This window comes from Canis aureus, chromosome 6 (genome assembly GCF_053574225.1).
Source record: "Canis aureus isolate CA01 chromosome 6, VMU_Caureus_v.1.0, whole genome shotgun sequence".
Taxonomy (NCBI): Eukaryota; Metazoa; Chordata; class Mammalia; order Carnivora; family Canidae; genus Canis; species Canis aureus.
The window spans coordinates 50,946,429-51,216,795 of record NC_135616.1 but is presented as its reverse complement, the minus strand read 5'-3'; the positions used below and the strand labels follow the sequence as shown (position 1 = coordinate 51,216,795).

The 270,367-nt window shown below is 40.7% G+C and overlaps 1 protein-coding gene and 3 long non-coding RNA genes across 6 annotated transcripts; 2 read left to right on the top strand and 2 right to left on the bottom strand.

Moving 5' to 3' along the window:
* Nucleotides 1–4,183: 4,183 nt before the first annotated feature.
* LOC144315198 (uncharacterized) lies at nt 4,184–64,606 on the bottom strand. 2 transcript variants are annotated; one of them, XR_013380959.1, is made up of 3 exons: nt 64,471–64,606; nt 20,206–20,259; nt 4,184–4,437 (listed from the first exon to the last, which is right to left on the bottom strand). It is a non-coding gene; the product is annotated as an uncharacterized LOC144315198 (long non-coding RNA). The 2 variants fall into 2 exon arrangements; XR_013380958.1 differs by lacking the exons at nt 4,184–4,437; nt 20,206–20,259 and adding exons at nt 50,115–50,221; nt 50,307–50,423 and having other exon boundaries at nt 64,471–64,582.
* An 11,281-nt stretch (nt 64,607–75,887) lies between these two features.
* XCL2 (X-C motif chemokine ligand 2) lies at nt 75,888–255,437 on the bottom strand. Its single transcript, XM_077901569.1, has 7 exons — nt 255,388–255,437; nt 253,984–254,051; nt 253,427–253,547; nt 240,269–240,413; nt 79,531–79,609; nt 77,180–77,294; nt 75,888–76,225 (listed from the first exon to the last, which is right to left on the bottom strand). Exons 3-7 carry the CDS (start codon nt 253,510–253,512, stop codon nt 76,063–76,065), a joined length of 588 nt encoding a protein of 195 aa, XP_077757695.1. The 5' UTR covers nt 253,513–253,547; nt 253,984–254,051; nt 255,388–255,437; the 3' UTR covers nt 75,888–76,062.
* Nucleotides 158,079–177,343, top strand: LOC144316088 (uncharacterized). Of its 2 annotated transcripts, none has more exons than XR_013381882.1 (4): nt 158,079–158,367; nt 161,923–161,981; nt 175,897–176,029; nt 177,050–177,343. It is a non-coding gene; the product is annotated as an uncharacterized LOC144316088 (long non-coding RNA). The 2 variants fall into 2 exon arrangements; XR_013381883.1 differs by having other exon boundaries at nt 175,897–176,036.
* Nucleotides 252,003–267,192, top strand: LOC144316091 (uncharacterized). Its single transcript, XR_013381884.1, has 3 exons — nt 252,003–252,371; nt 252,490–252,571; nt 265,118–267,192. It is a non-coding gene; the product is annotated as an uncharacterized LOC144316091 (long non-coding RNA).
* The last annotated feature ends 3,175 nt before the right edge of the window (nt 267,193–270,367 follow it).

Below are 270,367 nucleotides of genomic sequence, written 5' to 3'. Positions count from 1 at the left end.
ACTTTATTAAGCATACATGTATGTGCTAGTTTCAGTTTGAAATGTTTTACATACTGTATCCTATTTAACCTTTAAGAAAAACCCTATGAGATCAGTTGTATTATCCCTATTTTACATAAGTAAACATAGGACTCTATACAGGTAAGTATCTTGGCCAAAATCACAGGAGAAGCAGATAGTGAAGGTAGAATCAGAACCCAGATGTGCCTGAGTCCAAAGCCTTTGCTCTTTATATGTTCTTCACTTGATATTTATTTGTACATATCTCTGTGAGCACCTACTGAGTGTCACACATTAGGACAGGCTACAGAGATACTATACTGAACAATACCAATTAGATGTCAGCCTTCATCATTTCTTCAATCAGGTACAAAACCAATATGACAAATATTAATGTATGCGAAATGATGCAAAAGAGGCATATGGAAAGAAATACCTAAACTACTTTAGAGAGTCTATGAAAAATGTACTGTGGGGCAGCCCAAGTGGCTCAGCGGTTTAGCACCACCTTCACCCCAGGGCATGATCCTGGAGACCCGGGATTGAGTCCCACATGGGGCTTCCTGCATGGAGCCTGCTTCTCCCTCTGCCTGTGTCTGTGCCTCTCTCTCTCTCGCTCTCTCTCTCTCTAATAAATAAATAAATAAATAAATAAATAAATAAATAAATAAATAAATAAAATATTTAGAAAGAAAAAATAAAACTGTGAAAGAAACATTTAGTTTGAAGCTTGAAAAATGAGTATGAGACAGCCAGAGAAAGGAGAAGGAAAGAATATTGGGGCAAAAGTAATAAGCATGTTTGAAGGCCTGGAAGCAAAATGATAGCTCATTGGAGGAACCATGAGGTCCAGTAAAACTGGAGCACAGAACTGCTCTATTACAGACACTGGCTGGGGACAAATTGCTATCAGGGAGCCAAGGATGAAGAGTAAGTAGACAAGGGCCAAATCATGATGTACATGTCAACCACCATAAGGATACAGGACTTTGGGATGCCTGAGTGACTTAGCAGTTGAGCGTCTGCCTTCAGCTCAGGGCATGATCCCTGGATCCCGGATCGAGTCCCACATCAGGCTCCTTGCAGTGAGCCTGTTTCTCCCTCTGCCTGTGTCTCTGCCTCTCTCTCTCTGTATCTCTCATGAATAAATAAAATCTTTAAAAAAATAAAAAAGGATACCGGACTTTATGCTACAGACATAAGGAAGTATATAAAGGGTTTAGGGAAAGAGCAAATATATGCTTGGAGGAAGGGCAAGAGTGGACTCAGGGAGCTATGGTCTGCCTTAGATATTGTACAAAGTTATAGAAAAGAGGCTTTTTTCTCAGGAACTTGAACTCTAAAGAAGGATATAACAATAAGTAGTACTTAATGTGAACCTCATGCCATACATTCATTGGCAGATATTTACTGATTACCTACTTTGGTGTCTGGCACTATTCTAGGCACTGAGTAGGCAGCAGTGAACAAAAATGCACACGCAAAAAAAAAAAAAAAAAATGCCCGTAGCCATGGAACTTACACTTGAAATTTGAATGCCAGATACTAAGTACTTTACAGGTATTAACTAGTTGAGCCTCACCCCAGCCCTATGATATGTACTATCAGATTATCTAATTTCACAAAGACACAGGTGCAGGGTGATCAAAGACTGCCCAAGATTTGTCTGCAGGTCTACCTGCTTCCAGAGCTATGGGATAAATGCAAGTGAAAGACAAGAACACAGGGAGGAAAGCATAAAGGGAGGAAAGCATGGCACCTAAAGGGATCATGGCAGTGGGAGCAACTCAGAGTCCCATAAACACTGAATCTACACGTTTTAATTTCAGTCTTGCAAAAGGTGATTTTAAAGTTTCCCATGATTGGGATGCCTGGGTGGTTCAGTAGGTTAAGCCTTAAACTCTTGGTTTTGGATCAGGTTGCAACCTCAGGATTCTGATCCCAAGGTTGTATGATCAAGCCCTGCATCTGGCTCTGTGCTCAGTTCAGAGTTTGCTCATCCCTCTCCCTCAGCTCCTCCCCCGACTTGTTCTCTCTCTAAAATAAATAAATAAATAAATAAAATCCTTCTAAAAAAAAGTTTTGGGGGCACCCGAGTGGCTCAGTTAATTAAGCAGCTGCCTTCAGCTCAGGTCATGATTCTGGGGTCCTGAGATTAAGCCCCAAATCAGGCTCCTTGCTCAGCGGGGAGTCTTCTTCTCCCTCTCCCTATGCCCGTCCCCCCTCATGTTCTCTCTTTCTCTCTCTCTCCCTCTCTCTCAAATAAATAAATAAATAATCTTTCAAATAAAAAGCTTCCCATGATCTTTTGATTTGCTTTGCAACAAAACCATCATTGCCCTTAAAGTATTTCTTTCCATCAGTAAAATCCGTCCTCTGCTAGACACAGAAATTACCTGTGTCCTCAGGAGAGTCAGCATACTCACTGGGCTGGTTCCACAGGGCATGGCATTGTGATGGATCAGTTGGGTGGCCAATAGGGAGTTAGCGTCCACATCTGCCCATCAATTTCCCTTTCCTCCTGTTCTCCTTCTCTTCACTAAGTCTTTATTGAAGGAAACTTTGTTTTGCTTTAAAATCAGAACTAGTCTCACATTTACATGTTTCATCCATTTTGAGTTTATTTTTGTGTATGGTGCAAAATAATGGTCTAGTTTCATTCTTCTGCACATGGCTGTCCAATTTTCACAACACCATTTGTTGAAGAGACTGTCTTTTTTCCATTGGATGTTACTAGGCATTTACCCCAAAGATACAAATGTAGTAATTCTAAGGGGCATCTGCACCCCAATGTTTATACCAGCAAAATCCACAATAGCCAAACTATGAAAACAGCCCAAATATCCATCGACACATGAATGGATAAATATATGGTATATATATATACAATGGAATACTACTCAGCCATCAAAAAAATGGAATCTTACCATTTGCAACGACATGGATGGAACTAGAGGATATTATGCTAAGTGAAATAAGTCAATCAGAGAAAGAATTATCATATGATCTCACTCATATGTGGAATTTTAGAAACAAAACAGAGGATTATAGGGAAAGAGAGGAAAAAATAAAACAAGATGAAATCAGAGAGGGAGACAAACCATTAGAGACTCTTAATCATAGGGAACAAACTGAGGGTCACTGGAGGAGAAGGGGGTAGGGCAATGGGGTAACTGGGTGATGGACATTAAGGAATGCATGTAATGTAATGAGCATTGGGTGTTATATAAAACTGATGAATCACTGACCTCTACCTCTGAAACCGGTAATACATTATATGTTAATTAATTGAATTTAAATAAAAATTTTTTTAAAAACTCAGGAACCAGATCCTCTGTTTGCTCTCCCTACATCATACTCCTGAGCTTCTTAGTAATCAGTACCTCTAAGGAACTAGGATCAAAAAGACATCTTAACTTTGGTTTCTGGAAGAATGTGTTTTGGGACACTTCCCTCAAATTCCTAGTGAAGACAGTGGCAATGAATGTTGGAATCAGATGACTGTTTAGTCCATTAACAGGCACAATCTGGCCTGGAAGATATTTCCCCTCCATTCTTCTGGTCCCTTCTTCCCCTCCTCTTCTGGCCAACTGAATTGGTGTGGATTCCCTGACTTTGTTCAGGCCCTTTAACTATGTCATGGGGTACCTGTGAGAGGTTTTCAAAATCAGGTGAGTAAAAAATATTTCCTGGTTTGTATTTGAGGAAATGGAGAGGAGGGATAAAAGAACAGGCATTTTTCCCATTATAGTCAAATCAGGAAAGAGTTCATTCTAATTTATACCTAAACTGCCTTATAAACTTCCCCAAAGATGCCGCTCCTACCACAGGATGGTTGAACACACCTTAGGAACACAACTGTCCCCAAATCTCATTCAAGTTCCCATCCCCTTACCAGTTCTCTCCCATTCATCCATCAGCTCTCAGCCCCAGACTTTCTGGAGCCCATGTGTGGAGTGCTTTTCTGATCTTCACTCTCATGGTATCAGATTCCTTTCTTCCATAGCACATGACCCTCCTTGTGTTTATGCACCTATATGAGATCCTGTCATTAATTCAGTGTCCTCCCTTTACCAGACCATGAAAGCAGTAGGGTTTTGCCCTTAGCACAGTGCTTGATGATAGGAGAAGTTCAAAAATATTTGTTGAATAAATGAATGAAACCAGATTGCCAAATGAGAGTTTATTTTCCAAAGAAAGAGGTTTTAATTGGTCATAGGAAATGGACAGAACTCTGTAGGTCAGGGACAAATGGAGGTCTGTCTGAGAGTCTGAGGACAAAGAGTAAGGGTTGGCCTTGAACCTGGTCAAACTTTCATTCCCATGGTGACACATTCCCATGGTGTCCCTTGTGGTATCCACTCAGTTAATGGGGATCAAGCTCTCCACTGTTCCACTTCTATAAGCCAGCAGAGGTAAAACTTATTCTGCAAACCTCTAGGAAGAAAATGATTTGAACAATTAATTCATGCATCAATAGGTGTTTAGCACTGATTAGGTATTCAATAGCAATCTAAGTCCTGTAAGGGATTATAGAGAAAGTGTTAATATAAACATGGCCCTGTTCTCAAGGAGCTCAGGTTACAGTGTATGAGCTTTAAGCCCAAGTTTGTCTTGATGAAATCCCAATAGTTCATTTTTTTTTTTTTTTGCTTTTGTTTCTTTTGCCTTCGTGGATGTATCTTGCAAGAAGTTACCGTGGCCAAGTTCAAAAAGGGTGTTGCCTGTGTTCTTCTCTAGGATTTTGATGGAATCTTGTCTCACATTTAGATCTTTCATCCATTTTGAGTTTATCTTTGTGTATTGTGAAAGAGAGTGGTCTAGTTTCATTCTTCTGCATGTGGATGTCCAATTTTCCCAGCACCATTTATTGAAGAGACAGTCTTTCTTCCAATGGATAGTCTTTCCTCCTTTATCGAATATTAGTTGACCATAAAGTTTTGCACAGCAAAGGATACAGTCAACAAAACTAAAAGACTACCTACAGAATGGGAGAAGATATTTGCAAATGACCTATCAGATAAAGGGCTAGTATCCAAGATCTATAAAGAACTTATTAAACTCAACACCAAAGAAACAAACAATCCAATCATGAAATGGGCAAAAGACATGAACAGAAATCTCACAGAGGAAGACATAGACATGGCCAACATGCACATGAGAAAATGCTCTGCATCACTTGCCATCAGGGAAATACAAATCAAAACCACAATGAGATACCACCTCACCCCAGTGAGAATGGGGAAAATTAACAAGGCAGGAAACCACAAATGTTGGAGAGGATGCGGAGAAAAGGGAACCCTCTCACACTGTTGGTGGGAATGTGAACTGGTGCAGCCACTCTGGAAAACTGTGTGGAGGTTCCTCAAAGAGTTAAAAATAGACCTGCCCTATGACCCAGCAATTGCACTGTTGGGGATTTACCCCAAAGATACAGATGCAATGAAACGCCGGGACACCTGCCCGATGTTTATAGCAGCAATGGCCACAATAGCCAAACTGTGGAAGGAGCCTCGGTGTCCATCGAAAGATGAATGGATAAAGAAGATGTGGTTTATGTATACAATGGAATATTACTCAGCCATTAGAAATGACAAATACCCACTATTTGCTTCAATGTGGATGGAACTGGAGGGTATTATGCTGAGTGAAGTAAGTCAATCGGAGAAGGACAAACAGTGTATGTTCTCATTCATTTGGGGAATATAAATAATAGTGAAAGGGAATATAAAGGAAGGGAGAAGAAATGTGTGGGAAATATCACAAAGGGAGACAGAACATAAAGACTCCTAGCTCTGGGAAACGAACTAGGGGTGGTGGAAGGGGAGGAGGGCGGGGGGTGGGGGTGAATGGGTGACAGGCACTGAGGGGGACACTTGATGGGATGAGCACTGGGTGTTATTCTGTATGTTGGTAAATTGAACACCAATAGAAAATTAATTTATTAAAAAAAAAGCCCAAGTTTGGTTAATTTGTAACTGATTGTTTGCAGAGTATCAATCCATTGGGAATACAAACCTGAAACTTCTATTAAGTCTTCCTATCTGATTGAATAGTGGATCCCTGGACAGCATCATGGCTTAATCCCCTAACTTCTTGAATTCTGTGATTATTAGGACAGCTTCAGTTTAGCATTTAAGGTTTAAGTCATTTTATTTATGAATCTTTTATGTCAAATTAAAAACTCATCTCCTCCTCCCATAAACTTCAGTGCTTTCTAGAACTGTCTTTGTTTCACCAAACACTGCCTTAAGAAGTTGAAGCTGCTCCCCACTCATGGGTTAGTTGCTCTAGCTCGTTATGGACAGGACACATTACGGTTTGTGAGAGCTACAGTGGGCCCCACTGGCAAGGCTTGCTCCTGTATAGACCTTCTACATGCAGTAGTGATCCCCTACTAAACCTGGCTTCTTTATCAGTTCGATCCCCAGCTTTATACCACTGCCCACTAATGTATGTACTCCTTTGCCTAACTCTAGCACCTAAAACCTATTGGCAGGTTTAGATACCCCAATATAATCTTTCTGTCAGAGTCAATTCTAGGGCTTGAGGGCATGTACAGGATGTGTCTCCATATTTTCTGGAAACTGGGCACTTGAAGGGAGCATGTTGGCTCCTTGGGAAAACCATCCCACATACCATTTCTTTTGCAATTCTGTCTTTGCTATTCAGGTGCTACAGGGCATGTTAAGAGTCAGCTGGATATGCAGAAACCAGCTGAAGAATGAAATATCAATAACTTCCTTTCATTGCAGAAACTACCAATCTTTACAATTCTTGTATAGTCTTCATTTACCTTCACTTCGGGGGGGATGCACCTCCCATGGGTGGGAAGGGCAAAGTCTCTCTCCATGAATTGTGCACCCTAAGGCGACTCTTCTTCACTTTCTCTGACCCTATTATACTGGCAAAGGAGGGAAAAGAGTTTGGTAGGAGAGCTGGGATCTGAACTGGTCCCTAGAAAATGATCTGAGAGATCCTTAAATTTAGAGTATCGGGCACTTAGAATCTTTTTCTTCACTTTTGGGCTTTAGTACCAATTCACACTACAGAAAAGCTCACTCAGTGTCTGCTCACATATAAAGCATGTGGACTTGAGTGAATCAGGTAGTCAGTGCATTTGTCCATTTTCATGTTTCTGTGTCCCTATGTCCATCCTTTCTGCATTCCCACTTAAGCTAAAGATAGATTTCCTCTTTCCATGGCTAATCTCTCTTGCCAATCTGACTCCTCCTTCAGTTAGAAAATAAATCTCTTTTCTCAGGATCCTTGACTTCATCCTACAGCTACACCTATATATTCCCTACATCAGTAAACTTTCATGAAAATCTTCCTGCTAAAGTAATTAGTGACCTTCCTATATCTCTCTTCATTTCACCCCCAAATTCTCACATTTATCACTAACTTCCTTCTTTTCTGATTCCACTCAACACTCAATCCTTTTCAGTTTCACTTCAGATTCTGCTACTATTCAAAAACCCACCTTGAAGGTCCAGTGACCTAACTATGAAATTCCTTTTTTCCCCCTTCAGTCTGTAGAAAAAAAGCGAGAAAAATGGATATAAATATAAAGGCTAAATGGGTCAAGGATGAGGCTGAAGTTTAGGATATTTTTTAAAAAACTCCTAGCTAAGTGGAAATGAGAATTATAACAAAAGCAGGTCAGGAAGAAACAAGGACAGGTCTAGGGAGGTGGCTGCATGACCAGCTGGTGACAGACCCATACTTAGGCCAACAAATATGAGTGTGCAGGTGGGTCAGATTGGATTGCAGAATGAGAAGAAAAGCATCCTTCCAAGCCCTCAAATTCTATGGTTCTCATAACTCCTCTATTTCTGGAGAATATTCTAGAAGTCAAAACATGATGGGATCCCATTACTCTTGTGACTAGTCATCATTCTGCATACTTACAAATCTAAGAACTATTTATCTGTGAATTTTCCCTCCTTAAGAAAAGTAGACACTAGAACTCTTTAGCCAGTGTTTCCCGAAATGTTCCATGAAATACCCATATTTAGCAATTTCATAAGGACTGCTGTAATGCCCAGTGCCTAGAACAATGCCTGGCTCAAGTACTCAATCAAAACTGTCACATAAATAAAAGAATGAATGTTACATGCACACACATATACCTACCAGTATTTTTTGGTAAAAAGTTTGAAAAAAAATTGATTAAATAAAATTTTTGTTGCAGGACAGCTTAGAGCCTTTACTTATATAATTATGATACAATAAAAGACACCTCCCAAATGTTTTCAAACATAAGACTATTTCTATCCACAAAGCTTCCTAATGTATACACTTTGAGAAATCATCCCCTAGATATTGCTGGTAGCACAGCGCCAGGGCCAATACCCTTTCAATTTCACTTCACCTCCTCTTCTCCCTTTGTAAGTGTATATAAGAGGTCTTCCAGCCTCTGGAGATGCCCCATTCTTCAGAAGTACATGAAACATAACTATACAAAAGCTAAAGCAGATGAATTCAAACAGATGATTAAGCACTATAAGAACAAGAGGATTTAAATTAACACCCAAATTGAATGAACCAGATCCCCTTGTTTCACTCCAAATGTCTATGTAAAAATGCAGCCTTGGACAAGAGTACACCTACCATTTAGAAAGAAGTACTTACATTATTAGCATTTAAAGTCAGTGTTTTGGAGATATTAAACATTTCACAAGGTTGTTGTGAGAACTAAATTAGATTATATATGTTCTAGCATGTACTAGTCCTCAAAAACCAGATGTTAAAACCAGGTAGATCTAAAGAAGGGAAGATGGTGGTAGAGTTGGAGGACCATAGGCTCACCACCTCCCATGAAAACTATCAAATCATCCTATATACCCCAGAGATTAGGCTGAAGATTGGCAGAACAAACTTCACAACTAAAGGTAAAAAAAGAGGCCACATAAAAAAAAAAAAGGAACTCAGTGACTCTATCAAATGTAATAACATTTGCATTATAGGAATCCAGAAGAAGAAGAGAGGGTAAAGGGGACATAAAATTTATTTGAAGAGATAATAACTGAAAACTTCCCTAATCTGGGGAAGGAAACAGATATCCAGATCCAGGAGACAAAGAGAACCATCAACAAAATCAACAAAAGCAGATCCACACCAAGACAATTTGTAAGTAAAATGGCAGAAAGGGTGATAGAGAAAAAATTTTAAAAGCAGCAATATAAAAGAAGACAGTTACATACAAGAGGAAACCCATAAGGACAACAGGGGATTTCTCAGCAGAAACTTTTAAACCAGAAGAATGTGGCATGATATATTCAAAATGCTGAAGGAGAAAAATCTGCAGTCAAGAATATTCTATCCAGCAAGACTATCATTCAGAATATAAGGAGAGATAGTTTCCCAGACAAACAAAAACTAAAGGAGTTCATGAACACTAAACCAGCCCTGCATGAAATATGGAGGTGGAAAGAAAGGAACTCACAACATAAAAGGATGCAAAATATGACACTATATGCCAAAATGTTGGGAGGAGCAGGGAAAGGAGTAAAGAATGGGTTCAAACATAAATGATCATCAACTTAATATAGACTACTATATGCAGAAGAGGTTATATGAAACCTAATGGTAACCACAAATCAAAAACCACTAATATGTAAAGACAAGAGTGAAATAAACCCAAGTAAAGGAAACCAGCAAACCATGAAAAAGAGAAAGACAAAAAAGGATCAGAAAAATTTTCAGAAACAACCACAAAACAGGTAATAAAATGGTAATAAATATATATCTATCAATAATTACTTTAAAATAATGGGCTAAATGTTCCAATCAAAAAACATATGGTGAAATAATGGATTAAAAAGCAAGACCCAACTGCCTACAAGAGATCATTTAAACCTGAAGCCACCTGCAGATTAAAAGTGAGGAGATAGAGAAACATCTGTCATGCAAATGGACGTCAAAATAAAGCTGGACTAGTAATACTTATGTCAGACAAGCTAGACTTTAAAACAAAGACTGTAACACATAACATTATTATATAGTTATAATAATAAAAGGGACAATCCAACAAGAAGATATAACAATTGTAAATATGTATGTACTCAATATGGGAGTGCCTAAATACATAAAACCATTAATGACAAATATAAAGGAAGTAATTGATAATAACAAAATAACAGTAGGAGACTTTAACACCCCACGTACATGAAAGGACAGATCATCTAATAGAAAATCAATAAGTAAACAATGGCTTTGGGTGACATGCTGGACCAGATGGACTTAACATATATAATCAGAACATGCCTTCCAAATAAAAAAAAAAAAAAGAACATGCCTTCCTAAAACAGCAGAACACACATTCTTTTTAAGTGCACATGAAACATTCTCCAGAAAAGATCACATATTACCTCACAAAACAAGCCTCAAGAGATTCAAGAAGATTGAAATCACACTGTGCATCTTCTCTCACCACAAAACTATGAAATTAGAAGTCAACCAAAAGAAAAAAAAATATGGACAGACAATAAATACATGAAGGTTAAATAACATGCTACTAAATAATGAATAGGTCGACCAGGAAATAAAAGAAGAAATAAAAAGTACATGGAAACAAATGAAAATGAAAACACTATGGTCCAAAGCTTTTGGGTTGCAACAAAAGCAATTCTAAGAGGGAAATCTATAACAATACAGGCCTACCTCAGGATGCAAGAAAAATCTCAAAGAAATAACTTAACTTTATACCTTAAGGAGCTAGAAAAAGAACAAATAACAAAACCTAAAACCAGCAGAAGAAAGGAAATAATAAAGATTAGAGCAAAAATAAATGATACAGAAACTAAAACAAAGAAACAACAGCAAAACAAAAAACACCGAAACCCAATAAAAGAGATGAAACCAGGAGCTAGTTCTTTGAAAAAAAAAAAATCAATAAAATTGATAAACCTCTAGCCAGACTTACCAAGAAAAAAGGAGAAGGGACACAAATAAAATCACTAATGAAAGAGAAATAACAACCAACACCACAAAAATACAAAAAGAAATTATAAGAAAATACTGTGAAACCTATATGCCAACAAATTAGACAATCTAGAAGAAATAAATTCCAGAAACATATATATTTATATACACTACCAAAAATGAAAGAGGAATAAATAGAAGATTTGAGCAGACCAATAAACAGAGAGAGATGGAGATAATATGAAAGAGATCTGAGAGGGGAGGTGATAGGGTGATGGGTGAAATAGATGATGGGGATTCGGGAGGGCACTTGTGATGAGCACTGGGTGATGTATGGAAGTGCTGAATCACTATATCCTACACCTGAAACTAATATAATACTGTATGTTACCTAACTGGAATTAAAATAAAAACTTAAAAAAAAAAACCAGATAGATCCAAAGGGCATATTTGGAGATCATAAAGAATGTAAAAGAAAGGAGTTCTAAAAATATGGTGAATTAAGAAAAATTATATATCACTCTTTGTCAAGACTCAATTCCATTGATATGAGAAATCATGCTTTGATGGAAGTCAAAGGAATTTCACTAAACTATTATTTAGCCAACTGTCAATGTGATAGAACACTTAATTTGTCTTTATCAAAAGTTAGAGATGGAACACTTAATTTATTTAAAGTGTTGGTTAGAAAGGTCAATATAAAGATAGTTATTAATTATAACTTTTATTTTAAAAGGCTTTTTATCATAAATATTTTTGCCTTTGATTCTTTTCTCAGTTACATTACTTTAGTCAGAAGATCTAGGCTTTTTTTTTTAAGATTTTATTTATTTATTCATGAGAGACACAGAGAGAGAGAGAAAGGCAGAGACACAGGCAGAGGGAGAAGCAGGCTCCATGCAGGGAGCTCTATGCGAGACTCGATCCCGGGACTCCAAGATCACGCCCTGGGCTGAAGGCAGGTGCTAAACCGCTGGACCACCCAGGGATCCTGGATCTAGGCATTTGAAGCAAATGTGGTATGGTTTTCAAAGGTTATTTGGCTCATTTACCCAAAAACATTTAATTCATTAAGCAAATACTTATTTTGAGCCCTTACGATAGATTAGACAATGTGTTAGTTATTCTGAGGATGGGTCTGATATGGGATTATTAACTCCTTCAGAGTCTCATAAACTAGAAGAACAGAAAAAGTCTGTGCAAGTAGACTATTTCAAAGTAGAAATTTATATATGTCATAACTAATGTGCCAATAAAAAGTTATTAGAACTCTGAGTAGGAAACATTTCATTGTATTTTAGGTTCTCATTTATATTTTGGATTTCCCTTGAGGGAATGGTGGGTTTTATCCATTTACAGATCTACAAGATCAGGCATGTAATAAGTGTTCAACAAATATTTACTGAAGGGATGAAATGAAGGAATGAGCGAAACCAAGGATTCTGGCACGTTTCCTCTTCAAGTAATGCTATTCTAGAATCATCCTTTATTTGTATATTTCATATGAAATAAATGAATACTTCCTTGAGGCAAAAGGCCATACATACCATGGTTCATTTTATACTCTTCACAGAATCTGGGTGGTACAGTTAATGCATAATAGAATTTTCTGAATAAAATGAGTTAATCAGAAAGCATACTTTAACAATGCACAGTAGATAAATAACTCTAATACATTTATCAAAACTCATAGAATTCTCCCCCACCATTATCCATATTCCATTGTATACATAAGCCACATCTTCTTTATCCATTCATCTTTCAATGGACACTGAGGCTCCTTCCACAGTTTGGCTATTGTGGACATTGCTGCTAGAAACATCGGAGTGCAGGTGTCCCAGCGTTTCACTGCATCTGTATCTTTGGGGTAAATCCCCAACAGTGCAATTGCTGGGTCATAGGGCAGGTCTATTTTTAACTCTTTGAGGAACCTCCACACAGTTTTCCAGAGTGGCTGCACCAGTTCACATTCCCACCAACAGTGTAAGAGGGTTCCCTTTTCTCTGCATCCTCTCCAACATTTGTTGTTTCCTGCCTTGTTAATTTTCCCCATTCTCACTGGTGTGAGGTGGTATCTCATTGTGGTTTTGATTTGTATTTCCCTGATGGCAAGTGATGCGGAGCATTTTCTCATGTGCTTGTTGGCCATGTCTGTGTCTTCTTTGGTGAAATTTCTGTTCATGTCTTTTGCCCATTTCATGATTGGATTGTTTGTTTCTTTGGTGTTGAGTTTAATAAGTTCTTTATAGATCTTGGAAACTAGCCCTTTATCTGATATGTCATTTGCAAATATCTTCTCCCATTCTGTAGGTTGTCTTTGAGTTTTGTTGACTATTTTTTTGGCTGTGCAGAAGCTTCTTATCTTGATGAAGTCCCAATAGTTCATTTTTGCTATTGTTTCTTTTGCCTTCGGTGGGGGGGAATATAGGTGAAGGGAGAGGAAGTGTGTGTGGGGTGTCAGAAAGGGAGACAGAACATAAAGACTCCTAACTCCGGGAAATGAACTGGGGGTGGTGGAAGGGGAGGAGGGTGTGGGGTGGGGGTGAATGGGTGACGGGCACTGAGAGGGGCACTTGACGGGATGAGCACTGGGTGTTGTTCTGTATGTTGGCGAATTGAACACCTATAAAAAATAAATTTATTATAAAAAAACTCAGAATTCTATGCAAAAAAGGATATTTTTTAATGTATGTAAATTTACTTCAATAAACATTAAGAACAAAATCTTGAAGAGGTTTAAAAAATAAGATAGTTTGTTATGCCACAAAGCAAGAGCTCTAGAGGTGAGAGATTGCAAGTTCAATTGATTTAATTACTCAGCATTAAGGATCCAAGTTCTTTCTCTCTCTGTTCTGCCATTTTGAGTTTTGCATTTTGTCCTCAAAGTGATTCCTCTCGTGGTTAGAAAATTCTACAGTAGTTGCTCATGTGACATCATCCAAACATTAAAACATTCAGAGGAAGAGAAAACCGTCTCCTGTGTAACTTTTAAAAAATAAGTTAACTCCTCTTAGTGGCCCCCCACAGATGTTTCCTCATGTTTCAGTGGCCAGGTTTGTCTTTTGTCTGTGTCCAAACCAAAGACTCCTAGAGGAGGGAACTGCTTTGATTGGCTTTTTTTTTATGAACCCCCTCATCCTTCACCCTGGAAAAGCCCTGGGACCAGACTTCCCTAGACACATGACTCTCCCAAGAAGCTTGCATATAACAAAATCAAGTCTGCTGGGAAGTAAGGGTGGGAAGAAAAAAAGGATGCTAAATCCAGTAGTGTGGTACATGGAATGCTTCCTAAGTACTGAAAAGTTAAATTTCCATTTAGAGAATCTCAGGTATCAAGACAAAATCTCAGGAGAATGTGAATCCAAGTAAATTGAGTTTTTTATTTGCTCCCCCTTCACTGCTGTAGCAGATGACCCTCATTCCAGCTCCAGATGTTCTGCCCTGAGCTAATTGCCAGTTGCGGGGATCCCCCAAGATACCTCCTTCAGACTTCTATGCCTAGAGCCAGGCCTCATCTACATCTTAAAGCCACTATTTCTCCTTCTATCAAAAGTAACCTAGACACCCACCTATTTTTTAGGGGTTTATTCTAAGCAATCTTATCACTTGTTTTGTTTTGTTTTGTTTTGTTTTGTTATTCCCACCTCCTTTTAAGCTATTTTCAGGAATCCAGGACACACTACCTCCCCAAAGAAGTACAGTTTTGCAAGTTCCTGTGGAGTAAAAGTGGCCTCAATTCAGAAATAAATCTCATCTCTGAGATGAGTGTGTGACTCTGAGGCAGGCTGAAAGGAAAAATCAGGGAAGGAAAAGATTTCCTTCCTAGGTATCATCCAGAGGCCAGCAAGCATGTACACATCATGTTCTCCATCACTGTCTTTCTCCTTCTCGTGCTCTGTGTAGTGTGTTCTTCTTGTATCAAGAGAGGGTGATATATCATATCAGATGTATGACATTTATGACAATTGGAAAGCTGTAGGGAGAGGGGTAAAGAAAAATGATTTATGGGAAACAAAGTCTAAGGACCTTAAATGTAGCTGCTGAAGCTGTTGAAAGACTAAGCTACCCCTACAGGATGCCATGTGGCATGTCAGCACACACTTGGGGAGTACCATTTTGTTCATCTGTCCCTCCTGCAATATCATGTAAGAGCACCCAGTCACGGACACCATCTCCAGCCTCCCTACACCAGAAACTTTCTCCTGGTGCTCCTTAGCCTTTGCTAATAGTCTCTGTCAGTAAAATAGCTTTCAAAAATAAAAAATGAATTCAAAACATTCCCAAATGAGAAGTTGAACTGAAAAACATCCAGTGTCTCCTTCAACTCTAGGATACCATTGTCCTTCCTGCCAGATTACAAGCTGTTCATGCAGCAGACTCTGACCTTAGCTCACGTATGACCTGTAAAAACTTTAGCACCTCTGTCCACAGAAAAGCAACTGCGGAATCTAGAACATAGGAAAGCCCAAGACTAGTGATTCCCAAATGTTTATCCTAAGGAAAATTTCAACAAGGTTGTGTACATGTGTGCACAGCCTCCTACGTATGGGTGTATAAGAAAGAAAGCAAGGACAAACATTAGAGAGGAAGAGAGAAGAGAATGTTCTCTGTTTTGTCTCGCATTATGTTGCACTTAGAGAAAATACAAGCAGCCAGCACTGACTTTCTTATTCTAGAAACCTCTTTCCTCACAGTCAGATGACTGTTAATAATTGGGTAGCTGGCAGAGTTACACTAGTGCCATCTAGCTCTCACTACCACAGCCTGGCATCCTATTCCCAGCATGCTGAGAAGTTTAGAATTTGTTACAGCCCATGAAACTCAGCTGATTGCCCTTACATGATGATGAAAGCAAGCAAAACCCCCAAAGAGATTTATGTTTAATAATAACATATCTAAATTATTTGTCTGCATTTCATATCAAGTTTGCACTAAAGATATCAAGACAGATCCTTATTGAACATAAGTTAAATGTTGCTCTCAGTTTTATTAACCAAACTTCCACCAACTTTATATTGATCACCTATCTACCTTGGAAAGCTGTCAGCAAACGGTGTTACAGATTATAGATCTAAAATCAACAGATCACTGGTTTTGCAAATTCTCAGTGCATTTATGAAAATCCCTAAAGGACAATGGTAAGTTTCATTTTAATTCACCCACATTAAATAATAGAGTTTTTCCACACAGTATTTGTGAGAAAGAAATATGGGGGCATCACATATAATAGCAAAATAATAAATGAGTGTCATTCTTGAGATCAAAAATCCTTGCTATAGGTATCATCTAGAAAATGCCTAAGAACCAAGTTTTATGATGCTTCCAGATAATGCTTTTTAAAAAAATATTTATTTAGGGGATCCCTGGGTGGCTCAGCAGTTGAGTGCCTGCCTTCGGCCCAGGGTGTGATTCTGGAGTCCCGGGATCAAGTCCCACGTCGGGCTCCCTGCATGGAGCCTGCTTCTCCCTCTGCCTGTGTCTCTACCTCTCTCTCTCTCTCTCTCTCTCTCTGTGTGTGTGTGTGTGTGTGTGTGTCTCATGAATAAATAAAATCTTTAAAAAAAAAAGACAACTTTAAAATTAAAAATATATATATTTATTTATTTTAGAGTGACAGAGCTCAAGCATTGAGGGTGGAGTGCACAGAGGGAGAGAGAAGAGAAGCAGACTCCCTGCTGAGCTCAGCCTGATGTGGGGCTCAATCCCAGGACCCTGATACCATGATCTGAGCTAAAACCAAGAGTCAGACACTTAACCAATTAAGCCACCCAGCACCCATGGAAAATAAATTCTTTACTAAAGTAACCAATTGTGGGGAATTGTGCCTGCTTCCCATCACCAGTACTGACTAGTTGGAAGGGGGGAAGCAGGAAGGTGACACTAAAGGGGGCAAGACCAAGCAGCATTGGATTTCTTCCCTCTAATATGTAGTATCATGGTGAAAGGAATATGACCTTTACTTGGCTTTACAGACTTGGAATCAAATATTCAAAAAGGCACTTTCTAGATGTTTGAGATTAAACTCCCTGAGCCTTCCAGGGTTATTGTAAAAGGTAGTGGAGATAATGTCTGTAAAATATCTAAAACTGTGTTTCAGATAGTCTTTATTATTCTATGTAAATACTATTAAAACATCAAAGGGAACACAACTATGTACTGGCATGTCTATGGCTGTCATCAAACAGTCATTAGGATATTTGTATCCCTCATAATCTGGTTATGATTTGAGTCAGTGACTTATAAGGGGCAAAACGTTCCCTATCACATTACCTTTCTTGTGCGTCATCTGACTTCCAAAAATAGAGACAGTGCATCTTTTAGCAGAAATGGATGCCTGAAATAGCTGTTCAACTGTCTGAGTGTCAGAGTTGTAAGTACAAGGTAAATTAACCTGAAATAGAGTTGTCGCAGAAAAGAGTCAAGTGATGGTGCCGAGGAGCAAGATTCCTTCTGGCTCCAAGGGAGTCAATTCCGTAGGGAAACAGGCCACAGATCTCCTGCCCCAAGATACCCAAGCTTGCCACACAGCCTTTCCATTTATCAACTGTGTGGATAGAGACAAATCTATTCTCTCAGAAGCTTAACTACCTTATTTGTAAAATAGGAATTATATTTTACTATCTCACAAGGATTGTTATAAAAAGGAAAGAAATAACATATCTAAAAGTCTTTTGCCGATCTTGTTTTCCATCTCAGTGATCAAGCCACCCCGCATAGCATGGCTGTAGCCAGAATCCAGCAACTTCTCTGACTCGTCTTTCTTTCCTATCACCCACTACCTCCAACTCACTCACAAGGTTCATTCACCTCTACTCCCTAAATATAATCTGCATCTGTCCACTCCTTTCCATCTCTACTGGTATCACCCCCCAGGAAGGCACCAATATGTCTCATCCCAACTACCACCACAACCTCCTAACTGAACTGTCCCTTTGCACTTTGACCTCACTGAAAAGTACTCTCCAAAAGCATTCAGAATGACCTTTTTAAAATGTAAATCCAGGGACAACCAAATGTTTCATGCCTTCTTCTGGAAATAGTCAACAACTTTATAAAATATTCCTGACAAGTAAGTTAGACTTCAACACCCCTGCCCACTTCAATAGTATCCATTTCCTCACCACCCTCCCCTACTCAGTTCCAGCCTCCTCAGCCAGATCTAAGGGCACTAAGATTTTCTTCTTTTTTTTCTTCTAACAGTTTTACAGTTTTAGCTCTTACATTTAGCCTATGATGATCCATATCAAGTATATTTTTATATTTAGTATGAGGTAAGATTTCAATCTTTTTTTGCATATGGATACTGTTTTCATACCACTTATTATAAGAGTATCCTGTTCCCATTGAATTCCTTTGCCACCTTTATCAAAAAATAAATTGACCATACATATGTGGGTCTGTTCCTGAACTCTGTTGTGTTCTCATTGTGCTTTTTTTTTTTTTTAAATATATATACTGACACCAACTGTCTTGATTATTGCACCTTTATAAGTAAATCTTGAAATCTGGTAATGTTAAGTCTTTAAACATTATTCTTTTTCAAAAATGGTTTTGGCTTTTATAGGTCCTTTGTATTTCCATTTAAATCAACTTGTCAATTTCTACCAAAAAAAATCTGTCACCTAAGTCACTTTCTATCTCATTGACTGATTTTAATTATCTGTATAACACTTAACTTTTTTGTTTATCATCTATCTCTTCCCACTAGAATATAAGCTTTATGAGAGGAGGAAAATATGTATCATTTTCTTTTTTCTCCACTGTATCTCCAGCTCCTTAAATGAGACCTTATACAGAATAGGTTTGCAGTAAGTACTTGCTGAATAAATGAACTCATTAGTCTAAGGACTTATTTTTCTCATGACAAACCATATTGTTTATGAATATGTCCCTTGCCATTGAAGGACTTGGGGGCTGATCCTCCTTCCATGGTGTCTCCTTGAATGAGAGGAGTTTTCAAGACTATCACTATTCCCTCTGTACCTAAAAAGATTGAGAACAGCCAAAATGTAATGGAAGGAGCTTTGGTCTAAAATTTAGAAGATTAAAATGACTAATTCTGCTCTACCACTAAGAGTGTGACCTTGGGAAAGTCACTTAACCTTTCCAGACCTCTTTCTTTTTTTTTTAATTTGTAATATGGGGATAACAATTGCCTATACTCTATATGTACATTTTGAAAATTCAATGTGGTAATTACATAAATCATTTGATATATTTCCTGTCATATAACAAATGACTACTAAGTATTATTGCATTAGTATTTAGATGATTACAACTTTTAGAAGATTCTTTGGTGTTGTTTCAGGACACAGAAACAAAGAAAAAATAACAGAAGCTCTTCTGGAGGTAGGAATTGGGGAATTAGTAGTAACTCCAGGCCTGGCTGCCTTGGGTGCAACTTTGTACCATTTTCTGGCCTGAAATGAACCTGGTTAGCTGACCCAGGCCTTGTTACAACCAGCATTCCTCCAAACAAGCCTCCTTTCCAGAAAGTAGGATTTAGATCTTCACCAAAACATTTTCTTTTTTATTCTCGAAGTCTTCATTTTACCCAAATTGCTCTTCATAGGGCACAAAACCCTATGAAGAAACTTTCAGAACTGTTCCCATGAACCAGGACTCTCAGTGTAAGCACTGATAAACTGTGCAGGGCAAGAGAGTCGTCAAACCCAAACCACAGAGGAGAGCAGGCAGTATGTGAGAAGAGATGGGTTCTGGTCCATGGCACACACCAGCCCCACCAACGCCTATGCTCAGCCTCCCAGGAAGACCACTGAGCAGAGCAAGGGCACATGTCACTCCCCACCCAGCACACAGAGGACTCAGGAAATCACTGAGAATAGCCTCAGTTTCCTCCACAATGGATCACACATTAAAATAAACAGAGACCAGAAAAATGTTTCTTTCTGACAGGGAGGCAGAGTTTATCTCTAATCTGCCCTGTTTCCTTGACTCCCACTTGCCAAGCACCTGTCCAGCCTATTCTAAGCTTGCTTTCTCTTACAAAGCGATGTGCTGGGCAAACCAGAAAGTGGCACCCAAGAGGAGGAGGCATGAGAAACTGACAAAACTTGTCACCATAGGCCACTTTCAGGATGGCTGGAAAGTACATTGCCCTTGGAGGAAGGATGCTAAATAAGAGGACATGATGCTGCAGAGACAATACTTTTCAAAATTGAAGACAGTGAGGCCTGGAGGAGCACCACTCAGTTGGAGTGCTCTGAATTTGCAACACAGTGTAAACCATCAGAGCTCAAGAAAGGTAGAAAGCCTTACCTGGTTCCTCCCTTGTTCCAACAAAGTAGAAGAGAGCAATTATCCCCAAGACACCTGAGAGAAAACAAGGACAAAAAGAAGGAAACTTAGAATCCTGGAGGCCTCCAACAAAAAAGGCCCAGGACCACAGGCTTCACAGGTGAATTCTGTAAAACATCTAAAGAAGAATTAATACCTTTTCTTCTCAAACTATTCCAAAAAATAAAAAAGGAAGGAAAACTTCCAAATTCATTCTAAGAGGCCAACATTATCCTGATACCAAAAACCATATAAAAACACCACTAAAAAAAGAGAATGACAGGCCAATATTCCTGATGGACATAGACACAAAAATCCTGACAGAATACTTGCAAACTGAATCTGACAAAACATTTAAAAAATCATTTACCACACTTCAGTGGGATTTATTAGTTGAATATTTGCAAATCAATCAATATGATACATCACATCAATAAGAGAATAGATAAGGACCGCATGATCATTTCAACAGACACAGAAAAAGCATTTCACAAAGTACAACATCCATTCATGAAAACAAAGTAGGTTTACAGGGAACATATCTCAATATAATAAAGGCCATTTATGAAAAACCCACTGCTAACATCATCCCTCATGGGGAAAAACCAAGATCCTTTCTCCTAAGACTGAGAAACTGAGAATAAGACAAGGATGTCTGCTTTCACCACTTTTATTCAACATAGTACTGGAAGTCCTAGTCACAGCAATCAGACAACAACAACAACAACAACAACAACAAAAAGACATCCAAATCAGTAAAGAAGAAGAAAAACTTTCACTTTTTGCAGATGACCTAATATTATATATAGAAAACCCAAAGAGGCTCCACCAAAAAACGGCCAAAACCAATACACTGATTCAGTAAAGTCACAGGATACAAAATCAACCTATAGAAATCTGTTGCATATCTATGAAGCAATAATGAAGCAGCAAAAAGAGAAATTAAGAAAACAATCCATTTATAATTACACCAAAAATATTAAGATACCTAGGAGTAAACCTAACCAAAGGGGTAAGAGAACTTTACTCTGAAAACTATAAAACACTAATGAAAGAAATTGAAGAAGTCACTGTTGTGCCCAAGATTATATATACGGGAAACCACCAAGGAGCCGACACCAATGCAAACAAATGAGGGTTTATTTACAAGCTCAAACTTGGGTCCAAGTATACCCGATACAGCAGAGCAGAGACTTGGACCCTGAGGTGGCTTCCAGCTTAATTTTATGGGTGGGTCTAGGGTACCTCCAGAAGGGGTGGAGGAATTTCTCAAGTTCTGTTTACATTCTGATATGGGGCTTTCAAGGGCATTAAGTTCTGTTCTCATTCTGATATGGGACTTTCTGCCACTGGCTTGAGCTTTGTTCTCGTTCTATTATGGGGCTTTCTAGGGCATTAAGGTGTAAGCTGTTTTTTCCTGTAACTGAAGCAAGGTAAATTTCAGCTCTTATTCACAGGGGCCTGAGAATAAGGCCCCTTATTACTTGTGCTGTACTTGTGCTAACGCTGAACTTAAGGTGGAATGCCCTTAATTTTCTCAGCCTCCACAGTCACAAAGAAATGGAAAGATATACCATGCTCATGGATTGGAAGAACAAATATTGTTAAAATGTCCATTCTATTCAAAGCAATCTACAAATTTAATGCAATCCCTATCAAATACCAACAGCATTTTTCACAGAGCTGGAACAAATAATCCTAAAATCTGTATGGAACCACAAAAGACCTTGCATAGCCAAAGCAATCTTGAAAAAGAAAAGCAAAGCTGGAGGTATCACAATTCTGGACTTCAAGTTATATTGCAAAACTGTAGTCATCAAAAAAGTATGGTACTGTAATAAAAATAGATACATAGATCAATGGACTAGAATAGAAAATCCAGAAATAAACCCATAACTATATGGTCAATTTGTTTTCCTGGACAAAGCAGAAAATACAATGGGAAAGACAGTCTCTCCAACATGGTGTTGGGAAGACACCAACATGCAAAAGAATGAAACTGGACCACTTTCTTACACCTTACATAAAAGCAAATTCAAAATGGATTAAAGATCTAGATGTGAAACCTGAAACCATAAAAATCCTAGAAGAGAACATAGGCAGTAACTTCTTTGCATGAGCCATAGTAACTTTTTTTCTAGTTATGTCTCCTGAGGTAAAGGAAACAAAGGCAAATATAAACTATTGGGACTACTATCAAAATAAAAAGTTTCTGCACAGAGAAGAAAACAATCAACAAAACTAAAAGGTACGCTTTGGAATAGGAGAAGATATTTGCAAATGACAGATATCTGATAAAGGGTTAGTATACAATATATAAAGAACTTATACAACTCAACAACAAGAAAGCAAATAATAAAAAATGCCAGAAAATATGAATAGATACTTTTACAAAGAAAACATATAGATAGCTAACAGACAAATGAAAAGATGTTTATCATCACTTACCATCAGGGAAATGCAAATCAAAACTACGATGAGATATCACTTCATACCTGTCAGAATGACTAAAATCAACTATAGAAGAAACAACAGGTGTTGGTGAGGGTGTAGAGAAAAAGGAACCCTCTTGCACTGTTGATGAGAATGCAAACCTGTGCAGCCACTGTGGAAAACAGTATGGATGTTCTTCAAAATATTAGAAATAGAACTACTTTATGCTCCAGCAATCCTACTACTGGATATTTACCGAAAGAATACAAAAACACTAATTCAAAGGGATACATGCCCCTCTATGCTTATAGCACCATTATTTACAATCAACAAGATATGAAAACAGCCCAAGTGTCAACAAATACACATATATTTGTGTGTGTGTGTGTGTGTGTCGGAGAAAGACAAATACTGTAAGATTTCACTGATATGTGTAATTTAAAAAACAAAACAAATGACCAAAAGGAAAAAGAGAGAGAGATCAAGAAACAGACTCTTACTTGTAGAGAAAAAAACTGATGCTTACCAGAGGGGAGGTTGAGGGGTGGGGGGAATGGGTGAAATAGATTATGGAGATTAAAGAATGCACTTGTTGTTATGAGCACTGGGTGGTATATGGAACTGTTAAATCACTATATTGTACACTGAAACCAATATAACCCTGTATATTAACTAACTAGAATTAAAATAAAAAATTTTTAATTAAAAAAACAAAGACTTAAGAATTCTCCACCTCTTTATCATAGGATAAGCTAGAGACCAACAAAAACATCACTGAAACAGATGGTTCCTCCTACGGTGGGTTGGAGTCTAAATTTTTTAATTGAGAAAATTGAGGTACAGCAGGTGGTGCTGACATTTCCAGCAGTAAGTATCCTGATTCTTTGTAAATGCACTTAATAGGTAGGAAATTAAAAGAGAAGTGGATCTAAAAGAACTTCCTTCAGCAGATGTTCAGCAAAACCTTTCCATTATGAGGGACTCTAATGTTAACTTTTTAATTTGGTTTAATTGCTTCTCAGGGATTTATATTAATAACATTTATGTGATGCCAAATGATGGAATACTGTCAGGGTAAAATTATATTTTTGACCAGTGGTTTCCTGGTTTGATGTGCTTTCTTCTGCAGAGAAAAGGTCTATAGAGTCTACCCACCTGTATCCCTATTCCGGGTTCTTTGATGTCATACACCTCTAAGATTGCATTAGAAACTTGGCTAAAATTGCTTAATTTTTTTCTCTGGAATATCTAGGAAGATGCTGTCTGAAGTATGTATGTAATTTCTCTTTCCTGGGTATAATTCAAGAATCAGTGACTTCTGGTCTGTGTCTCAAAGGGTTAGGTCTTCAAGGTGCTTAGATAAGTCTTATCATTGACACGATTGGCATTACTACCAAAGATTGGATTCTCTACCTGCCATCATCTATCATTGTCTCCATGGGGGTCAAATGCATACAAGTATATTCTTCTACCATTGCCTCAGCTAAGGGCACCTTGAGAACTTAGCTAATGCTCTTACTGGGATGTGAGTATGTACAACCTTTCACCCCACATCTGATCCATAAGACGATGAGACTTGGTATAAACCAGAATGAGAATTCATTAGATAGAATGCTGGCTAAGGACATTGACAAATAAGGTTGGGATGAATGGAAATCATTTATAATTATTAGGTCATACTCAAAGTAAGGTGTAGTTGGAGACACACAAAAAAATAAGACTTAAAAAAAATAAGACTTAAGTTGCTTCTGAAAAAAAAAAAAAAGCATCACAGTTCACATAAAAATATAAGAACACAAGGTAGGATTTGATGTTCTGAAAACTAACATCATTTTCTTACTATATGCCAAGGCTCACATGTCAAAAGCTCTCCATGCTGTTCACTCCAATCTCTTCTTTAGCCCAGAGACTTATGGCCAAACTTGGTTCTTCAGTCCTGTGTGGCTCGTACTAACAACTAGGAACTGAGGATTGTGGATGACTAAATTTAACTTACTCCATACCAGATACTATGCTAAGAATTATGGCAGGAATATGGACATATGGTCTCTGCACTCAAGAAATTTACAGTCTAATGAAGTAAATCCCATTATTCTACTTAGTAAAAAGCAAACTGAGACCCAGTTAAACTGCAGTGTTTCTCTTGAATAACCCAAACATCATTTGCATCAATGTATCCTGAAATGCTTAATTAAAATGCATCTCTTGGGCAGCCTGGGTGGCTCAGCAGTTTAGTGCCACCTTCAGCCCAGGGCATGATCCTGGGGTCCCGGGATCGAGTCCCATGTCAGGCTTCCTGCATGGAGCCTGCTTCTCTCTCTCTCTCTCTCTCTCTCTGTCTCTCATGAATAAATAAATAAAATCTTTTAAATAAACAAATAAAATGCATCTCTTCCTGAGCCTCATCTGAAACTTCTGATTAAGAATCTGACCAATGAGACCCAGGAGATCCATCATTTAATAAGTTCCCTGAGTGCCTCTTACACCTATTAAACTTGGCAAACCACTAAGAAATGAGCTCATGAGAATAAGCACTATAAAAGTCCCACACTGTCCCTCCTTTGATGAGAAGAGTGGAGGTTAATGTAGAATGTTCCACTCTCAGTATGTGAGTCAGTGTTTCATAAATATACAGAAGAAAGGAAGGACTTAGGGAAGGACACATAGAGCATTCTAAGCCCTCCAAATGGCCTTGAAGAATTCAGGATATCTAATGCATTTCTGGAGCAACAGTGACTGTTAGCTTGCACAGCCACATTCCCGGGGGTCACTGGAGAGAAGGCAGGCTTGGAAGCACAGGGGATCCCATACATGTTGTTGCTGAGGCCTTTACTCTCTTCCTCTGCTGTCACTGATCCGTCTCTAGGACTAACCATGTGCTGGTGAAAGAGCACATGCCCTGGCACCTATCGCCTGTATCTGGAGGACTTGATGCACCTGCTTCCTCTTTTACCCTTCCCCAGAGGCAGCCCCCAGGACTGGCCCCAAGCAGCATTATGAGGCCTACAGCAAATGTTATTTTTATCTGTTTATGATAAGTGCAGCGTCCTTTACTCCTCCTTATGGCTGTTATAGTTTCTCTAATTGAGAAGTAATTTGGTACATGATTTGATGTAAGATATTAGGAATTTGATGTTCTGCCCTTTCTCAAGAATATTAAATTTCAAGGAGATTGATTTAAATAGCTATCAAGGCATTTGACCCCTGAAATGTCAGGCTGAAAGGGAAATTTGGGAAATTTGCCCACTCTGCTCTTCAAGGGATGGCCACACAGGGTGGTTTAGGGAAGGAGTGGGAAAAGACAGAAACCCATCTCTGGCCACCTTTTGGCCCTTTGAGGAAATATTTGAGATCTGATGTGGGTGTTTAAGCTTGACATCGAGCAAAGGCATTCATTTTCAGGTTTTGCCAGTGTCTCCCCCATTGCTGTTTTCATCCCCTTAAACAGTGATTTCCTTTCCTCATCAGCTCTTCTCATAGTGCCCCTGCCCCGTCTCCAGCTTCTCATCCCCAGAACGGTATCTGGGGTCAGAAGAGCTAGACTTAAATGTGCTCCACCATTTGCTAGGTGAGAGACCTGGGGTTTTTCCCTCCACTGGGAAAGGTCCAGTTAGTCTCTTTTAGATCAGGGAGGGTTGGACGATGTGGTGGATGGGAGGGCAATACCTTTTTAGACCTATAAAGCCTAATAGATACAGTGCTGGACAAGAAACCATTCTGCTTTAAGTTGCTGACTACATGATAGCGACATCTGGGCACAGACACTGGACCTGGGTGGACACATGCCTCCCAGCAGCCAATGTAGAATGACCACAAAGGGGTCTGTCAGAGATGACAGTGACTGCAGACGCACTAGTGATTCTCTGGGGCAGTCTGGCGCATAAAGAGATCAGCACTTAAAAATGGGAAGAAGAAAACAAAAGGCATGGCGAGAGGAAACAGCAAGCAAGGCAAGCAGAATCTACTGAAGAACAAGAGGGTGGAAACAGGGAGAACAGCAAAGACAAGCAGAGCGGCCACCACAGGAAGACACTAGAGTAGAGTCAGCCTATGAGGAGCAGAGAGGAGACCACCGGAGAGATCAAGCACACCACACCCTACACGGCCCAGTTTCTGAGCAACAGTCTGTGTGGTCTGGCATTCTGATGCTTCCTTTCCCTCATGAGGCTCCACCACCTTCTGTTTTCCTTAACTCCCTGTGTATGCTTAAACCCAACCACCCAAAGAAACCCTCAAAAGACCACTTTCTTCCAGCCTAGGAGAGACTAGCACCCTGTTTTGTGTGGGTCTCAGTCTATCAAGAACCAGTATTGTAGTTGGACTCGCCCTTGTGCTTCTTACTATGATTGCAAGTCAGCCTTCAGCAACAGCCATCAGGAAACTTTGAAAAAAATAAACGTTTATTACTTACAAGACCTGGAAATGACATCGCACACCTGGGGCCACACAGCAAGGTTGCCCGTAGAGAGAGAGAACATGAAAAAGAGCACACGGAGGCCAGGATTTCTGCTTTTATAGGTGTCGAGGGTTTTGCAGGTTTACTTTTTAAATTTTTTTAAAGATGTTTGTTTGTTTGTTTGTTTGTTTGTTTGTTTGTGACACAGTGAGAGAGGCAGAGACATAGGCAGAGGGAGAAGCAGGTTCCTTGCAGGGAGCCCAATGCGGGACTCGATCCCAGGATCCCAAGACCATGCCCTGAGCCAAAGGCAGACAGACGCTCAACCGCTGAGTCACCCAGGTGTCCCCAAGATAGGGTCTTTGAAGTAGACAATTCTTTGAAATGGATGTCTCAGAAATCAAAGCTTAATTCAAACATTTGCATTACAGAAAAGAAATAAAACTTTCAGGGCTTACACTACACTCCCAAATGATAAATTTCATTTGAGGTCTGGATCCTCTTTTGTTTAACCCAAAACTTTTGGACCATTTACTAATAGTCATTTAAAAAAATCTAGCAATACAAAAAAAAAATCTAGCAATACTTCCTGAAATAAGAGAAAAACAATGTACTAGCTAAATAAATAAATATATCAGCTAGATTTGAAACAGTGACATTCTTGAAATTGAAAAGACACCAAAAAAGATAATATTAATGAACTCTTTGACTTTCAGATCTTCCTGAGAAAGCTCCAGACCTGTCACTGTCTCAATATAATGTACGTGAATATAGAAAGCAGAATATCCTAAGTGGGGAGTCCCTGGATGGGCTTTAGGGAATCTACGAACTCCTGAGACTGTGCACAATTGAAATACACATGCTCTGTTTTCATACATTTATTTCATCTAATTCTCAAAAACCTCTGACCTAGATGCTCCTAAACATGTTCCTTCTGGGACCTCTTTGACTCGTGGGTATGTTTTACTAATTTAATCTTTATTGGTCACAATGCAGCTTGAGTTTCAGTCCTAAACAATGATGCTCCTTTCCAATCCTCTCCTAAGCCCCTTTTTTCCTTTCTCTTTTCTGCTCCTCTCCTTCTCCATTCATCGCTTCCCTTGTCCTTTCCTGGCTCCCTTCCCAGTTTCCCTGTTTCTCCTACCTTTAGTTTTGCCCCACCAGTGATTTCCATATTCCTCATCTTTCAGAGCCAAAGGGGGTGCCATTTCCCCATTTAAAATATCCCACCTAAATCTCGTCCTTCTCCTCCTCCCTCTGTATCCTTATCGATCTATTCCCACTCCTCCCCTCCAGCAAGTGCCTGTTTCTGTATCTTTTTGCAGACCATGAAGAAAATATTATTTAAACAAACAACAAAAATTAAGAGATTGATTAATCTGGCCATATACAAAGATGACATCCATATCTATAAAACACAATACAAATGTGATGTGAAGGTAATGTTGGGCAGTGAGAAAACATGGGATTGCCAGCCAGAGACTCCTTAGCCACTTAGGCACTTTGCCAAACCACTTAACTTTAAGAATCTCACTTTTCTGATATGTGAACTCACTGTGATAGTGATATTAATAATGTCCTTCATGTAAGAAGATGACGTCACTAATCATCCATCAGTGGGCCCTGTGCCCCTGAGTAATTTTCTCTGTGGTAGGAACAAGTGGGCATTGATATCTTCCCACATCCCAGCTCAATGATCCTACGAACAATTTCAAGAATTTTCTAAGCTAAGATTTGGGGTACAAGAACAGGACCCAGAACAGAAAGAAGACAATTTACTATCTCTTGAGGTTTTGATCCAGGGCAAGAAGAGTCTTTAGAGACTCACGGCCAAAACCAGAAGCAGTCAGAACAACTGAAACTAATGTTGTTCATGGTTAGCTAGTCTTGATTTTCTTCTCAAATTGGAAAAAGATCAGGTTGTGGCTATTAGAGTCCTCAGTGATGAAGTTGCCATTTAGTGAGCATGGGAAAGTTACATCATCTGTAACCCCAGCCATCCTTGGGAAACAAAAATTCCTTGAGATTAAGTAACTTGCAAAAGTTATAGAGCTAGTGATAAATTTAGGACTGAATCTCCTTGTCTTTCCATTACACCATACTACTGTGTGTGTTAGAGCTGCAGTTCCCCTCCTCTTAGAAGTTTGATAACTTGAGCCCAGTTGTGGCAAAGAGGAGCCCAGTGGCAGCTTAGTGACCATAAGGTCCTCCCCTGACCTTGCCTTTAAAGTCACTTGTCCACATCAAATCTGAGACTCTCTCAGTCCCTGGAGATCTGGTGACTAACGCCTGTCTGTAGAGCTTTAGGTGTACATCTTCATAACATGTTACCTTATCCCTGGCACGGAAGAGGGATCCATATTTTGCCTGCCTTTAGCTGCTCTAATTACTTTGATCAGCTGGTGCAGGAAGCAACTGGAGCTACCTACAAACAGTTTGCTTCCTTTCTGTCGTGCTTGGAGAGTGATCTTTTCTTGGCTGGAGCCAGCTGTTCCAAGATCGAATGAGGGCTAGTAAATAGCATTCTTGCACTATGCTCCAGTTGCATTATGCATGTGTCCTCTTTCCCTACCAAGATTACAAATGGGAAATATATAATCGTGTGTCAGTGATGATGATGGTAGCTAGAACGACAATAACCATAATAAGTAGAAAGCATAGGGGATCTCTGGGTGGCTCAGCAGTTTAGCGCCTGCCTTTGGCCCAGGGCGTGATCCTGGAGTCTCGGGATCGAGTCCCACGTCAAGCTCCCTGCATGGAGCCTGCTTCTCCCTCTGCCTGTGTCTCTGCCTCTCTGTATCTCTCATGAATAAATAAATAAAATCTATAAATAAATAAATAAATAAATAAATAAATAAATAAATAGCATAATATTAGCTCCTTATGACATGCTAGGCAATATGCTATGTAATTGCTGAAATAGGATTCCAGAAGAGACTACGGACTTCAGAGATCATACAATTAATCACTACTCTATATTGTTCTTAAAATTCTACTGGGGGGAATTTTGGAAAAGAGAGAATGTAGATCAGTTTCCTGGCTTTGAAGATTAATGTGAACGCTCAATTAATTCTATAAACATCTGTTAGATGTCTACTGCATCCTGGCCTTTCAGCTAAATGGTAAGAAAATTCAGAGATGGAGTAAAAAAAAATTCTTAAATCTATCTCAAGAGATAGAAATGTGAGAAAAAAAAGACTTCCAAGATGATTTGAGGGGAGGGGAAATGATGCAAAGTGTAACAGGAGCCCAGAAAAAAAAAGATTGTCTAACCTGGAGAATCTGAAAAGGATTCTTTTTTTTTTTTTTTAAGATTTTGTTTATTTATTCATGAGAGACACACAGAGAGAGGCAGAGACACAGGCAGAGGGAGAAGCAGGCTCCATGCAGAGAGCCCGACGTGGGGCTCGATCCCAGGACTCCAGGATCATGCCGTGGGCCGAAGGCAGGCGCTAAACCACTGAGCCACTCAGGGATCCCCCTGAAAAGGATTCTTATAGAGGCTGGTATCAAGTTGGTTCTTAAAGGTAATGATTTCTGCACATGGAGAAGAAGAGGAAGATTTTCTCACTTAGGGAATCCACCAAAATTACTAGTAATCACAGCTACCATTGTTGGATATGTAGTATGTACCCAACACTATTCACATTACATTATATATCTTGATTTATTGAGCATTGATAACAATCTCAAGGATGATGGGTATTCTTTTCTCTAGTTCACACATCAGACAAATGAGATTCTTAAAGTTAAGTGGTTTGGCTAAGTACTTAGGTGGCTAAGGAGTCTCTGGCTGGCAAACCCATGTCAGAATTCTCACTGCCCAACATTACCTTGACATCACATTTGTGTTGTGTTTTATAGATATAGATGTTATCTTTGTATATGGCCAGATTAATCAATCTCTTAATTTTTGTTGTTTGTTTAAGTAATATTTTCTTCATGGTCTGCAAAAAGACACAGAAACAAGAAGCAGCTCAGCCTTAGACAAGGCATAATAATAAAATAATAATTTATCAGCATTATTATTACATTTTCTAACCTGTATTGAGCTTTACTAACTGCCAGATATTGTTTTGAGTACTTTATGGATATGATTGCCGAACTTCTTTAGGAAACAATTATTCCCAGCCTACAGAGATGAGAACACCAATACATATCTACATACCTAGGTTATAGGCTAACCTCGTATCTCATTTACTTTGTGCAGTTCTTTGGGGGGAAGGGACGTTTTCTCTGAACCCTATTTTATTTAAATCATATTCAAACTCTACTCCTTTCTCAGCTGCCTCCTTCCCTGACATTTTTCTTCTCTTTGACAAAGCTCCAAATTTATCTACCTCTGAATTCAGTCTATTAGAGTCCCTGGGCAAAAGGATTCCATAATGATACAGACCAAGCTGTGCTGACCGAGGGTTCCAAAGGTCCCTTAGTCCCCTCTAGTGTAAAAGGAAGTCTCATGGATTGCATAGAAAGGCTGCCAGTCTGACTTAGAACACATTTGGATGCTTAAAATACCAGTGCAGCAGAAGGCTGGCCTACCAGATGAATGCTGACTGGCAGGAAGAACAGACATTCCAAAGAAAGGGCTGTTTCTCTTTAACCCCCAATGCTCATCTGGGATTCACCTGGGTGTTTGAAATAAATTGCCAAGAGCTTCAAGAGTTTTGTTTGCTGCAAGAAAAAAATGGGAAAAGAAAGAGAGCTGGTAGTCCATCCTTTCCTCCCTGAACCTGAACCCAGCTGGAGAAAACACAATTCCACTAACTAGTGTCACTTTCAATGGATAGCCACTCACATCCCTGAAGTCCTCGTGGACTAATAGGAATAGGTGCCCTCCCATCCTATTACATACCTCTAGTTAATTCAGTCTCCCTCTCTCCTGGACCAGAAATTTATACCACCTCTTCCCACCTTAAATCTCTAACTACTTCTCATTCTTGCCTGATGCCATTGCTTCTTATTTCCTATAGAAATTAGAAACAATCAAAAAAGAACTTCCATATGCTCCCACCTACCAATCTACCAGCAGCTCTACCTATATGAGCTATCATCTGTCACAATGTATGAACTAACCACTATACTGTGTTCTAGGATCCATCCCCTTGTGGTCTCTCAAAGATTTTACTCCCTCCAATGTTTCATCTCTTTCCTACATAATAAGTTCTCCTATCTGTATACAAACATACTGTTGTTTATCTCATTTTAAATCTCTCAACCCCATTTCTGCATTCAGCTACTATCCTATTTCTCTGTTCCCCTTTATAGCAACAGTCATCATGAGCTGTTGGCACACCACATCTTCCCTTCCATTCTTGGACTCACTCCAATCAGACTTTCCTTCACCACATGCTCTTGTGAAAACCCCACCCACAACACACACGTGGCCCAAATCCAGGGCTTGATTTTCACACTTCATCTTGCCTGACCTACAACAGCACTTGACTATGAGGATCAAGATTTCCTTCTTGAAATATTTATTTTCTGGAATATCATTCTTGGTTCCATATCTACTTAATTGGCTGCTCCTTCTAAATACTCTTTGTTGGTTCCTACTTGTATCTCTGCCATCCAAGTGTACACAGGTCCAGGGCTTACCCTTCAGGTATCTTCACCTTCGATGCCCACTCCCTTAGAGATCTCATCCAGTTTCAGACTTAAATACTACATCTATGCTGATGATCCCCTGGTATATACCTCAAATTTAATCTGTTCTCTAAACACCAGCCTAATAAGTACAATTTCCAGGTAATATTCCTCTGATTTTTAATAAGCCTTGCACATTTATCATGCCCCAAAATTAAACTCTTAATTTCTCATTCTATCCCCAAATGTGCTCATCTTGTAGTCTTCCTCATTTCAATAAATGGTAACTACATTTTTCTATTTTCTTGGTCCAAAAACCTTACAGTAATCCTTGACTCTTCTTCACTTATCCCTCATATCAATAAATCATGACAATTCCTCTCTCAGTTTATATTCAGAATCTGACCACATCCTACCACTTCCACTGTTCCCACCTTAGTTCCATCTACCATCACCTCCCTCTTACCTGCATTACTATAAAACTATCTCACTAATTCCCTTTCTTCAATCTTTGTTCACATATAGTCTCTTCTCTATCAGCAGAGTGATCTTCTAAAATGTAAATCATATTGTGTCACTTCCCTGCTCTAAAATCTTCTCATGGGATCCCTGGGTGGCGCAGTGGTTTGGCGCCCGCCTTTGGCCCAGGGCGCGATCCTGGAGACCCAGGATCGAATCCCACCTCGGGCTCCCGGTGCATGGAGCCTGCTTCTCCCTCTGCCTGTGTCTCTGCGCCTCTCTCTCTCTCTCTGTGACTATCATAAATAAATAAACATTTAAAAAATAATAATAAAATAAAATCTTCTCATAACATTCAGAGTAAAATAAAAGTTCTTACCACCAGCATTGGAAAGACAGGATGGTCTGAGTGGCCCAACTTGAAAGAATAGCATTCACCAGTATTCTCTCATTTGTTCAGGTTAAAGCCTAGGGATCATCCTTGACTCCAATCCTTCTCTCACATTCAATCTCCATTCCATCAGCAAATCCTGTCAATTCTGCCTTTAAAACATCACAGAATTTAATCATTTTTTATCATCTACATTGCTACCATAGTACTTCAAGCCACCATTATATCTCATAAATAATATTTTCATAGCATTCTAATTGGTCTTCCTGCATTAACATTTGCACCTTTCAGAGTGATCCTGATAAAGCACAAGTTGCATTATGTCACTCTGTCCACTGCCAACCTCAGAGAAAAATCCCGGTTCTTTACTATAGATTAAGTGACCTATAAATTTGATGAGAGAGCGATAACCATCAAAGAGTAGTTTCAAGGAACAAGAATCTTAGGAGTTAAAAGTTAATTAAAGATGATAAAATGGTAACAGCCAGTTTAAATAACTACTTCAAGAAATGTGGCTGTGAACAGAAGGGAAAAAACAGGATAATAGGTACAGGTGGCTTAGGATTGAGTGGGAATTCTTCCATAAAATAGCATAAATGTTAGCATATTTTCACATTTAGAATAGTTACTGGAAAGGGTAAGGATGAAGATACAGTAGAGAGAGATCGTGTGTGGCCCCAGAGGAAGCAGAAGGGAACGAGAACTTGGAGGCTTAGTTGACAACGACAGCTTCAGACAGGAAATAAGACACACATTCTAATGAGGCAGAAAAGGAAGAGAGGATTGGAGTGATGCAGACACGCTTGTAGGTGGTAGGAGTAAAAGTCAAAAATAATAAAGAGATCCATGTGATTGGAAAGTTTCACCAATATTGATCATGCTCATTGAGTAAGTTAATATATTTTAAAATCAATATCAAATTCATAGCAAATAGATAATATGTACATTAAAACTGAATCTTATTCTGAGTGGATTTCTTTTTAAAAATAATGGTTATCAATATTACATTTCTGGAACACATATGCTAATTTGATGCCAAGCTTCTATTACAATGAGGAATATCAATGTTTTTATAATGGTGGTTTATAGAAGCGCAAGGGTTCAAAAATGGGTTCCAGTGAGTTAATTTTATTAAAAACAATAGTTTTGTTTCCATTGCTATTTTAAAAGACCAACCAATAAATAATTATTTAAAGTTTTTTCATCACAAAATGGAAGCTTAAGTGACTTTAAAAGAGATTATAAGACAGTCAGTAGAATTCATATGACCACACTGATGACTCAGTCAGATAGTTCATCACTCAGCTGAGCAAGATTAGCTATTGTAGAGGTTTTTGCTAGTATATAGATTCACATTTGTCTATTCTCAGTCACATATTATTTGATTTATACACATGATTATACCCATAGTTAACCATCATGACGACAGGCCACTTAAGTCATGTTACAGCTGAAATATATAGCAAGTTACTAGGAGCATAAGGAATTATAAAAAGTTTGTGAGTTTCCCCAAGATGCTTTTCACCAGATACATGTTGAATGAAATTGTTCAAAATCCTCTTGTATTCCCTATCTTAGCAAATGGTACACAATCTATTCAGTCTTTAGATGCAGAAACCTTTGAATCTTTTCACTCTTTCATCTCTATCAATCCCCATACCCAACCAATCAATCAATCACATCACCAAGACAGCAGACATTCCTCCCTTAACACCTTTAGAATGGAATCCTCAACCTTCCTGCCAATGCAGAGCTTCCTCACTTGGATCACTACCATCCCACCCCAACGCCTAGCCCTCTGTGTAATCCTCTTCCAACCTTGAACCACGCTTCTTCTCCTGCTTTGATTCCCATACTTGGAGAGTTCCCTAGAGCTTTTAGGGCAAAGCTCAAACTCCCAAGTAAGATAAACCATAAGGCTCCAAACAGTACAACTATTTACTTGTCTGAATCTGACCTTATTCCTCCTTATTGTTTCCCACTTCTCATTTTATTTCAAGCCTATTTATGTTTCAGTTACAATAATAATGAATGTCTTAAAATGCAATGGGATGACCAAATGTAATTCCCTTCACTGGAATTCCTTCCACCTCCTATGTTTTTAGCTACCTCCTATTTATCCTTCTAAGTTGAGTACTGAATGAGTGGGAAATATCAGAAAGGGAGACAGACATGAGAGACTCCTAACTCTGGGAAACGAACAAGGGGTGGTGGAAAGGGAGGTGGGTGGAGGGTGGGGGTGACTGGGTGACAGGCACTGAGGGGGGCACTTGATGGGATGAGCACTGGGTGTTATGCTATATGTTGGCAAATTGAACTCCAATAAAAAATAATAAAAAATAAAAATAATAAAATAAAATAAAATTAAACAAAGTTGAGTACTGAACTTGATACATACTTTGAGGGGTCTGTTTCAATTTTTGTTTCCATAGCAGAAATACGTTTATCCTGATATAATCCTATTCTTCTCTATGATCACTCTTGAGTTAGCATTTTATGCATTTAAGAAAATTAGGAACAATTACATGCTTCTTATAAGAGAGAACTATGATTCATACACTTGAAACTAACGTAACACTGTATGTTAACCATACAGGAATTAAAAAATTTTTAAATAATAATTAAAAAAAGAACTGTGAAATAAGGTAAAGATGTGATAAGGCTAATGGTTGGACCATATAGCCATCTTGAAAAGGGAAATGCATCAGAAGCATGGAATATCCTATTCTGATATGATATAACATGGGTTTTTCTTCAAACCTCTACTAAACTATGCTGTTGGCTATATCTGAAAAATGCAGGATACCAACTTTCTCATTAGAAAGGAGGTAGATATAATTGTACACACTTTTAAAAAGTAATAACACCACAAAATATACAAGTTAAACAATAAAGAACATAAAGTAATCTTGCTTTGACAATTCAAAAGGCACTACAGATCTCATAATATAATCACCAAATTGTAGACGCTCAGAAAATGTCTATTGAACTGAATTCTCTGGGTGCTGGAATGGCACACAAGTACTGTATCTACATGTCACAAATTTCCACAAGACAACTCCTGCAACCCATTTCAAAATAAAGACTAAAATTCTTGTCCAGACCATATGGCACTTAAAACAATGCTTAATTTATTTCTATGTCAACTCTGGGCCCTTCATTTTGGAATTTAAGGATTGTGCCCTCTCTTTTCTTGCACTAACTTGGGAAGGAGAGATACGACTGCTTCTTTTCCCAACTCTTAAGGTCCATTTCAAATTTTGCCTCCTCCACAGGGCCTTCTGGGCAGTGGGCTGCTGATAAATGTGTAAGCTCTGTAGATGAGTGGGCAGAAGAGGAACACTGATTTACAGTGTTTGCCAATTTTCATGGTATAAATACTCCCACCATGGCCAATTTCAACCTACCGATGGTTGAGCAACCAGCTGTATGTTGAACGATGAGCTCTCCACTGCAGGTTCCAGCCAGCTCCACAATACCACTGCTTCCAGGTAATGCTGGTCCATAGACATCTCTTGCTTATCTGAGTTTTGAGGCATGCATGGGTTGCTCTTGCCCCCACAGCAACCCCCACTCCACACTTCACTGTCACCACCTTATACTCTGACCGATTATAACTCACCTGTGTCCTATGTTCCTGGAAAAGAACAAAGGTCCAGAAATTCTCCCATTCATTTGTTCTCAGAAATCCCCAACCCCATTTTAGCTAACTGTGAAGACCACCATGTTCTGATACTCTAAATATTCTTAGATAAGACCATTCTCATGATTCTCATTTATTTGTCTCCATGATGTCAGATCACTTTCCTTTTCTTTGAAACATTGCTCATGAACAAACTCTCTCTTTATTGCAATAGCCTGAATGAAATTTTCTCAATTGTCTGGTGTACTTTATCTTTCATCATTCTTTGTTGTCAATTTACTTGTGTACTGAAACCTCTTCCTACCTCCCCATTGGGCTATACCATTAGGGATGCCCCTCTGCAGTGGAAAAACTCTCAGGCCCCTCCACACCAGCCCCGGCTGTGGTTGCAACTCCTATTTAGGGACCTCTGCAGTATTGCTTGCTCTGATAAAAGAAAGGTCTCCAGGTGGGACAGTGGAAGAGTTCAGAGCCTGAATTGAAATTCATGAACATAAACCTTTCCCATGTACTGAGATCTCTCCTTCACTTGGGTACAGTCCTACTTGTCTGCAGTCATGGTGGTGGTAGTAGGTTGAGGGAGAGGGGGTAGGAATGGTAAATGAAAACCAGTCACTTTCCTCTTTTCCCAACACCCCTCTTGTAATACCTTCACCCTTGAACTTACAAGCTCAGACCTTGAGGCAATGTCTGAATTTGCAACCAGCTGGTGAAGCTGGTATAACCTCTGCCCTACCAATCTTACCCCCAAAGATCATTAGAAATGCAAGATCTGAGGCCCAGATACACAGAATGAGAACTTTCATTTTAATAACGTCCCAAGTGATTTATTTGCACATTACAATGTGAGGGGATAGTTTCCATACAGTGTGCCAGAGGAAATACTGTGTACAGGCAGGGTCCAAAGGGGGGGGGTGGGGGGCTCCTAATCCACTTTGAGTGGTCTTAAGGCAATTTCCATGAAGAAGTGACATCTAAGCTAGAGACTTAAGATCCACACCCAGTTGCCTGCAATTTCAACGGGGACAGAATAAATGCAGCAGGGCCTGCAGGCTTTCTCTGAGTCCTACTTCCTTCATTCATCTTCCCTCTGCCCTCTGGCTCTCTGGAGACATGCTCTGCTTGTTGGCTGTGTGCCTGGCAATCTCAGGCACTCCTGACACCACCGGGTACAGAGAAAACCCCTTTGGCCCTGTGAATTCCCTGTTCTTAGAATGGCTTCCACCCTAGTGGAGAGCAAGCTAGTCTTTGGAAGGATTTTTCTCTACATGTCGCTTGGATAGAGAGATGACTGATGGCTTGATGAATTGTACACTGAGCTCTGACTCTTAGGCACTAAATATAGACTGTGCACATGTTGGAAGAGCTAAATTTAGCAGCACTGGCCAGGAGGGAGGGGAGGGGCTCTGGGGCTCTCCCAGGACTGGATGGAAGGAAACAGCCCTAAGTGATGCCCAGCAGCTGCTCAGCCTAGGACTATTTATTATTCCTGGCAGGGAAGGAGGGGCACTGGAAATTTCATCCTAGGTTGATCTGTCTGTTGGAAGGGTTTGTTGAAAGTCATTTTTCTGTTTAAAAAAAAAATGCAGATCGGGAGGCATCTCGGCCTCCATTTGATTAGTTTCTCCCATTTGGGTTATAGCACGGTGCTGTCCTCCTCAGGCTGAGTTCTGATCTCCTGGTGGGTTATTTCTAATTCTGTCCCATGCTGCCCCAGATCTTCTTTGTTTAGTTAGATGAGAAGGCTCTAATTATTTAGATTGAAGGTCAAAATGAGAGTGGATCTCTAGTGCTGCCAAATTGCAAAGCACCGAATTGCCCCTTCTGGTTAGAAAAATCCCAATGGCCTGGTGTACTTTGGGGAAAGCCGCTTAGCTGGCAAAGGGAGGAAAAAACAGGATCTTTGTTCAGGTTGAGGCAAATAAAGGAAGAAACAAGATCCCTTGGCCTCCTGCCCCTCTTCCACAGTGTGAAAAGACGGCATTAGTGCAGCACTTAGCCTCTCCGAGCAGACAGCAGGCAGTCAATACAGGGTGGCATCAGTTCAGGACACGGAGCGTGTCTGCTGGCCCTCCATCCCCCATGACCACACCAGTGACCATCTGCGGACAGAGAAGCCACAGTAAACATCCATTTGCCATTTTCCCCTTCATTATCAAGAGTCTGTGTCCCTTTCCTATGGTAAGATAGAGAAAGCTCATCTGCCTCATCTGCATTTTGATTGCTGTCTTTGGGCAAGGACACCTGAAAACAGCCTCTGAACTCCCCCTACAATCACTTCCCATTAGACTCAATTACATGGTCCTGGTAAGGAAGAGAGGAAAGGAAACTGTCTCCTTGCCTGCCTGTGAATAAATCATATTTGATTGATTCCACCATGTTTTCCTCCACTTCTCCTCATTCCCCCAAATCAGAAGGAATTAGAGAACCCTGTAGTAGATATGCCATATCACTCAGCATCACAGAGGACCATACCATCTGCCATTTCTCTCTCACTTGCTTCCTCCCAAGGATGCCTCTGAGAAACTGTCTGTTCTCACCCCCAAATAAAGGAGGCAAGAAAGAGTTTGACTTACTGATTATTTAAATGTTCTCACGTTCAGCAGTTTGAGGGCAGATGTGATTGTTATTTAGGGGCTCCCAAACCATGCTTTGGACAATACAGCTAGCTCCCCTTTAAGAACTAAGGGAAAACTCAGCCTGTGTTCTTAGGAGACCTTTCCAAGAAATCCTAATCATGCTAATTCTCAGTGTTTCTACTAGCCCATGCTTATATCCCAAGGAGTTGGAAAAAAGAGTCTCTTGCTTCATCATGGAGGCTGAATATGGTGCCTAATATGGTTCATGGACTTATGATAGATGGTGCTAGGGAAGCCAAGAAGCCATGGGGAGCTTGTGGCCCAGTGGCTTTTTGTGGATCAGTTCACAGGAGTCTAGGTCCTCCATACCCTACCTGCCTCCCCACCAACGTCAGGTTTCTATCTCACTGCCTTGAAGACTTGTGGCATGACTCCTCTCTCAAGGCTTTGGTGCCTCTAGAAGAAGAGTCAGCAGGCCATAAAACCTCTCTGACAAGTGTATCAGCAACATGTAGCTAGCGGCTGGTATCAGCTATCCTGGTGTCACCTGCCACCTCAAAACAGTTTCTCATCTTAAGGAAGGTAGTCTTGATGCTGGGGACCCAAAGTGGTAGGTAAAGTAACTTCACAAATGTACGTTCACCTCATTTGACACAATCAACTGACAAATGTCCCCTCTTTCCAATGTAGAATGTACTTTATTATTTGGTTCATCTTTAATTATTAAGGACCTTACTGGGTGCTCTTTCAGTGATGACCTGCCATAGGCGCATAGACTCTCTGAGGATTATTGGATTCCACAGAATGGTGCATCTTCAACTGTTTCCACTCACTAGACAACTTTACAGCTCTGTAGGAAAACAAGTTAAGCCTTGGAAAACTGATAGTAAAGCAACTGATCCTTATCTACAGAAATGCAAATGAATTTTGTGGGTAGAGATTTGATTTACTTCCATCCTGTAAAAAAGTTAACTCCAAACATCATATTTGACTGCCACTCTAGACCGAACCAGTGCTATATCTATTAACAAATTCCATTCTGCGATCCTGACTGCACGTGTCTTTGTGTTCTTCAGATTATCCTTGGAACAGAGGTTACCATCTTACTCATTCCCTAACCAATGGGTTAAATAAAATGTTTGAAATTTTTCATTTTTGTATTTGTATGTGAGTCATAATTATTACATTTTTGAAAATTGTACTTTAGCATAACTTTAAATCATAATGCTAAGAGCTATTATATCATATTAATAATCATTCCCTATATCAATTCTACTTTCCATTTTCTTAAAGGAAAAGTGGCAGAAGAAGGAAATATTATCAGTTCATGCTACATTTAATTCTGTGGTACAGAATACTAGCACAGAAGGGCTCTTTTGTTGTTTCCTTACTCATTATAAGTAATAGGAGGAGATAGTCACACATATTCATATTTATTTTCCTGGTACTTTTATGTGCTGTCTAATTTTATACATCATAGCAATCTTGTGATGAAATTATTGTTATTATTGTAATTATAATATTGTAATTACAATATATTGTAATTATTATCATTATTAGAAAACACTTGTTCTCAACTAGCCACTATTTTAAGTTCTAAGCATATGTTAACATATTTAGGGACACCTGGGTGGCTCAGAGGTTGAGCATCTGTCTTTGGCTCAGGGCGTGATCCAGGAGTCCTGGGATCAAGTCCCACAATCAGGCTCCCTGCATGGAGCCTGCTTCTCCCTCTGCTCGTGTCTCAGCCTCTCTCTCTCTCTCTCTCTCTCTCTGTCTCTCACGAATAAATAAATGAAATCTTTAAAAAAAACAGACAAAACCTATTTAATCATTAAAGCAACACTAGGAGGTAGGAGGAATTAATATGTCCACTTTCTAAACTAAGATACCAAGAGGTTCAGCAACTTACCCAAGGTCATGCAGCTAATGAGTGGTAGATTCCCATTTAAACCCAGACATTCTAACTTCAGAGCTCTTAACCTCTTTTTACTTGAGCCCAATTTAGAAGTTGAGAAAACTGATAGTGAGGTTACTTGCCCAGTAACATAAAGCAAGTAAACGGTAGGCTAAGATTTATATCCAGGTCCATCTGATTTTAAAGTCCAGCTTTCTCAATCATAACAAAAAGAGTGAATTTATTGAAGTTGGATAGAAGCTGAAATCAACTTATAACTTCTGTCCTATTGACAACCCAATCAGATTTGCAGAAATCAGAGAAAATAGCTCACATTTTGTTCCTCCATATCAGCTGGAAGAAAAGGCGTTGCATCTGGATGGCTCAGTTGGTTAAGCTGGTAAGCGTCTGACTCCTGGTTTCAGCTCAGGTAATGATCTCAGGATCTTGGGAGGGAGCTCCCTGTGAGTCTCGGGGCTCAGTAGGTAGTCTGCTTGAGGATTCTCACCCTCTAACCCTCCCCCACTTGCTGGCTCTCTCACACTTTCTTGCTCTCTCTCAAATAAATAAATCATTTTTAAATTTTTTTTAAAGATTGTATTTGTTTATTTGACAGAGAGAGCACAAATAGGGGGAGCAGCAGAGTGAGAGGGAGAAGCAGGTTCCTTGCTCAGCAGTGAGCCCAAAGCAGGATCCATCGCAGGACCCCAGTATAATGACCTAAGCTGAAGGCAGATGCTTAACTGAGTCACCCAGGCACCCCTAAATAAAGTTTTTTTTTTTTTTTTAAAGATGTTAAGTATTTGAACCTACAGAAAAAAGGTGCAGCACTTTGTATCTCCCTTAAGGTTTGCAGGGTCAATGTTTGGCTATGTGCTTTATTGATCTGGGACCTTGTCCTATTTCTTACCATTATCCCACAATACCGAGAGGGCAGTAGTATGCCCTGATGGACCTAACCTCATTCCTTGGGCAGAATAAAGTCAAATAAATATTGTGGAATTGCAACCACCTGATTGTCGCAACATGGAGGTGCCTACTCAGCTGAGATGCTGACTGTCCCCAAACATGATGACTCCAGCAGAGCTTCTGGTAATTACTGGGTGCTGGGATGGGGAGCTGTGGGCTGTGGCTTAGGAGAGTCAAAGATGGGGAGGAGTGTGGCTGCGGTTGTAAGGAAGAAAGAATTTGGGGAAGAGGCCCCTGGAGAGCAATCGCGCTGCTAATCAGTTAAGAAGGCTTGCTGCCTTAATCCCTTACTCTCCAACAAAACAGCTCCAAGGCCTCTGACTTGTTCCTCTCCTTTGTCTCCTGAGCTCCCTCCCACACAGCTTGCCCCCACCTATTGTCAAAAATGGACCAGAAGGCAGGCTTCCCCACTCCCCCAGCCCCACCCCCTGGCCTTGCCAAATTAGAGCTTGGAGCCCCAGCACCAACGCCAGGGGCTCCTGGACTCCCTCCTCCATCACTGCTGCTGGCTCTGCATTGCGGTAATACAGTCACTGAACCTCCAAGCATGCTCTCCCAGCTGGGATCTGCAGTGCGGTGCCTGTCGGCAGGTTCCCTACCCCCTCGTGGCGGCCCCTGCGCTGCACTGAGCTGCTGCCTGCAGGTTACATAAGCCCCATACAGGCATGCAGTGAATTCATCTTCTCTGATATCCAAACTTCTGGCCAGACAGTGAAATCTGAAATGCTGCTTGCTAGGTTGTCTTCCCCTCTGGAGCTGTCAAATAGCCATGCTCCAAAACAACAAATCTAGCAGCAGCAAGTACTCTGTGACAGGTCAGAAAGGCAGCCTTACCTAATCAGGAACAGGGAACTTTTCTTCCCAAGAAAACAGGAACACTTGGGAAGGGGATCCCCTGCATGCACTTTAACCTCTCTTCCAGCACAGAGCCTCACCTGACCTGCAGGTACAGGCTGCCTGTGACCCTACTGTGGGCCCAGGAAAGCCAACCAAGAGAAATGAAGAACAAACTGGTTTGTAGTAAGTCTTCTCAATTGCCCCTTGGCTAACTGATATTGTAGGTAATTGCTCCCTTTCAGACTTTTCTAGAATGTTCTACCCTGGAAACAAGAATTTTCCTTGGGGTAATGGAATAGTTCTACTTTCCTGCAGGCAAGGGTGAATGGCACCTACTTTCTTCCCTCACCTCTGACCCGCTACAGCCACTCTCTTCCACCCAAAGGAGCTTCTCAAATCATACCAGGAAGCCCAGGCCTGGGAAAATCTACCCTTCATCTTCATGGGGACTCTCTTTATCCCGTAGAGCACAGGCTATCCAGCCCAGTCCACCAACCCTTCTGCCTTTGTTAGATGTAGGTAAATGTCTTTCTAGTGAGGACAAAGCATTTTGCAGGGTCTGCTTCATTACCTCCTGAGGCAGCAAGAGGAGCCAATGCAGAAAATTGTGTCATAGAAGGATGATCAACAACCTCAGTTTGTCCTGGCTTAAAGGGACAACATGGGGTTTTCAGCTGAGAAAGTCCCAGGCAGACAAAGATAAGTTGGTCGCCCAAGGCAGGGGAAGGGGATGGCAACACAATTTTTTCTTGACTTGACTTCTGGACAGAAAGTTTTTTTTTCCTTTCCAAAGTATATGAGAGAATATTTGCTCCTTGAAAAAAGGCAGTGAAGGGGACATCACTTCACGAGCATGCAAGAAATTTAATAAACAAAACTTGATTCAGAATGTAAAATACCAGAGAATTCTGGGAGAAAGTATCGAGAGACCTAATGGACTAATAATGTTCAGGACATTTAATCTTCAGCTATGCCTTGTTTATGCCAATTGGAGTGGCATAAGCCATAAAAAAAAAAAAAAGACTCCATATCCAGGATGTCAGGATGGCATCCCCACAGTCCTCTCCTGGCTCAACTCATCATACACCACCCCCCTCCTCTGACTTAAACTTAGAATAGTCACAGTAGTCTTCTGCATGGCATTTTCTGGGCATCAGATGTGGGTCTCTTGGAAGCAGACAACTGCAGCATAATGGAAAGAGTGCTGGCCTAGAAGTCGGGACACCTGAGTTCTATTTTCATCCCAGTCCCCCCTCACTGTATGACCTTGGGCAGGCTCTCAACTGTAAAATAAAGAAAACAGTCCCTACCCCATCCTCCTCCCTGCCTGCATCTCCTCAGGCAAAAGTGGAGGGAGCCTCTCCGGACCCTTCTCATAGGTTGTTTCTTCATCCACGAACCAAACCCAAATTTGCTTCGGTGCCAGAAAAACAGAGCTCTATTTGAACAAAGGGTATCAACGCAAACTACTGTAAACCAGTTTTTTAAAAATGTCAAAAATTTCAAAAGCCTGATGACTCCTGTTGTGAGGAGTCACTGTTGTGAATGAGCATCTAATGACTCCAAAGACTTACACCCTCACCAGCAATTCCCAGACTGTCTTAAGTCCTCAGATCCCATGCTAACCCCCTTCTGCCCAAACTTCAGGACTCATCAGATCCACCTCATTGGATTTTTCTGTGCATCCTCTTCTTATTTACTTGTATATTCTTAAAAAGACCTCCTCAAATGCTGAGGGTATAAATTAAATCTCTTTCCAGACAACTTTTGACTGAATCTGTACACCTTTAATAATAATTCACCCAAAGCTAGGGGTGGGGTGGAAGCCAGTCTTAACCAGTGGCTAAAAGCCTACAAGCACAACTCAGATTGGGCTGACCTGAATCCCCTGACCTTGGAAGAATTTTCAGGGTTTGAATCCCTAAAAGATCAGCACTTGAACCTTGAGCAGGAAGTCTGAGGGCTTGGGTTCAAGTGCTCTCTCTGCAACTTACTACAATGGATACTCTAAACTTCAATTTCATCATCACTGTATCAACTATACACAAACTGCTTCATTTCGAGAGTATTCTTGAACAAAGCACACTGCATGAATATATGGTTTTGGAGAGGGATGAGAACACTGAAAATAAAGATGGGCAAATAATTAAATAGAGAACTCTGGCCCCACCAATTGGGCAACAGAAAGACTATTCACCAAGTGGTCTGAGATGATAAGCAGACTCAAGACTTCCGGGATCCATCGCTCAAGCTAATGACTATTCTTTGCTTAAGCTCACTAATCCATAAAACTTATAGCACAGTCTTATTTGGCCAGTACTTTATGAAACTATACTGTCTTAATTTTGAGCTGCTGTTTATTTAAGGAGATGTACAAGATAGATATAATACCATGATGGGATCCTGTCTGTAAATTGCCAAGTCTACTGATGTATCTTTCCATCAAAGCTCCTTGACCTGTCCAAATTGGGCTTTTTAATTTGAATGATGGAGGTTATATTCATTGCTCATCACAGAGACCTGCTGTCTCTTTCTTCTCAGTTTCTTTCTCTGCTTCCTGATATTTTATAGTACATTTTCATCTTTCTTTTGTCAAGGAAAAATATGAAGCAAACTTCCAGGCTCACACCTCACCTGCTCCATCTGAGTGTTTATTCTCAGACCAGTTAATGGTGAGACAGGAAAGCCAGTCTAGGAAAGGGAGCAAAGCATGAGAAATTACAGCCATTTGAAGTCCAAAATAAATTTGAAATACCTCTGAAACTATAATCTATGTCAAAGGAAAAGCAGACTGTAATTAAAAGAAAGAAAAACAATGGGCTCTAACCCACAGGACTGTATTTTCTATGTTAAAAGAGGAGTACAGGCTTTCCAGGAAATAAGCAAATTGTCTCATTTAAGTGCAAAAATTATATATTGTACTTTTGTGCTTTTGGGACAGGGACGACTATGTGTTCCTTGGTGCCTGTTCTCTATAGAACTCATCTGATGTTTAGCTGGAAAATGATCACTTGGACAGAAGATTGTACTTCCCACCCTCTTTGCAGCTGAGCTTGCCTCTATGACTACTTCTGGGCACCGAGCTCTACGAGGAAGGGTTCTTGTACAACTTCTGTCAAATATCTTCTAGAAAACAGAAGCATGCCTCCCCTTTCTCCTTCCTGCTGGATGGAATGTGGATGCAAACTTGGGAACGAAAGGTGGAATAAACCTGTTCAGTGGATCTCGTAGCACGTAAGACCCTGCTTAACTGCTGGCTGTTGCTATGACAAAGAGAAAAAAAAAATGTATATGGTTTAAACCACTGGGATTTTGGTCACTCACAGCTCAACCTACTCCTTAGTGACACACCCCTACAACTTGTGGAAGAACACTTTGCATTCAGTCAACAATTACAATTGCCACAATTATGGTAATTGACTAAACGAATATGCTGGGGATGTTACTTTCCTCACATTTTTAGAAAACGTTTGGTCTTTGGAGCTGCAAGGATATATGCGAGAGACAGGATTGGGGCATGATTCACTTTAGCATGGAGAATGAAGCAGCTTGTGGGAAACATATATTCTGATATATGTTATATAATAAGATATTTATATTATATAATTTTATATATATCATATATATGTATATATATGGGCAATACTACATAGATGGTAAGTAGATAAATAGATGCAGATCAAATGCCATCCAGCAGAAGTTGCAGTGAGCCAGGACTCAAGGAGAAGCACTGTTACTAGCTGCTGGGTGTATCAATTGGTAAAAGTTTTTGAAACCAAATTGCCAATAAGTATCACAACCTTAATAATGTTTCCTCTCCTTTATACAGTAATTCCATTATTTAGGAATCTCTGGGAAGAACGTGGACAAAGAGCGATGCCCAAAATTTCCCTTGTGGCCCTGGGTATGGAGAACCTGAGGGCTCAGACCATAAATCCACGTGCCATGAAAGGTCAGTTGGCAGTTAATCGTGTCCCTTTGCATGAGCCGATTTTCACGGAAGGAGCTTCCCGTGTTTGGGGCGCGGGGGCGGGGGCGGGGGTGCCTGGCCTGGACTCGAGAGCCGGAGGTGGGGCATCAGGGCGGCAGAGAAGCGTCTGCCTCCCACCCGCGCCCACCGGTCAGTCCACCCTCAAGGCGGAGCCACCCACACAGGCTGCAGAAGCTCTTCCAGAAAGGAGCCCCGCCTGCAGGGAAGCTCCGTCGGGTGCTCAGCACGGACGCGGGGGAAGGCGCGGGCACCCTTCCGGGCCTGGGGAGGGGCCTGGGGGCGCGCCTGGGCGGCCGAAGGGTCCGCAGACGTGGGCCCGGGCCCGGGCCCTACCCCGGGGCGCCCGCTGCAGGTCGGCGGGCAGGTGCTGCCCTCCAGCGGCGGTGCGGCTCGTCACAAGGCAGGAGCCGGAGTGAAGGCGGGGAGGCCCCGAGCGCGGCCCCGACTCCAGGCACAGCTGAGATGCGTGTGTGGGAGGCACGCAGGTGCGGACGTGAGCCGTGCGGCCTGAGCTGCCGCTGTCTCCTTTGTCGCCCAAGGTCGGAGAAATAACTGAAATGTACAACTATCGAGAAAATTAAGTGGAGTATGATTTGTCTCGTAACGGGGGGCCCTGATCTTACCTCTGCCTCTCCTTAGCTGCCCTGTCTGGCTACGCATTGCCTGGCACCCCAGGCGCTGAGAGCCTAGAAACTGTATTTCTCAGATTTCCTTGGCAGCAGGTGTCGGATATCATCAGTGGGTGGCACTTTTTGAGGTTTGCAAGTCAGAAGCAAAGGATAGGCCACCGGTTGTGGCGGAGGCTCTAGGTGTGAGTGTGAGCATCAGCAAATGGCTGGTATGGGGGGGTGCCAGCAGCTCTCGGGGGCCACAGGGAGCTGAGCTCAGCAGTAGTGGCATCGCTGAAATACTTGTGTTTCTAGATCTGGGGCTTTCCTGATTGATTATTGCTCTCTTCCAATGGGAGGTGTATACAGGTCGTAGAAACCTTACATTTCCTGTATTTGAAGTCCTTCATATTGAAAATACCTAAGTGCTTCTGTTTGCAAAACCAAGACCTGATACGGCACAGCCTGTTGTTTAGCACCTGGGCTCTAGGATTGCTCAGACTTGATTCAACCCCGATTCTGCACTTAATTCTAGTGAAACCTTGAGCAAGTTTCCTAACCCATATCTGCCCAATTTCTTCATCTGCAAATTGCGTTAATAAAATCACCTACCTCGTAGGACTGTCACATGGATAAATTATATGATATATATTAGCATCTACAAACATTAGATGTCATCACTATTGAATATTGAATGACTATTAAAGTTGTATAATAATAGGTATCAATAGTGGTATAATAGTAAGTAGAAAAAGAAGAAAGTACATATGCGGTAGAATCTCAACTATCTGAAATACACAAATAGAAATATACCAACATGTTTTCTCTCTAGGTGATGGGTTTACAGGTGATTCCATTTTTTTCTGTACATCTTTATTGTTTTTAAAATTGTCTACAATAAGTATGTGTGTCCTGCTTTACCAAAGGAATTGATGTATAGTGTTACTAAAATAGCCTATAGGGATGTTACTTATGTATATATTCAGTACTCAGCAGTGCTCACAAATTCAACGTCCCATGCAAACATACGGAAATAATACTGTCTTCTTGGCATCTAATATTCACCATTTTTTAAAGTTATTTTCTCACCAGCCCAAAGACAAGTAAACATCGTGATGAGTCCAGATCTGGGAACAGTAAAGCCCCATTTCAGAAAATTTGCAAAAGATAAACCATGCAAGTGGCAGAAAAGTTTGTGAAATTATTCTGAGGAAACTGTTTGCCACTGACTACAAAGGGGCTGAAATCTGTTTCTGGGTCTACTGTGGTTTGCTATTTCGTTGCAAAGAGATTTCAGGGGTCTGAGGTGGCTTTATGCTTTGGTTTGCCCTAATTCTTTTCCTTCACTTTGACTGCATTGCAGGAATAGGGTGGCCATACTCCAGCTTTAGGTCTGTTGTTGTCACGGAGTAATTAGTAATAATAATGCTTCCTTTTACTGCCAAAAGTGTCTCGGTTAACACAAGAGTGTATATGTGTACTCTGTGCAAGACCTATCCAAATAGCAGTGACTCAGGTTTTAATAAAGGTCTGCATACAACAACAAGCATAGAATTCTTCTTACTTAACTATCCAAAAGTGGCATCTGTTTTGTTTTTGGTTTTCCTCTTTGAAAATTTTGCCTCTCTCTTTTTTTTAATTTTTATTTATTTATTTTTTTTTTTATTGAGGTAAAATTGAGTTTGAGTGTTTGATGAGCTTCCTGGCTTCAGAGATTTAGCTCACTTCGGGCCTACCTGAAAGCACCATACCTAATACGTTTCCCTTCTCTAGCTAGGGGTAAGTTGGGGCCTTAGGGTACCTCTTGAAATGAGTATTTCATTTTAAGAAAATAGTAGTTTGTTGTGTATCTGTGTTCCAGTTTATAACTATGTAACAGCGCTACCCACTAGGAATTTCCAAGCAGTCATACCAAATGTAACTTTATGACCAGGCCTAGTGCAGGAGCATTTTGCAGAAATGAAACAACCCCAACTGAACTAAATTGAACTTGCTGTGTTACTGATAGAAATGATAGAGGAGCCCATTATTCAAGCTTATCTATTCATCATTTCTGTCTATGTGGTTTTCCAATTAGCTTCTTGAAAAGAAATATTGTTTTGGTCAGAATTTTTATTTACTTTTTAATTTCCTTTTTATTTCTTCATGGTACTTGGAATAGATCGGCATAGAGCAGACGCATCAATCAACTGAGTCACCAGGCTGGATGCTGGTAAAGATAAAAAAAAAATCATTAAAACAGAGAACTGCCTTTGAGTTTATAGTGTAGTGTGGAAGACAAAATATATACACACCATGTTTTTGGTTTGTTGGTGCATAATCTTGATAACCTGGAACATGTGTCTGCATTTTCTCTCTGTTACCGGAATCTCCTGTCTTTGATCCTCTATGCGAGCTTGTGGACATCTTAGCTGGAAGACGGAGTACTAATTTAATTGAGGAAAGCATATTAATGAGGAACTGAAGGTAAAGGTGATGGAGCCCTGTCCTAGAAAGACCTACAGATACTCATGGAAAGCTTAAGGACAAGACAATCCTTGCATGACAAATGCCAGATGAATGCTGTAGAATCTGAGAGGGAAAAGAGATGAGATGGGCTTTGGAGGGACAAGGAGAAGTCTCCTGCAGGAAGTGAGTGAGCTAGGTTTTGAGATGAGCAAGAAGACCACACTATGCAGACAGAGCTTGGACCCTAGCAGAAGTTCTAGGACCCCCAAGTGGGGCACAAAATCAGCAGTATAATTGTTGGGGAGTTGAGGGAACAGTCACATGGACACAGTGAGGGAGGTCCCAATGGTGGCTGCATAGAACAGTGGATGCCGATGTGAACCAAGGACTAGATGGACCCTTGCTCCAGTGTGATGGCTTTATTCATATCTCTTCAAACCAGCCTAAACCCCAGTTTGATGATGGCAGTGAGGAGAGGAGACTCCAGGTTAACTGAAAAGACACTGTCCTATTCTAGTGAAGTGGGGCTCGAAATTAACATTGAATAGAGGTTTGGAAAGCAAAGAAAGCCAGTTTTCTTGTACACTTATATTTGCAGACTGAGATGTACTATTTGTGTCTCTATGACAATCTTACTAAATGTTCATGCTGCTGGCTTGGGAAGGGAGCCCAGGGAGGCCCTTGTCTCCAGGGCCCATCATCAGTCCTATGGCACCTATGACTTAACAGAGATTGACTTACTTGCAAGGTGGTTGTGCAACCGAGCAACAGGGGTCTGGATGCTTTCCTACTGCTAAAGTGACTCAGTACAAAGTGACTGAGTCCATCCAGCTGAAGCTACAAAATTAGACTATAAATCTCAGAAGAACACAGAGCATTACCTGTCAACTGGTTAACTTACCATTTGCCTCAGTTCCTCCTGAAGCGAATGGACAGTTTTCCCTGTAGTACTTCATTTGACATTTCTGTTCCCCTCATAAGCATAAAAGGGGAGATGTTAGAGCAAACAAAACATTTCCTTTAATAGTGGGACAATGTATATTCCAGAAATCAGCACACATGTTGCTTAATCATACATTTTCAAAAATATATAGTCTTTATTTTTTTTTAAGATTTTATTTAATTATTCATGAGAGACACAGAGAGAGAGAGGCAGAAACACAGGCAGAGGGAGAAGCAGGCTCCATGCAGGGAACCCAATGTGGGACTCCATCCCTCGTCACCAAGATCACACCCTGGGCTGAAGGCAGCACTAAACCGTGGAGCCACCCAGGCTACCCTATAGCCTTTATTTTTAAGAAAAGTTTGCATTAGATTCTTTGCTACATCAGATTTAATATGCCTGTCTTTCTTGCCAACATCAAGCTGGTTAGCTAATTTCCTACACGAAGTGGTCCTGCCTCATGAAAGGCAAGCTTGTTAGTGGAATGAAATAGAGCAGGATCAACGTGTTTTCACACAGCATATTGTGAACATCAGCATGGAAAAATAGGCAATGTCATCATAAATCCCCATTTCTCAAGTCTCTTGAAATAAGAGTTGGCCAACCTAGTTCAAATTATCCACGGGTTATTTTGCAGAAATCTCTTGGGTAGAGACGAAAATTGAGCCAAAATCAGAATTACTGAGTGGCATTTATGATTTGTCCTTCTTCCCAACATCTTGAGGTCCTAATGAAACCTACCAATCATAGCGCCTGGCCGTGCACTCCCTAGAAGTGAAGGCAACGTGTTTCCATTACACTGGGGCAGGACACAAATTGAAAATGTCAGCTTGCATTTTTTTTTTGTCTTATTGTTTTCTTTTTCTTGTAGCTATAGATGAGACTATAGAGTAGGAAGGGTTTAGTCTCTGAAAGAGGCTTCCTGGGTTGGTTGGCTCAAAGAAAGAAACAGCAGTAGTGGATGCTTTGTATTACCTGTACTAAAATTTCACTTTATCTTATTCATTTCTTTAATCAAAGTAATCAATAGTAAAACCTTAAATCTTGGTTTATAACATTTACCTTTTTAGAATAAGGCAAAAAATTAAATAGAATCACAATTCAATTTTTAAAAACTCACAGGGGAAGAGGGAAAGCAAAATAGATATAGTAGCAAGATGCCTGGGTGATTCAGTCTATTAAGCGTCTGCCTTCGGCTCAGGTCACGGTCCCAGGGCCCTGGGAACAAGTCCCATGTCCATCTCCCTGCTCAGAAGAGAGCCTACTTCTCATTCACCCCCTGTTGCTTGTGCTCTCTCTCTCAGTCTCTGTCAAATTAAATAAAATCTTAAAAAAAAAAAAAAAAAAAAAGATGGGACGCCTGGGTGGCTCAGTGGTTAAGCATCTGCCTTTGGCTCGGGTCATGATCTTGGAGTCCTGGGATTGAGCCCCACATCAGGCTCACCACAGGGAGCCTGCATCTCCCTCTGCCTATGTCTCTGCCTCTCTCAGTGTCTCTCATGAATAAATAAATAAAATCTTTTAAAAAATAGGAACAGCAATGCCATGATATCTATGGATGGTAAGATTATAGATTATTTTTATTTTCTCCTTTTTACTTTTGTGCATTCTCTAGGTTTACTATTTTAATCATAAACTTTTCATGTTTTTTTTTTTTGAGGGGAAGAGAATAAGTGCCCATGAGAAAAAAACTCCACATATTCTAATAATTGTGACATATTGGGATACAACTGACAGGGAGTATGGTAAATGAGACCTAATATTGAAAAGGTTTTGTGGTCTATAACAGAATGAATAAATTGAGTTTAGTCATGTAGAATCAACAGTGGTGGAAAATGGAATGTTCCTAGATTCTATGCATTCATTGCAGAAGTCCTTATTCCCAGTATTTTTTAAAAGATTTTATTTGTTTATTCATTAGAGACACAGAAAGAGAGAGGCAGAGACATAAGCAGAGGGAGAAGCAGGCTCCATGCAGGGAGCCCAATAGGGGCCTGGATCCTGGGACTCCAGGATCACGCCCTGAGCCAAAGGCAGATGCTCAACTGCTGAGCCACTGAGGCGTCCCCCTTATCCTAGTATTATAAATTTTTCCCTCAGTTGGTGGGTCTGTGCTTAGATCAAAATCTGTTATCCTATCTGATAGAACAGAGGCACAGTGGGATGTCTGGCAAGTGTATCTCCTTTGTGGAGCTGATAGCACCCCCTCACCTCACCACAAGCGTTTATTTGCCTCCAATGATTCATGACAATGTCAGTGAGTCTAGGAGAGGGGTGAAAAATTGAGAGAAATAAGGGAAAACACATAGCAAATCCATCATCCGTGGCTCCGAGTTACATGCATAAATTGCTAATGGACCCCTTTGTTTTGACGTTTGTGGGGAGAAGCTATTACTGAAGTTACATTGCAGTGTGATTGCAGGAACATGGGACAGAGTCTGAAATGGAAAAAGGAACTTTGCTCTGATGACCAGACTCTCTGAATGGGAGGGAGTCATGGAGTCTTTATGGGAACTGGTCCTTGGAACTTGTGTGAACTCAGCCACCTGGATAGACATGTGCAGGGCCGAGGGAAAAAGGGGCTGTGTAAACCCACTGCATGACCCCCACTTTAACATCTCAGGGCCAAACAGTCCTCTTGTAGGGTCCTCCCCACCCCCAGCTACATGCACTTGGAGTGCACATTCTCATTCCTACAGCCAAAGAGCATCATGGGCCAGGTAAGCCACCCATGTCACGACGTGATAGGAACAAGCTAGAGAAACAGAACTCAGCTCAAAGCACACCTATCAGCTCCCTAGACCAGCAGCTCTGCTGGCCACCAGGACCACTGAGCTACAGCAACAGAAGCCACAGCAGAGAGGAGCAGGGCTTCTATCATTGTTTTAGGAGCTCTCTTGGGGATCCCCAGGAATGCTGGGAGGAAAGGGGCTTTGGAAGGGTCCTGGGTGATGCATTCACAGGTGTGGGTCTAGAGCCAGCATGCCTGCTCCCGAGACCACATCAGAACCAAAAAGCTCATACTGCCTGGATGCAAATACAATAGCAGAAGAGCCTCACTCGTGGGTTTGTGTCACTTGAACAGTTATGTAACTTCACATAGAGAAAAAGCAAGTTCATAGCCACAGAAAGAAAACTAACTTTATCCAACCATCCCACCTTCAGAGTGTGTAACTTGGAGGGAAATGACATGTTTTTGGCTGCTTTGTGAGTGTTCTTGAGGATCTGTGTGTGTGTGAGTGTGTGAGTATGTGCATCTGTGTTCACCTTGTCCCAGGAAATATTTAGGTCCATTTAAAACAGAACCAAACATGAATATGTTTTAAAAGAGGAATCTAAGTAGCGCAAATGCCAAGCCACCACAGACGTAAGCTAAGCCAAATGACAATTTAAAAAGTAAGACATGCAAGTTTGGGGAGCCCCTGCTGCTAACTCTGCAGAGGGAATAAACATTCTTGGAGTACCTGCCCTGGGCCAGGCACGTGATGGCCATTTTGTCTCCTGCCCTTCAAATAGGGTTGGTCTAGAGATAGATTAAGCATCCTTGTGTTTCACTGTTGCCTACAAAGTGCTGTTTCTCCCTCTTCTCTGCCTCTCCTATAGAGACTCTGGAGATAAGATTATGAGATAATACTACCAAATACCCCTCTCTGTGGCATGCTTCTTCAGAATTAAAGGATCCTAACCTTCATTATTTGAAAATGTTCATGCCCAGTGCTTGCCTCCCTGTCATTACTCCTGCTCTAATTCTTGCTAATTTCAATATCCACATGGACTATGTTTTCAAATACTGGCCTGCTGTCCCACACCATATTTTCCACTACACCTGAGATCCTCAGTCCTGTGAGCATAATCTAGACACTGTCATCAGCAAAGTATGGCATCTTATCCATCATGTTGGTTTCTAACCCGCATACCCGATCTTTGTATCTCATTCATTCTAGTACCCTGATTCCAACGATTCTTTGACCTCACTCCACTAGGACCCCAAACCCACTTTTCCACTGGCTATCAGCTCCTAAGGTCCTCATTATCTTCCTTTCGATTCCAGGATCCATTACTATCTCTCCTTTACACACCTGCCCCTTTTCCCTCCTTCAATCTCACATTTCTCTAGTCCAATAACTCCCACTTTTCTAGATGTCATCTTTCTGCTTTCCTCTGTCTCTCCAAACTAAAGATATCTTTCTCTCCTCCTTTCCCCTCTCAGTTGATAACCTTGAAAAAATAAGATCATTCAGAAGCAAGCTTCCCCATACTCCTGCCATGATATTTCACCATATACAGCTCTCTTTATGAACTACCTGTTTTGCATTTATAGTGATCAACCATACACGTTCCTTTCTATAGGCACGTATCATCTCTCACACTCTCAGGGATCTCATTCTACAATTCTCTCTCTCCTGGCATCAATCTCCCCTCTTTGTTGTAGTATCACCTGTATTTTTAAAAAAGGAAGGAAGAGAGAGAGGGCAAAGGGCAGAGGGAAAGGAAGGAAAAGAATCCTCCCTCCATCCCACATTTCTGGCCAGCTATTATCCCAGGTTTCTGCTATTCACTGTTTAACTTCATCATTATGGCTAAGAGTCATCCTGAACAACACTGCACCTTTTCTCTTTCCGTTCTCTCTTTCCCTCATTCCAATCAGACTAAGTCTACTAATATTGTTCTTGCCAAGAACACCAGTGACCTTCATGTTGCCAAATCCAATAACCAAGTCTCGGTCTTACTGTCCTTATGTATCTGTATCCTGAAACAGTTCCTTCACTTAACCCCCAATACTACTCTGTGGGTCACCTGACACACCTGACACCTGTTGTCAATCTCCAATCTGATTTCTCTCCTTCTCCCTAACTTCTATTAATTTAAGTGCTCCAGGAGTCAGTCGTTCTGAGCACATTCATCCCCTAAGTAATATCCTATAGGCCATGGCTTTAAATGCCCTTTTTCTGCAATGACTCTTGCATTTCAATCTCAAACAGCTGAACTTTAGGTATCTAAATCTAACTCCCTGCTTTACACCCTCACTTGACATCTAATAAGAATCTTAAATCTAACTTGGTTAAAATAACTTGGGAATCCCACTTTCTTTTTCTTTCTCTGTCTCTGTTCAATGGATAAATGAAAACTCCATTTTTATTGATTGCCCAAAACAAAAACTTCAGTCATCTTTGACTCTTCTTTTCTTCCATACCCAACATTAAACCCATCATCAAATTCTGCTAGGTTTACCTTTGAGAAGAAACAAAAGTTCTTAGATATGACACCAAAAGCAAATAATTTGGACCTCACCAAATTTTAAACTTTTATGCTTCAAAAGATAGGTCAATAAAATTAAAAGGTAACCACAGATTGGGAGAAAATATTTGCAAAGCATACATATAACAAAGGTCTTGTGTCCCAAATATATGAAGCATCCCTGTAATTCAATGATGAAGAAACAAACATGCCAATTAAAAAGTAAGAATATTTGAATACTTCATCAGAGAAGACAAACAGATGGTTAATAAATGCATGGAAATGTATTCGACATCATTAGTCATTAGGGACATGCAAATTAAAATCACAAAGCACTATGTCATGTCTACTAGAATGACCATAATAGAAAAGGTGAAAAGAAGTTTTGGTGAAGATATGGAGAAACTGAATCCTCACACATTGTTGAGTGTTAATATATAATGATACAGTCACTTTGGAAAACAATTTTTCACTCTCTTAATATGCTGAGTGTACACTTACAAGAACATACAGAAATTCCATTGCTTGGTATCTACCCAACAGAAATGAAAACCTATGTCTACACAAAGGCTTGTACATGAATATTCACATAAACATCATTCATATTCACCATTAAGTAAGACCATCCAAATGCCCATCAATTGATGAATAGATAAAATGTGGTGTATTTACACAATGGAATACTATTTAACAACAAAAAGGAATGGACTACGGCTCCACTCAACAACCTAGATTTTCAAAAACAGAATGCTAAGTGAGAGAATCAAGACTCAAATCAAGAATGTAATAAAGATTACATGTTGTATGATATAATTTATATGAAATGCCCAGGAAAGGTAAATCCATAGCAGCAGAAAGCATATTAGTGGTTGCCTGCAACCAGAAATGAGAACAGGAATTAAATGTAAATAGGAATAGGGGATCTTTTGGGGGTGATGGAAATGTTCTAAAACTGGACTGGGGTGATGGCTGCATAAATCTATAAATTTTCTAAACTTTCAAATTGAATGAAATGTGTGATGTGTAAATTAGACCTCCAAAAAGTTGTTTTTAAAATGGGAAAAAAATATCCAGATATGACCAGTATTTTTATTGCCTCTCCTACTAATCATCTCAGCTACTATATTTTATTTCAATTATTTTAATAACTTAACTGAAGTTTCTGTTTCCATCCTTGACCCTTTAGAATCTGTTCTTCATACAACTTACAGAAGGATCTTTCAAAATATGAAACAAATACCATGACTTTGCTCAAAAGTCTCTAATGGCTCCTCATTCTGCTCCAAATAAAATCCTGAGTTTAATGGCCAACAAGGTGCTGCATGCTCTGTTCTGTGAGCTCCCTGACCCCCCTCTATTACTCTTCTCTCACTCTTCAGTCCCAGCCACACAGGTCTTCCTGTGCTCTTCAACACACCAATCCTACTCCTGCCTCAGGGCCTTTGCAATTACTCCTCTCCCTGTTTGGAATATTCTTCTTTGAGATATCTTCATGGGCAGTCTCATTTCATTCAGGTCTCCCAGATGATATCAAAGAAGACATACCTGACCACACCCTATTTAAAGAAGAGCACTAGTCCTTACTCCCATCCCCCACCATATCATCCCTATCCTTTTAGCCTGCTTATTTTTCTTTATAGAACTCATTACTTTACTTTCTGACACATTCTGGTTGAGGTGTGTATGTCTGTGTGTGTGCGTGTGTGTGTGTGTGTGTGTGTGTGTGTAGTCCTACCCTACCTAGAAAGGAAATTCCATAAGGACAGGGATTTTGTCTCTTTCTATTTTGTTTATCACTTTTATTTGATTCCCACAATCACCATGCAAGTTAGTTCATCTTACTTATAGAGGAAAACAATGAAGCTCACAGAGGTGTAGCAGTTTATTAAAAATCACACAGCCAATGTTTATGCAAGCTAGAATTTGAGGCCAAGGCTGTCTGACTCCAATGTCATGGAGTCATCATCTCTACATCAAGACAGACTCCCAAAAAACGCAGTTAAACCAAATCCCACTGAACAAAATTTTATTTATTCTGTTCCTCTTAAATCAGAGTTAATGGTCTTAATGATTTTTAATTCTTTGAGTCTGGATACATCAGCAAGATCTATGCAACAGTAAGAAATGTAGCTGTGATATCTTGGCTTTCTCACATTTGCTCTAGCCTGTAAAGAAGTCAACCTTCTTATCCTAAAAGTTGAAATAAACACATTTCAGAAAAATTAAAAATTCCAAGCACTTACATAAATCGAAACTAACATCAAGATTAGAAGGGTAGGAATACATAAGATAGATGACACCAATTCATCACAGTAACTTTCTTCCTCCAGCGTGTAATATATTACACATCTTCATAGCATCCCGTGTGATTTATTAGTGTAATCAGAGGATAGCCATACCTTTTTAAATATTTTTTTTTACTCAAAAGTTGTACACACAAAATGTAATCAAGGAAAGAATAAAATACTTATTTATGTCTAAGCTCATCTCAATGTCAAGAGACTCTGTTTTGCCATTTTCTTCCTTCTATCTCTTCTTTCATGTCTTAGAAATATTTTAAATATACAGATGTATTTGTGGACACGGTGGTGAAACCAGAATGCTCTGAGCATATTAATTAGAACCAGAGAGAAAAGAAAGGAAAAGAAAGGAAAGATGGCACCTTGAGTAATGAGAGCATGGTTCATTACAGAAAACAAAAACATAGGAACTCTCCTCCAAAAACATAGGAAACCCCCATGGTGTATCCCTCCCTTTGTAAGTTCTGAATGTGGGGATGTCGCTAAATAGAAGACAGCACTTCCTCCAAAGAGTACACCCATTACTCAGAAAGACAAGCAAGAATTTGCTCCCCAGTCTTCTCTCTGGAGTTCCAGAAGATGAAGAGGAATTAGCCATGCTGCCTAGGCTGAGAGTCATCACCATGGTTACCACGGGAAATGAAAGTAAGTACCCCACAGCCAACCACTCCAACTCCGGTTTGAGGCTCAGCACAAACTTAACATGATGCTTGGAAAGAATGCATTTTGACACCATCATAGCCCAAAAGGAAAAAAGCTGATTAGAATTTCAGGCTTGCTGTTGTACATCAACACAGGGTAACCACAAAAAGGAAATGAGCTTTTTCATTTGAAATCTGCAGCTACCTTTACAAAACAGTTTTAAGTTCCTTGCAGTAAATTCCTATGCAATCTCTAAGGTTCCTCCCCCAAGATCTGCTGTGAAGTCTGTTGACAACAATAATCAGGGGGATGGAGTCAAACTCTAAAATCACTCATGCATCCTTCTCCAATATAGAATAATAAAAACACGATATATTTGTGCTTGAAGCAATACATCATGTTTATTTGGAATTTAGTAACTGGAATTAGAAATCATCATACAATCCTTGTAGCTTGACCCATCTATTTAGAGACCCTAGGATGATTTGCCTCCCATCATTATATTTGGACTTCTGTGCCACGTTCAGGTTATCAGAGTTTTGAACACAGAGCATTTATCAGTGTCTTAAGAAAGAATATTGATGCAAGAGATACTATAGTTTTGTTTGTAGTTATTAAAATGCACTCCAGCAAACTTGAGAAAGCAAAGGACCTGCCTGGAGGAAGAGATGCAATTAATTAGAAAGGGTTGATGAATTCTCTCCACTGCCCAATGCACCCAGCTGCCCACTTCATAGGGAATGGACACTTAATAAAGGGTTGTGGGTGCTTTTTGTTGGACAACTTTTATTAACATCCATTCTAATTATAAAAATAGTAAATATTCAATGCAGAATACTTGAAGAACACAGAAGACAGAACTGGACCAGAGTTAGAAGCCTTGGTTGAGTTCTTACTTTGATTGGGCAGCCTACAGTAAGATCTTACCTCTCTTTGTCCTCATTTGTAAACATGACAATCGCCATCTTCCTATCCTACCTCACCTGCCTTCTGCTCTGAAGGTTCAATGAATTAATGCAAGTAAAAGTGTTCTAAAACGGATATTTGTAAACAGAGGCACTTGCCATCGTTTCTTACTTTCAAGGCTTGGAGATAATATGCCAGGGGTATATACATTAAGGGTGTCCTGGGATCTTCTCACTTTTATGCAATTTTTCCCTGTTTGTTGATCTTGCTCTTAACAAGATAGATGGAGAAACACTCCATTGGGTAGGAGAAAAAGATTTCCAAATCCTTAATCTTTCATCTTTAGCTATAATGCTCTTCATTATTAGAATCACACTGTTGATTATGATTAATATTATATCAACTCCATGAAATTAGTTATTCAAGGTGAATGTGATGAGAAATAGCTATCTTCTTCCACTTCTAGTGTCCTTAAATCTTCCATTGTTAAAACAATTTGCTACCTCTACATTTTGTCAAATTTAACTCTTGTGGATTCTTAAGGAATTCCAGTCTCAAATATGATGAAAAAGAATGAACTAAGCAATGACTTCTTCCAATTTTTTATTGAACTATAATGCGCATGTCAAAAAATAAGCCTAAACTGACAGATAATTTTCATAATCTAAACACACCAGTATAACTACTATCAGATCAAGGAACAACCCCAACCGCATTAAGCAACACACTGTAGCATCAAATGTTCATCCCCAATGTATTCTTTACTATTACAAATCTATTACACAGAATATAAAATTTTAGTATATTTACATTCAATCATGTAAATATAAATGTTAATCCAAACATATACAGAGTGGTTTCTTTGACAAATATGAAAGGATTGTTGGTCTCAATGAGGTATAGTCCGCCTAACCATTAGATTCCTCTGCTGTTGTCAATCAAAACATTTAAGTAATTGTGATTCCTTGAGACAATTTCTAAACATGCCACACAATTTTAATACTGTGATGAGGTAGTAAGTTAGAGAATTCCAATCAAGGTAGAAAAATAATCACGAAAGTGATTAAAACAATCATGACACTATACTAATAATATCTGCCTATTTTGTTTACAATGAAAACCAAACATGAAGGCTTATATTTTGCCCAGGTGGAAAGTTAATGGCTTGGATATATAAATATCCACTTTCTCTCTCAACCCACTTGGCTGTTGTCATGCATGGAGGCCTAATAGTACACCTGTTTCATGGAATTGTCAGGAGGAATGAAATGAATCTTCTTCCCAAACTAAGCTGCCACTCATGGTGCCATGAAAGCAGAGGAGAGGATTCATGTTGCAGGTTTCTCTGTTCATGATGTGTCCTAACTCTGTAGCCCAACTCACAAATGGTCTGTTTTTCTGTGACAGGAGAGAGTAGTCTATCCTTGCAAACCTGAGGCACCCAGGATATTCCACTTCAGCTGTACAGCCCCAGAAATGTGTCTGGACATCCACACTTTGTTGAGACTTAGATTTCCTGCTGGTATAGGTACAGCTGTGATGAGGTCAATCGTAGGAAATGGATCTAAATTACTTACCTTAATTCAGCGTGATATAGTACTCAAATACCACTAATATCTCCATGAAACCCAAGCTGCCGTCTAAATAATATCAACTCTTCAAAATGACTGCAAGATAAAGTTAATTCTTCAATCTCAAGAAACCTTCCTAAGCCACATTTGCATTCATCCAACTTGTCATCTTAACTGTCCTGACCATACTCTCTGCTCATTTAGCATATATCTGCTGAGTATTTGCATTGTGCCAGGCACTCTGCCAGACACTGGTATACAGTCACGAGTAGAGCAAAAATGGGCCGTAACTTCAGAATGTTTATAGTCTACTAAAAGAGGCAAATTAATGAAATAATCCACAAAAATATATTGGTCTTTTATGCCACCACACCTTTTTTCTTACATCACTTGTCCCCATTGGTTTTTAAATCCAACTCCTCTTCCACGATCCAGTTGAAATATCTTTATCCATGGCACAAGCTTCCTGTAACCAACTCCAAGTAGCCCATAGTAACCTGCTTCTTTTCAACCCCATGCACTGTTGACCATACCAGTATCACCACATTTTCTAAATGCATGCCACCAGTGAGCACATAATACAAGGAAGACACCAATAACTGGCCATAGTACTCTTCCCAGTGGCCAAGAAGTAGCCTCAAGATCTCCTCAAATACAAAAAGTCAGATGGCCACTACCAATCAACTGGAGTTAAGTCTTGAACACTAATAAAAAATAAATTTATTATTAAAAAAAAGAAAGAAACATAACATCATTCTTAGTCCATTCCATTAACTAGGCAATGACCAGTAACCTCTACTCTCTGCTGTCATTATATCCTCCCACGTGGGTATTATCTCCACAAATATAATCTAAACAATTTAAGTGACAGACCGTACCTTATGTTCCTTTTAACAGTTCTAATTCAGCAACTATATGTTGAGCACAGACTGCGAAAGATCCCTGTTGTTGATACTGCAAGATATACAGAGATGAATGAGATAGAGTCCCTACTGCCATCAACTACTAATTTTTTTGAGGGATAAAAAGTTCACATATATCTACAATTTGAGGCAAAGTAAAAGGAATGTGTAAGAAAAGCCTGGAGGTTTAGAGAAGCCATAGATGAGATCCAGCTGGAAGAACAGGAGAGGTTTCTTAGAGGAGGTGGCATCTGAGATGGACACTGTTGATTGGAGAAGGAGGAAAGCCAAGGCAGAGTGTCACTCTCCAGGCATAAAGAAGGACACACACAAAGCCAATAAAAAAGGAAAGTTTAGAATCCTTCAAGTATTCTCCTTTGGCTCCAAAGTACTTGGTATGACATCTCATTCATTGTAGATATTCAATGAGAGCTGGCAATTAGAGACTTTAGGCAATACTTGATAATTACAACATAAAGGAACCAAAGATTCTGTGAGCGCCTCACATGTGTGCGTGCACACACACACACACACACACACACTCCAGAATAGCAGACATTTCCTAAGTGGCACTCTAGGCTTCACTAGGTTACAGAGTAAAAATGAGCTGACTTGGAGTAGATGCATCTTTCTAGTCATGGTAATGCTGCTAATGGATTGTAGCTTTGTTCTTTTAAGATTATGGATCTGAGTAGATTTTTGGTCTCCAATGTTTTGAAGAATTCATGTTCAGTAGGTATTCCTGGGCTAATAATAAATGGTATATGGAAAGGAGTTCTGTATTCAGGTTAACTTAAAGGGACAGCAAGATAAGTGAGGTTTACCAGTTGTCCCTTTCACAGTACTTCTCCAAGACAGGTAATGGCTATGATTCTCCAAGAGGAAGGGGGATTATATGATCATTCCCTAAATGCATTTGACCATAGTCTATTTTTTTAAAGAATGGAGACAAGTATTCCTTAGAACACCTTGTGATTTCATAAGTTAGATGCAATTATTAAGAAAATATAGAAAATTAAATCCAGTTTTGCTTAAATGGTGGAGACAGAGGTCTCAACCAGTAAATGCCAGCTTCCAGGAAATCTTGTAGATGCTTGATGTGTCTATTCCTTTTCCATCCACCCTCCATTTTTACCACATCATTTCCTACCCTACCCACGAAGGATAATAAAAGCTAACATTTGTTGAACCTTCACTTTGTGCCAAGCCTTGTTGTAAATGCTTTAACCCTCATCATCATCTTCAGCACTCTTATGATTCCAATTTTATAAAGGAGACAACCTAAGGCAAAGAGAAATGGAGAAATTTTCCCTTGCTTACCTATACAGTAAGTAGTAAAGCCAGTATATAAATGCAGGCAGAGCTAAGGCTAAGGCTTCTAACCACCACTCTGGTATCTACCCCCAGAGAGTGAGGAAAGGGGGGAGAGATCACATGAAGGCCCTTGCTCCTCTCTTTCCCCCACTGCTTATGACCGTTGGTCTGCCAATGCTCCCCTCCCCACCTACCCCGACACTGCCACTCCCCATCCAGTCTTCAGGGAAATGGAGTCCAGTTGTCCCTCACATGGTGCCTGGTGGTTCTGATAAGACCATCTCAGTCTGGCCATGTTGTCTTTCATTTCCTTACTCCAGAATGTGAAACGTCCTCCTAAATATCTCACTCAGCATTCCACCTTGATGAGACAAATCACAAGTTTGGGGAGGAAGCAGATCATACAGCCTTAGCAATTACTCTAGGCAAATGGTGTCACAGAAATTAACACACATCACTTGGATTTGATTCAAATTTCTTGCAGAAGGCTGGGGGAGGGCAGCTCACTCCTCTGGCCCTCAGCAGTCTGCCCCAATTTTTTACTAGTTCTTCTTAAAGAAAAAAAAGAAACATTCCTTCAGCTTCCTCCCTCACCCTCTGTCCTCAAACACCACTTCACAGTCACTCCCAATTCCCACTCAGAACCTTTTCTTGTACCTCCTTTCTCTCCTCTCATTATGTATTCATCTCTCTGCTCCTCTTTGCCTCCCACTGCCGTGTGACAAATCCCTCTTAAAATAACACTGGTGACTCACCCAGCGGATACTGTATTCCATTTATGTATAACTTCATTTCTCCAAGGGGCACAGAGAATTTCACAGATATTCAGTGTTATTTTTATCTCGTCCTTTTAAAAAGATTGTCAAAAGGGAATAAAAATGCAGTTTAGGCTTTTGTCTGAATGACTTGAGCATTAAGGCTGATACAGTCTTTTTACGCTTCCAGGTCTCATCCTTCTCCACATCCCCTTCTCCTTGGTGCTGTTTTTTTTTTTTTTTTTTTTTAATTCCAGGATCTATTAGTGACCACACCAGGAATTTGACTAAAATCTTACCATCAGTTGTGCTCTTTCTTAACCAGTCATCCAAGCTGGAAGCCTCAGAGCAACATCACTTCCTCCAACCGCTTCATCCTGCACACCCGTTACTAACCAAACCATTAGGTCCCACCTCAGACTCCTCACTCCTATTCCCACTTCTGCAACCTCATCCAAGCCACCACCTCCTCTAGCCTGGCCTGATGCAGTGGTTGCCTTACTATCCCCTCCACCTCCAGCCATTTTAGGCAGGGGTCCTCCATTTACATTCTTACCCTTTTCCAGAGCACTTGTGGCTTCTCAGTCTAGTCTTAGCTACCTGGCCTCTGTGACTCCTGAGTCTACACCCCAGACATCCCAAGAATGAGCCGTGTCCCTCGACATGCCTGGTTTTGCGCGTACTCCCCACCCCCGGGCACAGGAGGAGCACCCATCTCTAGCTTCTCCTCCTGGAAAGTCCCTTTCCGGGTTTAAAAGCACTATTTAAAAAAATAAAAATAAAAGCACAATTTTTATATCACCTCTTCTGCAGAGCTTTTCCTACCTTCCCCAGGGCACTTTTAACTATTGTCTCTTCTGCATCTCCACCTATAGCTTTTTATGGTAACTGTTAGAGTAGATACATATAATATAATATAATATATTCCACAAAAACTTATTGGAAGGCTGTGATGTCCCAAACACTATGCCAGGCGCTACATACAGAGAGATCAAATTCACAGTCTCTACCCCAACTATGACGCAAGACAAGAAACAAAGAAAAGTCATTGGGGGATCCCTGGGTGGCGCAGCGGTTTGGCGCCTGCCTTTGGCCCAGGGCGTGATCCTGGAGACCCGGGATCGAATCGGTGCTCCCGGTGCACGGAGCCTGCTTCTCCCTCTGCCTGTGTCTCTGCCTCTCTCTCTCTCTCTCTCTCTCTCTCTGTGACTATCATAAATAAATAAAAAAATTTTTAAAAAGTCATTGATATTTCAGGGTGATATGAGCAATAATAGAGCTAAGCTCAGGGACTGAGTGGGCACATGAGAGGGCCGTCACCCAAGCAGGGGACATCACCAAGCTCTCTGAGAGAACAGGAACCCTGCGCTGTGGGAATATTCAAGTGGGAATGGCTTTGGGTACTGTACTTTCTCCCCACCAGATCATGGTCTCCACAATAGTGAAATAGATCCTGTCTCCCATGTACACTGCAAGTGCTTAACAAATACGCAGGAAACTGAATAAATCAGAAAAGGCTTGCTTGGTCTGTGGATCTGTAAAACCCCAGGGATATCAAAGTTATAGCTTCTCAACCCTGCCTCCTCCTTCCTCTTGGTGGATGACCAATCTTGGTCCCACAGATTCAATCTTAGCCAAGAAATAATGCAAGTAATAAGGTGATTCTGCAAATGCTGCTTTTACCCATCCCAGCCCTGGTTCCTTGCAGGGATCTGGAAGGAAGTGGCTCACCTGAGGCATTTGGCATGACACTGAGCCACCTGCCAGTGTTGGGCGGTCACGCATCACTGATGAGCACACTGGCTAGGTAAAAAAAAAAAAGGCCCGAGAGGAAAAGAGAAAATGTGTCACACCCTGCAGGGCCAAGTTCAAAAGTCACTAGGTCCAGAGCCCCCTTTAAGTTGGCTTCCTAACACCCATTTCACTCTGTACTTCACTTTCCACCTGGCAACCAGTGTCATTTCTCACAGTCTGAAACACGAAGTGCACACTCCTGCTCTAGCTGACAAATCCCTGGGGGAAGTCTTCATCTCTCTACCTCACTTTTGTCCTCACCTTCATTATTCTCTAACCTTTGCTTTGTTCCTCGGTTGGTTGGTGGGTTGTATGAAACCACTTGCATTTCCTTAACCCATCTATCTCTCTGGTCTGCAGGCATTTTCATGGCTGCTTGTTTTGTTTTGTTTTGCTGGAATGCACTGAAACCCTCTGGATAACTGACTTATCCTTCCATTTCGGGTTGAAGACTACTTTTAAAGAGAAGGAGGTCCCGCCCCCTTCCACAGGCTGATACCTGGGCAGGTTTGCACCTGCACACCTGAGGGACACATTCTCCACTCTCCCTCCTATCACCCTTCAGCCCTTGTAACATTCTGGTGAACTTGTCTGTGTAGCTGGGTAAGCTCCCCATAGGTAAGGACTGTGTCTGGTTTCCCCATTGCATGCCAGCACCCAGCATAGTGTCCAGACTGCACACATTTGGCACACAGAAGCATGTGTTGATTGAGTTGATGAAAGAATCCTGGAGAAAGGGGAGTAAGACACATTTTACCACAAGATAAGCTAGGTGAGAGCATAGACTTTGTTCTATTCACTGCTACATCTCAGTTTCTGGCACAGAGTAGACCCTCAAGAAGTATTTACTGAATGAACTAACTAATTAATTGGTTAGATAAAAATATTATGTAGGCTTGCTAGTCATTTAACTGGTTCTTTATATGTGGTTTGGTCTTCAGGAACTGGCTTCTGAAGAGAAGGTAGCATGATGTAGCCATCAACAGCATGAACTTGGACCACTCCTCTAAGGGTTCATATCTGAACTGTATCCCTCACAATTTTCATGTGTTAGTTGTTTCATCTTTAACTAAGGTTGGTTAGGTAACTAAATGTCTCAGCATCTGTAAAGCAATAAACTAGTGCTGGTGACAGAGTAAAAACTATTTAAGTATTTCTAGAAGACAGAACAGTATTACAAATGCAAAGTCAAGAAATGCTGCCCACAGTTAACAGGACAAGAAATAAAGGATAACTATATTACTTAAAGCTATAAACATAACTAACTGAAAATATCAACATAATCATATGTAGATGATGGCAGAAGATTGGAGCCAGGTGAGCTAAATCTTTGTGTTTTATAGAGGCAGCCACAGATAATCTCCAAAATTGACAACCCAGGAAATAGTGGTGTGTAACTCTTGGTGATTTGGAGGTGACTATCAGAAGGAATGTCAGCTGAAGAGTGAAAAGCAGTTCTCTGTGAGGAGGAAGATTAGAAAAGAGAAATAATAGGGTTTCCTCAGTAGCCCTTTTGTTCTATTTAAACTTTTGACCATGTTCGTGTGTCACTTTGATAAACTAAAAACATTTTAAAATAATTGCATAGAAAAAAATCAAATGGTAAGTACTTGTTAGGGTCTTCAAATACTTCCAATTTACCTTAAACATTCTGAAACTTATGAGGTGATGTGGTCAGGCTCTGAGAACTCCTATGTTACCTCCACTCTAGGAAGAGCCCTGCACCCCCACTCTCCTTCATGAGGCTGGGAGACTATGGAAAGTCAATGTCTTGAGATCAGGCTCAGTTTTTCAGTAACAATGTGCTCTTAGCCAAGACAATCAATCTCTCTGTGGCTCAGTTTTCTCACCAATTAAATTATAGTCACAGTTTTAGACTCACAGTATCATTACATCAGATACCTAGGAAAGCATAAAATACTGTACATATACTATAATCAAAGTGAGGAAATCCCTAGTGCAGGGAAAAATATGGAGCAACATCTTTCTCCAGACCAAATAAAGGTGCATCTTCTGGGCATTTTTTATGAATAATAATCATTCATAATTACATACAAAATCAAAAGTCCTTTGAGAGTACATTCCCAGGATAATAATTCCCTTCTCCATGTTATCTCTGTTTCTTGAAAATGCTTATACTTTTTCCTATTTTAAGCCCTGTACTACAGTTGTTTTGCTTACATCATAGTTTCATCCACTAGACTGGGAGTTCTTGAGGGCAGAAATGGTGTTTTATTTATCTTAATATATCCTGAGCTTAATACAGTGCCTGCCCTATATAAAATACCCCAAAATGTTTGCCAAACTGAACTTCCATTTTAAAAAGTTTATTTAGAGTAAGAGATGAAGAAGGACACTATATCATACTTAAAGGGTCTATCTAACAAGAAGACCTAATAATCATGAAAATTTATGCCCTTAATGTGAGAGCTGCCAACTACATCAATCAATTAATAACCAAAGTAAAGACATACTTAGATAATAATACGCCAATAGTAGGAGACTTCAACATGGCACTTTCTGCAAATGACAGATTTTCTAAGCACAACATCAGCAAAGAAACAAGAACTGTAGAAGATAGACTGGATTAGATGGATTTCACCGACATATACAGAACTTTGCATCCGAACGCAACTGAATACACATTCTTTTCAAGTGCACATGGAACTTTCTCCAGAATACACCACATGCTGGGTCACAAATCATGTCTCAACCGATACCAAAAGATTGGGATTGTCCCCTGCATATTTTTCAGAACATAATGTTTTGAAACTAGAACTCAATCACAAGAAGAAATTTGGAAGAAACTCAAACACATGGAGGTTAAAGAGCATCCTGCTAAAAGATGAATGGGTCAACCGGGAAATTAGAGAAGAGTTAAAAAGATTCATGGAAACTAATGAAAATGAAGATACAACTGTTCAAAATCTTTGGGATACAGCAAAAGCAGTCCTAAGAGGGAAATACCTCACAATACAAGCATCCCTCAAAAAATTGGAAAAAATTCAAATACAGAAGTGAACCTCGCACCTAAAGTAAGTGGAGAAAGAACAGCAAATAAAACCTACACCAAGCAGAAGAAGAGAGTTAGTAAAGATTCGAACAGAACTCAACGAAATAGAAACCAGAAGAACTGTAGAATAGATCAATAAAAAACCAGGAGTTGGTTCTTTGAAAGAATTAATAAGATATGGGCAGCCCGGGTGGCTCAATGGTTTAGTGCCACCTTCAGCCCAGGGCATGATCTTAGAGCCCCAGGATCGAGTCCCACGTCAGGCTCCCTGCATGGAGCCTGCTTCTCCCCTGCCTCTCTCTCTCTCTCTCTCTCTCTCTTTCTCTCTCTCTCCTCTCTGTGTGTCTCATGAATAAATAAATAAAATCTTTTAAAAAAAGAATTAATAACATAGATAAACCATTAGCCAGCCTTAAAAAGAAAAGAGGAAGACTCAAGTTAATAAAATCACAAATGAAAAAGGAGAGATCACAACCAATACCAGGAATACAAATGATTTTAAAAACGTATTAAGAGCTGCTATATGCCAATAAATTAGGCAATCTAGAAGGAATGGATGCATTACTGGAAAACCAAAAACTACCAAAACTGGAACAGGAAGAAATAGAAAACCTGAACAGGCCAAATACCAGGAGGAAATTGAAGCAGTCATCAAAAACTTCCCAAGACACAAAAGTCCAGGGCCAGATGGCCTCCCAGGGGAATTCTATCAAATGTTTAAAGAAGAAACAATACCTATTGTGCTAAAGCTGTTCCAAAAGATAAAAAGGAACAGAATACTTCCAAACTCGTTTTATGAGGCCAGAGTCACCTTAATTCCAAAACCAGACAAAGACCCCACCAAAAAGGAGAATTATAAACCAATATCCCTGATGAACACAGATGCAAAATTCTCAACAAGATACTAGCCGATAGGATTCAACAGTATATTAAGAAGATTATTCACCATGACTAAGTGGGATTTATCCCCTGGATGCAAGGCTGGTTCTACACAGTGGCATTTCTATACACTACAGCAGTCAATGTGATAGATCATATCAACAAAGGAAAAAACAAGAACCATATGATCCTCTCAATAGATGTGGAGAAAGCATTTGACAAAATACAGCATCCATTCCTGATCAAAACTCTTCAGAGTGTAGAAATAGAGGGAACATTCCACAGCATCTTAAAAGCCATCTACAAAAAGCCCACAGCAAATGTCATTCTCAATGGGGAAACCCTGAGAGTCTTTCCCCTAAGATCAGGAACACGACAGGGATGTCCACTCTCACCACTGCTATTCAACATAGTACTGGAAGTCCTATCCTCAGCAATCAGACAACTAAAAGAAATAAAATGTTTTCAAATTGGCAGAGAAGAAGCCAAACTCTCCCTCTTCACAGATGACATGATACTGTACATAGAAAACTGAAAAGACTCCACCCCAAGATTGCTAGAACTCATACAGGAATTCAGCAGTCTGGCAGGATATAAAATCAATATCCAGAAATCAGTGACATTTCTATACACTAACAATAAGACTGAAGAAAGAGAAATTAAGGAGTCAATCCCATTTACAACTGCACCCAAAAAACTAAGATACCTAGGAATAAACCTAACCAAAGATGTAAAGGACCTATACCCTAAAAACTATAGAAAGCTTTGGAAAGAAATTGAGAAACACACAAAGAGATGGAAAAATATTCCATGCTCATCGATTGGAAGAATTAATATTGTGAAAATATCAATGCTACTTAGGGCAATTTCCATATTCAATGCAATCCCTATCAAAATACCATGGGCTTTCTTCAGAGTTGGAACAAATAATCTTAAGATTTGGGTGGAATCAGAAAAGACCCTGAGTAGCCAGGGGAATATTGAAAAAGAAAGCCAGAGCCAGGGGCATCACAATGTCGGATTTCAGGTTGTACTACAAAGCTGTCATCATCAAAACAGTGTGATACTAGCACAAAAACAGACACATACATCAATAAGAATGAATAGAGAATCCAGAGATGGGCCCTCAACTCTATGGTCAACTAATATTCAACAAAGCAAGAAAGACTATCCACTGGAAAAAGGACAGTCTCTTCAATAAATGGTGCTGGGAAAATTGGGCAGCCACATGCAGAAGAATGAAACTAGACCATTGTCTTACACAATACACAAAGATAAACTCAAAATGGATGAAAGATTTAAATGTGAGACAAGAATCCATCAAAATCCTAGAGGAGAACACAGGTAACACCCTTTTTGAATTTGGCCACAGCAACTTCTTTGCAAGATCCATCTATGAAGGCAAGGAAAACAAAAGCAAAAATGAACTATTGGGACTTCATCAAGACGAAAAGCTTCTGCACAGCAAAAGAAACAGTCAACAAAACTAAAAGACAACCTGCAGAATGGGAGAAGATATTTGCAAATGACATATCAGATAAAGGGCTAGTATCCAAGATCTATAAAGAGCTTATTAAACTCAGCAAAGAAACAATCCAATCATGAAATGGGCAAAAGACATGAACAGAAATCTCACCAAAGAAGACATACACATGGCCAACAAGCACATGAGAAAATGCTCCACATCACTGGCCATCAGGGAAATACAAATCAAAACCACAATGAGATACTACCTCACCCCAGTAAGAATGGTGAAAGTTAACAAGACAGGAAATAACAAATGTTGGAGAGGATGTGCAGGAAGGTGAACCCTCTTGCACTGTTGGTGGAATGTGAACTGGTGCAGCCACTCTGGAAAACTGTGGGCAGGTTCCTCAAAGAGGTAAAAAATAGAACAGCCCTAAGACCCAGCAATTTCACTGCTTGGGATTTACCCCAACGATACAGATACAGTGAAAGACCGAGACACCTGCACCCCAATGTTTATAGCAGCAATGTCCACAATAGCCAAACTGTGGAAGGAGCCTCGGTGTCCATCAAAAGATGAATGGATAAAGAAGATGTGGTCTATATATACAATGGAATATTACTCAGCCATTAGAAACGACAAACGCCCACCATTTGCTTCGATGTGGATGGAACTGGAGGGTATTATGCTGAGTCAAGTAAGTCATCAGAGAAGGACAAACATTATATGGTTTCACTCATACGGGGAATATAAAAAATAGTGAAAGGGAATAAAGGATAAAGGAGAAAAAATGAGTGGGAAATATCAGAAAGGGAGACAGAACATGAGAGACTCCTAACTCTGGGAAATGAACTAGGGGTGGTGGAAGGGGAGGTGGGTGGGGGGTGGGGGTGACTGGGTGATGGGCACTGACGGGGGCAGTTGATGGGATGAGCACTGGGTGTTATTCTATATGTTGGCAAATTGAACACCAATAAAAAATAAATATAAAAAAAAGAACCTAAAGTTTTAGTAGTATTTTGGGTTATCTTAACTAATATGGATGCCATCTGGCTCATATAGTAAAGAAAGCCATTTCCAAACTCATTGGAATGCTGTTGGAAATATTTTCTTTGGACTTCAGTTTATACACTTCCATCAAAATCCAGAGAGAACCAGGCTGCAAGGATGCTCCTTCAGTACCATTAAAAGCATAATTAAAAAAAAAAAAAGAAAAAAAAAGTATAATTAAAAGAGTAGTCAAGTGAGTAAAATGAATTCTTACATTTTAGATTACTACTTGTAAAGACCAAAAGCAAACTATGTAAAATTAAAACAAATCATAGAAGATAAAAGAATCTTGTAGAACAGTGAGAATAAATATACTTCTCTATACTTTTTCTAGAAATCCCGGCAGCCCTGGTGGCGCAGCGGTTTGGTGCCGCCTGCAGCCCGGGGTGTGATCCTGGAGACCTGGGGTCGAGTCCCACGTCGGGCTCCCTGCGTGGAGCCTGCTTCTCCCTCTGCCTGTGTCTCTGCCTCTCTCTCTCTCTCTCTGAATAAATAAATAAAATCTTAAAAAAAAAAAAAAAAAACTAGTGAAAGGGATTATAGGGGAAAGGAGAGAAAATGAGTGGAAAATATCAGAGAGGGTGACAGAACATGAGAGACTCCTAACTCTGGGAAACGAACAAGGGGTAGTGGAAGGAGAGGTGGGCAGGAGGTTGGGGTGACTGGGTGATGGGCACTGAGGGCGGCACTTGATGGGATGAGCACTGGGTGTTATACTATATGTTGGCAAATTGAAGTCCAATAAAAAATATACAAAAAAAGTTATTTTGAGTTAAATATAATTTTAGAACTACAAAAGAGTAGACATAGAATGAAAGAAATAAGGTAACATGTGTTCTTCCTCCCATTCATCAAATACTGACACCCTACAGTTCTATGCTAGGCTCTGAATAATACATACAAGCAGCTTCTAGTCTAATTGTGGGTATGGGGAGGGGAGGACACAAAGAGGCAAATGAGCAATTTCAACACAAACTGATAAATTTTAAGTTAAATGTAAGTACAAGATGTCATAGGAACACAAATAGAGGTCACAGCCCCTAAAAAAGAAAAATAATATTTTGAGATCACTTCTTCTTCTCTTTATTTATTCATGAGAGACACACAGAGAGAGGCAGAGACATAGGCAGAGGGAGAAGCAGGCTCCCTGCAGGGAGCCCAGTGTGGGACTTGATCCCAGGACCCCGGGATCATGACCTGAGCCGGAGACAGAGACTCAACCACTGAGCTACCCAGGTGTCCTGATATCTCTTCTTCTTAATTTATTTCTTTGAATTGAATTAGAATCCAATAAATCACCAGAGTATAGTTAACAAACTCAGGTCATACACAAATAAATTCAAAACATCCAGTCAATTTGTTAAAAGTTAGTACACTACTTGGCTGAAGCCCCTTGACATCATACAGCCCACCTTAGGTAATGTGATAAGTTAACAAGATGTGCATACCCATATTCTTCCATATATTGTATTATTGTCTCATGGAAACATCTATGGTCTGGGAGAAATTTGGGAAATGCAAATACAAAGCTCAGTCAAGAATCTGTTCCTTTCCTCTTCTGTGCCTTTGCCATGTGTCACCCCTTATAAAGCAAGTATTTTCTTCTTAGTGTTTATTTCTTTAAGACCATCTTTGAAAATTGTCTTAGGCAAATAGAAGCTGGAAAGGATAAATGGGCCCACCTTTTGCTAGGAAGCAGCTTTCTAATGGTTTCCAGTCTGGTTCACTAGCTGGATAAATAGAAGTGAACAGATTCAAAACAGCTGCCCTCAGTTACTCTCTGAAAGCATTTGATAGTGCTGAGTGCCCCCTGGGAACTAGATATTAGTAAGTACTCTCTCTTCTCTTGAAATGATCAAGACACAGTTAGTTCTTGCTATTTAGACTCAGGTAAAACTGGATGTATGCATCATCAGCTATTTGGATAGTATAGGCATAAGCATGAATCTAATTGGCAATTTAGTGAAAATATAACAGAGCATGAGTCTGGGATATTGAATGCTTAGATGAATGTTTAATTAAAACTTTACTGCAAGTTGTGATCACATTCAAGAAATATTCCAGGCTGACAGTGTTTGAGATGTTTACAAGCTTCTTGCAGACAATCATGCCTTGTGTGATAAAATATTAACAATTACAGACATCACAGAAAGGCAGCAAGGTCATTGCCCATTTCAAAGAGCATTGACTGTTATTTGAATAAAGTATCTTTTCACCAAAACTCTAATCCTTGCTGTTTTGACAAATTAGAGAACTGAAAAGCCCTATGTTTGTGTCCTTTCGTGGGAAACCAAAAGAAACACAGAGAGGTAAGAGAATTTGCTGCACATCAAACATGAGTGAAGCCACTTTTTGAGTTAGTGGACCCTCAAAATGGAAATGCAATGACAGCTGGCTTATTATCTCCCCTATTTCATAAATAGAACTTTATTATGAAGATAGTGGAAATAGATCTTAAATTGCCATTGTCACAATTGTCACTTGTCACATTGTCACAATTGTCACTTGCAAGCTGGAACCTAAGACTGATGAATATAGCTTTTATCTGACAAACACTGACCAAAATCATGAATATCATCAAAAGGAGGTACAGTTAGAACAGAGACAGAACATAAATTATATATTATCTTTCCCAATACATAATGAATAGACTATTCTTGATAATAAATATTTATTAATTAAAGCATCTAAATGACTATGAAAAATAAAAATACAAGAAAATAAGTTGACTCATGCAACACTTTTATAAAAAGTGAATATAATCTAATTAGTCCAGGAGTTTATAAAGGGAAATAAGCTGGTTGGCTAATGAGGTGCCAGAAGGCCTCTATGTAGTCAGGGTTACAGCTGTATTGGTGGACAGTTGGGCTCCTGTAGGCTTGGTCTGTTTCATGTTTCTTCTGGTAGACTTGTCCACACTCTCTACTGCTTTTTTCACCCAGTCAGCTTGTGGATCAGCACAGAATTTAAAGCCACGTCTGGTAATAAATCTGCAATGCAAGGAAAAGATAGAGTTAGTCATATCCTCACAGCCTTGGAATCAGGAGTTAAGATTAAACCAGATTTAAGAGATTTTGTGCAGAAATTATTCTCAAAACCTTGACACTCAAAACCTTGACCTTTTCCTGCAATCTGTTTTAACACAAAACAGAAATATTTCCAGGTCATATCCAGCTCTTTTGTTCATCATAATTTTCAAATTCCTTTTTCCACCCAAGCTACCAAATGTTGTTACTACGCTGGACATTTGAGGTCACCTCATTCAATTATTACATGTATCTTCCTTTTCACAACTAAACACACTTATCTTGTTTTCTGGACAAAGGTGATTTCTTTAATTTCTTTGGGTAAAATTGCAATTATGTGTTGGGAAGAGCTGCTATTCTGAAAATGAGATCCTGGAAAGAGAATGGTATTATATTGGCTAGTTTTTGCACATTTCCTTGAGATATGGTAACTGATAAAACATGGCACTCTACTTTAGCACACCATCAAGAAAGGGAAGGGAAGGGAAGGGAAGGGAAGGGAAGGGAAGGGAAGGGAAGGGAAGGGAAGGAAAGGGAAGGGAAGGGAAAAGGCATTTGATATTGCTGAGTGGAAGGGAAGCAGGGAAGCATCCCACACAAGTGTGGTTATATGATCAAATCCTAAGCCAAACCAGCCACCTCTACACCTAACCCTCAGAACTGAGCACAATATTCATCTGGTTCCCAGTCAAATTCTGCTTCTAAACTAAATCAGAAAGAAGAATGATATTCTTTATTTGACTGTCAGATTTTTTTTCAATAATTGGTATTTAGTGCTACATAAACACCTGGTTAATATGAAAAAACAAAGGGGCTATTGGTTCTCTTGAGGTCTTTCTCCATGCCAGTTTCCTGAGGAGGGCAGTATTTCTATATAGAATGTCCCATCAAGCCCAGCTTTGGGGGAGACAAACTCACATTACTGCTCTCATGGAGCCCTCCTTGATGGTGTAGGTCTTGATGCTTTTAACTGGCAGTCTCTTGGTCGTCAGACTCATACAGATGCTCCTTTCTAGGACTTCACTCCCCACACCTGGAGGGGAAGATCAAGCAGACAAAGATAAATTATCATTTCAAATAGTATGAATGCTACAGTGCTATAAATAAAATAACAAAGAGTGATGTAATAAAGAGTAACTTGAGAAAGGCAACATTAAATGTGGGAAGAGGCCCATGTGTTATTTTAAATGTTAAAGTGTGAGATACATAAAGGATGTAGTTCATAAACTCTTCATCCGCAATAGAAATCCTCCTTAAGGGGGATTTCTAAACTTCAGTTCAGAGAGCAATCTTGCATTGGAGAAGGGGAAATAACTTGGGAGAGTTAATAATATTAAGGTTTGGTAGAATTTAATCAAGGTTTCTAAGTGCTGATTTTTTCCTAAGGTAAAATGACTGTTATTTGCTTCCCAAGGAAATATTCAGCTAAAAAAGCATCTAAAGTAACAGGTGACGATGATCAAGTTTGATCTTCGGTGTTGCTGATATCAGAAGGCTTTTTTTTTTTTTTAACATGAAACTAAATATAAGGTGCTTGTCAGCTAGCTATGCTCCTCTTCATCCCTCCTTCTTTCCAGCACTCCCAGTATCCGGTCCACACATTCTTTATCCCCATCTTTGCCAATTTTTGTTTAATGCTCAACTGTCTTGAGCCCAGTAAAAAAGATTGTTTCTTGTATTTCTCTCACTACTTAGGAAACAATATTTTTCTCTGAGAAATACCTAACATGGATTCCCAAGACCCAAAGAATCCTACTAGACTCTAAATTCCCAAACCTTCTTATTCTCAGCAGTGTGATCAGTGAAGAAACTTTTGCCTTTGTGGCAGAGCTGAGTCAGAGCAGAGATTGCTTTGCCTGCAGTTGTACATGGAGGCTAAGCCCCAGTGGGGCTCACAGAGGTCATTCAAGGAGGAAGCTTGAGAAGTGACCCAAGTGTCTTCAGTTTTCCTCTGTCTCCAAAAGAGGGTCACTGCCCCCACCCATACCTGGGTCTCCACCAAGCAACGGACCTATTGTCTCAGCAAAATGCCAGACACATGGCAATATTTACCCTAATTTATTAGCCTTAAAGTTGTTGGTTTCATCAATATTTATTTTGCCCACAATTTCAGGGAATTCCAGACCTTGCCACCTCTATTCATGGACACCCTTAGAGATTCCATGGTCAGATTCAGATATCCTATTCTACATAGTAAGGCTACAAATTAGGAGGCTGAAAGGAGAGTTAACTGAAACATTAATTATACTTGAAAGATATTCTCTCTTATTGCCAGAGCCACAAGGAGAAGTAAATTTCAATCGGGGGGGGAAATGATTTTTTAAGAAAATATGTATAGAACAGTCAGCTGAGGCTCAGTATAGCCAAGTCTCATCTGGGTATATCTTGCAGGTTTATCTGAATGTGTATAAGGCATTGATCTATTAGTTAGCACTTAACATATGGTCTCTTATAAATTAAAGAAATGTATCATTAATGGAAACAATATTCAAAGCAGTAATAATAGACTCTCCCATATAGCTGAAGGCAATATTGATTTCCCAGGTAGGAAGGTATGAGCTCCCAATCATTTTTTTTAAATACAAATTATTGGGACGCCTGGGTGGCTCAGCGGTTGGGCATCTGCCTTCAGCCCAGGGCATGATCCTGGAGACCTGGGATCGAGTTCCGCATTGGGCTCCCTGCGTGGAGCCTGCTTCTCTCTGTCTCTCATGAATAAATAAATAAAATCTTTTTTAAAAGAAATTATTGGTTTGCTTCAGAACATATAGCCTCCAACTCATTCTCACATTGTGTCTAAACTTTCAAAAATTTTGAGAATTTATCAAGATCAATATTAAATAGGCAAAAGCTACAAAGGCACATATAATCATCACCACCATTTCACAGGTAACATTAATCAAGAAATTACTACTAGTGAGCAAATCTGATAAGTATTCCTAAATTGTTGAGATTTTTTTCATTTTAACCCCAAGTAAGAGTATATTATATTCAACTTATAAATAACTGTTGGTGCAGAGAGGTTAAGAAATTTACTCCAAATCACACAATTATGAAAAGTAGGAGCCCAGATTTTAGGCAAGTTCTGTCTTCAAAATCCATTAAGTCCTCTAAAATCAAAATTATCATTCCCATTTTGCACATGGGAAATCTGAGGCTTATCCTGGGGAAGGAAAGCAGTTCACTCCAGTCAAAACCTGAGTCAAACACCAAATGGGCCCACCTGCCTGCATCTCTGTTCTTCTCTCATAAAGAACCTTTCAACTTACCTTCCACGATGAATTCAGTGAGAAAGCAGATCCCAAACAGGGCCAGGAGGAGAGATCTCATGGTTGAGGTCCGGCTTAGCTGTTCAGGGAGAGTGAGGAACAGCTGCTCTTAGAAGCCTCTTTATTACTCCAGTGGTCAGCGCACTTCCTGTGGTAAGAGGGGGCTTTCAGGGTGGGTGTGGAATAGTGGAAAGACTGTGTAGTACAGATGCTTTTTTCTTTAAGAAAAAGTTCCTTTGCCCCCGCTCATACTAACCCCACATCTTGTGGCCTTTACCCCTGCTCCTGTGGTTAATGTGTTAATGAAACCAAATGTGTGCATTAAAGGAACAAGGTTGTCTCATCTCCTGCTACCAGACTAAATTCAAATCTTCCACTGAAGACTCGAAGTCAAAGGCCACAATACCACGGCCCAGCATAGGAGCAGTGTAAGAAAATGAGGTGCAATGGTCACTGTGGTTCTGTTCCCCTACCTATCTCATGTCACATCCACTGTGACGTGAGGCTTCCACCACCATGGCTCATGAGCCCCTGATGCCATCCAGAGCAACTGCTTAGGTGGGCAAAGGGATGCTACTACCACTCTGAGCTTCTCAGCTTTCTTTTTCTTCTCATTTCTCTCCTCTACCCTCATTCAAATCACTCCCATTTCTTTATACACACACACACACACACACACACACACACACACACACACACACACAACCATACCCAAGAAACAGTTAAATAAGAGTGTTTGGATCATGTCTATATGCATATGTTTGCTTTATTGAAACTTAGTATATACCTTTTAAAAACCTTTGGAAGGGTACCTGGGCAGCTCAGGTCATGATCCTGGGGTTCTGGAATCAAGCCCTGCATTAAGCCCTGCATCAGGCATCCTTCTCCCTCTGACCCTTGCCCCCCATTTGTGCTCCTATTCTCTCTTTCTTTTGCTCTCTTTCTCTCTCAAATGAATGAATAAAAAAATATTTTAAAAAGTAAAATAAAATAAAAAGCTTTTGAAGATTTCCTGACATGAAGTTTATTTTTTTAAATGAGAGAAAGAGAAAATTATCTATAATCATATCATTCTGACAGTTTTCATTCTTAAATGTTTTCTTCCAGTAGATCTCTATTGGTAGACATATGTTTGCACACTCGTGACAATCATAAATACTGTTTTAGCATCGGTGTAAATATCTTCCCAGGGTTCTTCATAGGCTTTGTGTTTCTCATCTGAGTAAACAAATGCACACACACCTTAACCATTCCCTCATAACATTGTTATATAGATCATATATGTAAGGTAAGTTTTCATTAACATATACTGAATCATTTCCCCTCGATAGCCAGAAGTGGATCACTTGGCAAAATCATTTGACCATCTTTTAGTTCTTGCTACATGTTACTGAGAGGAAGAATGTAGCTTCTACTTGCAATCTTCTAGCAGGATTTGATTGTATCAGTTGTACCTCCTGGCATTCAATTTGTTATTGTTTTGTCTGGTTTTGTTTTACATAAGTATCTATAAAATGTATTTATTCATTATGTGTTTGCACAAGCAACTAAAAAGTTTGCCACTGCTCTTAGGTATATGAGAATAATATTCTTATTTAACATATAAATAGCTAAAAGATTTTGCCACTGCTATAGAGGACACAGAAATAAACTCCTATATTTCCATGAAAATTAAGGCTAACCTCTAAGAGATTTTTTTATTAATGGCGTTTAATATTCCAGCCAGATGTCACTCTAGACCTCAGAGTGGCTTTTTAGTTATCTCTAACTGGCTATACCATCCATCAGTCCTTAACATCTGAACACAACTTGCCACTCAAAATGCTTTTCCTTCTATTACTCTCTGACATGGAGAATATGCAGTTTTCTAACCAATTTCCAAATACAGAACCTGGGGTCATCTTAGACTCATTGCTATCTGCTCGTATGTCATCTTCAACCAAACTACATTAAGTATACCTTCCAAGTAGCTCTTTAATAGGCCTGCTCCTCTCTTTCCACACTGTTCTAGGCAGGCCCTCATCATCCCTTGCTAGACAACTGCAGTAGACCAAGTGGTTTACCAGTGTTGGCTCTCCTCCCTTTCCAATCCATTCTCCACAATATTGCTAGAGTAATTATTCTACTGCATTATTCTAATCATGTCATTTCCCTACTGAGAAACTCTTTGCTAATTTCCATTGTCCACAGATTTTATTTCAAATTTCTTATTGTCCTATACAAGGTTGTTCAAGATCTAACACTTCTTTTCCTTTTAGACTCTCTTTCTATCCCTGACACATGCTCCCAACCCCTCTGCCTCAACAAACATGTGCCCAACCAAATATATCATCTTCCCTTATATACCCCACATATGGCTTCCTTTAGCTAGAATGTCTGTCTCAGCTTTCTACTTATCAACTGCTCCCCTTCCTATAAGTTTTCCTGAATTCTCTAGATAAAATTAAGTTGTGCCATCCTCTGTGCTCCCTTGAAGTTCTGTGTCCATGACTGTTCTATCACTAATCTTATTTTATTGCCCTACTCAATTATATTTCTGCATTTCCCACTAGATGTCAGTCTCCTTGAGAGTAGGGAACTTGATTTAGTCTTCACTGGGTCCCTGGCATTAGCAGAATAAAATAGTTTTCGAATAAATGAATTCGTTTTAAAAGACCAAAATTAGGGTGATATACATTAAGTGAAGGATGACTACCTAAGAACACAAAGCCAGGAATTGTGATGTGTGGTTTTCTCTATGTTTTTAGTCAAATGACAATTTGACCAATGGTTGAATATTTATTTAGCACATCGAAATGGAATTTCCTAAAATCTAGAATGAATTATTCACTTCCAGTTTTTCAAGACATAACTAGAGTCTCTGATGGAGAAGAATTAAGTAACAAGAAAGTAGAAACCTAGCACAAAATAGTCTTAATCAGCTAATATGTGGACATTGAGTAACAACAACCAGTATTGCAAAAGGCAGGGTTTCTTTATTTTTTATAACTGAAAAATAGACCTTTCTATACATACAGCACATTTTCTCTATCCATTCATCCATCAAAAGACACTTAGGTTGTTTTCATGTCTTAGCTATTGAGAATAATACTTCAATGAACATGAGGTACAGATATCTCTTCAAAATAGTGACTTCATTTCCTTTGGAAAATGAAATACTGTCTTTTTGTTAATAGCCTTTCTAACAAGTGTAAGAGGATACTTCATTGTGATTTTGATTTTCATTTCCCATCATTATTAGTGCATGAGCTATTTGTATGTCTTTGGAAAAGTGTCTAGTCAGCTTACTTTTAATTAGATTATTATTATTATTATTATTATTATTATTATTGCTAATGAGTGGGTTGTATGAGTTCCTTATTTTTTATATTAACTCCTTATCAGATAGATAGCTTACAAATATTTTCTCCCATTCTGTAGGCTGCCTTTTCATTTTGTTGATTGTTTCTTTTATTATGCAGAAGTTTTTAGTTTGACATAGTCCCACTTATTTACTTTTTATTTTGTTGCTTATGCTTTTGGTGTCGTATCCAAAAAAATCATTGTCAAACCAGTGTCAAGAAACTTTTTTCCAATGTTTTATTCTAGGAGTTTTATGATTCTAGGAATTACATTTAAATGTTAAATCCATTCAGAGTGAAATTTTGTAAGTGGTTTAAGATAGAGGTCCAATTCCATTCTTTTACATGTGAATATCCAACAAATAAATATCCAATTTATTGAAGAGACTATCCTTTCCACAATGAGTAATCTAGGATCACTTGTCAAATACTAATTGACTGCATAAGTATGGGTTTGTTTCTGCGCTCTTGATTCTGTTCCATTGGACTATATGTCTAGTTTTATGCCAATACCATACAGTTTTGATTACTTTAGCATTGTACTATAGGTTGAAGTTGGGAAAGGTGATTCCTCCAATTTTGTTCTTCTTTCTCAGGATTGCTTTGGTTATTAAGAATCTTTACTTATCCCACATGAATTTTAGGATTGTTTTTTCTATTTCTGTGAAAAATGCCATTGGAATTTTGATAGAGATTGTACTGAATCTATCAATGGCTTTGGATAGTATGGGCATTTTAACAACAATAATTCTTCCAATCCATGAGCACAGAATATCTTTCCATTTATCTTTGTATTTCTCAATTTCTTTCATCAATATCTTATAATTTTCAGTGAACAGACCTTTCACCTCTTTGGTCAAATTTATTCCTAAGTATTTATCAGTTTTGATGCTATTTGAGTGATATTGTTCTCTTAACTTCTTTTTTCAGATATTTCATTGTTAGTGTTTAGAAACACAACTAATTTCTGTATGTTGATTTTTTACCCTGCAAGTTTACTAAATTTGTTAGTTGTCACAGTTTTTTGACAGAGTCCTTTGCTTTTCCTGTATATAAAATCAAATAATCTGAAAACAGACAATTTTACTCTTCGTTTCCAATTTAGATGTCTTTTATATCTTTTTCTTGCTTAATTGTTCTGGCTAGTATGTCTAACACTACGTTGGATAAAAGTAGCAAGAATAGACACCCTAGTCTTATACCTTATCTTAGAAGAAAAGCTTGTCACTTTTCACTATATGGTATGATGTTGGCTGTGGGCTCATCATTAATGACCTTGTTATGTTGAGGTATATTCCTTCTACACCCAGTATGTTGAATTTTTAATCATGAAATGATGTTGAATTTTGTCAAATGCTTTTTCTGTATCTTTTGAGATAATCATATGAATTTTATCTTTCACTCTATTAATGTGATTTACAACATCTATTGACTTGCATATGCTGAACTACTCTTGCATCCCAGGGATAATTCTTACTTGATCATGATATATGATCCTTTGATGCACTGTTGAATTCAGTTTGCCAATATTTTGTTGATAATTTTTTGTGTCTATATTCATCAGGGATATTAGCCTATAGTCTTCTTGTACTGTCCTTATCTGGCATTGGTATTAGGATACTGCTGGCCTTATAAAGTGAATTTGGAGTATTCCCACCTTCTCAACTTTTGGAAGAGTTTGAGGACTGGTGTTAATTTTTTTTTTTTTAATGTTTAGTAGAATTCACCAGTGAAACCTTCTGATCTTAGGCTTTTCTTTGTTGGAAGGTTTTAATTACCAATTAAATCTCCTTACTCATTATTAGTCTGTTCACACTTTCTGTTTCTTTGAGGTTCAGTCTTGGTAGGCTACATGTTTCTAGGAATTTATCCATTTCTTCTGGATCAGCCCATTTTTCGGCATATAATTTCACATTAGTCTCTTATGATCTTTGTATTTCTGTAATAGCAGTTGTTATGTCCCCCTTTTATTTCTGATTCTATTTGAGTCTTCTTTCTTTTTTTTCCTAGTTATTCTAGCTATAGGTTTGTCAGTTTTTGTTTACCTTTACAAAAAACATCTCAAGTTCACTGATATTTTCTGATGTTTTTCTGGTCTCTATTTCATTTATTCCTACTCTGATCTTTATTATTCCCTTCATTTTGCTAACTTTGAACTTAGTTTGTTCTTTTTTTTTTTTCCACATTCCCTGAGGTGTGTAAAGTTAGGTCGCTTGACATCTTTTTCCCCCCTAATGTGTTTACCATTATAAGCTTCCCTCTTAGAACTGCTTATGTTGCATCTCTTAAGTTTTGTGATTCCATCTTCAAACTGTTTGAAGATATTTTTAATTTGCCTTTTGATTTCTTTTTTGACCCATTGTTTGTTCAGAACTTTGTTACTCAATTTCCATATATTTGTAAATATTCCAGTTTTCCTCCTGTTACTAATTTCTAGTCTCATACTATTGTGGTCAGAAGAGATACTTGGTATGATTTCAGTCTTCCTTAATGTGCAAAGACTTGTTTTGTCTCCTATCATATGATCTAGCCTAAAGAATGGTCTGCATGTGCTTGAGAGGAACATGTATTCTGCTTTTGTTGGATAAAATGATCTGTATATATCTCTTAGTTCCATTTGGACCAAAAGGTAGTTCAAGTCCGATGTTTCCTTATTGATTTTCTGTCTCAATAATCTATCCATTGTTTGAAGTCGAGTACTGAAGTTCTCTGCTATTACTGCTCTTTCTCCCTGCAGATCTCTTAGTATTATTTAACATACTTGGTGCTCCAATGTATATTAATCACTTAATTCTATTGTAAAGGTTAAAGGACAAAAGCATTAAAAATAAATATATTATCATAATTTATTAATAGACACACAATATAAAAAAGAGGCAAATTGTGATATAGAAACATAAAATATGGGTTGGGTATTAAAAGAGTTTTAACATCCAATTGAAGTTAACTTGTTATCAATTTACAATACATTGTTACATCTGTAAGATGTTTTATGCAAGTCTCATGGTAACCACAAAGCTAAAATCTACATTAGACACACAAAAGATAAAGAGATAAGAATTAAAAAAAAAAAAAAAAAAAAAAAAAAAAGAGATAAGAATTAAGGCAGCCTGGGTGGCTCAGTGGTTTAGCGCTGTCTTCAGCCCAGGGTGTGATCCTGGAGACCCAGGATAAAGTCCCATATCAGGCTCCTTGCAGGGAGCCTGCTTCTCCCTCTGTCTGTGTCTCTGTGTGTGTGTGTGTGTGTGTCTTCCATGAATAAATAAATAAAATCTTAAAAAAAAAAGGGAGAGATGAGAATTAAAGAATACCATTACAGAAAATAATTAAGTCACAAAGAAATACAGAAAGAGGGGTGCCTGAGTAGTTCAATAAGTTAAGTGTCTGACTCTTGATCTTAGCTCAGGTCTTGATCTCAAGGTCATGAGTTCAAGCCCCACATGGGTTCCATGCTGGATATGGAGCCTACTTTTAAAAAAGAGAAAGAAATGAAAAGAAAAAGAATTACAGAAAGATAAGAAGAAAGAAACAAGAGAACCACAAAACAACCAGGAAAAGAAAGTTGGCATTAGTAAGTCCTTACTCATCAATAATTTCTTTAAATGTAAATGGATTAAATTCTCAAATCAAAATGTGTAGGATGATTGAATGGATTAAAAAAAAAAACCAACTATGTGGTGCTTCACCTCAGCTTTAAGAATACATATCAGCTCAGAGTAAAGGAATGAAAGAAGATATTCCATGCAACTGGAAACCAAAAGAGGGCAGAGGTAACTTTATGTGGATAAAATAGACTCTAACTGTAAGAAGAGGCAAAGAATGTCATTATATAATGACAAAGGGGTCAATTCATCAAAAAGATATAAAATTATAAATATATATGTACCCAGGGGTGCCTGGGTGGCTCAGTCATTAAGGATCTGCCTTCAGCTCAGATCATGATCTCAGGGTCCTGGGATTGAGCCCCATGTCACCTCCTTGCTCAATGAGGAGTCTGCTTCTCCCTCTACCTCTCCCTGCTCATGCTATCTCTCTCTCAAATAAATAAAATCATAAATATATATTTTTTATGATTTTATATATATTTATTATATATGTATTGATATACATCCAAAGTCTTTACAAGGGTTAACAAATGCTTCCATGACCTTTGCCTTCATCCCTCACTCATTGTCTGACATCATTTTCTGCTGCTTTTTCTCCCTTATCCCTCCACTGTAGTCACAATGACCTTTTTTGCTATATCTTAGACATGTCAGCCATGCTCCTGCCTCTTCACTTGCTATTTACTCTGCCTGATATACTCTTTCCACAGACATAAACATGGTTCATTCCCATTGCTTTCTCATTATGGCTTTTCCTAAATCCCCCAATTGAAAACTGCCCCACATAACCAATTTTGGTATCATTTGATTTCTCCTTGCTGCTCTATTTCCATGCATAGTACTTAGCATCATGTGATATAACCATATAATTTATTTGCTGATTTTTTAATTTCCCATATCCTTCCAGATTTTTTTTCTTTTGTCTTTCCTCAGAGTCTAAGGCAATGCCTGCACAGAGAAGGTGCTGGATTAATATATTCGGAATAAATGTAAATGCATGAAAGTACATAAGCACAAGCAAACATAAACATTTATACCTGCAAAGTCTGGTACTCTGGAACATCAGTACCACTTATATGTACATGACCACACAATGGGATTATAGAATCCATTTTTGAAAGAAAGCATTAATTTTTGAGGGAAGAAGATAGAAGTATGAAGGGTGCAAATAAGGAAACACATTTTATCTTTTCTTTTTACTTTTTACTCTAAATATTTTGATTCATCTGAACAAAATAATTTGTATTTTATCATACATAACATATAATCCACATAAAACTATCTTTTGTAGAATGCATGTTTGTGTAATATTCCATTTTTCTACTGGATAACTTTAATATTAGTATGTAAAAATTCTTTATGATTCATCATAGTAAGTCTTTGCCAATTGCAGGTGTTACAAATATTTTCTCTCAGTTTGTAGCTTGTCTTTTCACTATCTATATCATGTCTTTGAAAACAAAAAAATTGCTAATTTTAACATAATCAAATTTATCAATGTTTATTCTATGATTATTGCTTTTCTGCCTTAATTAATTTTTTCTTTCCCTAAAGAAAAACTGACCCCTACAAAAAGTTTTAAAGTCTTGCATTTGATATTTAAATTTTTAACTTTTCTGGTGATTATTTCTGTATGTGATGTGAAGTAGGGATCCAAATGCAATTTTTTTCTCTTTGGATAACTGAATTTTATATCCTGGCTATTGAATAGTTTCTCCTTTTCCCACACTACTATCATATATCAAAGGTCCACATATATGTGCATCTGCTCTAAATTCTTTAATCTGTTCCATTGGTAGTTTGTCTATTCCTGACTCACACCATTCTATGTTAATTACTGTAGTCTTATAATTTAACCTGAATGTCTTGTAGGGCAAGCCCTCTTATCTTTTCCTTCAGAAGCATCGTGGGTTATGTTCATTTGTGATCATGAAAATGTAAATAAAGACCATGACATGACCCCATTTTATTCCCATTCAAATGGCCAGAATTAAGAAGTTTGATAATACTTCTGTGATGGCAAAGATGGAGCAATATCTATTACTCATGGTATTAGAAACTAGTATAACACTTAGGAAAAGCAATTTGGCATGATCGTGTAAAGCTAAACATGTGCATACTATGAAGCTCCAGAAACTCTACTCCTGGTATGTAGATAGATATAGGTCTAGGTATATACTTAGATAATACCAAAAGCAAGGAGCACAAAGATACAAGTTATTTGAAATGTTCAAGTATTTATGTTGGGCGTAGGTTAGCGGTACATTACACAGTTTAATTAATTGAAAAGAGGGTCACTTATAGACCAAAGAGGATGATGTATAATGATATAACTCAGATTAGATCAACAGCTGTAGCAAAGGAGCTCAAACTCTGTTTCACAACAAAAAGTTTATTATTCACTTCCACAAAGTAAGTTCCTGATCAGTTATCTCTCTAGGAGGTCCTCCTCCAACAGGTGATTCAAGATCTAAGATGTTCCATCTTTGATCAAGAATGTTGATTTTCATATTGGTTGTGCAAAACCAGCCCTTAGGGTCTGGGAGTCATTTTTATCCAGTTGCTAAACAGGGAACAAAAGACCATGGAAAAGGCATACATACTCTTACCTACTTTGACTCAGAAGTGATATTTCTTCTTTAGTCCCATTTCGTGGGTAAGAACTAGTTATCTGGTTCCATTTAGGCACAAGGACAAATGAGAGAAGGGAGTTGCATCTGGGAAATGTAATAAAGATCTGTGTCTGGAAAGAAGAGCAATTAAGGCCTAGCATGCTCTGCCACAGCCATACAGCTATGATTAAACCAGTTGTGCCCATGAGGTTCCACTTTTTTAAAGGACAAAAATAAAAAGATTATGATAAATGGTTTTCTTTAAAACATTCTCCCAGCACATCTTTTAAATTGTACTTAGGTTTTTTCCTTAAATTAAAATAACTTTGTTATATTTTTTTCTGATAAAAACAATGTAATTGTTATAAAAAAGACACCATAGAAAAGCGAAAGAAAGAAAGAAGAAGAAAGAAAGAAAGAAAGAAAGAAAGAAAGAAGAAAGAAAGAAAGAAAGAAGAAAGAAAGAAAGAAAGAAAGAAAGAAAGAAAGAAAGAAAGAAAGAAAGAAAGAAAGAAAGAAAGGAAGAAAGAAAGAAAGTGGGATTCACCCAAATCCCACTGCCCAGAGATAACAATTTAGCCACTGTCGATGGATCTTCCTCCACACATCTCTCTAGGTAAAATATTCCTGTGTATATTATATCACTTTACCATCTTACTATAGCATTTGATAGCCAAGGATTCATTGTACATTTGCAATGTGTGAGATTTGGAGCTAAGTAGTTAAGGGCATTAGCTCATTTAACCCTTACAGCAATATAATAAATTGAGTAGAATTATTATTTACATATTATAGATGAGAGAACTGAGGGCTGGAGGGGTTAAGTAATTCACTCACAATTACAAAGCTGAGTGATGATAGAAGGAAGATTCAAATTGCAGTTAGCCAGATTCCCAAGCCAGTTCTTAACCAGTACCTGTCAGATATTCTCTGATGCACAACTCCCCTGCTGCTAATCCCTGGGTTATTTCCTTTTTTTAAACCCTAGACCATGGGCAGCTCTGGTGGCTCAGCGGTTTAGCGCCGCCTTCAGCCCAGGGCCTGATCCTGGAGATCCAGGATCGAGTCCTACATCAGGCTCCACACAGGGAGCCTTCTCCCTCTGCCTGTGTCTCTGCCTCTCTCTCTGTGTCTCTCATGAATGAATAAATAAAATCTTAAAAATAAATAAATAAATAAACCCTAGACCACACAGCAAGGAGAATATACATGTCTTCAAACTTTGCATACTTTTCTGTGTATCTGTTTGTCATAAGTTCCCTCTAGGAAATTTGCACAAAATAGCCTTACGCTTTCATACATTCTACTTTCTTAAGAAGTGCAAAGGTTGAATATGTAAAAATGAAACTGGCTGGCAAATTTGAGCCACATAAGATAACTCTCAATGGTCACTGCTTGTCCCCTGGTCTGCAAAGCCAAATTTGTTACATGCAAGTGAAATTCATGGGTATTTATGTATGATGTATGAAACTGCAACTTAGAGTAAGGTCAGAGTAGGAGTTGATATACACTCCTACCAGTAAGGCGTGAAAGTACCTGTTTTCCCAAATCTACCAACATTGTATTTTATCAATCATTTTAGCCATTGCTAAATGATTTTATCTTATTGCTGTTCAGTTTTTTTTGTTTCTGTTCAGTTTTAACTGCTTGAACTACTAGTGAGGTTGATAATCTTTTATTAATTACCTTTTCTAGTTCTTGTCCATTTCCATTGAAATGTTTTACTTTTTTTTTTGGTGAGAGTGCTTTGTCATATTTATTACAACTATTTTTCTACTAAATGTCCTGACTATTGCAGTGCTATATATAAAAAGTGAGGATCCTAGCTATATTCATATCATGCAATTCTACTTTCTGACAGGAACTACAAATACTTCCTGCAAACCTCAAGAATATCTTTGTTAACTGAAAACTTCAACTTAAAAATACAGATAAAACATTTTAGTTTTTGTGTCTTGTCTAAGATGTAGACCAGATGTTTCTATGATGGGAAAGTATCTTGCCGTTCGACATTTTTGCAGGGGAGGGGGGACTCTCACCAAATCCATAATGAACAAAGCACTACTTCTCTTATGTTTTCTTTACTTATGAAGTAGGTGACTTACCACAAAGAAATACCACTGAAAAGGGAGTGATAGAAACTCTATGCCATGAATATCAGGAGAGGTTCTACCACAAACTAGTTTTGAGGAATCAGCCAGTCATTCAGGCCTTTCAGTGACTTGGGGCTTCTATGTATACATCAACCTCATGGAAATATGGTGGAAACTGGCAATATTATGTCAACAAAATATTCAGATAACATACAACTTACAAGTCTAATTTGTAACAGTGTTCTTTCTCTTTTGCCATGGACGTTAGGCCACAGTCTATAAGACAATAATACAATTAGGACAATGACATTAAGAAAATTACATAATTTGTGGATACATTTAAGTTCAAGGTAATTAAAGAGAAGAAAGAGAGAGAGAGAGAAATCTAGTATGAATTGAGGGAGTAGCTGTGCATGTCCCTAGGAGCTTCTAAGCAGTTTGGAAGGCAGGTATTGTGAAAATAAGTAAATAAACATACTTTGATTTTTGAGTTGTCATCAAAAGCAATTCTCCCATCATTCTGAGAGAATACCTACAATCCCTCCATTAAAATCATTCACTCATGAAGTTATTTATTCATTCAATATAGTTCTTACTGGATATAAGATACAGTCTTAGAAAGAGGAGAAAAGAACAAAGCATGACTCATATCCTGGTGAGTGATCTGTATCTATATACATGTAGATATATATCATAATCCATTGCAACATGACAAGGGCTAGAGTAGCTTGATCAATTACTTGAAATGGAACACTGAATGTTCAGGAGACACAAATAATCCTGAGATAAATAAGGCATATAGCCTCACTCTCAGGCATTAACGTTGAACTATGGTTAATACATTACATCATAGACTGTCACCTTGTGCATCCCTAAAGGCATGCACAGAGAAGCTAAATTCTGAAGAACAAGAAAAAGTGTAGATCTACAAGGATTTCTCAAACTACTGCATTCCAAACGTTAGTTCTGTAAGTTACTCTGTGAAAAAACAAGTGGGAGTTCCATTTCTAAAAAGCTTGGAAATTTTTGTGCAATATGAAATCACAGTATGTATCACCATATTAAAAGCTTTGAAAAGTCCAGTAAAAATTAGCTAACCCAGAATTTCCTAAGCACTTTTAAGTTACAGAACCCTTTCTCATAGAAGACTTAAACCATCTGGAGATGCATTCCAGAAACACCAATCTTAAACATGGATTCTGTCTAGGGAAGGTGGTACTAAAAGTGTAGGCATGATAGGGGTAGTTACTGCATATAGCAGCGTCCAAGCTAAAGACTGCCCAGCAGGAGGAGGGGTTGGAGGTAATTTGATGGTGAATTCAACACAGGTGGAGACAGAGAACTTGATGCTAGGTGGAAATTCAATTGAATTATACATTTTTCAGTTGAATTCTCCAGCCTGCGGGTAAATCTTGGCTCTGTGGTACTTTTTTCCCTAATTACTACTCTTTCGGTTTATTTTCCAATCAAATTGTACATCTTCTTTTTCTAACAGTTTACCAAAAAAAAGTCTTATTCAGTAACTAATTAATACAATAACTGATGCTGCTTACTTTCAGAAATCACTAATAAGGAAACGCTTAAGTTTTACATGATGGGTTATTTTTAATTTTACATGAGATATTGTGCAAAGATAATTTTTTCCTTCAAAACACAAAGATTACATAGAAAAAATAGCTATATCCCTACCTTGGACTTTGTGTAAATAGTTAAACCAATAAAATTAATAATTTGAGTTACTGAGATTTTTTTTAGTGACATTTAATGAACTTTGCTAGATAAATGTTACCTATAACTATAGATATTAATAGTAAGTTTGCTTCAATAGTATAACCCAGAGATCATACAACATACCCATCTCATGTTTTGTAAATAAAGTTTTATTGGAACGCATCAGTGCCTATTTACTTGTGTATCATTGATGGCTGTTAGCACACTACAGCAGCAGAGTCGATGAGTTGCATGGTCTTCAAAGCCTCAGATATTTGCTGCCTTTCCATTTATAGAAAAAAAGTGGGCACCCCTGACTTTTATGCATTATTAAAACCAGTTATGTTCAATAGAATATCAACTTTATATGCAGAGAAGGAGGAAAAGCCTAAGGAAGTACAACAAAACATTTATGAGAATTCAGCCAGGAAGTTACCAAGTTCATGGTCAGGCTAATAGGGTGAGGACAAAATCTAGTAAGAGCCAGCTCCTGACATTTCAAGCTTCTGTATCATTTATACCTATTTTACTTATTCTTGGCTAGTGAAAGTATGTGATATTAATAGGAAGCACTTTCTCATTAGGTGGGTTCATATTTACCTTTGTTTCTTGATAAAAGAACCACCAAAAAAGAACTCAAAGAAATTTCTAAAAGGGTTGTGGTAATCAACAAGTTAAAAACCACTGCTCTACACTACTTAGGCATGTACTACTCAGGGCCAGAAGTCCACAGGCTCAAGGTGACACAGGAAATGTTACACACTGACCACCATATACAAGTGGCTTAAAAATAGTCTCTGCTACATTTCTCATTGTTCACACGTTGTTGGGGAATTGCACCAGAACAAGCCATTGAGTCAAAGTAATCAACTATCCAGGGAAGGTTAGGCTGGGAAGAAGAAAGGTGCCTAGTCTCTGTGGTATCAAGTCAACCACTTTGCCAGGAAATTAAAATCAATAAGCAAAGTAGTAGTTGTTTTGGTTTTGGTTTTTCAGAAGGCTGCCATTTTGGCCACAAAATCTGCCATAAACTTAAAATCCTTTGTGGTGGTGCAGAATTCAAAGCATTTATGGATTTCCTAAACTGGATTTTAATAAAACTCACTCTGCCTGGAAAGAAACAGGCACTGTCCAGGCCCTGAGGCCTAACCTCAGTGGCAGCAGCCATTGGAAGGAGCCTCTCCTTGAGTAACCACATACTGCACTGGGAACCATGAGCTGTTAAACCAGGTCAGGGGACTTTATCCTTATCCCAGATCAGCCACTACAAGAGGTGTTACATAAAGGAGAATCAAAATCCTTCCCACTTCACAGACATCAGAATTAGAAACAAAACATGCAACATGTCTGGATCATAAAAGGGACTCCATAAATGGAAGCAATTATAATCCAAAGGCAGACACTGAAACCATCACAAAGACTCTGAAACTGGAGCCATGTCTTACAGAGAAGCTATGACAAAGAAGCAATGTGTGGTTTTCGTCAGAGGTTATGATTTTACTTTTATGAATAATAAATGACTGATTTTTTAGAGTCAGCCAAATCTATGATTCTCTGCTTCACCATACCTGGTCTCCTCATCATATCTGGAATATCAAAAGGAAGATGGGTACATGTCATTAGACACCTTTAACCTCAAGCTAGAAGATATTTTCATCTGATCTCAAAGGATCAGTCACAAATACAAGATCTCTTTATGGTGGGATAATGGGTGTTACAGATTATCTAATTATCTAATTAACCAAAATGATTTTTTATTTTAATGTTTATTGACCACTTTTCTAATTTTTTTTGACAGAGCAGAGTGAAAAAAATTGAATCCTTGATGACAGAGGCTCAAACAACTTATGTAGTGTTAGTGGCAGGTCCAATAGCCTATCATGCAGAACCTAGCAGGCTTCTGAGATTGCATACATTACCTGAAGAGATACGATACCGGATTGAATCTAAATGGGTCCCCAAAGTTGACTGGAAAATTAAATTAATCAAACATCTTATCAGAGGCCTACCATGAGCACTCTATATAGAGTAGCAGCCCTTACCCCATTCCCAAAATCTCTTGTCACCTGCTTGAGTTTAACTCATACCTCTTATCATCACCACTTGACATATTTTTATATATTCTGGACATTGTTCTTCTCTCTCTACTAGAATATAGTTCCCATAAGAACTGAGATTCTGTCTCACTATTGAATCTTCAGCACCTATAATGTAGGAATTCCATAAATATTTATTAAATGAATAAGTAAATACAAACTAACTTTCCTGTCATTCTATTCTTTCTTCTAAGAACTAAAAATAGGGATGCCTGGGTGGCTCAGTGGTTGAGCCTCTGCCTTTGGCTCAGGGTATGATCCCTGGGCCCTGGGATTGAGTCCTACATCAGACTCCCCACAGGCAGGCTGCTTCTCCTTCTGTCTATGTCTCTGCCTTTCTCTTTGTGTGTCTCTCATGAATAAATAAATAAAATCTTAAAAAAAAAAGAACTAAAAGCAGAAGCCCTGTTCAATTTAACTCAGGTCTAGGTCCTTGATACTGATATTGTCCTAGTATGACAAAGAATATAAGGGGGAAAAGGCCAAAGGGGATGAGGACTAGAACAGGCATTCCACCATATTTTTACAAACAGTAAAACAAATTTATAGTAACAGGCCTTCTCCCTCCATATTGATCTCTTCCAATCTGAACTTATAGAGGTGGTTTGATTGGTTCAGTTAATGCCAATGATGGGTTGCAAATGGAAATCTGGATTCTACCTTGGGGAAGATGATTGTAATATGGGAACTTCCATAGACCAAGGAAGCCATACTGCCACTATTGTGACAAATATCCACAACATACATCAATGTGGAAAGGGAAAAAATCCACATCAATATTTTTAACAGCTCCATTACAGGCATAACCCAAATAACTAATTCACTCTCTTCTCCTCACTGAAAGGGGGAAACAATTCTCCATTTTGATATTTGCTTCTTTGAATTTCTTTCTTTCTTTCTTTTTAAGTAGGCTCCACACCCAATATGGAACCTAACATGGGGCTTGAACTCACAACCCTGAGATCAAGCCCTGAACTGAGATTGAGTCAGATGCTCAATTAACTGAGTCATGCAGGCACCCCTGCTTCCTTGAATTCCTGTATGTGCCCTTTTTGGGATGAGGTGGTTCCTGCCAGAAATGCCTAAAGTGCACCTGTAATTTCAAACTCGTCTCAACACATTCTCTTCTAGGAACTGTTTATTAATCGGATTAACATTTCCTCACACTAACATTTTAAGCATAAAATAAGCAAAGTTTACATATTCATGCAATTCCTTTCATGCCAGTTATGCAAATGTAATTACTCTTAGCAAATTTGTTTTGGCTGAGGAAAATCCAGATGCTGGAGAAAAATCTAAAGGTGTTTTTTTTTTTTTTTAATGTTAGGATTCTATCAGTGGGAGGATGATTCCATCTTTGGTTTTGACAATAAACCCAGAAATTAATGAGCTTGGCAGTTCCAATAGGAAATAAAAATACTAGGATTAAAAAAATTCTCATAGCAAAAAGAATATAAAAGACATGAAAAAAGAACAAAGAAAGATAGGCTCTGGGAGAATGGAGTCTGGCACAGGTGTAGTGACTCTCATTACTGTAGACTATTGGTAGAGACCCAAAGGGTCATATAAAGAAGGGAAAGGTAAGTTGTAAACTCAGCCTAAGTACCAAAAAAGAATATAAAACGTTTATAGGTATTATAGGGAAGTTGGCATTAATTCAGGTTTACATTTAAAACTCATAATCAAAGATAGTAAAATACTGCAAATAACGATATGAAAATGAAGATAACTCTTAGGAGGAAGATGATGGCGTTTGAACAACACTTTGAATTTGTCAAAAGCCACTCGAGTCATGTCATTTACAGAGTGGCAGAAGTAGATGTGCTGGAATTGTGTGGATTTACCATGTTGCATTGTAGTTTTTGTTGATCTTTGCTCTGACTTCCACTGAGCCCTGCTAAGAATGTGACAGAGTAGACATTGGTTTCATGGTGTTGCCCATCACTGTAATTTGTTCTTCCATTTGTAAAAAGATGGTGGATTGACTAGGTTATTTTTAAGGTCTGTTCTAGTTCCCATCCCCTTTGGCCTTTCCCCCTCATATTCTTTGTCATACTAGGACAACATCAGAGTCAAGTAGCTAGATCCGAATTAAATTGAACAGGTCTTCTGTTTTTAGTTCTTGAGAGGATGAATAAAATGACAGGAAAGTTAGTTTAGATTTACTTATCCATTTAATAAATATTTATCGAATTCCTACATTATAGGTACTAAAGATTCAATAGTGAAACAGTCTCAGCTCTTATGGGCGTTATGTTTTAGTAGAGAGAGAAAAACAATGTGCAGAATATATAAAAATATGCCAAGTGGTGATGATAAGAGCTATGAGTTAAACTAAAGCAGGTGACAAGAGATTTTGGGAACAGGGTAGGGGCTGCTACTTTATATGGAACAAGTGTTTGTAGAAATACCACTTCCACTGTGAAGCCATGCCTTACTAGAACAGATATAAAGACTCTTCTAACAATATTTAGTGTAAACATACAACTTATGTGGGTCCACCTTGGTTATAAGATATATTCATCCTTTCTTTTATTTGAATGTTATACTAATATTTAATTATTATTTTTAAATCATACCGCTTGTACTGCTAAAACAAATCAGCTTACTCATACTGAAAGTCTTTGTGTTTCCTTAAAATGTTTAATTATTGTGTTTGTTATTATCATTCTTCCTAAGCTGGCACATACAATCAAATAATAAGCCTTAGAGTATCTTCTGGGTGCTTTTGGAGTAAGAAGATCATCCCATGTTTGACAGATTGTAGATATAAATAGTATTAATGAAGTGCTTGTTATCTGCTAAATACTTTTGGTTACTCTCTCTTCTCCAAAATAACCTTATGAGACAGAAATTACTCCCATTTTCAAAAGAATAAACAGAAATTCAGCAAAGTTAGATGATTCCTAGCACCATGTAGTTAGCCAAGACTTAGACATAGATCTGTTCATTTCTTTCCTCCATTACATGGTACCTTAAAAGAAGACTAACATAAATTAATTCCATTTGACAACTTCCCATCAAAAGTATACATGGCTACCTATGGAGGTCATTCTTTCAATTGCAAACAACAGAATATGTGTTAGTCAGAAATAATTTCCAAATTACACTGTGGGACTTGTGCCCATAGCACTTGTCAGAGGCAGAAGTTTGAGTCTTGGATAGTGCATGGGTCACACTCTATAGGACATCTGCCATAGCAACTTCTGAAAATTCCATGACTACACTTATCAAGGCAATGTGGTATTAGCAAAAGAATAGATCATTCTGTCAGTGGAGCAAAGTAGAGAGCCTAGAAACAGATCCACACAAATACAGTTAATTGTGTTTTTGCTAAGGAGCATAAAATTCATCAGAGCAAGTATAATCTTTCTCATTAAGGAGGATCCACCTAAGTTCCATGTTTAGACTAGATATTGTTGGAAAAATTCTCTGTATCTGTTCCAGTTGGTTAGGGAGGGCTGCACTGTAGAAATAGTATTTCTGGAAACAAAGTTAGATGAACTATTTATTTGTTTATTATATAAGCAGTTTAATGAATATTAATTCTAGAAAATTGGGAAACAGAAATAAGTTAAAATGTTAAAATCTAAAATTCTACTATCCAGAGATAACCATTCTTAGTACTTCAGTGTCAATCTTTCCAGATTATTTCCAATGCATTTAGGAAAAAGAGAGAGAAAGAGATGACTGAGAATATACTGTCTATACTGGTCCTTAGCCTCTTTTCTTTTCACCTGAAATATTCATGAACATATTCCATGCCCACAAATATCTCTATCATTTTTAACCACCATGGAGATTCTCTTAAATGCATGTAACAAAATGTATTTAACTTATCTCCTACTGACGGACATTTAGATCATTTTAATGGGGGAGGGGATAATTATTACCAAGACTGCAGGAAAACATCCTTTCCCATGTATCCCCATACAGTTTTCCAGTCATTTCTTTAGGCAGATTCCCTGTAGAACAGCTACTAGGTTACGTAAGTGATATCCACTCGTTTCTCAGTATCACCTACATCTGTGAAGGAGAATCATTACACTCCCAGAATCCACTTCAGTGAAAAGGAGTAAAAATCTGGGATTGTTTTTTTCATGAAGTAGCAGAAAGCCACGGGAAGAGTACTGGCAGCAGGAGCACCACTGCTGAAGCCAGCTTCTTCAGCTGAGAATGCAATGGCAAGGAGGCAAATCACACCACAACTATGTTCTTAGGTTTCCTCTCTCTCACTCCCCTTCCTCTACGTATGCACGCGAGCACACGCCACCCCCAGTCTAATCCACAGTGAGTCTGTGTGGTTTATTGAAAGTAACCAAAACTGCAGTGAAATTTCGTCACTAGTGGTGATGAATACTTTCAAAACCATTCGTCCTTAGACTCAGACCACCATGAGATGTTCCTCAGTGGCTAAACTTAGTCACATGAAGCAAACTTTCTCTAGTCACTGCTTGCTGTCTCTAATGTCAGACAACCCAGACTACTTTTCTCAATTTATCTTCTTCTTCCGAGTTTCTATAAATGGTGATGTGAGGCTACCTACATAGAAGTTAAAACAATTTGTTCAGTAAAAAATTTTGCTTCTTTGTTTTAAAGATTGTATTTATTTATTTGACAGAGAGAGAGAGAGAACACAAGTTGGGGGCAGAAGGAGAGGGAGAAGCGGGCTTCCCGTGGAGCAGGGACCCCAACATAGGGCTCGATGTGGGGCTTGACCCCAGGATCATGACCTGAGCCAACGGTAGACACTTAACCAACTGAGCCACCCAGGCGTCCCTGAAAAGTTTTGCTTTCTAGAAGGACAAGGGGGGGGGGGGAATTGGAGGATGCACCCTCATTTGGCTTTCACTATAAAGTTCTTACACTTAAATCCTCAAAAAAAAAAAATGTAGCAGGCCTAAAACAAAATATTGCCCTAATTTGTACTCCTCATTGCCAAAAATTGGTACAGCAAGGGCAGTGCACATAGAATCACCTTGGGAAGTTACGAGGACAGAATTTCCATTCCAAAGTTCCATGAGAGCTAATATTCTTGTAGGATCTTGTAAAAGACCAAAATTTTTCATTTGAACATATACTGGAGTTTTATGATAAGAAAATTTCTACAGACGGGCTTATGCCCAAGGAGATACTTAGTTCTGTGATTGTGCATGGTTATATATGCAGAATCACAGAGCTCAAGCATGAACTAATTATTCTTTATAGCTCAATAGGAATGATTGAAAAAGCTGAGAGTGTTTGAAAAAAGCCCGGTGAACCTCAGGAAGGCAGACTCATCCTTTACCTAAGTGGGGAGGGATTCCTTATAACTTATATGCTCCACTGGATCCATCCAGGGTGAATGGGAGGAAACTACCAGAGAAGAATCAACCAGCAAACCCACTTATCTTCTTCAGAAGTTTCTCACTTCCTCAGTAGAGGCCGACTAGGGGTCCCATGACATGGCCATTTCATCAGGCAGTCAAGATCATGAAGTCTATTAAAGTTGCAGAACCAAATGTATAGTTTTGAACCTCAGAATACCCAGCTTACACTACTTTTAATGAAATATGATTTTGTTTATTTGTCTCTTTCCAAGCAGTAATATATTGTAGTGGTTAAGAACCAACCGGACTGTAGTATTCGTAGCCAGCTTGATCACTTAGGAACTGTATGAATTTCAGCAAGTTACATAATACACTTACCCTCTCTGTGCTTCAGAAGTTTTCCTATATATAAAAAATAGAAGTGATAATCCTAATTACCATAGGGAGCGGCACAAGAATTAAATGTGTTAGCACATGCAAAGTACTTAGAATTGTTCCTGGCATGTATTAAGCACTCACTATATATTAGTGGGTGTTATTAATACAGTGTTAATGATATGCAAAATCTTACACACTTGAGAGTGAAAGTTCCTAAAAGAATATTTTAGTCCTGTTATGTGAAGATAATCATCTACTTAATTCAGTAATAGGAGAAGAAAATACTTGCTTTTGCTTAAATGACTTATAAAACAACTGAGAGTTTTTCCTGATTTACCTAGATACTCAGCCTTCCTTTTCACTTTTTTTTTCTCAGATTTTCCATTTGAACACAAAACACTGACTAGACATATTCTGTTCCTACATGATCTGTTGCTTTTTGAATAGAGAAGTTAAGTGAAGTGTGGGACAGGAACGAGAACTGCTGCCACTCTGAAGAGCATGTTTCTGTACCAAGATTGGATTGATCGTTTTTGAGGTCTCCTGAAACCAGGGCTGCCAGACAAAAGTCAGGATTCCAAGCTACATTTGAATTTTAAATAAACAACAAATATTTCTTAGTATAAGTATATACTAAATATTGCACAGAACTTCCTTATACTAAAAATTATTTGTTATTTATCTGAAATTCAAATTTAACTGGGCAGCCTGTATTTTTATTCGCAACATCTGGCAGCCCTACTTCCAACTCTGAGACCATGAGGCTGTGATTCCTTTGACCATAGTTCTTAGCTGCTAGTGACAAAGAAGATGTCATTTTCCTGTTAGATTCTGTCCCCATCCAAAATCTACTCTGGTCACCTTTCTGTAACTTCCTGTAATATAAGTAATTGTAATCTTATTTTGTGTATCACTTTTTTAGAGTCCACTAATAAGCGTGGCAGCACTTTCCAGGGGTTTTTTTTTTAAAGATATTTATTTATTTCGGGGGCGGGGGTAGGTGCAGAGGGAGAGGGACAAGCAGCCCAAGCCAAGCATGGAGCCTGTCACAGGGCTTAGTCTCACAGCACTGAGAATATGACCTGAGCCAAAATCCAGAGTCAGATGCCTGACAGACTAAAGCCACCCAGGCATCGCTAATTTTTAAAATACAATACAGTTGACAGAAGAAGAATAGATCAACTTCAATTATCTTCCCTTTCCTCCAGTAAGGGAAATAATTTTCAAACTGACAAGGACAGAGCAAGCAGTTAAAAGAGTTAGTTGATGACAGGTGGTAAATAACCAGAGAAAAGCTGAGCATTTTAAAAAGTTCAAGTCTCTGGACCAAGATGACTTATGTCAGCCTACTTTTTTTTAATGGCTTATTCTCTGCCCTTCCCATGTCACCACAGCTGGGACCACTACTTTTCCCCTTTGTAGGCACAGTCTCACATTTGATCACTAATAAATCTGATCATAGGGTTTGGTTACCCAGCATCCACACAACTGTTCTGCTGGGCCAAAATCCAAGATAAAAGGGAAGAAAGTCCCCTACTACCCACTATGGAAAATGGAGGAAGACACATTTCTCTCACAATCACCTGAAAACAATGCAAATTTAAATCAAATGAATTCTTCTCCCCAGATTTTTGCAAAGGAAAGAATAATGAATTGGTTCAGGGACAGAAATTGTTCATGCTGGTTGTGACAGGATCAAGAGTGGAGCAGTAAGGTCACCCCAGTTGAGGACTGGTGGCATTCAGCATGGAGCTGGTGAGTGCTCAATGAGAAAACAAGAAACTCTCCCTGTGGCACCATCTTGATTATCCCTTGCTTGCCCACTCTCTGATCTAGATTGTCCAGAATTCCTGACAATCAGTGATCTGCCCAATAGTCTTTTTTTTTCTTATGTTTTCTAGGGTTGGTTTCTATTTTTGCATCCTAGATGGCTGACTGGAACAGCTCTAAGCCATTGCCTTCCTGTACCAGACATGCCCTAGTTTCCAGCACAGATCTGTTTTCCTGCTCTCTCACTCTCCGTAGCTCTTGCAACACCTTATCCGATAAGCAGGCGATTTGATATCTCCCCTATATTCAGACCACAGAGATGAGAAATGATTCTCTTATTTCCAAAGGTGCATCTACTCAGATTCTGTGACACTCTGTGTTGCCAGCTTGTTTGGGTCTTAACTGTGGCTGAATCATAACTGAATTTGTGCCACTACATGAGGGTGGGTCTACCAGCCTGCGCATGGTTGAGCTGCATCTCATTTCTTCTCTGTGTGTGTGTGTCCTTGTATTACCTCAAGGAAAAATGCCAGTCTGAGATACTAGAAGCAGGTAAGCAGTGTCAATAAGATCTAAATAATCATGGGAAATAAAAGGAAAACAGGAGATAGAAAACAAGTAAATGTCTATTTGCAAATATAGAGATATGTAGACTCCAAAATGACACAATGCTGAGTTTGACCCAGCTTCTTGAACAGATTGGTAAATAAATTATGTTAGTGATTAGAAAAAGGAGACATGATTAGGAAAATCCGATTCACAAAAAAATGTCATATCAGTCTAAATATAGGTACTTTAAATAGAAGATTTTCATTGAAATACATGAAAATTTTTTTAATGCCAAATAGCCCCAAAAAGCAAAGCTTTATAATGAAAATAAAGGCTCTCTGACGCACCATCCCCAGCCCCCAAATTTTTTCTCAAGAGGGAATTATGTTTAACTCTTCTGGTTATTTCTTCTTAGGGTATACTCATCTCTCTATATAGATATTACTTATATACTATTTTCCAATTTATGAATTTTAGACATTATCTGTCAATCTACTATTATAACAGATTAGGATTTCCTTTTTTTCCTATGTTACTTTTCTCTCCTGTACTTAATCTTTCCATTAAAGGAATATAGTCTGATTGAATAATTAATATTTATGTTATTATGAATTTGTGAGCATTATTAAATGCAGAAAACCACATTGAATTATTACATCTTTTCTGTGTTCAGGTTTTAGTTTTCCTTGGAGTTTCTAGCTGACCTTTGTTTTGAATTTCTCTTGTCCTCTGTATAATCCTAAATTCTAATTTTTTTCTACCAAATGCTGTACATGGCAGGTAGTCCAAATGACTTATGCTTATTCCTGGAGGTCTCTCTCCTAGAGCCTTCCTCTGTCCTGCTGTCCACATGTTATTCTGGGACTTCTTACTATTGTTGTCTGGGATTAAATCCACTACTTCATAGGCCATCTTTCTCTTTCTTTCTTTTTTCCCTTTGTTTTTCAGAGCATATCCTCAAAAATTTGTAAAAGAAAAAAGAGTCCATGATCAGGAGGAAAAAAAAGATATGTTAAACTTTCAAGCTTTTTTCATAGAATATCTCTGGACTAGAAACTTAAGAATCATGCATTGGTTAACAGTGACCTGTGTAGTCAATGATATTGTAGTAGGTTTGTATGAGCATACCATAAAGTACAAACTTGTCAAATCCCTCTGTTGGCTCCTGAAATTAATGTAACAGTTTTTGTCAACTATACTCAAATAGAAAAATTTTTAAAAATAAAACAGTACTGCATGTAAAAATGTGATATGCTATATACTGCTTAAATATAAAGTTTTACTGGGGTGCCTAGGTGGCTCAGTTGGCTAAGCGTCTGACTCTTAATTTCAGCTCAGGTCATGGTCTCAGGGTAGTGAGACTGAGTCCATCTGGCTCCTTGCTGGATGTGGAGCCTGGCTAAGATTTTCTCTCAGGGTAAGAGAAATCGACTGGGTGGCTCAGCCGATTAAGCAACTGCCTTCAGTTCAGGTCATGATCTCAGTCTTCAGATCAAGCCCTACATTGGGCTCCCTGCACAGCAGGGAGCCTGCTACTCCTTCCCCCTCTACCTGCTGCTCCCCCTGCTTATGTTTTCTCTCTCGGTCAAATAAATAAATTTTTTTTAAAAAGATTATCTCTCTCCCTTGACCCTTCCCTCCCTCCCTCCCTCCCTCCCTCCTTCCCTCTCTCTCTCAAACATATACATACATAAAGCATTATCAAATTGCCAATTTCTAAGATGTCCATTTTTTTTCACATTTTTAACATTTCTAAAGTTGCAATCAGTCTTAGATTGTTTACATTGAATGTGATAGCACTTTTTTTCCCCCTGAAAAGTCCTATTGAATTATCTTACCATTGGTTTTGTTTTAGAGCAAAAGAAATGCAATATTTTTCAATAAATTGCCCAAAATGTTAAAAGAAGCCTGAGCTAAAAATCTTTTGCTAAAACAAAGGAATTAGGCTCAGACTGGAGGCAAGAAACCTCACCCCTGAGCTGAGCAAGGGATGAGAATCAGTACTATTGCAATTACAATAACAGAAGATGGGATGGAGCTAGTGTAAGTGGTAATGAGGGGAGTATCATAAGGATACAGAGTAGCTCACAGAAGCCAAATGCAAAGATGTACCCAGGCCTAGGTAGCAATCTGGAGGCAGGCCTGGAGGATTTGGACACCCGAAGTTCCACTCCTCTCTCTCTTAGAGCAGATGCTCCTCGGCCTCATTGACAGCCACACAGTGTATCACAGCTGTCCTGGTTTCTATTTTCTGTTTGAGGTCCCATCCAGACTAAACCTGAAATCACTTAGACCCCAGAGTCTCAGTCAAATGCCCATCCTGGAGCCATCAGCTATTACCAGGGGGATGAGGACTCTATTACAAGAACATGTTTTTTTCTCATGTATGGCATGGTGATGGGGGTAGTTTTTAGGAAACAGGAAGGGAAACCAAGCAGACAAATGATTGGTGTCCAAAGTAACTGATGTATCAAAGACCAAATCAAAAAAGTAATTAATTATGTTTTTTTTTTAAAAAAAGGAAAGTCAACACAAGGAACATTGGAAATCAATTGATTCAGCAAGTAATAGAGCAAAAAAGCAAACTCCTCTTTTCCTTCTCTCTGTAAAACTGAGGCAATATGAGGATTTATTTATTCCAGAAAGAATCAAAGAATGCAATAACCTTTCTGAAATTGTATTTAAGGTGGGAAGAGAGAAAGAGTCCAGAGGCAGAGTTAGAGGCAGCTTCAAAAGCTATAAATTTAACCTCAAGCTCTGATTTTCAGGCACCTCTGCTTAAAAGTTGATCCATGATTATATGGTTGCTGGTTTATAAGAACAGAATTAATTATTACATTTCTCATTTTGCTTAGAACCTCAGTGTCATTGTCTAAATCTTATTGCTGCTTCTTCATTTATTACATCACACGTTAGACATTGTTCTCTCATACCTCAGGGCCTTCTCACATGCTGTTCCTTATACCCAGAACACTGTTCCCTCAGTCAAATCATGGTTAGGATGGCCTATTCCACCTGCCTGTGCAATTTCCCTGCCCATGGTAACAACTGAGGCTATTACTCAATATGCAGACCGTGACCCCTGAAGAAGTTGTGCCCCATCCCAGTTAAGTCTTAATGATGACCTTACCCCAGTTAGGTCATGATTAAGACCTAACTGGGTATGTGGTGTCTGCAAAGCAGTTATACAATTTCTTATGCTGCAAACTCTGTTGTTATTAAGGGAAATAGCTAAACACTCCTGTTTTGTTTTGTTTTTTTGACCCTCTATAGAAAAAAAGACAAAATAAAAGTTATTTCTATTCAGTTCCCCCTACCTGGAAAGTACTCAGCTATCCTCTTAGAAATAATACTGTATTTCCTCTCTACTTGATTCAATCATTTATTCAACATTTTTGAGTCCCCACCAAGTGCCAGGTGTTTTGCGGCTTGCAGGTTCAGAGATGTAGAAGAAAAGTTCCCATACTCAAGGATCATCCAAGCAGAATCTCCAGATCAATACTCCTGTTTACATTCAGACCTCAAGAGGCAATGTGGTTTTTTCCAGAGCTTCTCATCAGCTCCATTTCCTCTTCATGCTGACCAGCCAAACATCAAAGGCAATTTAAAAAAAAAATTTTTTTGGTCTGATAAAGGCTGAATCTTCCTGTGCTTGGTGTAGTGGTGTAGTGCCTGACAAGATGATTGGCAGCTTCTCCGCCGTCAGTACAGAATGTTTGTGGTAGACCGCCTTGAAGCTGAGGCTGGGGGCAGGTGGTAGAGCAGAGAGGAAATCACTTCTATTTTGAAAGCATTGTGTGGAAGACAAGTAAAGGCAAGAAAAGGAAAATTCTGATCTGTTCCTCACCCCCAGGCTTCTCAGCCTCTGCTGTTTGCCAACCTGAAATCTTACTCATTAGACTTTCCACAGGAGAGAGACTCTAAGGTTCTCCTGTCCCTCTTTTGAGCTAGAGATTTCCCCTGGGTGAGAGACCACCACTTCAGCCACCTAACCAACAAGATGGGAGAAGAGCCATCTGAGTAAGGTGGGCCATTCAAAAGACCACATAGCTCTGAGTGAGCTACTGTATGAATGGAAAAGCGGATTTTTATTCCATTCTCCACCACGTAAGTGTCACATTGTGGTTCTCTCTTCATGATATCTCACTATGTGACTGGTTTTACAGAATTCCAATTTAATGGGCTTTTGTGTACTGTATTCTTTGGGGTACATATGGCAAAGGCAAATTTCCTTTGATAACCATATACCCTCATGATTCTGTTACTTTCTGTGGCTTTTACCTCACACCTCTGGAGAAGTACTAGTTCTTCTCAATGAGGGAGTATTCTCAGTACCTTCTCAGTGTGAGGCTAAACAGGATGCTCCTTGAACCCCTGAAAGAATTTTATCAATCTCAATAGTCTTGAGAGGTGTGGGGACCAATATGACAATTGACGTTATACCCCTGAATATTCATTGTGTGTGAGCTCCAGGTTTCAGGTCATAAGCCACACATGACAATGACAATTGTTTTGTATTGTAATCATTACCTCATATTCGACAGCAATTCACTAATATTTTACTCATTCATGCAATAGACATTTCACTAAGTATCTAGCAGTTCCAAGTCCAGTGATAGTATTGGGGACAATCAGTGAATCAAGAAAAGAAAAGATTAACCCAGAGTAATCATTCAGTAATTAAAAACACAAAGCATTCCCTGGAAACACAGAGAAGGGGCATCTCCCCTAGTAGATAATAGTGGAGCAGAACGATAGAAGTCATAGGGGACTGATCATTCAGATACGTCTCAAAGGATGAGTAGGGATTTCTAGTTAAAGAAGGGTGCTCCAGCATTCTGGACAAAGGAAGAGTGCAATGGTCTGGAGAGGATGGAGAAAGCAAATATGTGGATGTTGATGGGGCAAGCAGGGGTGGAATAAGATGCAAGTAGCAGAAATAGGAAGAGGCCAGATGGCAAAGGACTTTACCTATTAAACCAACACAGGTGGATTTTAATTTTAAGGTGTTTGGGGTCACTAAAGTCTTTAAGCAGAGTAATAATGGAATCAGATACTAGGTAAGAGAATTTTGATGAGGCTGCCAGCCATCCAACCAAAATCAGTGATCCAATCTTGTCTATACTTCCCTCAGTGTCAGGCACATGATAGCCCCATGAAGAAAGCTTGGTGAGGGATCCCTGGGTGGCGCAGCGGTTTGGCGCCTGCCTTTGGCCCAGGGCGCGATCCTGGAGATCCGGGATCAAATCCCACATCAGGCTCCCAGTGCATGGAGCCTGCTTCTCCCTCTGCCTGTGTCTCTGCCTCTCTCTCTCTCACTGTGTGCCTATCATGAATAAATAAAAATTAAAAAAAAAAAAAAAAAAAAAGAAAGCTTGGTGATTGGACTGGCATTTTCTATCTCAAGGTTTGTTCCTTTGTCCGGCACCCATGAAACCACAGACATTTTATTAGCCCACTTAGTGCCTGTGAGGATGTGAAAAAGAGCTTAAGGACTCCTCAGTGGTTTTCCACATCTCACTGCTAGCCTCGAAAGACCTCCCCAAAGCAATAGGAGAAGGTGTATTAGAAGTTGAGGTAGCTTGAATTCTGGCCAAGAGCACCAACATTGCAATGAGTAGAAAGAAACCAGTCAAGTGAAATGTGGTCAGACTCTCACCTAGCTGACAGAATTAGTAGCATAGGAACATCAGACAGTCCAAAGAGAGCTGGTTAAGGCATTAGAAATAGGCTCAGCATCACTGCTAAGCCTCTGCATCACCTTGGACAAGTCACTTAAATAATCCTCAACTGCCCTTCTAAGGAAAATGGAAATATCAATCCTGGGCCACCTGGGTGGCTCAGTGGTTGAGTATCTGCCTTTGGCTCAGGTTGTGATCGCCAGGTCCTGGGATCAAGTCCCACATCAGGATCTCCACAGGGAGCCTGCTTCTCCCTCTGCCTGTGTCTCTACCTCTCTCTGTGTCCCTCATGAATAAATAAATAAAATCTTTGAAAAAAAAAAGATCATATCAATCCTGGTTATCAAATATATTTCAAAATGAAATAAAATATGAGAAAGTGTTTTGTATGCAGTAAAATACTATAAAAGGTAAATTATTAATGTTAGTGGCTCTGCATCTATATAGTCGTTCTCCTGCATGTTAAAATGATATTCTTTTCATCACAAAAAAGGAAAATTCTCTTTTTTCTTTTTCTTTTTATTATATCTATATAAGTGACAGGTGTCAGCTAAACTTGCTGTGGTGGTCATTTCACAGTATGTGCAAGTCAAACCATTATCTATACACTTTAAACTTACACCATGATGTATGTCAATTATATCTCAATAAAACTGGAAAAATTATATTCTTCTTGTCCCTGTCTTCTCTAACAAGTACTATGTCCACTCCATCCCCTCAGTGGGAAATAATAGCAATATCTGTAATGCTTGCAAAAGCAAACATGGGGGAGATCCTTGGGTGGCTCAGCGATTTAGCCCCTGCCTTCAGCCCAGGATGTAATCCTGGAGTCCCAGGATTGAGTCCCACATCAGGCTCCCTGCATGAAGCCTGCTTCTCCCCCTGCCTGTGTCTCTGCCTCTCTCTCTCTCTCATGAATAAATAAATAAAATCTTTAAAAAAAAAAAAAAAGCAAACATGGTAAAACACTTTAATATTAGAATAACAGTATATATTTATAATATTTATTATATAATACCTATAATTATTTCTAGTGAAGTCATATTTCTTTGGTGAAGATATCAAGCAGTGTGCAATTATGCATATCCGGGACTTTCACATACACTTCACAGCTCAAAAGAATGACATTCACAGAGAGGAAGCTGAGGCCCAGGGAGATTTAGTGACTGCTCAGGGTCTCTCAGTGGGTAAAACATAGAGCTGATTGTCTCCAAATACCCCTTTGCTAGTAACTATCAGCAAATGACCAGTTCTAGGCACTAAACAGGTACTCCGTAAGTGACCAATTAAAATACACATGTAGGTACAATTAATGAATGCTGTCATTTTTCAGTATCTGAAAACTCTGATAGCTACAGATTATAGTGGTTCTGTGGTTAAATGGCCAGAATTCATTCACCCTTAGAGGATGAAAACATCTTTTATAAATGTATGTTTGGAAAGAACAGTTTTAGAACAGAATTTTAGGAAATGTTTATCTTTGTCCACAATTCATTTAGTTACATTTGCTTACGCGACAAATATTTATTGAGGTCTACAATGTGTCAGTCATTTTTTCCTTAAGAACTAGAGTTCTGGGAATCTCCACATGGCTCAGCGGTTTGGCCCAGGGCGTGATCCTGGAGTCCTGGGATCAAGTACCGCGTCGAGGTCTTTGCATGGAGCCTGCTTCTCCCTCTGCCTGTCTCTGCCTCTCTCTCTTTCTGTGTGTGTGTGTGTCTCATGAATGAATAAATAAAATCTCCACACAAAAAAAGAAAGAACTAGAGTTCCTAGGGCTACAAGAGTATATGAAACCAAATCTGTGACTTCAAAGAGCAAACATTTTGGCCAGAAAGCAAGACAATAAACAGAATTAAACAAGTAAAAATATATTATACACCAGAAAGTGGTAGGTGCTAAAGAGAAAAAATAAAACATGGAAAGGGAGAATGAAATATTGGGGAAGGGGTAGCTGAGATTTTAGATAAGGGAGCTGGAAAAATCCTCACTGAGAAGACAACTTTGGAGCAAAGAGCTGAAGGGAATTTGAGAGTTAGCTATGCAGCTAAGGGAAGAGTATTCCAGGCAGGCAGAGGAAAGAGCAAGTACAAAGGCCTGAGGCAGGGGTGTGCCTGGTATGTTCAAGAAGTACCAACAAATCCAAAGTAGCTGATTTGAGAAACAAAGGGGAGAAGGTAGAAGATAAAGTCGTAGAGGTAACAGGGAGCAAGACAAATGCAGACTTTAAAGTTTGTAGTTAAAGACACTGACTTTTTACCCTGAGTGGGAAAAGAAGACATTGGGTACATGTGTAAAAAAGTGTGATACGATCTGACCTAGGTCAACAAGTCACTCTGGTGGCTGTGCTGATGATAGATGGCAGGGGGCTAAGATAGACACAGAGACACCAGATGGAGGCTCTATAATAATCCCAGTGGGAGATAAGGCTGGACTGGACCCAGGGTGGCAGAAAGTAGAGGAGGAAGGTTCAAATGCTGGTTCTGTTTTGAAAGAGGACTACATGATTTGCTGACAAACTGGGTGTGGAATTGTAGAGCATGAGTAGAGGATGACACCAAGTTTTCTGATATAAGCATCTGAAAGAATGGTGTCTATTCTTATTAACTGAGATAGAGAAACACAGGAGTTGCTGGTTTGAGAAAGAATATTAAGATTTTGGACACGTTGTTTAAGATGCTTAGTAAACATACAAATGGAAATGTCAGGTAGACAGGTAGCTAGGTCAGGAGTTCAGAGGAAGCATTGGGACTTAAAGTAATCATTTGAGAGTCATCAGCATATTCGTGGCATTTAAAGTCATGATAAAGGGTGAAAGCACAAACATAGTGAAAGCTAATGGAAAAGAGAAGAGGTCCAAGGACTGAGCATTAGGGTACCCTAAAGTCTACAGGATAAGAAGAGGAGGAGGAACCAGCAAGAGAAGTTGAGAAGTAGTCAGAAAGATAGAAGGAAGATCAGAGTCATGTGGTGTCCTGGAAACTAAGGAGAATATTTATAAGAAGACAATTTGCTGGATATAGGTCAGAAAATGAGGACTTAGAAATGACAGTTGAGTTTAACACAGGATTGTTACTCGTTCACAGATGACAACCAGGGGAGAAGTTACAGTGGGTCAGTGGGAGCAAAAACCTTACCAATGAGCGTTCAAAAGGGCCTGGGAGAAGAACAGGAGACAGCCAATACATACAATTCTATAAGGATCGTGGTTTTAGACTACAGTGGCCTCACAAATGTCACAATAGAGGCTTGAAAAGTAAAAGGACTGTAGCTTAAGGAGAAAATTGGACGGAGAAAGTGTTTTTTTATTTTGATTATTAGATGGGAGAAATAATATCAAATTTGTATGCTGGTGGGATTGATCCAGTGAAAAGTTTAACAGTAAATATAATAACCCAAGGTATCAACCAAATATATTTACCCTCCTTTCAACAATTTGAGTTTATAAATGCATATCCTCTAGAAACTGGTTGTGTATTCCCGAATATGCTTTCAATCTTATTACTTCTACCAGGAACTAATCACAATAACAATTTGATCTTCAATTAAACTGTTTCTTGGTATTTTCTAGAATCTGTAATAAGTATGCTTTTTCAATAAAAATGCCATTTCACTAAAAGAATTTCATAAATAAACATTAAACATAAATTATCTACCCGCATGTTTTAGCAATAAGAAAAATCACTATTGATACCAAAATTAAAAAGAAAGTCATGTTTGGGGATAGACTGAGTCCTCCCCCACCACTGCCCCACTTCAGCTACTCCTAGTTAGTATTTGATTTAACCCTACATATTTATTCAGAGTCCCAAAGGCAATAGAGTCAACTTTTCCTAAGAGTTGGATATCTAGGGAACATGCTCCTCCTAACGGGAATGGGACATTCACTTCCGAGATAATTCACAGAAGTTCTCAGCTTGGGCAGTCACTTTCTTGACATCAGTATCATCTCTGTTGCCACTGTTATCTTCACCAATTTTTTCAAGAGAATATCATCTTCAAAGTTGTGGTTTCCTCCTCAACTACAGCTTAACTTTTTAATTTAACATCCTTCAACCTTTCCTTCCTGTTGCTTCTTCCCTTGCCCCAAGCCAAGAGTAGTGAAAACTCTGCTAAGTACTAATCCTAAGTGTCTCTCTCAGCCTCTGGATCCCTAATGTCACTCTAGATGTAATACTTAATAACAAATGATTCCTAATTCTCACTGCAAAGCTCTTTATCTCCTATTAAACATGTAATATTGTATCAGCTTCTTGTTGCCTCAACTTTATTCTTTTGTACCTTATTTCAGTTCTTTATTTACTATCTACCCTCCCACATTTGATTTTTTAATAGTTATATATTTTGAACAGAACAAAGAATAGTTTTAGACTGAAGTTACCTTTGTGAGTACACACATACACACACATTTTCATATGTCAGATTATAGTGAGTATAGCTTAAAATTGTTTAGCATAGTAACGAGCATTTAGTAAGCACTTACTCCAGATCTGGCATTCTGCTAAGCATTTGGCATGCACTATCTTACCTCCATTTTATTCCTAACAAAACTAAAACTGGGGGGAGGTTGGGACACCTTCCCCAAGTTGGACAGCTAATAAGTGATTGATCAGGGATTTGAACACAAGTAATCTAGCTCTAGCACCCATATACTTAGCAGTGCACACAGAAGAGAGCCATCTTGTAGGGAAATGTATATGGGCAGTGCCCCTAAATCTTGTCCAGCATAAAGGACAGAGACACCTCCCAGGGGTAAGAAAGTCTTGATGAGAAGGGGCTGTCACACATGGCAAGTGGGACAATTCCTTGATAAGTCATTCCATGACTTATCTTAAAAATTCATGATAGCTTTGCATTTTACTCCATAATATATCTATCTTGCTTTAATGTAAAAAATTGATTTTATCAAAGGACACAGAAGACACATATAAATCTTTATGAAGTAGATAGCAAACATTATAAAGATGTCAGTTTTCCTCAAAATTAATCTAGTATTCGATGTAATTCTAATAAAAATCTCCAAATAATTTGGGGAAGAAATTTTCTAACCTCATTTTTTAATTTGTATGATACAGAGATATTCACAGATAGCTGAAGCAAGTTGAAAAAAGAAAAACAGAGAGGAAAAACTTCCCTGTCTAATATTAAGGCATAAGATAAAGCTGTGTTAATAAAATATACTTTAGTACTAATTTAGGGAAGAACAAGTAGAACAATAAAAAGGTCAGCATCATGGTTATGATATATAACATGACCAAATGAGGATAAGATATATTATTCACTTGTATTGTTGGAAAATTTTGTCTATTTTACAGAGAATATGTTTTTTATGTTACATCATGTACAAAAAATAGACTCCTGATGAATTGAATGCCTAGATTTTAAAAACAAATACATAAACAAAGAAAGGAAAGAAGGAAGGAAGGAGGAAAGGAAGGAAGGAGGGAAGGAAGGAAGGAAGGAAGGAAGGAAGGAAGGAAGGAAGGAGGGAAGGAAGGAAGGAAGGAAGGAAGGAAGGAAGGAAGGAAGGAAGGAAGGAAGAAAATACAGCAGAATATCTTTGTTACCTCTGAATAGAGAAAGGACTCCAAACACCAAAACCTTATCCCCAATGAATAACTCATAAAGAAAAAATATCTGATATATTTTACTATTTCAAAGTCACAGATAAACTTAGAGTGACTATCTATTTCATTGCCTCATTCATTTCCTCATAGTGTTTATCACTTTCTGAAATTGTCTTGCCTACTTACATTTTTTATCTTACACCTGTTCAAAGGTATGTTTCCTCCATGCAGGTACTTCTTCTATTGTATTTATACTGTAGATACTACACCTAGAATGGTGCCTAGAATAAGACCTGTACGACAGATGGGTCCTTTGTACTTTGTTTTAAAAAATTTTTTTAAGATTTTATTTATTTATTTGAGAGAAAGAGAAAGAGAAAACAAGTGGGGGGAGGGGCAGAGGGAGAGGGCAAAGCTCAGCAGGGATCCCAACATGGGGCCCAATCCCAGGTTCATGGGATCAGAATTTGAGCTGAAGGTAGACATTTAACTGACTGAGCCACTCAGGCACCCCATATTTTAAGGATTTTTAAAACATTCTTATATATTTACAGAAACCTGTTGCATTTCTATATATCAATAATGAAGTAACAAAAAGAGAAAAAAAGAAAATAATCCTATTTACAATCGTACCAAAAATAATAAAACACCTAAGAATAAAACTAACTAAGGAGGTAAAAGATCTATACTCTGAAATCTATAAAGTACTGATGAAAGAAATTGAAGAGAACACAAACAAACGGAAACATATTCTATGTTTATGGATTGGAAGAACAAATATTGTTAAAATGTCTATACTACCCAAAACAATCTACATATTTAATGCAATCCCTACCAAAATACCAATAGCATTTTTCACAGAACTTGAACAAACAATCCTAAATTTTTTATAAAAACACAAAAGACCCAGAATTGCCAAAGCAGTCTTGAAAAAGAAAAGCAGAGCTGGAGGCATCACAATTTCAGATTTCAAGTTATATTACAAAGCTGTAGTAATCAAAACAGTATGGTACTGGCCCAAAAATAGACAGATCAATAGAACAGAAAGAGAACCCAGAAATAAACCTACAATTATAGCCTACAATTATAATCAATTAATCTTCAACAAAGGAGGCCAGGATATGCAATGAGAAAAAGTCTCTTCAACAAGCGGTGTTGGGAAAATTGGATAGCAACGTGCAAAAGAATGAAACTGGACCACTTTCTTACACCATAAATTCAAAATGGATTAAAGATTTAAATGTGAGACCTGAAACCATAAAAATCCTGGAAGAGGAGATAGGCAATGATTTCTCTGACATCAGCCATAGCAACATTTTTCTAGATATGTCTCCTGAGGCAAGGGAAACAAAAGCAAAAATAAACTATTGGGACTACATAAAAATAAAAAACTTCTGCACAGCTAAGGAAGCAACCAACAAAACTAAAAGAAAGCCTACTGAATGGGGAAGATACTTGCAAAAGACATATCTGATAAAGGGTTAGTATCTACAATATACAGAGAACTTACACAGCTCAACAGCAAAAACAAAAACAAATAATCCACTTTTAAAACGGGCAGAAGACATGAACAGACATTTCTCCAAAGACATACAAATGGCCAACAGACACATGAAAAGATGCTCAACATTACTAATCACCAGGAAAATGCAAATCAAAACTACAAGGAGATAATCACCTCACACCTGTCAGCATGGCTAACATCAACAACATTAGAAACAAGTGTTGGTGCGAACGTGGAGAAAAGGAACCCTCATGCACTGTTGGTGGGAATGCAAACTGATGCAGCCACTGTAGAAAACAGTATGGAGGTTCCTCAAAAAATCAAAAATAGAATTACCATGTAAACCAGTAATTCCACTATTGAGTATTCACCCACAGAAAATAAAAACACTAACTTGAAAAGATATATGCACCCTTATGTTTATTGCAGCATTATTTACAATAGCCAAGGTATGGAAGCAAATCAAATGTCCATTGATAGATGAATGGACAAAAAAGATATAAGATATGCATTACTTAGCCATTAAAAAAGAATGAAACTTTGCCATATGAAACATGAATGGATTCAGAGAGTATAATGCTAAGTGAAATAAGTCAGAGAAAGACAAATACCATATGACTTCGCTCATATGTGAAATTTAAGAAACAAAACAAACACACACAGAAGTAGAGAGACAAGCCAGAAAATAGACTTTTAACTACTGAAAACAAATTGATGGTTACTGGAGGTGAGGTGGGTGGGAAGATGGGTGAAACAGGTAAAGGGAATTAAGAGTACACTTAATGGGACAGCCCGGGTGGCTCAGCAGTTTAGCACTGCCTTCAGCCCAGGGCTGATCCTGGAGACCTGGGATTGAGTCCCACACCGGGCTTTCCTGCATGGAGCCTGCTTCTCCCTCTGCCCTGTGTCTCTGCCTCTCTCTCTATGTCTCTCATGAATAAATAAATAAAATCCTTTAAAAAAAAAGAGTACACTTAATGATGATGAGCACTGAGTAATGTACAGAATTGTTGAATCACTATATTGCACACCTGAAGCTAATATAACACTATGTTAACTGTACTGGAATTCAATTTTTAACAAATATTTTTAAAGTTCCTATATTTTGTAGATCCCACTGCTATCTGTTTGTCTGGGATTCTCTTTCCTTACTATTATGCAGGTTCTACTGAACCTTCCCCAAATATAAGCCTTAAAGGATATCTGTAAGACTGCTTATTAGAGAAACTTCATGGTTTCTACCAAGCCTAAAACTCTGATTCAATCTCTGTAGACAACGTGGATCCATTATGACGGTGCCTCTTGACTGCATCATGTAGGGCAGAGCTATTTAAGTGGAGAGATAATACCTTCAGGCTATAGCTAAGATCAAAGAATTGAAAATATAGGGAAGCAGATTTCAGCTTAACACTGTAAATTATTTTCTATCAGTTGCAGTTGTTCAGAAATGGAATGTGCTACCTTGAGATACAGTAAATGATGCATCACTGAATACGTTGGGAAGAGTCTGGAGGACCACTTAAGAGAGAGAGATAAAAGGTGGAAAGAATTATTTCCATCCATCCCTGAATTCTAAGACCTTTGACCTGCTCCTTCTTACAACCGTCTCATCTTCATAGGACCTTTTATCATACCAGGAATATCCATTGAAGTGCCATGATGCCAAGAGTGATAATGAACATTGCGAATTAACATTACTCTCAGCATGTGATGAATGACACCAAACATTAAAGGAAGCATGCAGAGTAAAAGCAAGCATTCTGTAGGGCATTTATTTGAGCTCTAGAGCACAAAAGTACATTGTCAGAGAAACCTACTCATCATGGGTACTAGATGGTCAGGAGTTGCACTCCCACACTGATAGCACCTAGAGCCCAGTGGCAAGCTGAGGATGCACATAATGTTTCTCCAGCTTGCAGGAGGGCCCTCCTTTCCCCAGCCCCAATGCTCATTGCCAGGAATCCCCAGGAAGGCCACAGGACTGTTCGACAATCTAAGCACTCCCATGTCCTTTACCTTGTTCGATTATCCCAAGAATCTTGTAAGAGAAAATAGAGCAAGTATGACAATGTCCATTTTATTCATGAATAGACAGGTCTGGAGTCGAGACTGGATATTATGGACATAAATGAAACATTATGGGATCAAAGTAGAATTGAAAAAAGTCAACCTGGAGCAGTGGCTCCCAATCCACATGTGCAATTTTCAAACACCTGGTGATTCTGACACATCTCTCCCACTCTGCCCCTGCCTGACCTTGAGAACCGCTAACTGGTTGAGATGTTCTGGAACGCTCATTCTGAAGGTCTCCTGGTACCTTACACCTAAACCGAGTGCAGAGGCATGGTTCTCAATTTTGAAAGGCAAGGGTGTTTATTGGAATCAGCACCACCACTCCAGTTAAGGATTTTAGTGACAATTTGCACAGGAATGAGGCCCCTGGGGGATTTGAATTGTGGCTAATGACTCTTTACTGGCTTCTGCCTTCAGTTTAGAAAAATAGATTTCATAATCATGTCTTTACATATTCTTTTTTAAATAAAAAACTTTCAACTTAAAGAAAGTAGAGAGAATAAAATAACAATTATCAGTGTCCTTGCTACTTGGAATTAACAAGTAACATTGTGCCTTATTCCTCCAGATATTTTTTTAAATATTTTTATTTATTTATTTGAGAGAGAGAGAGAATATGCACACAAGCGAGGGGAGAGGAGGGCAGAAGGAGAAGAAGAAACAGACTCCCTGCTGAGAATGCAAGGCTCTATCCCAGGACCCTGGGATCATGATCTGAGCCCAAGGCAGACACTTAACTGACTGAGCCACCCAGGCACCCCTCCCCCAGATATTTTTTAAAAATAACATAGTGCAGTCTTTCTAGTATCCTCCCAGGCCCCATCTTATTTCCCAGGGGCAAGTATGAACTTGCAATTGAGGCGTATTTTTATTGTCCATGTTTTACATTTTGCTCCCAAGGGCCAAATATGGGAATTGTTATTTCCCCTTATCCTCCTGAAACTTGGTATTGCTGGTCTGTGTTTTTGCCAATCGGATGGCTATGAAATAGCATTGAAACTCGCATTTCTCTGATGACCAGAAAGTCTAAGTATTTTTTATATGTTTGTCAGCCTTCCAGACTCCTTTCTCTGTGAATGGTCTATTAATATGTTTTGCCCATTTTTCTAATAGGTTGTTAGATTTTTCTAATTGGTCTTTAAAAACTCCCTTAATATTCTGGATACTAATCCTACAAACATATTTTCCCAGCCATATAGAAGTAATTGGCAAGTTTTAAATCGAAGTTGTCAAACTAATCAATATTTTCCTTTGTCATTTCCCCTTTTGTAACTTAAGAATATAATCATCAAAATATTAAATCATATTTTTATTTTGAAGTTTCTCACACTTAGTTATTTAATCTATCTGGAATTTGGTTTTGAGTATAATGTGAGATCAGTATATAGTTTTATATTTTTCAATACCAAAAGCTAGTTTTCCCCATACCTTTGTTAGCTAATATGTTTTTCAGACTCTAGGTTTGTAATCTGTTTTTGAGATATGAAAACAATTCAGTGAGTCCTAGCCATCATTTTTCAGAAAATTAAATAATATGGAAAATACCAGATTACATTGCATGTAATAAGAGTAAATGGTGTTTCATAAAACACATAGACATATATTTTGGGCAGTTATGAGGTTATGAAATAATCTATATTTTTCTGTGGATTGTGGCTAGAAACTGTATGAAATAGATTTTAAAATGTACATCCTTCCTCCCACTGGTTTGTAGCACTATCTCTGTTATGTGTCATGGTCTCTTACGTGACTGGTTTTGTTTCTGGGGTTTCTGCTCTGTTTTTTGTGGATTCTTTGCTTAATCTCATGCTTATATCACATTTTACTTGTGTGGTCTATTAAGTCTGTCCTTCACATTAGTTTTCAAAATGGTCTTGATATTCTTGATCATTTATTATTATATGTGAATTTTAGACTCTGCTTGGCAAAATAAAACAAACAAAAGACTTCTGGTATTCATTAGAACTACTTTGAATGCCTTCATTGGTTTGGGGAGAATTGGCATATTTATAATAGAATTGGCATGTTTAGTCTATGGCCATACCACCCTGAATGCGCCCGATCTCGTCTGATCTCGGAAGCTAAGCAGGGTCGGGCCTGGTTAGTACTTGGATGGGAGAATTGGCATGTTTATAATGTTGAATCTTGCTTGATCTGCTTTCCTCGACTTAAATTTTCTTTCATATTCTTCAATATTTCCTCCACAAGTTTTTCTCATGTTTAGGTTTTCATTTAACAAACATGTATATATACCACACCACTATTCTAAGTCCTCTATATATAAAATATTCACTCATTTGCATAACACCTGTTGAGATAGAACTGCCATTTCCCCCATTTTTTGTTATGTTACACATGAGAGAGTGGTCAAGTAGAGAGTTTAGCTAATTTTATCAAGGTCGCTGTTGGTTCACAACCATGAGAGTTTCCCAGGTAAAATTAGAAACTTGTTCCCATTTATGGAGGGCAAAGGAGACCAAAGAAAGAGACAGGCTACTCCAGAGTGGTCGGTGGCAGTTTTAACAAGCAAGGGAGCTTACATACAAAGCCCTCTTGGATGGACAAAAGACAAGTCCACACCCACTCACCAGAATCTTAAAAGTTTACACAGAGGTCTTAACCACATTCAGTCCCATATTCAATATGTATGGTCTCCATTACATTGTTCTTTCAAGGCTGGGACCTTGAAACAGTTTCTACTATAAGAACTGCTGGTGGACATACATTCCAAGGTCAGGTGAGGAAGTGAGGAGTCTTCCATCACCCAAGCCCTGCTCATGGGTCAAGCAATAGTCGCCTGTTCTCCATGACTTCCTCTAACAATTACACATATAGAAAATACAGCAGCCAGGATTTGACAGCAGGCGACCGGGTCCCAGAGTCCTTGTGCTTACCCACTATGCTATGCTGACTCTCCAAACATTTTGACAGATCTGTTTCTCAGTATCTCACTGGGGTTTTTCCGCCACCTCAATTAGAATGTCATCATCTTCATATTTCTTCCTGCTCTTGTAGGCATATAAGAATATTAGTTATTGTTTAAATTATATGATTCTCTTGTACTGTGGTCAATTTTTATAAGTATTCTATATGTACTTAAAAGGGATACATATTTCTTATACATTGAGTGCAAAATTAAATATATGAGATCAAAGCTGTTACTTGTATTGATATGTCTTCACATGTATTTCTTCCTAGTGCTTTAACTGCATGAGCTGGAAGAGAAGTCTTGAAATTTCTTACTAAGATTCTGGATTTGTCAATTGTACCATGTTATGCTTTCCCTGTGTCTTATCTATATGTGGGTGTAGCTATGCATGTGTGTGTCTGTGCTGTTACTAGAAGCATTAGGTTCACAGTTACTTTTTAGGTGTTTTTCTCTCCTTTTATTAAGTAAAATCACTTTTTCCTCAAATTCAATTTTATCTGGCAGTTACAGTACAGTGATGTTTAGGAATATGGACTTTGAAGACACCCAGCTTGGATTGGATCCCAGCTCAGGACTTCATAAGCAAAGGACCACTGAACACTTAGAATAGTGCCTGGATCTGTAAATGTTGGTTTCTCTAGATTACTATTGCCTTCTTGACTTTATTTACTATTCTAATGGCATATCTCTGCCATTGCTTTTCTTTCAACCTGATTTTATCATGTTTTAGGTGTATTTGTAAATGACATGGAGCTGAATATTACAGCCTACCTTTTAAATAGATAGGTTTACTTCCTTTGCATTGTAATTACTGACAAAATTTGAATTTATTTATACAAGAGGTTGGCAAATTATGACTCTGGGGATAAATCAAATCCAGAACCTACTTTTATATATAAAGTTGTATTGGAACACAGCATGCTCCAGTGCTTATGCATTATTATAATTGCTTTTGTGTTTCAGTGGCAGAGTTGAATAAGTGCATCAGACGCCATGTGGCTTGAAAAGTAAAAAAAAAAATTACTATTTCACTTTTACCAAAAAATTTGCTATTCCTGTCTTACTTTTCCTCTAGCCATACTTTTGTCTACTTTTTTTTCTTCATCTAATAGAATTAATTCCTTTCCTATCACTAATTTGAAAGTTACACATTTTATTCCTTTTCTCTTAATGGTCATTCTTAATTCTGAAGTGTACATTTTTGTTCCAAAAATTATGGACTATATTAATTGGAATATAATTAACATACCACAAAACTGCCCATATTTAAAGTGTGTAATTTAATAAGTTTGACATATGCTTGTAGCCATGAAGTGACAATCAAGAAAATGAATATATACATCACTTCTAAAAGCTTGTTCATACATAATTTTTCCCTTTCTTCCCTCCCTGCCTGCCCATCCCCAAACTACTTTGGGATTCACACATGTTCTAGCACATATCAATAGCTCTTTCCTCTTTATTGTTAAGTAGTATTCCACTGTATGGATATACCACAGTTCATTTAACCACTTATCTGTTGATGCATATTTGAGTTGTTTCCAGTTTGGAACTATTATAAGCAAAGCTTCTATGAATACTCATGTACAAGTATTTATAAAAATATATATTATTTGTCTCTTGGGTAACTAGAAGTAGAATGGCTGGATAATATTATATTATGTTCTTAACTTTCGAGAAATTGCTAAGCTACTACTTTGCATTCTCACCATCAGTGTATGAGAGTTACAATTTGTCCACATCCTTGCCAATATGTGATATGGTGATTCTTTGTAATATTGGCCACTCTAATAGGTATATAGTAATATTTCATTCTGGTGCTAATTTGCATTTCCTTAGCAGCTAATGATCAGGCTTCTTTTAAGGCTTCTTTGTCATCCTTATATCTTATTTTGTGACATGTCTGGTTAAATCTTTTACCCATGGGGGAAGGGAAGCTTGTTGTCTGTTTCATGTAACATGAATATTTTCCTTAAGACAATCTAAATTTTAGCAATTTCTCTATAGTCAGCCCTACTAACACAACAATTTTAGAACTCTTTAATTCAAATCTTAAAACTCCCATCTCCTATGCTACCATTATGTAGCATTTTAGCTCCACCTAGGTTTTAACTATTTCTCCCAAAAATAATTAATCTTCCTTTTTTTTTTTTACATTTATACTTATTTTGGAATCACCAGCAAATCACCAATTTCTTTACTCTCAGTTGATTCTCACATCCCAGTCCTTCCCTCTGGTTTAATTTTTTTCCCCAGAAGTACATATTTATTAGTTCTTTGACTAAGCTAAGTAGGAAATTAAGTCCTCGTACATTTGAAAATGGCATTATTTTGCCTCAAATTTGTGTATAACAGACTGTGGGAGTTCAGGCTGACATATACTTTTTCTTAACACTATGAAGGCATCATTCCATGATATTATCTGGTGTTTATTGTTATAGAAAGTCAGTTATCTGGAAATTATTTGGTCACTTTCTAATTTGCCTTTTCTCTCTAATAGTTTTTAAGAATTTTTGGTCTTAGGAGTGCCTGAGCGACCCAGTTAGTTATGTGTCTGCTTTCAGCTCAGTTCATGATCCCAGGGTCCTGGGATTGCACATTTGTGATATCTGGCTTTGTGCAAGGAAGTCAGTTTCAACTCTTCCCCTTATAGGAGCTTGAGATGTCATCTTCTCTTCGAAAATCCCAGCTTTCCCTCGCCCCTAAGGTTTATATCCTGCTTCTGCAGACTCTGTACACAGATTTCCCCATCATGTGTTTTAATTCAGAAAATTATTTTTCTCATGCTATATCTCTCATATCATATCAAATTATATTATATTCTCCTGAGCACTTCAATGTGTTTGGAATGGAGGGTATATATGTCAGTTCTCTCTGCCATGTTGATCAGAAGTAATCTACATATTGGTTCTTAAACTTAATGTATATATGAATCTCTAATTACACAATATTCAAAATTAAATTTGCACAGAAGTGTTTCTCACAAGTAAAGCATACCTTGATCTGTTGAAGGCCATTGGCACTACAAAAATATGTATTAGTTTTTCTGAGATCAAGGGATTCCCTGAGGCTTGAGTCCTGGACCTCCTTAAACAACCAATGTTTGTAGAGCTCACATTAGCATTGACAGTGCCAATTGTCAAAAGTTATAAGAGTCGGCAAGCAAATGATGTAGCACAGAAGGGCCACAGGTTTCATCTAGCTGTTGTAAAGTAGCCAGGTTGCGTTCTGCCAAATAAGGAGCTTTGCAGTACTTCATGAAGAGCCAAGTCACTTTCCTGATGCAGCCTGCAGTCACAAGCAGCCTCTCTGTCCCTCTGGCATGGAGGTCAAGGTTGAAGAATCAAATTCCATAGCCTTTATAAACTCAAAACTTTCACCATGGTTTCTGCAAATTCCTGGAGACTTGCTTTCTCATGGTATTTTCTGCCTCTGGCATCTGCCTTTGCACATACTGTTTCTGTGTCAACTCCATGTCAGTGCTGACAGGAAACACACCTCCTCAGATCACAGCATTCTACTCACATGGAGCAAGCCTGAGATCAGTAAGTTCACAGATTTCGAGGTTTCAAGGCGGGGATAGTGGGATAGTGGGATGGCACTGCATCACAGATCACAGCCTCTGGTCAAGTCACTCTTCCCCTCATCCTCTCACAGCACAACCTCCCCCTCAGGAATAAAACATACTCTCTTTATCTCAGGCCTCACAGCTAGAGAGCAAGTTTTACTGCTTGAGAGCATGCCCTGAAGTCTCACACTTCAATCCAACCCATTGATCAAAGTATTTCTTCCAAACATAGTACTTTCTAAAAAAAAGAAAACTTGGTGAATAAAATATTTTTCTTCACCTCACTGCACAGATAGCTGGGATTGGTAAGTACACAGAATCTGAACGTACCCAGAAGAATTCTCCATGGAGGATGGCAAACTCAATCCATTACACCCAGCTAGCAGCAGATACGATTTCACTTCTGACTACCTCCCCTTTTTGGGTATTAATATGAAGGAAGGAACAAAAGAGAGAGAGAGAGAGACTTCTATGCCATTTTATATGAGAAATTAAGAAGTAGAATATTTTATGAAGAAATATGTTTCTTTTAGGCAAAATATGCTGGACTTCAGCAACATGCTTTTTTAGTCCCTCTGAAAGTAGAGGGGGAGGCACCCTGATTATTCATCCAACCCCCATAAATGAAAGCTCTGCCACAGGATGTCCTTAAAAGGTCACAGAAGAGAATAAAGGGGAGAAGGGGAGAACATAGTGACATTTGCAAGGGACCCAAGGGTTGGGGCAACGAAGATTAAAATAGAAGAGGGAGTGAGAGGGAAACCCACCACAATGATTGCGAATTATTGTTCTTTCCCCACTATGATGACATATGCTCACACATACAAGTACCCATTCACTTGGTCACACCCACAGGAGCCACCAGGGAAAGCCACAGGGTCTTTCACTGCAGCACTACTCCCCCTGCCTGCTGAAAGACAGATCTCAGCAATGAGGAAAGAGTAGGAGGAGCTGTGACCTGGCCCCTGCTCCCCTACAAGCTTGTGAAACATTTGAAGGCGAGGACTTGTGCAAGAGGAAAGGGTAGAGGAGGCACAGCAGGCCCACTTGCAAGGTCTCACAAAGTGACATTCATTTCTCCTTCTCCAGTGTCGCATCCTGTGTCCTTTCCCTAGGATAAGTATTTCTCCCATTCCTTAAGGCCTTATGTGTAATCACCAAACCTGCTTTGTCCAAGAAGCAGAAAATAAAATTGAGCAGCCACAGGAAGTTACACATTTAAGGTGTGCTCCTATGCTGACACTTTCAGCCTGAGGGTTTTAAGCCTCAGCTCAGATAGTATATGCATTGAAGCCACAAAGAGACGAGCAACATAGGGCCTGGAGAGTAACCAGAATGATCACAAAGAAAGGAAAAAAATCTCTAATGCTAGAAATTACTGAAGGCAGTTTTCTTTTCTCTAGTACCATTCCTACTCATTGGATGATTTTCAAAACTCTAAAGACAGAGTAATTGAGAAGGGGAGAGAAGTGCCATATTCACTTTGGCTTTTGGTTGGCTATATGCACTACAACACACTTCTAATTAGAAACCAAGTGTCAAGAGTAGACAAGACTACTGCATTAGATGGAGAAAGGTAAGGAGGAGGGGACAGAGACATACCATAGAAGGTGGAGGTTAAACCTTGGTTTAAAGGCAGGTAATTAAGACAATGAGCTGCTGGAGAAGGGACAAAGTGACCCACTGAGCAGAACAAAGAGCCCAGAAGTGGACTCTATCTGTGACTGACAGGGTATTGCAGATCAGTGGGGAAATACTGGACAATTTAATAAATAATTCTGGAACTATTGAACTATTGCTTAGCCAGATCACGGGAAATGGAATAAAATCCTTATCTCATAACAATAAAAATTCTAGATGGATTAGAGAACTTAAATGTGGCTGATGGCTTAGTTGGTTAACTCTGTCTGACTCTTGATTTCAGCTCAGGTCATGATCTCAGGGTTATGGAATGGAGCCCAAAGCACACTGGGTATGGAGCCTGCCTGAGATTCTCTCTCTCTCTCTCTCCTTCTTTCCTTGCCCCTTCCCCATCTCTATCTCCTTTTCTTAAAAAAAAAAAAAAAAAATTAAATGTGAAAAAAGTGTAAAACTTTTAGAATAAAATAGAGATCTTTATGTCTAAAACAAAACACAAAAGCTGAAACCCTAAAAAATATTGGTGAATTACATTAAAATTAACAACTTCTTTTCATATAAAGGCATATAAAGAAAACAAAAACATAAGCCACTGTTTGGGAGAAATATTTGCTATACAAATAACAAACAAAGACTATTATCCAGAAAAATATATCTCCTACAGGAAAAGCACCCCCACACACATCAACCCCCCCAAAAAACAAACTAGAAAAATGGGTAAAACCTATAAGTTGGTATTTCATAGAAGAGGAAATGTAAAGAACCCATAAATCAAATGGAAACATGTTCAGCCTTAACCTCATTAGTAAATAGGATGGAGCAGATTCAAATTAAATGATATACCAAGTCTCTCCTCCAGATAGGTGAAAATAAAAAGTTGAACAATACCAAGTGTTGGTAAATATAGAGAGGAAAGGAGAACTCTCATTCACTGCTTCTAGATGTACTTTGTAAAGTAGTTTGGCATGATCTAGTAAAGTTAAACGTGCACATATCCAATGACTCAGAATTTTACCCCCAAGTTTATATCTAGAGAAACTCTTGGACACATGTTCTAGGAGTTATGTTCAAGAATATTCATAACAGCCTTGTTTGTAACAGCAAACACTGGAAACAACACAAATCATCAACCAAAGAATGGATGAATAAATAATAGTACACCTATACATGGAATATTATACAGCAGTGAAAAATAATAAACTCCAACTACATAGATCAACATAAAAACACTTGATTAAAATTGTGAGAAAGATGGGACTCCTGGGTGGCTCAGTGGTTGAGCATCTGCCTTCAGCTCAGGGTACAATCCTAGGGTTCTGGGATCCAATCCCATACTGGGCTCCCTGCGGGGAGCCTGCTTCTCCCTCTGCCCACGTCTCTGCCTTCTCTCTGTGTCTCTCATGAATAAATAAATAAAATCTTTAAAGAAAAAAGTGAGAAAGAAACACATCAGAAAAGTACACTCAGTATAGTTCCATTTTTTTAAATCATCCAGTATAGTATATATATATATATATATATATATATATATATATATATATATATAAACAATATACTGAGCACATATGTAAAGTGATAACACTATAAATAAAGCAAAGGAGTGATTAACATAAATTCAGAAGAGTAGTTATCTCAGGACTAAAGGGAGTAAGACTGGGGGAAAGTTCAGGAAAGCTTCTAATTCATTGTAAACTTCTATTTATTAACCTACACATGTATGGCTGCTCCTTTTGTTAGTATTTTTTAAGCTGAGCTTTTAAAATTAGGATTTTTTTAGTAATTTAAAAATAAAAATGAGACTATACCATTTGCAATCTGTTCACAAGCTAGCTGGTGACAACCCAACACTACCTGCTCTCACTACTACTCTTGTTGAATTTTTTCTGACACCAAAATATAAATTTTTAATGGATGATCTTTTAAAGACTGAGTCCTAGTTGGGAAAAATACCAACAGGAGGGAGGAAATAAGTACATGCATATTCACAGCATCTTTTTTTCTGAGATTCTCATGTGTTGGATCTCAAGATTTCCATCACAGAGTCAACAGCAAGGGAGAACAGGAACAGAGATTTTAACTCTGACTACATGGGTTTAGAGTTAATTTGAATTTTGACTTTTAGATCTTTGAATAGTTGATCCATGTGGGGTTTGCTCAACCTTTTCTCTACAACATACTGAAACCTCAAAATACCTTTAGTACTCTCACAAATGCTATTCAGACTTAAACTATTATTTCTGGTAACTGGAAGAGGGACTTCAATAATGCTATCACTGTCTAGCATGTGAAAGAGGAGCAGTTTAATGATATGTTCATGATAAAGCTTCACAATGTCAGATTAATAATAATTAAATGTACACTCTGCATCACCCAGAGCTCTACTATGTTAAATATTCTCATGGAATGGCCCCCTACCCATTACATAAAAGCAAACCAGGTGCTATCAACTAGTAGTCCCAACAAGCTTGTTTTAATGAGCAAAGATAATATTGTCACCAAGAACTACAACAGTGTTTTTTTCTCAGGCCAGGGATTACCAAGATCAGACAGCTGACTTCCAAATGCACCCTTTTAGCTTTACTAGAGTTAGAGAGAATGTGTAGGTCTAGCAAATTCAATCCTTTACCATATTTGCCAAAACTCAAAGGGAGTAGCCTAGTTCAATGTAATCACTAGAATGTAATCACTTTAGAAGTATATAAAAAGTTATTTTTTATGATGATAAAACAACAAATATTCATGATTAATATTTAGGAAAGGTACAAATATAAAGATAATTTAAATTCCCCATAATCCTACCACCTAGAAATCACCACTATTCATGTTTTGGGGGATTTTTCTTTCAGTATTTTTTTTCCGAAGACATACACTTGTGTTTACACACTTACGACTCTACAGTTGGTTATCTTTTTCTCTTTTTCTGTTAGTACTGTATTATAAGCACCTTCCCAGGCCACTAAATATCCTTTAAAAATCATTTCTATAGTAATATAATACTCTCCATATGAGGGTAATATAATTTTTTAAATTTTCCATTGGGGGACATTTTGGTGGTATTGTCATCTTTTAAAATCAAGAAGAGCCTGTATAATCCTTTTCTTTTTTTCTTTTTCAATATCTTATGTTTATCTCTCATGACTGTCAAAGAGTATCAACTCTTGGACATCAGGAAATTTTTGGAAAATGTGTCATCAATCTCATTTTGTAAGGCTAGAAATCAATTTGTGGATTCTTTCTTTCAGTAAATATGTATCATGCACTGTGACTGTTTTAGGTGCTGGAGATAAAGCCTAGAACAAAGGAAGATAAAGTCCCTGTCTTCATGAGCTGATCTTATAGCAGAAGAGACAGAAAACAAACAGTGTCATGTGGTTTTAATTATCACAGATTAAAATAAACCAGAGTGAGGCAGAACAGAGAGTGCTTGTGGAGCAGTAATGGTGGTGGTGGTTTTATTGTGCAGAGTGAGAGCTGTCAGGAAAGGTAATAAGGTAACACTCGAACGGAGACAGGAGGTAGTGAGACCACAAAGAACCCAAAAGGAGAGAGTTCTGGACAGGAGAAACAAATGCAAAGACAGTGAGGTGGAATGGTCGCATGCTCAGTGCTCTTGAATCACAAGGAGGCCAGCATGGCTGCAGTTGAGTGGGAGGCCATGAAACCCAAGAGGTAACAGGTCAGATCGTGGAGGGTACCACAGGCCATCACACAAATCAGGCTGTGTCTGTGTAGCCTCTACACTCTGAGTGAGATGAGAGGTAAGGTGGTAGATTGGATTAGAGCTATGAGAGAGAAAGGAGGCAAGGATGGTGCAAGATTTGGGCCTAAGGAGGTGAAAGCAGGCTGTCATTTACTGAGATAGGGAGGAGATCCAGGGAGAAAACCAGGAATTGGCACTTGGTGCTCTGAGGTTGGTATACCTGTAAGAAATCCCAATGGAGATTGCGCTGGAGCTCAGAGAATGAGCCCTCGCACAAAATCTGTAATTCTGGCCATCAATACCATCAAAATGTAAAGCCATGAAATTGTATAAGGTCATCAAAAGACTGAAAATACAAAAGAAGTTTAAGGATCCCCCACAGAGATTGAAAAACAGCCTCCAGAGGGTTGAGGGAAGAAAGCATAGTGCCCTGGGATTAGGAGGGCAGTATTTCCAGAACAAGGGTGAGATAAGCTGGTCAGGGTGGTAAAAATGGGAATTTACCATTGGATTGGGACATGAAGGTTTTTTTACTGTACTGTGTTCAAGAGAAGAAGTGAGAAAAAGGAGTGGAGATAATTAATAGAAATAACTCTTTTGAGGAGTTTAGCCATAATGGGTGCAGAGAAATGGGTTCAAGAGACATGTATATTCAAGAGAAATTTGTTTTTGTTATTTATTTATTTATTGAGGGAGGAGTGGAGAGAGAAAGGGAGGGAGAGAGAGAATCTTAAGCAGGCTCCACACCCAGCAGAGAGCCCAACTCAGGGCTCACAACTCTGAGATCATGATTTGAGCTAAAATCGATGCTTAACTGACTGACCCAGGCACCCTGAGAAATTTGGTTTTAAGTAGAAAGTAGCACAGCATATTTGTGTATTGATTGGAAAGTCCAGAAGAGAAGGAAGATGTGAGAGAGTAGAACCAAAGCTGGAGTGACATCCTTGATTGTACAGGAGGGAATGGTGTCCAGGGCTCTGGAAGGAGGCTTGCACTGGTAGGAACAGAGATGTTTCATCCAAAGGAGGAAAGGTAGGTTGGGAGAAGTGGCAGTGGAAGTGGGGTAGAATGTCTCACCCGGTTGTCTGTACTCTCTTGGTAGCAGCTATAGGAAAACAACTCAGAAACCCAGCTACTTACAGAACTGGCTTCCTTATTATAGACTGAGAAGCAGACAAGCTAAGTCACCATTTCCATTAAGCATCTTTGACTCCCTTGGGACAAGCATTCCTATTACTACAGAGCACCGACAGAATCATTGGCAATGAGATCCCCCTGCCCATCATGCAGGGGAAAAAACTCCACCTCCGGTCAGGGCAGTAGAGGGCTTTGGGGTAAAATATGGACAAGATCAAGCTTTTTGAGAATGGGATCACTTATTTGAATCAAGAAAGAGAAGCAGTAAAAGAAGTAAGAAAAGCATCAAGGGATTAAGTCCTCCTTGATGAGGCAAGAAGGGGAGATGCAATGCTCTAGACGAAGACTTCTTTTATTTTTAAGCTTTTACTTAAATTCTGATATAGTTAACATACAGGGTAATATTAGCTCCAGGTGTACAATTGTGATTCAGTACTTCCATACCTCACCCAGTGCTCATCACAAATGCACTCCTTAATCCTCATCACCTGTTAAATCTTTCCCCACATTCCCCTCCTATCTGGTAGTTGAGTTCTCCATACTCAAGAGTCTGTTTCTTGGCTTGCCTCTCTCTCTTTTTCCATCGCTTATTTGTTTTTTGTTTGTTTGTTTGTTTGTTTGTTTGTTTGTTTTTTATTTATGATAGTCACAGAGAGAGAGAGAGAGAGGCAGAGACACAGGCAGAGGGAGAAGCAGATTCCATGCACCGGGAGCCCGACGTGGGATTCGATCCCGGGTCTCCAGGATAGCGCCCTGGGCCAAGGGCAGGCCCTAAACTGCTGCGCCACCCAGGGATCCCTTGTTTTTTTTTTTTTTTTTTTTCTTAAAATCCACATATGAGTGAAATCATCTGGCATCTGTCTTTCTCTGACTTATTTCACTTAGCATAACTCTCTAGCTCCATCTATGTTGTTGCAAATGGCAAGATTTCATCCTTTTGTGGCTAAATAACATTCCATTGTGTGTATGTGTGAGTACATACCATATCTTCTTTATCCATTCATCAATGATGGACAGTTGGGCTGTTCCCACAATTTGGCTCTTGTAGATAATGCTGCTGTAAACCTCTGCATGTATGTATCCCTTTTAATTAGTATTTTTGTATTCTCTGGGTAAATACCAAGTAGCGTGATTGCTGGATTGTAGGGTAATTCTATTTGTAACTTTCTGAGGAACCTCTATACTGTTTTCCAAAGTTTTCCAGAGTGGCTGTACCAGTTTGCATTCCCACCAGGGGACCTAGCTAGAAAAAAGTTGCCATGGCTAATAGAGAAATTACTGCCTATGCTCTTTTCTGAAATGTTTAGGTTTTGGGTTTCACATTTAGGTCTTTATTCAACTCTGAGTTTACTTTTGTGTATGGTGAAAGAACATGGTCCAATTTCATTCTTTTGCATGTTACTGTCCAGTTTTCCCAATAGTATTTGTTGAAAAGACTGTCTTTTTCCCGTTGCATATTCTTCTCTGCTTTGTTGAAGATTAATTGACCATATAATTGTGAGTTCATTTCTGAGTTTTCAATTCTGTTCTATTGATCTATGTGTCTATTTTTGTGCCAGTCCTATACTGTTTTGATCACTATAACTTTGTAATATAACTTGAAATCTGGATTGTGATGTTTCCAGCATTGCTTTTCTTTTTCAAGATTGCTTTGGCTTTGTGAGGTATTTGCGGTTCCATACAAATTTTAGCATTGTTTGTTCTAGTTCTGTGGAAAATTCTGTTGGTATTTTGATAAGGATGCATTAAATGTGTAATTGCTTTGAGTAGTGCAAACATTTTAACAATATTTGGTCTTCCAATCCATGAGCATAGAATGTCTTTCCAATTCATTGTGTCATCTTCAGTTTCTTTCATCAGTGTTCTATAGTTTTCAGAGTTCAGGACTTTCACCTCTTTGGTTAGGTTTACCCTTAGGTACCTTAAGAGTTTTGGTAGAATTGCAAATGGGTTTAAGTTCTTAATTTCTCTTTCCACTGCTGAAGAATTGGTGTGTAGAAATGCAACAGATTTCTGTACATCAATTTTGTATCATGTGACTTTATTGAATTCATGTATCAGTTCTAGTATTTTTGGTAGTCTCTCAGGTTTCCTATATATAGTAACATGTCATCTGCAAATAGTGGCCTGGGAAGGTGCTTATAATACAGTACTAACAGAAAAAGAGAAAAAGATAACCAACTGTAGAGTCGTAAGTGTGTAAACACAAGTGTATGTCTTCGGAAAAACACTTAAAACCAAATTTCTCAGGGTGCCTGGGTCAGTAAGTTAAGCATCGATTTTAGCTCAAATCATGATCTCAGAGTTGTGAGCCCTGAGTTGGGCTCTCTGCTGGGTGTGGAGCCTGCTTAAGATTCTCTCTCTCCCTCCCTTTCTCTCTCCACTCCTCCCTCAATAAATAAATAAATAACAAAAACAAATTTCTCTTGAATATACATGTCTCTTGAACCCATTTCTCTGCACCCATTATGGCTAAACTCCTCAAAAGAGTTATTTCTACTAATTATCTCCACTTCTTTTTCTCACTTCTTCTCTTGAACACAGTACAGTAAAAAAACCTTCATGTCCCAATCCAATGGTAAATTCCCATTTTTACCACCCTGACCAGCTTATCTCACCCTTGTTCTGGAAATACTGCCCTCCTAATCCCAGGGCACTATGCTTTCTTCCCTCAACCCTCTGGAGGCTGTTTTTCAATCTCTGTGGGGGATCCTTAAACTTCTTTTGTATTTTCAGTCTTTTGATGACCTTATACAATTTCATGGCTTTACATTTTGATGGAAGGAGGCTTGTTCCTTCTGATTTGGATGCCTTTTATTTCCTTTTGTTGTCTGATTGCTGTAGCTAGGACTTCCAGTATTATTTTGAATAACAGTGATGAGAATGGACATCTCTGTCTTGTTCCTGATCTTAGGGGAAAAGCTCTCAGTTTTTCCCCATTTAGGGTGGTGTTAGCTATGGATTTTCACATATGATCTTTATTATGTTGAGATATGTTCCCACTAAACCTACTTTGTTGAGAGTTTTTAACATGAATGGATGCTATACTTTGTGAAATGCTTTTTCTGCATCTATTGAAATGATCCTATGGTTCTTATCTTTTCTCTTGTTAATGTGGTGTATCAAGTTGATTGATGTGCAAATACTGAGCCACATTTGCAATAGAGGAAAACTTCTTTATTCAGACTATTCTTGAGTGTTTCATGCTCTAGAAACCCAGGGTGAGTCACAGTCCTTTCCCCTAGGAGGCAGTCTGATGATGAAGATGGAGAAGGTAAGTAAACAGTAAAGTGCTTGGATTTTTTTGTTTGCTTTGTTTTGTTTTCAGCAAATGTGTAGGATTTTGTTCATTGATGCACTGAGCGAGGAACTTTACAAACAAAGGTCAGGACTCTGAGGCAGCAAGTCCTCGCCCACAGTGCTCCTCTACATCAAGAAACAATCTCCACAAGGCCTTTCCTCTCCCTGCATGTGATAGACATCAAATCAGCCTCTGTGCTTCACTCCCTGGACTCATTCCCTCTTTAAACTCTCCAGTGCATGACAGAAAATGGGTCTTTCCCACCAGTGCATTCTATTCGTGTGGAGCTTCGAAGTCCCTTAGGATTCAACAGTACTTTTATGGTTTAACATAAGCACAGAGCCATTGGGTTGCTATCACAAACTCTGGTAGCTAACACAGCTATAACAAAATCCATTTGTTCTTGACTGAACCCAGACCTACCTCAGCAATCTGCCCTACTGAAGATAACATAGCCTCTCAGGTTAAATGGATACTCCTAACCTCCAAATGCCATGGACTTCACAAACTCCAAAGCAGCAAATGAACTCTTGACAATTCTGGGGGCCCTTGTTCAAGTGCTTTAAACTTTTAAGACAATTTTCTCCCTCTCTTCCTTCTAAGTAATCAAATCCTCACAACTTTTTAGACAAAGAAGATGATCATTAAATGACACATCATGTCCACTTTAGTAAGCTCCAACCCACCATGACAGTCACCTGCAAAGCCTCAGAGAAAGCACTGGAAATGGAATCCCAGAAATCACGGCTGCCAGTGGGAAATCTCACAAGAAGCAGTCTGAAAGTAGAGCATGGTCTCGAGGATAAGTTTCAATGTGAGGGTAAGCGGCAGGAGGTTTTGCAAATATTTGAGATAAAGTGGCAGGATTTCCCACGCTTTTTAAAACTTCATAAACTAGACCAGAAAAGCACGCTGAAAATAAACAATGTCACAGTTTCCCACACCAGGGGTTAAAACAGAGTAATACCAAGAACTTACTGACCTAATGGGCTGTTTCCACCTCTTAGTAATATCTCTCATTATCACCATATTAAAACTTTCCATGGCCATCCTGAGCTCTGGACCCACATAGTGGTTAACAGGGTGGACAGCTTGCTTGGGTTAACACTTTGGCTAATGTCCTGAGCACTTGATGGCTCGGTTTACTCATCTTTAAAATGGAAGTAAAACCAGAAAGTACTCCATAAGGCATTTGAAGGATCACGAAAGGCAATGTACGTGTGCCCTGGGCCTGGCCCTGAGGCAACACAGAATACACATTAGCTAACTTTATTATTGCTCATATGTCCTGAAGTTCATGCAACATCTCTACCTCAAATTCAACATGCTCAAAACTCAAGTTACACTTAGATCTGATAAATCATAAGCTGTGAGTTACCTCCTTTGTTCAGAATGATGCTGAAAGTTTTCTCTTGTGAAATATAAAAACTTTATTCAAGTTAATAGAATTCTTGATATGAGCTGAAAGATGTGACAGGTCTTTATTAGGAAAGACAGCCTTCTCTGAGTCCTTAAAATTACACTAATTCTTTAATGTAAAAGAAAGGAACTACCCACCTTTCAGCTCTGTCACAAGACATAGAGGCCGGCTTCAGTTCTGCTGTTGGCTTCCACACTAGGATGCTTGCCCTATGAAACAGCTTCTAAACCATTTTGAAAGACCTGGAAGACCATAACTAAACCGTTAAGAACACAGCCCTGGGATCATCCAAGACCCAGATTAAGTCCCAGCTCCCTTCATCAGTAGCAATGTGAATTTAGATTTAGGTAAGTTGCTCATCCTCCCAAGGCCAATTCCTCCAACTGGAGATAATATAGAACCAGCTTCAAAGGATTCATTCTGTGGGGCAGATGCCATGTGCTAAACAGCCGAAAGCCTGGTTCCAGCTAATCCCTCTCACATTAAGCAGCTCTGCACCTGTGGAATGGGCAACTTCATTTTTTTGGGCCTCAATTTCTTTATCTATAAAATAAAGGGCCTGGGCTAGATGATCTCTATTTCTTTCTAGAATGTTCCCTGATACTCTTGGTGCTATGATCCTCACATCCTGGAATGTCCAATAACCATGATTTTACTAATGTTCTATCCTCCTTGGATATCTCTTTCCATTCCTTCCCCCAATTTCTGACTGTCAATTTTCTCTTATTCCTAAAGATCTGTCTCGAAAGGAGTAAAGAATCAGTGTTCTAGGGAGAAACCTGACACAACCACCTTGTGGAAATCTCACACTGTCTCTGATTATTGGTTTCCCTTTCTGTAAAAAGGAAATTATAAAGTTCACCTTGCACCCCTCTCAGCCTGTTTGCAAAGATTGATGAATTGATTTATTTGCAGTCTTTGTAATTGATCATTGTAAACAAGAGGCACTAATTGCCATCATCTCCTTAGACCTCTTCCTTATTGTCCTGGGCTCATTCCCATTGAGCCTGTGATGTTCCTGGCCTCACTCCACTAGCAGCCTGCAAGCCACTTGCAGGATGGGCTTGTGGCCAACACACCAGGCCATCTCCTCAGAGTACTTACCTTGGCCTCAGCACACTGCTAGTGCTCAGTGAGCACTTATTTACGCATTCACTCATTCAACAAATAATTAGCAGGCCACACCAGGCTTTGAGATATAGTACTGAATGGGATAGATATGGTCATAAAACATAACTGTGCAGATGAGAGATAGATAATAAATGGATGTAGAATTGACTAATTGGAGCAATAAGGGAAACTGCAGCTGTTGATAGTGTCCAGGATACTTAATTTACCATGAGGGGTCAGAGGAAGACTCCTTGAAGAAGTGACAGTAAAGCTGGGATCATTAGAACTAAAATCTGAGTTAATGCCTTTGAGTCTCTCCCTGTAAGCTCCCCTGGGTCAGGTGAATATATTCTGTGTGTTACCCAAGTCTGCGGCCCATGTCAGATTCCACATATGTAGCCTGGTGATAATGCCCCTATTCCTCTATAACCTCAATGTACATCAAAACCCTTCCACGATGCTCTCCTTGCCCAGCCTCACACCCAGCGTACAGCCCTGCTTCTTCTTGTCTCCCCACTACCCAGCAGCCACCTGCAAATTGGAGGAAAAGCCACCTCTCCACCACTGAAAACCATCTCAAACCACCAGATAACAATCTTCCTTCTGCTTGCCCAGCCTGTACTTCCTTTCTTCCATTTCCCCAGCCACCAGCCCCTATACTCCACCTGCCAGCCCCTCTGACAGAGAGTTTGGACCTTCACCCTCTTCTCCTTGTCAACAGCCCACATACACACATACCTCTGGCCCAGCTCTCAACCCCATGCAGACACCTGCTGCAGTGGTTTCCCTGGGCTATTTGAGGTGATGGGTATTTCCCACACACCCTCTGCCCCAGTGCTATCTCATCACAGATTTTGGAAATCCACCTCTCTCCTCATCATCAGGATAGAACACAGGCCTGGGCACCTGGACAGCAGGCCACATGGGGTCACCCAGTGGCCCTGCTGTCAAGCCCAGCTCCATTGCAATATCTGCTTGGTAGAGACCTCCGAAGTTCAGAAGCTACTCTGATGAGATGAAGCTGTGGGATTTACCTCTTTTCTGACTGTAGCAACACTTGGGATGTGGACTTTCCCCTATGATGACTCAGATCAACTATGCACTACTTGGGGAAGGACATTAGGCTATTTTAAGTGTTCAGATTAACTTATTCACTGATTTCTGAGCAATGTAAAAACCAATGATATTGTCCTCCGGGGCCAAAGTAAAAGCTTGTGGCTAAGTTTCTAGAAACTATATAAGCATCACATAGCAAAAATGAACATTTAGATTATACTCATCCAAAAAGTAAGTCCCTGATTAGATCAGATGTAAAATAGGAATATAGATATCATGGAGACTTCAATATTAGTTAGAATATAATAGTTTATAGCAACTAAAACACAGGTACTAAAATTTAGAGGATTCCCAACAAGTTCCCACTAATTAATGAAGATAAAAGGAAGTTTTCATGAAAAAATACCCTATGCAAGAGCACTTCTCTGAGGAAAGGAGACACAGAAAAATGATAGTTGGCTGGCCAGAGAGTCCTCAGACTTCTATCCATTCACCTGAGACCGTGGACATACACCACCTACTTCCGAAGCCTCTGCAGGTATAGAACCCACAGAATATGTTAGAAGAAGGGGTCGGTATGAACCTCCCCTAATTGAAGGCAGTAAAGAACATGAAGGGGAAGTGAGTGCTGAGCCCCACCCTTAGGAAGAAAAGCAGACAGCAGAACTGCAGAAAGCTATCAGTTAGCCTATCAGAGAGGGATAAGCAAATACCAGCTAAGAATTAGGGAGATTCTAGGACTAACCCACTCCAGCCATGAAGATACATGGTAATCAGCTTCTTGAAAGGATAAAACATGACAGCCTGGAGATGAAAGGCATGAAGCATTATGACTTTATTGACCACTGATAAGAAACCAGCCCTGGGCTTAGACTCTTCTCAGTGTTGTATGTGCAATGCTGGGGATGATCTAAACATCTGGCATCAGAATCCCCTTAGAAATGGAACCATCTTAAATATAGACTTTTTAAAAAGAGAAAAAAGAAAAGAAACCAAAAAAAGAAAGAAAGAAAGAAAGAAAGAAAGAAAGAAAGAAAGAAAGAAAGAAAGAAGTGGAACCATCCTTGAGGAATCACCACTAAAAAAAATAAAACTCTGACTCTATGAGGAGCTAAAGTAAACAAACCAAAAAAATAAATAGGAAGCAAGGGGAGAGAAAGGATGGCCAACTAAGAGGGTGGACTGTCCAAAGGGACTTTCATTCATTATGAAGGCATTTTGTAATGAATTTGATTGAAGTTGTTATGTTACTTGAAATGTCCTGCTTTCTTACCTTTTCTCCCACTTTCAGTCCTTCAATGAAGTCCGCTAGACCCACAAAGACTCTGTGTGTCTGTGTTTGTGTGAGTGTGTGTGTGTGTGTTGATGTGCACGCACATGCATGTGTGGTCAAAGAAGTCAGTTGAGCTCCCTTAGCCACGCTGACCAGCGTGGACCAGAAACTATATACAAAGCATGATCTAGAAACTAAACACATCACTGGCAGCAGAAGCTCAGAGCTAGAAATAGTAACAAAACATAAGCCTTTTGTGAAATTGCAGAAATCCTAGGAGAGGCACTGGATTTCCAGGTAAATAGTTTGAGGTAAGTCATATCTAAAATCAGAGATAACACCTGGGTACATACATGTGATGGGTGCACTGAGAGGCCCATGTACCCATAGGTTCTGGAAGCATTCACTGCCCCCAAACTTTTTGTTCTTTTCTTAGAAGAGCCACCTGAAGTCTCCCTTGTACCTCTCAAGGTTTAAGGACCAAACAAGAATTATGATATCATCCTGGGGAGTATTTTCTCAGTCAGGAAGATAGGAAAAGTGTACCTGCTTAGAACCAATGACCCTATGATCCCAAAAGTCAATGCATATAGTGCTGTCTGACCCTGCTAGGGATGACTGTAAGAGCCTCTGAAGAACTCTAATTGCATGGAACTTGTGACAATGATCTCCAATATCCCTTATAGCACATTCTGTCCATTTGGGAGCTGTGCCCACCTATGGTAGCACCAGGGTAGTCCAATTGTCATACTTTCTTCTTGGAGGAAACTGAGACAAGATCTCCAGGAATTGCCCTGGGGAAGGAGTTCAGAGTGACACGAGTCAGTGCCACATGCTTCCCTCTCTAGTAACCTCTTCTGTGCTCCAAAACGAGAACAAAAGCAACTATTCCCTTGCCACATGTCAAAGTGTGGCCCTGACTTTTGGGGAGCCATTTGACCCCAGAGAGGAGGAATTTCTACTATAAATGACTCTAGGGACCCCTGGGCTATGTCTGTTTCACTGCACTCACTTATATGAGGTCTTATTTCTGTTTTATAGGAAAGTTATTGCACATAGACTAATTTTCACATAGACCATTCCCCTAGATTAACATACATCCATGGACTAATTGTTAAAGCCCTTAGAATGATGATTCAGTATTACTAACACAGCAAAGCAGTTTGCAAGAGCACAGCTTTGGAGTCAGACTAGGTGTCTCGCATTCACTTTCTAACACTCTGGACCCCACAAGAAACTAGAAAACAAGAGGTAGTAGGCAGCAGTAAAGAGACCCACTGAGGCCTCTGGCTTCTCTGAAATAAGTTGTCAATGTTGCAGTAACTGTCTGCCTGGGAACCCCAGGGTTGTGATGCCACCTGCCCAGGCGAGGGTGTGAAGTCCATTCAAGCCGACAGAACCCTTATTTCCATAGCTCAGTTTGCCGAAGAAATGTGAGTGATTGAAGACAAGAATGGCAGCAACCCAGGCTTCCCTGCTACTCGCCAACATGCCAAGCGGCCATCTGGATCAGAGTCCAGACTCAACCTCTTCCTGGAGCCAGAGATGCTCAACGGGAGCAAAGAATCACAGGCTTTGTAGTTAGAAAGGACCACAGAGTTCATCTCACCTGACCCTTTTGCTTTGCGGATTAGGGAACTAAGGGCACAACCCCATATTTGAAAGGCCCGAGAGATTCCAGGCTTATAAGGATAGAATCAGAATTAACATCCAGGACTTTGCATTCAGATCTAATGAGAGGAATTCCACAACATGGTGCTGGCAATAAAGTAGCAAGGCAGGGAGAGCCTCTCCCAAATTCCAATTCTTATGTTTGACATAAAATTGTGTTTCAGATGAATCTTCCCTGGGCTGAAAGAAAACCCTTGGGTTGTCACTGCTATCTCTCACAGTAACAGCCAGCCAAGAACTACGGGTACTTTTACAATCTGCCAGGTATTGTGCCAGGCATTTTACACGCACTATTTCATTGAACTTTCATAATAATCTGATAAAGTAGGTACCATTACTACCCACATTTTGCTGAAAAGAAACCTGAGATGTCAAAATACAATTTGCCCACATTGGCATAGGGAGACAAGATTCAAATCCAGATCACCTACCTTGATAACCTAGTGTTCAGTCACCCTGCCATACTGACAGTAGGCTAACATTAAAATGCAGCATTAAAAAAAAATTGTGTAAATTTAATTGAGATGCATGAAAATGGCTAGCTACAGGACAATACACATTTCCTGTCTTTATTCATGATTTGCTTTGTCTCCTAAAAGCAAACATCTAAAATGCCAGCACCTTCTCTGTGTCAGAATCACTGTCAAGAAATCTCTGCAATCTTGTCCTCCATTAGCAATCCCCTTCTGCCTCCAGCCTAAGATTCTGGAGAAGTATGGGAGATTCTAGTGTCCTGAAACCTCTGCCCCAGTGTGCTTCTGTGTGGCTCCTCTTTGGGATTCAGGACACATCAGGGAGTCCAGATGAATTTAGCCTCTGCTCTCCTCCCACTCTCTCTACTTTGTCTGAAAACAAGAGCTTCAAGGACAAAGACAGTGAACAAAACTGACTGTTCTCTGGAGATAACAAGGAGATGGGTTCTTGGCCTTCTGGCTGAGATCAAGTGTGGAGATAGCAGGAGAGATCAGAGAAAAGGAGAGAGAAACAAACAGGCCTGTGTGAGGCTGGTAATGAGACGGAGTCAGGAATACAGAAGCAACGTTGCTGTGCACATTGCTCAGTTTAAAGCTCATTGGCTTATTTTAGGGTCTGGTAAAGATGTGATTATCAAAATATCATCTATCTATCTATCTAGGAGAGTATGTTCCAGCCAGTAGGATTCTAGCCCCTCAAGGGTCCATTTTCAGATCTGCCTTATGCCTCAGAAGAAGCAAGTACTTTGTGATCCAGGAATGTGTCCACATTTCCCAAATAGCTACCACATATGTTCAGTAACGCCAGAGCTACCTCCAACAGCAGAGAAAGCCTGCAATTCCACAATTAGAAAGAAGGAAAAGCTCAAAGTCTCAAACTACTGAGATTGACTTCTTTCCAGAAACAGAATTTCTTTGAGGGAGGGAGAAGAGGAAGAACGAATGTTGGCTCAGGGCTCCTGAAGTGGGGTTGGGGTGGGGCACCATACCCGCAGACGAGACATGGGACTCCAGTGACAAACTGTTGCTGATCTGGTGTTATCCAGGACTTTCCCACAGTATGGGATGGATAGTATGGGATGGATAGAGGCAGCTTAGAGTTGGTGGGGCTGGAGGTAGTCAGGGAAAAGTAGATGTACAGTCTACTAGCATGGTGTTATTTGCACTTGGGTCACCAAAAAGCAAAGCAATTTCATGCCCTGCTGTCTGCATGGTCTTTACACACATGACCTCCTTTAGCCTTCATGCCAGCCATGTGAGATAGATCCTTTAAAAGCTGCCTTAAGGGGCACCGCCTGGCTCAGTAAGGAAAGCATGTGACTCTTGACCTTGGGGTCATGAGTTTGAGCCCCACATTGGGATAGAGATTTTATTTAAAAATTTTTAAATAAAACCTTTAAAAAAAAAAAAAGCTGCCTTGAATGCTTTGCAGGTATACCAGCCAAGGGAGCAAGTGGAGGCTGAAATCCAGCCTTCCACACTCAGCTCACCAAGCCAGGACCCACAGGCCACAGGGGCTCCCCTCACTAATCCACATACATGCTGTATGGGCTCTCAGCAGCTCTGCTTTCCACCACCCATTCTGCAGCCATAAACTGAGCCTTAGAGATGGTGAAGCACATGTTCAAGGTTAGGGCAGGAGTAAATGGCAGAATCATGATTCTGAGCAGGTCTGTCTGTGCTCAGCCTCACTTCTTTTCCACTCTGCTGCACTGCCTTGGTATTTGGAGAGAAAACTAAAAAGGAAGTCAAGGAAACTTCTTAGGGTCAATGTCCTGAATGCCTTCAATGGCTTCCTAGACAGAAGGAAGTTCTGGAATGACACTAATCGATGCAAAGGCACAAAGGCAGGGAGGAAGGTACAGCCATTTAATTCAACAGTCATATATCAGAAATTGGTAAGTACCAAACTAGGATCTAGGCACCCAATAAAGAAAAGAATAAAGCAATGACCCTGCCCTCGAGGAGATCACTGTAAATCCTCAGAGACAGTCAATGAAACATCAAAAGTCAAGTAGAACAAAGAGAGTTAATTAAAGAAACTGGCAATTGTCTGTGTTGGGTAGAACAAGGCAACTCAACATTCAGGGTTTAACTTGAGCTCAGCCTAGAGGGATAAGAAAGTCTCTGCAGAGACAGTAAAAACCAAACAGGTAAACTTCCAGCCACAGACTTCACAACCACTTGTTACTGTGCTGAGCAGTACAGTTGAAGCCAGGGTGGAAATACCAGTGGCTCACCCTGCTCTCTACTGAACTTCCCAGATGAAAAAACCCATATCACAAGCTCTTGCTCATAAACTGTCTGCTGCAAAGACCATAAACATCATAGACAGAAAGAAAAATAGCCTCAGGAAAGCAAAACAGATTTCTGTACTATGACTTGACATATCTGGGTTTTCCAGGCGTTGCAGCTCACTTTCTTGAAAATTGTAGTTAAAAGAAACAAGCCAGTTCCTTCTCTGCAGTGACTTGGGCACAGCTGTGGTAGTGTGATAAGGAGCTAGAGCCAGCTCCTCTCTGGGTGCAGCTTCAGAAGGTTGTTTTGGTGGGGGCTGTTTGTCTGGAAGATGGCAACCTGACTGCATTTAGCAATCCCTTCTAGATGTCCTTCCACTCCTCTGTTAAAGGGGAAGGAGAAATGGACGTGACTGAAGCACATACTCTCCATGCACAGGACACAGGGCACTGTTTCTCATTCTGTCCTGATGGTAACCAAATCCAGGAAGGATGGATTTACCCTATCTATAAGATAATGAACTGAGGTTTTGACAATTTACACAACTTGAACACGGTCACACAAGCCTGAGGGAATAAAGACAATAATTTAACCCAAATTTACACAGACTTTCAAAAGTAAAGTTCTTTTTGTTTAATCAAGACAGTTTAGTAGGACAGCTGAGAGTAGAGACTTGGACATTTGTGACTCCAGCAGGTAAGTCCATGGACCCAGAGGGGGTCCCACAGGACCAGATGAGAGGGTCCTGGCTATAGGCAGGATAGATATCAAACTCAAGCCAACAGACATGAGGTGAAAGTAGAGTTTGCTGAAGGTAGAGAGTGAGAGTATCTAGGAGGCTCTGGAAAGCAAAGCAGAGAGAGTCTCTTCTTTTTTCCGGGCCTGCAGTTTTAACTGAGGATTGTGATCTAGTGTATGTGTCTTCACAGGCATGTAGGAACCAACTGGTTCCTGGGCCCTTGTTCCCTATCTCATATGGATGCCAAAGTTTGAAACCCAGATCAACCACCAACCAGCTGAGAGACCCCAGAAAGTTCACTAAACATCTCTTTGCTTCAGTTTCTTCATACATAAAATGGGATAACAATAGTGAGGATCATGGTTTTAATAGATACAACACACATAAAATTGTATCCAACACACAGCAAGTGTTATATACCAAGGATGATAACTCCATATAGGAAAAGCAGTAAAAATGCACTTGAAAACTGGAAAAGGAAGAAGGGACTAGGAAGCACTGGGGTAGTGGGGGTGGGGGGTAGCGGATAAAGAAGGTAAGAGGTGTGGAAGGAGAAGACAGCAATGTCAAAAAAATCATCAATTTGTATTTCAGTCATGCCTGGGTTCTTCAATCTTACCTACTCCTCTTACCCATTACAAAAAGGAAGCCACAGCCACAATCAGACTACAGAGCTGTTGGAAACTAGACCACACATGTCTATACCCTAACAATGAGACTGAAGAAAGAAAAATTAAGGAATCAATCCCATTTACAATTGCACCCAAAAGCATAAGATATCTAGGAATAAACTTCACCAAAGAAATAAAGGACCTATACCCTAAAAACTACAGAACACTCCTGAAAGAAATTGAAGAAGACACAAGGATATGGAAAAATATTCCACGCTCATGGATTGGAAGAAATAATATTATAAAAATGTCTATGCTACCCAGGGCAATTTATACATTTAATGCAATCCCTATGAAAATACCATAGACTTTCTTCAGAGAGTTGGAACAAATCATCTTAAGATTTGTGTGGAATCAGAAAAGACCCTGAATAGCCAGGGGAATACTGAAAAAGATAACCAGAGCTGGGGGCATCACAATGCCAGAGTTCAAGTTGTACTACAAAGCTGTGATCATCAAGACAGTGTGGTACTGGCACAAAAACAGACTCATAGATCAACGAAACAGAATAGAGAACCCAGAAATGGGCCCTCAACTCTATGGTCACCTAATATTTGACAAAGCAGGAAAGACTATCCACTGGAAAAAGGACAATCTCTTCAATAAATGGTGCTGGGAAAATTGGACAGCCATGTGCAGAAGAATGAAACTAGACCACTCTCTTACACCATACATAAATATAAACTCAAAATGGATGGACATTCTAAATGTGAGACAAGAATCCATCAAAATCCTAGAGGAGAACACAGGCAACACCCTTTTTGAATTTGGCCACAGCAACTGCTTGCAAGATCCATCTATGAAGGCAAGGAAAACAAAAGCAAAAATGAATTATTGGGACTTCATCAGGATGAAAAGCTTCTGCACAGCAAAAGACACTGTCAACAAAACTAAAAAACAACCCACAGAAAGGCAGAAGATATTTGTAAATGACATATCAGATAAAGGGCTAGTATCCAAGGTCTATAAAGAACTTAATAAACTCAACAGCAAAGAAACAATCCAATCATGAAATGGGCAAAAGACATGAACAGAAATCTCACCAAAGAAGACAAAGGCATGGCCAACAAGCACATGAGAAAATGCTCTGCATCACTTACCATCGGGGAAATACAAATCAAAACCACAATGAGATACCAGCTCATCCCAGTGAGAATGGTGAAAATTAACAAGGCAGGAAATAACAAATGTTGGAGAGGATGTGGAGAAAGGGGAACCCTCTTACACTGTTGGTGGGAATGTGAACTGGTACAGCCACTCTGGAAAACTGTGTGGAGGTTCCTCAAAGAATTAAAAATAGAGCTACCCTACGACCCAGCAATTGCACTGCTGGGGATTTACCCCAAAGATACAGATGCAGTGAAAGACCGAGACACCTGCACCTGCTGTTTATAGCAGCAATGTCCACAATAGCCAAACTGTGGAAGGAGCCTCGATGTCCATCGAAAGATGAATGGATAAAGAAGATGTGGTTTATGTATACAATGGAATATTACTCAGCCATTAGAAACGATGAATACCCACCATTTGCTTCAACGTGGATGGAACTGGAGGGTATTATGCTGAGTGAAGTAAGTCAGTTGGAGAAGGACAAACATTATATGATTTCACTCATACGGGGAATATAAACAATAGTGAAAGGGATTATAGGGGAAAGGAAAGAAAATGAGTGGGAAAAATTAGAGAGGGTGACAAAACATGGGAGACTTCTAACTCTGGGAAACGAATAAGGGGTAGTAGAAGGAGAGGTGGGTGGGGGGATGGGGTGACTGGGTGACAGGCACTGAGGGCGGCACTTGATGGGATGAGCACTGGGTGTTATACTATATTTTGGCAAATTCAACCTCAATAAAAATTTTTTTAAATAAGAAACTGGGCCACTGTTAGATGATTTGGGGTGAAGACCAGGAAAGGGGAATTAGATGGATAGATAGATAGATAGATAGATAGATAGATAGATAGAAAGATAGCCTTCCAATAAGAAATGCTCTGGTCTTGAATGGAGATTTTCCTACAGGAAAAAAAGATGCTAAAAGTGAACATTTATGACTTCTTGCTTCACTGCTCCCATGGGTCAATAAAGAGGGTAGCTCTGGCTTTTGTCTCACCTTCAAAGTGTGCAAAAGTATGTGTATCTGTCATACAATGGGCCTCCTGGTCAATGAGCTGCTGACTTCTCACTCTGCATCACTGGGCCATAGACCAAAGGAGGAACAGCACTTGATAACCAGGAGGAACATTGATCATGGTTTCCAAGGGAATATTGAGGTCAAATCCAGCTATTCAAGGAGTTTGAAGGATAAAATGACGGTGATAATGCAAAATTACTCTTCCTGTAGGGGAGCCATCACGATGCAGTGGAAAGACACTTAAAATCAGAGGTTTGGGATTGGAGCTCTGGCTCTGTTACTATGCAGCCTTGTGACACTGAACAAGTAATTTCTTCCTCAGTACCACCTGCAAAATGAGGATAATATTCTATTTCCCACTGTTGTATAATAAAGAATTTTTCTGGTCTTTGTCCCAGGTTGCTGGGACTGAGTGTTCTAAGCCCTTGAAATTTCCTGATTGATAAGAGTGTCTGTTATCCATGGGCTCCCTGAACCATCTCTGAGTTTCTGCTAAGGAGATGACTCAAGCTGAGGCCTGATCATGGCAGAAATACTAACCATGTGATTAGAGGGCTAGGGCTTTGAGCCACATGTTATCAGCCCACCATTCTAGCTACTGGAGAAGGAAAGGAGCTAGAGATTGAGTCTAACCACATGCCCTATGATTTAATTGGTTCTGTTTACCTAATGTAGCCTCAGTTAAAACTCTTAACTCAGAAGAGCCTCCTGGCTGGTGAAACACATCAATGTAATGAGGGGGATATGCCCTGACTCCATGGAAAGAGACAATGGGAGTTCTGCATTTGGAATCCTACTAGACTTCACCCCATGTGTCTTCATTTGGCTGGTCCTGATTGTATCTTTTATAATGAAATTGTAATTGTAATTATGGCATTTTCCTGAATTATGTGAGTCATTTTAGTAAATGTCAAACCTGAGGGAGTCCTAAGATCTCTAATCTGTAGTCAGTTGGTCTCAAGTACAGGTGGCCTGGGCCTCCCAAACTTTCAGCTAGCATCTTAAGTAAGGACAGTCTTGTTGGAAACTGTGATCTTAACTTATGAGCTAATTCCAGGTGGCTAATATCAGAATCATATTACAGTATATGTACCTGCAAATGCTGCCTTAGGAAAGAGATATAATTATATATGAAAAAAAAGAACTTCTAAATTGTGAAGGGTTAAGTAAACATGATATATGTAATTTTCTTAAAGGCTGTAGTATTCATGAAAGACCAACAGAGAAATTTCTTTAAGTTGTTTTTCCAGTAACTGAGACGGATCTTTGTTGTTCCACCAATACTAGCCTACCTAACCCATTGAGGCTAAATTTATTTATTTATTAATTCAACAAAATTTCATGGAAATACAACATGCACAAGATTCTTTGCTAGATGTGGAACTAGTAGGGAAATATCAAAATGGAAAAGAAATCATGCTTATCCCCAAGAAAAACACAAACTAGCAGAAAAGAGAAGATAACAAATACAGAAACAAAATAGAGAGTGTATGCCACAAGACAGGCATGGTTAAGCTAAAGAGAAAGGATTCTTTCTGAGGGAATCTAATAAAATTTGCAGAGGAAATGGCATTTGAACCAGGCCTTAAGAAATGCATAGCATGTAGAAGTGTAGAGAAAAGAACAGGGACATTTTATGGTTGGGGGCAGTGAGGCAAAGGCACAAAGGCAGAAAACCATGGGCATACATGGCAAGGTACATTCATGAAAGGGAGTAACATCACAGCAGCACAGAAAGATAAATCAGAACAAGGCTATAACGTCAGGTGGAAGAGTTTGTAATACCCTATAGGTAAAAGAACTCGTGAACAATTTGATACCATCAGATATGGCAATTTTATCCAGAAGTTTTTACTCTTTTCCATTAAAAGCAATTTGGCTGAAAAAGATGAGAAGCACTAACCAGCTTCCTCATTTTAGAGATGAGCAAACAAGGACCTAGAGGTTATGTGATAGGCCTATGTTTACACAAACACGTACATAATGGTCAAACCAGAGGGAGGACACAATCACAAACTTCTAGTTCAGTACTTGTCTCACAAATACTTTCCCTCTTGCTTAAAGCAACATTTTCAAATTCAGATCATTAATAATTTATTGGCCTGAAAGAGGACATCCCTTACTTCTCTTCTGGAGACAGGTAGTACTCCAACTTTCTGCCTTTGGGGTAACAGCACAAATGCATGAAGGCCTTGAGCAGGCTTGAGGGTCTTGCCCACTGAAGAGAGTCAAGTTCATGCAAAGTCAACCAAGCAGAACTGAACCCACAATATTGGCCTCATTAATATCAGCCAGCCGTAAAGTGAAGTGATGCCTGCAAGGGGATACAGTGCTGCTCAATATCACCTAGAAATAGCAATGGGACTGTTTTTCTGAAATAGCTGGACCATGTGACAGGTAGTCAAACACCACAGTCAGTCCTCTGTGGCCAAGGAGAGGGAGAGCTTGAACACTTTGCTAAGAGCAACCAAGTGAGCCTGCCCATTCTCTACCTCTTACCTCTACTGCCTTTTCTCTTATATTTTCTCAGTCTGTCTGTTACACTTATCAAAATGCATCACTCCCACAGCATTGGAGAATTCCTTGAGAGTCTTTCAGTCTTTGAAGGACATCCAGAGAGTCAAAAGACTCTAGCTCCTGCTTTACCAACATAAGTTGCCCTAAAACCACCTTGCTTCAGTTTCAGTGAGGTACTGATGTCATGGTTCCTGGGTTTTATTAACGATCAAAATTACATAATTTTTTTAAGTTCTGGAAATAAAAGTAAATTTAGCATTTATCCATAACTGCATGAAAATGAAGGAAAGGCTTCAGTCCTAGAACCCACTTTAAAGTCCAGTGATATGGCCCAGAAAATATAGTCATCAAGTTGCCCACCTTGTTCTAGGGAGAACGGCATTCTGGCACATGTGGGTAAGTCTTGCACCCCAGAGGGGCTGGGGAATCTCCTTGTGAAGGTGTGGGTTCCACTCACCTTCTCTCAGCTGATATAAACCCTCCCATCTTTCTCTCCAAATCACTACCTGTTTTGTAGGTTTCTTCCTTAGATGCCTCTCTAAACCTATATGAATAGACCAATCACTGCATATTGCTAGCGTCATGGGGGCATTGAGTTAGTGACCCAACCATGTATTTTTTTTATTACCTCATTTCAAGTTCTGTCTTAAGTATCCTAGAGAGGGTTAATTCTTAAAATTAAGAGTTTTCCCTCATCCCTGCTTAGCCACTATCCAGAATTTTCCGGCCTTCCTTAAAAGGTGGACAAGTACCCATAATATTTATCTTCTTAGGGTTTCTGGACAGAATTTTCTACATTTTTATTTCAGCTAATAAAAACATACACTACATTCACCATTCATTTCTTTGTCCAGCAAATATTTATTGTGCCAGCTACTGTTTTAGACATCCAGGATATAGCAATTAAGAGCCAAAATTTTTAGCCTCATAAAACGTAAATTTAGTAGAGTGCAAAAGCAATAAGCAAATAACAGAACACAAACAAATATAAATTGTCAGGTAGTGGTGAATTCTATGTAGAAAAAGATAAAACAGGGAAAGGGGATAGAAAGTATAGATTGATATTACTTGATTTAGAGTGGTCAGCAATAGCTTGTTTATGGGCTGACGCATGCGCTGTAACAAAATGAAGTAAGGAAGCAGCCCTTCTGTGGTTAGATGTATTTCTCTATATATGACTTGTATCTCCAATCAGAGTGGCACTTCACAATGAGACCCAAATCGATTATTTTTTAAATATTTTATTTATTTATTTGAGAGACAGAGTGAGTGAGAGAGAAGGAGCAGGAGGAGGGGCTAAGAGAGAGGGAGAAACAGATGCCCTGCTGAGCAAGGAGGCCTACATGGGGACATGCTGAGAGCCAAAGGCAGATGCTTAACTAACTGAGCCACCCAGGTGCCCCCTAAATCTGTTATTTTAATAGGACTTTAGCATAGGCACTGAACATCTAGCTGCCTGTGCATTATAAGTACTCCATAAATAGGTATTTGAAAAGTCATTTTATAGTAGCTCATTCAATCTTTTCATATCATACCATCAAACTAATAATTCAGCTCTCCTTGAAACTGTATTGCTCTAGTACAAAAGGAGCAGAAAGACATGATGAAGGTGAGAAGCCAGATATTCTTGTCTAGTCATCTGTCTGCAAAACCTAAGCGAGGTTAATGAAGACCACAGGGCAGCAGACTCTGAGACAAGATGTGAGGAGGAAAGGGAGCAGATCAGGAATCCTCTCATTCCATCAGAATGGATCCTAAATTAATTAGATTAACAAATGGAGTGATGCATAGATAAAGAAGCCGCTTGCTCACGGTTGTGGAGCTAGTTAGTGAATGAACAGAACAGTACCTGGGTGTCTAACCTGCAGCTGAGTGGAATGCTTTTGCTTTAGGAAAGACCAGCATTTTAGGGAAGCACAGTTGTTCCAAAAAAGAAATAACGGATTTAGTCATTGTGGCACTACAAGTTCACAGTAGCTGGGTGTAAGATCTTGTGGCTTTCCAGAACAGCCTTTCTCTCCAGAAGGAATCCTGTCCTGAGTGTCCCTAATAAATGGCTTCACAGCCTCTGCTAGTGTCTCCAGTCATGAGACACTTGCTTTCTCCAGAGGAGCAGTCTGATTGCTCTGCTGGACAGCTCTACCCATTAGAAAGTTGAAAAGTTAATCCAAAACTATTTTCTTCATTGTCTACAAAGGCATACACTGTGGGGAAATCAGATTATTTTATAATAGATATTTTAATAGAAAGAGTATTTCTATTCAATACCTGGCCAGTAAAATTGTAATTAAAAATATATCTGCTGGGGTGCCTGAGTGGCTCACTCAGTTAAGTGTCTACCTTCAGCTCAAGTCATGATCCCAGGGTCCTGAGATGGAGCCCCAACTTGGGCTCCCTGCTCAGTGGAGAGTTTGATGCTCTCTCTTTCTCTCCCTCTGCTCCCCCCACCACTCATTCTCTCTTTCAAATAAATAAATTTAAAAAAAATAAATAAATAGAAATACATCTGCTGGAAATGTTAAATAAATAATGAGTCTGGATTTATTCCTTGTGATGCAATGGAAGTTACCATTCTTAGAAACATAAAGATCAAAAAGGTTGGATTAAAACAATTTTGTCATAGCCAAGACACTAAATATGAACTCTGTTTAAAAAAAAAAAAAAGCTGTGCCATAAAGAATAATAAATGTGGGCTTTCGAAGGCAAATTGTGTGTTATTTTTCATCCTTTTCAAGTAAATCATTAAAAGGCAGGAATCTGGAATTAACAGACCCAATGGGTGAAGAAAATTGTCACCAAACATATGGTATTAAATTTAAATTAAGCAGAAGCTAGAGAGGAGATAAACTATATTTCTCTTCCCCAAGCCTGCAGGAATGCTACAAATACATTGGCATCATCAAGAATGTTGACTTCTTTTCTGCAAATGTTTAATTTTTCCTGGAAACCACAGAAGCTGAGATGATTGAGCAGTGTTCCTTCATGAACAAGGATGTTCGCTCTGACCTAATCTCCAAAATGCACAAAACTAGAAGACCCACCTGGTTAGCAACAATTATTTTTTTAAAGAATTATTTTTTAAAGAAATACAGTTTCATTATTTTTGGATACATAGAAAAGAGTATATGATATGAGATTGACCAAGTATAATCTACTAACAGTCCTTTTAGAAATTGCTTTAACGAATAAATAAAAATGATTTGCAATCAACAAATCATTATTAGCACACAAAGACCTTGAGAATTTATTTTTCTCTTAAAATCAGCATTTTCCTGGGGTGCCTGCGTGGCTCAGTTGGTCAAGTATCTGCCTACAGCTTAGGTCATGATCTCTGGGTCCTGAGATCCAGCTCCACATCAGGCTTCTGGCTCAGCAGAGAATCTGCTTTTCTCTCTTTCTCTCTCTTTCTCTCTTTCTCTCTCCCTTTCCCCTCCCCATTACTCATTCTCTCTCTCCCTCTCTCTCTCTCTCTCAAATAAATAAAATCTTTTTTAAAAAAATCACCATTTTCCCAAATCTTATTTTTCTAATTTACTTAAACTATTAATAAGTAAACAGAAAATAATTGTTAATCCAAAGACCTCAAATCTTTAATCACTACCTTTGAAATTCTTATTTACCTGATCTTCACAAATACACTAAAATGATAAAACACAGAATATCCAACTTGGTTGACTTCATTCTATCATGACAGGTGGTTAAATGTAGAACTTTTAAATCCATAAAATTAAGTCAAGTAAAAAAATAATTAACATATAAAATATCTGCAATCACCCACTCAAAATACTGCAATAAAACCAAATAATAACATTTCACCCCTCCCAAACTTTTAGAACATTCTCAACCTCTTTGATAATTTAATAATAATTTTAAGAACATTCTTGACCTTACTTGAATAACTAAAATTCCAATATTTATAGCCCAAATGTAAGCTTTCCACAATCATTGGCAATGGATTTCTGTAACTTTTCAATACTAAATATAGAAATGAAATTTATGTTACCACACAGCTTAGTTTTCAATTTGCCATTTGCACTAAACTTTAAAACCACTCTAAATTCCTCTTAATTTTTTATGAGTAGCATTTAATGCCTGAGTATTGTTTTAGATATTTATATAGCTGACCTGACCTATTTTAGAACTAATCCAGCAGAACTTACCAAGAGTATTCTTCCAAAGAACCATCTTGAGTATTTAGAATTTTCTACTCCCTTTGGTATCATAAAGATAGTTAAGTTTCTGGATAATATTGTTATCAAAGGAATGGAAGAATATTAGAGAGAATAAAATTCATATCTAGAAAGTCCCTCTGTTCTTCATTTAAAAAAATTATTGGTAAATGCATAGTAGAGATAATCGGAAGTTTGAAAGATGAATGAGGATAATAATACAAGTTGTGTTTGGACAGTGAACCTGGGATTCACATCCCCAAAGCCGGTGTCCAGGCTTAGACAAGCTGAGTCATACTGCCACTTCGACCTTGGCAGTCTCAAGAACGCTGAACAGTGGGATTGTACCCCAGACTTCCAGGCCTGCGGGAGGGGGTGAGAATTGACATGCACAGACCAGGTAGGAGACATCTTCCCCAGGACAGATGATAGCACCTTGGCATTGGTAACACAGAAGTTTTAAAGGTTCAAAAAAAGGGACAAGTTTTAATGGGGTTTTAGAGGTGAATGGTGTGGGATCATTTCAATAACGAAAGCCCAGAACTGCTGTCCTTGCAAATGACCCCTGAGGTGCCTTCCACAGCTAAGAAGGACTCTAAGGAAGACCTGGAAACTCAAGACCTGTGTGTCTCCCTTCCATAAACGCCAGCTAGGGAAACAGAAGGGCAGCTTTACTAAACATGTCAATGCAAGCAATTGACTAGACTCAAGACCATGGCTTCAAATCTCACTTTTGCCTCCTACTCACTGGACCATGTTGCCTGGTCCTTTGTCTAAAATAGACTCCCTTCCCCTCCCCCATCTCATTCTCACCCTAATCCCTACCCTATCACCTGGCTAGTTTTCCTCTTAGCACTGATCCCTGCTTGCTGCTGTATGTTCACTTGCATGCTCATCGATGCATCTTTGTTCTTATTTTTTATCACCACCTCTAACATGTAAGTTCCATGAGCATAAGAGTTTTCTTTCAAAAAAAAAAAAAATTCTTTTCCACATGGATCCTGATAGCGAGAACAGGTGTGCAGAAGCAGTGCTGATCCTAACAGGAGATACTCCGTGAAAGCAGGGAAGGAAAAAAGCTCACATCAACTGAGCACACACATCCCCACCACCATGCTCTAATCAGGTACCTTCTCATCCTCTACAAGCACTGTCCCTCCATCTTCGAAATATAATAAGCCTATAAGGTGGCCTTGCCACCCTTGCAAAGACGAAGAAAAGTAAGTTCAGAGAGGTGAGGTAAGGTGCACAGAGTTTCAAAGCCTATAAATATTGAAGGCGAGTTTCTTTTTTTTTAATATTTTATTTATTTATTCATGAGACAGAGAGAGAGAGAGAGAGAGGCAGAGACACAGGCAGAGGGAGAAGCAGGCTCCATGCAGGGAACCTGATGCGGGACTCCATCCGGGTCCCCAGGATCATGCCCCGGGCTGAAGGCGATGCTAAACCACTGAGCCACCCGAGCTGCCCTGAAAGCGACTTTCAAATCTGTATCTGCCTGCTCCAAATCCATGAGCTTCCCAATAAGCATTACAAACTCTAAATTTGAATTTATATATGAATTATCTATCATTATTATTTCATGCTTAAATTGTACTAGAGCTATTTGAAAAAATATAGTTATAAGAATAAGGTAAGGCCTAGAGAACCACTTGACTTAGACTCTCAAAGACTCTCAAAACTACGTTTCATACAATATTTTTAATGAAATGCTACAAGACAGGAGGCCATGTGTAAGGAACTAGCTTAAAAATGCAAAGCAAATAATAAGGATATGCAAATATTTCTGTGGATACAGAGCTGCAAAGTGCTGTCTTTTGGGGATCAGGATCAGGAGAAGCACTAGTTCACATTTTAATAAATGCTATAGAAGAGGGAGTGTACATTGAAATTTCCTAATTGCCAACTAAGTATTTCTCACAAAAAAAAAAAAAAAAAAGCCAAATTGGTGGAAACTACAGAATGTTCTTTTCCAGCTGTGTGAAGAAGCAGAAAAGCAGCTGACAGAAACATAAAGTGAACTATATCTATGGTTTAATGGGTCCAGCCATCAGTTACAATCCGAGAAGGGCATGTGGGACCTGATCTAGGACCTAAACAGATCCTGGACACTATAAGCCCATGGAGCTGAGGCCAGTTTCACCAGAATCCTGGGCATTGTTGGAGAGATCAGTATATATGCACCAGAGAAAGCATAAGCTTTATAAAAATGACCAGGCACCCACATCTGGGACCTTCACCCCCATGAAACACAAGGGAGGTCCCGAAGTTGTAATCTAAATAACAATAGATATTGAATTGAAATCAGAGGAAGGCTTGACAAAATAATGACTTTTCAGACCAAACAGAAAACTGGAGAAAAAGAAATCTTAAAAATCTTCAAAATCATTATAACATTGTGACCCTGAAGTCTGAGAAAGCGTTATTACATGGACTGCCCTGAATCTTGTCTCATAAATCCTGTCAGCCCTGTACTGCAGAGGATGAATTGGTATGTAAAAATCCAGTAGCCATTACTCCATTCATTCGGGGGCCATTAATTGAACCCATTCAATTGCACTGATCTCAGGATGCAAGGAATATATTAGTATACAAAGACACAAAATCCCTTCCCAGAGCCTACATTCCAGGGGAAATAAACATGATGTATAAGAAAATTGTGCAGCGGGTGAAAGTGGATAAAGATATGAAGAGAAATGGAACTAAGAGAGTGGCAAGATCAGCAAAGTTGCAATTTCAAATACAGTGGTGACTGAGAAGGTGATATTTGAGCAAAAATTTGAAGGAGATGAGAGTATAGCCATGGAGATATCTGGAGAGAAACTTATAGGAAGAGCAAAGAGTCAGTGCACAAGCGTGGAGGCAGGTGCATCTCCTTGTGCTTGAAGAGCCTGCACCAGGCTGACGAGGGGAGAGCAGAGCAGTCACGTGGGGTTGGGTGGATGTCAGGGAAGGGCGGTGTGGGTGGATTGTGAAGAGTCTTGCAGGCTACTGGAACGACTTGGACTTTTAGTCAGGAAGAGAAGGATTTAGGGGCAGAAGAGCAACACATTCTAGCATATGATTTTAAAGATCACTGCCGAGTTTACAAAAGGCTAAATGGGACAAGTAAGGAAGCCAAAAGGCTATTGCAATAAGCCAGGTTAACTATGATGGTGGCTAGACAGTCTGGCAGCAGGTGCAAGTGATGAGAAGTAGTCAGATTCTAGACACATTCTGAAAATGGAGCCAACAGCATTTCATAATGTATCAAATGAGGGGTGTGAGAGAAAGAGATGACCCTAAAGCTTCTTGACCTACAACTGAAAGAGATCACTTGATAAGCATGTCATGGGAACAGGAATAATATGGAAACTGAAGGTCCCACAGTGGTTGAGAGTCACTTAGTACTGGGCAGAAAGTGATTAATAACCCTTTGGAGGTTGGCCGAGAGTGGGTAGAGATGGGGAACCCAAGAAAACTCTCCTCATGATTGGTTCCATGAGGTTTCCTGTGCCAGCCTCTGTTGAGATAAAGCAAGTAGTTAAAAGAATTAACTATAATATTAGACACATCTGAATATGAATCCTGGGTCTGCCACTTACCAACCTGAAACCTTATACAAGTTGCCTAACCTCCAGGAATTTAGTTTCCTTGTCTATGAGATGGAGAGACCACTGAGATGACAGTATTTTATGAAGATTACATGAGATAATGCATGGAAAGTGCTCAGTAATAATAAAAATTTCAGTTATTAGTAGCTGTAGTGGTAGTACCATTTACAGTATTATAATTATTTTAGCTCTCAACCCAAGAGATGATTAAGATACAGATCACAAATTAAGAATACAGGAAATCACTGCCAGTAATCAAATACTGGCACGATACTCTTAGAGTTTCTGAGCTGAGACATAAAGCAAGTACCTAAGCTAATCTCCAGAGAGGATAAGATACTTCCTGAAGCTCCTAACATACTTTATAGTAAGAACAGGACTGCAGCCAGAATACAGTCTAGAGTACAGAAAATGTCCTTGAAGCATGAAAGGGGTAAATCGAGGACAAATCAAAATACATGAAAGCTTACCAACTACAAAAGATGGAAGCGTGTCAGATACAGTATAAAAATATAAAAAGATTAAGAAGGATTGAGGTGAACTCCTAAATGATTAACACATGAGGAGAAAAATCAAGGAAAGTCGAGAGTTGTTGGACTTAAAGCCACTCACTCATTCTGGGTTTACTGTCAGGGGAGACACAATAGTTAGTTCACACACAGAGTGACGTGGGTCCAGAATAGTTAGTGGCAGTCTAGCATACAATCGTGCCTATTTGCTGAGGACCTTCTCCCTGAAGGCAGAGAAGATGCAGCTGTATGAACAAGGTTTGCTTGGGATATTCCAAAGAAGGCATCAAGGAGGAATGGAATTGCCCTGGATTTGCAAGTTCATGCACATGCCTGAGTGGAGAGAGAGAGAGCGTGATCGGCCACCTGTCTGTGGGAGGGATTCAGGCTCTGCGGAGACACGCAGTATAGTGTTCTAAGTTCAGAAACACGATCTGAAGCCCAATGGGCAAGTTGCTTAACTGACATCTCATTTGATAGATGAGCAAGGCAGTGCCAGCCCAGCAAGGTCCACGAAGAGGTGCAACAGGTTTTGAACCGAGCAGGGGTCAGTCCAACTCAATTACGTTTGATTTATTTATGGACTGTCTGCTCTGCTAGCCGCCAAGAACTCTGAAATGAGCCAGACACACATGGAGGCTGTCCTCATCTAACTTATACCCTGTCTAGAGAGGGATATGGACAAACAGGCTACTTCAATATGACAAGGTAAGTACTGTCATAAAGAGGAAAACTCAGGTCCAGTAAAATTTACATGGAAACTTTTTACTGTAAGAGATGAGAGACACAGACTATGGTAAACAAAGAGATCTGAGACCTAGGGAAAGGAGCCAGAGAAGGGCGCTATAGAGCCTCTAAGAGGGGCAGAGAGCCCCATCTTATAGAAATCTTCCCAGAGGAAGTGACAGCAGAGCTGAGATTTGAACAAACGCTAGGGTCTGTTGCCACAGCACTTTGTTAGGGAATCCATTATTGGTTATTAGATTTGTATTGGCTACCAACAGTTGTTGCCAGGGATTATAAGAGGTTAGAAAAGAAAAGGCAGTAGGTTGAGGGAATGTAAAAAAAAAAAAAAAAATCCAACCAGTTTTATTTCTAGTCTTCCCAGAGAGACTGACTTGACAAATAACATAGGAGCTTATTATCACTCAGCCTACTCTCTAAACACCACTGTCCGATTACATTTACCTCGCTGCCACAATACAGAATTTTAAGCAGGGTTGTAACAATGGCAAAAAAAAGAAATCATATATGTATGTAATATATATTATATATGCAATGTAATATATTTATCGTATATGCCATATATATCAAATATACAAGGCAACTTACAGGAATATAGGTAATAAATTCAGTAAAGGACTATGCAAAGATGTGTTATGTTGCAGTCCCCTACAGAACTAAATAAGATTTCTAGAAAAAAAAGAAACATAATCTGACTGCCCCAGGGCATAATTTGTGATGCTGATATTGATGAAATCTCAAGAAAGGAATGATATAACATTCTCTATTACTCTAATTTCCATTAGAATGGACTGTTTTTATATTCAGAGATTCAGCCTGCATTTATTGGCAACTGGGAGCACTTCCTCAAATATGTATTTGCTCTGAAATCTTATACCTCCTGGATTATTTCTTGTGCCAGTCATATTAGATTAATTGGAACAAAACAGGAAGCAATTGTTTGTTATATTACATCTCCAAACGTCATTTCTGGTTAATAATCAAAGTCCCCCAAATTGTATTAATTATTGCTTCATCATTCTTCATAATGTGATGAGGAAAAGTTGTTAATTTGTTACTGTTAATTACTATTATTACTGATTATTACTGTTAATTATTACTGATTCCAACCATGGTTTGGAATTACTTTGAAACCTCCATTAGCAGAGTCTTTTGAGAATATGATCTCTTAGCTAATGGAGCTTTCTGGTTAATTGGGAAATGGTTAAAACACTTTTCAGAACTTCCTAAACAATGTCCTATAAGAACTTGAGCATTCTGTGAGATGTAAAAAAAGGTTCTGCCAGAAAAAGTAGGAAGGAGGAAGAAGAGAGGGAAGAAGGAGGCTAAGGTAGAGAAGAAGAGGGAGGAGGAGAAGGAGTAAAGGAAAGATGAGAAGAAGGTTAGGTCAAGGGATGGTGTCCATGCTCACATAAATTTGAGAAGCATCTTTTTAACTGCAGAACTTCTGTATACTGTAAACCTCCAAGAAAAATTTATGTATCATTTCCTTTTTTTTTTTTTTTTTTTTTAAACTTTCTTTTTAATATTTTTTATTTATTTATGGTAGTCACAGAGAGAGAGAGAGAGAGGCAGAGACATAGGCAGAGGGAGAAGCGGGCTCCATGCACCAGGAGCCCGACGTGGGATTCGATCCCGGGTCTCCAGGATCGCGCCCTGGGCCAAAGGCAAGCGCCAAACCGCTGCGCCACCCAGGGATCCCTATGTATCATTTCCTAATACTATATCACCAAAAATTTTTTCCCAAGAACCCCAATATTATAGATCAGAATATCTTATAAAGTTTAAGAAATACTGTTCTAGGCTATTTCTTGTATGAGAAATGGTGGGATGCCCCATTTTCCATAGCTCTTTGAATATGGCTTACCACCCTTTAATTATTTGTTTGTATGTAATCTCTCCCATTAATCCCCATTCTGTTTGAGAACTATTATCCATTCCCTGGCAGAAAGGAGGTAATCAATAGATTTTTGTTTAAAACATAGTGGGTATTCAATGAATATTTGGTCAACTAGTAAACAAATCCTTTGCACAGTACATCAAATATCTTTTAATAAGGGTTTTTTGTGAGCCTCAGTTTCATCCTCTATAGAGGAGAGAGGTCCCTCAAGTAATCTCTGGGGGTCCCTGCTGCTCTGATCTTCTTGATTCTGTGACTTCTCAGCTCAGGACCATTGTGCCAAATAGTATTACCCTATAGAATTACAAGGAGACTTTTGAAGAGGTTGATAATTAGGATTCATCATACACAAAGAACGTACCCCAAAAATGCCTCCTCAAAATAATTATATGATATCAATTTGGTCTTTTGCCTCTTCAGAAACCAAAAGTAGAAGTATACTTGATTACTGAGTTTTACAATTTGCTTCACGTAAAATCATCAGTTTTGGCTATAAAATGCATTCCATTTCGGTAATCAAAGTCTGGAGCCTGTCCCATAATGAGAAAGTGGGCTGTGGAACTCATTGAGGTGGGTGCTTGATACTTAGTTACTCACAGGGATTTTCTGCTAGGAATGATCAACTGAATAGCTTTTCTGATTTTTTTTCTAGTAGGATTTTTGTCTCCAACCCTCTTAATTATTTCATATATCTTGTCAATCTTATTGATCATTATTTTATCACTGGTTGAGGATTTACAGCTTTAGTCTTCAAACAAAACAACAGCATGGCTTCTGAGAATGAAAAAAAAAAATGCCCATCCAATTTAATCCCAGTTGTGCTAGAGAGATCTAATTTGCAAAATATGAAACAATAATATGAATATTTTGTATGCAGACAACATACTACCCAGAGGTCTCATGATTTGTAAGTTTTTCTATTATTGCCTTGAATAGAACATCCTCTCTAAAGCAACCAAAGCACTCTGTAAACATCCTTCCCATTAGTCATATCCCCTAAGGAAAGAACTGGAGTTGAATATACCATTGCTCTAATTTCACAAAGGTAGAGAGAGAAGCTGCAGAAGCAAAATGATTTTTCAAGTTTACCCAGGGTCCCACTGTGCTAGTGGTTTAGAAAGAAAGAGGCATGGCTTCTGGCCAGCCTTGAGAATTTGTTGTCTCCAAGTCATAGTTTCATTCAAAGTACAAGAAGGCAAGCAATTTAATATCTGGAATACATCATCCATATGAGGGATGGTGTAGCAGCATTAATATGCAAATAGCTAAATATAAAGTGTCTTTTCTTACCAAGTACAGTGCTCCCAACTGCTCAGAAAAATTTATGTCTATGTGAAAGGAGAATGAAACTGCAAAGGATAGTATGTTTCTCATTAATTTATTTTCATTAAAATTGAAGGGGAAAATGTAGCTGTATTCAACTCTTAGGACTAACTCTTGGAGTTTGGGAAAAAGGAAGAGAACAAATGTCCCGTACTCATATTGTACCAATACACTTGCCCCAAATGCTCTCTTTCCAAAGGATTTAAAGTTCTGAGAAAAATGTCAGATAAATGGCTGAAAGGTAATCCCACAAAACCTCAGTAATTAGCCCTGCATCATTTTCTTCTCTTTCTTAGACCAAAAGCATTAATTATTAGAACCAAGCGTGGAGGTCTTTCCAGAAGCTGGCAAGCTGGTGAGTGGAAATGGAAGCATGATATATTGTAATTAGCTGGCCATCTGAGAAACCACTCCTCACAGAGAGAAAGGAATGGAACCTAGACCTTTGCTTTCCCCCAGTGATCTTTGTAGATTTTGTTACTTCCATTCTGCACAATGAAAGAAAATATTATCAGAAAACATTCCCTTAAACATCTGGGATAGGTGGGGAAGGTGAAAAAGAGAGAAAGCACATCTAGACAAAAGTAGAATTCGAATAACTAAGAGAACAATGAGAAGAAATATAACCCACACTTGTTTAGTGTTCCACCATTTATAAAATATTTTCCAACCATTTTCTCATTTGATCCTTGTAGCAATCCTTGAGTTAAATAAGATCCACATTTTTTCTAGCTTTTAATTATGGAAAATTTTAAACACAGAGAGAAGTAGTATTAATAACCTGAATATACATCTCTTGGACTTTACAATGTGAGCGTCTTGCTATACATCTACAACTTTTTTTTACTTAAGTATTTAGTAAATTACAAGCACCATGGCATTTATCTTTATCACAATGAACAAAATTAATAATAATTCTCCAATGCCATCTCATATCACAATTGAATAGCCCTACAAATAAAATGAGTGCTATTTGATTATTTTACAGATACAACTTTTTTGACATAGCAAGGTGAAATAATAGGCTTGAGGACACACAGATAAAATATGGACCTAAGAACTCAAGTTTAAACTTGGTCCCAATTCTTCTCACTTTGAAGCAAAGATCCATAGTAATGCTTTCAGTGGGAAGACAGAAAAGCTATACCGACCTCCGTGTAATATTTGAGCAGGAATGATCTTAGTAAAATGTGAACTGGATACATGAAATATATTTCCAACTAGCTCTAATATTATTTTTAGGACCTTTCTCACTCACTATAGTGCTGTGCTTTGCCCTCTTTTAACTCATCACTCCTACCCCAGACTCTGGTCAATACCACCCTCTGATACCCTGGCTGCCCAAGTGCCTCATCCATATCTCCCTGTCCCCCCATCCACAGAGCCAATGCCATCTTGCAGCCAGCAAACATCTTAAGAAGGCCTAATGGACTCATCTCTCTGAGATGAGTTGTTACTCATTGTTACTGGCATCATGAACCCCTCTGGGTATTCCTGGACTAATATAGAAATAGTAGTATTTTGTTGCCTCATGAAATCTTGAGAAATTATTCTGATGTCTTGACTCTTGCAACATCATGAGCACTGGCAATTTATTCTAGCCCAGCTCAAACGTGTACATTCAATTTACACAATATCCCATCTTTCCCAGAAAAAAGTTCCTCTCCCCTTTAAATCTTTTATAACCTTCTCCCAGTTTCAGCCCTCTCCCCTTACAACAACTACCATACATGTCATCGAGGCTGGACTCAGCGTGCCACTCAAGCTTCACCTCCAGTCCAGAAATGTTTGCGTTTCCTTCTCCTGGGCTCTTGGCATCTTTTAACAATACTTGCCTATGACTACTGAAAATTTTCCAGATGGATGTTAGTATGTTCCAAATCTGAACACCAAAGGTATTTCTTAGATCTACTCACTTGTTTCACCTAAATGCATCAGACAAATACAAAAATTATATAAATTTTATGTCACCCAAGGGGGAAAAAATGTTAAACATCCTAGACAAAAGGAAGTTCTGGTCATTATCAGACAATTCTGGAATGTGATAAACCAAGGCCATTTCACATGTCCAGTTCTAGAGAACTAAGGAGAAGCAAATTTGAGCAGAACAGATCTGATTCCAGGCCCATGACACTTAATTAGGCAGGAATCCAAATTAGCTCCCCTAGTTCCGTATTAGGCACATTACACAACAATAATAATATTAAAAACTGAAGACTCTGTGTGTAATATCTCCCAGGATTTGCATGTGTTGTACATGCAACATATAAGAGTATGCCTTTAAGGAATATCCCTGGTGCTGGAATATCAAACACAGAATCCACTTGGTTAGTTTAGGAGAAAAAAAATGAATTTATTAAAAGATATTTTAGCTCACATTATTGAATTTGCCAAAAAAATAAAATAAAAATAAATGAATAACATATTAAGACTTGAAGCTTCCAGGAATAATGCCCCAAACCACAGAGATCCAGTGGGGAAACCACCTGCTGAGTATAAATGCCTGGAACTGGGCTTTATTTTAATTGCTCCTACCACCAATTCCACTTGGATCTTGTGGCTGGGGAAAAGCTGTATGCCTCTGCAGCTACCAGTACCAGCAGCTCTGAGCCCCACACTGCCCCACATCTGCTGTCTCATGTTGTTCACAACTGAATTGAAGGGGTTTTTTATTTTTATTTATTTTCTTTAAAGATTTTATGTATTTATTCATGAGAAACACAGAGAGAGAGGCAAATGCATAGGCAGAGGGAGAAGATACAGGACTCTATCCTAGGATCCTGGGATCATGACCTGAACCAAAGGCAGACACTCAACCACTGAGCCACCCAGGCTCCCTGAATTGAAGTTTTTGCTGAGGTCTGATGGGCAGAGCCCAGGACCTATCCTAACACTTACTGAGCACTCACTGTGTGCCAGACACTGTGCTAGGCTCTTTAAAAGCATTAACTCAGGGCGCCTGGGTGGCTCAGTCAGTTAAGTATCTGCCTTTGGCTCAGGTCGTGATCCCACAGTTCTGAGATCAAGCCCCACATTGGGCTCCTGGCTCAGCGAGGAGTATACTTCTCCCTCTGCCCCTTCCTCTGCTCAAGCTTGCAAGCTCTCTTTCTCTCTCTCTCTCTGAAATAAATAATTAAAATCTTTTTTAAAAAAAGAATTAACTCATTGACATTTCACAACAACCCTAGGGTGTTATTTTACAATTATCCCAGATGAGGAAACTTCAATACATAAAGATTCTATCACTAGTCTAAAGTCACAGACTGTAGGTGACAGACTTGAGATTTAAACTTGGACAGTCTGGCTCCAGACTTCAAGCTTTCTTAATTTGTTTGTTTTGGGTTTGTTTTTGTTTTGTTTTGTTTTGTTTTACATGATACCATCACATGCTCGCATCCTACCTGCAAGGAGGATGCATTATTCATCCACCTGTCTTATCCATTGGCTCATCTACCCAAATCTAGAAAGTTGTTCAAAAGATGATAGGTAAGCGTGAATATAACAGACATCTACTGCAGATTTCTAAAATAGGCAAGGCTGTTCTTTTTACATGTCAGTACCCCCTGAAAGTTGCTCTCATGGTCATCACTAGAAGCCCATGAACGTGTATCTGTATCTATGTATATGTGCCGTTTGTTGCACACTCTGATGGTCTCTAAAGACAGGTGCTACTGTTATCCCCACTCCATGCATGCATGTTGCTCCTCCCATCAAAAGGTAGAACATTCCCCCAAACCCCTTGAATCTGGGCTGAACTTGTGATCATCACTGATCAGTGGAATGCAGTAGGGTGAAAATATGCCCAGTTTTAAGAGGCTGGTAGCTTCTGCTTTTGCTCTCAGAGAAGCCAGTTGCCATGTAAGAAGCTCAACTACCCTCAACCCAAAGCATCATGAGCAGGTAAAATGATTATGGTCTTAAGCTACTAAATTCTGGGACAGTTACTCAGTAATAGATAACTTAGACCCAGACTAACACTGTATCCTCTACTAGCTACATTGGTAATGAAAATTTTGCATCTCATTAAGTATTCCTCCCTAGCAATGGTCAGCAAACTCTTTCTTTAAGGGTTATATACTATTTTAGGCTTTGCAGGCCAAGAAGCAAAATTGAGGCAATTATGTAAGTGCTTATATAACCATTAAAAATGTAAAACCATTACTTGCTGAAGGATCTAGCAGCTCATGGGATTTGGCCCGTGGGCTGCAGTGTGCTGACCCCTGCCCTAGGATGCTATTTTTGATGTTTGCTTTGTACTTCCTCATAAGAACTCCTTGTAACTTATTTAATCACATTCCTGTTCTTAAGCATTTAGTTTAAAACTTTTCACACTTTAAAAGTAATGGTTCCACATGTGGGGGAGACGAGATGCCCCGAAATGAAGCATGTAGCTATATGGGGGGTCGGGGGGTTGCTTATAAAACATCATCTAAGGAAATGACAGCAGGAAAGATTTTTATGTGCCTTTTGTTTTTATGAGAAGGTAAACTTGGAAAGACTAAAATAATACATTTTTATATCTGGATTTTTACAAATAAAGATGCTATTATAATAGGAAAAAAGGTAATGTTTCAATAAACCCTGTGAATCATGCATCAATAAATCTGTCCACATCCATGGTTTCCTTCAAATGAATCCCCAGAACTAGAATTGTCAGGTTAAAAAAGTACATACATTATGCCAAAATCCCCCCCTAAAACCCTTATGCTATATGCAATCCTATCAGTAACACACAAGAGTTCTGCAGCAGGTCATGACTATTTTAAGGGATTGTTTTTAGAAAAACTGTTTGGATTTCATATCCATGTCTGAGTGTGAGCATAATGAGTCCCTCCTCCTCCCTCTGGAATGATCTCTTTCTCCTCGAGCTTTGTTAGAATGACCTCATTGGAGCTCAGACTATCACTGAAGCCATGCTCACTGCATTCCTAATAGAGTTTCGCAGTCCCAGCACCCAAGAAGGTGCAAGTTGGAGGGCTGCTGGTGGATGCTGACCCCAGCCATTCCCTACATGAGCACCCCACCCCACTTCCTCCCTCTGCCACTCTGCAAGAGGTGGCCGACACTGAATTGTAGCTCCAAGCTTGACAAACCGCTGTCTAAGGGCACTTGCTCCTTCCTGCAGCTGGGCTAGTGTCTGTCTCTCTGTCTCCTGGCTTCCCTGTGCTCCCTGTCTCAACTCTCAGCCTCCAACACGCCCCAAACTGAGCACAGCAGGACAGAGGACATGTGAGCCCTGTTGATGTGGGTCCCAGACAAGGCCATCAGTTTGAATAGACTGGGCAGGCCTGCAGGCTTTAATCTTGTAACCTGGCTATCTCGCAGAAACCCATTGCTGCTGACACCCGTGGCCTCCAGTTATTTTTAAAACATGATAACTGCCATTACCTCAAGTGCATGAAAAACAGAAATTTGGCAGAGCTGTTGCTCCTCCTATCCTCTCCTCTTCCAGACTGCCCTCTCCTTCCTCCCAACGAGCCAGACCCCATACCTTCCTTGAGATGCTTTCATACCACCTTCTCTGGGAAACCCAGCATCACCTTCCCTGCATCCATTCAGCTCCTTGGAAGAGCAAGCCTTATAGCCTGGACATGGCCCTCTTGTCACCTTGTGTACCCTGGCTTGTCACATTCACTATCATTTTATAGATATCCACCCTATCAGTGAAACCAGACAGTCTTCCCAGTGAGAGCACAGAAAAGGATTGCACGTTTACCTGTGGCCCTTAAAGCAACTACAGGCAGTGCTGGGCAAATAACAAGGAGCTCATTAATGATGTTGACTGATTGGCTGTCATTTTAGGATTCCACTGAGGTAAACTTCAAACTGCCCACCCCAGAAGTCCAGGGGTATCATCCACACCCAGCTGTTTGCAACTGGACATCAGTATTCACTAAGCCTGGAGACAAAGTAGGGAGATGGTAAAATAAGAAAAGCATCAGATTAGGAAGCAAAAGTCTGAAGTCCAGTGTGGATCTCACTCAGGCACATGTGAACTTGAGCTACATCTGTAAAGGGAGGAAAATAATAACACCTTCCAGTTCTATAAAGTTTTTATCTGGGGCACTTGGGTGGCTCAGTCAGTTAAGCATTTGAGCCTTTGGCTCAGGTCATGATCTTGGGGTCCTAGGATCAAGTCCCACATCATGCTCCCTGCTCAGTGAGGAGCCTGTTTCTCCCTCTCCCTCTGCCTGCTGCTCCACCTGCTTGTGCTGTCTCTCTCTTTCTCTGTCAAATAAATGAATAAAATCTTTTTTAAAAAAAGGTTTTTTTCTGATGCTCAATAAAAGCACCGTGCTTTATGTATATTACTTATCCAACCCACAAACAAATCTGAAAGATAAACATTATAGTCCCCTTTTTACGATAAAATAATAACCTCAAAGTTAAGTAATTTGTCCAACATCACAAACCTAGAAAGAATTTGAACCCAGATTTCCTTGATGCAAATTTTTTAAAAAGAGGAGAGAGAGAGAGAGAGAGAGAGAGAGAGACAGATGATAGGTCAGTATATATTTTTCTTTTTTTTTTTTTACTGAAATATAATTAACATATAGTGTTATATTAGTTTCAGATATATTCAACAATTCTATATATTTCACAATGCTCAACAAGACAAGTGCACACTTAATCTCCATCACCTATTTCACCCATCCCTCACCCACCCACCATCCCTCTGGTAACCCTCAGTTTGTTCTCTGCATTTAAGAGTCTGGAGTTTTTGTTTGTCTCTTTTTTATTTGTTCATTGGTACTGTTTCTTAACTTCAACATAAGAGTAAAATCATATGTCCATATATCTTTTCAAGTTAGTGTTTTCATTTTCTGTGGGTAAATACCCAGTAATGGAATTATTGGAACATATGGTAATTCTGTTTTTGATTTTTTGAGGAACCTCTATAGTGCTTTCCACAGTGGCTTCACCAGTTTGCAGTCTCACCAAGAGTGCAAAAGGAATTCCTTTTTCTCCACATCCTCTCCAATACTTATTGTTTCTTGAGTTTTTTATTTTAGGCATTCTGACAGGGGTAAGGTGAATCTCATTTGGTTTTGATTTGCATTTCCCTGATGATCAGTGATGTTGAGCATCTTTTCATGTGTCTGTTGGTCATCTGGATGTCTTCTTTGGAATAATATCTATTCAGATTCTCTGCCCCTTTTAAAATTGGATCTCTCCTAGATTATTGTAATTACCTCCTAATTTCTATCTTTGCCCTTCAGGTTTGAATTGTAAAATAGTAGCCTTTCAAATGTAAATCAGAGCATGACAGACCTTGGCTCAAAACTCTCCAGTGGCCCCTGACTAGGGCCCTCACAGTTCCTCCTCCACCACCCTCCACAATATCCCCTGACCTCATTTCCTACTACTCTCCCCTTTGCTTGCTTAGCTCACCACAGGGACCTCCTTGTTCTTTGTCAAGAACTCCAAGCATCATCCTCCCTGCGGTGCTGGCACATCCTCTTACCACTACCTGATCGCTCTTCTCCCACATGGATCCACATGGCTGACTCCGTCGCCTCTTGGGCTTCGCTCAAATATCTGCCCCTCAGAGGAGCCTTCTCTTACTACCTTACTTAAAATTGCAACAAGCCACTTCTGTTTCCCTTAATTTCCCATAAATCTTCTCTGCCTTATTTCTGACAATTTCACTTAGTAACATATGACATTATATATATTTTTTCTCATTTGGGGTTGTGTGCCCATCCCACTCCTGCTCTGCCCTTGGAGGTAGATAACCATGATGGCACGGATCTTTTTGCCTGTTTTGTCCACCTAGAATGTGCTTATCATATTGTAGGTGTTGAATTGATATTTACGGGATGATTGAAAGAAGCAGAATGCTACTGTCCACCTAAATCCATTCTTTCCTTCCTTTTAGGCACATGGCTACATTTTCAGCCACCTTTGCAGCTATTGGTGGCCACTTCTTACTAAAGGACTATAAGTAAAAATTAAGTGTACCCTGATTCCAAGAAACACTCTAGGAAGGCCACTCAGGCCCCAAAGGAGTAAATATGCTCATACACCACTTGCAGTGCAACCATGGCAAACACAGAGACCCCCCTGTAGTCCAAGCGAAGAGAAAAGAACAACTATCCACTAATCCCCATGGCTTTGAAATGCTATCTTTATCTACACGAATAATGCCCATATACTCCTGGGTTTATTTCTAGACCTTCTTTGTTGCTGCATTGACTTGTCTTCATATTCATGTACCAACACTAAAACTGTTTCATTATCTGCTCTGACTAAATTCTCCATACCCTTCATTACACATTTTGTCAAGAGATTCATAACAATGTTTTCCTAAAAGATGCACTTTAGAAACATTCCTTGGGCAGCAATCTGGAAATGGAGCAGAGGAGGACAAGATTGAGGCTATTACATTAATCCAGATGAGGGATGAGGAGAGAAGTCATGGCTCCAAGGTAAGAGATTATCCTCCCCAACCTGACCCTCTGACATCCTCATCCCCACTCCCATAATTTCAGCAATGCTCTCCTTCCCCCAAGCTTTGATACTGAAAGTCACTTAGTATGAAGAGGCTAGGACAGATTCATGCAGTATTCAGACATGCAAATGATTTCACTCCTCCTTGAATAGCAGTGACTAGTGAAACAGAGATGACTCTCAGATTTCTAGCTCTGGCAACTGGATGAATGTTGGTACATTCCTGGTATCCACAGAAGGGAAGCAGATTTAGAGAATAACATAGTGAACTGAGTCTGAGAGTTTGTGGGCTATGCAAGAGGCATAGTATCAGTTTGTGGAGAAAATCTGGGGCTTGAGAGTTGGACCTGCCAGTTCTCTCTTGATAATGGAACATGAATTACAGCTGCTAAAAAAAATCATCAGAGGAAGGCCTTGAGCACTGTCACCAACTCCCTGGGCTCTGGCTGACCAGTAGCATTTCTAACTAGTCCACAGAGAAAAGCTAGGCTCGTTGCATTGTGTACTCTGAAGCTGGACAAAATATGGAATCTGAATTCAATTCTGTTGGTAAATCAATTGGAAAGCCTTGAGTCAGCCATGCAAAGCTTAAATTTTATTCTCATTCATATCATGTTCTTATTGTTCCAATGTTCCCAGGCTGGCCCCATATTTGTTATTGATTTAGTGTATGTGAAAGCTGCTCAGAGCCTTGAAATGAGGTCTGGTTCTTGGGTCATTTCAGCATAAATGACCTTGGAATATTTTTCTGGCTAAAAAGGCTGAAGACTTTATTAACGTGTACTGACACAGGAAACTATCATTCATTCCAAGACTCTGGCCCCAAAATCTTCACATTTAATACTTCGACCTAATTTCAGTGTTGGACATAGATGTCTCCTTTCCTCCTTTTTGCAGGAAAGGGCATTATCCTATTCAAGACTAGCATAGTGCCTACTACATGGAAAATATTCCACTAATATTTGTTGAAATGGGCTAAAATACAGATAGCAATTCTTATAGTAAAAGGAATGGGAAATAATGGGGTATCAATGTTGGAAAAGACATTTTAATCACAGCATAAGTGGTAAGTAATAGGAACTCCCTATTACTCTGATCTATGTTATCCACTATTATTACTATGTATGAATCAAAATACATGGATTATTCGGGCTGTTTTCCCTTTGGCTATAGAGCTTTTCATTAAATGACAGCTGGTGCCCATTATAGAAGATATGTATGGTCAGGAGAAGGAAGTAGAACTCCAGTTACCTTGATTTCCTTTTTGGAAGAAAAGTATGTTAGGGAAGGATATTGGATTGTCTGGCTGAAACAAACTGTGTTGTTTGCTTGTGGGTGTTCCCTTGCTATGTTATTCTTCCTTTCTGTGATCACAGATCATTATAAATTTCCTGCCACTCAGGAAAATCATTGTCCTACCAAGTTCCTTAGATCAGAGCCTCAGAAGACTGAAGCCCATATAGAGTAATAATATCAAACACTTATTGATCAGTCACCAAATGTGCCAGGCATTGTTCTGTTTAACATGTATTAGCTTATTTAACCCTCACAACACCCAATACAGTAGGTGCTATTACCCTCCCCCACACACCTTTTGCAGATGAGAAACTGAGGGGCAGAGCAGTTGGGTAGCTTGTCCAGGCAGCCTAGTTCCAAAGCCTGTACTCTCAACCATTACACGGCATGTGTCTCCACAAGCAAGGTGCCAAGATGAGGTTTGGATAGGGTTTGGAGTGACTCATACTCTCTCCATTTGTCACCGCAAGGCCACCACTTCCTCCTCGCTGTTCCCAGCCAAGAGTAACATCCATTGGAGAACTGGCTTCCTGCTGGATCAGGAGACACTTTTGATGCTTGTGTGCTGGGGATTCTGTAAGCCTCTGAGTCTCCTTTTGAATCAATATGGATTATTTGAGTTATTAAGAGCTTGAGGAGGAAGCTCCATAGCTTAATGGCAGACTAAGACAGAAATAATTTGTTAAAATGCTGAGTCTTCTACCATTTACTTGCTCAGGAAGTTTGTTCTCATTTCAAGTGCCATCATTTGCAAGGGCTTCATTTTTTCTCAACACAATAGGGCTTTCTGATAGCTTATTACAGAAGGTATCTCCCAACTCTAATCTCTCACACTAATTGTGTAAGAGGTGGAATATAAATATGGGCCAACTTGGCTTTACAAAAGGGGAACAGATCCTCTTTTCTCTAGCTTATTTGACTTTCCCAAAGCTCTTCCAACAACAACAAAAAAAAAAAAAAAAAAAAACAGGAACTGAAGTTTACAAATCTGATTTTGATTCTGCATGTGTCACTACCAGGATATCTTTGTTCTGAAGAAGAGCTTTCCACCTTCCCAGAAAGAAGAAAACTGAGCAGCCCCAGTGGTCCAGTAGTTTAGCACTGCCTTCAGCCTGGGGTGCGATCCTGGAGACCCGGGATCAAGTCCCAGGTCAGGCTCCCTACATGGAGCCTGCTTCTCTCTCTACCTGTGTCTCTGCCTCTCTCTCTCTCACTCTGTCATGAATAAATAAATAAAATCTTTTAAAAAAAGAAAAAGAAGAAGAAAACATGTAAGGATTAGGCTAACTGTAAATGAAATTCTTTACATCTAAACTTGTAGTTCCCAACCTTTCCAGTATAATAGGTTGGTTAACAATCAAAGTCAACCAGGTCATCTCTTACTCTACAGACACCAGCATACCACCACCCCCCAGTCTCTCCCCACAACTCAAAGCATGGCTGATGGGAGGGGATCCTGCTACTACAGATTCAAGCCAACATGCTTTCTCATCACCCCTTCTCATCAATTTAGAGTTAAACACCATCCCTTCTTAGTCACTTCTAATCCTGAGAATATTGAAGTAAAATGGTCCCTTGGGACATTCCTGACCTGTCAGCTAAGAATCTGAGGAAGGCCCAGGCCCAAACTCTGACAGGACATTGACTCCATACCCATAGAACATACCCACATGTTCTATGCATTCTGTTGTAATACCAAGTATGGCAGTGGGCAGCTCACAGTTCTGCTTTAACTTCTGTATTTATTCTCAAAATATATGTTAAATATCTACTACTATATGACAGATGCTATGCTACGTGCTGAGGAATTGAGGATGAGAAGACTTGACCCCTGCCCCCACCAAACTAATGGTTGTTCCTTATCTCTCCTCCCATCTCAGTATCTCATCCCTTTCTGCCTGAGAGATACCATCATTATTATCCATCAACTGTCCACTCTGAAAATCTATTATCTGGGACCTGAAACAAAACAGGAAATGGCTTGGCCAGGTGCAGGAGCACAATTCAAGGACATGACTCTAATTAATGACTTAATTCATCATATCTGATATCTGTAGACTCTTCCTGCTTTGATGATCTCTCTTGTCTCTCTTAATGCTTTGATCCTTAGCCAGTAAGTAACATCAGAATAAACCCCCTTTGTGGGGTTGTTAGGTTTTTTTCAGAACATACCATTCTTTCAAACGTAGCCAAGACAGGGAATCATATTGTAGACATTTTTCCCATGACTGGCACCCAGTTAGGAATGTTGTAGGGCTTCTATCTTCTTTCACTTAATAAAGGCTTCTGTAGATCTAAACTATAAGTCTGACCCCATTGGATTAAGAAAAGGGGATTGTATTTTCTGTAGATGCTTTAAGACATCTGGAACCTGAATCTTTGACCTTCTCTAAGACTACAAGATTGAATTGGATAACTTTATAGAGGTGGCTGGTACAAAGCTTGACTAAAAGACATGCCCCTCACCCCTGGTGTTGCCTAGAAAATCACACAACTATATAGGCTTCCTTCTTTGGACACAGCTAGCCCCATGCAAACTTTTAAAGCTGGAAAAGCTAACTACTACAGACCTAATCCTCAAATTCTCTTTTTTTAAGTAATCCTAGCTTTCAGTAACACCCCTTAAATTGTGGCATGCCATACAATAGAGTACTATGCAGCCATTAAAAATCACATGGTGGGAAAGCATTTAGTGGCATGGAAAAATGTTCGGGTATTTCCCCCAGCTCTCCGGTTCTCAATCAGAGTATAAAATTTGCCAAATATTTCATTCTGGTCACTGTTTCCTGAGCATGTAAACCATGCCACTTCCTGTACTAAGTCAAGGTTTATGGTCTTAGTTCTAGGAACTAGTTCATAAGTAATGAATTAGACTATTTCCTGCTAGGCCAACAATAAAGAAATAGACCATAATAGTCTATTTCTATGAGAAGCAGTGATATGGATGTTTATCCATCTGATGGTCTCAAAGATGCAAACTTTACAGTGGCATTTAAAAGACATCTATTGGGAAGTGACTATTTGTTAATACCATTATTTTAGAGCAAGTCATAAACCCTAGCCCCATCACTGTACAGCTGGGGTATTCTGAACATGTAACTCAACTCAGCCTCTCTGAGGCTCAGTTTCTGCATTAATAAAATGAGCTTACAGTAATACTTGACCTATAAGGTTTGTGCAAAGAATAAACAAATAATATGTAAAAAACTTAGTATAATGCTTGTTACTCAGGAAGTTCTCCATAAATGTCAGGCATTATCCAAACCTCTCTAACTCAATTTTCTCCTCCAGTCTATACTTAAGAAGGGGAAGGGGACAGAGCAATTGGGAGACTCACCCTCATGAGTAAGAACACAGCATAGTCACTGTCCACAAGGAAGTCACGAATTAAAGGTCAGCTTTATGTGATCCTCTTATTTCTCACCCAGAAAAAGCAATAAGACCAGTTGTCACTTCTCTGTGAGATGGAGTGAAGAGGGGACAATCTTAGAGGTCTTTTAAATAAATAATACCAAGGATGGAGGCACCTGGGTGGCTCAGTCAGTTAAGCATCTGACTCTTGGTTTTAGCTCAGGTCATGATCTTGGGGTTGTGGGATCAAGCCCCACATTGGGCTCTGTGCTCAGCATAGAGTTTGCTAGTCTGCTTCTCCCTCTGCTCCTCCCCCTGCTTGTGCTGTCTCTCTCTCTCTCTCTCTCTCTCTCTGTCTCTCTCTCTCTATCTCTCAAATAGATGATAGATAGATAGATAGATACATAGATACATAGATACATAGATACCAGATAGATAGATAAAATCTTTAAAAAAAAAAAAGAATACCAAGAATGAAGTGAGAGGGAAAGAAGAGAGACAGCCATTGGAGACCACAGGGCTTTGGCAGTGGCAGAAAGATACAGGCAATCTGAAGAGGCAGAGATGAGCCTGAGCTGTTGGCTTGGGCATGAGTAGGAGGAGGCCAAAGTAGACTACCTGGTAAAACTCCTTCCCACTGGGAGCCAAAACTACTCTTGGACTTAGTGAGTTTCCCTGTCTATTGGGCACTTTGGCCAAAAGGGCAAATTTAGTTCAAGGAATTAACAATATGTGGAGAGTCCTTTCTTAGAGGAAAGTGGTCTGTAGCCGCTAATGCAGAAATGCAGGCGGGAGAGAAATTCCAGTGTGTCTGCTCTGAGAGAAAAAGACAGCTGTACCCACAACTCTTCCAAGTCAGAATGTGATCCTTGCTCTAATGGAGAGTACAGAGTGCTCTGGGTTCACTAGGGAGGCAGCTCAGGAGTACTCACCAAGAAATGTGAGCCTGTGTAAGAGCTTCTGCAGTCGAGAGCATGATGCTGCAGAAGGGAATGGGAAAGGAGGAACAAAAATCAATCCAAGATTTACAGCAAGAGCATCTCCTTTCCAGCGCTGCTGACACATCCTGAGCTTTTGCCAGCTCTGACCATCACCTATTCAAAAATCAGAGAGAAAAGCGATTCCCTCCCTTGGATTCTTATTGACTTGTTCTTCCTTCTTTGCCCCATTAGGCTTTGCCTTCCTTTGTACTTTCCAAGAAATTACTACCCTGGACTCAACTGAAAATGAGGATCATCTGATTTCAGCTCATTTAGAAGGAATTGGGGAGAATCTGAATGATGGCAACCCACCCTCAACCTGACGGTGTGTGGTGTGTACCACTTTGCTCTGCCCTGTTCTGTGCTCTGAGACTTGGCACCCACTGTGAGTGGCTAGAGTATTATCTCCTCCTAGCTGCTCTCGAATCTACCCTTCTCCTCAAAAAGCCTTTCATTTCTACTCGTGAGGTCAGACTTTTTTAAATTGTTCTTAAATTTATTTAAGAGAGAAAGTGTGCATGATCAGGAGGGAGGGGCAGAGAGAGGGGGAGAAGCAGACTCCCAGCTGAGCACAGAGCCAGACATAGGGCTCCTTCTCAGGACCCTGGGACCATGACCTGAGCTCAAGTCTGACATTTAACTGAATGAGCCTCTCAGGCTCATTCTCAAGGTCAGACTTTTTTGATGTAACAAAGATAAGACACTGTCTCATCATGGCCAATTTATGTACTTATTCTGAAAATGGAGTCTGGGGAAGGTTCTGCAGGTGTTAGCTGAGCTCTGTGCCAACTCTATATTGGACACCAGAGAAAAATACCCCCAGAGACATTGGACATGAGCCAGGTGAGCTTCAGGAGATGGGGAAGAGGGTAAATGGGTGCCAGGTTCTACATGGCAGGATTCATTCAGTCAGTAAACATTTAACATATATCAACAGAGTGTCCACTACATCCCAAAGCATACAACAAGGAAAAGACACAGTCCTTCCCCTCTAGGACACCACAGTCCACTGAGAGGGAAAGGCAATTAAAAGTTCGTTACAATACAGCATGCTCATCACTCCCATGGGAGAAAGCCAATGTGAAATAAAGTAACACAGGGGCAGGAAATGACTCCAAGTTGTGGGGTTGACAAAGGACTTCTAGAAGGAAGGCAGAGCCAGAATTAAGAGATCCATGGTCATCCATAGTGTTTCCCTGGGCTGGATGGCAGAAGATGGAGGAGAAAGGCTAGAAATCAATACCTATAGGAGCCATGACTTTATTGGCATTCCACCAGGAAAGTCCGTCTCTCAGTATTTGTTTTCTAGTCCCTCCAACTTGCTTGATCTGCCTTCTCCTATCAGATTTGTACACCAAAGAAACAAGCACTACAGAAGAAAGGAAAAAAGAGAGAGAAGAAGAGAAGAGAAGAGAAGAGAAGAGAAGAGGAGAGGAGAGGAGAGGAGAGGAGAGGAGAGGAGAGGAGAGGAGAGGAGAGGAGAGGAGAGGAGAGGAGAGGAGAAGAGAAGAGAAGAGAAGAGAAGAGAAGAGAAGAGAAGAGAAGAGAAGAGAAGAGAAGAGAAGAGAAAGAAGAGAAGAGAAGAGAAGAGAAGAGAAGAGAAGAGAAGAGAAGAGAAGAGAAGAGAAGAGAAGAGAAGCCTCAGCAAAATGTGCCAAATAGTCCTCATGGCCCTGAAGAAGCTCCCTAGAAAAGGACAGTGTTCCTCCAGCCCGGCACCCAGGAGGGAAACTAGGCACAACCACATGTAGGCTGCCTTGCCCCGCCCCCCTTCCCTCTTCTCTCCCAGCTCTCCTTTCGACCCTTGGGAGAAAAGAGAAAGAAAATTGAGTAGAGGGAAGTAGAGAAAGTATACGAGGGTGAAAATAAAGATCAAAAAATGGTGAGACATGAGCAGTGCTAAGCTGTATCTTCCTCACATGCTCACTGAAAATGATCCATGGAACCTTTTAACAGGAATTTTCTCTCTGCTCTCCCAGATTAGAGATAAGAAAGCCAGGTAAAGGCAAGACACTTTGACCCCAAAGTACTATGATGGAGGAGGCGGTTGGGCAAGAAAGTGGCCACGGTCAGCTCTCTCTCTCTCTCTCTCTCTCTCTCTCAAAACCACACTCCCTCTCCCCTCCTGCCCCCATCCTTCCTCCCTCCTGCCCTGGTCCAGCTGCTTCAGGGGCATGGAGTTCCCAGCAGCCTTTTGCTTCCTTCTCTGACTCTCTTCTGTTCTGGGAGGATGCCTGCAAAGCCAGAGCAGAGAGCTAATGGACCTCCTCTTGAACCTGGGTGAGCCCCAGATGCAGAATCTTGGCCACAGTCCATTTCTCAAAGGCAGCAGGCTCCAGGCTGTCCATTAGCAACAGCAGCTAAGATTTCAGAAAGGAGGCAGGTCAGCATTGTGTGAGACAGAGAAATAAGTGACACACGTGTGCTCTTTTTCTCTTAGTGACAAAATAGTAGTAACAACAATCCTTGTCTGTGAATTCCTTTCTGACAGCCTTCAGCCTCTCTCTGCCTCTGATTTTCCTTCATGCAATTGGTTGGCATTTCACAGACACCCTTGTAATATTATCACTCTTTTAAAATAATGATAATGTCTACTAGAGGCCAAACATCTACGTCTAGTGTTTCTGTATTTCAAAACCACACAGATAAAGACTTCTATCTCCACTTTACAGATTATGAAACTGAGGCTCAAGTTCATTAAATTGCAAAGCCTGCACCCTTTCTTCTGCTCCAGAATCGCTCATTTCCCCTGAGGGCTTCTTGGAATCCTCTTTAGCATTCAGTAGTGCCCTGGATATAGGAGGTCCTCAAAGCTTTCTGTAGCTAATGAAAAAGAAGTTTGGTTGTAGAGGAAGATGTGATGAGGGAGTTAGGCAGAGACACACAGCTGCTTTATTATCTGCAAAGCCAGCCTCCTCTCCAAAATGCACATAGTCATTAGTAAGAGGCTAAATTTAAAGCCACAATAAAACAGCCAGTTGCTAAACAAAAGCAACTTAAATAAATCTTAGCAGATTTGCATTCTGCACTGACAAGGCATTGAACGCCCCCAAACAGATAGGAGGGGAAAAAAAAAAAATGAGCAGGCACTGAACCAAAGCTATGTTTCCCAAACCTTTTCAGGCAATGACATCTTTGTGATCTTGCAGGGACAAGGAAGTCACCCAGTAAATGCCACAAGTCTTAAAGACTGTCCATATGCAGCCAACAAGCTTCATGCTGATGAGCAAGAGATAGAATTTGAAAAAGGAGCTATTTCAATGTATTTCAGTTGCTTCAGTAATTTGAAGAGAAAAATGTGAAAAATAAATGAAGATGAAGGTCTAGCAAAGTAATAGAACACAGAAAGAAGACATACAGCCCAGGATCCTAACATTGGCTAGCTTCCTCTCACAGTGTTATTACCCGTGAAGACATCCATAAAGGGCACATGACCAGGTGCAAAAACTGGCCTTGACCTTGACACAGGCCAGAACCCCTTGGCTCCTCCTGATACACTGCTGCCCACTGCTCTCCTTGTCTTGAACTGAACTCCTTTGGCCTGAACATTCCTCTAGCTTCCATGTCAGAACCCCCCTCAGTAACTTCCCACTCTAGCTTCCGCCTACTCGAGGACGTTCCAAAGGGCACAAGACAGAGTGACCCAGAGGCTGAGAGCATATAACCTCTGAGTCAGGAGAGCCATTACTGGTTTTGTCTCATGGGAGGGAGTCCAGATCAGGCCAGAGGGAGGGGTCCTGCAGCCTCAAGATTCACAGCAAGGACCTACCTACCTTACTTAGAGAAATCAAGTCTGAAATAGTCAATAAGATTATTTTTCCTAAATAATGCCCAACAGATGACACTATAACCCTTTCCCAACCAAGGGATAAGCTGTGCGTTTCACTGATTTGCAGAGCCTGACCTAAAAGAATGGTCTTGGAAGAAGATGGTAAAAGAAAAAGCAGCATTCACAGTTGCCTTGTTTTTATTATTCCCATTCAGCAATCTCTCTGTTTAGAATGCTCATGATATACGTGGCCTAATTCTTCAGGTACCTATCTCCTCCCAGAAGATATCTCAATAAGTGGAGAAAAGACATGCCTTCTAACGGTTGGAGTGAAAGAAGGAGAAAAGGGGGCATCTGGGTGGTTCGTGATTGAGCATCTGCCTTTGGCTCAGGTCATTATCCTGGGGTCCTGGGATGGGGTCCCACATAGGGTTCCCTGCGAGAAGCCTGCTTCTCCCTCTGCCTGTGTCTCTGCCTCTCTCTCTCTGTATCTCTCATGAATAAATAAATAAAAGCTTTAAAAGCAAAAAGAGAGAAAAATTTACAAGAGAAAGGATGAAATAAAGGAGGCTCACAGCTCCTGTGTGGCCAGCTCCCAACTGCTGATGACCAAACAGTGATGCCCCACCACCCAAAGACCTCTTGCACAGGACCCCTCCAGCCTTTGTTACCAGACCAAGATATCTCCCTTCTGGACCATGTTGCTATGCTTTCCTCAGAGTTCCTCAGAAACTCTTCTTCCATTTTCTATTTAAATTCCAACTTAATGCAATTTTATTTATCCCTTTCATGACATTTTAAAATTTCTGCCTTGATACCTTGTCTTGACATAAGCTTCAGGGTAATATGCAGTAATATTTCTGGGACAAGAAGCCCTGAGCTGTGATTAAATTCAGGTTGTGGAATAATTACCTAAATAAAAGTATCTTTTTTGTTCTGAATCCTGTACAATTCAGAGAAGCTTCTAATAGGCTAAGGGAATTTGCTCCTGGTGATCATATTTATACCATTGTCTCCAAATTTGTTTAATCATTCACTCTTACAAGAGAAAGATTTTGGATATGCATCTCCAAAATACATCTATATTCACTTATAAATTTTAGACATAAGTGATTGTCAATCCATATAGCCTGTATTATTAGAATTCAATTTCTTTCTTATTTTAGATACAAATAAACAGAAATAAAAATTCTAACATATTACTTTTATAGCACAATAGATTATCACACAGAATGGATGCTTATACCCCACTTTGGAGGCTAACAAAAAGATAGACCTCTATGTGAGGCCATGATCATCTTTGCAGCAATAGTAACATTTCTCTTTCACCTCAGTGGGATACTCTTCTGAGAGACATATATATATGTGCAAGGTTCTCTAACTAATAAAAAATGAATTCTCCAGTCTAATCTAATGGGAATTACCATGACACAAATAATCTCCAATTGTTATCCTAGTCATTAATTTCAACACCCTCTCCTGCCTTTGATTATATGCTTCTTGAACAATAAGGTGCCGCAAAATTGACTGGTTTGCTTTCCACCTCCAGCCCCTGGTTTACCCCTTTATGGAAATGCTAATGAGCAGTGAAGTGGCCAAGCTGCCTGTGGGAGAAAGGAGGATGGTCACAGAGCAGGTATTGGTGTTGAAATCATCACATGGTGACGTCATAGTCCTTGTTACCCAAAGACCACAGAAGGAGTCCACTCTGTCACCAGGACTCATCCACGTCACTGCAGGTCTGTCTGTCCATAAAAAGGGACAGTAGTTGAAAAGGTTGTGTCAATGAGAAAAGGCAAAAAGTGAGTTAAAAAGTGAGTTTCCCACCCCCCCAACCCTGCCCAGCTGTAGTCTAGGGTCCTTCTGTCAGCCAAAGACGTGGCAGTCAGAAAGACACACCCTTTGGAGCAGCACTCTCTCAGCCCATTCTCAATAAACATTAAAAAAATAATTGAACTCCAATAAAAAATATTTTTTTTTAAATATTCTATAGACATCCACCCAACTCTTGTGATGCAACACTTCTCCAGAGCAATGTAGCAGATGACACAAAGTGAATAGAGCAAATCAAGGAGGAAGATGCTTACCAGCAAGGGGCCTAAGTAAGGCACAGCCTGCTGCCCAAATTGGGCCCTCCCTGTTACAACTGCGAGCTGTCACCCACCAGACCAATTATCAGCCAGGGTCACCATTCACTATAGATGTACATGCCTCCTGGGGTGGGGAGGGAGAGCTGGGTCTGTGGGGCTGCAAAGATGAGCAAGACCCAACCCTGCCCTCAAGGTACTCACAGTCTGTAAAGCACTAAACTTAAGAAGGAAGGAAGATGGGATCCCTGGTGGCGCAGCGGTTTGGCGCCTGCCTTTGGCCCAGGGCGCGATCCTGGAGACCCAGGATTGAATCCCACGTCGGGCTCCCAGTGCGTGGAGCCTGCTTCTCCCTCTGCCTGTGTCTCTGCCTCTCTCTCTCTCTCTCTCTCTGTGACTATCAAAAATAAATAAAAAATTAAAAAAAAAAAGAAGGAAGGAAGATCCTAAAGGTCTGATGGGCAGGCTCTCTGCTCCCATAGCTGGTTATTTCCCTGCTGTCTTGAAGGTAGCTACCACCATACTTGTCCAGCCAAGGGGTAGGGGGGTCAGCAGCCATATGGACCTTATATGAGCTATACAAACTGTGACTGGGAGGAACTCCTCAAACCAATTATTAGAGTATGAAACAGGGGATACAAAAATCCATGCTACAAAGTCCTCCTTATCTGAATGGGGAGAAGAGCAATATCCCAAGCACTTACAAACCTAGATTGTACTATTACCCATGGTGATCTCATTCTAGGTAGCCAGCCCCGCTTGCTGAAAAGCCTAAAAGCAAATGTCAAATACTCCAGAACACTAGGGATCATGTGAAACTTGTTGTTTAAGCCATTCTTCTAACAAAAGCTCCACAGTGTCTTTGGGATCAAACACAAACAAACACAGAGGTTGGCAGGCATCAAGAAATAGTCTCCTTGTCTATGGAAGCTCTCAAACATCCTATCTTCCCTTTCTCATGCCTGTGCCTGCTCAGACCAAGCCTTGTCCTTCCCAGTGACCAATGCTTAACCTCACAACAAGTATTTATTAAACACCGCTTTGTCACTATCCTGAGAATATAAAAATGAACAGAACAAAGACCATCACCTGCATGGAGCTTACATTAGCATATATATATTACGTAAGTGGAAGATGCTTTAAGTGTCATGAAGAACAATGAAGCAGGGAGGGGGATAGGGAGGAAGCAGATCAGAGGAAGAATTGTCACAGCCTACAGAGACCATTATGGGGATGCTTCTAAAGCTGAGGGATGACCTGAGAGTGAAGGAATTGTGGTAACTCATGCCAAATGGGCTCAAGGACCAAATGCAGTCAGGTGTGGTAGTTGTGGTGACACTGTGCATGTTGGGAAAGGAGGAGTAGAATCTTATCCAGACCACATGGCAGTCTCAGCTCCCTCTTCATTTCTGAAAAAAAAAAAAAAAAAAATATATATATATATATATATATATATATATATATGGACGATAAGGTGGGAGGAGGGAACCATCATCATCAGAACAACAAAGGAATATGTAAATTACTCACAATTACACTACCGATTACCTTAAAGCCATTATTTCTCGTATTTCGGCAAGTGACAAGTTACTTCACAGAAGCGCAGACTTTCTCAGTCTGAGGAAATTTGTGATTGCTCTGTTCCCTCCCCAGTCCACGTCTGCTCCTGACACCAACCAAGCTGCCCTGGACTCAACACACCATCTGGTGGCCAGTGCAGGAAGTCTCTTACTCCCACAACTTTCACTAGTTAACCCTCCTACTATTTTATAATCTGTTTACTCTGGGGTATGACAAAAATGCTCTCTCCCTCTCTTATCCATCTTTTATCACGAAGAGTGTAGAAATTTCTACCATGAAAGATCAAATGTATCCAACTTTGGCTCTCCTTGTCTTGTGTCCAATTTTTTCTCAATTCTCTTAGAAAAACTTGGAATTTCACACACACAAAAATCTCCATTAGATTAAGATCCAGTCTTTTCCATGGCCGTTCTATCTCCCTGGCCACTGTTCTTCTTGCTAACCCCAGTGCACTCACATTAGATTTCTGCTTTTCCTTGGATATGCCCAAGCACATCCCTGCTTGAGGGCCTTTGCACTGCAGCGGCCTCCGTCTGGAATATGCTTCCCCCCACATCTACACTGACTGCCCCTTGCTTCTTTGAGAAATTCTATCAGTTATCAGCTCCATTACAGAGATATTCCTTGGTCACTACATCTAAAATCTAATCTCTCACTCCAATTTTTTTCTTCAAAACACTTACCACTATTTGATTATTTGTTTACATATATATCTGCCCTTCACTAGTTTATTGCCTGAATACTCCTATAAGAAAGGAAATTTCTCAAAGGCAGAAATTTTATTTTGTTCCCTGATGTACCTCAAGTGCATGCGTGAGGGCCTGGCACATAATAGCAGTTCTCCCCAATCTCCGCTGCCCCAAATAATGTAAAATCTGTTTTCATTGCCAATATGCATAAGATTAATGCCTGCAGCAATAACAAAAGAAGATAAATTTATAGACTTTCAATGAAAATCAGATTTACAAAGAGCCAGGAAAGCCCTCAAAATTGCTGAGAAATCATCTTCTGAATCTTCATATACTTCTTATCCCTTTTTAATTAAATGTGTTTTTCCTCAGACATTACATTAAAAATAAACATGGTTTAATCTTATTTTTTCTGTTTTGTTTAATCTTTGGCATGGTACCATCATGGTCTTAACTATTTACTTAAAATAGACTGTATTCTGGTTGCATTTTGAGATATACATGTCTGGGAGCCTAGTCACCAGTAAGTACACTATTTCTATGCAAAAATGGTCCCTTCTGAGTTCCAAAACAACCGACTTGCAAATGACGTTTTAATTATAACCCATCTGCAAACTGGGAACAGTCTTAAGAAGGCCTTTAACATTTTAGGATCCCAAGTTAATTTTGCCATGAACTTTTTCACTCTGCAGCAAAGGAAAAAAGAAAATGCCTGTAGCAAAATGAGTAAGGAGGGCTATATGTGGCCCTGTTAGTTCCATTAGGAAAGGGATTCAAAAGATCCCATGCTAAGCATGACACTTCTAGACAGCTGTGCTCATGAGGACAAGCCATTCTTACCTTCAGGGACAGAACAGAAGGACTCCTAGATACCTTGGGCTCACAAGGAACCAAGTCTGAGACACGGTATCTGTGGTACAGCTGGCGCTTCACTGACCTCACTCTTAGGCCAGCAACACAGTCAATGAAAAGTGTATAGCAAGAAAAAATAAAACCTTCCCAGCTAGTATTTATTAATCATTTTAATTTAAAATAATCTCTCTTCCATTGTAAAGTTTTTCTGCATATAGATCCCCAGGCTTTCTGAGTTCCTCCTTTCCCACTTCTGCTACCCAAGTCAGTGTCTGTACAGATGTCAGAGATCGTGGTGGTGGGGGAGACCTCAGATCTGCATGTGGGTCTGGGTGCCTCTCTTCACATCCTCATGGGCCTCCTGAGCATGGTGGTTTCTTGTCCACCTGTTCAGTGCCCTCTCAGCCTGTGCCCACAGCCAAAGTCAACAGCTGGTCGAATTCACAGTTTGCCTTCTCTTGATTTGCTTTGAGCCTAGTGGGTCTCCTCACTGATTGGTCCCACATCAGCTCTCACTAGCCTAGCATGGCCCTCTGAACTCTGGCTGTGATGGCCACTTGACCCCTAGGCCAGAGTCTACCGTGTAGCCCATGGCACTATCAACTGTTTCTACAAGAGTCAGCAGGCCAGGGAGGAATTTCTGGATTCTTCTCACTTCACTAGGAAGCACAGAAAGACCCCCGGGAGCTAAACTCAAAGTTTCCTTGCTGCCTAACCATACCTCAGCATTTACTTCACTCTGATATAATGTTTTATGCAATGTAGGGAACTTCCTCCAGGATGCATTCCTCTGAGTCCCAAAAGGAAAATGCCCCTGTTTCTGCCTTTTCCATCTGTCTACCTGGAGACAGAACCACGTGCCATAGTTCTCCATAACCACTTCCCCCCTTCCAAGAACCCATCAGAATCCAAAGGGGGAGATTTTCATTTTGTATCCTCTACAACATATTGTCTTCAGAACCACAAATCTTCACTCTCAAGTGCAGAAAACGGTCTCCTCTCTACTCTTATAGAAGAATATAACTTATACCAACCAAACTGGCTTTTAATATGGTAAAAAGAGCTAAACAAGTTTTTAAAACCTCTTTCTCATTTGTAAAGCCTGGTTTTCAAAACTAATGAAAATTAAAAAAAAAAAAAAAAAGACAAAACAACAACAAAAATACCTAAGATTTTTTTCAAAGTAATTTCTACTCTGGGTGTCACAAACTGGATATTTAATAGCTTTGTTTGCATTTCTGTTATAAAATCCCTAGGACTCCCTGAGGCAAACGATGCTTCTGGCAGCATAGGAGAGGAAATATGTAAAGGAATACATGAGGGGAAACACATTAATTTCAAAAAAAAAAAATTCCATTTACGTGCTTTCAATACTTTTCTTGAGTGTCTGGTGTGTGGCTGGCTCTAGGCAGAGGTGCATGTGGTCTCTGCCGGTGAGAAGTTGCCAGGCTGGTGCACACTCAGAGCACTGAGTGGTGTGTGGCAGGAGCACATATCTGACATAGAAAGAGTGAGTGGGTAACCAGCTCTGCTCATGATGTCAGAAAACTGGCTACGAAGGATTAGTAAAGTTGCACACAGAATCAAGAGAAGGAAGGAAGTCCAAAGAGGAACAGCATATGCAGACACTCCATCACACTTCAGATCATCTGCTATGATAGAAAAGTACGAGATGGATAGCAAAGACCATAATGGGAACGATATCATGGCATGGGAAAAGCGATACAGTCAGCTTGTGTTGAAGAAACATGGCCCTGGCTTCAGTGTGGAGGATCCAGTAAATAAGGTTGAGGGTAGAAGCAGCGAGACGAGCTAATGACAATAATGGCTAACTGAGTATTTACTAACATGCCAAGTATGTGTTTCATCCTCACTACAACCCTGTGAGGCTGGTACCATTCATGTCCCCCATTCACAGCTAGGAGATGGACACTGAGAAAGGGTCTTCCTAATGCGTTATACAGCTAATAGACCGCAAAGCCAGAGTCTGAATGCAGGCAGTCTGACTCCAAATCCATGCTTTTGTAGTAAGCCAGGCAAGGATAATGGTGACTTGGACCTGGGTTAGTAGCACCAGGGAGTGCAGCAGGCAGAACAATGCCCCCACTATAACGTCCACGTCCTAATCCCCAGATTTTGTATTCACCTGAAACTAGGGAGATCCTGCCAGACTATCTGGATGGCCCCAGTAGAGTCACAGAGTCCTCAGCTATGGAAGAGGGCAGCAGGATAAGGTGAGAGAAAGGAATGTGACAAGGAGAGCAGGGCCCAAGACTGTGACATCGCTGGATTGGCAGAGGGAGGAAGGGGCCATGAGCCAAGGAGTGTGGGTAGCCCTTGGAAGGTGGAAAAGGCAAGAAAACAGGTTCTCTCCTAGAGCCTCCAGAAAAGCAGTCCTGGCAATACCTTGATTTTAGCCCAGTGAGGCAGATGCATGTCAGACTTCGAACCTACACAAGGGCAAGATAACATAGTTCTATTGTCTTAAGTTGCTAGGTTTGTATTCAATTGTTAAAGCAGCCACAGGAGACTAACTCAGGGCTAAAGTCAAAGCACTCAGAGATCCAGTAGATAACCCAGGATAGGTTTTCTCGATGGTGTTAAAGAGGACATGAATTCGCAAGGCTCCAGTTAGTTCCCAGAATCCACAGCCACTGACCTAAGTATTCATCCCTCCAAAGCTTAGTGCCCACCACTAACTCCATGCTCACCTTTCAGCATCTGTGCCCAACTTCCCTCCTTCAGCCTATTTGCAGCAACAACCTCACCGGCAACTGCATTTTCTCCCTTCTCTGATGTCTGCTTCCTTGTTTACCAGATGCAGAGCTTCAGAAGACAAACAAAAAAAGTACCCCATGATCCTTGTCTCCTTCTACCTGCTTCTGGCACATTTTTCCTGTGTTGTCTCAAGAAATGGACCCCTCACCCTGTTTGAAGAGATGTCGTATAATTAAGAATATAATAATGAGTTGGATAGACAGAGACATCCCCTGGGGGAGCTTCCACCCTTGGGCACCTCAGAGCAGTAACAATCAAGGGTGACCTGGTGGGAGGGACCCTTAAGGTAGGCAGGGAGCAGCGGAGGAAGGAGGGCTTTGGGAGAAGATTCCTGTGTCCAGACTGATGTCTTCAGAAAGCTGTCTCCCATCTCCCATCACACCTCTCTTGGCTTCCCCACATTCTGATTTTGCAAGCAGAGAAATGTCTGACTACACAGCTATGACCTGAGCTCAGGCAGGCTTCATTGAGAAGGTGCTTACAGTTTTACAACGTCAGAGTCACAGCTACCTGAGATGACCCAGCAAAGGGAAGGAAAGCAGAATGGACCTGAGGGAAGAGGATACTAGTTTTTCTAATATCTAAATGTGCTTTGCTGAGGAAGTAAAAGCTTTTGTTTAATGGAAACAGACATGAAATTTAAAGTCACAAATATATTCTGAAAAAAATAAGTTATCCTCTATTTCTTCTACTTGGCCATGAGTTTGTTTTATATGTTTATAGAATGACTGCATCTATTCACAAAGTAGTTACTGAGCCGAGTGCTGTGGTAAATACAACATCGATGATAGAGTTTCTGACCTCACGGGACTTGTAATCTGCTTGGGGAAACAGAGCACACAACCTCAGTACCACAATAATAACAGTAGTAGTAGTAGCTTCCATAAGTTTTTTAGCAATTTTTATTTATGGTTTTATCTGTGGTTAAATCCCAGGAAGCAAATAAGTTTGCAAGATTTCAGAGACGGAAAAGAAAGGAAATCAGACGGGGCCTGGAAGGCTGCATGGAGGAGGAGATATCTGCATTAGACCTTGAAGATGGGAGAGAGAAATGGAAAGAAATTTTAAACACATACAATACCAGATAAGCATAATCTTTGTGATGAGGCCCCGGGGGCTGACAGGAGTAGACCAGTTTGTTCTGAGTGGATGTTGGAAGGTGGGTTGTGGCCAGATCACAGAGGACTCTCACGCTTCTCAAAAAATATACTTGTGGGGAGCATCCGAAACCATGCATGACCAGGTGCATTTTTCTAAAGTCCCAATTTCCTCTGACGCTTTGGAAAGGAAAGTTATGTCTTTTAGCTGGTTCTAAAAATCATTTTCATAACAATGCAAATGCTAATATGATTTTTTGCAAATTTCTATCAGCTTTTAATATTAAAAATGACTCAAAGAACTTTGTCACTTAGAGCAGGATCTCAGGCCCATGAACGCTCACCTTCCTAGACTTGTCCTTCTCACTCACCACCAACCCCAGTCAATTTGTAAGTTCAGTCAAGTGTAACACCTCATTATTTCCTCATCTGACTCCCCTCCACACTGACTGACACCACCCTTATCCTTTATCCCTGGCTGGTCCTATGCCTCTGCCATTGCTTTTCCGTCTCCTTCTACACTACTTCCAGGGGGATCTTTCTAAAGGAAAATGTGATCACACCAGCCCTGTTAAAACCCCCCCAGCCTCTTCCCCCTTTTCACCTGGGCTCCAGCTACACCACGCCCACACGCCCTGCCCACCTGTGGGGTTCCCTGGATGGCCACGCCTGCTGTGCACACACTGCCTAGTTCACCTGACAAACACCTCGTCCTTTGAGAAAACACTCCCTGCCAATGTTCATGGCAGGAACATTGGCAACCCATCTCTTTATACCACACAGTCCTTGCAGAAACCAAAACCTCAATAAATTCTCCTAAGGGAATTCCCTTCCCTCCATTTCTGAGATAACTCGTCATCCTCCATATTTGGCAGTCCTATTCCCCGGCTTCCTTGAGAATCACCACAAATCTGCCAACGTCTTATTATCTGAGAAAATATTCAGAGGTAAAGGAGATAGGGCACCATTTTCTTAGATCTTATATCTTTCACATAGCCAATCCTAAAGCACAAATTGTTCAAAATGGCTTACTCCGATGTTTCAGGCATTGTTTTAGGTGCCAAGGAAAAAGCAATGAATGAGACCCCATCTAGCACTAGAGAAATTAACAATTTTGTAAGTAACTCTATTTCAGACCCATTCTTAGAGCCAATTCTTAGCAATCAAGAGTTATGGTTCTCACTTTCTCACTGGATGCATCAGGAAATAGGCCAAGGAGAGCCCCAAAGAGAGAAAACTCCCCAGTTAATCTAACCACATGGAGAGAATGCTACACCACCAGAAAGGTGGTGGTTTTGCTCTGAAACAGTGGGTTCCTGGGGCCATGGCTTCCCCTTTATGCTGTGACAGCACCTGCTTTTTACAAGGTCTCTTGCAGTACTGGACAGGAACAGACTCGTATTTAGAATTTAAAAGCAACAATAAAAACAATTTCTCTGAACAGAGGCCTTTGAATATAAGAATATTACTTGAGAATTATATTTAAAACCTCCAAATCCCCTTTAGTTGGAGACGAGTTAACATGGTCATCAGTCATTTATGGCCGCCTTCGCCTCAGCTCAAACTTCTGACCCATTCTCTCCTGTACCTGACCCGCCATCACCCCTTTAATTATTCTATTCCCACAGAACAGGGCCAAAGCGATTGCATTCATGGAAAAGAAAAGTTTCTTCCTCCTTAGTCATCCCAGAAGTCTTCCTGGGCTCATGTGTCACTTTTCTAGTGCTCCATCAAAGGAATTTTGTCCAAGACAGATATCTTCACCTTATCTCATTCGTCTCTTGTTCATAATTTGTAAGCTCCTAGAATCCCTATGAGGTGTCAGCCAGTTAGAGAAAGGTTATAGAGCCCCTGACAAGGGCCACCAAAAGTTAGCAGCAGGTAGACTGCACAATGTCTGCATAGCTAAATAATAGAGAAAGGGAGAAAAGAGACACTGGCATATGAATCCATGAGTCCAAATCTGGAAAGTGTGGGAAATCTTGGGAAGTGGGTCAGAGCACTAGCATATTATGTCCCTGGAAAAATCTGTCTACCAGCCAAGAGGCAAAAGCGTTTCTTGTGTTTCATGAGACAAGTTGCTCCAACAGCAGCCCAAGAGGATTCACCATCTTCGAAACCAGAGGGGCTCAAGTCATTCTGGTCATCCCCACCAGCAATGTACGGCAGCACCTCTAAGTGAAAATAAAAGAGCTTCCAAACCTTGCTATTATCATCTGGCAAAACAGCCCACAGACTTCTCCTTAATGCAACTGATGACCCGCTGAAGACAGAACAGGACAGTAATGGGTCCTGTTTACCTCTTAGAATTCCTTTTCTCTATATGATGCTGCTCCTGGTTTACTTCCCGCTGCTCCCACTTCCCTACCTGACAGTTCTCATTGTGACCCTCAGCCTCCTCAGAAACTTCCTCCACAGGCTCAATACCCGCTTAAGCGTAAGTACATCAGTATACTTCAGCTGACGCAGGACCATAGATCGACATCGACAAGGGTTTATTCTGAACTCGTGTAAATGCTTATATTATAAACATGATTTAGTACTCAACCATGTGTCACCCTGTATTACACCCTGGTGGCCGTGTCGCTTCTTTGGGAGGCAGAGCTTTTCTGCCTCCCAAATAGCCACCTGGCACGGAAGTAAAGAGCTCTGGCTCTGAATTTACAGAGGTCGCATCCCACATCCCCACCTGATAGAATAGGTTAAACAATAGAGCTATTTTGCAGGCTTGCAGATTGCATAAGCTGGTGTGCGCAGAACGCTGCGCCTAGCCTGGAGCAAGGCTAAGTGTCGGCCGTGTAGTAATTCCCACACAGGCCACGGTCTTTTCTCGTTCCCCCCTTATTATCTAAGGACAATGATAAATGTTTGCTGCATCTATACTGACTAGTGGAATAGGTGTCCCAGAGTGGCTGTGTCCTTCTGGGGCTGGTAAAAGCAATTTCTGCTCAAGAATTCTGATGGAGGGACGCCTGGGTGGCTCAGCGGTTGGGCTCCTGCCTTTGGCTCAGGGAGTGATCCCAGGATTCGGGATCGAGTCCACGGAGCCTGCCTCTCTCTCTGTGTGTCTCTCATGAATAAATAAATAAAATCTTTAAAAAAAAAAGAAAAAAAGAATTCTGATGGAAATGCTTTGTAACAGCTGCTGTTTAGAATCAAGTTTTAAAGCATCATCTCATTGCCTCCTCTGTTGTCTCCAAAGTTTTATCACATAGTCCTTTAAAATAAGAAAGAATCCCCAGAGCTGTTCCCGTTGCTAACGCAACATGGCTGCTACGATGAGTCAGCAGCTCCCCAGCAGCCTGCAGTGCTCAGCGGGGCGCACCGGACACCCCGCAGCATCCACCTCCCCCCCCACCCCCCAGGCGCTGCTGCTGTCTTGGGCCCAGGCCTCACAGCGTGGAGTATTCACAGCCTGATGCTGCTGAACAAGCAGAAGAGCTGCTTTATCCCAGGGTTTTTAAGCCTTGGCCACATCTCATCCTCAAACTACAGTTCAGGAATCAGAGCACGTTCCTGCCAAACAAAGTCCTCAGCAGGGCAGCCTGGTGACCATCTGGACCCCGGGGCAAAGCAATGCAAAGCTGGGCCCCTCGGACTGAAAAGCACCCTTTTCACTACTGATGGCGTCCCACCAGGCCTTATGTGGGGTGGAAGGTGCAGGCAGGGAGAACCCATTGAGCAGAGCACCTCTGTGAGCCCCTTAGAGCCTAAATATGCTTGTTTGAGCTGAAGGGAAAAACTGACTATTGTATCTTGGCAAGTCGATGGGCTCTTCCAGAACAAAGATCACGTAGGGCTCTAGCTACGTCCCTGGCACCTAGCCTACACACAGCAGATACTCAATTATTCTCTGATGGCTGACAATGATTGATGAGTTGCAAGCCTGTTAAGCAGGGGTGTAGCATTGCATTCCCCACCCCACCACCTGTCACCCTCCCTGGCTTCTCTCCCCTCACCTCTACCAAATGCTTCCAACGCCCCAGGAGTAAAGGAAGAGCTCTATCTCTCTCTGTGGGAACTGGGTTTGTGGAAGCCAGGAGATTGGGGCTTTGTCCCTGAGAAGCCAGGAGATTGGGGCTTTGATGCGAGGCACATGGCTATTCAGCAACTAAATGAAGATCATAAGCACATGTATGTTGGTTATGATGCTCCTGAAGGAACCACCTCAGGTTCCAGAATGATGAAGGTGGCATGGCTCTTTTCTCTATGTGTGGTCACCGTGAGCTTTAATGATTGAAATGGAAATCAGAGTGAAGGGGCCTCCTCAGTCCCCAAGAACGCACATCACACACACACACACACACACACACACACACACACACACACTATTCGACTAAAAGAGACATTACCAATGAATTACTACTGATGATCAAAGTGAGACAGGACCAGAGATAAGTTACCTGCCTAAAGTCACACAGCTGGCTAGTGAACCTGCCAGATTCCTGAATACCATTCCAGTGATCTTTTCGCTTAATTATGAGATTATTTTGTTGTTTGTTCACTTGCTTGCTTCTGTTTAACATGTTTTCAAAGAAGATCCAATTTCAGATTTTTCTTCTCTGAAAAACTGCAACGTTTCCCAGGTAAAACCCGGCTCCTCCAGGTAAGGGGTTTGTTCTCCCAAGGCCTTCCTCCCTTACGTTCCCCAGGGAACACTGTCTCGTCCAACATGGCAGGGGGACCTGGACCCCTCAGCTGCCCATGGGGTAAGTGATGAGCATGATTACCCCACCCAGAGATGGTGTGACTCTCCCCTGTGGTGATCTGAAGCCCAGACCAGTGCAGTCAGCATTTGTGATGCTGGGGGTTCTCCATTGCAAACGGGGTGGGGGGGGGGGGGCGGGGAGTGTGCACATTCATCTTGGCAGTGTTTAGCCCAAGCCCAGCAGGGAGTGTCCGAGGGAGGGCAGTTACGCCTGAGGAGCGGTCCCGACCAGCCCATTTTGCTGTGGTCCCCGGAGGCCTGGGGACTGCGGAGATGCTCTGCGCTGTCTGCAAGCCAAGCTGTTTTAGGAGAAAGCGCGCCACCTGCTGTCTCTGAGCTCCCTCCAGCTGCAGCAAGGATGTCCCCTGAAAACCGCAATGCCGTTATTTTTAAGCAGTTCAGTGTCTGAAGGGGTCAGATTCCCCACCCCAAGGGGAAAACATGGCACCTGTGAAACCAGTACCCACACCCCATGTCGTACTGGGAACCAGTGGCCTTCCCCAGGAGAACCCTGCCAGAGCCCCTAACAGCGTCTTTCTCCTTCCCTACTGCCGGGTTTCTCCTTTCCCACTCAGAATGGAAAGTCTCCTTAGAGACTACTAGTTCAGCTGTGGATGTGAATGGCAAAGAGGCATGTCCAAGGTCACAAGTGGCCCCATTTTATTCCAACACAGACTTCTCTCACGCCAAGTAGAGGTTGGGTTGAATTCACGCAATTTGGATTTCTTTCTCTTCGCCTGCAGTAGAAATTTTGCAGAATTCTCTTCCCTGCCGCATTGCTGATCTCACCATGCCGGCCCCAGCTACAGCCCCCTCTCTCCTGCCTCATGCTTTGTAGTGCAGCTGTTTGTCTTCAAATGTTATCTCCCTTTGCAGAGCCCAATCCCATGAAAGGTAGCTCAGTGTCTGAATCTTTGTGTCCAGGAGGCTTGCCACCAGTTAAGCTTCTGGGGTGAGCGCCCCACATGCCACTTTCTTCTCAAGGGCTTCAGAAATCAATCCATTCCCCTGGCCTCTTGAAAACTTCAGCGGTGATCATGTTGTAATATATAAATGTGTCAAATCCACACGTTATACACCTTACACTTACATAATGTGTCAATTATTTCTAAAAGAAAAAAAATTCAGCTGTCACTACTTACTGATCTCCTGGGGTCCTCATGTCTCCCAGACTGAAAAGAACACAGGCTTCCCAGGTCCTTTGGCAGTCTCCCTCCCCTACTCACAGTCCCTCCCCAAATCACATCAGCCATTATTAACTTGACCATTTTATTTCTGATCACTCCAATAAATATATGAGATAACAAATAGGGTGATTTTAGAATTGTCAGAGTTTCCCCAAAACTTCTGAATGTTCATCTCTTAAAATAAAAGAGAAAAGATCCAGTCATGAATTCTATTTCTCTTTGCTCTCATCCCACCCCCAATAAAGAACCTTACAAGCAGAGCCAGACCTTCACAGTCTAGAGGTAGGAAAAAGCCAAATGCCGCAATTTCCATCAAATGAGACTCCATGGCCTCCCATAAGTCACTCAGTGTCTCACTTTTCTCATCTGTAAGATGGGCATGATACTATAGGAACATGGAAGGATTAACTGCAATAATAAGGTAGTTAGACCTCACCAGGAAGCACTCAGTGGAGGTCAGCCATTATCACCACTTTCATTCACTCAACAAACTCCAGATGGTCATCAGGCCCATCTTGTTCCTCACCGATGTAGTGTGTGGCAAAAATCAGTTCTGCGGTCAACAGGTGTTTAATTAATTAGGCAATTTATTTAACAAAACAAGCTACTGATAAAGCAGGAGGAGGATGAAAGGCAGAAATCTTGAAGGCAGCTGACAGGACTCTGGGCTGAAATGTAAGCCACAATAACTTGGGGGGAGTTCCAGGGAGTACCAGGAGGGAAGCTGCCTTGGAAAGGCTGGGAAGAGAGGGAAGCAACATCAAGACCTCCACCCTTCACTTCATTAAAGACACTGTAAGTCAAGGACACTCAGTGGGGAAGGGACAGTCTCTTCCATAAAGGTGCTGGGAAGGCTGGCCATCCACATGCAAAAGAGTGGAATTGAAACCCTGTCTCACTGTCTCACGCCACTCACAAAAATTAACTCGAAATTGATTAAAGATGTAAGTGTAAGATCCGGAACCATACCTACCTTAAACTTACACAGTATTATATATCTCAATTATATTTCAATAAAACTGGGAAAATAAAAAATAATAATAATAATAAAGTTTTAAAAAATGTTTAAAACTGGCATGAGCGAAACCCATGGCCTTGGGCTCTGCTTGCAGGTTCTCCCATGGAGCATGCAGAGGCAGCAGAACCTTCTTTGCCAGGCACCGAGGACTCCCATCGGCCAGGCACCTAGGGGTGAGCAGCAGGGGATACAGGGGTGTCTTTTGAGCAGCAAGCTGGCTCACAGGTGAACCATCTGGAGACACTTAAGGGGAGGCAGGTCCCTTTTGCTCCACATAACATCACCAAAGAACCATTTGGGCCTTTGCACCCTAAAGAGGCTAAGGAAGCCATTTAGCAGAATGCTGACACCACCTATATGGGCATCTTGGTCAAGCCCTGGAACAAAACTGTGGGAACAGAAAAACGCTTTTTACACAGGACCCTGAGTTCACAATCTGTCAGTGGTACGGCGATGGTGATGACCACAAAATGTCCCCATGTGCAACTCACACTGTCAACCTAGAGGTAGAGATAAAGCTCTCTAATTGTTATTAGAAGTACTTTGAGAATATATTTTATAAATTAGCACATATTTTGTTTCTATCTTTTGATTGTTTTAATAAAACTATAACTTTTAAGGCAAGTTTCTTAAAGTCCCAGGGGTTCTTTCTGTGCTTGTCTGTGTCTGGCCCATGGGGCACACTCAGAGCAGCTCCAACAGCTGTGTCCCCAAAGACAGCCGGGCTACACGATGCCTCTCTCTTCTGCATGCAGCGGTCATGTGCCCCACTCCATTTATTCACAAAGACCTGCAACTGTGAAGATCACTGCTACACAACCATGGTTCTCAAACATTGGTGGTGACCTTAATTATCCAGAGCATTGTTCAGATTAGAGATGCTCCAGCTCTACCTGCTGAATCTGAATCTGTGAGGGTAATCTTAAGTTCCCAGGTGTTTCTGATCCTTTAACAAGATCCCAGGGGATTCACCTGCATCGCCAACACTGCTCTAGGACTAAGGCCATGACCTCCTGGAACATTGGTCAAGATTTTTGAATGACCAGGAGCAGCTGGTTGATCAGGACCCTCCAGCCAACCTTGAAAATCTTCTCTGCTACCCACCCCTAGTTGCCATAGTGACCGACATCTGAGGTAATGAAGGGGATAAACCCCAGATGGTAGCAAACAGAAGCCCAATCCAAATTCCAGTCTTGCTAATGTTCAAGCAGGGCAGCCATGGGAAACTCACTTAACCTTTCTGATCCACAGTTCCCCTCATCTGTAAAGTGGAGAAAGCTCAAAGATTCCCAAAGGTCTTCCCACTTCTTCATGTCACTCTTATCCCCAACCCCCATCCATTTGACGCATATGCAAAATCAAAGTTGGAAGGGATCTTAGATTACCTGGTCCCAGCTCCTTCCTCGGAATCACCATTTTACACATGAATAACCTGAGTCACATGTAGAATCTGAGGCAAGTTAAGTTCCAGCCCAATCCATGAAGTGCAGAGCCCTGAAGAGAACCCAGAGCTCCTGGGGCTGAGTTCAATATGTGTTGCACCATACAGTAAGAGGAAGCATCACTTCTAGGTTGGGCAGCCCACCAATATTTGTCCACAGGAAGTTTACTGGGGGTGCACTTAGTAATAATACCTTTAAGGAAGAGAAGCAAAATTAAGCAGAGGGAGAAGTTGAGTAATACAGGAAGCTCAGAAGCTGGACTTCCTTACAAAGTTGTCCTGAATCAAGACAAATGCGCCAGGCCATATTCCACACCAACCAGTCTTCGGATGTGGGCTTCCCTTCAGGAGGAGCTGTGACCTCAGGCTACCTTCGGAGGAGCTTAATTCCTAGAGGGGGACTCAGATGTGAGTCATTAACAGCCAACACTCAGCACTTGGAGGAATAAGTGCCTTGGTCCCCTACAGGAATTCTGGGCAGCATACCGCAGCATCCTGTACAGTGCAGCTTTCATACCACCTGGATCATTTACTTCATATTATAAGTGTGACCTTCTGGGAGCAACTTCTATGCTCTTCTGGTGGTTTTATTCAAGAGGAAACTACCAGAGGAAGATTAATGAGACAAACTACTACTCCCACATCTGATCTTGAGGCTACAACTGAACCTCACCATCTCTGTCCGTCCTCTTCTATCCATTTTGGATTCCTCTCACCTCGAGCCAACGCCTCTGTTGTTCTAGGTAGCTTACCTAGTGGAGTGACCCAGACCTTCATCCCTAAGGAGACCAAGCCCCTGGTCACCACATCACACCATTCTCTGGCATGGCTGTTACACTTGCCCATTTACCTCATATCAGGCAGGGGTGTACCAAGAGATGCCCCAGTGGCTACTTGAATGCTAAACATATTCAGTTCCTTCCCCTTTATGTAACAATAGTACTACTTCCTCCTGATGACCAGGGTCAATGGCTCCTGCCCAAGCAGCAACCTCTTTCCTTGCCTGCTGATCTCCTGGTACCAGGAGTTGGAAGAGATCAGAAGATCCCCGCTGTACTCTCTGGTGTAAGCATTCCCCACCTCCCTGGGAACCAGCCTCTTTAGACCCACAGAGTCTGCATCTGTGAGGATGGGGAGCACAAATATCACAGGTGGGTCCCTGGGAGGGATGGTAAGCAGGACCACTGCTACCCACTTGGTTCCCAGCCTCCTCTAGTGGTTGTTTAGAGTGTATACCATATGGATTGTCTTGATCCCTGCCACCATGGAACCACTGCTCCATTCCCATAGCCACTGTTCAAACACCGAAGGTGGCCGAAGAACAGAGGCTGGCTGACGTCAGTGAGCTGAGTCACTTTGTCTGCTTAGTTGTTCAGTGCAGCCTCTCCTGCCGTGGCTGTGCTCTGGTGGAATTAACATGAAATGCAATGATCCTAACTCTTTATGCCCCCTCCCGGAAGTCCATCTACATGCCTCTTCCCCAGTCCCCCATGCCCTAAATCTTTCCATCTTTTTCTCTGCAGGCACCTACCAACAGCCACACCCTTCACTATTTCTCGTTGAGTCTGTGGATATCACTATTTCAGTCCAGTTCTCTTTCCACACGGAAAGGATGGCCAGGACTACCACTCAAAGCCCCACCTATTGAGAGGCTTTCCTCTCACCTCTTTCTTTATAAGCCACTGGCAAGTGGGGCCATAATTCAAAGAAATCCATTATAGCTTGCACCCACATACAGAGTCAAGCCATCTCATAAACCACACTTGATATTTCTTCTCCTCCCTAAGCTGTTCATAAGTGAGGCTCCGTTGCAACCATAGGCATAGGTGTCAGGTTAAGGAGCAGCAATAGTAGTGGTGACAAGAGGTCTGAGCCACTTGCTTGTGTAGCTTCCTTGAGATCTCTGGCCCTGCCTCTGCTTGATACTAGACTAACCCCTTGCATTTTACAGACCCACCTGAAAGAACACAACCCACCTCCCTTTAGCTGCAAGAACTCTTGACAAGGTCTCAACAATGAGTCATCAGCAACCAACACTCTAGCAATGGGAGGAATGAGTACCTTGACCCTTAAGGGGATATCTGGACAATGCACTACAGAATCCTCTCTGGCGGCCAATCAAATCTTCATAATGAACCTGTGACTAAGATAGAGCTACCTAATACCTTGAAGGTAAAAAATCTGACATATCTCTAGATTAAACAGTCATTGATGGCAAATCAATCCAGCATTAGAATAAGAGTTCCTGAACTCACACTGTCCAGTAGAAATATTAATGTGAGCCACATATGTAATTTTAGATTTTCTAGTAGCAACATTAAAAATAGTAAAAGGAAACAGATGGGATTAATTTTAGTAATATATCTTATTTAACCCAAGAGATCCAAAATATTATCATTTCAAAATGTAATCAGTATTATAAATTAATGAGATATTTTACATTCTTTTTACCATACTGTTTTTGAGATCTGGCATGTGTTTTACATCTCAACTTGAACTAGCCACGTTTCAAGTGCTCGGTAGCCACATGTCCCTAGAGGCAACCATATGGGAAGCTATAGTTTTCGACTCTATCCAATTCTCTTCTCTATCCTCCCTGAGATACTCCTTTTGAATTGGCAGGACCAGGAATCTGGGGAGGAGATGCTTACGCAATAATCCTGCCTCTGGTGGAAATCTATGTCCTTGCCATTTATGAAGCTTCCAGAATCCCCACTCCTTTGGCACAACATATTGTTCAGCCCCCATTTAGCTTCACAGGTGTTGCTACCACTTGCTGGGAAGGCTCAATATGAAAAGAAAAGAAAAAAGCAGTAGTAGACAAATGTTTAACTCCATCTCTGTGTGTACCCTATAATTTAATGCTAAATCCAGCTCGATTTGGTTTCTGTGGCAACCAAGAGAACCAGCTCTCCACAGCTCATATGTCCAATTTCTAAATGCAGGGTGCCTACAACACACTCAGCATCCCAAATGTCTGAGCTCTGATGTTTTCAGAAGCCCCTGATTCTGAGCTTGATCCACAAGTACCTGGATGCAGTATGGGAGCTTCTATTAAAGTCTGCCCGACACAGCAAATGTTGGAAAGGTAGGACTAGGCAGCTTTCCATCCTACCAATCTTTAGAACTGGGAAAGCTCTTCTTTGGACTGGAAAGACTTGGGAGAGGGACTTTGTGAAGTTAAAATGAGGTGTTATGCCTGCCCATGGTCATTGGCAACCGATGAAGCCCTAGCAGATGTGCCTGTTCTGCATGGATGGGCCCCTGGGAGCAATCATGAGTGCTCAAAAGCCAATTTGCTTTCTTCTGTCTCCTTCCTTTCAGCAAGTAGCATGCAAGGGATTCAGAGGGAGTGGATTTATATCCTGGCTCCAGCACTGACTTAGAGCCTTGAGATGTTTCTTTGTCTCTGGGCCTAGAGATGTGAAGCCATCCTAGGAAACCCATCTGCCATCTCTGGCCAAAGCCCCAAGATTGGAGGGAATGATTTAAGGATCTTCTGTGTTAGGCCCTCCCCATTCAGTATGAAGTTCCTTCCCATTGGCTCAGAACCCCAGAACAGACCTGTGTCCTTAGAAGCCTCCAGATCAGTGATTTCCACAATTTTCTGACCACAACCCACAACACAAAATGCCATGGGTCACATCATGACCCAGGACACTTGTCTACCCCTATTCCCAATGAGTTCCTCCAATCTATTCTCCACACTCACTCTATACAGAGTGACCTTTACAAAACATACATCATATCTACATAAAACTCCTTGCTTGACTTCTCACTGCTCCGAGAATAAAAACAAAACCCCATTCACTGTGCTGAGGAAACCCAACAGGCCCCAGGCCCCATATGCCTCTCTAACCTCATCTTGTCCTCAATCCCCTTCACACCCTCACACTGACTGTGCTCCCTTCCATCACAAGCTGAGCAAAAGCTCTTCCCTATGCCTGAAGTGTTCTTCTACCTCTCACCCTCAGCTTAGTTAACCCCTATTCATCCTTCAGATCTCAGCCCAGCCATCACTTCTTTCCTGATTTCTCTGGCCAGGCACAATCTTTCATTTATGAACATTAGATGTTTCTCAGTTGACACACAGTCACACTTGAATTTAGCAGCATAACTATTTGAGTAATGTCTAGCTCTCCCACTAAGCTTGAAGCTTTGAAGAGTAGGGATATTTTCTGATTTTTCCCAGCATTATACCCTGGTGCCTATTACATTGTTTGGCATAAGGTTAAAGCTCTGTAAATATTTGTCACATGAATTAATTAATTAATTAATTAATTTCAAGTGACAGTTCCTGACAATTGGTAAATTTTTATAGAATTCTCTGTTGAAAAAATTCTAATGCTGAGGAGATTGGGCTCAGTTTCAGAAAGTGTTGTGATTGACAATGGCTAACACAGGCCTCTGCTGAGGAAGTAATGGCATGAGTCCTGATTATTTGCTCTTCATGTTCCAGAATCAGATTTTCTTGGGTAGGACCAGACTCTGAGCAGTTTCCTTAGGTTAGCCCAGGGCTGGACTGGAGGCCCCAAACCCATCCAGATCCTCGTGGCATCCCCAAGAGCTCCTCTGACCACTTTTGATTTCAAGTTCTGAACCTGAAGTGTCTTTTCTTTTTTGGGCCACCAATCCTCTCTCCCAAGGAGATAAAGGCAAGAGGGTCCAATCTTTACAAAATACATTACTCACATTGGCAGGAAAAGTGAGGTGGTTGCAGATCCCCGAGACTAACCAGGGCAGGGCAACCCAGCTCTAAAATGGAAACTACCCTGAGTGAAGACCAGGATCAACCCAATGGCATTACCCACAGGTTCCCTCTAAACCCTGCATCTACCCCCAGCTGGCCTAGAAAGTGGCCCTCATTTCATAATTGGCAGGCCAGGTATCTGTTCCAGCTATAGAATTAGTCATCTCATTATTTTGCTTGGGATTGGTAAAAGAAGAGCCAGGGTCTAGGGAGAGTCTGCTATGCCATGGTAGGGTAGCATTTTGCTAAGTTTTTTTCCTTTCTTCCTTTTCTTACTGTTCTTCTCCACTACCCAGCTGGCTCAATCTTTGGGCTTCTGCACAGCCCTACTAATTCCAGCCAAGTGAGGAAATGGCAGCCCCACACTGGAAACAATAGGATGTGCTGCCCCAACGCTCTCCATCACCCACAGGGCTCTGAGGAGCAGTCACTTTGGACAGCGGGCCACTGGCCTCCCTGGGGCCCGACAATGCCATTCTCCCAGCTGCTCCATGTACTCTGGGGCTCTCCATGCAGCCAACGGTTCTGACCGCAGCTTTATGGCTTCTACAGACTACCATCAGCCCTTTCTCTTGTACTCCGCCAACCATGTAGTTTGGGATCTATTTTCAGTGGGGATTTTAAAAACCTACACATTAAAGAAGTAAAAAGTTACACATCCCCTAGAGCAGGACTGCATGTCAGCAGTACCCAGAAGGCAGACAGCCACTTACAACTGTCACCCTGGAGCTTTATTTCAGGCTCTCAAGACCTGGGCACAGAGGCCTGGATGGTTCAGTGATAGCCACGAAAGAAAAGAACTGGGATTTGGACTCAGGACCTAAAACCCTGAATCCCTTCCCTTTCTCAGCACATGACCTGTCTTGGGTGGTAGTAGCAATGGCCCTTCCCTGAAGGAAGCCCATCTGTCTGGGGACCTCAGGAACTCCAGGAAGCCTCCACCACTCAGATACAACGATGTGACCCCAAGCTGGGCAAGTGAGGCAGTGTTTGTTTGTCAGTTGGCTTGAACATGGACTTAACAGCAGAGCACACAAACTGGCAGAGGTGCCTGTCAGCACCTGCTTACTAATGCTCCCCATATGCTACGATGCTGTGGCTTGCCACTTAGTGTTTCCACCAGGGTCCACCCGATGCTGAGATATGTCAGGAAGTTATTAGGGAAAATTCTCTGTACTTGGAGCATCCTGTGAGAGGCAGCAGAGCATGGCCAAAAGGACCACAGGTTTTCATAGTCAGGACGACCAGGACTTGAAATGTGACCCTGCCTGTGTGACCTCAGGTTGCCTCTCAGATCATCAGTGTCCTTACCTATAAACTCTGACCGAGAGTATTCACCTCTGTCAGGTTATGCTGCAGGTACAGCACATGACACAAAGAATGCTAAGAAATACTACGGGCTTTTATTGTCTTTATCAATTTTTCTAAGTCTGTTTAATTCAGCCTGAGATGCTGCTGCCCTAGAGGCACTATCAGCTTTTGCTGCATTGACAGAAAAATAGCATTTCAATGCAAGGATGTCCCAGCCCTGCAGTGTGGGCCAGGTCTGGAGCTGTGTGTCCATTTCTGAGCCTCAGCATTTATAATCCATCAAGTGTCAGTGTATCTTTCCCATCCATATTGTACACCTTCAAGGCAGAGGCCCTGTTCTGAACAGCCCTACAGACTTAATTCACAGTTCCCGCCCACAATACTGGGCACAGGGTGGCATGGCACAAATAGCATTGTAACAGGGATCACCACATGCGGATGGCCCACAGAGCTCTGTCTCCCCTCTGACAGAAGCTGTGAAGGGTCCCTCTGGGCTGGCCTCAGCTGGTACCAGGGAGGTACCACTCACATAGCATAGACCTTAGATGTGTCGCTGAAGCCACCTTGAGTGGGACAGCTGTAACAAATCACACAAATTCTATAGGTGCCGGGCCAGAAACATGGCCCAGGGGAAGAGCACGAACACACCATGAGCATCTTCTGTAGATCAAGGACACAACATAGGCCCCCATTTTATTTAGACTTCATAGAACTTTTAGGAAATACCCCAACTTTCCAGACAAGGAAATGAAGGCCTACATGGGTTAAGTAGCTCATTTCAAGTGGCAGAGCCAGGATTCAAATTGAGTTGATCTCATTTCCAAAAAATGCGTCACCAGCTTCACACCGCCTCCCTGTGGGTTTAGAAAAGGCAAGAAGCTTTAACTCTACCACAAAACAAAACAAAACAAAACAAAACACACACAAAAAAACAGAGTTCAGTTCACTCCTGTCTACTGAGCCCCTGGGAGGGGAGATGTGTGCAAGAGCCTGTTCCAGGCAGGAGTCCTTTGCACTGTCCTCCCTGTCCCTCCACAAAGCCCCCAGTGAACATCTCCACACTCCAGGAACACTTAGCTTCAGCACCCCCCCCACCCCCACCCCCAACCCCACCCCCACTCCCCGCCTGCAGACAAGCACTTGTCTAGGGCAGACTGCGCCTGCCAGCTCCTCCTCCCCAGGAGGCTGAAATGACTCCTCTGGAAGGCACAGGCTGTGCCTCGGGACTTGTCAGGAAGAAGGATGCCCCTGGGGCTGCCTCTCCCCATTTTGCAACTCATTTTAATACTCATTGCCTTTCCATGTGTCCTTCTCTCTCGACTTTGCATTCCCCCCATGTAGTACAGCACTGTATTTGCCACTCTTGCTTTCCAATAATTCTGGACGAGAGTGTTTTTCTCTGTAATCGCAGGGCTGCCTGGGCTTGCAGTAGTCTGTCAGCAGAACACAGCCCTCTGTCTGCCTGTAAGACATGGTTGGAAACAAGTTCTTCTAGGTAGTGTGTCCTGAAGGGTTGATGTCCTGAGGAGACATGCCCAGAGCAGGGCTGAGCATAAGCAGGGGGCACCAGAGAAAACATTTGCTGAAGGGATCATTTCCAAAAAGAATTAGGGATAGATGATCACAGAGAGGGAGTGAGAGTGAGTGTGAGTCTATATTTTTTTCCAGGTGATACTGTTAGGGATGTAAAATGACAAGTTAAACATATATAAGATGGCATATTAATGGTATAAATATGACAGAGATAGCATATATATGAGGATAAATGAATTAATTAAAGTGATGACAAAATGTGCTCAGTTCAAACCAACCAAGACGAAGTCTCCCTCCTGGCTCGCCACCACGTGGAGAACTCTCCACTGCTATAGTCGGAGGGCAGCAGACATTTCTCTTTCAAAGGTTTTCCTTCTGGAATCAGGACTTCTTCCCCCACTGCCTACCCAGTCCACCACAAACAAGTCCACTCAGCCGTGTCAGAGAGTCTCAACACAACACAGGTGCCATTGGAGCAAAAGGCACATTCTGGCATATTTCCTGGTGCCGCCTTGGTAGTGGTTTCCCATCAGTGGGATTTCTGAAACTAGCTCCAGTTGCCTAGTCTAAACCAGGGCTGTCTTATTTAACAGCTCTGGGTATTTAAAACATAACACAAAAGAGACACAAGCAAAACCACAAAGCTCACTTTCTAGGCCTTAGGTTCACACACGGTCCTCAGGGGGAAAAAAACAATCGTCCTTGCAACCTACCACTCCAGTCTGGGCCTGATTTGTCCCTTGGATATCCCTGCTCCTGGCCTCCTAGCCCCCAAATCCAGTCCTGGAATGCCTCTTGCCCTCAAAATGTTTTGTTTCTTCTTTTAACGATCACACCTTCTAGGGACACCAGGGTGGCTCAGTGGTTGAGCATCTACCTTTGGCTCAGGTCATGATCCCAGGGTCCTGGGATTGATTCCCACATCAGGCTCCCCAGAGGGAGCCTGCATTTCCCTCTGCCTATGCCTCTGCTTCTCTCACTGTGTCTCCCATGAATAAATAAATTTAAAGAAAATTACACCTTCTAAAAAAAAAAATCTCATAGGGCCTGACCTTCACCCTAGTGTCCCTTCCTAGAGTTTTCATTCCCAATCCAAGTTCTGGCTTTCCCTCCAGCCAGGTGATTCACCAGGCTGACCTCATCTTGGGCTCAGCATGGTCAGTCTTTCCTAATAGCCAATCTGGGATTATACACTTTTCTCTAACAACATCACAGGATTTAAATATGGTTTTCATGGAATTAAACCCGTTGGTTGTTTCCTGTTGGTGGCATGAGTGCTTCCAGTCTGATAACTTTCTGGGACCCAAATCCCTGATGCAGCTGGAATCAGGGTGTCTGATAAAAGGCAGCTGTCACTTCATATCCTACAAAATGTTTCCACAAAAACTGCCCCCAAATGCTAAAATCTTTCACTAGGGAGAGCTGATTCATGGAATTTAAAATAGGATTTCTGTAGAGCCAAATAATTCTGCTGAGGAAAATAGAAAAAGGAACACAAGTACTGACTTCTTCAAGTTGTTCCTTGGGGGACAAGTCAGGGCACAGAGCATTGTATACACTGGATGACCAGTCTGGATAAAGGTAAGGAGAAGAAACCCTTGTGGGTCCTGAAAGTCTCTGCAAAATGCACAGCTCTTGTGTGTTCACAGACACCCTCCCCAGGCAAGAACTATCCAGCTGGAAGCCAAAACTGAAGCCTGCCATCCCTTCAGAGACCAGAAGCTCTGTGAAACCGCTAATGGTATCTATTTCCTGCCATAAATTTAGCAAAATACTTGGTGACGATATCACCATAACCTCTTTGGGACACAGGACTTTGGATCTCCTCCTCCCCTGCCTTCCTTGGCACTTTCCATCAACGAACCTTCTCTTTTATATGTTCAACCTCCTTCTTACAACTCATTTCTTCCAGTTGACTTTTTTTTTTAAGATCTTGTTTATTTATTCATGAGCAACACAGAGACAGATAGAGAGGCAGAGACACAGGCAGAGGGAGAACCAGGCTCCCCACGAGGAGCCCGATGCAAGATTCAATCCCAGGACCCTGGGATCACAACCTAAGCCAAAGGCAGACGCTCAACAACTGAGCCACCCAGGTGCCCCCCAATTGACTTTTGATAGCCACACTTTTCACAAGAAAAATGGACTTCACTCAACCTTTCCTTTGCTCGCTCCTCCTCCTCTCCCTGCTGCTCAAATGTTAATTTTCCTCAGTGGCCAGTTCTAAGACTTCATGATTCTCTGCTCTCTTCTATCTCTGGAAAACCTCACCCATAACCCATTGCTTCCACTACTACCAATGGTAATGACCTACATGATTCACGTTTCTAAGTTGACCTCAGCCCCATGCCCATCAGTTCCTGTTAGATATCTCAAAGGCACCTCCAATTAACCAGTTAAGGCACCTCCCATGTCTCAATCCCCCAGACAAAGAAATAAATAAAAAAGGATAATACTTTCTTTTTCTAATATTTCCTGATTTCTGGAATGATACCATCCTTTAGCCATCAACCCAGAAGCCATCTTTAGGATCTTCTTGCTACTACTTCCCATGGCCAAGATATCCCCAAATCTCATCAATGTACTGGCTCCTCATCTCTCTATGCCTCCCCACTTCAAGCCTTTCACATGTGATGCTGTTCCACTGCCTAGAAAGCTCTTCCCTCCTTCTTCTTCTGGTCACTTGCATCTCAGGTCAATGATCACTTATTTAGGGAAGCTGTACTGACATCTCTGTTGAAGTCACATGCTCCCATTACTGCTAGGCCTCCAGAGACCTTGTCATTGTTGCAATTTTACATCTGTTGGCATAGTGATTTGATGGCTATGCCTCTGCTAATATTGTAAGCTCCTGGAAAGTAGTCTGTATTTGTGCACTGCTGCCTGGTTCACACCTATCATAGTTCCTATCACACAAACTATGTGCCGTGTAAGTATTTGTTTAAAGAAAAGAGGTTTCCAGGTTGTTATGAATATGACTGGAATGATTCCCTAGCACAGTGTCACACTCAGACCATCATCATCTGGAGTAGGTTTCATCCAAAATCATTCTGTAACTAAGAAGCTAAAGAAAACAAAGTGAGAAATGAGTAAATGCTTTCTTCTTATTCCTCATACCAAAAAAAGAAAAAGAAAAAATTCCTAAAAGTTTCTTGGGAAATACCAAACAAAATATGGGATGACCACGGAAGGCTTGACAGTTAAGGCAGAACATGGCCCCAGCACCAAGAAATGGCTATAGAGATCTGTATTCCTGAAGCCATGCTTAAAAGCTCCTGTTTTCTTAGGGCAATGTTTATTCGATCTTGCTCAATTTTTCTAAAAACCAATTCCCAGAGAACAAATTCCATAGGCTGACTTTTGGGCAAATGGGCTTGCTTCCATATTTCTCCAAATGTGATCCATGCATTACCTGCATTATCACCCACTGGAATGCTTATTAAAAGCACAGGCCATCCCAGACTTATTAATGGTGGGGTCCAGGAACTGAAATTTAAAATACCCCAGATGATTCTCATGCAAATTAAATTTGAGAGCAGGATTGTGGTTCCAGAGAGTAGACACCAGTGATTTGCAGATACACTAAGCCAGCCTTTACTTGTCTCCTGGCAACCCCCAAGCAATAACAAAAACCTTCCAAACACTGTAGTGAAAACCTCTCTCTTGGAAAACAAAGATACCCTGCTCTCTAAATTCTGTAGGAACAGTTTGCTTTAGAAAAATATAATTTGGACACCAAGAAAGTTGAGAGAATTTGTTCCTGCCATGGAGTTCAGCGGTTCTTGATTGTGAGAGCCTCTGTGGGATGGGTCCAGAATTGGCCTTGGGAAGCAGGGCCTGTGGGAGACAGAGCCGTACAAGGTTTTGGCATCCAGGTGTTAGGAAGAGGCTTCAACCATGGAGTACCTCATGACCCTGAGTGGCAGAGCACTTCCACATGGCCCAAGAGGGTCAGGAGAGGGAAGAGGATGGATAGAGAATGGCTTTGCTGGAAACAGGACAGAAAACCCCATCCTGCAATAAATCCCTGTCTCCTACATTTATTTCACTCGGGTAATGGCATTTATGAACACAGTTGTCTCTGGGAGGCATCCATCAATAGAAGTGGAAGGACTGTCCACCATAGGAGATGGACTATTACAATAATAACAAGTAATCTTTGTGGTGTGGTTACTACATGCCTGGAACTCCACCTTTCTGGACTATAATTCATGTCGATGAAGAAAAGCAGATAGAATTATTAGCACCAAACAGAAAGGAAAAGAGTCTGAAAGCTTTAGAATTTGCCCAAGGTCATACAACTAAAGGAGTGGGGCTGGGATCTGAAGCCATATCTGTGCACTTTCAGTGGAACCATGACAGGAGATAAATTAAATTTATGCAAAATCATGACTAGTTCCACTCCATTCTCATCCATGGTCTCCTCCAGCAGGGTCCTGCAATTCCAGCTTCCCCTCTAACTTCCACTTTAGATCTCTCCCAACCATAAAGCTCTGCCCAGATCAAGCCAGAATTCTATTTCTTTTTTCTCCCCAGCATTGTTGAGATATAAGTGACATATAATGTTGTGTAAGTTTAAGGTGTACAATGTGTGATGACTTGATACCCATATATATTGTGAAATGACTAACACAATAGGGTGAGATAACACTTCCATCCCCTCGTATAATACCTTTTTCTGTGTGGGTGGTGAGAACAGTTAAAATCTACTCAGGTATATAACACAATTCTGTTAACTGTAGTCATCATGCTGTACATTAGATCCCCAGGACTTACTTATGTTATTAGTAGAAGTTTGTACCCTTTGACCAATGTTGTCTCATTTCCTAATCACTCACTGCTGCCCCTACTAGCCCCTGGCAACCACTATTCTACTCTCTAGATAATGAGGATCCATGGGCCTTTCAAGCCATTCCTCCAGGTCCCTATTTCCAATCTTCCCTTCATGTGTCTGGCATTTCTTATTTTCCCTGCATGCATCTGTACATTTCATCATCTATGTAGCTTTTTCTCAGTTCATATCCCAAAAGAAACATTAACCTTTGTAACCGAGACTTACATGTACAAGCATCCACTTTTTTAACAAGCACAGTATGTGACTTAAATACAAGTAAACATTTTATGTATTGGGTACTTACCCTGTGCAAAGAACTATTCAAAGATGTCAGAGTCACAGACTCTGCCCTCAAAGAGTGTACAATCAAATGGGCAGGGACATAAGTGGCACAAATCAAATGGAAAGTAAAAAGAATTACAAAGAGAATATTTCCATTAGTTTCATTAGAACGTTTCTACTCCCAAATGTACTTCATCCTGAATCAACCCAATAACGTCTTGGCTGACCAGACCTCCTCAATGCAAATCTGCCTCTATCTCAGCCCACCTTGCCTGCCCTTGCAAAATTCACCCTTCTCAAATGCCTCCTCATCATCTCTTTAAGTCCTTTGCTCGGGGTTTAGACCACTGCTGTTTCTAGATCAAGTCCGCTTCACTTGCAGGACACTCTAGACCATCTTTGACTGACTGACTTCTCTTGCTGGTCTATAAGTGATTCTGGTGGCATAGCCCTATGAACGGAGAATATCTTGCATGGCTTCATTGATGTCATGGCTCGGCACAGTGTGCTTGCTTACCCTTGCTTGTGCAGTAGATGGTTTTTAGACTATCATGGATATAGTTGGAATGATTCCATACCTTGGAAAGGTTGTTCACAACCTTCCACAGCTGCATTCATTGAATCTAGTTTTCTCATCCATTTACATTGTGCTTCCCAGAGCTATTTTTCTCTTATGCCTATTTCATTGCCAGACCTTCTATTACTCTGGTTTTCATCTTCTTTCACCCCAGACCCATGATCATTGAGCCATCTGTGGATTCACCAAGAGTACATGTAGTGGAATAGCTGCGGTCAACCTGGGAACAAATGTGGGTCATTAACTGTTGTGAATAATTTATCTATTCAAGTTAGTGTATTGAGTTCACTTCAAGTAGAGTCCTATCCTTACTTACCAAAGGAATGTCAAATCTGTTGACTGGCAATCAGCAGAAACAGGCTGACCCCTAAAGTGGGCAACAATTAAAAAAGTAAAAAAAGAGTTCCTTGATGAGAAGTTCCTACTTGGATCTTGTTTAAATAAACCAGCTGTGAAGGAGATTTGGAAATCACTGGGAAATATGAACACAGACTAAGTATTTGCTGACACTGGGAAATTATTAGTAACTTTGTTAGACTAAAATAGTATTATAGTTATAGGGGAACATGTTCTTTAAAATACATACTAAGTATTTAGGTATGAAATAAAATTGTGTCTATAACTTACTTAAAATTCTTCAGAAAAGAAGAAAGAAAGAAAGAAAGAAAGAAAGAAAGAAAGAAAGAAAGAAAGAAAAGAAAGAAACAAAGAAACAAAGAAAAAAGAAAGATATATAGATACAGTAAATATGGCTAAAGTTTAACAATTGTTCAGTCTAGATGATAGATATATGGGTGTTAACTTTACTATCCTGAAAAAAAACAAAACAAAAAAAAAAAACAAAACAAAAAAACTTTATCCTCTTTCTACTTTTCTGTAGATGCAAACAGTTTTTTAATTAGTACCAAGGCAAGGAAAAGAAATATAATATTTATATGCTAGGCCCTTAATAAACACTTTCTCTTACATTATCTTATTAAATATAAAAATAACAAGTGAAATATTAGCCCCTTTTACAGATAAAGATTGAGGCTTAAAGAGATTCATTAGTCATACATTCAAAAAACATTAAACATCTGTGATATGCCAGACACAGCATCTGCCCTCAAAAGATTTATTTACCATCCAGTAGGGGCAATTAGCTACATAAGCCATAATGATAACTTCTAGTACTTCCATTTGTTGAGCATCTAGTGTGACAGTCACTTCAAATACCTTAACTCAGTCTTCACAACTACTCCTTGAGGTTAGTAGTATTAGCTCCCATTTTATAGATAAGAAGACTGAGGCCCAAAGAGCTTAAGGACATTACCCAATGTGTCACACAAAATGTACAATAAAGTATCATGGGTGCTATGACAGACATACATTCAGGACCCTATAGTACAGAAAGGAGGAAGTAATCATTCTTCCTGAAAAGGAAGCCATCAAGAGAGGCAACAGGTGGAGACTAAGTAATTGCCAATTCTACCTACCAGGTGAAATAACTGGAATCTGGGCCATAGTGCACCTAATTCAAGGCTTCTCAACCTTAGCACTATTGATATTTGGGGCTGCATAATTCTTTGTTGTGGGAGGCTGTCCTGTGTGCTGTAGGATGTTTAGCAGCCTACCTGACCACGATCCACTAGCTGCCAAAAACCACCTCCTACTGGGTCATACAGATATGCTTCAGACATTGCCAAATATCCCCTAGGGGACAAGGGCCACCCCCCCCCCCTTGAGAAACACTGACCTACTCTAAATTGCAAACTTCCAGAAGTAAGTCCATAAATTACTCTTTTATCTTTAGCTAAGTGTAAATGGGATTCCCAAAGAATATCTTATCCCAAGGTCTTTCAAAACCACCATGGGATTGTCACTTTCTCTAGCACATTCAAACGGTATTGATCTGTGACTTTTCTGACATAAAAGATGGATATTTAGCCTTTAATTAAACTAATCAATCTCAAGCTTGGCTGTGAAGTCATCTCTAGAACTAGAGAAGAAAATCATTTCTACACAGAACCTGCTCTTTGCCAGACTCCACTTTTTGAAGCTAAATTTAGTCAGAGGAGAAGGTTCCAAAGGTACTTTGCCTATTTTCCTTCTTGAATTGTTATGCTTCTGAATGTTCTCAGAATTTGAGAAGAGGATTCTAGTCATTTTCTCATTACAATGTTGAAGAGTTCTCTTGTATATATCCAAGAGCCTTGACAAATTCTTTTATGTTGATTTTGAAGGACTTTCCCATTGAATCAGACATCTTTTCAGCAACTAGAAAGAGAAGCACAAAGAGATCCAGTCATCACCCCAGACATAGAAATCATGAGGATTAAATATATTCAGGCTCCCTTCCTTTGCTGTCTTTACTTGTATTAACTTACATATATTTGCTCTTCAGATAAGTGAATGACGTTGTGAGCATCCTTTAAATTGGAGCTTTCAGACTACGTGGTTGATAATGACAGTTCTGCAGGCAGGAAACCAACATGAAACACAGCTTCCCAGCCCCACTCCACTCTCCAACCATCAAACACTGGTCAGTCCCAGTAGCACCAAAACTCATAAGATGTTAGATCAATTCTTCTGAAAATATGGCAGGCAGACAAACATCTAGGAAAATTGAAAATGAGAGCCAGCCCACGTTGACTCACACCAAGGATCCTATCGTCATTATTGGCAATACAGGTAAGTGGAAATAGGACTAGAGAATACTTTTTGCAAGATATCTCTCTCTGGACATGGACTTTGATTCTAATTAAGCCTGTCTTTCCATTAGAGTTCTCACCAGGGCTGATACTATGAAAGAGTGAGAGTGAATGATTGTTTGGGTGGAGTAATATCAATGTACTAAAAAAAAGAACTTTGAAAAATACTTTTTTTCATCCCCTGACTGATCCCTGAAATTTTTTAAAGCATACTTCCTTTGGCTTAAGGCTTTGATCTCTGGCAAAATGAAATATAAAACAGAAAAACTCTTGAAGTGGATTTTTGACATTTATGCCACAGTGTGAATAAACTTCAGATACTAAAAAGAAGTTTGAGAGAAGATATAGCAGTAAGATAGATGATAGATAGATGATAGATAGATAGATAGATAGATAGACAGATAGATAGATAGACAGATAGATAGACAGACACGTGTATTTCTGAAAATATTTTGGGAGAAAATATCAGAAAACCTGGCTCAGAACATTTTGCAAATCCATCCTTTCCACCTCAGAGATAAGAACAATTATGCAACAAAATAAAAAGCATTTTCCAGATCATTTTAAAAAGAAAAGATACTTTACTGATAACCTGACTATGATGACTATGGAAAGAAAAGTAGAGGGAAAGTAGGAAGGACAACTAAGCATGTATCTACTTAACAACTTCTCTTAGAGCCTACTCTTGATAACATAATATTTTCAAAGACATTCTTGCACCAAGAATAAACATATTACCATGTTTAATACGATAAGGGTCTGAGACCCAGGCTGTCACCCAAAGACACACGGTAAGAACGAGACACATTTTTTAATCTTTTTTCTCCACTAAGCCAGTGGTGCAGTAAGTATAATTTTATGATGTTGAACTTGTTATAAGCTGAAAAATTGTGTACCTCTCCAAATTCATTTGTTGAAGTCCTAATTCCCAGTAACTCAGAATATTATTCTATTCAGGGATAGGGTCTTTTAAAAAGTAATTAAGGTTAAATGAAGTCATTAGAGTGGGCCCTAATGGCTGGTGTCCTTGTAAAAAGAGGAAATTAGGACACAGATACACACAGAAAGAAAACCAGAAAGAAGACACAGGGAAAAGACAGCCAAGGAGAGAGGCCCTCAGAAGAAACCAACACTGCTGATACTCAATCTCAGACTTTTAGTCACCAATAAACATCTGTTGTTTGAGCCCTTGGCCTATGGTACAGCCCTAGGAAACTAATAAAAGCTTTAAAATGCTTGTGACCTTGAATTGATTTTTATTATTAACTAAGAATAGTGGCATAAATTTTATATAGGGCACAGGGTCTTCCTCCATGGTTTGTGGTCCAAAAAGTTCTTCTGTGGTATCAGTCATCCAAAATTCTCAAAAGTTAACCAAATGGAATGCATGGAAGCCAAACAGGCTAAAAACATCAAGAGAATTTACTGCAGCCAGTTACCAACAGAATTTGGCTGATGTGAACTATTTCTCAGAAAAAAACAAATCCAGATATTACTCAAGAGTCCACAGGCAAACTCTTTGTGCACCCAATGTTTCTTTTGATGTTGTTTTACTTCTAGAAATATCCAAGCCACTCTTTCTCACCTATACTTTGCATTCTGTGTCCTTTGTACTTTCAGAGCCCAGTGAGCATTTCTGTTAAGGACACTTACTCATGCATTACTGGTGGAATGTAAAATAGTATTGCTGCTTTGGAAAATAGTCTGATAGTTCCTCAAATCGTTAAACACAATTACCATTTGACCTAGCAATTCCCCTTCTAGATAGATACCCAAGAAAAATGAAAACATATATCCACACAAAAACTTACACACAAAAAAAAAAAAAAAAAACTTACACACAAATGTTCACAACAGTATTTTTTATAATATCCAAAAGTACAAACAACCCAAATGTCCATCAACAGATGAATGGATAAATAAATTGTGGTGTATACATACAATGGAATATTATCTTGCAACCGAAAGGAATGAGGTACTGATACATAATACAACATGGATGAACCTTAAAAACATGAAGCCAAGTGAAAGAAGCCAGACAGAAAATGCCACATGCTGTGTGATTTTGTCTACATGAGATATCCAGAATGGGCAGATCTACTAAAGTAGCTTCATGGTTGTCAGGAGTTGGGAGCAGAAGGGAATGTGGAGTGAAGGATATTGGGTACAGGTTTTCTTTTTGAAGGTAATGAAATGTTCTAAAATCAATTACGGTTATGGATGCACAATTCTGTAAATACTCTAAAAACCATTCAGTTTTGGGGATCCCTGGGTGGCGCAGCGGTTTGGCGCCTGCCTTTGGCCCAGGGCACAATCCTGGAGACCTGGGATCGAATCCCACGTCGGGCTCCCGGTGCATGGAGCCTGCTTCTCCCTCTGCCTGTGTCTCTGCCTCTCTCTCTCTCTCTCTCTCTCTCTCTCTCTGTGACTATCATAAATAAATAAAAAAATTTTTTAAAAATTTTAAAAAAATAAAAAAATAAAAACCATTCAGTTTTGTATTCTTTAAATGAGTGAAGTGTATGCTATATGAACTATATCTCCAAAAAGCTATTTTAAATAAACAACATTTTCTATTCCCCACTTCCTTCTGGCTGTGCTTTTCCTCCCAAACTCAACACATACACCACAGGCTTCCTCCTTGACAGGGATAACATAAAAGGAGATTCAAGATTAGAGACCTGGAGCACACAGACATTAAGGGGCTTTTCAGACCTCAAGAATATAAAATATCTATTGACCATTTACTGTATTATACTATTGCTGCTGTGATAAATTACTATCAAACTTGGTGTCTTAAAATAACACAAATTTATTATCTCACAGTTCTAGAGATCAGAAGTCTGAAATGGTTCCACTAAGATAAAATCAACATGTTATAAGAGCTGTGCTCCTTCTAGAAGGTCTAGAGAATCTGTTCCCTGTCTTTTCCAGCTTCTAGATGCTGCCTGCATCCTTGACACATGGACCATTCCTTTGTCTTCAAAGTCAGCAATAGCAAGCCTTGAGATCTTTATTATCCATGATAATCTCCCCATCTCAGAACTTAACACAATCATATATGCAAAGTTCTTTTGCCCTGTAAGGTCACATATTCAAAAGTTCCAGGAATAGAACATGCATATCTTTAGGGCCATTATTCTGCCTACCACATGTACTATGTCAAGCAAGTGGCTACAGCATTAGAGGGGACAGTGGACCGTAAGTAGAGACTACGGAAGAGAGAGAAAACAGGATAACTAGGTCTTCCACAGCAAATACCTACACAGTCCCAGATCAAATCTAACCCAGACACATGATCAGCCCCTCCATTTGTCTCCTTATGGATAGAAGCAAACAACCAACAGAGATAGTTCCAATTTCTCAAAAAAAATAGAAAGAAAAATCGAGATTTGTAGTGATCCCTGAAGGAACCTTATGAGCCCTTAGAAAAGATAGCAGCGATCTCCAGGAACAAGCATCAGTTCATGAACGAAGATCAAAACCTTTCTCCTACCTTTGAGAGGGAACACTCAAGTTGAGAAATATGGAGATGCAGGATAGCTGATCTACTTCAAAGAGTCAACTTGGAGAAATCTGGCCTACAATATAAGGTAAGTCTCTACATAAATAATTGGTTAAATAATCTTTGTTTAAAGGATGTTGATGAATGGGTTGGTGTCATCTCCTGAGTAATCTCCAGTGTTGGGCCACAGGGCTGAGGCTTAATATTCTTATCAGTGGCCTAGAGGAATGATTATCATGCTCATGGATGATGGAAACAGAAAGGAGACCATAACAGGATGCCTGGGTGTACATGTGCAATACAACCGGATTAGATCATGAGAACATGAGAGGACAAATGAGGCTGGATGCTAGGTTGGGGCATGATCATCAAGGGAAGTGGCATGCTCAGAACTGTGCTTTACATTATCTGTGATACTAAAAAATAAAAGATACTGAAATCAGTAAAACCTAGTATGAAAATACCAAAGTTCACAAAGGTTATTAGATATATCTGCTTAGAGCCAAGAATAAAGATACCGATAGACCTAAAGCACAGGAAAAAGGACCAGTGGGCAAGGAAGAGGTAATAAGGGAAGACAGGAGGCATAATTAAGGGGTAAAATTTCAAGGAAGTTAAGAAAGGACAGGGTCAAGAGGACAAGTGACAAAAGCAAATGCAAGATGGCAGAAGAATGACTTAGTAAATTATAGCACAACAATCACGTAATAAGACTACAGTCATTAAAATGAGGTTCTCAAAATTTTTTAACGGCATGGAAAATGCTCTCGATTGGATATTTTTAAAGGGTCTTCAAACTCATGTACAGTAGAATCCCAATTTTGTGATTTTTTTTTCCTAAAGTGTGGCTGGAAGAGAAATCAGAGAGACTTCAACATTAACAGCATCCGTCTTTGGGAGGTAGGATTGTGCATGATTTTATTTTCCTTTCTCACATCTCCACATTTACCAAATATTCTACAATGGACTTGCATCACTTTCAAGACCAGAAAAATAACTACAGAGCACAGGTAGAAGGGTTGGTACTTAGAAGAAAAGCTGTCAGTAAGGGAACCCTGTTCAGTCAAACAGGAAAGGCAATATTCCTTAGTATTTCTGCAAAGAGGCAATTTTCCCCTTGAGCAAAGCAGACATTTTTATTTTATGTTCATTTTGGAATTTTAACACCTTTTAAATGAGGGATGTTGGGGAAAGATGCTGAAATTAATCTACAGTCCAGCTTTTCTCCAAACTCAACAAAAGTCGTTAGGACCCACATAAGCCTCTGCAAGGGCTGATTACCTATGTGAATAAAGCATAGTGGGGCAGTCCTCTCCATTTTGCTAATGATCATGCCCAGCCACTGTGACATCGGCTGTCACTCATTGGCCATATATCTGCCCTGCAAATTATGCAATCAGCAGTAAGTAATAGCCCATGTCCTGCCGATGGTCCAATCTGCTTCTGCTCTGTCATCTGAAAAATAAAGACAGGCTTTCCACATCTGAGGGTAAGGCAGTAATACTCAGATGATCTAAGCATAGGAATTACCAAAGAGTTTCACAACTATGCCCAATTAATGCAGCAGTCTGTCACTGACTCCAGTAGGATGTTTCCTGCTGATGTCTGATGGTTTTCCCCATTATATCCGCACTAACTTTCTATTAAAATGTTAATAGATGGCTCCAGTGCCATCACTTCACATGTAAGGAAAAGGCCCAGAGAGATTAATTGGCTTCCCCAAAGTGTCCCAGCTGGCTGGTGGCAGAGGCAAGGAGAGAAACCAGGCCCACAGACACTAGACTGCTTCTCCTTCTCTCTCCCTCGCCACTCTCATCCACCCTTCGGATAAAGGGGTGCCAGGACTGTGGAATGGGCAGCACACACATCACCTAGTGGAAATGGTGAAGATGCTGAGTGGGAATGCAGAGGATGTGCACAGGAGAAGCAGACAGGCCCAAGGAACAACAGAGGTGCCAGCCAAAGGAACCTCAGTCCTGATGATCCATAGTGAAACCTCTAGGATAAATGCATTTACATACTTCCTAAAACCCATTTATATCTTGAGCCAGTACCACCTCAAGAATTAACAAGTGCCGTATATTTACTACCAAGTTAAAAAAAATAACACAGTACCACAGGTCCTTTCTGAGAGCCACTGCCCTGGCATTCTCATCAACCTAGAGTAAAAGCCAAAAAAAAAAAAAAAAGTCCCTGAACACACCATACTGATGGACACACTGACTAGGGAGCATTTGGCACAACCATGAAAGCAGAGACTAAAAAGCCTACAAAATTTGGGTAGGCAGAGTATTAAAGTGAGGTATTATAATTGTTAAAAAGAAAACCACAGGCCCCAAGTGTAGTCCTTCATGTCAGGGGCCTCACATCAGCAAACCAAGACTTACTGCCTAATCATTTTTTTTTGTATAGATTTTTTATTGGAGTTTGATTTGCCAACAACACCCAGTGCTCATCCCGTCAAGTGCCCCCCTCCATGCCCGTCAACCCAGTCACCCATTCCCCCACCCACCTCCCCTTCCACTACCCCTAGTTCGTTTCCCAGAGTTAGGAGTCTCTCATGTCCTGTCACCCTCACTGATATTTCCCAAACATGCACAGGACCATTCCCTCAGGTAACATTTCTTTCTCTGCATATCACAGACATACACAGAAACGGATTCCTACAATCCTGCCCCAACCCAGTGAAGTCCAGGTGGGTTTGCCACACATTTACAGGTATACACAGACTCCCAGCACACTCACAATTTCATATACACCCAACTCCCATGCTCTAAAGAGACCTCGTACCCTAAATCAATACATACTCATTCTCCCACCCACAGCCCCTCTCTCATTTCTCATGAGGTGAGTATGGTCACTGCACATCATACATGCACCTAGAATATCCCCGAGATTCCGATCCTGCTCATTCCAACACCCAAGGGGCAGGACTCCCTCTGAGCTCAGAGTTTGCCCCTGGTGCCCAGGCTTGAGGTGGAGGCAAAGGAGAGTCTATGCTTCTCAGATCTCCCCTCAGCTCCCTCCTTCCTCTCTCCTTGAGTGAAGTCCATTGGAAAAGGAGAGAAAATTAATGCTTAATCTAACTGCAGTTTCCACCCGCCTCTCTCAGAATGTGGCCTTTCACCAGCCAACATGGGAATTTCATTGTTGACACCAGGAAATGGATTGATAGGCCCTTCCTATCATTAGAAGTACAATCTGACCTAAAACAATGCATCCTTTACTAATGATTTCCTCTTCCCTATTCCCTCTGTGCCTTTAAAACACTTTCTTTTCTACAGCTCAAAGGAGCTCCTTTCTATTTGCTAAATGGGATGCTGCCCAATTCATGATTTGTTGAATAAAGCCAATTTGATCTTCAAATTTATTCAGATGAATATTGTTTTTTAACACAGTGAAATGAAAGGTGTGCCATTTCTTCATTGAGTCTCAGTCTCATAATGGGATATGTAATTTTTTCCCTACACGATTGCTTCAAAAATAAAAAGAGATTATTATGTAAAGCTCTTAGCCTACTACTCAACATGAAGTATTTGAGAAAAGCTACCTACTATCTTACCTACTGACAGCAATCTATAATTATGGTTTTAAGAAGACAGGGAAACCTGTAATAATTTTTTTAAATCTTCTATAATTGCATTCCTTCCATAGTAAACTTTTATCTATAAAAAATTAAAAAATAAAGACAAACTCAACCAGAATGACATTCTTATAGATTAAAGATAGATTTTATTGTTGTTGTTGAATATGTAAATCCCAACATCAAATGGTATCAGTCCCAGGCTAGTAAATCTGAATGCATTTCCTTTCAGAGTCGCCTGCATACAGAAGGAAGTAGATGGGTCACCCAGGGAGTTACCTATAGATAATTGGCACCTTGTCCCAGGCCATGTTGACCAACCAGGCCCTGGAGAGAAGCAGGTACTATATTCCACTGATCTGGTGTTTTTCTAAATGGTACTGAAGAAGCCTACGGAGAAAAGGTGCTCCTTCACTCATTCTACAGGAGTGTGTCCACAGAATCAGGTTCAAAGTAAAAAGCACAATGCCCTTTCAGTGCCAGGTGTATTAATATTCTAAACAGCAACCTCAAAAAGCCAGCTCCTGGGTGTATGAGATGCCTCCTCAGCAAGCCTGCATAGACACTGCAGCAATATTCTGCATTGCAAAAAAAAAAAAAAAAAAAAATTCTGCAATGCACCTTTTCAGCAGACATGAAGGCTCTTTAGAATATTGCCTATTTGTTACAGCAGAAGACAGCTGACACTTAAAATACTACTTGAGTCTGAGGTCAGTGGTAAAACAGAGTAGATAGAACATTAAGATATTTCCTACAACATGCATACCAAAATATCCTGAAATACTGCGTCCTAGATAAACAATTGAATTGCTAATCTTCCCAGCCTTCCTTCTCCTGGCCTTGAGCACAGAGACCACAAAACCATAGTAACAAAGCCTTGAAAGGACATTCCACCATGTGTCACGTGTTTGAGAAGCACACACATGAATTACTACACTTCATTTTCACAATAACTTGCCAGGTAGGAATTATATATCCATTTTTTAATTAGTAAAGGGAGGCTCAGAGAATCATTTGTCCAAGTCCCTATAACCAACATGTGGGCGAGTGTGTTGGACATTGTGAAAGATGCTGGGGGAACCCAGATAAGACAGAGATGGACCCTAACTTCCACAAATTCACGGTCTAGTTCTAGAGGCAGGCATGTAAACAAACTATTACAATGCAAGAATGCAAGACTTTAAAAATGCCACAGTTGAAGTACAAACAAAAAAAAAAAGAAACTTTTAGTAAAACTTGAGGACATTTGATTTCCAGCCCACTGTTTCTTGCATACACACCTGCCATTTTAAAAAGCAGTACATTATAGAATAGCAAGCCTTTGAAGAAAACTGGAAATTATGTTGCCTGGTCTCTCATTCTGCAATGGTGGAAATTCAGCCTGAAGAAGGAAGGGAACTGGCAGAAATATGCAGGGTTCTTAACTCAGAGTCCAGTGGTCTATCCTGTACACTGAATGCTATTCCAGGCCATCACTGACTCAGACAGCTGGAAAAACATGGCGGGTAGCAGCCCATATGTGGTCCACTCTTTTTCCATTTCACCTCTTCCCCAAAAGAAAAAATACATAAGCTAGCCTTTGGGAGTAATATAAAGAATTATAACCTATGAGTGAAAATAAAATATTTGGAACTTCTAGTTAGTATCTTAGGAGGTGGGCGGAAAGAACAAAGGATGGAGAATATGGATCATAATGGTGCTAAGGGTACTATCCTCAATCAAACGAAAGTTTCAACTTTTGCCTGGAACCCTTTTTTCCTTTGGTATTTTTGCCTCCTTCCATTGAGGTCTACATACTTTGACATTTTTCCTCTACATGAATTTTTTTTTTTTTGTTAAACTCACAATTAGCACCTGCTGGGGTAAATATTCACACCTGTCCATGGTCTAGTAAGATCCTTACAGGTTATGTGGCACTCGTGAGCATGTACCTCGCAAACCTCCAACTACCCAGAGCATAACTGACAAGGGCTCCGATGCCTGAGCTCTGGAATCCCCTACACACATGCACTGCACCCAGCCATGACTGAGTGTGCCAGGGATGTTAAAGCAAACCCACTCTCAAGAGACATAGGACTCCTCTGGAGGCTGGCTTTGGCTTGAGGACTCTCAGTGGCCTTCTTGAACATTCCTTAGACTCATAGCTGTCTAAGAAGTTTCCCACAACTTTTTCTCCCCTTCTCCTTCACTTGGGGTCAGACTTGCATTTTGATCCGATAGATCTCTTAGACTTTCTTACTTCTTTCTCATTTTTCCTCACTTCCTCTAATAAAATTCTGGCACATTTCATCCTGGCTTGGCATCTGCTTGTTGGAGATGCCCAGACTAACACAAGTTAACAGAGAGTCCACTGGACAAACCAGGGCAGCCCCAGCCCAGCATCAACCCCACCAGTACTGAACCTTAGATTTCAGCCCCTGTTATGAGCTGAGTTGTGTCTTTCCAAAAAGTCCTATGTTGAAGTTCTAACTTCCAGGACTTCAGATGTGGCTATACTGGAAAATAGCATCTTTAAAGAGGTAATTAAGTTAAAATGAGATCATTGGTGTGGGCCCTAATGGAATATGACCAGTGTCCTTACAAGGAGAGATTAGTGTACATAGAGTGTCACACAAGGACCCTTGGTCATCTGCAAGCCAAGGAGACAAGCCTCAGAGGAAATCAAATCTACTGACACCTGGTCTTAGACTTGTGGCCTTCAGAGATATGAGAAAATAAATTTCTGTTGTTTAAGTCACCCAGGCTGTGGTACTTAGTTATAGCAGCCATAGCAAAGTAATACAGTCTCCTTATATTTTATGGCCTGAATTGGGAGGTGCCTTCCCTTATCTTTAAGGCAGCCTGTTTCTCCAATCCAGTCCTGTGTGAGATCTCTCATCCATCTAAAATGGAGCCCCTTCAATTTCTTGCACACAGAGGACATAAACAACACACCGAGCATCCTGATAATAGGGCTTCAAGTTAAAGGGTCTTGACAATCTACCTCATATTAAGGACAAGAAAATGAGAATACTGTCTGCTGCTCCTAGCACTGAGGAGTCTACAACAGAGTTAAGAATGAAATTCAAGGGGTGCTTGGGTGGCTCAGGTGGTTAAGCATCTCCCTTCAGATCACGTCATGATCCAGAGTCCTGGGATGGAGCCCCACATTGGGCTCCCTACTCAGCGGGGAGTCTGCTTCTCCTCTCCCTCCCCCCTTATGCTCTCTCACTCATTCTCTCTCTCTCTAATAATAAATAAGATCTTTAAAAAATGAATGAAATTCAACATCATTCTGACTTCACAATACAAAAATTCAACAGGGCCACAGAAGGCTGCATGAAAGCAGCAGCTAAAGCAATACTGTGTCCACACTCTGAGGAACCAACAGCCAAAGCATCAGAAGAAACCCATTCACTCAATTTCCAGGGACCCAGGATTTTTGGGGAAAGCAGCAAAGCACAGTTCTGAAGAGAAAGAAATGTTCAAACACCCAAGAATCCTGTCTTGGGACGTCATCACTTTCCAAAATGACTCTGAATTCCACAACCAACTCACACCCGCAGTGGAGAGTATAAATTTGTTTGAATTTTCAGGAAGTCTTTTGGAATAAGATTCTCCTGAAGAGTTTTAATTTCACTAAAGATTCTCTCAGAGTGGATGAATAAGAATTAGTTTCTTGTCAGTAAAGTTGCCTGGTGGGGAGGAGGAATCTCTTTTCCTTCTATGCTACTATTTTATGCCATTCTACCAACATTCCCAATGGCTATCATCCTGTATGTGCAAGATGTAAATTAGGTTCATTCATGCTGCTTTTATCTCAGCCTTTCCCATTTTGAGAACACTGACTTCTGACTACACTCTGATCCTCTATTTCCCATCAGACCTTCCCAAGGTGCCAACCACCTCATGCAGGAGAATGTCCCCCAGAACCATTTGTCCCAGATCTTCCGTGGAAATCATCACCCTATCACCTTCAGATTCTGGCTCAGAGAGATTGAAGGAGATGTTGCCTAACTCTGTAACTCATATAGGGACTCACTAATTGCTTTTATGAATTGACAAAAGTGATGTGCATATAAAGCCTAGAAAGAAAAAAAAATTTAATGCAAATAATTCTGTGAAGGTGATGAGGTTAAAAATGTGTGTGTTTGTGGTTTTAAATTTTTCTTTAATGTATAAATAACTATAAAATCAAAAAATGGATAAACTAGTGTAAAATAAAAATTCATCATTGGCAACTTGGTACTTCTGAGCCAAGACCAGGTCTAGAATTTTAGTGGGACAAAGTCCAAAATCTTATTACTTCCTCTAGATTTCTTCTCCAAGGTTCAGTTTCCTCTACTTTGCCACTCCTTTCCTTTCCAATCCTTTTTTCTCCCCTTATTTGAGATCATCCCTGGGGAATGAAAGAGTGCTGAGATTTTCATATTAGGAGTATCCTTACTATTCACTTTTCCTGGAATGAAGTGTCCTTCTCCCACCACCTCGACATCTCTGCTCAAATGTCAACTTCTCAGTAAGGTCTTCCCCGACCACCCTATTAAAGTTTACAAACCATTCCCCAACCCCCAGTACTCCATATCCCTTTTCTGCTTTATTTTTTCTTAGCTCTATTGAGAGCCAAGGATTTTCTGTTTTGTCTACTACTCTTTTCCCAACATCTAGAACAGTTCCTGGAACATTCGTAGAGGCTCAGTAAACCTTTGTTGAATAAATGAAGAAATAATCACTTGTTGGAAATCTAGTTGGGGCTCACTGTCTCTTTTTAATACCTCAGACCACTTTTCAGCCACTTGCTGCCAGAATCCCATCACCCAGCAAGGGACTTTCTTGGGTGAAATACTGACAATCTATCTCAAGGCTAGCCACCTCCCATCATGTACAAAGGATCTATAGGAAATATATGCATCAGTAACAGAGGTGTACCTTCTTTCTTAATAATAGAGCTTTTAAAAATAATAATAATAATAATAATAATAATAATAATAATAATAATAATAGAGCTTTTAAGTTTATCTGGGCACATAGTCAACAGAGAGGAAGATTATACTGACTAGCCTTGCTTGCAGCTAAGAAAGGCGATATAACTAATTTTTGGTCAATGAGATATAAGAAAAAGTGTTGTATGAAAATCCCAGGAAATATTCTTAAATAAGAGGAGTACACTATTCTTTATTTCTTTCTCCTTTTTGATGGCCAAATATGAACGTGATAGCTAACGGTTGAATAGCCATGCTAGACCATGAGGTAGAAACCTAATGCCAAACACTTAATAGCTGTGTGATAAAAGGAGCCTAAGTCCTTGATGACTGTGGGCCATCTCTACTGACTACCTATATATTTTTCTAGAAATGGATCCATTTTATCTAAATTGTAAATTTGTTTGCATAGTTATTCATAATATTTTCTTATTGTCTTTAGAATATCCTTAGGATCTGTAGTGATGTCTTCTTTTGTATTGATAATGATTGTGTCTTCTTTCTCTCTTTTCTTGATCAATCTTGCCAAAGGTATATCAATTTTATTTGTTTTAAAGGGTTTGACTTTTAGATCTGTTGATGATCCCTTCTATTCTAGATATCTATTCTAATAGATATCTTTTCTATTACCATTATAATGTATTTCTTCCTACTGTGGGAGTGTTATTTAGCTATTTTTCTACATTTTTGAATGTGGGAATAAACGTTTTTCTGTAGATACTCCTTTAGCTACATCTTGCAAATAATCATATGTCATATTTTCATTATCAATCTATTTTCTAAATTCCAATTCTTGTTTGTCTCATAGGTAATTTAGGAGTGTGTTTTTTAGTTTCCAAAAATATATGGATATTCTAGCTATCTTTCTTGTATTTATTTGTAGGAAAATCCCATCATGGTCAGATTCTATACAAATAAAATTCCTTTCCATCCATTATAGAATAAATGTTTGTAAATATCCTGTGTGTGATGGAAAATAACTGTATTCTGCTTTTCTAAAAAATTGTTCTATAATGACCATTAAGTCAGGTTCGTTCAATGCATTATTCAACTCTTTTAAATTCTTACAGATTTTTGTCTAATTGCTCTATCAATTACTTACAGATGTGTAGTAAAATTAACTACTGTGATTGTGAATTTGTCCACTTATCCCTGAAGTTTTGGTAATTTTTGCTTTATATATATATTAAGACTATGCTATTTGGAATAAGTAAATTTAGAAATATTTTATAAACCTGGTGAATTATTCTTTTGTCATCATCTAGAGATATGTTTGTTTCTAATAAAAGTCTGTTTTATTTGATATTAATATAGCTACTTTTGGTTAATATAGCTTTTGGTTTGGGTTTTGGTTTTAATTTGTAGGATATATCTTTTTCTATGGTATTAGACTTTCTGAATATGTTTTACCTGTGCCTCTTGTAAAGAATATACAATTTCTTTTAAAAAAAAACTGCTAATTTTAATTAGCATATTTGCTCCATTTATATTTAACATAATTACTGATATATGTGCACTTATCTATCATTATATGCTCCCTATTTGTTTTGCCTATTTCACATTTTTTCCCTTATTTCCTGCTGCATTTGAATTGATTATATTTTAATCATTCAGTTTTCTCCCATTCTGTGGTTTGTAAGCAGTGATATACTGCTTTTGAATTCTCTCGGTGTTACCCTTGAAACTATTGGATGCATGTAGGCTTATCAAGGTTTGATTAATTAATGTTAAATTAATACCCTTACCATCATCTTGACAATGCAAAGACCTTTAACATTTTTTGAAGGTTGACTGATTTGACAAAGAAACAGTACAAGCAGGCTGAGTGGCAGGTAGAGAAAGAGGGAGAAGCAGGCTCCCCTATAAGCAGAGAGCCCAATATGGGGCTCCATCCCAGGACCCTGGGATCATGACCTGAGCTGAAGGCAGATGCTTAACTGACTGAGCCACCCAAGTGCCTAAGACCTAAAATATTTTAACTCCATTCTCTAACCCTTATTTAATACCCACTTGCATCTCCTGCTGTCCTGAATTTAATTTTGTATATATTTTTAAATTCCAAAAAACATGATGATGATGATTGCTTTATACAATATTCATGAACAGCAATATTCATCTCCATTTACCCACATATTAGCATTTTTATTCATCTTGAAATCTTCCTGCATTTCCAACCTTTTATCTGGCATCATCTTCCTTTTTGTCTGAAGTTCACCCTTTAGTATTTCCTTTACTGCTGATGTGCTGGTGACAAATTCTCCATTTCATTTTGTCTGGAAACGTCTTTATTCTTCCTGTATATATTAGTACTTTCCTTCTCTCAGCATTTTGGACATATCAGTCCTCTGTATTTGGGCCCCCATTGTTGCAAGTAGGAAGGCAGCTGTTGGCCTGTTGCTTTTCTCAAGGTAATCCAAGGTATTTCCTTGGTCTTTCTTACTATAATATGCCACGCATGGATTTCTTTTTTGCATATTCTGTTCAGAATGTATTGGGTTCCTTAAAATGATGGATTAATGTCTTTCATCAGTTCCGAAGAAATGCTTAGCCATTATCTCTTCAAATATCAATACAGTTCCATTAGAAAAATTTGACAGATGTGATATTTCCCTCCCCTCTTTCCAAGATTCAAATTAAATGATTGTCCTATATTCTCACTATATTCTCCATGTATATTGTTTTTAGTGTTTTCTTACAATAAAGACTGTCATTATTAGTGTGAGGCTTTTGCATTTTTTAATTTGCACTTTTTCATTTTAATGTTTCCTCCCAGACCAAAATGAAGCAATTGCTTTAGATGCTTTGAAATTACTATGCTTTTCAAATACTTATTCTTTTCATACAATTAACTCCTCCTCTCTCTAATGCTGGCAACACTGACAATGGTCTTAGCTGGTCTTACTCAACCTTACCCAGATCCCTGAAACCATGCCGTGTGCATGACCTCATTCTCCCTGCCAGTCTCTTGATCTTTAGCAAAAGGGTAACTGAAAAGAAACCTTAGCATGCCTGGTTTAGGGAGAAGGAAAAAGGGGATACAAAAAGAGGGGTCCAATTTGCTACAGAGAATTAAAATAAATGGGTTTTTGTTGTTTTAATTTTTGTTTTTAAAGTTTTATTCAGGGATGCCAGGGTGGCTCAATGGTTGAGAGTCTGCCTTTGGCTCAGGTCGTGATCTCGGGATCTTGGGATCAATTCCTGCATCAGGCTCCCCTAGGGAGCCCGCTTCTTCCTCTGCCTGTGTCTGTGTCTGTGTGTGTGTGTGTGTGTGTGTGTCTGTGTGTGTGTCTCATGAATAAAATAAAATCTTTTAAAAATAAATAAAGTTTTGTTCAAATAATAAGTGGCTTACGTCCAAGGGGTGATCCATTAATTTGTTAACTCACTAGGATGGATTACTTTCTCAAATTCAGGACAGTAATTGGATGGAGAGGGAGAGGGAGTAGGGAAAATGGGAGAAGTCAATGGCCAAGCCAGTAGATTTTGGGTGTCTGCAAAAGGAGAAAGAGTCAGAGGAAAAAGAGACCAGAGGAAAAAAGGCATAAAAACTTATGGTTGGGGATGACAAACCAAAATGCCACACTCACCCCATTTGTCCCATCTCCTCCATCTCCTGTTTCTGCAGCAAAAATACCTTTACCACCCCTGAGGGCTCCTGCCCCAACCAATCCCACTTATCCGCTCCCAGGAGGACCTATCTCTTCCACGATGATAAAATCCTTTCATCTACTACCATACCTTTCTCCTTCCTTTCCATGTCTGAGTTCCTTGAACCCCAGGTCCCCTTCTTGCCTCCTTGTTGCTCCCTCTCTGGGCATCAGTATTCACTCACACTGGAGGGACTCTCCCCTGAGCTCCATACTCAATAACCACTTGTCATCTCCATTTGTATTTCTCAAAGTCACTTAATATCTTCCCCACTCTCTAAATCTGGGTCTCCTATTACTATTATGTATTCTCCTTTTCAGTAAATAGTCCCCATCTCCAATCACATAAAGTAGAAATTGAAGTTCTTTCTTCACACCTACCATTCCTCAAGCCTAGATCTGGTTCATCTTCCTAGCTTGACTCCTAAGCTCCTAAAACATTTCTCAATCTGTATCTGTTTATCTTCTTACCCACCACCCAGTACCTGCTGATCCATGTGCCTGCATGGACTTTGCGGTCCCATCCATTTCTATAGCAGCCACCGGGACCACTCTGAAAATGCAAATCTGACTCTATCACTCCTTTGCTAAAAATGTATCAGTGATTCCTTAATGATCTTAGGAAAAAGAACCCAAAATCCTTAAAATAGTGTAGTAACAGGAATCTTATTTTTAAACATACACACACCCCCACACACTTTTATCTTTTGTCTTCCCAAATAAGTCAAAATATCCCTAGATGGCAAAGCATCTATCTACTGGGGAGAGATTAAGACTGAAAAGGAAGAATGCCAAGAGAGGGACGGGAATTGATAGCCACATTTGTTATTTCAAAATGGGGTTTTACAGCAACCAATAGACATGCAAGGGAGAATTTTCTGAATTCCTTTATCCTCTCTTTGGCTTACTTCAGAATCAAGACTGGTTGTCCACACAACAGAGTTCTACACAGCACAGAGAAGTTTCCCCTTACAAAGGCCATTTGGTGAATAAAACAGAAACACAGCAAGAGCTGGGGTCAGGCTGAATCATCCAGGGGACAATTGCTGGGCTCTAATCCATTAGAGGGAGACATGGAGAGAAAAAGAGAGAGAGAAGAAGGTGAGGGAAGGAGAGAGGCCCAGCTACTTGATGCACAGGCAGCCAATCACAGTCACCAACATCAGCAAAGCACACGGTGGCCAGGGACACAAGAGCACTGCTGCAGAGACCAAAAGAAGCAGAGGACAGTCCAGGTCACTTTAGGGCTCCAAGGTCCCTTTTGTCACTTCTGCTACAAGTACCAACTAAGCCAAAGTCCACCCCAATACTCTTAGGAGCTAGCCTGAAAAGTTACAGGTAAGTGTAGCAAAATCTAAGCATGTTTACTCAAAAAAGACTATATTTTTATTTCACATCAAGTTTTGAAACTGAAAGTCTTGCTCCTCAGCAGATGGAGTTTCTGAGAAAGACCAAATTAGATAACAATCCCCCCCATAAAAAAAATAGGAAAAAGAGAAGGAGGGCGGGATGCGGGGAGGGAAGGAAGAGAAGCAGAAGGGAAGAAGGAGAAAGGGGAGTGGGAGGAAGGGAACCATCACTGCTCCTCACCCAACTTGCAAGTTGACTAGCACCTCTGGCTACGGTGTCCTGGGAAGCCCCGCACCCCACCTGCTGTCAGCCCCACCAGCCACTTCTCGTACCTCTCTCTCCCTCACTCCATTCTCAAGTCACACTGGCCACCTTTCCTTTTCTCAAACCAAATCTGGTCTCTCCCACCTCCAGATGCTGTCCTACATAGCCCCTCTCCTCTTCTCCCTGGCCACCACCACACCCTACCCAGCTAACTGGACTCTTGGGCCCTGCCTCACTTTCCTGAGAAAGCTATCCCAGATCCCTCACGCCCTGGCCCTGTACCCCCAACTGCATGGGCCCAGAGCCACCCTGCTTATGGCCCCAGAGCTCTCTGAACTTCTCCCTATCACCATCTTCCCTGTTGGCAATCACAGTGCTGTTAGCTTGTACCATTAATTTCGCCAACTCAGAGACTACAAGGATTCTAAGTAGAGCCACACAGACTCTACTGTGTGACTGGCAGGACTGCTTTGCTCACCATTGCATCTCCAATATTTAACATACAATAGGCATTCAATTAATCTTTATTGAATAAAAGAACTGCTCAATAAATGAATAAACAAATGAACAAACAATCTGTTCAAAAATGTAATGGGCTGCCTTGTGAGAAAAGCGGCCTCCATCCCCACACATTCAAGCCCAGGGAGATGACTGCCATCGGGGACACTTTAGTAGCAGGAGAGTCTGCATGGATGGACGGTTGAGTGCACACCTCTCAGGTCTCATCCATCTCAAAAGTCTCATGCTTTGCTGTATTTATGTGTTCCCAGAGCTAGTGCAATTTCCTCAGACCACAAGGGTGTCAGAGGCAGATGGGCCCAACATGTGCCTGAGACCAGAGAACAGCTTTCTTCAATGCAGGATGAGAAGAATAAGTATCTGTCTATGCCCCTGGTGGCTTTGTAAGCTGGTCACCCCCAGGTGGTGTGACAGCATTGTGGCATAGAGGAAGCCACGGAGAGAGTCAAGGAGAAAGATCTCATAAACCTGAGCCAATTGCATTAGTTAAAAAGTCACAGAGCAGTAAAGGAACCCAGAGGGTAAACTCTAAGCATGTGTCTCCTTGACTTTATTCCCTTCTCATTGTAAGCTGTCTTGAGAGAATGTGGACACTCCGAACCCACTGCCCATTACCATGTTTTGCACATGGTGAGTGTTTGACACACATCCAGTAAGTGAAAGTGAGCAGACAACCTTCACCGCTCAGCATTTATTATTGCCTCCCCATCAGCTGTTGCTGCTCAAGGTGGGGTTGTCTGTGTGTGTGTGTGTGTGTGTGTGTGTGTGTGCACATGTGGATAGAGCACTTATATATGGATGCGGTGGCAAACAGAAGTGAGGCACCAACTTGTATCCAACATAAAAATGTTTTATGTCAGCGTCAGCAGCAGCCCCCCATGGGGGCTGTCCATATCATATGCAGAGAAGGACCATTTATAGACACAGCTCACTACCCAATCCCCACTGCCTACGTCTATATCCGAAAGGCTAATGATGTTTTTCCAGAGTCTTAAAATATTTTGCTTCTGAAAACCTTATTAAAATGAAAATGCTTTTGGAAGGGGAATGACTTAAGCTTTTATACTTTATATTTTAGAGAGGACTGTGATGGGTAATTAGGAAGGGCCTGGAACATCAAACACAAGACTGGGAGTGGATAAAGCAAGATAAGAGGATGGGAAAATCCAGCATACAGAGAGCTGCCAGTAGTAACCCTTGTCACCTGTAAACATCATTTTCACAACTTTGCTTGGGAGGCCCAGAGGATAACTGTTTCTCCTCAGAGGAACCACTCTGCAGGTTTTTGAGATAAATGGATGTGCTCGGTTTGGTTTAGAGTAACAGAAAGAGTGCTGGACTCACTTGAGATTTTTCTGATCAAGACAACAGCATCTCGGAGGCTCTGCAGCATTGATGGCTGCAGTCTGGCCATTTCCTGGTTACGAGAGATAAGGAGCAGCAGCAGGGGATGGGATGAGGTCTGCATTGCTGCTCCAGGAAGCTCGGGACATCCATCTCCACCCCCTACACATAGCCTGTGCAATGTCAAGTTTGGGGAGGACTCGGAGATGTGGGTGTATAAAAGGAAATGAAGGATGAAGAGAGGAAAACAAAGAAAGCCAGAGAAGGAGGAGGACAGGTTAAGCATCTGGAAAATTACCGCAGTCTCATGGCTTTTGCTGCTTCAACAGCAGGATGAGTCATCTGCTGGTTGCCTAGGCAACAGCTCTCTTTCTCCTGCTGCTGATCAATTTCATCTGCACAAACGTCCCATGAAACTGTGAGCTGTAAAGATAATATACCTGAGTCACAGAAAGTCCTGCCAAACGAGGTCTGCATTTCAAGTGTTCTGAGCCAGACCATATCCTTACGTATGCCTAACCATCATCTCTGTACCCCATCCCTGGCCCCATTCACACACACACACACACACACACACACACACACACAGGCTGCACGCCCAGACAGCAATGCGCCAGCACAGAGGTCAGGGTATGGGCAGGAGGAAATTGTCACCTCTGCCTTATTCTGGTTATCCTGGGATCATAACCGTCTGACCTCACTGTCTCCCCTTAAAGACAGAGTGGATATGTAGCCATCCTCTCATCTTACATCTCCAAACAGTTCTCTGGATGATGAAATACAGCCACAGAGGGAAGTCGGGGCAACTCCAGGGGTTAGAGCAGGGGACACAGTGGCCACTGTCTCTACCCTGAGTCCTCCAAAGACATTGCTGTCACCTTCTAATACCTTCTTTTTCCTCCTACCACTTGTCACTACATACAATACACTAAATACATAATTGCTGAGGCACCTGGGTGCCTCAGTCAGTTAAGCGTCTGCCTTTGGCTCAGGTCATAACCCCAATGTCCTTGGATTGAGCCCCAACTCAGCCCCCTGCTCAGCAGGGAGTCTGCTTCTCCCTCCACCCCTCCGCCACTACTCGTGCTCTCCTTCTTTCTCAAATAAATAAAATCTTTTTAAAAATAAATACATACATAATTTGTCTTACCCACTAGAGCATATGTTATTTTAGGGTAGGAACTTTATTTGTCTTACTCACCAGTATATCCTTATCTGCTGGCCTAGCTCATCAACCTGCACATAGTAGGTGCTCAGTAAAAGTTTGTTGACTATAAAAATGGATGAATAAATGAATAGCAATGTTTTTGGACCACCCTACAGATAAAGCCACCCTAAAAAAAATAATCAATCAATATAGTCAAAACCCCTTCTGAAAGGGCTAACATCCATGGGGCTTCTGTACTGTCTGTGAGACAACATCTACAATATGACAAATCAGGAAACCAAGAGTGTCTGTGTTTTCCCCAGTCTCCTGACACTGTTTAGGGTGTGAGGAACTCAGGAAACATCTTGTAGAAAAAAGGCACAAGTCTCACATATATGCAATCATTCCATAGCACAAAGCTGGAAGAGCTGCTAGGCTCTTCATCTGTTGCCAATGTTCTCTAAGGAATGACAACATGGCATGCACATTGCAATTATTTTTTGTCTGTTTCATCTTCATAACAACCCAGGTAATAAATATTTTATAATTCCCATTTTACAGGTAACTGAGACTAAGAGAGGTTAAATAAAAATACATACATACATAGCATGTCATGTCATGCACGCATGACAGGTAGCATCAGGATACAACCCCACGTCTGAGTTCTTAGCCACACCTAGTGTCACCTCTCTGCCTGCCACACCCCTGCACCTGTCTCTCTCCTTCTTTCCATGAGATTTCCAACCACCCTTTCTCCTTCAAGAAGCCCAGAGTGTCAATTTTAGCCTGAAGTGTTTTGCATCTTGTACTGTGCTCCTGCATTTTCCAAGTATCTTGGCATAAATTCTATCATTTGAGCTTCAAAACAATGCCGTCTGCTAAGCACGGGCTCATCATCATTGCAGATGTAGAAAATGAGAAACAGAAATGTAAAGTGACTTGAACGACACTATTTACCTAATCAGAGATGGGATTTGCACATTAGTACTCCGATGCCACTATCTCTCCAGCCCAACTGAGCCCTGGCAAACAGCATCCAAGGGTGTGCTCAGGCCCTGCTTGCACCCTAATTTTATTCTGAGTCCCCGTGCTCAAAGCTGCCCCTCAGAAGCCTCAAGCTGGCAAATATTGATCCACCTTTCAGCTAATTCTATGCAGAGCCTGCCTTGAGGAACCTCAAGAACCTTCCAATCACAGAAAAGCAACCTAAGATTTCAGAGGAAATCTGAATATCTGAGAAAGAGTCTAAATGTTATAGCCTAATTTAGAAAATGGTGCCAGATATTTTTACTAATTTTATCTTCTCTCTTTCCTTGCCTTGATACCTTCAGCCTCAGTCTGCTCCCCACCTACCCCCTTTCCTCTTCAAAAAGGAAATAACCTTGCATCATCCACCATGCAGTAAAAATGCTTTAAATTATAGCCCTTTGGGCATCTTCCTGAGAAACAAGGTCACAAAGTATTCTTACCAGCTCTCCCTGTAAACAATGCCAGACTATGTTGGAATGAGTAATTAGAAGAAACATCTATAGATTTTAATCCAAACTCTTATAAAATGTCCTTACTGGATAGCAACCAATGAGCATATAAAATGAAACATACTAATGATTACCAAAAATAATGTCTCGCTTTAAGTGGTTTCTATGAACTATCCCACCTGCCTGCCAGAGCAGTTCTTTTCCTTCATTATGGCTTCCTTTCTCTATGATTTGTATACATGGACAATTTCCTGTCTGTATGAAAGCCATATTGTTCCTTCGGTGTCTGAGCCCATGTCTTTGTGCACAAATCTGTATATCCGGGTTAGGGGGGACTGGACTGAGTGAGGACCTCCACATGCTAGGTACTATACCAGATGTTTTCCATATGTAAACTCATCCCCACCTCCAGGGGGTCTGTGATGACAGTAGGATTGCTAGTGATCTTTTCCTTTTACAGAAGAAGAAACTTAGACTCAAAGAAGTGAAGAGTTTGCTTAACAACACACAATAATAAAAATAATCCTAGCAATAGCCCTAGAACAGTAACTGGGTATAGCACCAAAAGCATCTACACATTCCCTCAACACTTTTATTTCAGCATGGGACAACTTTCTTCAATGAATCTCAATGAGCATTACCACTAAATGACCAGGAGGAAAAAACTACGTTGAATCTTTAATAAGTCTCTTTTCCCCACTTATGAGATCAACAATCACAATGGAGTGTTCATCTTAATTTTGTTTTGGCTAAAATTAATTCTCACAGTTTAACCCCTTAAAAGTACTATGTAATTGTCAAAATTATGTACAAACCAAGTCAGAGACCTTTTAAATTTTTCAAATCTACCTATTCCCTCAACTGTGAGGACAGGATAATAACTATTTCTTATTTTTCTGGAAATAGGTCATTACATTAATTCTAATAATAATAAATAAGGCCATTTTGGAATATTTAAACAATTTGCTTGCCTTCAATGTTTGAGCTTAAGAAAAAAAATTCTGATTAATTAAAAAATAAGTCCAGTCCTGCTGATGTCTTAATTATTCATATCTGACCCACAACTTGGACATTGCTTCTGTTACACCCTTGTGCTGACTAATAAGATGTATCATTATCCAGTCCATTAAAAATATGAGGATGGTTACTGGTGGTTTTATAAAGAGCAAAATATTCTCAGATTACTTGTTCTTTCAATATTAAAAAATTTTTTTAAAGATTTTATCCATTCATTCATGATAGACATAGAGAGAGAGAGAGAGGCAGAGACACAGGCAGAGGAAGAAGCAGGCTCCGTGCCAGGAGCCCAACAGGGTACTCAATCCCGGGACTCCAGGATCACGCCCTGGACCAAAGGCCGGCGCTGAACTGCTGAGCCACCCAGGGATCCCCTCAATATTAAAATTTATGAGTAAAATCCTTTACTTTCTTTGGAGCTATACACTTTGCCTTACTCCATAATTGTGGTCAGAAAGTTGAGTAAAGATCATGTTTTTATAACATGGAACATATTTTCCCGTGCATTCTTTTGTGTGTGTGCTCATTCATTTATGTGATTAATTTATATGGGCATTTTCCTGAAAGACATGAAAGTTTCATTAAATATAAATGGCATAAATTTGCTATTTTTAAATTGTAGGATTTTAAACACAGTGACCTCAAGAAGATCTGAGAAAGCTCAAAGACAGGACAGACAGCAAGTTAGGATTAAAAAAGGCAAGAAGAAGAAGAAGTAGTAATAGTAGAAGAAGTCATCACTGGGAGCTGCAGCCTTGGCTAGGTAGTATTATTGGAGCAAAAGATGTATGTGGCCAAGTGAAGAGATATGAGGCTGCACAGATAAGCAAAAGCCAGATCTTGAAAGGCTTTACCAAGGAGCATATCCCGAAAAATCCACTAGAGGATTTATACACAGAGTGACATAATCGATTTGTAAACTGACTTTGAGAAAGATGATTTAACCAGCAGTATGAAGATGCACTGGAGGGGCAGGAAGAATGTTTATAACAACCCAGCAAGAAGCAGTAGAGAACTAATCCAAGGCCATCAGTGAAGATGGAGATGTGGTGGTGGGTCCAGGAGAGTTTTGAGAGATAGAAGCCACAGGAGGTTGTGACTGGATCCCTGGGAAAAGGAAGAAGTACAACTTAGTGAAGGAGCCAGCCTGGAAGAGGACAATGAAGGGACCTGCCACATTAGGGAATAAGAAACACCAGGGAAGGTGCATGTCTGGCCAGGGATTTAAAATAACAATATTCCAGTGCTTGCGTACAGCTAGTGGAGCTGCCCCACAGAGAGCTCGGTGGGACTAGCACATCAGAGAGAAATCTGGCTGGAGAGAATCGGCACTGATCAGTGGAAGCTGAAGCTGGCTTTCAGTGAGGTTGCTCACTATGTGGGTATGGAGCAAGAAGGGAAACACTGAAGTTTAGATGGGGGGGTGAAGAGGCTTATATGAAAAAATATAAGGCTAGGAGGCCCAGGAAACAGCTATTACCTTAGAAGTCAAAGAGAAAGAGAATTTCAGGAAGAAAACGGCCCACACGGTCAAAGATTGCAGAGACTAAGATGTGCTCTTTGCTTTGCAGGATATGAGTGACTCCATTTCAGTGCAGTAGAAAGAACAGAAGCCAGACTGTAACAGGTACAAGAGCTGGAGTAACGACTGCAAATGTAATCACTGGCATTTTCACGCTGGTTATGTTCCAGTAAACAGGTTTCAATATTTTTTTTTGTTATGAGACAATATACCCATATGATATAAAGCTTAGAAAATAAAAATACAAAAAAAATCATCCATGATTTATAGATTGTGACCAAAATCACTGTACTTTGTCAATTTTCTCCCAGTCCTTAAGAACGTGAATATACTTTACTTCAAAATACTATCTTTTAAGAAACCTGATGATGAAAACCTACAAAAATTCTAGCATGTCCTCCAAATTTATCTATAGTTTACCCCAAATATTTGTCTTCATTCAAAGCATCTTGGCAAGAGCATGGAACCAAATAAGAGGCCTCAAACTTTAAACTGGAGCCATGTGTTGTTCATAATACACCCAAATTTAAACTTATTTTCATACTCCTTAGAAGCCTAATTCCAGCAAAGCCAGCAGTCTAGTGTCAAATGTGGAAGCTCAGCCCTCTCTGCCCACAGGGGCTCCTCCAGGCTTCATCTGAAACATGAAAGTTGTATGAATTCAGGCCCCTGGAAATTGTAACGCAAGCAGGCAATCATCCCACATCAGATAATTTCCTTAGTAGAACCAACTTCTTTCTTACACCATGCCACATACCAAACATTCTCCAGTTTTTGAAGTCTTCAAAGCATACCTAACTAGCTGGGCTTGCTGAAGTAAAAACTGGAAATGTTCTAGTTTACTTAAGCTTGACCTTACCTCCAAGTCAGCCTGACTAATATTGCAAAGGAGGCTAGGCTGTCTCACACAAAACACCTCTTCTCCTTCTCTGATACCTGAAAACAAAACCCCTTCCAAAATTTGCCCTGAATTGATAGAGAGGGAAAAATGGATAAGTGTATTTTAAATGTCAGCATCCAGGCTTTCATATGGCAATTTTACAAAGGGAAAGGTAATGGTAGAAGTGATGGTATGGATGAGTGAAGGTTTTAAATTAAAAATGTCTGTGAGGGCAGCCCGGGTGGGTCAGTGGTTTAGCGCTGCCTTCAGCCCAGGGCGTGATCCTAGAGTCCCGGGATTGAGTCCCACGTTGGGCTCCCTGCATGGAGCCTGCTTCTCCCTGTGCCTGTGTCTCTGCCTCTCTCTCTCTCTCTGTCATGAATAAATAAAATATTTTTTAAAATGTCTGTGAATTTGAGCTATAGAGGTCATCAATGATACTAATAATTCTGAGAGAATAGCCACATAAATATTTGCATTTTACTGAGAGCTACCTAAGCCACAAGTCTTAAGCAAAGGCAGTACATCTTAAAAAGTGATAGTAGGAATAGTCTGGAGATACCTCACCTTTGTGGTGTCCTTCCAATGGTATTCTCTGCCTAGCAATCTGTAGCTCAAACTTTTGGTATCCAGTTAGGGATAGTTTCTTTTTCAAAGAGCTTTTATAAGTATATAGACTCATATTGAATGGGATCCTTGAAGTGTTAGGCACTAGCACTCTTCTGTCAGTTGATACCTTAGATACAACACAATATTTTAAACAGACCCCAGAGGCCCTCAGAACTCTTCATACTTCTCAATATAGCTTGAAAACCACTTACCTAGTTCAATGTCCCATGAGCAAATGGGCACCCAAAGAAGGAACATGATGTCTACGATCATACAGCTAGTGGCAAAACCAGAACCTGCTCACTTCCAGTGCTTTCTCCTATTCCACTTTGGGGCTGCCAGTGTTATCTTCTATTTGACGCTGACTACTCACTGGGGAATACTCCCCCAGAGACCATCAAGCCATTCTAACCCTGTGTCTAGGACGTATGTTACCAGGACCCTGAAGAGCAGCTTAGGCTCCTTCTCCATCTACATCCTCCATGTCTACTTCCTGATTGGAAACTTAAAATTTAGGGTTAAAATTTTAAATGGTCCAGATGAGTTGGGTAAGTAATTATTAATAAACAATGAAACTCAATTGTATTTGGTCTTCCTCTGGTCCCTCCTGAATTCATAAGTGGAGAGGTCTGTAATTCCTTTATCCCTGGAACCAGGGAGAGCAGCCAGAGGGGGCGGCAGTGCTCTAAAGGGAGCAAGCCTGAGTTCCAGTGGGGACACCTTAGGTAGCATTCCTTTAGAGAGCATCTACTGAGTGCCTACTGTGCCTCGCATGGGGGATGCATCCTCTGTGCCTCGCATGGGGGATGCAAAGACTGTTTGTCCCCAATCCTAGTCATGAGGGGTCTATGTGGTCCTGTCTGACCACAGCTGGATAAACTTGGATAAACCTGAATTTTGTAAGCAGTTCTATCTGGACTCCTTAACTCTAACCCAACCTGTCTTAGGAATTCCGTGATTATCTCTGAGCCTTCAAATGAAGATGAAAGCTGACAGAACCAGGGACAAAAAGCAAACCTATGAATTCAGAGATTATGAGGTAAACAGTCCTAGCCAAAATTTAGCTTCTCCTCTACATTTTCATTTCTCCTTAGCTCTCTCCTGCAGGGACACCTACACAGTCCCACACCTGGCACCCCCCTCACTGTCCCTCTCACACCCGTTCTCACTCACTCTGTCATAGTACTCTCAAAGATGTATACTGTGTTTTTAAGGAAGTTTTTTAACTTCTCTGAGATAAAAATATTCACCTAATAGGACTGTCAGAACAATTAAATAAGGCAACACATAAAAGGGACCTATCACATTAATAGTTCTCCATAAATATTGGTTGTTGCCATCATTATTACTTATCTTTATTACAGTTGCTATCCCTTCCCTTACTGATACTACTTTTTCCTGAGGTGTTTGCATTCAACAGGAGACAAAGAGCCTTTAAATCCAAACAATTCTCTTCCTAATAATGGTGGGGTTTCAAACCAAGAGAAAGAGTGGGCAGGGGTCCTTCATGCACCCTCAATATCTCCCTTTGAGTAGCACCTGCATGGGGCTCACCAAAGCTGCTCTCCACATCCCAGCTTCCACCGCAATGCTGACTGCATCTGTTGCTCTGCGCCAAGGGCCCACGTGGCTCTCCTGCTCTGGCACACAGAGCTGGTTGTCATGCTCCACAGTGCAGGGGCAAAACGTGCCTGGGTTCCTGCAGGGGCAGGAACAACAAAACAGATGTTTACGTGCATTTGCCTTCAAACAGAGAAATGCCTCTCTTCCTGGCAACTAACTTAGCTTTGCCAGCTGTGCCTGAGCCAGGACAGCCCAAGGTCAAACACCCTAGGGCCTCATCCGAGATTTATAATGAGGCCAGCAGAGCAGACTGCTGCAGTAAGAGTCAGCACAAAACTGCCGGCTCTCAGCTCCAAGGCAAGGCAACATGACTCAGCAATCTAGTCTACATCCCAGCTTTCTCTGATTTTCCTCCCTTCTCTCCCTCCCTATGGCCAATCTAGTCTACATTCCAGCTTTCTCTGATTTTCCTCCCTCCTCTCCATCCCTACAGCCACCTCCTTAGCCAGGGTTCTTGTCATCTTTCCCCATGTAAATAATAAGCAGCCAATTTTTACCAAGTGCTTATTATGTGCCAGACAATGTATGCTAAAATTTTTGCAAGGCTTCTCATCAAAACCTCAAAATAGCCCATGAGATAGAAATTATTTTTTCCTATTTTACAGATAAGGAAAATTAAGGATGCTCAGAGAAGGTAACTAACTTGACTAGAACTTTTGGCCTCTTATCCTCACTCTGTAGCCTCCTTCCCTCCTGCCTCTCACTGTGCCACTTGCTAACCCCCAACAAGCAATGAACATCTCTGCCACAAGTCCGTCTCTCTTCCCACCTATCCACCAACTACTTACAAGAATTTGTTCCTAAAATGTGAATCTCACCGTGTCATTCACATATTGAAATCCTTCAAGGACTCCCCATTAGGTCCAAATAAAGTCAAGGTTCCCTTAACTGGCATTCTAGTCCTTTCCCAACCTTACTCCAAGCCACCCATCTAGTCCCATCACCTGTTCCCTCCTACATGAAGCTACATGTCATCCAAAAGGAGCTCTCCATCCATCACATGTACCATCCTTTGTGGAATGTGGTTTCCCCAATCTTCTGCCTGGCAAACATCTATTCATGCTTGAAGACCCAGCTCAAATGTCACTTGTCCTGTGAAATCCTCCCAAATTCCCTCTGACCCTTCACTCTGTTACTCCCTCTGGGATCTCCCAACCTTTCCCATTCTTTCCACTAAACTGCTACTACATCACATTGTATGTAATTTCTCCCAGTGGGCTGGAAGTGCTCCCAGGGCAGGGAGAGCTTTTCATTCCAGTCCCCTTACCTTCCATAAGGCCTAGACAGGGTGGTTTATTGAATATTTACTGCATGCTGGATGAAGGAATCATTCATTTATTCATCGGGTTAACTGGTTTGCAGTCAGTCATTGGCTAGTGTGTTGTGAGTTAGCAGTTAATCATGGACTACGTGGGCAAGGCACCATGCTAGGGACTAAGGAGGCAAAGATGAATAAAAGTTAGACCCCCCTGGGGGAGTCCCAGCTTTGGTCTAATGCTTATATAACCCTGGGCTTTTATTGCTTTTTTCTTGACTTCCTTCCCAGAAAACAAATTGAATTGCAGAGCTTGCAAAATACCACCAAATTCCATTCTGTTTAATCTGAACACAACGGCCATCCATTTAACTGCCACCTTCCTTACAAAAACAAAACAAAACAAAAACAAAAACAAAAAAACCTCAATTGTCAGGTCTAAATCACAGCTCATGCAAATAACCAAGGTTAGATAGCTTGCAGCTCCACCAGGATCCAAAATCCATCATGATGTCAGTTCCTGAGTTCTTACAAATTCAATTATATATTCTGATTAATCATGGATTAATTAACCAAACTGTGCTGACAAGAAAGTATTAAGGCTTAAGGTGGTTATTTTTCTAGAGATAAGTGCTCATAACACTGGGCTGTGCCATTTCATTAGATCCAAATTGAAGTCTTTGCTCTCTGCCTCTCTGAGCTGTTTTGTCATTTGATAATATACTATTCAGTTCTCTAATCTTCTTCTACATAAACAGACCTTATTTCACCAATATGATAAGGACACCGGAAGTACCTTCTGGACAAGGATTCCACCTGTGTGACCCCTGCCAAACCTACCAGCACAGTGCTCTCCTACACAGAGACTCTAGAACTGGAGATGCAAGACATGGAAGAGAATCTGGAGACCATCTCAGCTGAAAACCTCATTAGACACAGTAAAGAAACAAGAGCCAGAGAAGGGCAATGACATGCCCAAGGCTAAGCTGGGACCAGGTTCCTTAAACTCAGTTAATGATAACATCAACACAACAGTTACCCTTTGTTTACTGCCAGGGAGATCTGCTGATCTGCAAGCAGCATGAGCCCAAATGCTGAGATCAGTACCAGTGATCAGTATCAGTGGCCTGAGAGACACAGATCCGAGTTCAGGGCTACCAAAGAAGCCCAAGTCTGAGGCATCAGATCCTTGGGAAAAAAGAAGTGTGGAGAAGTGATTCTGATCTCTGGACCCCTCTGGCTCTCCAGACAGTTGCTGACTTGCAAGCAGCAAGCAGAAGCCACTAAGCAAGAGACAGAATAATAACATATAAGACATAGAAGGCAAAGCTTGCAGCAGTCTCACAGCACTATGGAGACAAAACATGGAGTCAAGACCCACCAAGAGGATGCTCTGGGAAACATTCAACCCTTTAGCTGGGACTCCTTGCATTTGTCTCCCATTGCAACTAATTATCACCAAGGGAATGGCTTTAAACAACAAAAATTTAGTATCTTACAATTCTGTAGGTTAGAATTCTGACATGGGTCTCACTAGGCTCAAATCTAGGTGCCATCAGGGTCACATTCTCTCTGGAGGCCCTAGGACAATCTGTGCCCTTGCTTTTTCCAGATCCCAGAAGCTGCTCATAGTCCTTGGTGTGTGGCCCTTTCCCCATCTTTGGCACCAGCAACAGCAGATTAAGTCCCTCTCACTAAGCATCACTTTACTCTCCTCTTCTGCTACCCTTTTCTACTGTTAAGGGCCCTGTGACTCCTTTGGGACCACCCAGAGAATCCAGGACAATCTATTTTAATAGCAATTGATTAGTGACCTTAGCTCCATTGCAACCTTCATTCTCCTTTGCCATTGAACCTAACATGTTTATGGATTCCCAGCATTAGGATGTGGGCATCTTGGGGCACCTGGCTAGCTCAGTCGGTAGAGCATGCAACTCTTGATCTCAGGGTTGTGAGTTTAAACCTGACATTGGGGGTAGAGTCTACTTAAAAAAAAAAAAAAAGGAATGCGGACATCTTGGGGAAGGCACAATACTCTGCCAACACCCTCTTGAAGGGTTACCTCTAAGAAGTAAAAGTGAATAAGAAATAAACAGTCCTAAAAAAAGAAAAAGAAATAAACAGTCCTCACAAAACTGAAACACAGCTCTGAATCACTTCAATCCCAAACACGACTAAGGCAATATGCCCCCAGGATAATAGCCAGCCAGAGCAGAAATAAATCCTCTCTGGAGAAATTTAGCATCATCCAGAGCTTTTATAACCTGTCCTATAAAATGTCTAGCACTTGAGATTACCAAATACATCAGTGTACAAGACCGGATGACCATTGGGTTTCTTTCTGCTCCCCCACTAGAAGATGAGCCCCCTGAGAACAGAGGCTATGTCTAATGTTTTATAACCATGCCTCAGCCTAGGCTGTGGTGGGGCCCTGCAAATACGTACTGAATGATTGGCTCCAACGGCCATTACGGCTGCAGCTCAGTGGACAAGACAGTGGCACTAGGAGGGCTTTGTTTGCTAAAACCTACAGCATCTGCAGGTAGGCTACAGCTCCCCCAGGGCCAGCTTCCCACAGCCAACCTAAATAATAATAACAACAACAACAACAACAACAAGAAAGAACAAAGAAAACCACACAGCTGACGCTGCGGGCAGCTCATGACAGGACATCCCTGTGAGTGAGCAGAGAACAGACCAGCACTGCTCAACTCACAGCTGATGTCCTATGGTCAAAGTTGGCCACATCTTCAGTCCCCTCTATCTCTTATTATTTTGAGATTTTTCAGAATGTTTCTGTGAGACAACCTTTTCAAGAGACTTTCCAGGCAAATTGCTGAGAACCAAGGAAGCGAGAGGTCTAAGCCAGGGCTGGTGAGTGCTAAGGTGAAGGGCTCTGCTCCTCGGCCAAGCTACAGGACTCTGTGAACCTGCTCAAGGGCTGCCCCAGGCTGGATGAGGAAGCACCTTATTTCAATTTGTCTGCAGTCGAGGCACTTTTTTCTAATTTGTGCGAAGGCTTCAAGTATGCTGGTGTCAGGCCTGAACTGGGAAAATTTTAATATTCTAAATTGGAAAAATAATCATCATTTATTTGAGTACCTATTATGTGCCAAACACTGTGCTAAGCATTTCACATGTGCTATTCATTCATTAAAATGTTATGGGGCGAGGGGAGGAGCAAGATGGCGGAAGAGCAGGGTCTCCAAATCACCTGTCTCCACCAAACTACCTAGAAAACCTTCAAATTATCCTGAAAATCTATGAATTCGGCCTGAGAATTAAAGAGAGACCAGCTGGAATGCTACAGTGAGAAGAGTTCGCGCTTCTATCAAGGTAGGAAGACGGGGAAAAAGAAATAAAGAAACAAAAGGCCTCCAAGGGGGAGGGGCCCCGCGAGGAGCCGGGCTGAGGCCGGGGCGAGTGTCCCCAGGACAGGAGAGCCCCGTCCCGGAGACGCAGGAGCTGCACCGACCTTCCCGGGCGGAAAGGGGCTCGCGGGGAGGTGGAGCAGGACCCAGGAGGGCGGGGATGCCCTCGGGCTCCCCGGGACAGTAACAGCAACTGCGCGCCCAGGAGAGTGCGCCGAGCTCCCTAAGGGCTGCAGCGCGCACGGCGGGACCCGGCGGGACCCGGAGCAGCTGAAGGGGCTCGGGGGGGCTCCGCGGAGGGGGCTGCGCGGCCCCGGGAGCAGCTCGGAGGGGCTCGGGCAGAGGAAGAGGCTCCGTGCGGAGGGGGCTGCGCGGTTCCAGGAGCAGCTCGGAGGGGCTCGGGCGGCGGCTCCGCGGAGGGGGCTGCGCGGCCCGGGAGCGCGAATCCACCAGCGCAGGCTCCGGAGCACAGGGCGCCGGGACACAGCCCAGGATCCGGCCTCCCCCGGGACAGGCAGAGGCCGGGAGGGCCCAGGACAGCGAGGACGCTCCTGCCCCAGCTGAGCAGATCAGCGGCCCCGCCCCGAGCCTCCAGGCCCTGCAGACGGAGTTCCTGCCGGAGCTGAATCCAGGTTTCCAGAGCTGCCCGCCACTGGGGCTGTTCCTCCTGCGGCCTCACGGGGTAAACAACCCCCACCGAGCCCTGCACCAGGCAGGGGCACAGCAGCTCCCCCAACTGCTGACACCTGAAAATCAGCACAACAGGCCCCTCCCCCAGAACACCAGCTAGACTGACAACTTCCAGGAGAAGCCAAGGGACTTAAAGTACACAGAATCAGAAGATACTCCCCGGTGGTTCTTTTTTTGTTTGTTTGTTTTTGTTTTTGTTTTTGTTTTTATTTTGTTTTGCTTTTTGATTTGTTTCCTTCCCCCACCCCCTTTTTTTCTCCTTTCTTTTTCTTTCTCTTTTTCTTCTTCTTTTTTTTTTTTTGTTTTTTTTTTCTTTTTCTTCCCTTTTTTTTTCTCTTTCTCTTTTCTTTCCTTCTTTCTCTCCTCTCTTTTTTCTCTTTTTCCCAATACAACTTGCTTTTGGCCACTCTGCACTGAGCAAAATGACTAGAAGGAAAACCTCACCTCAAAAGAAAGAATCAGAAACAGTCCTCTCTCCCACAGAGTTACAAAATCTGGATTACAATTCAATGTCAGAAAGCCAATTCAGAAGCACTATTATACAGCTACTGGTGGCTCTAGAAAAAAGTATAAAGGACTCAAGAGACTTCATGACTGCAGAATTTAGAGCTAATCAGGCAGAAATTAAAAATCAATTGAATGAGATGCAATCCAAACTAGAAGTCCTAACGACGAGGGTTAACGAGGTGGAAGAACGAGTGAGTGACCTAGAAGACAAGTTGATAGCAAAGAGGGAAACTGAGGAAAAAAGAGACAAACAATTAAAAGACCATGAAGATAGATTAAGGGAAATAAACGACAGCCTGAGGAAGAAAAACCTACGTTTGATTGGGGTTCCCGAGGGCGCCGAAAGGGACAGAGGGCCAGAATATGTATTTGAACAAATTCTAGCTGAAAACTTTCCTAATCTGGGAAGGGAAACAGGCATTCAGATCCAGGAAATAGAGAGATCCCCCCCTAAAATCAATAAAAACCGTTCAACACCTCGACATTTAATTGTCAAGCTTGCAAATTCCAAAGATAAGGAGAAGATCCTTAAAGCAGCAAGAGACAAGAAATCCCTGACTTTTATGGGGAGGAGTATTAGGGTAACAGCAGACCTCTCCACAGAGACCTGGCAGGCCAGAAAGGGCTGGCAGGATATATTCAGGGTCCTAAATGAGAAGAACATGCAACCAAGAATACTTTATCCAGCAAGGCTCTCATTCAAAATGGAAGGAGAGATAAAGAGCTTCCAAGACAGGCAGCAACTAAAAGAATATGTGACCTCCAAACCAGCTCTGCAAGAAATTTTAAGGGGGCCTCTTAAAATTCCCCTTTAAGAAGAAGTTCAGTGGAACAGTCCACAAAAACAAAGACTGAATAGATATCATGATGACACTAAACTCATATCTCTCAATAGTAACTCTGAATGTGAACGGGCTTAATGACCCCATCAAAAGGCGCAGGGTTTCAGACTGGATAAAAAAGCAGGACCCATCTATTTGCTGTCTACAAGAGACTCATTTTAGACAGAAGGACACCTACAGCCTGAAAATAAAAGGTTGGAGAACCATTTACCATTCGAATGGTCCTCAAAAGAAAGCAGGGGTAGCCATCCTTATATCAGATAAACTAAAATTTACCCCAAAGACTGTAGTGAGAGATGAAGAGGGACACTATATCATACTTAAAGGATCTATTCAACAAGAGGACTTAACAATCCTCAATATATATGCTCCAAATGTGGGAGCTGCCAAATATATAAATCAATTATTAACCAAAGTGAAGAAATACTTAGATAATAATACACTTATACTTGGTGACTTCAATCTAGCTCTTTCTATACTCGATAGGTCTTCTAAGCAAAACATCTCCAAAGAAACGAGAGCTTTAAATGATACACTGGACCAGATGGATTTCACAGATATCTACAGAACTTTACATCCAAACTCAACTGAATACACATTCTTCTCAAGCGCACATGGAACTTTCTCCAGAATAGACCACATATTGGGTCACAAATCGGGTCTGAACCGATACCAAAAGATTGGGATTGTCCCCTGCATATTCTCGGACCATAATGCCTTGAAATTAGAACTAAATCACAACAAGAAGTTTGGAAGGACCTCAAACACGTGGAGGTTAAGGACCATCCTGCTAAAAGATAAAAGGGTCAACCAGGAAATTAAGGAAGAATTAAAAAGATTCATGGAAACTAATGAGAATGAAGATACAACCGTTCAAAATCTTTGGGATGCAGCAAAAGCAGTCCTAAGGGGGAAATACATCGCAATACAAGCATCCATTCAAAAACTGGAAAGAACTCAAATACAAAAGCTAACCTTACACATAAAGGAGCTAGAGAAAAAACAGCAAATAGATCCTACACCCAAGAGAAGAAGGGAGTTAATAAAGATTCGAGCAGAACTCAACGAAATCGAGACCAGAAGAACTGTGGAACAGATCAACAGAACCAGGAGTTGGTTCTTTGAAAGAATTAATAAGATAGATAAACCATTAGCCAGCCTTATTAAAAAGAAGAGAGAGAAGACTCAAATTAATAAAATCATGAATGAGAAAGGAGAGATCACTACCAACACCAAGGAAATACAAACGATTTTAAAAACATATTATGAACAGCTATACGCCAATAAATTAGGCAATCTAGAAGAAATGGACGCATTCCTGGAAAGCCACAAACTACCAAAACTGGAACAGGAAGAAATAGAAAACCTGAACAGGCCAATAACCAGGGAGGAAATTGAAGCAGTCATCAAAAACCTCCCAAGACACAAGAGTCCAGGGCCAGATGGCTTCCCAGGAGAATTTTATCAAACGTTTAAAGAAGAAATCATACCTATTCTCCTAAAGCTGTTTGGAAAGATAGAAAGAGATGGAGTACTTCCAAATTCGTTCTATGAGGCCAGCATCACCTTAATTCCAAAGCCAGACAAAGACCCCGCCAAAAAGGAGAATTACAGACCAATATCCCTGATGAACATGGATGCAAAAATTCTCAACAAGATACTGGCCAATAGGATCCAACAGTACATTAAGAAAATTATTCACCATGACCAAGTAGGATTTATCCCTGGGACACAAGGCTGGTTCAACACCCGTAAAACAATCAATGTGATTCATCATATCAGCAAGAGAAAAACCAAGAACCATATGATCCTCTCATTGGATGCAGAGAAAGCATTTGACAAAATACAGCATCCATTCCTGATTAAAACTCTTCAGAGTGTAGGGATAGAGGGAACATTCCTCGACATCTTAAAAGCCATCTATGAAAAGCCCACAGCAAATATCATTCTCAATGGGGAAGCACTGGGAGCCTTTCCCCTAAGATCAGGAACAAGACAGGGATGTCCACTCTCACCACTGCTATTCAACATAGTACTGGAAGTCCTAGCCTCAGCAATCAGACAACAAAAAGACATTAAAGGCATTCAAATTGGCAAAGAAGAAGTCAAACTCTCTCTCTTCGCCGATGACATGATACTCTACATAGAAAACCCAAAAGTCTCCACCCCAAGATTGCTAGAACTCATACAGCAATTCGGTAGCGTGGCAGGATACAAAATCAATGCCCAGAAGTCAATGGCATTTCTATACACTAACAATGAGACTGAAGAAAGAGAAATGAAGGAGTCAATCCCATTTACAATTGCACCCAAAAGCATAAGATACCTAGGAATAAACCTCACCAAAGATGTAAAGGATCTATACCCTCAAAACTATAGAACACTTCTGAAAGAAATTGAGGAAGACACAAAGAGATGGAAAAATATTCCATGCTCATGGATTGGCAGAATTAATATTGTGAAAATGTCAATGTTACCCAGGGCAATATACACGTTTAATGCAATCCCTATCAAAATACCATGGACTTTCTTCAGAGAGTTAGAACAAATTATTTTAAGATTTGTGTGGAATCAGAAAAGACCCCGAATAGCCAGGGGAATTTTAAAAAAGAAAACCATATCTGGGGGCATCACAATGCCAGATTTCAGGTTGTACTACAAAGCTGTGGTCATCAAGACAGTGTGGTACTGGCACAAAAACAGACACATAGATCAGTGGAACAGAATAGAGAATCCAGAAGTGGACCCTGAACTTTATGGGCAACTAATATTCGATAAAGGAGGAAAGACTATCCATTGGAAGAAAGACAGTCTCTTCAATAAATGGTGCTGGGAAAATTGGACATCCACATGCAGAAGAATGAAACTAGACCACTCTCTTTCACCATACACAAAGATAAACTCAAAATGGATGAAAGATCTAAATGTGAGACAAGATTCCATCAAAATCCTAGAGAAGAACACAGGCAACACCCTTTTTGAACTCGGCCATAGTAACTTCTTGCAAGATACATCCACAAAGGCAAAAGAAACAAAAGCAAAAATGAACTATTGGGACTTCATCAAGATAAGAAGCTTTTGCACAGCAAAGGATACAGTCAACAAAACTCAAAGACAACCTACAGAATGGGAGAAGATATTTGCAAATGACATATCAGATAAAGGGCTAGTTTCCAAGATCTATAAAGAACTTATTAAACTCAACACCAAAGAAACAAACAATCCAATCATGAAATGGGCAAAAGACATGAACAGAAATCTCACAGAGGAAGACATAGACATGGCCAACATGCATATGAGAAAATGTTCTGCATCACTTGCCATCAGGGAAATACAAATCAAAACTACAATGAGATACCACCTCACACCAGTGAGAATGGGGAAAATTAACAAGGCAGGAAACAACAAATGTTGGAGAGGATGCGGAGAAAAGGGAACCCTCCTACACTGTTGGTGGGAATGTGAACTGGTGCAGCCACTCTGGAAAACTGTGTGGAGGTTCCTCAAACAGTTAAAAATATACCTGCCCTACGACCCAGCAATTGCACTGTTGGGGATTTACCCCAAAGATACAAATGCAATGAAACGCCGGGACACCTGCACCCCGATGTTTCTAGCAGCAATGGCCACTATAGCCAAACTGTGGAAGGAGCCTCGGTGTCCAACGAAAGATGAATGGATAAAGAAGATGTGGTTTATGTATACAATGGAATATTACTCAGCTATTAGAAATGACAAATACCCACCATTTGCTTCAACGTGGATGGAACTGGAGGGTATTATGCTGAGTGAAGTAAGTCAGTCGGAGAAGGACAAACATTATATGTTCTCATTCATTTGGGGAATATAAATAATAGTGAAAGGGAAAATAAGGGAAGGGAGAAGAAATGTGTGGGACATATCAGAAAGGGAGACAGAACGTAAAGACTGCTAACTCTGGGAAACGAACTAGGGGTGGTAGAAGGGGAGGAGGGCGGGGGGTGGGAGTGAATGGGTGACGGGCACTGGGTGTTATTCTGTATGTTAGTAAATTGAACACCAATAAAAAAAAAAAAAGGAAAAAAAAAATGTTATGGGGCTGGTATTGTTACCATTTTACAGACAAAGATACTGAAGCTCAATAAGGTTAATTAATTGAGTTCAGCTCACACAGGCAGGAGGTAGCAGAGCCACTGCGTCACTGTGATTCAAGTACCTGTGTGTTGGGCCACCACAAAATGCTGCCTCACCTTCATTCACTGGTGTTTTTGAACTTCCCAGCTACTCAGAAAGGGAGCATGGAAAGAAAAAGAATGTATCTGCTGATGGTGGGTAGCCAAGAGGTAAGGCTTTGCCCCTTCTCTACTATGCTGCACCCAATGGTGCCCACCTCTGCAATATCTCCAGAACCTTCCAGTCCTACAGCAAGACTCTTGGGCAATGGGCCATGTGACTTGCTCAGGCTTTCCATCCGAAAGGGGCAGAAGGGAAGAGTACTGTCAGAAGGCAGATCAGCAATTTCCTTTTTCTAAAACATAAAAGTTGGGCAGCCCCAGTGGCTCAGCGGCTTAGCACCACCTGCAGCCCACGGCCTGATCCTGGAGACCAGGGATCGAGTCCTGCTTTGGGCTCCCTGCGTGGGGCCTGCTTCTCCCTCTGCCTGTGTCTCTGTCTCTCTCTTGCGCTCTGTGTCTCTCCTGAGTAAATAAAATAAAATCTTTAAAAAAAATAAAACATAAAAGTTTTGTGTACAAAGAAAGAGTCCGTGGTCCCCTACGTGTCCTCCAGATTCTTCCAGTATCGTCCACTCCCTTGAGCTGTCTACGGCCACAGACTGCACTGAGTACTGGAGTGTATCTCCCTATGATTCACTTGCATTTGGGGGACAGTAAGATTCATCTATAGCTCTTCATCATTAGGAAGAGAGCCCTGAAATCAGCACGTGTGCCCTTGGAGCTTGGTGATGAAGTTGCCAAGGCAACGGCAGCCGCTTCTGACATCATTGAAGGAAGAAAGGCTCCACAGGAAGGTGGGCTGTCCCCTTCCGGATCAGGCTCCACAGTCTTTGTCAGACTTTATTAATTCCCTGAGCCTCTTCAGAGTTCTCAGAGCTACTGTCCCACCCCCACCCACCTCAGCAAACACAGGAAGCGATGACACTGCCTTTATTAGATGGTCTTTCTCTCCCTAGTCATCCTCTAGCCAAAGTCACAAAAACAAAACAAAACAAAACAAAACAAAACAAAAACCTGGAGGGGGAATGGCTGGGGGGTGGTTGGGTGGAAGGGAGGTTCTGAGCGGCTCCCAGGCACATTTTTCTGTGACTTTTTTTGGAGAGCGAAAAGAGACTACGGAGAGGTCTGCACTCACTGGGTAGAGCAGGAACAGAGGTAAGTCTGATCAAAGAAAGAAAGGTTAAAGTTCTCCCATTCCCACCTGAAGCCTTAATAAAGGTTATCTCTGAGCAGAGGCTGTTGCTCAATAAAATATAAGGACTTCTCCTCACAGAATAGAAGGGTAACCACCAGGCAGGAGTGGAAGCCCCTCTCAGCTCAGCCCTGAGGCAGAGAGAGCCTACTGCCTACCAAAGGTCAGTGTTCCTCCTCCATGGAATGAAGGTATTTTTGAGAACAGTTGCCCAGCCAAGGACACATTTCCCAGGGAATCCACATCTAGGCCCCATATGACCAGTTCCTACCAACAGAAGGTGAGCAGCAGTGATGCGACCCATTTGCAGGTCAAAATGAGGCCCTCTGCATCCTCTCTTGCCCCTTTACTGGCCTTAGGTCAAGATGGCAAAGGGGGGTGGCACAGGGGGGCAGATAGAAGGAGCCTGGTCACCATATTAAACACAGTCACTGGACTGCTTTGTGAGTCAAAAATAAAAATCTCTCGAGTTAGGCAGCTGGGATTTCGGAGCTGCTCTGTTAGAGCAGCTAGCATTAGCTCCTACAGCATTACCACCAAGGTTAAACCAATGAGACAAGGCCTTGCACGAGGCCAGCTGCTCCCAGAATAAAAAGCTACCAACCAAAGCTAAACACAAAACATGCTCAAACTGGAAAATCCTGGCACAGGGCTGTGTTTGCAGCCAGAACACAGGAGAGATCACTGTGCAAGAAGCAGTGGGGAGGAAGCAGGGCCAAGGAAGATGAGTTCACTGACACCAAGGCCTCTGCTGAGCCCTTGACAGGTCTGTGTCTCTCTGTGCACACCACAGGCCACTGATGTGGATGCCCTCCGAGCAGCAGCCAGGAGTGGCAACCACAGTCAGGACTGCTGTGGACAGATTAGTGCACAGAGGCAAGCCATGGAGGGTGTGAGTGGGGGGCCGAGGCACAGCCTGCCTTATTCTTCCAAGCCAACCATTCTGGCTCAGAGATGAGTTCGCCTACAGGAAATGTCCCTTTTTCAAATGTGCATGAAGGTGACTCCCGTGACTCACCTTGCTCCTGTGGTGGGACCACATATACTTGGCATAAAGGCTGTAGGCTGGTGGTGGCCCTGACCGCCATCCCCTGAGATCCTCATGAGGCCAGGGCACAAAGTTCTTGCCCTCAAACCGGCTCCAATAATTAGTCACATTAAAAAAAACAAAAAATCCAATAACCAAAATAAAACTGGAAAGCCACCCCCAGCCAAAAGAAAAATTTGCTATCACCCTCCTCCCTTCTTCCCCTCCCCAGCCCAGAATCTGATCTGTGCCAGCCAAATCCACTCCCCTTGCCTGCAAGGGAAAAGACAGGAATGCTCTCTGTTGCCGGGAGCTACAGGGACCAATTTAGGGTTCACCTCCAGAGGCCCTTACATCCTGCTGAAGAACAGAATCAGGACAAAGCAGGTGGCAGCAAAGGAGACCCTGGCCCAGAGCAGTGGAGAGAGAGAGACAGAGAGAGAGGCGGGGACACAGAGCATTTGGGAGCAGGCTATCCGGAGGACAAGGACACATGAAATGCCAAAAACCATGCCTGGAGATGCAACAGTGGGCGAGGTCATTCTTACCATGGGGTTCTCCCAGAGATCACAAGTGAGGCTCTCCAAGAAGGAAACAAGAACTCACACAGAGCTCCCTGTAAGGAATTATTACTCTTTCTTGCAAAATGCATCACTGAACAAGTTATTATCATTCATAAATGATAGGGATTTTCCTGAGGCAGGAAACTGACACAACCTTTTCTGGAAGGTAATTCGGGTCTCTCTAGCAAATACTTAAATATTCAAACCCTTTGATCTAGCAAGCCCACTTCTAGAAACTTCTTCAAACAGAAATGCTCCCGCTCTCAGAAACTTCTAGAGAAATCTGTACAAAGGCATTCATTGTTGACAAGACATGCCTTTTTGATTCATTTTGCCTGTGAAATTTTGTCGCTTATTTCATTTTTTTTTTTAATTTTTATTTATTGATTTATGATAGTCACAGAGAGAGAGAGGCAGAGACACAGGCAGAGGGAGAAGCAGGCTCCATGCACTGGGAGCCCGATGTGGGATTCGATCCTGGGTCTCCAGGATCGCGCCCTGGGCCAAAAGCAGGTGCTAAACCGATGCGCCACCCAGGGATCCCACTTATTTCATTTTATAAGAAACATTACTCATCAGTGAGGTGGCTGGTCGGATTCATGACATCATCTGGCTGTGTAAAGGAGCCAAGACCTGGCATTTTATCATTTGTTTTGAAGCTGGTCTCCACCAGTAGATGTGAGTCCCTTGAGGGCAGGGGCCACCTCCTAGCCACTCGTCCTTTCAGACTCACCACAACATCGAGTACCCAGTATGTGCTCAAGTGCTATTTGTTAAATGAATTCAGGGCCCTGCCCTTTTTAGCACAGTATTCTAGAAGCAGAGCTGAGAGAGACCTGCCTCACTCTTGGCTGTGTCCTCATTCCCCTGTGCATGTAGTCACTGCTTTAGGAAGGGAGATGAAGGGGTTCAAGAGAAAGAAGGAGGAGCCATTGTGAAATGACTGACGTCTAGACTGGCAGACCAGTGAACTGTGACTCAAAAGTTCGGCGGCTGAAGTTCTTAAGATGAAGTAAGTCAGAGTTTTCAGCTTGTTGTCTGTACCTTGAACCTCCTGAAATTATATGCAGCCCTTTTCTGGGGAAACTGTGTGTGGCTTTCATGAGCTTCTCAAAGAACTCATGTCTATGATGCTCTAAAAAAGTGATTAAGAATCACTGAGCCAAGGTATTTTGACTCAGAAAAGGGCATGTTCAGATCATCTTTGCCAAGGAGTAACAGCCGCGGGAGAAGGCCAGCCAGTGTCAAAAATAGAGCTACCCAGGACTACAAAATAAACTGTCACGCTGATGTGCCAATTTTCCTTTTGCAACCACTTAATACAGTGTTTCAAAGTGCTACAGTTTTAAAGCACGCTTATTACAACCCCCACCCAATTCATAGACTTACCTTGATGTTGTTGTCTGGCTTCATAAAGTGTGAAGTGGTATTTTCTGACTCTAAAACAAGGAGGCATAAGAGAAGCTGAGAGGGAAACAAGCTGAACATTCCAAATATCACCTATGAAACAAAATCTACCATGGGAAGTTGTCACTACCCCATTTACTTGATAGTAAAATTATTAATCAAAAATTTTCAGGCAGGCAATCAAAAGTAGTTGTTTTCTGTGACAGCATTTCATTAAACATAGGTCAGAGTCATTTTTTGGAAGTGAGTGAGGAATGCTGTTATTCCATTTCCTAAATCCTCAGAACACTGGCTTCCCCTCATCTGATGTAACCGCTGTCGTCTTATCAAAACAGCAATCAATTCAGCCTCAAGTTATTTGCTTTCAAAAAGCTCTGCTGTTTGCCAATTTGATTACCTTTCAAGATGGCTTTGGTGCTCTTGATATTTTGTAATAGACCAAAGGCAGATTTAACAGGAAGAAATTTTCAAAAATTTGCCACAATCTGTGAGTACATACCAGGAGTAAATTACTGTTTTCCCAATCATCTTCTACTATACTGCTTTATACAAAATGGATCTGCCTGAGGCATACTTCCAGGCTCCCTCCAACTCTCATCCTTCCACCATGCCATTACTTCTGGTCCTTTATTCTAACCTACAGGTTAACAGGTAGCTGTGTGAGGCCACCTGACCCTCTGCCCAGGGAGATGATGGGATCACCAACACCACTTATTAGCACTTGTCTGTCTGCTTCGTCATGCTAAGTGCTATAAAAAGCAAATAATAAGATGCTGGGGCACCTGGGTGGCTCAGTTGGTTAAGCATCTGACTCATGATCTAAGCTCAGGTCTTGATCTCAGGGTTGTGAGTTCAAATCCCATGCAGGGCTGCAGACTCGGCATTGAGTCTACTAAAAAAAAAAAAAAAAAAAAAAAGGCAAAAGGAGATGCAGTAGTTGGTCTCAAGATACCTACCAGCCAAGCAGAGAAAAATCTATACTGACACCAAAAAGCGTCTGAGTATGGGACAGCAGAAACAAACTAACCTGGGGAGCAGAAGACCTAGTTGAGAAATTGCAATAAGCTGTGATTCAAAAGACTGGGCTCCGGGCCATTCAAGTTCTGAGTACTTGTCTCCTCTGTCCTCTACCTGTAATGGTCATGATCTCTAAAGTCCTGATATGGGTTCTGTTTCTACTATCCCAAACTTTCCTCCCTCAGTGACTCCGGACAAAATAAAAAGCTAAGGGGCCTCGGCAGTCACTGCAGCAGCTACAGAACTGGAGACACAAAACAACAGATTCTCCAGTGGTCTTGAGTATGCTCATAATCATGATAGGTTTGACATTTTCTGGCAGATATCAGACAAGTGTCCAGAAGAAGGATGCTTTTCCTAATTCACAGTAAGTTGCAACATGGGCTAGCTTGCAGGCCAGAAATAGGGAGATGAGGTGAGCAAGCAAAGCCCCAAGGGCAAGAGTCAAGGCTGGACCCCATAGCTTCAGATACTCAGACTGGGAACAGACACTTCCAAGGCCTCATGTTCCACCATTTTGCAACTGATGCCCAAATCCTAAACCTGACTTCCTGCAGAAATGCTCTACAAATACAGCCAGATATTCTCTGGGACCCTTAAGCCCAACCAAATAGGCCCACCTCCCTTTGCACTTCTATTGAAGGCCTATCATACTCCCACTGCCCAAATCTGAAATCTTAAATTAGCATGGAGTCCTTCATGCCTCCTTGACTTCAGTACTCACTCAGGGACCATCAACCTCTGATAGCCTCATGGTCTCTCTATCCATTCCCTCCATGCCAAGCCTTCTGCCACCACTCTGGGCTATTTTTTTTTTTTTTAAGATTTCATTTATTTATTTATTTATTCATGACAGACACAGAGAGAGAGGCAGAGACACAGGCAGAGGAAGAAGCAGGCTCCCTACAGGGAGCCCAAAGCAGGACTCATCCCAGGACCCCGGGATCATGACCTGAGCCGAAGACAGATGCTCAACCACTGAGCCACCTAGATGCCCCTGCCACCACCCAGTTTAAATATCTTTTCTCTCCCCTGAACCACAGATACCCTCCTAACTGATCTTCAGACCACCAATATTGCTGCTTTAATACATCCTAGCTGGTATTGGTTAATTGTCTACAACACTGTTCTAAACACATCACTTCTTGTCCCCAAATCTTCACTATCATCATCCTGCTTACTGAGTCAAACCCACATTGCTCCCAGACAGCACAGTACCCCTCCATGTAGGCAACACTCAGTAATATCAATATCCTCATTGTTCACAGTTGATCCACCAGTGATGAGGAAACCATCTCTCCAAGCCTGTTTCCTTACCTGTTAAATGCAGATGTTAACAAGTTCTACTTTATAGAGCTGTCATGAATATTAAGTAAAATAAAATATATAAAGTGCTTAAATGTTAGTGATGATGATGAAGAAGAAGATGAAGGTGATCTCCCCAGAACATCCCTCAAATGATTGTACTCAAATCTGGCTCATTATTCTTCTTTCTCATATTCACTTCCAGCCAAGAGCACTTAGCTGTTATGCCCAACAAATGCACTTGATCCCATATCTGTGTCTCAGGTCCCCTCTAACTTCCCTGAAATTGCCTTCTCTAGCTTTCAAGGAATGGAATCTTCCAGGGCCTGATGATTGAAATGACGTAATGAAGAATCCAGTCCACTTTTCTCAACACTTTGACTTAATCCTTTCCTGCTTATAAAAATCATCCAAACCAAAGTTTTATTAAAGAGGCAGAGAAGTTTACACCTACCTACATATTTTCCCCATGACCGTATCTAACCCTAATTTCTTCCAAAAAAAAGTTTATATTTATTTTTATCTTATCTATATTTTAAGGTTGAAAGAGAGACTTAAAATAGTTAGAAAACAATCTTCCCAGAGTACAGAGAATTATACCAGTAGAGAAAATGAAATTTGAGGGATGCCTGGCTGGCTGTCAGAAGAGCATGTCACTCTTGACTTTGGGGTCTTGAGTTTGAGCCCCACATGGGGTGTGGAGATTACTTAAATAAATAACTTTTTAAAAGAGCATGAAATGTGAATTTAGACAGATATTAGATAAAAGATCAGCTCTTCCACTTCCTAACTTAAGCTCTGCTCAAGAGAACAGGACTCTGAATATAATTAAACAGCCGGAGTCCAAATCTGCATAACATGCTTCCTAGGAATCACTGAGTCTCAGTTTCCTCATCTGTAAAATGGAGATCCTGATATCCAGTGTGCAAGCCATGGTGAGAAGCAAGTGGCATAGTCTGGAAAGGACCAAGCCTAGGGCCCAACTCAAGGCCCAGAAATGAGACCTGCTGTCTGGACACCCTGCCCACTCTAATGTTACTGTGGAGTGGGCTCTACTTCCAAACACATGTATGGTCTCCAGACTGCATCGTTATGAGAATCAGATCAAGAGTGATGGTAAGGTATGACAACTGTATTAGTCTGCTTGAGCTGCTATAAAAAATATGATAGGCTGGGGACTTTAACAGCAGACATTTATTTTTTTTTTTTTTTTAATTTTTTATTTATTTATGATAGTCACAGAGAGAGAGAGAGAGGCAGAGACACAGGCAGAGGGAGAAGCAGGCTCCATGCACCGGGAGCCTGATGTGGGATTCGATCCTGAGTCTCCAGGATCGCGCCCTGGGCCAAAGGCAGGCGCCAAACCGCTACGCCACCCAGGGATCCCAACAGCAGACATTTAATTCTCGCAGTTCTGGAGGCTGAGAAGTCCAAGGTCAGGGCACAAGCAGGGAGGTTAATTCTGAGGCCTCTCCTCTTAGCTTGTAAGCAGCTGCCTTCTCACTCTATGCTCACATGAGCTTTCCTCAGAGCATGTTCATGGAAACAGAGCAAGCTCTCTGGTGTCTTTTCTTACAAAGGCATTAATCCCATCAGATCAGGACCCCTCATGACCTCATCTAACCCTATCTCCCAAAAGCCTCTCCAAGTACCATTGCACTGGGGGTTAAGCCTTTGACATATGAATGATGGAAGGCACATGTCACAACATTCAGTCCATAATGACATTATTTAACACTACTCTTACTCATTATTACAGGATCACCAGTCTGCCTTCTAAGTCTCCACATCTGTTTTGCAGAGTTCCAAGATATGTTTCCACATGCTCACCAAACAGTTCACTTGGCCAGTTTTCTAAGGTCTCTGTAATTCCCAGAAGTGCTTCTAAGGTACTCATTATCCACAGAGTCCCTGAAAAAGGCCTTCAGCCATAGCCAAAGCTGCTGCCTCCTATTACTGCTTCTGCTAAGTCTACTGTTCCAGCCCCAAGAAGTTGTCAATGGATACCTTCCACTTCTTGACAACCAAAGGCCTCAGTGTCTTGACCGAAAAAAAGTAGCAGAAGCTCCTCACTTTTGGGCTGGTTGTCTCACAGATTTCAGACAAAAAGCTTTCCTCTTCCTTCCCAGGATGCACACATGCTCCACAGGTCTTCTGCTCATTGCACAGAGCATGGTATTTAATAGGCACTCAATAAACATCACTTAACTGGTAGTGGCCTGAACTAGAGTGAGTCCTGCAGAATGAATGCTCTACTCAAAACTGGACCTATATCTAGCTCCAAGGCGTTTTTCACCAGTGAAGTTTGTGGGCTTCAGTTCTTTCTCTCCTGAGCAAGACAAGCTGCTTCCTCAAACCAGAGCTTCTAACCAGTATGCTACAAAATGGGTCACTGGTGTGCCAGAAGATATCATTTCCCCCAAGTCCCCAGGGTTGCAGGGCTAGGCCTGGGAGCCACAAATCACAGACTGGATTCCTTATGTGATCAATAGCTCTCACAGTTAACCCCAGTGTGCCATACAATTATATCATTCTCTATGTGCAATACAGTTATAATCATACTATCCAGCATGAATTAGAGAAGGTTGAGAAGCACTTCTTCAAGCTAAAAGAGCCCCAAGCAGGCCTCCCCTCATTTTGTCATGTGTGCACCCTAGGACAAGCCCAACTTGGGTTCAAGATATCATCTCCCACCAAAAATTGTGAATGAAATACCATTTGCATCTGTATCTTCATTTCTACACATTCATTGGTTCCCACCTTTCCTTTCCTTCCTTCACACATCTTTCAAACTTGATTGATCTCTTTATTCTTTCCTTTGATAACTTGATCTCATCCCCCTGCTACACCTCCTCCATCCCTCCTTCTTGCTGCACTGTCATCATCCATGGGTCTTCATAGGTCTCCTAGAATAGTAATTTATTCTCTAACAATTATTTGAATGGAATTTCTTAAAACTGAGTCCAAAGAGGAAGAACCCCAAGATAACTGTATTTGGGGGTAATTTTTTAGTACAACTCACATACTATGAGCTCACATACTAGAACTATATCTACAAATTTGATAGCCTAGATTAACACAATTCCTTAAAAGGCACAATCTATGAAAATTCACACAAGATTAATAGACAATCTGAATAGACCTATATCTATTAAATAAATTAAACTAATTAATAATCTTCTAAAACAAAAAGCACCAGGCCTATATGAGTTCATTGGTGAATTCTATCAAACATTTAAAGGAGAAAGTGTAACAGTTCTCTACAATCACTTGATTGTAGAGCAAAGGTATTTCTAATTCCTTTGATGAGGTCGGTATTACCCTAATATGAAAACCAGACAAAGACATTACAAGAAAAGAAAATTATAGGCCAATATCTCTCATAAACATAGATGAAAAATCCTCAACAAAATATTAGCAAATCAAGTACAACAATGTATAAAAAGAATTACCCACCATGGCCAAATGGGACTTAGCCCAGGTATACAAGGTTGGTTCTACATTTAAAAACCAATTAATGTAATCCATCTCATCAACAGGCTAAAAAAGAAGAATCACAATAGATGCAGATAAAGCATTTGACAAAATCCAACACCCATTCATGATAAAAATTTTCAGAAAGCTAGGAATAAAAGGAACTTCCTCAACTTGATAAACATACTCAATGGTGAGAAATTTAAGCCTTTCCTATGAAGATCAGAAAAAGGCAAAAGGGGGTGAGGTCCCTTCTCACCATGCCTTTTCAACATGATACTGGAAATACTAGTTAATGAAATAAGAAAGGGAAATAAATGGTATACAAATTGGGAAGGAAGAAATAAAACTGTCCTTGTTCACAGACGACACGATCATCTGTGTAAAAAATAAAAAATAAACTGACTAAGAAACTCCTGAGACTAATAAGCAATTATAGCAAGGTTGTAGGATACACAATTAAAATACATAAGTCAATTGCTTTCCTTTATACCAGCAATGACCAAATGGAACTTGAAACTAAAAACACAATATCATTTACATTAGCATTATCTAAAAATGAAATATTTAAACATAAACCTAACAAAATATGTGCAAGTCTATTTGAGAGAAACCACAAAACTCTGATGAACAAAATCAAATAACTAAATAAATGGAGAGATATCCCATGTTTGTGGATAGGAAGATTCAATATAGTCAAGATGTCAATTCTTCACAGTTTGACCTAGAGTCAATGCAATCCCAATCAAAATCCCAAAAAGTTATTTTGTAGATATCAACAAATGGATTCTCAAGTACATATACAGAGGCAAAAGACTCTAACAGCCAACACAATATTGAAGGAGAAGAACAAAGTTGGGAGGTCTGATGCTACCCTACTTCAAGAAGCTACTATGAAGCTATAGGAATTAAGACAGTAATAGGATGTGCCTGGCTAGCTCAGTTGGTAGGGCATGTGACTCTTGATCTGAGTTGTGATTTTGAGCCCCACATTGGGTATGGAGATTACATAAAAATAAAATCTTAAAAGAAAAAAAAGAGTGATGTATTGATGAAAAAATAAACAAATAGATCAATGAAACAGAATAAGAGCCCAGAAATAGACTTTCATAAATATAGTCAACTGATCTTTGACAAAAGGGCAAAGGTAACACAATAGAGCAAATAGTGTCTTTTCAACAAATGGTACTAGAACAACTGGACATGCACATGCAAAAAAAAAAATCTAGACACAGAACTTACATCTTTCACCAAAATTAACTAAAAATGGATCATAAACCTAAATTTAAACGCAACACTATAAAACTCCTAGAAGATGACATAGGAGAAAACCTAGATGACGTTAGGCATGTTGAGCCCTTTTTAGACACAACACCAAAGACATGATACATGAAAGATAATTATGTGACATTTACATAATAATAAGACATAATACATGAAAGACAATTACATGAAATAATAGGCTAGACTTCATTAAAATTAATAACTTCTGCTCTATGTCAAAAGAATGAGAACACAAGCCACAGACTGGGATAAAATATTTGCAAAAGACATATCTGATAAAGAACTGGCATCCAAAATACACAAAGAAGTTTTAAAACTCAACAATAATAAAACAAACAGCTTGATTAAAAATGGCTCAAAATTTAACATGCACTTCACTGAAGAATATATACAGGTGCAGATAAACATATGAAAAAACATGACATGAGGGCAGCCCCGGTGGCTCAGCGGTTTAGCGCCGCCTTCAGCCCGGGGCGTGGTCCTGGAGACCTGGGATCGAGTCCCATGTCGGGCTCCCTGCATGGAGCCTGCTTCTCCCTCTGCCTGTGTCTCTGCCTCTCTCTCTGTGTCTCTCAGGAATAAATAAATAAAATCTTTAAGAAAAAGAAAAGAAAAAACATGACATGAGACATGAGAAGACACTCCACATCACATGTCTTCAGGAAATGCAAATTGAAATAACAATGAGCCACCACAACACATCTGTTAGAATGGCCAAAATCACAAACCCCAAATGCTGGCAACACTGACAACACCAACTGCTGGCAAAGATGTGGAGCAACAGGAACTTTTGTACATTGCTGCTGGGAAGGCAAAATGGTACAGCCACTTCGGAAGACAATTTGGGTGTTTTGTATAAGACTACACATACTCTTAGCACATAATCTAACAAACAAATGGTTGGTATTTACCCAAAGGTACCCAAAACTTATGTCTACACAAAAACCAGAGATGTTTATAGCACCTTTGTTCATAATTGCCAAAACTTGGACACAACCAAGATGTCCTTCAGTAGGTGGATGGGTTAATAAACTGTAGTCCATCCAGACAATGGATGGAATATTATTTAATGATAAAAAAGAAATGATCTACCAGGCCATGAAAAAACATAGAAGAACCTTAAATGCTATTAAGTAAAAGAAACCAATCTGAAAAGGCTACATGCTGTATAATTCCAATTGTATGATGTTCTGGAAAAGGCAAGATTGTGGAGATAGCAAAAAAGCAATGGTTTCCAGGGGCTGGGGAGAAAGTAGGATGAATTGATAGAATATAGAAGGCTTTTAAGGCAGTGAAAATACTCTGTACAATACAGTAATAATGGACACGTATCGTCATATATTTGTCCAAACCCACAGAACGTACCAGTGCCAATGGTGAACCCTAATGTGAACTATAGAGTTGGGGTGATTATGATGTGTCAGTGTAATTTCGTCAATTATAATAAATACAACACTCTGACAGAGACGCTGATAATTGGGGAGGCTGCTCATGTGTGGGGGCAGGAGGCATATGGGAAGTCTTTGTACCTTCCTCTTAATTTTGCTGTGAACCTATAACTGCTATTAAAAAAGGTCTGTATAAAAACAATTATGCTGTAAAATCAAATGTTGCTCAATTAATATTTTTAAGCAAATGAGCACATTAGCATCCATGGTCAAGTACTTCTAGCAGTCAATAAAAAGGAGGAGGAAGGTAGTGAACAATTCTACAGGAGGGCAGATAGTGGTACTTCAAGGTATCACATCTACATTAAAATTCACTCGCTCTCAATCATTCTTGTCCAACAGCTCCCCAAATGCAACTGGGTAACGATTTCCCTAGAGATTCATGTCACTTCCCTAATTTAAATCTTCCTGAGTTCACTCCCCCTTGTATCTCACTGAATAATGGGAATAAATCAAATTTACCCATCACAACTATCTGGCCAAAGGAAAGAGAATTTTACTCTCTCAAGAGAAGAGAGTTGCTTCCTTCTACACATGCATTTGCTACGTGCATCATCATTGAAAAAATTGGTTTATGTGCACTAGAAAAAAAATTGAAGAAGAGTATTTCCCAGTAGGGTTTAGGGTTCAATGTAGGAATTTTTTGTGTACAAGTGGGATTAAATATTTCCACATAAATACTTTCAATTTATTTATGAAATTTATATGAAAGCAAGAAGATTTTACTTCCTGGGGAGAGATCACTGATGAATATTCAGGAGTAATTGTTGTATGCTGTATATCTCTTATCAGTGAGGGGGGGGAAAAAAGTAAATAATCCTAATGAGCCTATTTGACCTCCAGAAAGGCTGTGTTCTCCTCTATGGGTGAAGGCACACCCATGTGTATCTCCCACTATGTACACTCCACCATGTTTGGACAGTGGGGTTAAATGTCAAAGACATTTCTTTCTTTTTTTTTAAGATAGATTTATTGATTGATTGATTGATTCATGAGAGGCACAGAGAGAGAGAGAGAGGCAGAGACACAAGCAGAGGGAGAAGCAGGCTCCATGCAGGGAGCCCAATATGGGACTCGATCCCGGATCTCTAGAATCACACCCCAGGCTGAAAGCACCACTAAACCGCTAAGCCACTGGGGCTGCCCTGTCAAAGACATTTCTTAAGAAAACCTATTTCTTCCAGGACCATCATCTCCATGCCAGCCTTCCAATCGATGGAGAAGAGAAAGGACAAAACAACAAAGGAGACAGCAGAGCCCATGCTTCCTCCTCCTGACCTTCATCCTCAGCACTAGGTCTGACCCAGCCTGGCTTGGCCCATGCCACCCCATAGCCCCCAAGGCTGTCTCCCATTCTTACTTCAGCTTCAGCAGACAGAGTTCCCATTCTGACCTGTCCACGCTGCCTCACTCTGCCTGCAACTCCACTGTACACAATTCAAAATAAGAAGCATTCACTGAGCACCTACTATGTGCCAGGCCCTAGGCAATGTAGAATTAGATCCAAAGGTCCTCCTTCCAAATCAGGACTCTCTTTTTTGATTACCCTCCAGAATCACATGGATCTTTATGTCAATGATGAAAGTAGTAATAATAATGCCCAAAAGTTATACAGAATTTAAGGCACTAGTCTAAGCATTTGCCTATACTAACTCATCCAACCCCCTAACATCCCTATGAGGTATCGTTCATATTTACCAGCACACTGAGGCAGAGCGATTACTAGTAAGGCTACAAGCTAGTAAGCAGAGCAGATGTAGCACAGGCAGCCTGGCTCTGGAGTCAAGGTCTGTACTACTGGGCTGAAAGCTGGTAGGAGCAGTGGAAAGAGAAGCAACATTCAACTCAGTATATTTTAACACAACACTTACTAGGTGCTCAGACCAAGGAGTCAGGGATGAATGGAAGTGCCTCCAAGAGGGAAGTTCCTTCTTCTCCCTCTTTTCAGAAACAAGGCCAGCCCATGCAAACACACCTCCAACACCATTATATCCTAGCAGACAGGGCCTCCCGCCTCGAAATCCACTCACTCATTGTGTCTCCACTCCTTTCACCCTCCTCTGCCCACCCACACTCATTAACCCAGCACTCTGGATGCTACAGTCACCCAAAGCCCCCTTACTCTGTCGATCCTTTGATTCTGTGTCTCTACCTAGCATTCCCTCTGTGACCTGAGAGTCAACCTCCAACCTTCACACTCCCTGACTTGGGTAATAGATCTGCCCGTCGCCACCTAACCGGTACTTCTCCCCACCTGCAGGTACATTAAGATCCTAGCTTAGACTTTGTACCTATCAACATAATATACATGCTTGATCAACCCTTGCTGCTTTGATTAACCTTTATTCATTTATTCCTTCAACAAATAATGTCCATCTACCATATGCCAGATAACATACAGAATCCTTTATTGGCGTCCATTATTCCTTTATATCCCCTGAAGATCACTATTAGGTTTTTATTACCTCCATTCTATATATGGGGAAGCTGAGCTCTTGGCATTTTTATCAAGTTCTTGGGGAATCATTTGCTATGCTGTGGGCTCCTTGAAGCTGAGCCTACCTTTCACTTTTCTGCCCCAGCCCTCCAGGAGGCACTCGGCAAACAGTTGTGTAATTGCGTTAGATTAACAAACCAACCGGGTGCTCCGAGCAGCCTGACCCTGACAATATCCAGCAGACAACTTGCTGACCTGAAAGCCCTCTCTCATTCATGTCACACAATAAAAATTGACCTGAACACCACCTGCTTTATCAGCAACCACCAGCCACTACCAGAGCTTTGCAAATGAGGAATGGTTAGAAACCTCACTCTCACCGCATCTTCCAGGGAAAAGAACCAAAAGCAATCATCTGGGGTGAAGGGTGGACCCCTGCCAGCCAGGTCACTTCCTGGGGAGGAGAGCATTCAGTCTGGGCACCTGGAAATATAACACATACAGTGTCTGCTCCTTGTTGCCCGGGAGGCCTTGACAGCTGTCAGCTGTTCTGACATATCCTGACAATAATGAGCCCATAATGCCTCTTCAGGGTCTTGCTAAGTCATCAGATCCCTGGGTGATGCCATCTGCTGGGGGAGCACGCCCAGAGATTCTGATCCCAAGGCAGCAGCCATACAAAGAGATTTTATCCTGGGATTTATGCCAGGTACAGAGGCCTGACCTGACACTGCAGGGTTTAGAATTCAGAGCCAATAGACCAAGTGTCCCCAAGGAGAAAAGCAAATGATTTTCTGAAGACTGTGGGACCTGCTGTTTCTTCTTAGGAACCCATTAATAAAATGATAATAAAACTAAAATATCATTAAAAGAACATATTTAGATCAATTGTTCCTTTCAGCAGGTTGTAATTCCTGTAACTCTCAGGGAACAGCTTTGAGTTCTGCATAGCAGCTCCCACGCAAGACACAATCTGTCTGTGGCAGAGGGAATGAGTCAGCCTACAGCAGGGAGGGGGCAAGGACAGCCTGCCGCCCTCCCCACAGCAGCTCGGCAGCTCAGCTGGGTTTTCTTGCAAGATGAGCTTTTCACCTGCTGGTCACTTCTCTCTGTTTTAAAAGGAAGAATATCTCAGAGGCTTCAAATTATGAGGGAAGTGGCAACTGCCCTCCTTCAGAGCAGGCATGATGCCCCCTCAACTCTTCCCTGGTCAGGGTTTTCAAAATGCAAAGCCCTACAGACATCTTTGATGATTATCAGCAGCAGGAGCAAATGATGATCCCTCATTTCTGTCTGTTCCTCCTCTCTTCAATACCCCCAGCTATAAAATGACTTCGTGTGACAGCCTGATGGGCAATGCAGGGACTTATTCATTCATTCATTCATCCACCAATGCTTATTGAGCATGCTTCTATGCTGTGTGCTGTGTCAGGTGTTAGGGAAGTTAGGCTGAGGTGGAAGCACCTCAGGACTCCTGCCTGCTTCCAGCTCCCCACCTGCAGGCTCCCCTCCCAAGAGCCCCGGCCCCAGAAGCCAAGCCAGAGCCAGAGGCCAGGCTGGAGCTTCTGCAGCCAAAACACAGAGCTGAGCTTGGCAGAGCAGTGCTGCTCCCTCTCACCAACCGCTGCACCCACACGCCAGCCTTCCAGCTGCCCCTCACCACTGTGGGATGTCCCTTGACCCCACTGGGAACTATGCCTCTGACCCTGTCCCCCTGCAGGCCGCAGCTTGCCCATGGAGAATTTGCAGACTGTTGGCCTGCCTTCCCTTTCTGCCCCCAACCCCTGCTTTCTGCTTTCCATGGGAGCACTCAGAAGGCCCTCTGCTCACCTAATTCCGACTTTCCCTGACCTTTTCTCCTCTGTTGCCTCTGTCACCGAACAGTGAGGGAGCAGAGGACGTCACCCCACAATATGCCACTTTGACGAGTGGATTGTTTTGAGCTAAAGGCATCAGGACTCAGCAGACTCAGAAAAGGTTCTGTTTTGTTTTGTCTATGTCTCTCTTAACTGCCTGCAAGAAGGTAGATCAAGGGCTTATACCAGGAAGAGCATTAACACTGGAAATAATGTTTTATATTAGAAAGACTTATCTGAGTGGCCTGACACACATTGGTTTCCTAAACATTTGCTCTTCCATCTTCCTGGGAATTGTCCCCCTGCCGCCGAGACCCCAAACTCCCTCCCCTTCTCCTTAGCTCAGGATGCATAGAAGCCTCCATTGCCTGAGTAGCTTGAGGCCTCTCACATCTTTGGGGCTCCTGTACGTATGAAATTAAATTTGCTCCTATCCTCTTACTCTGTCTTATGCCCATTCAACTATTAGACCAACCAGAGAACCTACAAAGGAAGGGAAGAGTTGGCTGTCCCTACAAGTGTCGGGTGCTAGTCCAGACACTCTTCAGACTCAATCATCAGCATCAGACAGGGAGCAGCTGTGACCTCTGGATTCAAGGTCAGCTCCTCTGGGCTGGCTGCAGATGACAAATGCTTTCCTGTCCAGCCATTCTCAAACACAGGTCATCACAGGCCATGTCCTCACCCATTCCGTGCTTCTCTCACTGCAGCCAGAGCAGTCTTTGTAAAACTCCTATCTGGCCATGTCACTTCTCTTACATGATGTCACACATCATGGTGGCTAAGATCATGAATGCTAGAGCCAGACTGTCTGATTTCAAATCCTGACTATCCAATTACTCCCTGGGTGACCTTGAGCAAGTGACTTAACTTCCCTGATCCTTGGTTTCCTCATCTGAAAAATGGGTATAATAATAGTATCTGTCTTTTAAGAGTTGCTTAAAAGACTGACTGAAGTTAACATTGGGCTTAGAACAATATCTGGCACAGAGTAAGTGTCCTATATGTTCCTACTGAATAAAGAACGGCTCCTTACTGCCCAGCATTTAAGCTCCAGGCCCCTTAAGTGGTCTACACATGTGATCACCGTCTGCTCTACCTAACTTTCTGGTCTCACCCAACATCCCAGGGCCAACAGGCAGTGCTCCAGACCCAGAGCCAAGTGCAGACCCTGCATGTGCATCTGCATGCCCCCCATCTCCATCTCCATCTCTCTCCCCACCCTCTGCCTTTACTTGGACTTTCTTCTCTCTGGAAAGTTCTGCTCCATGAGCTCCTGGTGTCCTGCCCTCCCACCTGCTCAGCCCCTGGCCACACTGGCTTCAGTAGCCTCTCCCCATGCTCTACATCTCCCAGTTATTCACCACCCCCAAGCCACTTCCTAAACTATATTCTAATCGCTTGCTTCCCGCTAGCCTGAAAAACCCAGTCGTCTCCTCAGCATGTCACACCATGCTTACTGCCCAGTAGGCGCTCAATAAATATTTGATGAAAGAACAAATGTCCAAACTGGATGATAAATTAGTCATCAGCCGTATTTCCAACTCCCCAGTCATTCCAGATACAATCATTCTTTGGACTCAGCTCTCAGTGCCAGGAAGAAGGTTCTTCTTTTCTGAGGATATCCAAATCCCAGACAGACAAGGGGGTGCTGCACAGGGAAGGAGTACAGCCTGATACTGATTCCCAAAAGGTGGTAACTGCAGTATTCCAGAGAGTATGGGACCCTGAAGCATTGAGGGAAGGAAGAATGGACACAGGGTGAGATCAGAGACCTGACTGTCGCACTGACTCACCGGACAGCCTTCTTGCCTCTCTGGGCCTCAGTTTCCCCACATTTAAAATGAAGCGCTTGACTTTGTGCTCTCTGAGGATTTCTTAAACTCTAAAAATAGTTGAGTCTATCCAAATATCGAATATGACTTGATTCAAGCCATGTCATTCCTCCATGCCAATCATCTTCAGTGGCTCCCCACCACCCTTAGAATCAAGACTCAGTACTGAACCGGCAAGTGGATTGAGTGCTCTCTCACTCTGGCCTGCTCCTGTCTAACTCCCGACTTCCCATCCCAGTGAAACCCTTCCTTCACCTGCTAAACAGGTCCTTCTCTGTTCCTCCTGTTTCCACCTGAAGTACCTTC

Bases quoted from the DNA above. Each gene is read 5' to 3' on its own strand.
- XCL2 (XM_077901569.1), bottom strand. From the start codon at position 253,512: ATGAGGATCTCAGGGGATGGCGGTCAGGGCCACCACCAGCCTACAGCC. The intron at 79,610-240,268 runs GTGAGCCCCATG...CTCCCTGAACAG, and splicing joins GGATGTGGAGAGCAGCTTTG to CTAAGCCGGACCTCAACCAT. The intron at 76,226-77,179 runs GTGAGTTTGTCT...CTTGCATTGCAG, and splicing joins GGCTCCATGAGAGCAGTAAT to ATTTATTACCAGACGTGGCT.